The following is a 288,358-nucleotide window of genomic DNA, read 5'->3' on the forward strand; positions in this document are numbered from 1 at the left end:
AAGATGTAGCTGATGAGTTGGAGGTGCTGGTGACTAGAAGTTGGCTGCAGAAGTATGGCAGAAGCTATCATCTGTTGAATAAGTATGGTGTTGCCCTCTACGGAGATTACTGGTGACCTCTAATCCCATTCTGGTCCTATTTTAGAGGAGCAATTCATGAGCTTGCAAAGTGCTTTTGGCAAAAAAGTCATCTTTCTTTTTCTCTTTATCAAAGTCAGTCAGTCAAAAATTATATATAGAAAGGTAGAAAAATGGTCCATGCCCTAAAGGAATTCACATTCTAACTGGAGGGGAAAAAGAGACAGTCATGTAAATTCAATGCATTTAACCCATCCCTAACCTAGTAATGGAACTGGGATATGTGTGTGTATGTGTATGAGTGTGCGCACATGCATGCTGAGGAGATATAAAAATGAAAACAAAAATGAAAGATACCTTCAATCTAAAGGACTATAGGACCTAGAAAAGAGGATAGTAAGTTACCTTTATTTTTTTACTTTAGAGTTCCCTTTTATTATATTGAATTCAGTAATATTTTCATCTTTTACATTTGTTGTTTTCAAGGAACTATTTGGTTATGATCATGTCATCTGTTTACAAACAAAACACATAATTTATAGAATAAGATTTCATACTTTCTACAATGCAGCCCCACCCCCCAGCAACTTTCCTAATCTGTATGCTTCCTATCAAAATGCCAAACTTGAATTTAGTTTAGTCTTGAAAGTTAAAAATATGCAAATAATTCAAATACCTTTACAAAAGAATGAAACAATAAAGAGGAAATGCAGTTATTCTTAGTATTCTTGTTGAAGAAATATCCTCAAAATTCCAAATACATAAAAATGATAAAAGATTATGCAAAGGTATACTGTTTACATTCATAACACTTTTGAACTCAGCAATCACTTCTTTTCATTTATAGCATCTTAAGTAAATAATTTTTGAAAATTTTTTTTATAAACCCTCATCTTCTGTGATCATTTGACTCTTTTGACCACCTGAACTTCTTACTGCTTTTTACTAGTTCTCATTAGTTCTGCCCTCACTGGTACATTGTCTTCCTTCTAAGTGAGAATTTTGTGAATTGTTCATGAGTTCAATTACCACCTCTATGAGGATGGCCATATTTATACATGCAGTTCCTTCCTTCCTCCCTTCCTTCTTCCTTTTCTTCTTTCCAGATGGAAAGGACCCTGCAGTCCAACACTTTCATTCTACAGATGAGGACACTGAAACTCAGAATTCTGTGATTTCCACAAGATCACACCTCTGAAATAAGATTTGAACCCATCTTTTTCATTCCATTCCAACTTGTTCTCCCACTACACCAGGTTATCTCTCAACTACTTGGTTTATTGCAATACTACCTATCAGATATTGTCCCCATTTTTTGGTGAATTATCCTGACATTCAGGGGACAGCTAGATGGCGCAGTGAATAGGACACCAGCCTTGAAATCAAGTTCCTTCCTGAGTTCCAATCCAGTCTCAGATACTTACTTGAGTGGTGCTTTGCATAGCTCTTATATTCACTTGGAAAGAATTCACTTGTAAATCACAACATCATCCTTGTTATGTGAAGGAAGACCAATAATAGACATTTACTAGATATATGACCTTGGACATGTCACTTAACTCTGCATGTCTTGGTTTCCTCATCTGTAAAACGATCTGAAGAAGGAAACAGCAAACCATTCCAGAATCCTTGTCAAGAAAACTCCAAATGGGGCCACAAAAAATCAGACACGACTAAAGAACAGCAACCCTAGAATAATGTTTATGGATTTGGTCTCTGAACAGAGAACAAACAGTGGAAAGCTCCATCCTACTAGCCTACAAACTTTCTTCAGTCTCAGTCATAAGTTCCCCGTTAAACTGTCAAGTCAGGGAAGTTCATTTTTTTGAGCTCCTAATCCTGCTTTTTCCTCTCTTTCCCTCTGTAGTGGTAGTGGCTATTCCTTCTACTTCACCAGCTATTTAGTTTCATGAGCTCATCCTTCATCCAGGAACTTAATATTCTACCTTTATCAGAAGTATTCACATTTTTAAAAATATTAAAAAAAATTTAAAAAATTCTAGGTACTTTAGGATCTAAGTAGAAGAGAGAGAGAGACTTTTTTTTTGGCAAAGCAATGGGATTAAGTGACTTTCCCAGAGCCACACAGCTAATAAATATCAAGTTTCTGAGACTGATTTGAACTCAGGTCCTCCTGACTCCAGGGCTGGTGGCTCTATCCTAGCTGCCTCTGGAGGAGAAATTTTTTTTTGCAAGGCAAATGGGGTTAAGTGGCTTGCCCAAGGCCACACAGCTAGGTAATTATTAAGTGTCTGAGATCAGATTTGAACCCAGGTACTCCTGACTCCAAGGCCAGTGCTTTATCCACTACGTCACCTAGCCACCCCATGGAGGAGAAATTTTCATGAAGGATGTGCCTCCCTAGAGTTTCTTAAAGCACATACTTAGGCATCCTACCTCCTGTTTGGTTTAAGACCATGGAGATCTGACTTCCCATGTACTTTGAATGAAGTTCATGCTAGGATAACCACAACTCCCCCAGGACGCTTGGGTAGGCTCAGTAAGAAGAAATGAGACACTCCAAGGGATAGATGTCATTCTGTTCTTCATTGCCCTTCATCACCATTCCAGTATAAGAGTATCACCTTATTTTGATTTCTGCTTAATTAGATTAGACCAAAAAACTTACTGTCTAATGTGGGGTGGTGAAGGGGGACCTCCTCCAGGGGGTGGGGAGTATCCACTGTGACATGAGACAGGGGATAGTCACACTCTCTCCTATTGGTCAAGGGGCCTTTATGGTATCATTAGGCTGAAATTGTCAAGTCACCGTATTTGGAGTTGCTTTATAAAGTCAAATGACTCTTAACACCTAAGTCAAACCTTTGCTTACTAATTCTAAAGCTGTTCCCTTTGCTCAGAACTTGTTTGGAGCTTCTCTTTGGGAATTATATTCTTGGACAGTTTATGGGCACATGGTCTTGTAACTTTATAATTGTATCTTGTTTGGGATCTCCAAATGCATTCCTTAGCCTGATTACTTCCTATCTTATTCACTGGATTTGGTACAGAAATATTTTTGATCATTTTCAAAAATAATATTCTTTGCTGCCATTTGCTGCCATTGAAGACCTCCAAGAAAATGTCAAGTGGGTCAAATTACTTCACATCACTGTACTTTAATACTTTCTGATGAAAATTTTTAGACTAAATGATCTGTAAAGTATTTTCCAACCTGAGCATTTGTATCCTGTTAGCATAAGGTCAAATTAGATTGGGCTTTCTATATTGAATAGGCAGAAAGAAAGAGGGATCGTGAGATTTACAGCTCCCCAATGGGGGGGCATATAGATGTGTTGTGACAAGCCTAGAAACAAGGGATTGTGGGATGCAACAGATCTTCCTACTCTAAATTAGTTGATAATAAATATAGTTGGTTAGGGTCACGCAAACAAGGCCCCCCAGGGACTGGAACCCCTGCTTTGTAATATACTGTATTGTACTATGCTTCCTCTCTATACAGTGGTCTCCAAATTTTGGATCATGCAGAGCAAATTTTTTTTTAACATCAAAATAATTTTGGATCAAACACATCATATATTTTTTAACATCAGTAAAATAAAGTAAAAAACTTTAATCATTTACAACAAATTTATTTTAACATCAGCAAAATTTTTTTTGAGTAAAAAAAACCTGTATTCATTTGTAAAGCATGTATATATTCCACTATTATGATTATATTCCTTATAAAACATGTTAAAAGAATGAGATAAATATTTTTTAAATTACATTAATAGGAAACTTTGGCTCTTATTATTGACCAAAATTTTTTTTAGTGAGAATAAATTGATTATGCTTCATTGCTTTTGACAGCTGTGGCTTAACATTTGGTGATGCAGAGCTAGTCAAAGATCTGACTCTTAAGATCAGTTTATTTTGATACTAGATTTCAATAGCTATTTTGGATATTAAAAAGATGCATCATCAAGATATGTAGATTCAAATGAAGTGCATCCTGGGTTGTGCTTGTTAAATCATGATAATTGTTTTTTTTCAATTGTAACCACAAATTATGCTAAGATTTTTGTTGAAATTTGACTGACACATTGCCAACTTCCACTCAATAAGCATTTACTAAGCATCTTCTCATTTGCTGAATGCATGGAATAAAACGGAAAAGGCTATAACAAATGTTTCAATGTATGATACAAATTTTAGGGCTAGGGCCATCCTTTTTTTTTGTTTCTTAAATTTATTTTTTTTATTCTCATTTTGTACAAATGTTTTTTTTACATTATATTCTTGTTTACAAGTAAACAAAATACCCCTCCTCCCCCATGAATATAGATAGACTTGCTTGGGTAAAAAAAGTAAAGGGGAGAGAAAAAAATTAAAATAAAAAAATAATAATAATTGTAGGTATGGCCAGGTGGCACAATGGACGAAGCACCAGCCCTGGAGCTATGAGCACCTGAGTCCATATCCAGCCTGGTAAACCCAACAATCACCTAGCCGTGTGACATGCAAGCTCCCTGATCCCCACTGCCCTGCAAAAAACAAAAAAGAAAGAAAAAAAAGACCAAAATAAAATAAAATAGTAATAATAGTAGGGGTGCTGGGTGGCAGACAGAGCATTGGCCCATGAGCCAGGAGCACCTGGGTCCAAATCCGGCCCCAGACACCCAAAGATCACCCTGCTATGTGGCCCCAGGCAGGCCATCCAGCCCCACTTGCCCTGCACCATCCCCCAAATAAAAATAACAAAAAATGTGCTTGAGTCTTTGTTCCAACAGCAACAACTCTGTCATGGGTGGATCTCATTCTTTATGATAATTATTTATGATATTATATTCCAAGCCCTACGAGCTTCCAATGTAGCTGCTGCTAAGTCCTGTGTGATCCTGACTGCAGCTCCACGATATTTGAACTGTGTCCTTCTGGCTGCTTGTAATATTTTCTCTTTGACTTGGGAGTTCTGGAACTTGGCTATAATATTCCTAGGGGTTGGTTTTTTGAGATCTCTTTCTCGGGGTGGGGGGGGAATTGGTGGATTCTCTCCATTTCTATTTTGTCCTCTGCTTCTAGAATATCAGGGCAATTTTCCTGTAGTAATTCTTTGAAAATGATGTCAAGGCTCTTTTCCTGATCATGACTTTCAGGTATTTCAATAATTTTTAAATTATCTTTCCTAAGTCTGTTTTCCATATCAGTTGTTTTTTCAATGAGATATTTCACATTTTCTTCTAATTTTTCATTTTTTTTTTGTTTTGAAGTATTGAGTCCTGATTTCTGGTAAATTCATCAATCTCCCTGAATTCTATTCTTTGTCTGAAGGATTTGTTCTCCTCAGAGAGTTTTCTTATCTCTTTTTCCATCTGGCCAATTTTGCTTTTTAAAGCATTCTTCTCCTCCATAACTTTTTGAACTGTTTTGTCCATTTGACCTAAGCTAGTTTTTAGCATGCTATTTTCTTCAGCATTTTTTTGGATTTCCTTGACTAAGCTGCTGACTTCATTTTCATGTTTTTCCTGAATCTCTCTCCTTTCTTTTCCCAGTTTTTCTTCCAACTCCCTCATTTGATTTTCAAAGTCTTTTTTGAGCTCTGTCATAGTCTGAGCCCAATTTCTTTTTTTCTTGGAGTCTTTAGATGCAGGAGCTTGTGCTTCCTCATCTTCAGACTGAGTATTTTGATCCTTCTTGGGCTCATTTGCAAAATATTTCTCAATAGTCTTCCTTTTGTTTCTCTGCTTGCTCATTTTCCCAGCCTGGGCCTGGTTTTGGGGTGCTTCCTGAGCTTTTGGGACACTCCCACAAGGGTCTCAGTGTGTGAGGCTCTGTCCTCCCTCCTGGTCTGTGAATGACCATAAGCGCCCCCCTCTGCCATGGGGCTGAGGTGGGGGGGCCCTGCTGTTCTATGGGGGGCCTAGACTTCGATCAGGATCTGAATGTGGTCAGAGCCCCAAGAGTCCTGTTCCAGGGGCAGAGGACCAAGCTCCTTTTCACTCCCCTCCCTCAGCTCAATGGGCTCATGCCCTGGAGGCTCCTGCTTACCAGCTCTGCCTGCTTCTGTTTCCGGCTCTGGGCTGCAGAAAGACCAAGCTGCTCCCTGTGTGCCCTGAGGGCTGGGCTCTATGTGCTCACTCTGGCAGAGGTCCCCCACTGTTCCCCCACTTTGTGCCTGGTGCTCCTCGGGGTGCAGCTCAGGAGACTCCCCCGCTGCTGTGAGCTGAGACTCCCAGCGCCCTGGGGCTGCCTCCGGGAGGCTGAAGTTCTTTCGCTCTAGAGGGCCGCCCCTTCGGTGGGCCATCCCTCCGACCCCGGGGAGCAGAGCCTTTCTGCTCTTTTCCAGGTTATCTTGAGTAGGAGAACTGCCTCACTGGGTCCCTTTGTGGGTTCTGTCTCTCAAAAGTTTAGTTAGAGTCCTTAGCTGATGAGTTTTATCAGAGAGCTTCTAAGACTCAATCCCTTCATGTCCTAGGGCCATCCTTAATAATAATGGGTCTAAATTCCTATTTCAAATAGTTTAGATAATTTTGATTCCCCTGTCTTCTTCAAGTTCCTGTCACATCTGATAAGAATACACATTGCTATTTTTTAAACTCAAAATGTGATGCCCATTTTCTTGTTGGTTATCTTCAATTTTCAGCAAGTTTTTGTTAGAGCCACTTAATGTTTTCATGATGGTTAATTTAGTTAAAATTAGATTAATGCTTAAATCCTCTTAACCAGAGACATATAAATTGCACTATATCACAATATGCTGAAACATTCAAAGACCCAGGGAGGATGTCATTGTCAATCAAATTCCTCTGTGCTGTAGATACTTGAATACTTTAAATACCATATGGGAATCATGTTCATCTTACATAGGACTCCAGTGTCAATCTGTCAATTAAATATTAGTAAAGCTTTTTAAAGATAAAATATAAATATAAATCAAAGTACTACTATTTTTTTTCCTATACCCCTATTAGATTGTTTTGTATACCTTCCAGAATGTGTAAACCATACTTTTGGCACCATGATTCTAATTTTTTGACAAAGGAGAGACTTCACTTGTCTAGATGTTGAAGAAGGCAGTTTGCTGAGGAGTTGGAGAAAAGGCAAAGCATCTGTTAAAGATCAAAATTCTGGAAGCAGGAGAAGGGTAAGGACCCTCTTGGTAAAGTTATATCAGGGCTTACAGGACTTCTGAAAGTCAGAAAAAGAAAGGAGTCCTTTTTTGTGCAGTCAATCAACAAAAAAACATTTATTCAGCTCCTTTATGACAGAGCTTAACACAGAGTCTAGCACACGGTAGGAAGTTACTAAGCATTTACTGATTGATTGATAGATTGACATACCTACTCCTATTTTGTTGCTAGATGGAGCTGAGAAGGTGGAGGTCAAGATAAAAACAAAACCAAAGCAAATGCTTCCTTTAAAGAACATCCATTTAATATGGTGAGATGACAGGCACACATAGGATCTTAAATCTAGGTCTTCAAGGGACCTCAGAGGTTTAGTCCCCTTGGGTCACAGATGATGAAACTAAGGTCCAGGAGGTTAAGTCATGGATCCAAAGTCATATATAGGCAGTCCTTATAAAGAGTGGGATTTGAACCCAAGATCACCTACCAGCTTTTTCTGTTTTATATGCAAAATAAGGGTATGGAAAATATATCCAAAATTAAGACAAGGGCATTTTGGTGGGAGAAGCTACTAGTATTTGGGATATGGCAAAGACCTCCCTTAGGAGCTGTCCTTTGAGTTGAGAGCTGACAGATATTAGGGATTCTAAGAGTGGATATAAAGGAGTGTATTACAGATAGGAAATACCTTGTAAAAAATGGAAGATGGGATGATGCATGGGAGACACAATAAGGAAACCATTTGACTGAATTAGAGTGTATATGAAGAAGAATAAAGTTGCCCTTAGGAGAGGTTAACATCTCTGGCAATCTCTGCAAAAACCTTTCCCAGTTCTTTTTTTTTTTTTTAATGAACTACCTCAATTGAAGAAAAAAGACATTGTTACAATGGCTCAAAAGGGTTTTGCTTGTATTATATGGCAACAGGGTCATGTCCTCCTTCCCTCTGTATTTCTTCTTCCCATGTGTGAACAGTATCGATCTGCATTTTATCCTATTCTTTATTTTCCTCTTAATGATGATACAGAAAAGCAGACAAAGTGCATCACAAAGATTGGCCAGACTGTCACATTGAAAACATCAAAAATAACATACAGATCATAGTAATAAAAATGACCTTAGTAGCAGTGTGCCAAAATTTAAAGTCTGGAAGTCCTTGAATTAAAAGTCAAAAATTCCTCATTTTATTTTGTTGGTAGGGAAGGGCATTCATCTAAGTCTTCCATTAAGGAAAGATCTTTCCTTTGGTGAAAGGAAAGTTATGAAAAGATTGAAGTGGTAGATTCTCAAGGTTTAGGCCACAATGTGCCAACCTTGTGATAGATTAAAAAAGTCTAATCATGTAGAAACTCAGTCCCAAAGTTACAACTAATTACACAGTTGTATAAGGAGTAGATTTGTCTAACCAAGACCGGTAAATCTGTCCAAGTCTTGTGAAAAATCTGAAACTATAGAAGGTTTCTCATGGACAGAATCTCCAACATTGTCTCATTTGGATATTCTGTTGCTTACTGGGTAGCTGGGGCCGGCCATGACTCCCCTCAGCATGTCAAGGACACAGAACAAGGAGGAGGAGGAACAATCCCCAGTTCTCCTTAATATTCATACCTTCTCTCTGAGATGAACTCCATTTACCCTTTATATTGTTTTAGTTATATATTATTGTTTGCATGTTGTCTACTACATTAGACTGTGATCTCCTAGAGAACAAGGAATGTTCTAGTTTGTTTTTCCCCCTCTTTCTTTGTATCCCCAGTATTTAGCACAGTATCTGGCAAATGTAGTTATTGTTCAGTCATTTCTGACTCTTTGTGGCCCTAGTTGGAGTTTTCTTGGCAAAGATAGAATGATTTGCTATTTCCTTCTCCAGTTCATTTTACAGACGAGGAAACAGAGGCAAATAGGGATAAGTGACTTGTCCAGAGTCACATAGTTAAAAAGTAACTGAGGTCATATTTGAACTCAGGAAGATGACTCTCAATGATTTCAACTCTAGCTCTCTATCCATTGCATCACCTAGCTGTACCCAGCCTGGCAGATCTTGTTGTTCAGTCATGTCTTGACTATTTATTGAGTGATCTGCCATTTCCTTTCTTTAGTGGATTAAGGCAAACAGATCAAGTGACTTGCCCAATTTTATATAACTAGTAAGTATCTGGGGACAGATTTGAACTCAGATCCTCTTGACTCCAGGCCCAGTACTTTTATCCATTGTGCCACCCAGCTGCACCTAGCCTGGAAGACAATAAGTGCTTAATATTTAGTCACTTGACTTGCCTTGTCAACTAGATAGGTTTCAGTGTTGATGACTCAAGATTTGGGAAGCCTTATAAGGGAAGAGGAAGCATGTACCCTTCCCCAGGTTGGCAACCTGAGAGAAAACTCTAGTTGCATCAGCATAGGTATGTTTCTAGAAAGGTTACTGAAATTGGAGGCAGAGGACTTTTGTATAATTCCTACTTCTGTGACCTTGGACACATTATTTAACTTCTGAGATCCAGTTTCCTCATCTGTAAAATAAAAAGGTTAGACTAGATGGCATCTAAGGTACCCTTCAAGCTCTGAAATTTTATATGAGTGATTCTTATATTGTTAGATTTCTCATATCTAAGTAAAGACACTCATTCCCTGCAGCTAGAAACACCCCAGCTTCTAGAAGTCACACAAAGTAAACTGTTAAAATAGTGAGTGGCATAAATATTTAAGCATTTGGGGACTCAGAATAACTTTGATTATTAACCTGACTATCTTGCTGAGGGGTAAATACTTTAGATCTACAGATCAGAAACTGAAACGCTCTTTGATGGTTTTTACTTTAGTATGAAAAATTGCTGGATTAGTTGGGAAGTTTTACCCAAAGGTACAGAGCAAACTGTGCCTGCCTTTAAGAGGAAGACACTCAGTGGCTCCAACAGAGACAATTCTGGACAGCATTCTGTGTTTTGGTTATGACTGAGTGTAACCTGAGGATTTCCACAGGGGATCATTGTATGCATTTCAAAAGGGGCAAAAACTATTGGGAATTGTTATGGATGCCACACTGAATTGAGAGAGGTCAGAGTTGAAGGATGTCTGAGTCTTGGTTGGTTGATTGATTGGTTCTTTTCCTTCCTTATTGAAGACTACCAAAATGACATCATTATGTTTGAGAAAATTACAGTGTCTGACTGTGGCTGATCAGACCAATATGAACTGGGGATGCTCTACCACACAAATAGTCCATATGAACACCTGAGGTGGGAAATCTAAGCTCACTGATATCACGTTTCCTTTGGGATGCTTCAATTCTGCCTTCTTCATAGAGTGCAGCATCCTCACAGATGAGGGCACATCATGCTGTGCAGCCCTGTGCAAGTGTCTCCCATACTGTAAAATTAATTTTAAAGTTCTTCAATGCAACCTTTAGGGTGTCTCAGTATCACTTCTTCTGACCCCCTTGTGAGCACTTGCTCTATGTGAGTTCTCCATAAAATAGTTTTGCTTTGTTTTGTTTTTTGGTAAGCATACATCTGGAGTTCTAACAACATGTCCAGTCCATTGTTGCACACTCTGTAGTAATATTGGAATGCTAGGCAGTTTAGCTCAAGAAAGGACCTCAGTGTCTGGTATTTTCTCCTTCCAGGTGATCTTCAGAATCTTCCTAAGACGATTTAAATGGGAGCAATTCAGTTTCCTGACATGGCACTGGTAGACTGTCCAGGTTTCACAAGCATAATAGCAATGAGGTCAGCACAATGGTTCTGTAGACCTTCAGTTTGGTAGTTGTTCCAATATCTCTTCCCTCCCGTACTTTCTTTTGGAGCCTCCCAAATATTGAACTAACTCTGGCAATGCAAGTGTCAACCTCATTGTCAATATGTACCACCTTGGAAAGGACACTGCCAAGGAAAGTGAACTTGTCCACAGTACACAAAACCTCCATTTCCTATAATCAATGGTACCACATATGGATGGTGTGGTGTTGGCTGATGGAGCCCTTGTGTTTCTTGGTGTCAGTTGTTAGACATTAGTACAAGCAGTAGAGAATTGATCCATACTTTATTGCATCTCAGCTTCAGACACTGCTTTGAGCTCACAATCATCTGCAAACATAAGATCATGCACCAACATTCCCTCCACTTTGATCTTGGCTTGTAGCCTTCTCATGTTGAAGAATTTGCTGACCTTGAGGCTGTGTTCACCCTCATTGAAGAACATTTGATAACATGGCTGACATCATGCTAAAAAGTATGGGAACAAGGACACATCCTTGTTTTACTCCATTGATGACTGGAAATCTTCCACTATCTAGGACCCGGCATCTATGCCATTATGGATCAGATGAACAATACTAATGAATTTCTCAGGGCAACCAAATTTTGACATAATTTTCCATAAACCCTCACAACTGATGGGTCAGATCTACAAATGTTGTATACAGACTTCTGTTCTGTTCTTGGCATTTTTCCTGGAGTTGTTGGGCAGCAAACACCATATCAACTGTTCCTCAACCCTTTCTGAATCCATATTGGCTTTCCGGGAGGTGACCATCTTCCAGGTGAAGGACCAGTCTATTGAGAAGGTCTCTGGAAAGAATCTTATCAGCAATGACTAAAAGAGAAACACCCCTATGATTGCCACAGGACCATCTATTCCCTTTACCTTTATAGAGATGGACAGTGGAGGCATCCTTGAATTCTTGGGGGATAATCTCATCATGTCATATAATCTGGAAAATTTCAGTCAGTTTTTGGATGAGCAATGGACCCCCTCTCCCCACACAAACCTTGTAGATTTCATCTGGAATAGAATCAGCACCAGGAGCTTTGCCACTCGCTGAGCCACACAAACCCTGGCAAAAGCTCAATCACAAATGATGCTTCGAGTTGGTGGTTGGTTGATATGAGAAGAAAGCATACCTCAGCTTTGTTAGAGGTATAGCTTTGTTGGCAGCTAAATCAAGAGAGGGGAAAGAAATTCTCATTTTAAAATATTCCCCACCAAATCTGTGCTTCTAAAAAGAATCTTTTGTTTTGATGTTTAAACTATAGCATTGCAAATAGAGTATCACATCAATCAGAGTATGATTCTTGAACGGGTTGGGGAGAGTTATGTAGGAAGAAGCAGAGATGCTCCTTCCCAGACTGGCTCCTTTACTTTTCCCCTTTCTCCTTGTTTCCCCCATTGAAGGGTCACTGAAGAACCTACATATTTGTCATGATATCCTCCTCTGTCACTGTCACCCATCTCTCACTTTTTTGATATTCTTGATAAATTATTCATTCCATCAATAAACACTTATAGAACAGTTACTATGGGTAAGACATTGTATTAGGTACTGTGGGTAATATTGGCAGATAACTCAAGTTTAGTGCTTCTGGACCTGGAGTCAGGAAGACCTGAGCTCAAATTTGGGCTCAGACACTTGTATGTGACCCTGAATAAGTCACCTAACCCCTCTCTGCCTCAGTTTTCTCATCTATAAAATGGGAATAATAATGGCACCTACCTCTTAGGGTTATTGTGAGGATCACATGGCATAACACAAGTAAAGTACATACCAAACCTTATAGTGCTATAGAAATGCTTGCTATTATTGTTATATTAAGAAATATAATAGAGGATCCCTTGTCTTTAAGGAGCTTAGCCTAGTTGTGAGGGTAAGACTAACACTTGAGAGTAATGTTTGTATATACATATATACTCATGATGTTTGTCCATCATTCTCAAAGAAGACCATGACATCAGAGAGGTGATGCCATGACAAGCACATGAATTGGATTTGAGTGAGGGGGTGCTGTGCTAAGTCACCTGCTCCATGTTCTCCTCTAGAACCATCTGGGTTCAGTGGCTAGATAAGGAATCAGGATGACTGGATGCAAAGCAATCAGGATTTAGTGACTTGTTCAAGGTCACACAGTCAGTAAGTGTCTAGCATCTGTATCTTGACCATAGATACCTACATGACTACAGTGAGAATACACTATTTTATAGAGTACCTACCCTAGAGTGAGGAGGACCTGAGTTCAAAAACAGTCTCAGACACTTAATACTTGCTTAACTGTGTGACCTTGGGCAATTCACTTAATCCCATTGTCTTGTAATAAATAAAATAAAGAGAATACACTATTTTGATTTGAACTCAGGCCCTCCTGACTCAAGGGCTAGGTGCTCTATCCACAGTACCATTGAGCTACCCTTTCATATTCATATTTATGCCATGTGAATATGTATACATATATGTATTTGGACAAACTATATATGATATACAATGTATAATATATATTTAAACACATACATATAGATATATAGATATATTTATATATAGTATTTTATGGTTTTTTGAGAATTTGATGTCAATAAATAAATAAAGATTTATTAGTACTTAAGATGTGTCAAGAACCTTACTGAGGGCCGCCAAAAATAATTTCTGCTCTCAGGAACCTACATTTTAATGGTTTCAGTTGACCTGTGAGTCTAGAAGCCTTATTTCAAAGGATTTGGAAAAGAATGAAACATAAATAAATAATAATTATTAAAAAATTCTTTCTATATAATTTTAGAGATAAATAATATTTCAAGATTTACAAAAGAGTTTTTCACAAGTGTGAATGTTGTTATTCCCATTTTAAGGGGATTGAAACTGATCTGAAGTTGTACAATAAATGACAGAACTTTGACTTGAACCCAGGTCTTCAGACTCCAAATATAATACTCCATCCACTATAACCCATTCTACCTTGTGTTGTTAATTCCTCAATAAAAGGATTGCTCTGAGAAATTCGATAATTCTTGGTTGACTATGGGCTAGAGTGGCCAACAAGGGCTTCTTGGAAGAAAATGTACTTCACTTTGAAGGATGGATAGGCTTTAAATAGCCCAGGCAGAGGAAACCCAGAGCATTTTGTGGGAATGTTGAGGATGGGAGTGCATCAAAGGCTGAGAAAAGTGGAGAATCATATCCTCATCCTTGGCATACTGGTGTTGGTATTAATTATCGCAATCTGTGGGAAGCCCTCCCTTCTCGTCCAGGAATAAACAAGACTGGGAGAGAAGAGGAGTCTCTGGGACATGTTATTTTTATTTTGAGTATGTTCCGTCGGGACCAGGGTAAAAATGGCCCTCCATCTGGCCCTCCCCTCTGCCAAGCAGGAATGATTGATGCCTTTGTGGGGGAGGCTGGGACTGGGAACACAGTGGGGTGCCTCTAATAACTTCTCAGTCCTTTCCATTGGCACCGAGCCTTCTGATGGAGGATCTAGAAGCATTTTCTAGCTAAGTACTGTATTTGAATCTAGAGTTACAGTCCTATAAGTAAAAGTACCACAGTAGTGATCTCCCTCCTACCCAGCTATCCCAGTCAGGTAGCACAAGGACAGCTAGAGTACCAGGCCTACAGTCAAGAAAATCTGAGCACAAATCTGGCCTCATACAGTTACTAGCTGTGTGACCCTGGGCACTCTGTCTTTCTCAGTTTCCTCATCTGTAAAATGAGCTGGAGAAGGAAATGACAAACTTTGCCAAGAAGATCACAAATAGGGTCATAAAGAGTTAGATATGGCTGAAATGAATGAACAATGACTCTTCCAAGACCACACACACACACACACACACACACACAAACACACAAAATCAATAGAATGACATTTTTGTGTAAAATTTCATTTGATCAGTACTCAGACAGAACACAAATCTCTTGAATCTCTATCTTTTTAAAATTTTATTTAAGGCAATGGGGTTAAGTGACTTGCCCAAGGTCCCCCAGCTAGGTAATTATTAAGTGTCTGAGGTCAGATTTGAACTCAAGTCCTCCTGACTCCAGGGCTGGTGCTCTATTCACTGGGTCACCTAGTTGCCCCTTGAATCCTTATCTTGACCATGAATACCTATACTGCTCTAGTGAGAATGCAGTATTTTGCCCAGAAGAGTTAAGTCAGGCAAGAAATGGGGTGGCATAACAGATGGACTGTTCCAGTATCATTATCAAGAAAATAGAGCTCAAGTTCTATCCTTGCCTTTGAGTAATTATATAATCCTTCGCATTTCACTGACTTTGTTTTTACCCTTAATTTGACCATTTTATTGAAAACAATATTGTCAATCAATTCAATCACCTAATCTAGTTTAGTAAGCATTTACAATTAAATTGATTTAAATGATAGCAAGGAGTTATGTGCTATCTCCATTTTGCAATTGAGGAAACTGAAAGTCCGAGGTTAGATTTGAACTCAGACTTTTCTGATTACAAGTTCAGCGTTTCATCCACTGTGCCATGTAGTTACCTCTCTATATCCACTGAATGAAAGATGAGAACAACACTTGGACAGGTTTTCCAGAGTGCAAGGAACAAGAGGGAATCATCACGATAATACAGAGTCAAGGTAAAAAATAAATCACACAGATTAAAGGCACATGAAATATGATAGGAAGACTAATCAGCAGGCTATTATAAGAGTTTAGATACTACTACTACTACTACTACTGCTACTACTACAAATATCTGCACCAACATTACTACCACCACTACTACTACCTCTACTATTACAACTTCTCCTCCTCCTCCTCCTACTACCACTACCATCACTATTATCACCACTACCATTACTACTACCTCTACCACTTCCATCACTACTACTACCACCACCACTATCATCATCATCCCTACCACTACTACCACTGCTACTATTACTACTACTAATAATAATATTAATAATAATAAGCCATCTATATAACACTTACCATGTGCTGAGCATTTTACAATTCTCTTTTGATCCTCACCAACAATCCTAGGAATTAGGTACTATTGTGACTTCTATTTTACATTTGAAGAAACTAAGGTAAACAGTGGTTAAGTGACTTAGAGTCATACAGTTAATAAATGACTGAGAAAATAGATTTGAACACAGGTCTTCTTGACTCTGTTTGGCATTCTATCCACCTGGCCACCTTAGTTACCTCCTGCACCAGGATTGTTACTATATCAGGGAAGGGAAGGGTGTCATTTTCAATTGTTATCATAAAGGATAAGTCAATAGGTCTTGGCTAGATACTGACAATGAGTGAGAGAGAGTAAGGAGTATAAGAAGACAACTAGGTTTTGAGTCTATAGGGAGTTTTGGAAGGCAAGAGGGTTTGAGGAGAAAAATAATGAATTCAGTTATAGCAATGTTGAATTTATGATGTTTATAGGACCATCCAGTTTGAGATACACAATAGGCAGTTGGAGATGTGAGACTGCAGGTCAGAGAGGTTGGGGTTGGATAAAGAGATGTGAGGAAGCAGAAGCCTAGAAAATTTGATTAACTTGCTAAAGGCCACATGGGTGACAGGGCTGAGATTTAAACCTAACTCCCCTAACTTCAATTCCATTGAAGTTTATAGTTGCTAAGGTATAAGCATTTCCCAGGTTGTCAATTTCTCTGCATCTGTGTAAACCTCTGGGAAATTGAGAAATGCATGATAGTAGTTAAAATAATGTGGGATCTAGCTTAGAACCTGTGGGATTTTGATTCAAAGATTAAATACCATGACCCCAGTGGGGAAGACAATGAGCCAAGGTATATAATTTTAGCTTCACTTGACTATGGTTGAGAAGGCAGTAAGATGGTGTTTGGGACACTTCAGTAGGTGCTTTGAACAGAGATGAACAAAAGGTTCCTGTTGATGAGACTAGCACTCTCCTCTGCTCACCATTCTTCATTTTCAAAATTCCAAGGAAACCATTTGTGGATAGAACAGACCGAAGTTGGGCTGGTGTTTCTCCTTGAATTCAAAGAAAGGGCCTTAAAGATTTAACTCCCTTTCCCAGTGCTTGTCACAGGCAGGCATGTTTTTTTGTAATTCTTTAAGATTTTTCCTATGATTTTTGTCTCCTATAAAATGCAAATGGGGCAACTAGGAGAGGAAGGGGTAGGGTGACAAGAAATCAGAAAGACTTGTCTCCCTGAGTTCAAATCTGGTTTCAGATGTTTACTAGTTGTGTTACTCTGGGCAAGTCATTTAAACTGGTAATAAGAGTTCTATAATCTGTTGGTTAATTGAATTTAGGATAGGGAGTTCAATGGAGAACACTAGGAATTAGCTTAGTATGCAGAGGGCTAAACAGATCAGAGGTTTAAGCTTCTATCCAGAATGCTAGGGTTTCTTTCACCTATTTGGGAGCTAAGCTGGGTTGAGATGAGAATCTTTTGGTTTTGAGTTTGTTGACATCTCTTATCTAAGCTCCTAAATAACAGTGAGATGAAAGCATATGACTTGGGACATTGCTAATGGGACCTAAAGCTAATCTCTTAGGCTGATGGAGTCATTGGTGAGCCAGGCTTAAATTGAAACTCCAGTTTCTGAATTAAATGGTGGAATAGCAATGTGGAGTAAGGAAAGGTCATTACCCCTGGGCTGCGAGGTGGAAGGATGGGACATATGTCAGAAAAAAAGAGACTACTTCCCTACAATTCACAGATGAAATTCTTATGATGAGAGGGAAAGGAGAGAGTCCAAGTACTCATTTTTGCTTTCAGCTAAACTTTACCAGGTAGCAACCTTTTCTGATTATATCTAGGTCTGAGATACAGTTGATGATAGAGTTGAAAATATCCTCAGAGATTGTGTAGTTCAACTCCTTTATTTAAGAAAGGAAACTTCTAAGAGTTAAAGTTTATTTCTCAGAGTAAAAAATATAATGTGTCTGAAATAGGTTTTGAACCCAGGTCTTCTGATTTCCAAATCCATTAGTCTTTGCATAATATCACACTCCCTCTTTATTTTGCTAATTTTGGGCAAATGCTATGTGGCCTGGCATCTCAGGTCTCAGTCTGGGAGTAGGAAAGATCATATCAGAGCAGACTTCAAAGGTCAGATGGAACCTTCCTCTTCATTGAGAAGGAAGAGATGTGGAGGAGTTCTAGTATAAAGAGACTTCAAGGTGAGAGGAGGCTGTATTGAGTATAGGCTAGGCTAGTTAATCAGGTGGACAGGGTTGGAGGAAGAAGGCAATTTCAGAACTGAGAGAAAACTCCTGGGAAATGAGGGTCAAAGCCATTAATGAAACTCATGTTAGAGGAGGAACATGAGTATAATTTATCACCCTCAGGAACCACATAGATGCATCCACAATTTTAGTTTAGATATGTGTGGCTAATATCACTCTCCCAAATATCTCAAACCCTCATCATCTCTAGTTCCCTCCTGACTGTTATCCTCATGGATTTTACAAGACAGTGAAGGCAACAGTTCATTGGAGAATCATCTCTTATTTATCTACTTATGCTTGATGATTTGCTTGACTTCTATGGTATTTTGATGGTTCCACAATCAGAGGTGTTCTGGAGTCAGACTCAACTCTATCATTATAGCTGATTATGAAATTTTTAATGTGAGTATTTATACCTTGGATATATCAGCAAACTTTACCATCCAGATCTTGATTTTTTTATTTGTCTAGACTCAAGAAAGTGATGGAGAAAATGATAATAATGTATATTAAATTTAAAAGCATGTCATGCTCACATTTTTTCCTCTGAGAACCAATTGCTAAATATTTACCAGCATACTACTTTTTCCTGACCTAACTGGCTTCTGGGTGAATGTGCCAAATAGGAATCTAATTCAAGAAATGATTATATCAACAATGGAAAAATGTAATGAAACCTAAGCCACAAATAATGGAATGCAGGTATAATTATATGAGAGGTTCCATGTAATTACAGATCAACAAATCAATTATTTTTTTTCCAGGAGACAGGTCTTGGGTGTGTGAGAACTGTTTTCCTTTACTGTATTATGCTAATATAGAAGCAGTTCCCACTTTGACAACTGCTTATCCCCATTCATTAAAAAGGAACACAGGAATGTGTTTCAGTCTCTGTTCAGTTTTCTTGAATTAAATTGAACAACTTAATAAGGTTAAAAAAAATGGAAGCATTCCATGGGCCACTCTGCTAGGTACTGGGGATACAAAGACAAAATTTAAATGGTCCATACCCTCAAGGGGCTTCCATTCTATTTGGGGGGGGGGAATGCATGTACAGATAAGCAAAGATAAAATATGTACAAAATAAGTATGAGACAGACAATTTAGATGGATAGGGCATTAGCAAGGGATAAGAAATCAAACTTTGCTTCTTCACATAGGAAGTATTACTTGAGCACAAATAGTTTCATATGAAAATTGGGAGTAGAGAAGTCTCTAACCTCCTGCATCTCATTTTTCTTTTGAGCTGCTGTAATTCTACTTTGCTTTATAGTGTTAACACAGAGACTTCTTTGATGCTGGCATGTCATTCTGGGCAGTCCTTTGGTGGTGTCTCCCATGTCACCCAATCAATTCCAAAGTTCTTCAGAGACCTTGAGCGTATCCTTGTACTGCTTCTGAACTCTGTGTGAATACTTGCCTAGTGTGAATTCTCCATAAAATAGTCTTCTAGGCAAAGGTACATTTGATATGCTAACATTCTCCTTCTGCAGTAGAATTTGAATGTTTGACAGCTCAACTCAAGAAGGAACTTCAATATTCACTACCTTATTTTGCCTGGTGGCTCTTCCTAAAGCACCTCAAATGGAAGCAATTCAGTTTCCTGGCATGGAACTGATATATTATCAAGGTTTCACAGGTTTACAATGATGAAATCAGCACAACTGCTCTATAGACCTTTTATTTGATAACCGTCTAATACTTCTCTCCCACACTTTTCTTCAGAGACTTCCAAACATAGTTCTGACAATGTGTACATCAACCTCATCATCTATATGGACTTTCCTAGAACGTATACTGCCAAAGTAAGTGAAGTTATCCACAGTTTTTGAAATTTTTCCATTTATTGCAACTAATGGTTCTCATGTATAGTGCTGGCTGGTGGAGAACCTCTATTTTCTTGACTGATTGTCAGACCAAGATTAGCATGAACAGCAGAGAATCAATCCATACTCTTGTACCTCAACTTCAGAGGCTGCATTGAGAGCTCAGTTATCTGTGGACAAAAAGTCACACACTAACTCTCTTTCCTTATTAGATTTGGCTTGTGGTCCTTTCAGGTTAAATAATTTACCATCAGTACAGTAGCTGATCTTGATGTTGTTTTCATCCCTGTTGAAGATATCCAACAACATCATTGAAAACATCATGCTTAAAAGCAAGGGAACAGGCCCACAGCCCTGCTTCACTCCACTGGTGATTGGGAAAATTCAAAAGCATCATCCTTTATTCTAAACCATGCAAGCATGTATGTCATCATGATATCGGGAGGAAAAGAGTGCCTAGAAGCAGCTAGCTGGTGAAGTGAATAGAATGCTGTCCTGGAGACAGAAAGACCCAAGTTCATAATCCTGTCTAAACTGTTTGATTTTAGGTAAGTCATTTAACTTCTGTCTACCTTAGTTTCCTCAATTGTAAAATGAACAATAATAGTGCTTTCCTCCCAGGGTTACTGTAAGGATCAAATAAAAAAAACATTTGTATGTTAGATAGCACATAGTTGGCACTTGATAAATGTTTGTTTCCTTTCAACAAAAATAGAGAAATTAGGGAGAGGAATGGGTTTAGGGGAAAGATCTGCTTTGGATATCAAGTTTGAGTTGCCCATGGGACAGTCAGACAAATGTTAATGAGAGATTGGTGAAAAGGAGAAAGACTGATTTTTGTTTGTTTGTTTAGACCTGTAGATCTGTGATTTCATTAGCAAAGAGAACTATACCAATATATATGTTCTGCAATTTATAGTTCTCAAGAGTTGCCTGAGGCACTCAGAATCTAAATGATCTGCCTTATGGTCACACAGCTCCTGTGTATTAAAGGCAGGAGTTGAACCTAGGACTTCTTGATTCTGAGAATGTCTACCTATCACATCTCTTTTCCTCTAGATAATCATTTGTTTTAGGCCCAAAGAATGAGACAATACTGAAACCATTCTCACAATCTTCACCCCATAGCAAGACATGGAGGACCAGCATATCTTAGATTATGCAGTTCTCTAAAACAGAGAATAAGACTGCCCCCCCCATTTCTCTTAAATAACCTTAGCATTGAAAAGCAAAATAATGAATTTATGGTTAGCTCAAGGATCATGGGATCATCAGAAGCCAGAGCCTGCATGTAGCCAACTGACTACAGTTCCAATGGGAATCAGGCAGGAGAACAGGATGGTTCAATGCAAACTATCTCTAACATGGGGTTCAGATGGAGGTAGAATCAAAGTATGTGCTCTACTGATGGAAGATCAGAGACTCCATTTTTGTGTATGAAGGATGGCACACTGATGAGAATGGCAATGTCTTTTGGTGGCACATAACCCCATTTATATCCTACTGAGCACATTTTCTGTTTCCTAATATAATTGAGAACTTCAAAGCTATTTTTCTTCTCAGAGTATTATAGATACCTCTTATTCCTCAAAGCCTACAAATATCAGCCGTTTATTGCCAGTTTTTCCTCCGCCTTCCATCTTTTCCCTTGCTCCCCGCCCCCCCCCCCAAAGCCTCAGTCATCATTAGAATAGATTAGTGTGGAACAGCAGCAGGGAAAGCATGCCCCATGCCAACATCACTCACTCTCATTAGTATTAATGGGCCCTAATAAAAACTAAGCATGGCAGTAGCGTGGTGAGGCCTGCTGTGATCAGTTGGGCCTGCTGACTGCAAGGTTTGTTATACAAGGTCTCTGACTGTGGTTTACTGTTTGTAGGTTGATTAATAGTGGAGCTATGTAATTCTGACTCCTCTGGATAGATTGGGGGAGGTATGGGCACCCTCCTGATAGTGTGTGTGTGTGTGTGTGTGTGTGTGTGAGAGAGAGAGAGAGAGAGAGAGAGAGATCAGCAAAATGTCATAATTGAAAGAGCAAGTAGATTCCTTGCTTCAATCTGGGCTCTTCTTCAGGTGACAGGGGAGGGAGATGAGTTGAAATAAAAATTCCTTGTTGCTGAGTTGTTGTCTCATTCTTCATGATTCCATTTGGAGTGATTTGTCATTTCCTTTTCCTGCTCATTTTACAGACAAAGAAACTAAGGCAAAGAGGGTTATAGGACTGGCCCAGGATCACACAGTCAGTAAGTGTCTGAGGTTGGATTTTAACTCAGGAAGATTAGTCTTCCTGACTCCAGGCTCGGTACACTATCCACTGCACCACCTAGCTTCCCTAGGCTTGATGAATTTCTAAGCTTGATATAATTAAAAGTATGTTAAAATTAGAAAAATCCTATAGAGAGCACCAGTCCAATTCCCTCATTTTGGAAAGGAGGATCTGAGGTCCAAAAAGAAGAAAATTAATTCCTCAAAGTTATTTAATAAGTAAACAGAGTCAGGATTAGAACTCAGTCTCCTGGTTCTTGGTTCAGTTTCCTTTCCATTTCATAATGCTATCTAAGGAATCACCACACTGGGTAGAGATATTTAGTATTTCTAAATTAAGAGCTGTCCCAGGCCTCATTCTGCAGCAATGATTCACTTTTTCTTAAAGATCTAACTACATATTGATGTCTTTGGTCTGGTGAGGCAGAGGAATGAGAGCCTTGGACTGGGCGTCAGAGGATCTAATTTCAAATTTTGTCTCTGATGTCTAATCCCCATAGTTCTCTAAGCAAGCTTTCTAAGTTTCAGTTTCCTCACCTGTTAAATAAGGCAACGAAGGTCCCTTCTAATACTGGATCTATGATATTATGATCCTGCTTCATATTCTTCTCCCATTAGAGGCCTCTAGGAATAGATCATGGGAGGATACAGTAATTTCCCATAATGTCCTGTTGTAATAATAACATCATCATCTATATAGTATGTCACAGGAAAAATTAAATAATAATAAGAATTGAATATTGTAATAATACTGTAATAATAATAATTATAAGGATTGGCCTATTGCTAGGTTTGAGCTGACAAAAGTGACTCCATATTTGATCACTGATTGAAACATTTATGTGCCAATTTTGAAGCTCCTAGGGATCCAATAAATAGTTTAATCAGCTTCATTTAAGTGAGGAATGCAATTTTTTCCCCTGATCATAATAAGTTTAGCAAGCCTCATTTAATTCATGAATTCATGGTTAACATACTTTTTAAAACACATCATCCTTGTGATGGATTGTTTGGGGATGGGGGTAGTTGCAGTCTTGGGTCACTATTGATTCATACCCTACCCTAAGATATCCCTTCTACTTAGCCTTGTGAATCTGCCCAGGAACAATAATCAGAGAGAAGGATAGAGACCAGAACTCTGAGCCCTGGGGTGTATACCCCAGTGTGTGCCCAAGATGCTATTAATATTGTCCATAAAACTAAAGACCTACATATCTGTGAGCAATAGGCTGTCTGACTAGTGATCCTTTGAGCACCTGAGTGCATTCTTGGTACTTTACTTCACATAAATGTATTCTTATTTTTACAGTGGCATCTTTCTACTACATGTGCTCTCTACCTTAAAGACTAGGTATAGTCCATCTTCTCCAAGTAGACATCACCACCAATGCAATGCTGGAGAAGACTCACTATGGTTTTTGAAGACACATAGACTCAGCATTGAAGAGGTTGTTTTTCTCATTGTCTGCCTTTAAATAGGACTACTAAAGTCTTATTTATAAAAAATATATAAACTCCTCTACATGAGTCCTATATATAAAGACCTAAAGTGACCATCTAGTAATTAAAGTTATCCCTAGGAGAAGATTCTAAATTCACCCTATTATTAATCCCAACACTGGAAGGAAAGGAAACAAGCATTTATGGAGTGTCTACTATGTATTAATCATTGTGCTAAGCACTTTAATAAATATTATCTCATAAGGGAGAGTCATTAGGATTAAATGAGATAATATAGATGAACCTAAAAGTACTTTACTTTGGTATTACTCTGAACATTTTCATTTTCTTCACCTCATACATCTAATAGCCAACTCTTACCATTTCTACTTTTATACTTCTTGCATCAAATTACTTCTATCCATTTACCCAACCATGTCCTCATCACTTCTTGCCCAGACTCCCTCTAGTTAGTCTCCCTGTCAAATCTCTCCTGACTCCTGTCCATCCTGTACCCTGCTGCCAAAGTAGTTTTCCTTATTGTTGCTCTTGGTGATGGTGACCCTTCATTCTTAAAGAGGACCAGAGACATCATGAGAATGATATCTTGACCTGCTTATGAATTAGATTTAAGTGAGGAAGAACTTTACCAAGTCTCACTCTCTCCTCCAGGCATCAAAGTCTAGTGACAAGGGCTTATGCCTTGTCAAGATAATTGGTGATGGCCTGGGATGCAATGGGTGACCTTGGCCTTTCTAAATTAAGATCTGTCCCAGGCCTCACTTTGCAGCAATGATTCACTTTTTCTTAAAAATCTAACCATATAGCTCTTTCATTTGAATAAAATGCAAAGTTCTCTGTTTAATTTTTTAAAGCTCTAATAATAGCATCCATCTCACAGGGGTTTTGGGAAACTCATCAGAGATAACATGTAGAAGAGCTTTGCAAACCTTAAAACTCTATATAAATGCTAGCTATTGTTGTTGTTATTATTATAACAACCTGACCCCAGTCTATCTTTTCAGTCATATTAGATATTATTATTCCTTCCCACACTCTACAATCCAGCCAACCCGGTCTTCCCTCTGTTCATCACTAGCAACACTCCATCTGTAGCAACACTCCGTCTGTCTCTTTGCACCTTTGCCCTGGTTATCTCCCAAGCAGGGAGAGTTCTCTCTTTTTAGGTCTGACTCTTTTAAGGCCAAGTACTATCTTCTGCATGAAATCTTTTCTGATCTCCCCAACCACTAGTCCCCCTTTCCTCCAAATAACTTGTATTTAACTACTTTGTCTATATTTATATTTATCATTTTATGTTATGTGTGAATTTTTATGTGCTTGTGTCTCCCACTAGACTATAATCTCCTTGCTATTAAAGATTGTTTATTCTTTCTACTTGTATCTCCTGGCACATAGTAGGTGATTGATTGATTGATAAATGTCTGCTATGGTGGTAACCCATTCTGTTCTAGACATATGAAGGACCCAGTCCATTAGGATGAATTAATTCATAAAGTATTTTGGAGTTTTACTAGAGAGTTTGGAAGTGGGAAGAGAGAAAAATCTCGTATGGTTTTTGGTTTCTTGTCAAGCAAAATCTATAGGAAAAGACACTTTAAGAGTGGGCTGTCAGCTAGGCTCATTCAGTGAGAAAGAGTCAGAAGAGAAGAAAGGTCAGAAGCAGGGCTTATTGATACTAGTGTGGGAATGGCTCTTAATAAGGGAATGTTGTTTGCAGCATTGATTGCCTCTGAGTAGTTCCTTTCCCAGGCCAGGAACGTCCTAATCAGCCCAGATGAAAGGAAATGTCACCGCCTCTGGAAAGGCAAATCAAAGCCCCCCCAAGGATTTCAATTCTTCTTTCCAATGACAGCTCCTCTGACCTCCTGAAAGGGAGGTGGGTTTCTGAGCAAAGGGCCCAGCAGCCTTCAGGAGCCTGGAGATTTTTCAAGGGAGTACATTGTTGTGTCAAATAGCATTTCACAGTGAAAGAACTGAGGGGTCTAAGAATCATAATTGGACAGTGATTTTTTGGCATTTCTAAGACAGGAAGCATGTTCCTGGCCAGAAAAATACACCCAGTAAACATTTTCCACTAGGCTTTGGGGAGAGGGGGAAGACATGTTTTTAATAAATCTGGAGCCAACACCATCTTTTGATTCCAACCTATGATGTCTTGTATGATCCCAAGATACTGGATCTTATCCCCAAGGGAAATCTTTCCTGTTTTCCCTTTTTTTTGGTTGCAGAGGGAATAAAGGCAGCCTGTGAATTGCTGTTGGTAGTGGTGGGGTATTTGACCTGTTTAGAAGGTTTATTCTTCTAGTGAGGTGGATCACAGAAGATGGAGTGATGGACTTGGAGTGAAGAATCCTTCTGTCTCAGGGATTCATGAACTGTGTGACCCTAGGCAAGTCATTTAACCTTTATTAGCCTCAGGTTTGATATTTGTACAATTGAAGAAGATTAAATTCCATGATCTCTAAGGTCCCTGATCTAATCTCTAGACACTGATGATTTGGATATGAGCTGTTTTCTTGGAACCTGCAGAGTGAGAAAGCAGATGTGCAATTGGATGATATTCTAGGCAACTTTTAAAGATGGCAGAATTGCCTTTGGCACCTTACCATTTTCCATTACCATGTGCTACCCCTCCCCCTCCTTCAGATACCCTCCACTCAATAGGTGCTTCCTGGCTCACTAGACCTACTTCCCCATTTTCATCTATTTTTAGCAGTTTGAGTTTTTATCTATTTTAGCAGTTAGAGGAGGTTTTCACAGAAGGAAGACAAGACAATAGGATTAAAGCTACAGGTCTTTATTACAACATTAGTTCAGGGAAAATCTTTAGGTCTAAAAATGAGAAAGGTAGGTGGGAATAGGGAAATAAGGAAAAGGGAACGGGATTCAAGGCAAAGGCTACATTTGGTTCTCAGTCATTAGAGGGAAAAACAAATGAAAAAAAAAACCACTTAAGTGCTTACTATGTCCCAAATATGGTGCTGAAGATACAAAAAGGGAAAGACAATTTCTACTCTCAAGGAGCTCACACTAGAATTAGGGAAGACAAAACACATAAGAGAAATTCAGATGAAGGGTGAATGGAAAGGTCCTCCAAGTTCTGTGTGACTTGCAGAGCTGTTGGCAAGGAGTTCTTAGGATAAAGGGAATCTGCATCATAAAAATGGTTTGTTGCTATTAGAAAAGGGAGGAATAGGAACAGCTAGGTGGTGCAGTGGATAGAGCACCAGCCTTGGAGTCAGGAGTACCTGAGTTCAAATTCGACCTCAGACACTTAATAATTACCTAGCTGTGTGGCCTTGGGCAAGTCACTTAACCCCATTGCCTTGCAAAAACCTTTAAAAAAAAGGGAAGAATAGACTTAAGAATCAGAGTGGACAGTGGTTTCCAAGTTGTTTTCAGCAGGGGCAGGTGGTAGTCCGTATTGGTTCAGGAGGAGGAAAAAGGAATGAGGGCACTGGCAAGAAGGGTGGGGGTAGGAGAAGATGTGGAATAGGAAAAAAAATGGTCTTTCTTGGAACTTGTCCTGACTGGGACCAACCAGAGAGACTGGGTCTAGGGCAGTCTTTGGTGGACGTTTGGGGAAAGAAGCTTCTCCTATTTGGTTTTAGTTCTGGATAACCCCTCCTGTTATCTCCTCTGGAGTCTAGGATAAACTAGGGTGAGAGTAAATCTCTTACTCTTGGTAACCATTTCCTCATCTACAAAATGAGAGACTAGGACTTATTAGGTTCCTTCAAACCCTAAATTGTATGATCTAAGGAGGCCAAACAAAGTCATGGAAAAGAAAAATATAGACAAAGACAGAGCCTAGAGCCCTGGGCTGGCTACCAAAAAACTCCAGAGAGAATTGGGATATTGTGAAATTTCTCTCAGTTTCTGCTAGAGTCAAGAATCCATATAGTTTGTGGAGTGTTAGGAGATATGGCACAGAGAGGAAACTTTACCTAGCTCCTGGAGAAGTGACTGCAATGCAGAAGAGTATTTTCAGGTGGTAGGTTTGGAACCACTTGGAAGCCAAGCGTGGGCTGGGAGAAGGTTGGCAGAGAGAGATATAGCAATGCAGACATTCATGCTGAAAACAAGAAGGGACTGTTGCAGATAGAGAAGGAAGGGTGGGGGATGCACACTGTCTATTCTTGATACCTTAGAGGTCATTGAATACAAACACCTCATTTCATCAATTAGAAAACTGGAAATTGAAGAGGTAAAGTGATTTTTCAAGGTCTGTCAATCAGTCAGAAAGCATTTACTGAGAACTTCCCTACCTGGCAGGAACTGTTAGGCACTATGTAAATAAACACAAGGAAAAAAGAAAAACAGCGTCTGCCCTCAAGGACCTTACTTTCTAATGGAGTTAAGGGAAAGGGAAGGTTCCCACATTTGCTGGGTGGAGGTCCTGGGATTTGAAATTGGATGTCTTGATACATAATCCAAAATACTTTCCTTTATATCACACCCTCAGTCTGGAATAACTGTCTACTAGCATCTTCTCAATGTGGCCAATTGGGTTTATCAATATGTTTATGCCCATACTTTTTTGCCCACTGGCTCAGCATGATACACAAGGGTAAATCTCCACCAATATTGAAGAAAGATTACATCCCCCTTTCCACTTTCCAGGACTAAACTTGTGTTTCAATATCTTCATGTGGGAACAAAGAATCAGTTTAAGGAGAGAGATGTATTGTTCAAGTATAACTATTCCTAATCCAGAAATGCAAAAGAGTAATTGACTGGAGTACAATCCTTTGTTTAAAAGAAGAGACAAGAGAACATCCTGATAAAATTTTATTGAAAGCTTTTGTTTTTTTTATAACAGAATTTCTCCTTTCCCCTTCTAGAGAACTGTCCAATATAATAATAACAAATAAAGAGGAATAAAAGAATAAACACTTGATCAGTATGCAGAAAAATTCTGAAAAAATATACAATATAACACACCCTTGGTCTTTCTACCTGTGAAAAGGAGTGGGGATGTCTTCTTATGTCTTCTTTGAGGTCATGCTTGTTTTTGATAGTTTTGCAGCATTCACTTTTGATTGTTTTGAGATTTGAGTTTTTCCCGATTTATAGGGTTGTAGTCCTTGTACATTGTTTCTTTGACCCTTTGCATCAGTTCATCTATAGTTTTCCCATGCTTCTCTGTTTTCACTTATCATTTCTTATAGTATATTACATTCAGTACATTACATTACACTTATGTATCACAATCTATGGGCATCTAGTTTATTTATAAATATTTTGGTATCTAGAGGGATTTTCTTTTTATAAATGGCCTGCCAAGAAGACTTCTTAGGAAAAAAACCAATATGAACCAAATTGTAACCAGGGATAGCTAATCAAGGCTTTGCCACAGGATGTAGAATTTAGAGAGTTTTGACATCACTTTCCAATTACATGAGGAAAATTGAACCAGGAGAAAGACAGGTAAATGTGTTCAAAGCAACAAGGATCCACACAAGGCAAGGTTGAAAAGGCATGTTGGAAGAAGAAGCACCAAAAGTCAGATATTGATAACTACTTTGCGAAAGAACTATAAACCCACATGAAGCATTCATGGAATGGGACTAGAAGAATCATTCTAGAACCTGCATTGAGTTGTCCTATGTACTTCTGGGGAAACTTGTGCTCACCTCTGAAGGACTTGATGATTTAGGATGACCTGAGTCATCATTAGCAAACCCTGAGCGATCCCTTGGCCCTCTATTCCCTGAGAGTTATAGTGAGGGGAGGTTTTGTCAAAGCTACAGCTGATAAGCATGAGGAATGGTCTGCTCTGTTAAGCTTAAAAAGGAACTCTGACCCCGCTCTGTGAATTCCCTTTTATCCTTTCTTTGAAGGACTGGGGTTACTCTACTAAACCACATATCACCTAGGCAAACTTATGCCTGGCCTCTGGCCTCTTCAGGTTTGTATTTCTTTTCATGAGGAGGTGACCAAACTGAGCATCAATCTTGGCTTGGGAATGGGGAGATTTGGAAAATTCTTATGAATTTAAGAAATCCAAAGGTTCTGAGTCCTTTGATTGGAGTTTACTGGCAGCAAAGGGTGGAGTCTCTGGCAACAACTCCAAGTCTTTTTGGAGCAGTGATCACTAATAGATGGATGAACTTGATCACTGCCTTGACATAAGACAACTGGGTGGTAGAGTGGCTAGAAGGGTAGATGAGGACTCAGGAAGACTTGTATTTGAATCTTGCCTCAGACATTTACTGTTTGTGTGACTTCACTTACTTCTGTCTGCCCCAGTTTCCTCATTCTGTAAAATGAGAATAATAATAGCATCTACCGCAAAGGATTGTTTTGATAACCAAATGAAATAATATGTGAAAAAAGCTTTGCAAACCTTAAAGCACAATATAAATATTAGCTATCATTATTATTACTTTTATGACATTTGCCTTGAGGGAGATGATGTAGAGCTGAGATGAAATATAGAACACTTAACCAGTATTCTGAAAATTGTTTTATGTTCCAATATTTATGAATCAAATTCTTGATTGATTATAACTGTAATCATAAATTACATATTAAAGATTGCTTTAGCTTTGTCAATGTGTACTGTGGGTGTTGTACTATTTCTTTTATATGTAATCAGTCAATAAGCATGTACTCAGTGCCAACCATGTCCAAATGCAAAGAAAGGTAAGGAAGAATTCCTGCTGTCTGAAAACTCACAGCCTACAACATCCCAAAACTATGTATAAAACAAGATGCATACAGATCAAACCACAGAGAATCTCAGGGGTGGGCATTAAGATTAAGGAGGATTGGAAAGGGTGTTTTGTTGTTGTTTGCTCTTCATTTCCAAAGAGTACTGATGGAGTGATGTCTTGACTTAAGTGTGAATTGGATTTAAGGGAGGCAGAGTTGCACAAGACATCAACTTCCCTTCCTGAGTCATTGAATAGGGTGTCTTCATGTCTGTGACTTCAATGTCTGAAACTTGAAGGGACCCAAGAGATGGTAATGAGAAGGAAGAGAGTTTCAGGCATAGGTTACAACAGTGAAATATAAAGAATATGGAGACAAGAGTGTGCAAGCATTAGCAAGCAGATCAGTGTCACTGGATCAAAATTGAATGGAAGATGGTTTGGAATGTGGAGAGGCTTGAGACAGAGAGACCAACCAGAAGTTACTACAATGGGTCATGCATGAGATGATGAAGATATGCTGTCAGTGAAAGGGGGTGATAAAAATAACTGACTTTAGCAATTGATTGGATATAGAAATGAGAGAGAATGATGATTTGAGGAGACACTTATCTTTTGAACCTGAAAATTGAGAGGGTGGTGTATCCTTAACTCTTAGGAAGAGTAGGAAATAAAATGAATAAACATGTCCCATACATTCCAGAGTGTGCTGTTAAATGTTTAACTGTCTGGGAAAGGGGGAATGAATTTACATTCATGTAAGCATGATATTCTTCTTAAGTCTAGAAAATCAATAAGATTAAATCAGGACCTTGTTTGCAGCATTTGCTGATATCTAAGGTGCAAATTCTGTCAAAGAAAATTTCACAATCAGCTCTGAAAGAGCCAGTTTGAGCTGGCTATCACATATCCCTGCAAAACATGATCCATTGTTCAGTGAATGCCTTTCTACTTCCCTAGACATGAGTCCCAAAACTAAGCTATAAGTAAACCTTTCTTAGGAAAACCAGAGTTGGAGCATAAGCATCTAAAGAATGTGAGAAAAAGGGAACCTACCCCTAACCTAGCCCTTCTAATTAAAGATTGATTTTCTCCAGGATTTAACCTGGTTCATATATTTTCTGTGAGTCTAAAGTTGAGGGGAGTGAATGGGTAGGACCTTAGTAGACAGAGAGTAGATGTAATTCTTCATCACCTTGAGGTCAGCAGTTGTTTTTAATGTTAGATGAAAAATAATAAGAAACAATGTTAGTGAAACTGAAGAACTAAATATATTGACTTCACTAGTAGAGCTGAGAACTGATATAATCTTCTTGGAAAATAATAAGGCATTATAAAGTAACAGCTATAAAATTGTTCATAACCTCTAAGGCCCCATTATCTCTTACTGGACTATATCCTAAGGATGCTATTAAAAATAGGAAAAACAGGCTGTATATGTAAAAATATCCATAACAGCTTTATTCATAATAGCAAAAATCTGGAGTCAACCTATGTGTCCAGTGATTGGGAAAGAGCTGAGCAAATTGTTGGATTTGAAGTGAATGAAATATTATTGTGTATGCTAAATGAAAAATATGAAGAAAACCAGAAACATTCATATGAACTGACACCAAATCAAACCAACAATATATGAACTACTGACTACATTAAATAAATAACAGTGCAACAAAATTTAGAAAAAAGATATAAAAGAAAAAGTTCAGAAAGAGACATGAGAGTAAGCAAGCTTCTTTTGATGCTATTTTATTAAAATTAATATACAACAGAAATAAAAATGATGGAGTTTCATGTGAAATCACTTTTTATTCTTGTTTTTCTTGGGGCAAGTTGGTGTATACCCACAAAACTTGGAGTAAATTTAAAAAAAACAGTTGTAGAAACAGGTCTTAGACAAGTCAGTCAATCATCCAACATTTATTAAGTACAGGAAATGTGCTGGTGATACAAACAGCTATAAAAATCAGTCCTTGCTCACAGGGAGCTTCTTGTGGAAGAGAGAGAATGTGCAAATAACATAGCACATACAAAACATAAATGCTCAATGAGAGGTCATCTCAGAAAGAAAAAAGAGTGGGGACTCTGAAATGGCCTCATGCAGAAAGTGGCATTGGAAATGAGATTTGATGAAAGTCAGGGAAGCTAGGAAGCAAAATAAGGGAAAGCATTCAAGGTATCTTTCTGAGTACTGAAGAAGCCAGGGAATCCAGGAGCTAATGGATAACTTTAGAAGATAGTCAATGAAAACACACTAAAATAAGTAGTGATAGTAGTAAATGTTAGAAATAGAAAAAAGGAGAGTATTGTTGGAGTTTAGACTATGAGGAGAAGAGAAAAGTATAAGAAAATTAGAAATATATGATGTGGCCAAACTGAAATGTTTTAAATGTTAGCAGATCTTTTTTTCCCCTTTTATCCTGGAGGTAATGGGGAGTCCATGGAGTTTATTCAATAGAGTAGTAACATGGCCAGATCTGTGCTTTAGGTCTGGCAGATGTGTGGTGAGAAGGAGAAAAAAATCCAAGTCTCTTGAGTTAGGAAGAACAGTTAGAAGGCTTTGATTGATGAAGTCTTGATTATGGATTTTTGAAATATTAGTGCTAGAGTAATAACTAGTATGAAACTGTTTTATAAATCACTTTACCAATTTAATCTAATTTGATCTTCACAACAATGCTGTGATGTGGGTAGCAAATCCTCTTTTTCCAGATAGGGAGGTAGAGACTTTACTAAATGTTTACTTTGGGTCAGCACTGAAGATCCTAGACAGTTCCTGTCCTCAAGGAGTTTTCATTTAATGGAGGAAAACAATATATATGTGGGAGTTGAAAGCAGGATGGGGATAGCCAATGTGAAATTCTCTTCATAGCATAGCTAGAGATGTTCAGAAATGCCATGGATGACTGGAGCTGGACAAAATTAAAGTTACAGTTGACTAATCAAAGTTCAAGGTGGTTCCATGGGTGGAGAATAATTAAAGTCAATGATCAGAATGGAATACAGATGGCACATGCAGGAAGAATATGATAAAGCTCCAGGTGATGACAAAGTTATACATGAAAAAGAGTCACAGAGCACTGTTACCCAGGGACACACTACTATCAGAGACAAAACTCAAACTCAGAACTTCCTGACTCCAAGTCCAGTGTTCTGTCTACTTGGTCATATAGCTGTCCACTTCCTTAGACATTATAAGCTAAATTTCAGTCCAACCTCCTCATTTGACAGATGAGGAAACTGAGTATTGCAGAGAGATGAAATGACTTGTCCAAAGTCACGCAATATGTTGAAAAAAGTTTCTCAGAGGCAGAGGCTGTAAAGTAGTAAAAACTCAATTAATCAAACATCTTAATCTTTTTTAACTTCACTTTTTTTTCCCCTAGAAAGAAATGCATATGAAGAAAAAAATGTACCATGACTGTGATCTATAAACCAACTTCCAATGGAAGTCTTGGGGTCAGTATATGTAAATTCCAATGTTTTTAACATGTAAGTGAAACTGGAAGTGGACAGCATTTTTCTACATGGATCCTTTGGAATTGTCTTGGATCACTGTATTGATTAGAGTAGCTAAGGCTTTGATAGTTGATCATCATAACAATATTCTTTTAGAGTATACTATGTTCTACTAGTTCTATTAGAAGCCAGTGTTTGCTGTGAGAATACATCCAGGAAGTTTTATTGTGTTTAGAAAAAGGAAAGACAATGTTTGTGACCAGGTCATGAGATGTAAAAGTTTTCAGTAGTAGACCATTGCTTTTGTTGTTTCCTTTTACATTCCTTTCAGAGACTCCCTGCCATGTTTGGTAGTCTGAGCCTACTCTAGCATTAAAGTCACCCAGAATTATAAGCTTATCCTCTTTTGTACATGAATGATAAGGTAACAAACCAAAGACCCATGGTGCATCTCAGATACTCAGTGCTGATTGAGCCACATTGATTAATGATAGGGACATGATCCTAGAGAGATGGACTGAACACTTCCATAGTACATAGACCATCATCAATCAACGCAGAAATCATTGATTTTTGCGTCAAGTTGAAGTCAATCAATCCCCAGTTAAAGTTTCAACTAAAGAAGAGGGTTTTGAATGACATTAGGCTTCTTCCAAGTGGCAAATCACCTAGTGCTGATTCTATTCCAGCTGAAATCTGGATAGGGAGTACATTGCTCATTCAAAAGTTGACTAAAATTTTCCAGGTTATATGCATGTAGAGGTTATCCCCCAAGAAGTCAAGGAAGGCCTCCATCATCCATTTCTATAAAGATAAAGGGAATAGATTGTCCTGCTTCAATCGCAAGTGTATTTCTGTTTTAGTCATTGTGGTAAGATTCTTGCTAAAGTCTTTCTCAATAGGCTGATCCTTTTCCTGGGAGATGGTCACCTCCCTGAGAACCAATATGACTTCAGAGAGGGTGGAGGAACAGTTAATATGGTGTTTACCGCCTAAAAAAAATGCCAGGAATAGAACAGAAATATTTATACAATATTTGTAGATCTGACCAAGGTCTTTGATACCGTCAGTCATGAGGGTTTACAATTACATCAAAATTTGATTGCCTGGAGTTCATCAGTATTGTACATCAATTTCATGATGGTATGCTTGCCTGGGTTCTGGATCATGAAGGATGCTCTCAAGATTTCCCCATCATCAATGGAGTGAAACAAGGATGTGTCCTTGCTCCCATGCTTTTTATTTTTTATTTTTAGGTTTTTGCAAGGCAAATGGGGTTAAATGGCTTGCCCAAGGCCACACAGCTAGGTAATTATTAAGTGTCTGAGACCAGATTTGAACCCAGGTACTCCTGACTCCAAGGCCGGTGCTTTATCCACTATGCCACCTAGCCGCCCTGCTCCCATGTTTTTTTAGCATGATGTTCTCAGTCATGTTATTAAATGCCATCACAGAAGATGAGCACAGCATCAAAGTCAGCCACTGCACTGATGGTAAATCCTTCAATTTGAAAAGGCTACAAGCCAAGACCAAAGGGGAGGAAGTGTTGGTGAATCATCTTCTGTTTGCAGATGACTGCTCTCAATGCAGATTCTGAAGTTGAGATGCAACATAATATGGATCGATTCTCTGCTGCTTGTGCTAATTTTGGTCTAACATTAACACCAAGAAAACAGAGGTGCTCCATCTGCCAGCACCACACCATCCATATGTGGAACCATCAATTACAGCAAATGGATAAGTTTTGAGTACTATGAACAAGTTCATTTACCTTGGCAGTGTCCTTTCCAAGGAGGTACACATTGACAGAGAGATTGACACATGTATTTGGGAATAGAGTGTGGGAGAGAAGAGGTATTAGACTAACTACCAAACTGAAGGTCCACAGAACATTGCTATATGGCCTGTAAAACCTGGACAGTCTACCAATGCCTTGTCAGGAAAATGAATCACTTCCACTTAAATTGTCTTAGGAAGATTCTGAAGATCACCTGGCAGAGAAGATACAAAATTCTGAGGTCCTTTCTCAAGTTCCAACATTAATACAGTAGACTGGACACATTGCTAGAATGCCAGACATACATTTGCCCAAAAGACTATTTTATGAAGAACTCACATAGGGCAAGTGTTCACAAGGGGGTCAGAAGAAGCGATACCAAGACACCCTGAAGGTCTCATTGAAGAACTTTAGAACTGATTGTACAGCATGGTAGACACAGGACCATCCAATATGGCATGCCCTCATCAGTGAGGGTGCTGCACTCTACGAGGAAGGCAAAATTGAAGCAGCTCAAAGGAAGCATGACATCCGTAAATTTAGAGTAAGCACCCTGGGTGATCATATGAACCATTTGTGCTCGATCTGTGGTAGAGCATTCCAAGCTCATATTGATCTGATCAGCCCTAGTTGGACAAACTGTAATTTGCTAAAACAGTGATGTTATTTTGGTTTTCTTTGATAATGAAGGACCAGAACCCATCAGTTCTGTTCATTTCATTTTATACCGGTTTATATAAGTCTTTCTGTTTTTTCTGAAACCACCTCCTCTTATCATAACTTATAGTACAATAGCATTTCATCACAATTATACACCATCACAACTTGTCTAGCCATTCCCCAATTGATGGGCATCCCCTCAATTTTTAATTCTTTGCTATTACAAAAAAGACTGTTTAAATATTTTTGTACATAGAAGGCATTTTCCTTTTTCTTTGATCTCTTTGGGGTAGTAGTGGTATTACTGAATCAAAGGGAAGTCCACAAGATCTTAAGATTCACAGCCTTTGAATAGATATGATCTGTATGGTTTTTATAAGATTTTAGTCTATATGATTTAAATTAATTTATTAGTTTTAATTAATTTTTAATTAAATTAATTAACAATATTCTCATTGAAATAGTTTCTTTTTAATTCAAAATATTTTATTTTATGAATTAAAATATTATTGTGAAGAATCCAGGGTCTAGGGCACAGAAACATGTAAGAATTCTGTTATAGAATGTAGGAAGGGTGGCAGAGGGAGAATGGGAGAGCCTTTTAGAGAATGGGTCATAAGGTCTCATACAAGGAAGTCCAACCTCCTCCAGGATATTTGTCTTCCTACCACCCGCTTACCTATCAGACCACTCTCCAGTCTCATTTCCTCATCAAAGGGCCCTTTGTGTATTATTTTGTGAATATGAAAACTGGGACATAGGACTTCATTTCTCAAAGAAAGTGCTTAGACAACATTCTGTCCTTTGATGTTGTTAGGGTGGGAATTACTCCTTCTTTCTATGGGAATTTTTTTTCAATTAGGACTTTTGTTGTTATTGTCATTTGCAACAATAACTTGGATTCAAAGAATTTTAATTGCAGTGTGTGAGAACAGGGGAGCAGGTTGCTGCAGGGGTCTGGAGTGGGTTGAAGGGAGCAGAGAAAGCCTAATGAGTTAATTAAACCAATGTTGGACTGAAGCTCAGTTTAAACCAACCAGAAGGCACTAGGTGACATCAGATCATCAGAAACCCCCCCACATACACACCAGAGAAGGAGGGGGAAACATTGAGCCCTGATGGTTTTCCCAGTCTTTCTCCTCCCATAGTTTCAACTTCCTACCCAGATGTGAACCTACTCTATTTTGATTTATATTATCATTAATACGACCCAATGCTCCTGGGAAGATGTAGTTTTGAAAGGCAGATGTTACTGGTGGAGTCTTTGTATTGGGGTGTAAATTGTGGGAACAATTCCTGCCTTCGCCTGAGAAATTATAGAGTTGGTGGGAAAGATGAAGTTGCAAAATGATTATGATCACTGGGGCCAACCCTAGTTGCCTGATCCCTACACTTGTGTCACGGGTGAGGAGTGCTAATTAAGCTGTTTCCTAGATCCAATGGGTGGACATCTCCAAGTCTAGGAGGGGGCGGAAAACATTAGGGGCTCTGGTACTATCAGAATTTTCCCTAGCAACCCAGGACCCTGGGGACAGAAATTCTTTACATCTGACTGCTTAATCACTTATGAAACTTGAATCAGGAAAAGAAAGACATCAACCTTTTGGTCTTAACCCTTTCTAGATGTGAGAAAAGTTGAATGTTGCAATTATCACCATACCAACTAATGATCTTCTTCACTGTCATTTACCAAAGCCTGTTCACATCTACTACCTTGTCTGTGTGGTCGTTCAGTCATTTTTCAGTCATGTCTGACTCTTCATGACCCCATTTCAGGTTTTCTTGATGAAGATAATAGACTGGTTTGCCATTTCCTTCTCCAACTCATTCTATAGATGAGGAAATGGAGACAAAACAAGTGAAGTGACCTGCCAGGGGTCACACAGCTAGTCATTGTCAGAGGCTGGATATAAATTTAGGAAGATGAATCTTTCTGAATCCAGGCTCAGCACTCTATCCACTGAACCACTTAACTGTACTCTTACATTATCCTTGGGAAGTAATAGTAATTATGATGATATTAGCTAACATTCCTAATAGCACTTAAGATTTGCAAAGCACTCTACAAATATTACCTCATTTGATCATCACAACCTCCCTGAAAAGTAATGCTATTATTATTTCCATTTTACAGATGAGACAACTGAAGCAGACAGAAGTGAAATGACTTCCCTGAACTCACACAGCTGCTAAGTTTTTTTTGGCTTCATTTGAACTCAGGTCTTCTTTCTCCTGGCCCAGCATTCCACCCACTATACTAATTAGCTGCCTCATAAATAATAATAATTAACTCAGCATCATCCCTGCTTTCCCTCACCCTGTCTCATCTACTCATCCAATAAAGTCCTCTTCTCTCCTTTTCTCTATCAGTGACATTTCTTTATTTTAGGATGTAGTTCTCTTTACCATCTTTCCTCCTTATCTTTGCTCATATTCAAAACTATAACTAGGTTTTTGCAGTTGGGGCAAGTGGCAGGAAGTATTTTCGTGGCGGAGTGAGAATGTGAGAGAGAAGACAGGTATTTTAGTCAAGTCAAGTCAACAAATATCAATTAAGTACTTACTCTTTTCCAGCTAGGGTACAAAGTGTTGAGGATGCAAAAAAAAAAGTAAATAAGGCTACCCTCAAGAAGTTCATATTCTCATGGGGGAAGACAACATGTAAATAATCACATAAACAGATTATCTTGACCAGGTGGATAGAAGATGATCTCAGAGGGGAAGACATAAGCAGTAGAAGAGATTGAGAAAGGTCTCCTCAGACCATGGAATTTGAGTAATGAAGATGGTCAAAGAAAGTATGAGGTGGAGATGAGAAGGGAGAACATTGTAGAGATGCTGGACAACCATTGCAAAGTTATGGAGATGGCAGATGCAGTCTTCATATGTCTTAGACTTCACCGTGCCCTGTTAGATCATATAACACTGGTCTCTTGGCTGTTTTCCACAAAAAATTCACTCCATCTCTTAGCTCCAGTCATTTTCTCTGGCTATTCTCTCATTCCTGAAACACCCTCCCTCCTCTGTTCTGATCACTTCACTCCCTGGCTTCCTTTAAGTCACAGTAAAATTCCATCTTCTACAGGAAGCCTTCCTTAACCTCTCTTAATCCCAATGATTTCCCTCTTTTAATTATCCCTATTTATTCTGTATATAGCTTGCTTTGTAAATATTTGTTTACATGCTATCTCCTCCCCATTAGATTATAAGATCATTGAAGGCAAGGACTATCTTTTGTCTCTTCTAATCCTTCTGTGTTTAATAAATGTTTATTGATTGAAAAAGAGAAAGGACTTTATCCTTGGGTTAATCTCTCTGGGACTTGGTTTTCTTTTTAATTGATTAACCAAGACAATAATGATAACATTTACATAATATTTCATGGTTTTCAAAGCCCTTTATTTGGGGTCTATTACTCATTCCCATTTTACATATGAGAAAATGAAATCTGAAGCTAAATTCCTTCACCATAAACAATACAGTTAGTAAAATAGCAGATGTGAGCAGGCTTTGGTGACATTTATCCTAGAAATAATAGGGAGCCACTGGAACTCATGAACAGGAGAACTTGAGTTCAATGGTCTGGACTGTGCTTTGTTTAGAAGATCACTTTGGTAGCTTTAGGGAATGAATTTGGGGCAGGGAGAGACTTGAGGCAGGGAGACCAATTAGAAGGCTATTGCAGTGTCACAGAGATGAGAAAATAAGCAAATGTGAAGATCAGCCACTATAAGGAAGGCTGTGGTATAGAGCAGGATTGGGGACAATTTCTTCTACCAAGGACCAAAACTTTAAAATCATCCAAATATTTAATGAATTTATCCCTAAAATCCTCCTAGATTTATTGAATTTTAACTCTCTGCTGTGGTTACCTTGGCAGTGCCAGAACAAATTATGTCACTGGCCTTCTAGGATCCTTAGGGTCGGATGTTCCACCCCTGGTATAGAGGAAGGCAAAGAATAATACAAAGTAGGACAAAGGTGGGGAGGAGTTCCTATTTTACTATTTATTTTTGCTAGGTGATCTTGAAAGGCAAAATGGAGTAGAGGTTAAAGCATGTCCCTTGGAGTCAGATAGACAAGAGTTCAAGTCCCATCTCTGACACATATGGTCCTGGAAAAATCACTTAACCTCTCAATATCCCTGAGTATAATATAATATTGTATAATATATATATAATATAAATTATACTTCAAGTACCAAGTTGCACTGGTAGAGGAAATTTCCTCAACAGGTGTTTGAAGTCCAGGGGCAGTGTCTGGTTTTATGTAGCTATATAGCTATATTCAGTGTCATCCCCTGAGATAACAGGAAAAGAGGAAAAAGGATGGGCTTGCCTCTTCTTCATTTATCTCCATCCTTCAAAGTTCGGCCTTTTCTGAGCCTTTCCTGATGGTAACACTCTAAATTTTTCTCCTCCTTTCTCTGGGCTCCTCCAATATGAGGAATATAATAGGCCTTTGTCATTTAACAGGTAATTATGTACAGTCTTGTATGGTTCTTTATTTTATCAAGCACATTAATCTTTTCTGGCAGGTAAGTGGCAGAGTGGATAGAATTCCGCTTCTGAGGAACACTCCTCTTTGTGAGTCCAAAGCTGATTTCAGACACTTACAAACTGTATGATTTTGGGTAAATTACTTCACTCTTTTGCCTCAGTTTCCTCATCTGTAAAATGAGTTGAAGAGGGAGATGGCAAACTACTCCAGTATCTTTCCCAAGAAAATTCCAGTGGGGCCACAAAAAGTGGCACATGATTAAAATGACTGAACAAATACACCCAGAACTTATATAGTAGGAGTGGGGAACTTTTTTCCTGCCAAAGGCCATTTGGACCATTTATAACATCATTCGTGGGCTATATTTGGTCAAATGTGGAGAAGGAATTTAGCCCAAGCTAAATAGAACCATATTCCTTCTATCCCAAGCTCCTTTCCTAACTAGACAACCAACTCTTACCCAGTTTGTTCTGTGAAGCCTTACTTAAAATCAGAGATAAGCATTAGAAAGGGGCAGCTATATAGTACTGAATTCAAATCCAGACTTAGACACTTAATAATTACCTACCTGTGTGACCTTGAACAAGTCACTTAACCCCATTTCCTTGCAAAAACCAAAAAAAAAAAAGACTGGGCAGCTAGGCAGCTCAGTGGATATAGTGCCAGGCCTGGTGTCAATTTAAAGCTGACCTCAGAGATTTGCTACTGTGTGACCCTGGGCAAGTCACTTATCCCAGCTTACCCCAGTTTCCTTTACTGTAAAATAAACTGGAGAAGGAACTGACAAACCACTTCGAAATCTTTGCCAAGAAATAAGGGCAAGAAGAGTTGGCCACTACTGAACAACAAAGAATTGGAATAAAGAAAGAAAATCTTATAAAAGTTGAAGACTACTAAACATCTTGCCAGGGTATGTTATCCTACATATAACGCAAGATGGTAATAAATTTGACAATTGAATGTACAGAATAGTGGAAAAGAGCCCTGGACTGAGGATGTAGTTTTGAATCTAGATTGAGATTTACTGTGTGAACAAATAGTTTCACCTAGTCTGTGAAATGAGGGAACTAGATGGAATGATCTCTAGCTCCCTGCTTTAAATCTACAATGGATTCATGGTCCTCTTGTCATCACCGCATTAGCACTCTGACCTGATCATTAGACATTATTCTAGATGCAACCTCCTAGGAGGACACTAGGACTTTGGTGGTAGGTGCTAGTTATGAGAGAGATGAGTTGTACTCAGGTTCTTTTTCATATACTAGAGAGGGAGTTTACAAATGAAGAAGTCTGGTTGACTTAAAAATATTCAGTTTTCCCTATAATTGTTCAGGAATGGAATCCTGATATAGTGGGGCTGCATCTATAACATAATCAAATCTGAAAGAATAGCAGTTTAGTTGACTGAAATTTTCTCAGTAAACTGAGTAAGGACAGTAAACTGTCCTTCTTTCCTTCCCTCCCTCCTTTCTTCCTCTTTCATTCCATTATTCCCTTCTACCTTCCCTCCCTCTTTTCTTACCTTCTTGTCTCCCTCCATTCTACCTTCTTCCTCCCTTTCCTCCCTTCCTTTTTTGCTTTCTTCTTTCCTCTATCCTCCCTCCCTTGGTTTCCTTACTCCCTTCTTTTTCTATTTCTCCCATTATTCCTTCTATTCTTTACTTTCTTCCCTCCCTCTTTTCCTTCCTTTCTTTCTTCCTCCTCCTTTTCTTTTTCTTTTCTTCCCCCTTTCCTCCTTTCTTTTCTTTTTCCCTTTCCTCCCTCCTTTTTTAGTTTTTTGCAAGGCAAATGGCTTGCCCAAGGCTGCACAGCTAGGTAATTATTAAGTGTCTGAGGCCGGATTTGAGCTCACTCTATCCACTGTGCCACCTAGCCCCCACTCTGCCTTTTTCTTTCCCTCCTTTTATTGTCTCCTTTCCTCCTTCATTCCTTTTATCCCTCACAATGTAATTTTTAAAAAAAGATGAGGCTCTAGAAACAACTACCACCACCACCACAACCACCACCACTACCACACCACCACCACCACCACCACCAACAATGAAGAACAACAACAAAATGAGGGGACTGAACTAGATGATCCTTGATTGCCTGATGCTGGACAAGTCTTTTAATTTCTATCTACTTCAGTTCCTTCAACTGTCAAATGAGAATAATAATAATACCACCCACCTCTTAAGGTTGTTGTGATGACTAAATGTGACAGTATTTGTAAATCACTCTTAAAAAGTCAATGCACAATATAAATACTATATTATACTATTTAATATTGTACTATAACTATAATACTACATTATTATTATACTATTATATAAATATAATTGCTATTGTTACATATAAAATTATATATTATTATGTGTTATTATTATATTATAATTCTTGTTATATATGTTATTATTATTGATGTTGCTTTTATCATTGGATAAATTTAGAAATTTACTACTTTAGGTTTTCCACACTGCTTTGGTCATGCAGTCCTTCACAAATTTTCCTAATGTAGGACCACAGAAACAGGAGTAGATCTTAATCTTAGAGATTAAACAGAGGTTAGAAATGCTTGGTAGAAAGAAATGTTAGCAATAGATTTTACTAGTTTCCCATGGCCCTTTCTGAATTCTATTCAATAAAAATCACTCCCCTGAAGTGTCAGTTTTTTTATTATGATTTCCCACCTTGGCCTCTGAAAGAGTAATCGTTAGGGAGACAAAGCAATTTCATTAAGATATTGAACCTGAGAATGATGCACTGGATGACTGCAATAGATTCATGAGAAGTTAGAAGTAACATTTAAGATAAAGGAGGTTGGTGGGGAAGAGCACTCATAAATATTCATGACTGGGCTAGGTTAATTTTTCTATTGAGAGCCTATAGCATCTTCTGCCTAATGGAGGCCTTTCTGAAGGTGACAAACAAGAATTCTGTCCCAAAAAGGTTATGGATCCTAGTAAGAAGCTTTTAAGATACTTTCTTTTCTGACCTAAGCCTCTTTATCCAGGAATATTCAAATTCCTCATTTTGTTTTCCTTAAAGGGACAGTCCTAGAGGTCTTTAGAAGTTTGGATAATAGAGGATATGGCAAAGGGAAATGCAGGTCAAATATAGGTGAACCAGAGTTTAGTCCAACTCTACAATTTGAACTTGTGATTTTCTTTTATTTCTTTTACAAAGTATTTTATTTTTATTTTTCCAATTATTCCAATTATATGTAAAGATAATTTTAAATTCTTTAAAATTTTTTATTTTATTTTTTCCAATTACATATGAAAATAGTTTCAATATTTTTTTATAAGTTTTTGAGTTCCACATTTTTCTTCCTCTCCCCCTTCCTCTCCCCCTCCCCATGACAGCAAGTAATCTGATATAGATCATAGATGCATAATCATAACATTCATTTTTAAATAAAATCTTGAGTTCCAAATTTTCTTCCATTTGGAATAGAGATCTAGTAATAGCATTGCTAGGTCTAAGGGTACTGTTATTCACTTTTTATTCTAAGGAATATTCAAAGAAAGGCAAAAATATGATCCTTGACCTCAAAGAATTCTCATTAGAATGGAGGAAACAATGTGCAAATAACTATATACATATTAGATAAAGTCAGTGCAAATGGAAGCAAATCTCATAGGTAAGACACAAACGATGGGGAATGAGAAATTAATATGAAAATGAAGAGGTAACCTTTATAGAGAGCAACCTATGACCTATACTTCAAGAATGCTTCCCCAACTAGTGACCTGCACTGTCCACAAATCTACATTTTAACAAGTCTTTGGGAAATCCTTTAATTGAAAAAGGTTTCATATTTCTGGGTACTCATGAGCATCCATTTTTTTTTAAAAAAAATTAAAACCAAATATATTTGCATTGTTTCAGATTATTGCTTTATAAAGGCTATAATAGACATGATTGGGCAACATAGCAGTGGAAAGCAATTTAATAAATATTTCTAAGGACATTCGGTTTTCATCATATGAATCTTTGAAAAGTCTTCTGCTTCTCCTCACAAGGTCAGCAATAGTCACAGCTCCTTCCCTCAAGGAGTTTACAATTTGCTAGTTTACAAATACTTCCTTCCTTGGAGATTTTTAAGGACACTGGGGACATCACATGCAGATGCTACTGAAGTAAGAAAGTGACACATTTTAATTTGAGACATTTGAACTCTGGGAACCTAGAACCAGATGAGAACACCTTGTTCTTTGACCTAGCCTCATTAGAATGGACTTAGAAGGAGTTCATCCATTTTCTCTTGGCCTGAAGCTAGGGAACCTCTGGATTAAATTATAGTCATTGTCTTGCTCTTCTGCTCTTTGGGTCTGAGGGGCCTGAAGCATTCCTCTTCAGGCTCTCTTCCTGAAGATATTTTTCCTTCCATTAATGCCACAGAAATCTCTGTAAATTTACCCATTTAGGAGTGTTTTGGAGTCGGTTCTTACAGACTCTTGAGAGTTGGTTGTTAAATTTTCTGGGTGAACACATATATTGGATATCTGTAAAAACTATCAATCAAGTCTTAATTTACTGCTTTGCTGAATGGCTAGACTTAACAAAGTAACAGAGAAAATGTACGGTTTAAACTTAAAAGTATGCCATTCATTTCTTTTTTTTTTTGAGAATTGGTGGTTAAATATTTGCCAGCACCCCCTCCCCCACCCCAACACACTTCTGGACTTCACACACTGTAAATACTGAATACCACTATGATTTCTTCTATCAATTGGCTGTTTTCACCCAGAAACTACATTTTAAAAAAATATATCCAGACCATCCATGTTTTTATTCCTTTCCAGGCTGCACTCCTGACTTCAGTCTTTATCTTAACCTCACCAAAAAAAAACAGTTCTCTCCTTTTCCCTCCCCTTTTCTCTCTCTTCATCTATTTAGTCCCTTTAGTTTCTTTTTATGTGTTGTCTTCCCCCATTAGAAAGTAAACTCCTTGAGGGCAAGGACTGTATTTTTCTTTCTTCCTGCTTATATTTTAATTCCTAGCTATTAGCTGGGACATAATAAATGTTTGTTGATTTGACCTGACTAGACTTGATATGCAAGAAGGTAGGGACATTTGCCTACTTGAGACTTATCATAAAACTATGATAATGCCTTGAAACACAATCATACCAGGGGCACCTAGGTAGTGCACTGGAGAGAGCCCTGGAGTCAAAAGAAAGCTGTGTTCAGATTCGACCTCAGACACTTAACAATTGCCTAGCTGTGTGACCTTGGGCAAGTCACTCAACCTCATTGCCTTAAATAAATAAATAAAAAGAAATACAATCATACCCCATTTATCTTAGGTCAAACTTCCAGCATAAGAATACAGGAAGTAAGTATTATGGGACCTCAACACCTGAAATAATTCTGTCAAATGAAAACTTATTGACTGATTTAAAAATGTCTTAATAAGTTTGGTTATCTAGTTTTCCAGACCATACAAGATTAGAAACAGTAAATTAGAAGGTAGTATTAGTAGTATATGTATTGTAGGGGAGCTGGGAAAAGAATAACCAGAAGTGTTTCCTGATGATGTGACATGGAGAAGAGACAAATAAATAAATAAAAGATTAGATAAAGAATTTTAACCCTGCATAGCATGATAATGACTACTTATTATAGAGAAGAAAAAGTTATTTTTATCAAGAAAAGGTTAATTTAAGAGGCAGCTAGGTGGTGCAGTGGATAGAGCACCAGCCCTGGAGTAAGGAGTACCTGAGTTCAAATTGGACCTCAGACACTTAATAAGTACCTAGCTGTGGCTTTGGGCAAGCCACTTAACCCCATTTGCCTTGCAAAAAAAAAAAAAAAAACATTAAAAGAAAAAAAGAAAAGGTTAATTCATGTTCAGTTTTTTTTTGTTTTGTTTTTTTTAGTTTTTGCAAGGCAGTGGGGTTAAGTGGCTTACCCAAGGCCACAAGCTAGGTAATTATTAAGTGTCTGAGGTCCGATTTGAACTCAGGTACCTCCTGACTCCAGGGCCTCTATCCACTTTGCCACCTAGCCACCCCAATTTCTTTTTTTTAAATGGAAAAAGAAGGGTAGTTAAGTAGTACAGTCCATAGAGCACAGGCATTGATATCAGGATTCTGAGTTCAAATCCAGCCTCAGACACTTAATTAGCTAGGTGATCCTGGGAAAATCACTGATTGCCTCAATAAAATAGAGTTAAGAAGGAGGAAAATAGCTTTTGAAATGTTTTTAAAAATATTTTTATATAAAAATGTTTTTGAAAGATTTCCACTCTACATTTTCATATTAAAGGAAGAACTAATTCAATTTCCCTAGATTCTTTCAAGGGATAGCTATGGGAAACTGGTACTTTGGGAAAACTCATCTACCAGAAAGCCTTTCCCCATCTCCTTTATCCTATTATTGTTTGCACATAGTTGTTTGTATGTTGTCACACTTATTAAAATGTGAGCTCCATGAGAGCAGGAGTTATCTTTTGCCTTTCTTTACATTTCCATTGCTTGCTTGGTATGTTTTCTGGCTTATATTCAGTCACTTCAGTAGTACCTGGATCCTCGTGACTCTCTTTGGAATTTTCATGGCAAAGATATTGGAGTGGTTTGCCATTTCTTTCTCCAGTGTATCCCCATTTTACAGATGAGGACCTGAGGCAAATAGGGTTAAGTGACTTGCCCAGTGTCAAAAAGCTCATTTCTGGTTGAGGCTGGATTTGAACTCAGGAAGATGAGTCTATGGGTACTATGTACCCAACTGGTAGTAGGGGCTTAATAAATGCTTCTTTTGACTATTCACTTCAGTTATCTGAAAAGTTCACTTATGTGGATTGAGTCATTTTCAACTAAATAAATGAGGAGAGGAGAGGAGAGGAGAGGAGAGGAGAGGAGAGGAGAGGAAGAGGAATTCAACATCTTTGCAAAGAGCACTTGTGGCTCAGTCTTCCTGGTTGGACCACAATATAAGTTTTCATTGATGTTCTGGTTGATGACTTCATGTTCCTCCTAGGGTGCCCATATAAGATATTTCTCCTTCAGAAACCAGTAACTTATGAAAAGTCAGGAGAGCTTAAACTTTAGCTGACTTTTTTGTTTAGGGGAAATTTTTTTCCTCCTAAGAACATGAACATCCACATTGATGCACTCAATCATATCTGGTCTTCAGACCGACCTGCTTAGTATGAATGAATGAATGAATGAAAAAGGATTTAATAAGCTTTTACTATGTTCTAAGCATTGTGCTAAGCAAAAAAAAAAAAAGCTTAAGAGTTAGCCCTGTTCACAAGGAAGTCATTCTAATGGGGGAGACAACCCATAAAACAAAGTACAAGCTCAGGGAAGTTATAAAGGGATTCTAAGGATTCAGCAGTGGACAGATGATAAGATCCAGAAGTCTTTAGACTAACAGAGTCATTAAGATAAAGACAACAATGGGGAGAATGGAAGGATATTGAGACAGAACAGGTGATGAGATCTGGAGGCAGTTGCAGGAGAGCTGGCAAGAACTGGTGGTCCTCATCTAGGTAATGCAGTGGAAAGAGCACCAGCTCTGGAGTCAGAAGGACCTAAGTTCAAATCCATTCTCAATAACTTAATACTTACTAGCTGTGGGACCTTGGACAACTCACTTAAACCTTATTGTCTCTCATCCAGGGCCAGCTCCAATCGACCTGATTCATATCTAGGCACTGGACCCAGATGGCTCTGGAGAGGAAAGTAAGGCTGATGATTTAGCACAGTACCTCCTCCCTCAAATCCAGTTCACAAGTGTCATGGCATCACCTCCCTAATGTCAAAGCCTTCCTTGAAAATAAAGGATAAACATCATCATCATCATCATCATCATCAAATAAATAGAATTGTTAATTTTCATCTTATTCCAAACTGTAAGCAGACAAGCAGTCAAGGCAAAAGGGATAGAAAGGAGGCAGGTAGTGATGCCTTTTCCTACTACCCAGTTATCTAGATAGGTTCTGGGATGGCTTTTGGAAGAGGCATGTTGTTTGTTGTTGTTCAGTTATGTCTAACTCCTTGTTGCCCCCATGGGTATACCAGTCTGTCCAGGTTCATGTTTGTTGCTTCCATGATCCTATCTATCCATCTCATACTCTGTCTTCCCCTTCTTTTTTACCTTAAATCATTCCCAATATCATGATCTTGTACAATGAATCCTGTTTTCTCATTATGAGGCCAAAATACTTAAGGACAGATGGCAAAGTGCAGAAGTAGGAGAAATAGAAGGAGCAAAATAAGAGGGTAGGTCATTCTTATTTGGATGGAAAACCTACTGGATGCTGTAGGCTTTTACTTTGTTATTTTTTTAAAAGAAAATAGAGATTTATTAAAAGAAGTTACAACACAAAAGAAAGTGATAGAGAAGTTCAGAAGAGATTAAAGAAAAGCCACGTGGAGTACTATTGGCAGACAATCTTGTAGGTTTTTTACTTTGAAGTGTAACCAGGCATAGTAAATAGAACATTTAATATAGGTCAGAGAACCAAAGTTCAAATCTTGCCTCTGACCCTTCCTAGCTATATGACCCTGGGCAAATTAGTTAACTCTCTGAGACTCATTTTCCTCAACTACAAAATGAAAGTGTTACATTAGAAGGCCTCTGATAGCTCAGCTTTTTTAACTCTATATCTATGATCCTATAAATTATAGACTGACTGAAGTGGGGTATTACTCCTGCAATCTTTGAAGGGGAAACAGTTACCATCCTTAGGAGAAACTCCATCAGCTTCTTTGGTTGGAACAAGGGATTTATGATTGCTAGGGTAGCAGATGCAAACCCTGCATAAATTGTGGCTTGACATAAGGAAAATACTATCCTTGGCTAGAAGTTGCATCAAGATGCCTGGTCATCTGTCTTTCCAAGGCATGCCTTTGTCTCAAAGAAAACTGGGCAATGAAATATAGAGAGCATGTGGCAAAATAATCATCTTTAATTCTCTACATGTTACAGCTTCAGCTAACACTTAAAGCTCTACTAGATAGAAAATATCCAGTTCTCTAAGAGCTTACAGCAAAATCTGCATTGGCCTTGGGAATCCCCTTCATGGTGCAAGGAGCATTAAAGCTTATTTAACTTCAGAGAGTGTATCATGTGGAAGATTGATTTCAAACTTCAGAAATGTTATTTTTGCATTAGAATTGTTCAGGGAATCAATAATGATGAGTAATTGATGAATTGTTTAGCTAAAGGATAGAAGGAAAGATTTTCAAGACTTAAGATCTAATATTCATCTCCACCATGAACCAGTTGACACCCTATAAAGAACATTGTTGTTTCATGACATGATACCATTATTAACCTTGGACAATTGTTTTATTGTTCTGCCCTGTTCACCTTCCCTAGATGACAGAGACCACTGGTTTCCTCCATTCCTATTTGCAAATGGCAAGATAGTGACAGAGGAAATCATGAAACTGTACTGACTGGATCATCTACAAATTCATGCTTTTTAACTTTAACTGAGCTCTCAGCACTGCTTTTGTATTCAGTGGTGGAGTATTTTCCTTAACCATGCCAATTTGAATAAATGAGGGAAATAAAATGTGTCCATCTGACAACATGTATGCTCACAAATGGCTGGGACTGGTTGATAACAAACAGCACAGGAAGAGAAGGAGTAGGAGCTAGGAGTAGGAGAGTGTTGGCAAATGATGGGGAAAGAAAGAAGACTGTGGATATTTTTGTTTTTATTTTACTCAGGGGATGGCACTGAAAGACTAGGGAATATTTCAGGCTCATCCTTGTTTTACATGAGAAACCAGTGTTCAGGTGGCTGGATGTTGGAGGACCAGGTAGAATATTAGAAAGAGAGAGAATGTGTCATCTGCCTCTTTGGATCAACAGGAAGATATGGGCCAAGACAAATCTTAAGGCAGAGGTGATTTCTCTTTGCAATCTTCATATTTGGGAACTGTAACAGGAGGTTCAAATGCATTAGTGGGAGAAATAGTTCAACTTATTCTGGAACCTATGCTTTGTTTTGTTTTTCCTTTTGGCATCATGGACTGTGTAGAGAGCTTACTTCAAATTTAGACAGATTTGGGTTCCGGTGTAGCTTTTGACACATACTGGCTGTATGACCTATGGGTCACTTAATTTTCTTTTCTTTTTTTTTCTATTTTGATTCCAATTTATTTATTTGTTTATTTGTTTATTTATTTTAGGTTTTTGCAAGGCAAATGGGGTTAAGTGGCTTGCCCAAGGCCACACAGCTAGGTAATTATTAAGTGTCTAAGGCTGGATTTGAACTCCGGGATTCCTGACTCTAGGGCCAGTGTTCTATCCACTGTGCCACCTAGCCACTCCTGATCACTTAATTTTCAATGCTCTAGGTAGCTCTCTAAGAAAATATATTAGAAAGAAGATAATATTGATGGAGGAAATTTCTTTACCTCAATGAAATCACAGATTCAATACCTATTCCTATTCTTTTTAAGCATCTTGCTGAACAATTGGAAAGGGGAAAATATATTTACCTTTCTTAGATTTTTATGAGGTCATATATTTAGAGCTTCAAATGACCTCAGTTGTCATCCTGTCCAAGCCCTTCCTTCTAGAGAGGTCAAGAGATAGTGATTCTTTCAAATTCACATAAATGGAATGTCATATACGCAAGTTTTAAATTCAGAACCTTTAGTCCAAGTCCCCTGACTCAAAATCTAGTATTTCTTTGTACCACACTAGATGCTTGCTTGACTACTAGTCAAGAGAATGAGAAAATCCCCACAGATGTAGGCAAGTTCTTTAATTAATGACCCAAGAAGTAGTTATTCATCCATCCTTTGCTATCACATTTCCAACAGTGATTATTTCAAACTCTAGAATGGTGAGGTGGACTCCTATGAACATGAGAACTAATTGTTGAATCTTTAGTGTGAGCATTTACACCTCAGAAATTAGCAAACACTTATAAATCAGGGCTTGATTTATTGTTTCATTGTTTGTTTATATTTAAGAAAATAATAAAGAAAATGTTAATAAAGATGAAACTTAAAAGTATGTCCTGTACACATTCCTCCCCTCCCCCTGGAGAACTGGTTGTTAAACATTCAACAGCATAATCTTGATTTGATATCTTCTATTCTCTCCTCAAGTATCCAGTGACATTTCTTTCCCCTCATTTTCAGTCCAAGATTTTGACTTTGGCTTTACTGAGAACATTGAAGACCTCTGATCCAAATTTCCTCAGTTCCCTATTTCTACTTCTCTGAATTTCATTATCCATCTTTTCCTACTTTTTCTCCACTTCAAGGGAAGAGACTAGTTTGGAAGCTCCTCTTCAGCAAGGTTGTAAGCCTATCTTGCACTTTCTTATTTCCTTGCTGACTAATACAAAGTAATTCCCCCTCTAACTCATGGACAGGAAATGAAAAGTCATGTCCAGGGACAGTTAAGTAGATCAGATTGAATGGAACAGGCATAGTGTGAAATAAGCCTGAAAAGGTAGGTAGGAACCAGATTGTGCAGGGCTTTGAATACTAGACTAATGAATTTTTATATTTGCCCTGTAAGTATTGGGGAGCACTGAACTTTTTGAGGGTGGATCAAATATCTGAGTGCAGTAAAAGATTTATAACTTAAAATTATGCTAAGACTTTTTGGATACCCTGTATTTAGTTAAAGGTGTCATGATTAAGTTAATATTATATTATTTCTCTCTACTTCTTTTGGTTGTTAGAATATATATCCCATTTACTTATAGTTAAGAAAAAAATTCATCTCTACAAAACAAAATACCATTTTCTCAGGAAAATGTCTCCCATCCAAATATTCATATTATTCAGGATTCTGCAGAATAAGTAACAATAAAAATCATACTGACTGACCTCCTGATGATAAACATCAGGCAAGACAAACAACAGGGAGATGTATGCTCACCAAAGTATTCATCATTATGACAGTACATCTATATTTTGTAGATAATTGTGAGATGCTAAAACATGAATAGAATTTGTGAGAGCTTACTGGTTTTTTATTAATATCTGAAGATTTCTTCAATTTATGAATTTCATTGCATAGATGAGAGAATAGACAGATAGGTGATGATAATAATTGTTATTGTAGGGGGTGGCTAGGTGGCACAGTGATAGAGCACCAGCCATGGAGTCAGGAGTACCTGAGTTCAGCCTCAGACACTTAATAGTTACCTAGCTGTGTGGCCTTGGGCAAGCTACTTAACCCCATTTACCTTGCAAAAAACCTAAAAAAAATAATTGTTGTTCATTCATTGTAGCTTTGTCTGACTCTTTATGATTCCAACACACACACACACACACACACACACACACACACACACACACACACACACACCTTTGGGGTTTACTTGGCAAAGGTAACCAGAATGGTAGACCATTTCCTTCTCTAGCTCAATTTATAGATGAGGAAAGCAAAGGAAACAGGGTAAAGTGACTAGCCCAAGGTCACACAGCTAGTAAGGTTCTGAGGTTGGATTTGAATTCAGGTCTTCCTGACTCTAGGTTTAGTGCTCTATCTATTGCACCACCTAGCTACCCCAGTGATAATAATAGTTAGCATTTATATAAGCATATTTAATTTTGCAAAGCACTTTACAGATATTGTCTCATTTTTATCCTCTCAATGTCCCTAGGAAATAGATACTATTATTACCCCATTTTACGGATAAAGAAATTGAGGCAGATGGTTATATGACTTGCCTATGCCTGTATGACCACACAATTAGTAAGCTCATGAATTAGGATTTGAACTCGATCTTCCTGACTTTAGGTCTAACACTCTATCCTTTGGACTACCTCATAGCCTTTGATAGGTAGTTGTTAAAAGTTTTCTCAGTTACCCCACCCCCCATGTTTTCCATCTTTTTTTGATATCAGTAAGATTTGAGATGTTTCCAAGTCCTTGGCAACATTCCTTTCCTTTATATAACTTGCAAATTGTTCCCTCAATGTCTGTAAAATTACATTATCAAACACATTTATCCTCTCTATATACTTGATCTAAACTATCTATTATTCCCATCTTTCTTCTCTTTAGTTCTGTGTTTTCTTCCTTTGAATACAAACTTTGATGGCAAAAAAGTTTCTTATAATAATTTTTACAAAACCCTTCCATTTTCCTTCTGTTCAAAGTCCTATTTTTGTCCTTGAAATGACTTTATCAATATCTTTGAAGTTTTCTTTAGATTTCATTTTCCACTTCTTTGCGATGAAATTTCTCATAATCATCCACCATCTTTATTTTTATAGGTAAGAGTTTACTCTAATCCAGTGTTTTTTTTTCCAAGTCTTTTCTCTCTCTATTTGGCACAAGTAAGTCAAATATTTTCTGACTGAGGTGTTAACACTTCATCCTCAACTACTGATATTGGTGCACAATTTCTGATTATTTTCTAAATGATCTTTTTGCAAATGTTTATCATTATTTCAATGCATGAAATAATTCTTATATATTTTGGGCAGAGGATAAAACCTCTTCCACCAACTGCTTTCTTTACCTTTCCAAGGAATACCCAAATCACTCTTCCATGTAACTGCCTCAACCAAAGTACTATTCTGACATCTCATCATGGCATAGATGGTACTCTGGGTTTTTAAAAACTAAATAAATCAAGTACATGCTTGATCAGGTCCTACCATTCTGGAAAGGTTCAAATATGGCCCTAGGAACAGAGGCAGCCTAGCTAATGAACAAAGAGGCACATCACTAGCAAACCAGTTACCTGACGATACAATCTTTTTTACCATTGAAGAAGTCTTTATCTTATTTAAGGTCTCTGCAGTTACCTCACATTGACTCTTAGTTCTACTCTCTAGGGCCAACCAATTAAAAAAATCTAATCTGTCTTCCATGGTTTCTTCAAATAATTGAATACAACTATCATGTCTCCCCCAAATCTTCTCTTCTCCAGGTCCAAGATTCTTAATTTCTTCAACTGGACTCATGTGGTATGAACTTGAGGATTTTCCATTACTCTTCACTCATTCCTCTCCAGGCTGCCCTCTGGAATTTCTCTACTAATGGCCCTTTGTGATCTTCTCTAACAAATCACTCAAAATTCACAGAATTGTCAATTTATTTTTATATGTTGTCTTCCCCCATTAGAATGTAAGCTCCTTGAGGGCAAGGACTGTCCTTTCTTCCTGTCTTGTATTTCTGGTGCTTAATACAGTACCTAGACATAGTAATGCTTAATAATTACTTATTGACTAACTAACTGATCATGGTTGCTCTCCTCTAGATGACATTTTTGAAATATGGCAGCCAAAATTGAAAATAATACTTTGTTGAGGTCTGGCTAGAGCAGAGTACAGAAGGACTATATGCTTTCTCCATCTTTTATTTGTGATTCTTAGAACTTAAAACCTAAGCATAGAGCACCAGCCCTGGAGTCAGGAGTACCTGAGTTCAGCCTCAGACACTTAATTACCTAGCTGTGTGGCCTTGGGCAAGCCACTTAACCCCATTTGCATGTATCCCTATCAAATTTGGGGTTTCTGGATTTTTGACAAATAACTCCATCTATCAGGATATTTCTGAATCCTGACTTTGAAGCTGATTAGCTATCCCACCATCTAACCCCTGCCTTGTGTAATCTTCAGATTTGATGAGCATGACTTCCATACCATGATTAAGATGTTAAACAGCATGGGGCCAAATACTGACCCTTAGAGTGGGTCACTTCATCAGATACTTCCTTCCAAGTTGATGGTGAACCATTAATGAGTACTGAGTCTAGTCATTCAGTCAGTTCTGGATACACCTAATTGTCCTAACCCACAACTCCCCATCATTTTTTAAAATTTCAAGTGGTTTTTTTTTTCAGGGCAATGGGGTTAAGTGACTTGCCCAAGGTCACACAGCTAGGTAATTATTAAGCGTCTAAGGTCAGTTTTGAACCCAGGTCCTCCTGACTTCAGGGCCTGTGCTCGATACACTGCATCATACAGCTGCCCTGAAAGACTGCCAGATGCTTCAATAAAACCTAACTCAATAACATGTATTACCTAAATCAAATTACCTTCTTAAAGGTGGTAGTAAGGGGTATGGAGAAAGGGAGAGAATTTGAAACTCGATTTTTTTTTGGGAAATCAACATTTTTTAAAAGAATGTTAAAAATTATTTTTACATATAATTGGAGGAAAATAAAATATTAAATTTAAAAATATCTAGCTAAAATTCATGTGTTATATTTTCTTGATATTCAAGACTAATAATATAGTCAAAAATGCCAATAAGGTTATTCTGGTATGTCCTGATCTTAATGAAGCTGTACTGACCTTTGTGATCATTTTCTTTTCTACATAGATATATCTTTTTAATAGTACAGTTTATTTAATAGTACAGTCTAGAATTTTGCTAGAAATTAAGTCAAGTTCAGTGGTAGTCTGCAGATACTATGCTTTTCCTTTTTTGTAAACTGGGGAAATATTTGTTTAACTTTAAAATTGAAGGCTAGGTGGCGCAGTGGATAGAGCACTGGCCCTGGAGTCAGGAGTCCCTGAGTTCAAATCCAGCCTCAGACACTTAATAATTACCTAGCTGTGTGGCTTTTGGCAAGCCACTTAACCCCATTGCCTTACAAAAAGTAAAAAAAAATTAAAAATTAAAAATAAAATAAAATAAAATTGAAGGCTCATCAGTTCTTCACGATCTTTCAAATATCACTGAGATAATCACATTAGTTGGATTGTAGTACCTAATGATGGATATTATTCTGGGCCAAGTGACCTTAACTCATGTAGGGTAATTAGTTCTTTTATGCTCCTCCTTGTCATGTTGGGTATCAGTTCTCTGTGAGGCATTTTAATTCTGTATTTTACATTCCAAAGATCATTATCTTTGATTGAGAAGAATAAGAATGAACAGTTTATATACATGATGTGACTTTTTCTGATTTATTGTGAGCATTAATTCTCTCCCATCTTTGAGTCTTCCATTTTCCCCAATTTTTTAGGTTGTTTTAACTTTCTTATTCAAACTAACTGATTCTTAGCTTTAGTATTCTTGACATTGTTTTTGCAGTACTAACAGGCTTTTTATTCACCCTCTGTTTTGAATAAAAATTACTAAAATTTTTTAACTTTTTTGCAGTAGAAGGAGTGGGTTTACACTGAGCCATCCATCTCTATTCTAAGTTTCTTTTATCACCAATCAGAGGTAATAGATAACTGTCAGATAACTGACAGTTTTCAGAAGGGTAGGTTATGGTCATGAAACTCACCAAAAGTGATTAGTCCATTGGAAGACTGACCTCATAACCATGGCCTCATAGGCAGATCACACTAACCAGAAGAGGCAACCAGCCATAGTGGAGGGGGGAGGGAGGGAAAAAACAGTAGCAAAACACCTAGGCATAGGTTCTGGGACACACATAATTTTTATATTTATGTAAGACCAGTGGGAGAGCAGAATGGACATTGGACTTGAAATTAAGATACTTGAGTTGGCCTCCTGGATCTACATTCCCTTGGGCAAATCAAGTTTTCTCCTCCATAAATGTGGGTGCTCATGGGATCCTATCTCACAGTGTCATAAAAGAAGTAGTTTGGCATATGGATAAGCCATTCTTAAAGCCAGTAAAACCTGTATTTGAATCATATCCTTGTTCAGTAGCAAGGTCCTTCTTTCAACATTTCCCCAAGTCTACCCAAGCTCATCTTAATTGTTTCCATGACACTACCTAACATCTTATTCTCTACCATCACCTTCTCCTTTTGCCTTCAATCTTTCCCAATATCAGGGATTTTTTTCCAATGAGTCCTGTCTTCTCATTATGTGGTCAAAGTATTTTAAGCTTCAATGTTGTCATTCCAATGAATAGCAGGTCTTACCTCTGATATTTGCTGACTGTGTGATCTCACAAATGGCTACTCTGTGGTACTAAAAGTTGTGGAGAAGGTGCCAACCTGCATTAGTGGATAGAGACTTCATCTTGGAGTTCATTATTCACAGGTATGATTCCCATCCCAATCGAGTCTACACTGAAAGTCCTTAGGGTCATAGAAGATTAGGTTTAGAGGTCATCAAGTCTATCTTCTTCATTTTGTAGCAAGAAAAAAGAACTAGAGAGAAGAAGAGATTTCCTTAGTCACACAGTGGGAGTATATGGATAATAAAATTTATAAAGCCTTTAATATTTTACCATTAGGGCAATCCTATAAGTCTGAAGCCTATACAGACCCTGGGGAGGTAGAGGGATGACCACAGTAGAAAGGAGTTTTTCTTGACCATTGATGAACTTAGAAATATATATATTTTTTTAGGTTTTCATAAGGCAAACGGGGTTAAGTGGCTTGCCCAAGGCCACACAGTTAGGTAATTATTAAGTGTCTGAGACTTGTATATATATATATACATATATATATTGTATATATATGTGTGTGTGTATGTATGTATATATATAAATAATGACACTTGGAATTTATTTAGTATTTTAAAGTTTGCAAAGTGCTGTAAATGTTATTTTATTTGGTCACCACAATCCCAAGTTGTTATTTAGTCATTTTCAGTTGAGTCCAACTCTTGGGGTTTTCTTGGTGAAGATATTGGAGTGGGTTTTTCATTTCCTTCTTTGGTTCATTTTACAAAACAGGAAACTGAGACAAATAAGGCTAATTGACTTGCCTAGGGTCACTCAACTTGTAGTGATTAAGGTCAGATTTAAATTTTGGAAAATGAGTCTTCCTGATTCCAGGCCCAGCACTCTATCTGTGAGGTAGATGTTCTTATCATACTCATTGTATACATGAGAAAACTGAGACTAACAGAAGTTAAGTGACTTTCCCAGATCCACAAGAAGGAAATCCAGAGTCTCTCCTTACATATTTAGGTGATAAAGGAGACTCACACATTTTTGGAAAATAATTTGAAAGAAGGCAAACCAGGACAAGTACCCCATATTCCCTGGGTTATGGATTTAGAACTGGAAGGTTCTTTAGAGATTGCTACTTTTTCAAGCATCTTAACTTTCCCCACCTCTGTTCCTTCATATAGATCACTGCTGAAGCCTGAATTGTACTCCCTCCCTTCCCATATCCTACATAACCACGGATAAGTTGCTTGGCCTTCCTAGGTCTCATATTTCTCATCTGTAAAATGATGGTTTGGCCTAGATGGTTTTTGAGATCTAGAGCTAGCTAGTTCTAGAGTTATCACCCTTCAACAATATCACATACCTAATTTGTATGCATAAACTTTTTTCTTCCTGTTGAAATCCATCTTTTATTTTTTTTATTTTTTTATTTTTTGCAAGGCAATGGGGTTAAGTGGCTTGCCCAAGACCACACAGCTAGGTAATTATGAAGTGTCTGAGGCCAGATTTGAACCCAGGTACTCCTGACTCCAGGGCCGGTTCTCTATCCACTGTGCCACCTAGCTGCCCCTTCCATCTTTTATTTCAACATCCAGTCCCGACTCTGGCTTTTCTACTTGACTCTTCTGCTCCTGTTAAGATGAAATCAATTTCTTCCTTCTCATATTTCAGATAACTCTTTGTCTAGACCCTTCATTTGCCTTGTTAACTCCCCTCATTACCATATTCATTAGTTTCCAAATCACATTTCCTCTATTACACTGTAAGCATTTTAAAAAGTGGGTCTGTGTTATCTTTCATCATTGAACTTACTCCCAATTATAGAGTATTATTTGTACACTGACTCAGGGTCTAGCCTTCATCTCTGATGAGAATGCAATGGTCAGTTCATATATAGTTGATAAATAATTCACCATGCCTTATAATTCAAGGAACTTCCATTTTCTTGATTAAACTTTATAGAATTTTATATTGCCTGGGAAATAGTCAAGACTAATATTAATAAAATGACACCTATCTCCTAGTCTTCTAAAGGGAAGGAAGAGGAAGTAGAGAGCTAAAATTTGACCAAGATTTTGGTGTGGGGTCAGAAGGTCATGCTGAAGCAGCAGGCAGTATTTGAGTGATGTTGCCAAGGTAATTTCGTGGGACTTGAAATTCAATAAATCTAGCAGTTTTATAGGAGTGGATTAATTAAACTTTTGATTAAATATAAACCACAAATGATGTTATAAATATACAAATAGCCCTTGGCAGAAAAAAGGTTCCCCACCCCCATTCTAAAGGAAGGATTCCCAGGCACTGTGAACTTACTTCCTTAAAATACTTATAACTATATGTCAAAATATTTGCAATTCAATATATTTTATTTTATGTGTTTTAAAACATTATCCTGAGAAGGGGTCTCTCAGCTTCATCAGAGCCACCCAGATATAAATGAGACCAAAAACAAAGGGAAGAACTACATCTAGAGTAATTTTCTTGATGGTCTGCAGGTCATTGATTATATTTACAAGAGACCTTTAGAAAACATCCAATCCATCTCCCTCATTTTACAGATAAGGAAACTGAAGTTCAGAGAAGGGAAATCATACTTGATCTCAAGGTTAATTGAGACTATAATAGAATTTAATTGAGAATTGAGAATTTATAGCCATATATTTGAGTAACCTGTTAATTGAGAATTTAACAGACTGAACTGAACCCAACTATAGCAATGCCAGTTTCCATGTTGTAATAGAGTTGAATTGTTTCCAAATAAAACAAGAAAGTCAATTACTTTCAGTTTCCTCATTCCTAAAATGTAAGAATTAAACTAAATTATCTCTGAACCCTTACTGGCCTCAAAAAATCTTAAATTCTGTGATTTGTTAGCAATTTTCAGTCCCTCACAATTACTAAAGTTTGTATAACACATTATTCTCTTGAGAGAACTTTCACATTCATTATCTCATTTGAACCTTATAATAATAATTCTTTTTTTTTTTTTTTTTAGTTTTTGCAAGGCAATGGGGTTAAGTGGCTTGCCCAAGGCCACACAGCTAGTTAATTATTAAGTGTCTGAGGCCGGATTTGAACTCAGGTACTCCTGACTCCAGGGCCGATGCTCTATCCACTGTGCCACCTAGCCGCCCCAAACCTTATAATAATACTAAGAAGTAGAAAAGAAAAATTTTACAAACAATTTCTCTTTGACAGATGGACAAGTAATGACTCACAAAGGTTAATTAATTTGTCCAAAGTTACAAAGGGAAACAGTGAGAGAACTGGGATTAGAACTCAGGTCCACTGTCATTTCCCCAGGTTACATTATTCTATCTCCCTTTTTACCACACAGAATATAAATTTTATTGGAAAAATAGTCGTTAAATCTTCCCAGATCTACTCTTTTGGGATCTCTGGCATGCAGTAGGAATTTTATAAATGCTGAATAAATGAATGAATATTCTCTACTTTCTTTGAGAAAAAGGGACATTCCTTGAGTGCTTTTTGCTTTTTGTTGAGCTTGGTCACTAATTAGGGTCTGAGCATCTGTCAGTCTTTTTGACATTTCTTTCTATGCCCTCATTCTGAAAAGGCAGAGTGGTATATTAGAAAAAACACTGAACAGGGCTAGCTACCAAGTTCAAATCCAGTCTCAGACACTTACAAAACATGTGATTTAACTGCCTTAATTTCCTCATCTACAGGGGGATAATAATAATAATATTTACCTCTCAGGATTTTTTCGCATTTTTTATTTTAATTTTTATTGAATTTTACAATTTTCCTCTTAATCTTGCCTCCTTCCTCCACCCCCCCACAGAAGGTAGTCTGATAAGTTTTACATTGTTTCCATGCTATACATTGATCACTACTGAATGTGTTGAGAGAAAAATTATAACCTAAAGGAAAAATAAAATATAAGAGATAGCAAAATTACATAATAAGACAACTTTTTTTTTAAAATTAAAGGTAATAGTCTTTGGTCTTTGTTTAAACTTCACAATTCTTTCTTTCTTTTTTTAATTTAATTTAATTTTTTTATTTTCATTTTGTACAAATGGTTTTTTAACCTTAATAAAATATTCTTGTTTAAGAGCAAACGAAATACCCCGTCCCCCCCATGAATATAAACTTGCTTGAGCAATAAAGTAAAGGGGAGAGAAAAAAAATTTTTTTTTAAATAGTAATAATTGTAGGTATGGCCAGGTGTTACAATGGACAAAGCCCCAGCCCTGGAGCTACAAGCACCTGAGCCCACATCCAGCCCCGTAGACCCAACAATCACCCAGCCATGTGACATGTAAGCCACCCGATCCCCACTGCCCTGCAAAAACCAAAAACAGGAAAAAAAAGACCCAAAATAAAATAAAATAGTAATAATTGTAGGGGCGGCTGGGTGGCGGACAGAGCATTGGCCCTTGAGCCAGGAGCACCTAGGTCCAAATCCGGCCTCAGACACCCAAAGATCACCCTGCTATGTGGCCCCAGGCAGGCCACCCAGCCCCATTTGCCCTGCACCCTCCCCCAAATAATAATAATAATAAAAAATGTGCTTCAGTCTTTGTTCCAACACCAACAACTCTGTCATGGGTGGATCACATTCTTTATGGTAAGTCCATCGCAAAAGTTACTTCCATATTTTTTGAACGTCACCATTGCTGATCGCAACTCCCTCCTTTCGTATTTCTCCACTATCATGTACTGTATTTTCTCTCTCCTTTCACTCTGACTCTGCTGTAGGGTAGCTGAGTGGTGCAACAGACAGATCCCTGGTCCTGGGGCCAAGAGGCCCTGAGTCCCCATACCACCCCTTAGGCCGAGAATCCACCTGGCCCTATGGTCCTGGACAGGCCATGCAATCCCAGCCCCTTGCAATAAATAAAGAAGAAAATGTGTTATATCTGACCACTCTCCCCCCACGGTCCATCCTTTCCTCCTTTATTCACATCCCCACCCCTTCCCCCTGCTCCCCCCTCCTTCTTACTCCAGATGTCTATACCCCATTGAGTATACATGCTGTTTCCTCTCCTAGCCACCTCTGATGAGAGCAAAGGTTCCCTCATTCCCCCTTGCCTCTCCCCTTCCATATCATTGCAGTAGCTCATTGTAATAAAGAAAAATCTTATTATATGAAATATCTTGGCCTATTCCCCCTCTCCTTTTTCTTTCTCCCATTACATTTCCCTTTTTTTTTCTATTGACTCCATTTTTACACCATATTTTATCTTCAAATTCAGCTTTCTCCTCTTGCTTCAACTATAAAAGCTCCCTCTACCTGCTCTATTAACTGAGAAGGTTCATATGAGTATTATTAGTGTCATTTTTCTATGCAGGAATACATTCAGTTCATCATCATTAAGTCCCTCATATTTTCCCCCTCTCCTCCAATCTCCATGCTTCACCTGAGTCCTGTATCTGAAGATCAAACCTTCTGTTCAGCTCTGGCCATTCCAAAAGGAACCTTTGAAATTCCCCTGGTTCAATGAAAGTCCATCTTTTTCCCTGGAAGAGGATATTCAGCCTTGCTGGGTAGTTCATTCTTGGCAGCATTCTAAGCTCTTTTGCCTTCCGGTATATTATATTCCAAGCTCTACGAGCTTCCAGTGTAGTTGCTGCTAAGTCCTGTGTGATCCTGACTGCAGCTCCACGATATTTGAACTGTGTCCTTCTGGCTGCTTGTAATATTTTCTCTTTGACTTGGGAGTTCTGGAACTTGGCTATAATATTCCTAGGGGTTGGTTTTTTGGGATCTCTTTCTCCGGGGGTTTGGTGGATTCTCTCCATTTCTATTTTGCCCTCTGCTTCTAGAATATCAGGGCAATTTTCCTGTAGTAATTCTTTGAAAATGATGTCAAGGCTCTTTTCCTGATCATGACTTTCAGGTATTCCAATAATTTTTAAATTATCTTTCCTAAGTCTGTTTTTCATATCAGTTATTTTTTCAATGAGATATTTCACATTTTCTTCTAATTTTTCATTTTTTTTGGTTTTGAAGTATTGATTCCTGATTTCTGGTAAATTCATCAATCTCCCTGAATTCTATTCTTTGTCTGAAGGATTTGTTCTCCTCAGAGAGTTTTCTTATCTCTTTTTCCATCTGGCCAATTTTGCTTTTTAAAGCATTCTTCTCCTCCATAACTTTTTGAACTGTTTTATCCATTTGACCTAAGCTGGTTTTTAACATGCTATTTTCTTCAGCATTTTTTTGGATTTCCTTGACTAGGCTGCTGACTTCATTTTCATGTTTTTCCTGCATCTCTCTCCTTTCTTTTCCCAGTTTTTCTTCCAACTCCCTCATTTGATTTTCAAAGTCTTTTTTGAGCTCTGTCATAGTCTGAGCCCAATTTCTTTTTTTCTTGGAGTCTTTAGATGCAGGAGCTTGTGCTTCCTCATCTTCAGACTGAGTATTTTGATCCTTCTTGGGCTCATTTGCAAAATATTTCTCAATGGTGTTCCTTTTATTTCTCTGCTTGCTCATTTTCCCAGCCTGGGCCTGGTTTGGGGGTGCTTCCTGAGCTTTTGGGACACTTCCACAAGGGTCTCAGTGTGTGAGGCTCTGTCCTCCCTCCTGGTCTGTGAATGACCATAAGCGCCCCCCTCTGCCACGGGGCTGAGGTGGGGGGGGCCCTGCTGTTCTATGGGGGGGCCTAGACTGCAATCAGGATCAGAATGTGGTCAGAACCCCAGAGTCCTGTTCCAGGGGCAGAGGACAGAGCTCTGCAGTCTCTCTTCACTCCCCTCCCTCAGCTCAATGGGTTCATGCCCTGGGGGCTCCTGCTTACCAGCTCTGCCTGCTTCTGTTTCCGAATTTGGGCTGCAGAAAGACCAAGCTGCTGGTGTGTGCCCTGAGGGTTGGGCTCCACGTGCTCACTCTGGCAGAGGTCTCCCTCTGTTCCCCCAATTTGTGTCTGGTGCTCCTTGCAGTGTAGCTCATGAGACTCCCCAGTTGTTGTGAGCTGGGGCTCCCAGCGCCCTGGGGCTGCCTCTGGGAGGCTGAAGTTCTTTCGCTTTGGTGGGCCACCCCTCTGGCGGGCCACCCCTCCAACCCCGGGGAGCAGAGCCTTTCTGCTCTTTTCCAGGTTACCTTGAGTAGGAGAACTGCTGCACTGGGTCCCTCTGTGGGTTCTGTCTCTTAAAAGTTTAGTTAGAGTCCTTAGTTTCAAGTTTTATCAGAGAGAACCTAAGACTTGATCCTTTCTTGTCGCCATCTTGGCTCTGCCCCGCCTCCACAGTTCTTTCTTTGGATACAGATGCTATTCTCCTTCACAGATACCCTAAAATTGTCCCTGATTGTTTCATTGATGGAATGACCAAGTCCATTAAGATTGATCATCAACCCCATGTTGCAATTATGGTGTACAGTGTTCTTCTGGTTCTGCTTATCTCATTCAGCATCAGTTCATGTAAATCCTTCCAGGCTTCTCTGAATGCTTATCCCTGTGATTTCTCATAGAACAATAGTGTTCCTTAATGTACATATACCACAGTTTGTTCAGCCATTTCCCAAATGATGGACATTCACTTAATTTCCAGTTTTTTGCCACCACAAACAGAGCTGCTATGAATGTTTTTGTACAATCGTCTTTACCCTTTTTCATGATCTCTTTAGGGTATAGGCCCAGTAGTGGTATTGCTGGATCAAAGGGTATATATGCACGTTTTTGTTGCCCTTTGGGTGTAATTCCAAATTGCTCTCCAGAAAGGTTGGATGAGTTCACAGCTCTACCAGAAATTTATTAGTGTCCCAGATTTCCCACATTTCTTCCAACATTGATCATTATCCTTTCTGGTCATATTGGCCAGTCTGAGAGGTGTGAAGTGATACCTCAGAGATGCTCTAATTTGCATTTCTCTATTAAGTAATGCCTCCCAGGATTCTTATGAGGAACAAATGAGATCATTGTAAAGCATTTTGGCACAGTATCTAGCTCATAACAGGTACTTAAGAAATACTAATTCCCTTCTCTTTTTCCTCTTCCCAGTTCTGACGCAAAACTGTTGCATGGTTTTGAAGTCATTTGAAGTCATTGAATCATAAATTCTTTTTTGTTTATTTGTTTGTTTGTTTTGCAAGGCACCACCTAGCTGCCCCCAAATCATAATTTCTTGATGCTCAAATTTTTTCATCTGTAAAATGGGGAACCTAATCTCTGTCTCTTCATATCCCTACAATATGGTTACTATGAGCATCAAGCAACAGAAATGTTCAGGGCTTGCTGGCACATTCCTGTTATTCCAGCTCCTGGGATCTCTGCTAATGAAACTCTTGTGCATTTATGTGCAACAGTGGGTCAAATAATCAGGAACTAAGTCTGGCACCAATATAGCAAGTCCTCAAGAGCCACAAGTCATCAAGAGGGAATGAACTAGCTCAGATTGTTAACAGAGGAGTTCAAAGCTACTAAGAAAGAGTCCACCAGTAGTCACTGGAGATCCAGCTTAGGCAAGATAGGAAAGTCCAATAAGTGGGAGAAGATAGAGACAGAGAAAGAGAGAAAGAGACAGAGACAGAGACAGAGATAGAGATAGAGAGAGGAACAGAGATAGAGACAAAGACAGAGAAACAGAGACAGAGATGAAAATAAAAGCAAAGAACGGGGGTAGAGAAAGAGAGAGAGGAAGGAGGAAGGGAAAAAAGGGAGGAGTTGATGTAAAATAACTTTGATAACTTAAAAGGTATTATACAAATGCAAGAGATAATTATTAAAAATAATAATAGTGGGGAGTGGCTAGGTGGTGCAGTGGATAGAGCACCCGCCCTGGAGTCAGGAGTACCTGAGTTCAAATCTGGCCTCAGACACTTAATAATTACCTAGCTGTGTGACCTTGGGCAAGTCACTTAACCCCATTGCCTTGTAAAAACTAATAACAACAACAATAATAATAATAGTGTCCATCTTCTGTGGTAAAAAAAACACCCTCAACAATGACCTCACTTATCTTATAGTATCTGGAATGTGGACACTCCAATTTCACACTAGAGGATAGATAAGTAACAAATTTCAATAGAAATTTAGTATCTAGCCTCAGTCATCTCAGATGATAACTGCTTTGCCTTACATGTCCCTCTTCTTCCAGGGATCCACAGCCCTCCCCAAACTACCTAATAGCATTTCCATCAGGTTGATCCATCTTACTTAAGAACAACAAAATAACAAGAGAATCATAACACTTAGAGTCATACTGGACAAAGTAAATGGACTCATAAACTCAAGGCAGTACATACTTATTTTATTTAGGGAAAGATCATTTGAATAATCATAGGCATTTTATATGACTTCACAGAACATTCAAAAGCAACACCCCACTCCCCACCCAAGTTTATCAACAGAACCAGAAATGATTTGCAAATAGCATTTATTTCTTCAGAAATGAAGGGTACAGTGAGAATGGTGCTAAAGGAGGAGTCAAAAGTATTGGTATGTTGTGTAAACTTAGAAATGTTAATTTATACTCCCTGCCTCAGTTTCTTCCTCTGTAAAATGAGAGGTTGGATTAGATGAGCCCAATGGTATGGTTCTGTGTTTCTAGAGTTTTGCATCTCTTGTCCTAATTCCCAGTCTTTCTCTTCAGCCTTCTGCAATTTAACTTTCTCTCATGAGAAACAAAGCCATATTCCCCACACCACAAACGCAAATGAGAGCATTGAAACTTCAACAGTAAACACAGCCTCATTCACTTGAGAAAACACTGCTGCCTGCTTGCTCTTTCTGCCAGAATGTGATTCAGACTCTGTCAGTCCTACACCTTTTAGGCCATTGTTTTAATTGGACTAAAAGGTTAACGAGTCCTCCTTTTCAACTTTACAAACTCCAGATGGAGACATGGAGTTGTTTTTAGATAAGGCTCTCCCTTCCTTACTTCTTCCCTTTAGTTGATTTTTCTAGCCAGCATTTGCCATCATGAGCCACAGCTTGGGGGAAAGAAAAATTTGTAGCAGGTCCATGAGGGGGCAAAGAATGAGAGGAAATCAGAATTTTAGGGCTAGAAGGTACCTTCCACATTATCTGGTCCAGCCTAGTCATTTTACAGAGAAAGAAACTGAGACCCATGGAAAGAAAGTGACTTGCCCAAGGTGTCACACCTTGTTGATCCCAGAAGTGAGACTAGGCTCCAAAGTGTGTGTGTGTGTGTGTGTGTGTGTGTGTGTGTGTGTGTGTGTGTGTGTGTGTGTGTGTGTGTGTGTGTGTGTGTGTGCCATTCAATGAGGCTAAGCTTTGTTTTTCATTGTTTTCTGTAAGAATTGCCTTTATTGTGATATAACTTGGACAGAGCATCAATGTTCCACCGGGCAGTGCTAGAAGGACCTAGAGTCTAAGATCTTTTCTGATGGGGAGACTTGGTCAATTAATTGACCTCGATGGGATCTTGCACACAAACGGGAATTTCTGGCTGCAAGCATTATCATTCCACGATCTTAGAGCTGTGGAAGAGAGACAGAACAAAAAGTCTTGGTTAAGGTTGCTCTTTGAAATAAAAACCCTCCCAAAAAGTGTGAAATGAGCCTTGACTTAGGTAGTTCACACAACTTTTCCATGTTCTCCCCAGCTACTTATGGAGCTGCCTCTGCTTCTGTGGTCAGCCCCTTCTCCCATTTGTGAGAGGGACCTCCATTGGAAGAAGTGCCCAGACATAGTTTCTTTCCTGGCTCTCCCAATTTTTCCTGCTTGCCCTTCTCCCCCCCCCCCCCCCCATTAGAATGCATTGCAGGCTCTTAATAAAAGCTCTCTTCCAATCTCCCCCTTTTTTTTTAACCACAGAGGAGGAAGCATCTTTCTTTTAATTGCTTTTTTTTTTTAGATTTTTTGCAAGGCAATGGGGTTAAGTGGCTTGCTTGTCCAAGGGCCACACAGGTAATTTTTCTGAAGCCGAATTTGAACTCAGGTACTCATGACTCCAGGGCCAGTGCTCTATGTACTGCACCACCTAGCTGCCCCCTTTTAATTGTTAATAATAATGTATATGTATGATGCCTTTTAACTTTCCGAAGTTCTTTTACATCTCTCTTGCTCCATTTTGACAACACTATTGTAAGGTAAGGAGGCTTGGGTTGAAGATCTGGAACACCACCAAGTTCAGTGACTTGACCAAAGTTATGTAGCAGTTTAATATGCGAATTGGAACCAGCCCAGTCCTGTGCTCTCTCCTTTATATCCCTCATCCAAAACCTGGCAAAGCTTCTTAGCCTCTCCCTCTTGTTTTTGACCATAATAATGATTTTCTACTCATAGGTAGATGGGATGGCTTTCACACATCTCCAAATCAGTGCTGTGAGTCCTTATACAAATGGCTTAACATCTCTGTGTCAATGTTTTTACTGAGTAGGAGGAATCTTGCTCTACTTTCCCGCCATCCCCACCATCCTCACAATTCTCACAATCCTCAACCATTACAATCACCTTCCTTTGTGTCCCAAGTCAAACCCCACTAAAATCCAACTGAAGTCCGACCTTCTATGCAAAGCCTCTCCTGACTCATTACTCCAAAATTCCAAAATATTTCAATTAAAATCTTTCATCTAGCCAAATTCCATTTTGTACTTCTAATCTAATCTACTTCTAATCTCTTAGATTTTGATTTTATGCTATATTTTCTGGCTCATTCTTTAGTATCTCATACATTATTCTTTAGCTAGGTTATAAGCTGTTTGAAGATGGGACCACATAGTATATTTTAATTTCAGACAGTCCTTGTGTTCTTAATTGTGGGTCTACATTCACAGACAGATTTTTGCAGTCTTCAAACTTAGATGGGAAAAAAATTATGTCTTTATTTTTCCACTACCCTCTAAGTGAAATTTAAAATTTCCATCTGTTATGATTGTAGTCACTAGCTATTCTTCTTAGAAGGTGTCCATAGGCTTCACTAGATATTCAAAGTGTTCCATAATCCCCCAAATGATTAAGAACCCCTACCCTAGTAGATGTTTAATAAACGCTGGATGATTAATTAATAGTCCTGCTGATGGCTGTAAATCTGTCTGCAATAAATATGACCCAATAGAAATAAATGAGAAGGCTATTGGACTATGTCTATTTACTGAGATATCACATTTTATTTGCATAGTGTATGTACTGAAAAGGATTATCCTATTTTCTTGAATTTTTGGAGACTCTTGCTACACAGATTTTAATTTCTCTGGGCCAAGATCCAAGTTTCTCTCCTTTGAATGTTACTCCCTACCTTACTCCCTACCTCCTTTCTTCCTCTTACCTCCTCTTGCATTTTATTTCAGATCTCTTTCATTGGCATTTGGTTTCCTTTTTTTCTTTTTAGTTTTAGCAGTCATCATTACCATTTTTATTTTTAATACAGTTCTAACTTTTTCATTCACATTTGGTCAGACCACCAATCTTTGCTCTAATTACAAGAATCAACCTTTCCTCTGGTTGTTTCTCCATGTATAATTCGTTTCTTTCTTGGTGATATTTTGTTCCAGAAATTTCTTCTGTATATCACAGCTCACATTTGAGGAATGGGAGGGAGAATCATTGACCCAAAGTATTTCTTCTTAATTCTGTGTAGCTAATGAACATTTTCAAAACCAGACAAGGCAACTACAGCTAAAGTAAGTTTGATTGGAGCAAAGATTATATACCAACCTTTTGTGTCATAGGAGAAGGAAAATGGTGCTGCTGTTGAATAGTCAGAGTCCTAAGAATGCTGACTGTAAGGGTCCTTTGGCTTCTAACCTCTGACCTAGGCACAACTGAGAGAGTAGGAAAGGACTTGGAATGGGCCCTCAGGAATGCAGCTACCTTTAACCTTCTGGCTGGCATATATTCATCTTTGCCAAACACTTCTACATTCTCTCCTCCAAAGACTCCATGGATTTTACTCATAGCTCAGACCAGCTCAGTCCACCATATAACTCAGGGACAATATACAGAAACATCCATCCAGGAATAACAGAGATCCCAAACTACATTATTTTATCATCAACATATTTCTGTGTTACTTCTTTCAAGGCAAATAGCCCAGCAACTAACTGCCCTGACTATCCTTATAAACAAAGATATTGTGCTTCTTTTCATTATTATCTACTGCTTGAATGCTGCCCTAATTTGGAAGCTGCTGGTGTAGCCTTTAAGATTAGAGGCTATAGTTGCTACTTTTTGGTCTCAAAGCTCAAATTTCTTGGTTTCCTTAGAGTAGCAATACATTTTAGAGTTGGCTGAGTAACAACTCTGATATCATCATGGTGGTATCTACCCATAAGCCCCCTTCTGATTCAAGAAGTGCTCATTAGATTCATTTTAGAAGAGAAAGTGACTATTCCTTCTAATTCCATTAATCTAATACTGAGTCTTCTAATGCCACTTCAGCTCTTCATCCCCAGTCCGTGCTGTACCCAGGGTAGCCAATTCTCTTCTCTTGTCCAATTATAACCCTATCCATCATCTGAAAATACCTACCACTATTATGTCGGTACCAGATCTGAACACAGTCTTCCTCCTCAAGGGAAGAATGGATGTCATCATCTGGCTGATTTCCATCCCAGTAGTTGTAGTTATAGGATGTGCCATCCGTCCATTCAAACTGACCTTCCTGTTGTATATGCCACACAAGACAAGGGGGTAAATGGCATGTAAGAAGATCAAGAATTTATTTATGATACATATTTCAGTATGCAGATGTGAGGATTAAACAGTTTTTTTTTATAATTTATTCTGGTTGCTTTCAAATGAAATGAAGAAAATTTCAGTTAAAAATCAGGAACACTGAACAAAGAAGGAAATATACGATAAAAAATAATATGGATTGGTCATGTAGAGAAAGTGGAATACTCAGTTGACAGACCATATACTCCATATCCTAAGGGTATCAAGAGAAATTGAGGAAATTATTCAGCAATTCAGTGGATTCACTGAAGTGGAGAACTTAATAGTTTCAATCTGTATCTTTGATGGGAACACACACAATTAGCTATGTGGTATAATAGAGTGCTGAATCTGGGGTCAGAAAGATCTGAATTGAAATCTTGCCTCTAATACTTACCAGTTGTGTGATTTTGGTCATTTGATTTATTTTTGCCTCAGTTTTCTCTGTAATGGGGATAATATTAGCAATTATCTTTCAGGGTTATTGTGAGGATCAAATGAGGTAATATTTGTAAAGCGCTTTGTAAACCTTAAAGTGCTAAATCTATTTGAATTTAAAGGAAGTTATTTTTGAAGGCAGAACTGTCTGAAAATGGAATAAACTACTTTGGCAAGTCATGAATTCCTTGGAAAGGAAAGTCTTTAAGCAGAAAGTGGATGGAAATTTGTCAGGATGTTACGGAGGCATTTCAAATCTCTGGTAGGTGTCAGACTTAATGATCTCTAAGGACTGTCCCAATGCTAAAATTCTATGTTTCTATGGTTAGAGAAATGCTCTAGGTCTATGCAGTTCAAAATAGTGTAACTCCTCATTTTTTTTTTTTAGTTTTTGCAAGGCAATGGGGTTAAATGGCTTGCCCAAAGCCACACAGCTAGGTAATTATTAAGTATCTGTGGACGCATTTGAACTCAGGTACTCCTGACTCCAGGGCTGGTGCTCTATCCACTGTACCACCTAGCCGCCCCCAATGTGCCACCTAGCCTCCCCATACTGCGCCACCTAGTCACCCCGTAACTCCTCATTGATGTAGATAAATATCCTCTGCTTGCATGAGGGGTAGGGTGGATTTGGCAGAGCTTCCTCATAAAAGTAAGAAGAGATTCCCATACCAATGGGGTTTAGGACAGGGATACAATATAAATCCTAGGTTGGGATTTTTGCTAAAATGACAGATAAAAGAACCATACCCTTCCATACATTTAAATCATCATGCATATATCAGATGTTCAATGATTGTGTGGTTTCAGTAGATGAGCTCTATTCTCACCTGTCTCCGGTCATGAAGTCCCACCCAGATGTCTGTTGGTATTCCTGGAACACAGCTGTTTACAAGATCATGCACAAAGACATTCTCCTCCCAACTGTGAAGAAAATGATAACCTAGTCTTAGGCCAACTTTTTTCAGTTGATTGAGCAACCAAAAAGCATTTATTTATTAAACATTTACTATGTGCCAAGCGACTTTCTTATGATGCTTGTGAATTCAAAGAAAAAGCAAAAACAGCATATATAGAAATTGAATAAAACATAAAGTAGAGAGAAGATAGTCCTAGAGGGAAAGGCACTAGAAGCTGGGGTGGTAGTTAAAGAACTTAAGAAGAGGTGTCATTTAATTTAAGCCTTAAAGGAAGTAAAAGATTCAAGGGTGGAGGGAGAACATTGCAGGCATGGGAGACAGGGCAAAGGCATGGAGGAGGAGAGTTATGTGTGAGGAAGAGTAAGTAGATCAGTATGGCTGGACTACAGGATATATGAAAGGAAATAATGTGTTAAAAGACAGAGAAGATGGGAAAGAGCCAGGTTAAATGCCAAACAGAGGAAGTAACTTTGATCCTAGAGGTTATAGGGAGTTACTGAAGTTTATTGAGTAAAGGAGTGACATGGTTAGGTCTGAACTTTAGGAAAACCTAGTTGTGTGGAGAATGGACTGGAATGGAGAGACACCTGAGTCAGATAGACTCCTTTGGAATTTAATGAGTGGTAGGGTTGGAGATGGGAAGTTCCAAAGTTAGACTTATACCTTAAGTTAACATATGCATGTATATGTACATATATGACTCTGTGTGTGCTTCTTTTCTTTTTATTATGTAATAGACACCTATTGGAGCAAAAAGACATGATTTTTTTTTACTGGTTGTGGTAGTGGTGAGACCATCCTCTCTCTTTTTTATAATTAATATCATGCTGAATTTGAAGTCAGGTGGCCTTGGCTTCAAATCCCACTTACAATATTTGTACCTTTGTCCCCATAAGCAAGTCATTTAACCTTTATGAGCCTCTGTTTTCTCATCTATAAATGACAAAAAAGAACCTAATTATTTCCTACTTCACAAGGTTGTTATAAGGCTCAAATGAGATCATAGACTTGTCAGTTATTAATATTATTATTTTGATGATAATTAATAGTACCCATGGGTAAGACAACTTCCTTCCTTCCTCCATATATGAAAGTAATCATGCATTATTTCATTTCCTTCTATTTCTTACTTAAAGAATTGGAGATGAAGGGCATACTGACCGAATCTACACTCTTTACACCTTTTGCTTAGCTCTGATGGCAACTACCCAGATTTACTTCTGCTGGTATGTTTGAATTTTCTACTTATCCTTAGGAATAAATTTAGTGTCCAAAAGCCCTATATAGTTTTACCTAAATGAACAGGATCTTTCTTCTTTGGTAGGGGAATGACCCTTCAGTTTCACTTCAGAATTTTTCTGGTTCATTATTCGTGTGTGTGTGTGTGTGTGTGTGTGTGTGTGTGTTTATTGCTGTGCATAATACATAATACACATAAGCATATAAATTATAAAGGGGCAATATTATCTAGGTACTAAGTGTTACTCACTATGGTTCTAGTCTGAGAATGCTTAAGTAGAATTTGGGGGGAGGGAACAGGGTGCTACTGGGATCTTCATCTTGAGAAGTAATAAGTGCCTTGAGATGTAAATGATGAGAATCACTCCATTCCTCCAATACTCTGGAGATAGCCAGGGAATTCTGTGTGACAGGAAAGAAACCCATTCACAACAGAGAAATATTCATCCATTTGTTCTTATTTGTCATTAAATGTTAAGTCTTATGCTTGGACTAAAAAAATACATTAAATATAGGGATGGGGGGATGCCTGGTGAAAACAGATCTCATTTGTTAGGTGATGCAGAGGATTGAGCACAGGGTCTGGAATCAGGCTAGTTCTGAGTTCAAATCTGTCCTCAGACATTTACTAGCTGTGTGACCTTGGGAAAGTGACAACCTCAGTCTGCCTCAGTTTCTTTTACTGTAAAATGATGATGATAATAGTATCTAGCTCCCAGGGATACTGTGAGAATGACATGTCATTGTTAAATCATTTAATACAGTTCCTAGCATTAGCAGGCACAAGATAAATAGTAATTATTATTATTATTATTATTATTATTATTACTATTATTATTACTATTACTATTACTATAAAAAGAGTTAAGGGTTTTGATAGGCTGCAAACTAAATATTCCAGGAATGGAAGGTGAGAGTCTCTTAGTATTCTGGCATCTGGAGTCAGCCATCTGGAGTATTGTGTTCAGTGATAGGTGCCACAATTAGGAAGGACATTGACAAGTTGAAAAGTGTCACAGGAAAAAATGATGAAGAGCCTTGCAAGCATACCAGAGAAGAATTGGTTGAAAGAGCTAGAGAAGACTTAGAATGGGATATGACAGGTATTTTCAATTATTTAAAGTAATGCATTGGGAAAAAAAGGGATTAAGATTTGGTCTCTTTGCAGAACCAGAAGTAGTAAGGTAGCTTGGTGTAGAAAGTAACACACTCAGAATCAGGAAGAAGACCCTGAATAGGTTATTTAAACTCTACCTGTTTCCTCATTCGTAAAATGGGATAGGATTCTTGTGAGTATAAAATATGAGATATTTATTTATAAAGCACTTTGCAAATTTAAAGTACAATATAAATGCTAGGTGCCATAATTATAAGTAGCAGTATTAATATTATCATATCTATAAGTAACAAAGTAACAAAGAGGCAAATTTACACTTGATGACAGGAAAATCTTCCTAAAAATTAGAGCTGTCCAAAAGCAAAAGCTCTTCTATTGCATGGTGTATTTCCCCCTCATTGATGATCTTCTAAAGGAGATTAGATAACCATTTGTCAGTATATTGTAGAAAAATCTAAATTTCTGTGATTCTATAATCTGATGTGCCAGAAGAAAAACAATGTATTACACCCAGAAAAACTAGATTTTCCAAAGGATAATTGGAGAGAGAATAAAATGTCAACTGGGTAGGATAAAGAGTAAGAAAAAGATAAAAAGATTAAGAAGTCAAACAAGAGAACCAGGAAAGAACAGTGTCACAGAAACCTAGAGAGGAGAGAATATCGAGATACTTTTTTACAACAGTGAGAAATGAAAGTTCAAGAAGAAAGGGGACTGAGAAAGAAGCATTGGATTTGATGATTAATAGCTCACTGATACCTTTGGAAAGAACAATTTCAGTCAAAGGATGAGGTTAGAAGTCAGATTGCAGAGTGTTTAGAATAGACTAGAAGAGGAGGCATTGAAGGAATTTAATTTAGAAATAGAGGGTAGTTATAGAATGAAACAAGTAGGGAATACTTGGATCAGTTTAGGTTTTTGAAGGATGAAAGAAATTCAGACATGCTTATAAGTAATAGAGAAGGAGGCAGCAGGCATGGAGAAATTGAAGACAAAATGGGAATGATAAGAGGGGCAATCTAGTGGAGAAAATGAGGAAATGTGGGCTTTTAAGTGCATATAGACTTTGGTTATGATCTTGGTATAGACAAAGTTCATGTCTTCATTCATGTTTGGAGTAAAGGACAAGATGGTAGAGGAAGATATCTGAGTAATGTGAGATGAGAAGGAGAAAAGAGGAAGTTCTGGGTAAATGGTCTCAATTTCCATGGTTAAGTTTGAAATGAGGTTCTTCTCTGAGAGAGGGGACAAGAGGCTCCATGGGAGGTTTGAGGAGAGAACAGAATATTTGTAGCAGTCATTGTGGAAAATAGGATAGTGAAATGATTATAGTATAACAGTCATCGTGGAGAGTAGGATAGTGAAATGATTATAGAAGAGGAGAACTATTGCTTTGCTTCACTGAAGGCTCAAATGATGACATAATTTTGTAGTTGTCTTTGTTAGCATGGTTCCATGATTCTCTCTAGCTCTATGAAGAAGTACATGAATAGGAATAAAGATAGAATGATGGAAGTAATCGATAAGTTTGGCAAGGTGAGTATGGGATTGTGGAGTAGAGGATAGTATAGAGTTGACTTGATTCATTGGGGAGTTTGGATAAAGAAGAGGAGCAAATGCAACCAATGCAAAAGGTCTAGACCTGGGAAAAAATCAAGGGCCAAAGAGAATGGAAAAATCCCTTAAGGAAACATGGGATGATAAAATACTATGATAAAATGAAGGTTCATAAACATAAAAGTAGAACATATGTCATAAGATTGAGGTTATGAACATCTTTTGTGTAGCTGAGATGTTGTGGAGAAGTATGTCATAGTAATTAAGTAGACTGAGAAACTGGAAAGTTAAAGCATTTGAGAAATGTCAATATATATTTTTGAAGTCCCCTAGCATGAAGCCAGGAGGGACCAGTGATTCAGGGCATATGAGAGAAAGCATATGCAATAGTAGAAAAGGTATTAAAGAAAGTAGTATTGGGGCGGCTAGGTGGTGCAGTGGACAGAGCACCGGCCTTGGCGTCAGGAGTACCTGAGTTCAAATCCGGCCTCAGACACTTAATAATCACCTAGCTGTGTGGCCTTGGGCAAGCCACTTAACCTCATTTGCCTTGCAAAAACCTAAAAAAAAGTAGTATTAACTGGAGAAATCCGTGTCCCAATGAGTGCCAGAAGATGGAAGGAACAAGAGAAGAAATTTAAAATAAATATATTTGAAATAAAAATAAAATTTTAAATTAAGGAACAGGCATTCACCAGTACATCATACATCTGAAGTGAGACTTTAGAAAGATTAGGATGAGATGATTGACAGTAAAGGAACATGTAATAAGGAATTGAAAATGGCAGGTGTGTGTTTATGTGTGGGTGTACATGGGTCATCAGGGGTTCAGAATCACAAGAATGGGGCAAGTATAAGGGGTTAGTGATGTAACCAAAGATAATTGCAGAGGAAAAAATTCAGACAGAGCCACAATTATTGGAGAGAAAGCCTATGGGAGACCAATGAGATCAGTCTGCTTAAGAATCTCCCTCAGGGTCCCAAACCCCTAATTATTGGTGATGTGCCCTGTGAAGAATAAGAAATCCATCTCTTCAGCAGGCAGAAACAAGAGAATGTGTAGTCAGGAGGTTGTTATGGAGTGTGGTGGGGAAGATGATTGAGGCTGGACAAGACCCTGAGGGCTGGAAGGGAAAAGTCTTATCCCAAAGCCATTCAGCCAGCCTTGGAGAAGGTTTAATGTTAGAGAAGGCCTTGGGAAGGACCAATGGAAGTTGAAATATGGAGGTTGGATGGCAAGTTCATATTCCAGGAAGCTCCTTGGGCTCAAGTTGGAGAGAGCTCTGGAGAAGGACCAGAGGAAGAGACAAGGCAGGTGGTAGAAACTTGTCTAAATTACCAAAAAAAAAAAAAAATAAAGGCTAATAATATATCAAGAGGAAGTGAAACAATGGACAGAGTAATTACTGTATGAGTTGTTACAATTATTTTTTAAAAATCATAGTATGTTGTGTGGATCTTCTATAGAGGACTTGAGGGAAGATATGGGCAAGGGTCCACAGACTTAAGAAGTGAGAAAGTTTTGATGGAAATAATTTAGGAGAGCTCAATACTGATGAGATTAGAAGATCCATCGAGGCATTGAGTAATAAACTCCCTTTTAAAAATCTAGTTAATCTAACAAAAGAAATTCCTCTGTAGTGGGAGTATTGCACACATGTGTGGCTATACTCCCTCAACTGATGCATTCATCCAGGTGGAGCACACCTATGCAAGAAACATCCCCAATGCTCAAGATTTTCAAGGGAATTCGAGAAGGAAAAGTATCTTACACCACCCCCTTATTCCATCTGCCTTTGAAGGAATTCTTGCAGCAGTCAACAGATTCTCCTTCTGTGGAGAAACCCAACAGCACTTGTTTTGGAGTAAATGGAGGGAATTAGAAGACCAACTCAAGGTGAGGTAGTTAAGGTCTGAAGCAGGTGGTTGGCACAGTGGGTAGAATGCTGGACCTGGAATCTGGAAAACTCATCTTATTGAGTTCAAATCTGACCTCAGACATTTACCAGCTTTATGACTGACCCTGAGCAAGTCATTTTTGCTTCATTTCCTGATCTGTAAAATGAACCAAAGAAGGAAATGGCAAACCGTTTCAGTAGGTTAAGACTCTGTGTGTTTGTGTGTGTGTGTGTGTGTGTGTGTGTGTGTGTGTGTGTGTGTGTCTAGAGCAACAATGATTAGAGAAAAATCGATTGAGTGAACCATGTGATCAGAATGCTTAAGATCCTCTCTCAGGGTTCAACTTCTGGTGGTGTTTTTCCAAGATGAATCCCTAACAATTTGAATATTTGTCTTATAATGGCAAGAATGATTTCAATAAGAAATTGCACTGGCTAGAATCTATTTTCAATTACAAGAGAGAAACACAACCTGGAAAACTTATCCCCTACTCATCTTCCTCAGACTCTTACCCAACCTCTTCCAAGTACAAAAGAAGAATATCTTGGGCATTAGAGGTACCTAGAGGAAACAAGTTCCTGCTAAACTTACCTGTGAATGGAAGCCAATTTGGCAGACTTTGTCCCGATGGAGAACTCTGCACAGTATAGGTCAGCCTCGGCCCAGGTCTTATTAAGAGGGAAGAATCTATAGCAGTAACCTTCATATTCCATCCAGAACAGAGGACATGGAAAAGGTTGAATCATCTCTGGCATGGCTTGAAAAAAAGAAAACCAGAAGGCATTTGGAGATGTTTGGACTGTTTCTTCTCCTTTGCATTTAAAAAATAAAGACATTAGCTATTACTGAAGATATTGTATATATGTTTACATAATAATAGCTAACATTTATATAGAGCCTACTATGAACCATGAATTGTGATAAGTATTTTACAAGTATTATCTCATTTGCTCCTCATAACAACCCTGGAAGATAGGTACTATTATTATCTCCATTTTACAGATAAGATAACTGAGGCAGATAGAGGTGAAATGACTTGCCCAGGGTCACACAGCTAGCAGGTGTTTGAGGCTGGTTTTGAACTCAGGTTATCTTGTCTCCAGGTCTTCTGCTCCATAAATTACTTAATTGCTCTAGGATGTGGTGAGAAAAGAGAACTGAATGAGAGAACCAAAGCTGAGGGAAGTGGCTTTGCCAAGGATACCCAATTGGTTAGTGGGAGAGTTAGAACAATCAACCAGATCTCTTAATACTTAATCTTGTACTTAAAATATTTTTACTATGTATGCCAATTCATAAAATGATTAAATAACATTTGTTGGTTGTATTGCCAGGTATATATTTTAGTGGAAATTGCCATACTAGGTCAGTCTTTTCTAGATTAAGGTAACCTTGACCAGTTTGCTCCACTACTACTACTTCCTTTTCTGCTATAGACATTTGTAGTTGTGGGGTCTTTGGCAAAGTGTGAGAGACATTCAAGATGTGATGGAGGAGAAAAAGGAGGATAGTTTACGTAAAACCTATGTAGTGATGCCTTTGAATTAGTCCTGGATAATTTTCCACATTTGAAAAAGTATCCAAAGGAGTAGAAAACCGCAACAGAGGTCAGTACTTTCAATGGAAGAAAGAAATTCAAATTAAATGGAAAGTACAGTTAACCAAAAAACTCTCACCAAGAGACACAGAAGGTTGATAGATATCCATTTTAATAAAATTGCTTTTTTTTTTAGGTTTTTGCAAGGCAAATGGGGTTAAGTGGCTTGCCCAAGGCCATACAGCTAGGTTATTATTAAGTGTCTGAGGTTGGATTTGAACTCAGGTACTATTGACTCCAGGACCGGTGCTCTATCCACTGCACTACCTAGCCACTCCTTAAAATTGCTTTTTAATATATTCCTTTACCAACAAAATGTCCCTCAAGAATATCATCTAAGATACTCTTTTACAAGATACTATGTTAGTTTTATATTGTTTGTTTCTTTAAGTTGAGAGAATTAGTGTGTTGTAGCAAAAATAATATTGAATTCAAAATCAGACTTGGGGTTAATTAGCTAAGTGACTATAGATAAGTCCCTGACTTTCAATTTCATAACTTAGAAAATGAAAAGTTTAGTTTCAATTGTCCCAATCACTAATCTAAGCACCATCATTAATCTAGGGCAAATTTCTATTTCTCTGAAAATTTTTTATTAGAAAGAGTCCTTCTTAAAAAATACAACAACCTCTAACCTTAAAAATACTACTCTCTCACCCTCTTTCTCTTCCTTCCTGAGTCCCTCTTCTCTAGTGCTTGTTGCACTAGAGTTTAGCAGGAACAAATGGAATGACTCATAGTAAACAGTTTATATATTTACTAGTCCTCAGAATATTCTGGTTTGGGAGAACATTAGATTAGATGACTTTTAACCACCTTTTAAACTTTACATTATATAATTAAGGAAACATTATATAATTCTATGACTGTTCTCCACATAATTCTATTCAATAAATATTTGTTGTTGTTCAATCATTTCAGTTGTGTCCATCTCATCAAGAGCTCAATTAGGGCTTTCTTTGGAGTAGTTTGCCATTTTCTTCTCCAGTCCATTTTTTTTCAGGTTTTTACAAGGCAAATGGAGTTAAGTGGCTTGCCCAAGGCCACACAGCTAGGTAATTATTAAGTGTCTGAGACCGGATTTGAACCCAGGTACTCCTGACTCCAGGGCTGGTGCTTTATCCACTACGCCACCTAGCCACCCTTCCAGTCCATTTTCGACAGGTAAGTGATTTGCCCAAGGTCACACAGTCAGTAAGTGTTGAGGCCAGATTTGAATTCAGTAAGAGGAGTCTTCCTGACTCTAGGCTGGTGATCTATCCACTGACAGACAGCTGATCCAATAAATGTTTTTTAACATCTAATATTTAAATAGCTACTATGGCCAGTATAAGGCAATGTATTGTCATGGATAAAAGATCAACAAGCCTTGAAACCCAAGAGACTTAGATTTAGTCCTTCCTCTGATACATACAAGCTTTGAGACCTGAGGCAAGTCAGTTATTTCATTATCTCCAAAAACTCTCTAAGGCTGCAAGTTATAAATGAATTGCTGAGTGATGTCAAAAATAGGAGTTTCTACCCTAGGCATCTCCAAGCTAGTGAAATCACAGGAACAGATATTGAAGAAGAGACAAATATGAATGAGATGTTCCCCCACTCATTTCACAAAGCTTATAAAGAGTGGATATAGTATTTCAAATATTTGTATTTATATTATAGTATTTTATTTACACTATTTATTATAGTATATTATAGTATTTCAAATAGTTCAAAAAAAGGTCACATAGTCCTTGTGACCAATAATAATAAACTCAATAAACTTTATATAGAACTTCACAACACATAGAACGTTTTCCTTAAAATAACTCTCTGGGGTGGGAAATGCAGATATCATCATCTCCATTTTACAGATGAGAAAACTAGTGGTTTTAAATGGCTTGTCCAAGTCTACACAATTATTGAATAGCAGAGCTTTGATTTGACTCCAAGTCATCATTTTCTATCTATTTGAGCCATCACCTTTCTTGGCTTTTGTCTTAACCCTTTGATGGAGACTTTGGAGGAGACAAGGATGACTAAGTACAGCTCTGTTTCACTAAAATCCAGTTACAAGAAAAGTCAAAGATATCACTGTCCTGATATCATAGGTCTTCTTAAAGAATGAAGGATAAACAACAGTAAGTAGGTGACATTTTTATAGCCCTTTGAAATTGCCATGGCACTTTCCTCATAATACCCATTTCACATAGATAGTATGAGGTTTTTTTATCCTTTTATATAGATGGAGAAACTGTTAAGTGATTTGCTAAGGGTTCTACAATTACAACACTTGAACCCAAATCTTCTGGAACCAACATCAATAACTACTACATCCTTAAAGAGATCCTGAAATAAGAGAAGGGCTTTTGAAAAGGAGCTATCTTGTTCCTGTGACTGATCAGGCCTCTCCTAAATTCTTGGAGCCAAAAGAACATTTCAGTAATTAATATGAGGTGTAGAAAACAAGATGCGTGAGATGTGACCTCCCTATACCTTTCTCTGGACACTTTTCCCCATCTCCTTCTATTAATTTGATTTGCTTCATGGAGCAAGTGATGGCTGTGGATACTTTCAGTTAAATATAGCAGAAAAATTGGACTGTGACAGGTCAGCACTAATCCTTTCTCCTCTAAATAGTCAAGGCTCGTTAGCTAAGGGAGCACAAAGGTGCAAAAGAGCCTTTTGAGTCTTTAGCAATAATAAATTAGGTCCAATTTGCAAATCATTTAATCTCCTCTTTATCATTCTGGGATTTTTCATTTTTATCCTAAGTTGACTTTAGCCTAGTGCATCCCTTTCATCTATAACCAACCCCATATGGCTCACTGTGACAAAGATTTCCACAGTTTCTGATCATGTCACTCATCTACTCAAAAAATTTCCATGACTCCTTTTGCTTACCAAATAAAGTGTGACTCCCCAATCCTAATATTCAAGGCTCACCATAATTTTACTCCAAATCACCCTTTTAACCTAATTTTCTACCAGTGTCTCTACTCATAATCTATGTTCCTGTCAAACAGGGTTACTCTCAGATCCCAGTTCTTGTCTAGTCTTCTTTCATTTCCATGCCTTTGTTCTTTCTGTGACCATGGTTAAGTGGGGTCTGTGAACCCCCTATCTTCATCTGTGGAAGTTTCTTCTTTCAAGACATGATCCATGTGTCAACTCTTCTCTAGATCTTGAAATTCCTCAAGCTGAAAATAATCCTTCCCTCCATGGATGATGGTAGAATTTTGGACTTCTTTGAAATGATCTCATTCTCCCTATATGTTACAGTGATTTGGGCAAATCTTTCCCACACTGGAGAATAACTTCCTTGAGGCCAGGATCTACATCCTTTCTATTTTTGTATCTAGCTTAGTGCTTTGCACATAACATGTATTTATACATGTATGTTGATTTGAATTTGTTAGTGATTTTCAGATAGCTAGGTAGTTGGATGTATAGAAAGAAAGTAAGGGGGCGGCTAGGTGGCGTAGTGGATAAAGCACTGGCCTTGGAGTCAGGAGTACCTGGGTTCAAATCCTGTCTGAGACACTTAATAATTACCTAGCTGTGTGGCCTTGGGCAAGCCACTTAACCCCATTACCTTGCAAAAAAAAAACCTAAAAAAAAAGAAAGTAAGAAAGAAGGACAGGACAGGAAAGGAAAGGAAAGGAAAGGAAAGGAAAGATAGATGGATGAATAGAAAGGAAGTAAGAAAGAAGGAAAGAAAGAAAGAAGGAAGGAAAGATGAATAGATGGGATGGCTAGATACTTGCTCAGAACTGTACTAACTAAATGCTGGAGATGTAAACACAGAAAGACAGTTCCTGCCCTTGAGCTTAGATTCTAATTAAGGGAGACAAGACAAAAAGGAGTGGTAGAAGGAAGGGTGGTACAACACACTCATTATGGTGTGGAGATGATGAAAGGGGTTAGAGTTCCTGGGCTCTTCCCCTCACCCAGAATAAGGCAAAAGTTCATCAAATCAAGGAACTCAAGGACAAAGGAAGCAAAGGAAATACTCTCCCAAAGGCTTTCTTGATTTTCTCCAAGTTCATTCTCTATTATTCTTTCCTCCTTGGGAATGAACTTGGAGAAAAATGAACTTGCAGGAAATAGAAATAGTCATCTTTTTTCTGATTCCAGTGTCATAAGGAAAATATTCCCATTCCTTTTTCCCAAGATTGCTGTTTCTGTTGTTGTTTGCCCTTTTTTTTTCAAAGAGGACCAATGACATCAGGAAGGTGATGTGTTGACTTCATGATGAATTGAATTTAAGTGCATAAAGTCATTAGCCTCACTCCAGAGTCACTGAAGTTCAATGGCAAGACAAAGGTCAAGACCACTGTTTATGGCCCCAGGATGCAGGATGTTGGGAGGATCAAAATGGAAAGAATAATGGATTTGGGCTAGATGATCTCTAACAACCCTCATAATTCTTAACATTTGGGGAGTCAGACAATGTGAGTACAAATCCAAGCTCTACCACTTTGTAGTTGTCTGACCTTGGGCCAGAGCTGTTTTCTCTCTTTAAACCTAGGACTCATAGGATAACAGGTTTAGAACTAAAAAGGACCACAGAGCCCAATCTCTTAATTTTATAGATGATAAAACTGAAGGACAAGAAAGTTAAGTGACATGCCCAGGATCACACAGATATTAAGTGAGACAGGGATTTGAATCCAAATCTTCCAGACTCAAACTCCAGGCTCTATTCATTGCACCACCTTTTGACCTCAGAAACCAAAGTGAGAGGTAATGAGAGCTTTCATTAAGGGAGTGGCTGTGTGAGAAGAGAGAAGGATGTGGATATGAGAGATGGAGAAATAGAAATAACGTATTAGACCAAGCAGATGTCCCAGATTCTCAATTCCCATTTACAATTGCCCAAACCAGAAATCTCATAAGACTGTCTCTCAGAAGGGGGGGGGTGACTAATCAACTCCTTCATCTTACAGACAAGGAAACTGAGGTCCAGAGCAATGAAATTATTGGCCAAATTATTTGGCATACAAATTAAAACCCAATTTATTTGAATCAAATTCCTCTGATTCCAAAACTATCATGCTGTCTTGCTTAACTAAGATGGCTGTGAGCTTTTCTATTAAGACTGTAAACTCCTTGAGAATAAGGATTGTCTTTTATACTTTTTGCATTCCTTTTGAATAATGAACAGTGAGGGGCTGCTAGGTGGCGTAGTGGATAAAGCACGGGCCCTGGAGTCAGGAGTACCTGGGTTCAAATCCGGTCTCAGACACTTAATAATTACCTAGCTGTGTGGCCTTGGGCAAACCACTTAACCCAGTTTGCCTTGCAAAAAAAAAAAAAAAAAAAGCTCCCTGAGAATAATGAACAGTGCCTGGCACCCAGTAGGTGCCAAATAAATGCTTCATGAATAATCTATTTCAAATTGTTTGCTTTCTCAAAGATGAAGAAGAGGGAAGGAGGAAGAAAATTAAAATTAAAATTTTAATTTAAAAAATACCAAAAATTTAAAAAATGAGTATAAAAATTTGTTTTTACATATAATTGGGAAAAATGTTTTGAAAAATGCTTACCTATTGACTAACCTCTGAATTAAATATGACTTCTGCAATGTGACCTCTGAATTAAATGTAACCTCTGAATTAAATACTGACCTCCCTGGCTGGCCTTGGTCAGAAGTTCTAAACTAAGTTCTAAGTCACTGGTCACTCAGTAGTAGAGATCACAAAAAAAATCTTTGCTGGGCAGGGGCTCAAGAGATTGCTAACTGTAAGTAAAGTTGCCTTCTCCTATTACTTTGAAAATCATAAAGCAATACTTAAATGCAAGCAATTGTTATTAAACTATAGCCAGTTTTCCTGCCACATATACAAAAGGGAACACAAACTGTGTGGCCTTTGGTCAGATATTATGTATTGAGTCACCCACAGATTTCACCTGTTGTATTTGAATTCAATGTTTTGAAAGCTTTGGGTTTATTTGGGGATGGGGAGAGGAAAGGTGAGAGGAGTTTTGTTGTTTTTTAGTTTTCTAAAGAAAAAAAATAGTCAGCTTCCCACTCAATCTAGCTGCTTGCTACAGAAGGCCTCAGGAATGGGCTGCTACCTCCCACTGAGATCAGTAACAGAAATAAAAGAGAAAAGAAGGTGGTAGGAACAGATTCTATTTCCATAGTTGTCTCTGCCCTGCTGGGACTTCATTTGGAGGCAGCTCTGGGCTGAAGTTATGGCTGAGTCATAAGACCCTGGTCACTCAGTAGCATTGACCGGGAAAGAGTCTCTTTGTCTTCTGGACAGGGGATGGGGAGATTGGAGACTTATAAGTAGAACTGTCTTCCTCCAATCCTGTCTCTGTTCCCTTATTTTCTTATGTGTGGTAGGACGAATAGAGCCTTGAAACTAGGGACATGTGGATTCTAGTCTGACCGCTGTCATATGATGGCCGTTGACATTGGGATGTCACCACATTCCAGGTAGCTCAGAGACAACGAATGACAAAGAAAATGATGGCCTGCACTGATAGAGGTCATTCTGGACTTCTCTATATAATTTAAATCACAGGTTTAATCTTATCCCCATCCCACACTCTCTGGAAAGAAGAAGAAAGGAAGGAGGGAAGGAAGGAAGGAAAGAAGGGATGGAGGAAGGAAGGAAGAAAAAGGAAGGAAGGAGGGAAGGAAGGAAGGAAGGAGGGAAGGAAGGAAGGAAGGAGGGAAGGAAGGAAGGAGGGAAGGAAGGAAGGAAGGAAGGAAGGGAGGGAGGGAGGGAGGGAGGGAATGAGGGAGGGAAGGAAGGAGGGAAGGGAGGAAAGGAGGAAAGAAAGGAGAAACAAGATATATTATATCTATGATGAGCCAAGCACTGTGGTAAGTATTTTACAATATTATCTCACTTGGTTTCCCACCAATCCTGTAAGGTAGGTATTTTCATGTTATGGTTGAGATAACAGGCAAGCAGAGGTTAGGTAACTTGCCTAAGACTTGCCAGAGACTGAATTTAACCTCAGGTCTTCTAGACCCAATGCCCTATTTATAGCATCACTTAGCTGACTTCAGACCCTCCCATCACCCCAGGGGACAAAAATACTTCAGCTTTGAGAATTTTAAGGACTACTCCCTGTCCCTAGCTGTGGACAAGAAGAAAGAACCAGGGCCAGTCTTCTCCTAGAGATAAAGAATGTTTGGGGGCTCCTTCTCCCTCTGCTGCCCTAGAGAGTCCCCAAATACACTAAGATAAGAGAGTACTGGAATTTATCTTTAAAAGAGTTCCCCAACAATTGGCTGTTGCCCTTCCTTTTTAAAATATATGACTCTAGGGAATCTGTACAGACAGGAGTCTTCTGGGCCTTCTGAGACTGGGCAGATCTGGACTGCTGCCAAACTCATCATACTCTTCTTTTCTGTTCTCCCCCTTTGTTTTCACAATAAATTCCTCAAATTCTCATTCATTCATCTAAACATCCATTAAATTTTTACGAGATAATGTGCTAGGAGTTGGAGGTGAAAAAAAATATTTTTTTCTACTGGGATTAAATAATAATAATAACTAGCATTTCTATAACACTTTTAAGATTTACAAGGCATTTTTATAAACATTACTTCATTTGATCTTCGCAACTCCAAGAAGTAGGTACTATTTTTATCCACATTTTACATTTAAGGAAACTGAGTCAGGGAGAAAGCAAGAATAAGACTTGTCCAGGGTCACATAGTGAATAAGTATCTGATGTGTGATTTGAACTCAGATTTTTTTGATCTTAAGTCCATGCTCTATCCATTGCATTACTTGGTTGCCTCAATGAAGCATTCTATTTCTACCTTGACCACTCACCCCCTTAAGCTGCTTCCTCTTTCCTACTTTTTAATGGTTTCCCAATCAACAAGCCTAATTCATAGGGTGAGAGTTGATAGGATCCCAGGTGAGAAGTCTTCCAAAGTCATATAGTCCAATATCTCCATTTTATAGATGAGAAAACCAAGACTCAGGACAGGGCTGTTTCTTAACCAAGGACACATAGGTTATCAATATCAAAGGTGGGATAGAGCCCTAATTCTAGTGCTTTTCCATTGATAGTTGTGCTCACCCTGGGCAAATCATTTACTCTTACTCTCTTAATCTCCTCTAACTCCTAGGAAAGTGGAAAGAGAACCAGAATTGGGATCACAAGATGTATTACATATTCACATATTCTGGTTATACCACTAGAGTTACTTATTGGTCATGTGACCTTGGAATAGCTCTTAGGAGCCTCAGTTTCTTCCTCTGTAAAGTGGGAATGATAATGTTGGCACAGCCTACCCCACAGAGTTGTTGCAAGGACCAAAGGGATAAAGTATAAAAACTCTGAGGATAGATTTATTGCTTTCTTACATCAATATACCAAGGATTTGCCCTTGTGGTGATGTGGACACTGCCTCCACAAAGTCAGATCACCCTTCTAGGAATGAAATGATCTTCAAGAGTTGCTGTGGGGGCGGCTAGGTGGGGCAGTGAATAGAGCACCGGCCTTGGATTCAGGAGTACCTGGGTTCACATCCGACCTCAGACACTTAATAATTACCTAGCTGTGTGGCCTCGGGCAAGCCACTTAATCCCATTGCCTTGAAAAAAAAAAAGAGTTGCTGTGATTGAAAATCCATCATTTTATAGTTAACCTGGTAATAAACTTCTTTAGAACCTAGCCAGACTGGTTCTCAGATAAGACATTTAGTCTCTCCCTTTCTTTAAACTTGTCCACCTACCTAGAGCTAGGAGGTAGTGCAGTAGAAAGAGATTCAACTTGAAATCAGAAAAATGTAAGTTTAAATCTAACTTCAGGCACTTAGGCACAAAGTCAGGTGACTTTGGGCAAGTTGCTTAACTTCAGTTTCCTCAACTAAAATGGAAATAACACCAGCTGTGCAAGTTGTGTGACTCCAAACAAGTCACTTTGCCTCAATTTATACAACTGTAAAAATGGGGATAATAACATCACTTACCTCACAAGATTATTGTGAGCACCACTTAAGGAAATAATATTTAATAAAATCATTTATATAATAGGGATCATATAAATACTTATTCTCTTCCCCTTCCTAATCTGGTATTACCTTGCCTTCTGCACCATAGCCTTTGAGAACCCAAATTTATTATCAATATAAAAAATAATAGTTAGGGAAAGTGCAATTTTTTTCAATTGATTTTAAAAGTGTTTGCTATAAAACTTCATAAGAGTTCAGTAAACAGGATTTTTTAAATTACTATTACTATTATTTTTATAAGACCTGTAATTTCATTGGTGGAATAAGCTGTTAGTGAGGAAATTGCCTCCATCAAGTAGAAATTGATAAATGTGAGAGAGTTCCCTGAATTAGTGATTTGCTCAAGGTCACACAATTAATATGTATCAAAAGTAAGTCTTGAACCCACAACTAATCTAACTCACCATGCCATATTGCCTCAATAAAGCATAGGAGATAATAAGTAATAAATCATATCTGTTGAGTTCTTTAAGGTTTCCTCACAACAACCCATTAAAGTAGCTAATGGTTTTATCATCCTTATTTTGAAGGTAAGGATAACGTTGCTGAATGACTTGTAAATAGTCATCAGAGGCAAGATTGGAAACTATATTTTTCCTGATGCCAAGTCTAGTATTCTTTCCATTAAATCATATCATGTCTTAATTTGAAACTTCTTGTTGCTTCAAACTGTGAATTAAGAGTCAACCCAACCAACTATAGATCAGCAGTTGCTAGAACTCTCTCCTCAAGAAGTCTGGCAACCCTCAGTTCTCTGGAACATCTGTCAATGCCCCTTAGCCCTTGAAGTCTCCCCATACTGAAATCACTCTACAATAGCAAAACAAATAATTTCCCCATACCACCTGGGTTCAGATGGTCCAGTCATTCATTCAGTTTACACTCCTACAGCTAGCATCTGGATCATGTCACTGGGCTCTAGGACTGAGCTGACCTGTGTCCAGAATAATCCCTATGAATGGGAGCTGTCACAGAGCTGAGCAAACCCAGTACTGACTCTGGTGTTAAGAACCACTGAGAAAGAACAGGAGCAGTCTCTGAAAGCCAAGGAGTTCTGGTTGATCTAATTTGCATTCATCTGACCTTTGCAAAATGCCCTGAAAAGAAGAGTTAAGACTTCTCCCTTCTGCAGACCTCCCAGTCCACACTCACCTGGGCTGATTTTAATGTCTGTCTGTGGAAATGCTTGGATAGAGAGGAAAACCAAAGAGACAGCAGCAGCCCACAGCTCCCACCTCTCCATCTTCCCTGACCTTGGAGAAGGGAGTCGACAGAATGGAAGAGAAGCCAGTACGGTAGCAGACCCTTTTTAGAGAACCCCTGCTCTGGGCCTCAGGCTGAGCTGGATGGCTGGACAGTTGCCCCTCTCCCTTCTCTCCCCTCCCTTCCCCTCCCCTTCCTTCGATGAAGTTGTCAACCCATCAGAGTGACAAGTTGGGAAGGAAGGGGGAGACCAGGGAAAGGAGGGAGAGAAAAAGGAGGGGAAGAGTGGGGAAGGGAAGAGAAGGAAGGGTACAGAAGAAAAGGAGAACAAGATAAGAGAGTGCTGTTTTGTAGCAGTGGCACCCATCCTTTTTCTCTGAAGTTGGGGGTGTTACTGCATATAAATATACAATATACATACATATAAAATCTTATTTGTAGAGCACTCTGAAAGCCATAAAATGCTGTATAAATGTTAGCTGCTATTAATAATAATAATAAACAATAGTACTGCACTGAGATTTTTCTGAATACTCTGTATAAGCAGTGTGTGGTATGATTGAAATGAATGCTGGATTTGAGGTTAGAAATACTGAAATTTGGGGCGGCTAGGTGGCTCAGTGGATAAAGCACCGGCCTTGAAGTCAGGAGTACCTGGGTTCAAATCCAGTCTCAGACATTTCATAATTACCTAGCCGTGTGGCCTTGGGCAAGCCACTTAACCCTGTTTGCCTTGCAAAAAAAAAAACCTAAAAAAAAGAAAAAAAAAGAAATACTGAAATTCAAATGAACCTCAAAAAATGAGGTTCAAATCCTGCTTTAGGAACTTAATAACTGTGTGACCAACCACAAGCAAGTCTCTGAGGCTGTGTCCCCCACCTATAAAATAGGGATACTAGCAGCACTTTCCTCGAAGAATTGTTGTAAGGATCAAATCAGAAGGTACGTTGATTTTGTCTTCCAGCCTAACTATACTGTATCATTGTCAGCTGTGGCTATGTAAGATAGGTCTCAGTTCCTGTTTGAATTGTTATTTACTTGGGTCTCAATTTCCTAATCTGCAAATGGTAAAATTGGGCTAAATTATCTCTGAGACATTTCCTTTGATGTGTGTAAAATTCTATAAGATGAAAAAAAAAGGAGGGAAAGCAGTTAGGTGGCAGTGGATAGAATACCAACTTTGGAGTTAGGAGGATCGGAATCCAGTCTGGTCTCAGATACTTGACCCATCCTAGCTATGTAATTCTGGATAAGTTATTTATCCCTGATTACCTCACCAAAAAAAAATTCTTTGAGATGATTTATAGAGTTCCCTTCAGCTCTAAAATTTCTAACTCTAAATTGGTGGCTATTTCCAAGAGAGGAAAAAGGCAGAGATGTTATTTTCAAAATAGTAGTATCCTGTTAGTAGTTAAGAAATGTGGCGTAATAGAAGGAGTTCTGGATTTAGTGTCAAAGGGCTTGGGTTCAAATTGTGATTCTCTTTAGTTACTAAGTGTGCATGTGAATAATTTTACCTTCCTTGACTTCATTTTCCTCATCTACAAAAGATGAAAATGGAGGGAGAGAGATTAATGACCTATAGAGTTCTTTCCGGCTCTAAATTGTGTTTTCCCTGTCAAATCTGGGAGTCCTCAAAACTATTTATGAGATTTATTATTCAATTTATAGAATTTCAGGGTTGCAAGAAAGCTCTCTAGACTGAATGTTCATGACACCCAGGCTCAAGTCCCAGGTCTTCCATTTGCTAATGATATATCCTCAAACAGGGCAACAGTAGCCTGTCTACCTCTCTGCCTTCACTTTTTTCATCTGGAGTATGAAGAAGTTGGATTTCATGCTATTTAAAGTCACTTACAGCTCTATAAGATTTATAATCTATGACTATAGAGTTTATCTAGCCTACCTAGACCTGGCACTGGAGCTAAAGTCATGAAGACATGAGCTCAAATATAATCTCAGATACACATTAACTGAGTGACTCTGGACAAGTCGCTAAATCTGTCTGCCTTAGTTTCTTTCCACATATACAAAATGGGAATCATATGAATCAAATGAACCTCAAAAAATGAGGTTCAAATCTTTCCTTAGGAACTTAATAATTGTGTGACCAACCATAAGCAAGGCTCTGAGGCTATAAAATAGGGATGCTAGCAGCACTTTCCTCAAAGAATTGTTGTAAGGATCAAATCAGAAGAAGGTACAATGTGTCTTCCAACCTTATCTCACCGTATCAAAGTTGTTAGAAGACAATTAGATGGCATAGTGGATAGAGGCTAGGGTCAAGAAGACATGAGTTCAAACCCAGTATCAGCCATTTACTAACTGTTGTGACCATGGGTAAATCATTTAACCTCTATTTGTCTTAATACACTGGAGAAGAAAATGGCAAACTACAGTAGGAGCTTTGCCAAAAAAAAAAAACCCCAAAAAACCCATGGACAGTATGGACCCATGAGGGTCACAAAGAATTGGATGTGATTAAACAACTGAACAACAAATAACCTAAGGTGGTTGTGAGGGTCCAATAAGATAATTTTTATAAAGTGATTAACACACTGCCGGGTATTATAAGAATGTTTATTCCTTTCTCCAAACTCTTCAGTTTTTAGGGAATTGATTCATTGAAGATTTTAGGTCTCCTTTATTGTAGTTCAGTGACCTAACTCACTAAATCTTCTGTTAGAATGAGAGCAGGGATTGTTTTGTTTTTTGCATTACTATCTTCAGAAACTAGAGCTGTGCCTGGGTACAAGTCAGGTGCTCCATAAATGTTTGCTGATTGATTCTGCAACTTGAAATGCATCCTGGGAGAGGGTTCTGGGTCCAGTTGAAGCTTTTAGAAGAAAGTCTTTGCCTTTTACTTGGGTGATGGGATGCTAAATATGAGAAAGTGTGGATTCATGTAGGCTGCTTTCCCTTACCTGTGTAATGAACATGGATGCTGTTGGGGAGCCTGTGGGAATCAGAGGGATTCTATTGAAATATTTTGATGAACAAATATGTTTTTTCTCCCATGCTAATGTGTTAGAGAAGAAAGGGAACTGAATCTGAATTCAGAAGTCTTGAGTTTGAATCCCATCTCTACCTGTAAATTACCTAGGTGACTTTGAAAAAAATCACTTAATCTCATCTATAAAATGAGAGTGTTGGGGGCTTCATAATTTTCTAAGATCCCTTCCACCTCTAACTCTTCAATTCTGGGATTCTTTCTTTCACACATCTCCCACTTACTGCCAAAAGGTCCAATCTAACAACCAACACCCCTACCATGTCTTATAAATTTGGTACTAAAATTGCTAGCTATGCCTATGAAACATAAACCACCCTCATTTACGGGGCTCAGCTTACTCTTGCCCACACAGCGTGCTTTCTTTGCTAAGACTACTGTTGAAAGTGAGCCAAGGACTGAGTCAGGCCATAAACACTAGCTCCTGTCCCAATCTCAGAAAGCAAGTATAACTAGCTTTACACAATGAATATGTTTCTGAAAAGCTGTACATATATAAAATTTCTCTAAATCAAATCTTTTGTTAAATACACTGGGAAAATGTATAGGGAAAATAAATTGCCTAGTTTAAACCTAACCCTGCTGGCTGAGAGGCAAGATTGTTTCATAGAGATCAGATGTATCAAATGTTTAACTTGACTTCAGGTTATGTTGACTCCCCAAAAACCTACCAAGGGAGCCAATGCCAAAGACCAATTCAAGGAATGTAAGGTGTTTTCTTTTTTCATGCTGGTCAATTTGCTATTGTTTCTTTGTTCATTTGTTTCCAATATAATATGTAACCCTCAGAGACAGGGTGTGTCTGTGTGTGTGTGTGTGTGTGTGTGTGTGTGTGTGTGTGTGTGTGTGTGTGTGGAACCTAGTTCAGTTTAGCTCCCTTCCATATGACTTAACAAACTTTTAAAAATCTTTTTCAATTCTGGTTTCTCTACAGCTGACTGTAAAAGAAACTGTAAAAACAAACCTTTGATATAGGCAGCCAGGTGGTAAGTAGATAGAGCATTGGATTTGGAGTAAGGAATAACTTGAGCACAAATTCTTTCCCAAAAAACTTACTGTGTGACCTAACCCTTCTCTTTGGATGGAAGAGTGGAGAGGTGTGAGTAGGGGATGAGTAGGGGCTATTTTTCTAGGTATTGTTTCTCTTTTGCCACTGGAAAAAAAATGACATCCAGTGCAATTTGTTATAGAAATTATCTTTACCATCACAGGACAAAAATTCAAGGAAGCTAACAATGTTTAACAAGTCACTTAAGCGCTCTACAATTTCTTTAACTGTAAAATAAGGATAACAATAATAATAATAATTGTTATTCAGTTGTTTTTCAACTGTATTTGACTCTTTGTGAAACCATTAGAGTTTTCTTACCAAAGATACTAGAATTTCCTTCTCCAGCTCATTTTCCAGATGAAGAAAAGGGTAAAGTGACTTGTCCAGGGTCATATAACCAGTGTCTGAGGTCAAATTGGAACTCATATCTTCTTGATTCCAGGCCTAGCAATCTATGTACTTTGTTTCCTAGCTGTCCCTTCGATAATAAATAGAACTTAGCTACTAGGGTAATTGTGGTGATTTAATAAAGGAATTTAATGGGTAAAATGCTTTGCAAACTTTAAAAGTCTGTAAAAGTATGAGCTATATTTATTTTTTTATCTGTCTTCTAAGTTGAATTTTGGATAATGGTTTTCTGGAAAGTTTTTCTTATCCTCCTTTGACAAATGTAGAAAAAGATCACATCAGTCAATTTTGGTTCATCCTAAAATTAAAAACTTCATGCTCCCCCCCCCCCCCCCCACCCTTCTAGCAATGTTCAAGTTCCAGACCCAAAAGAGTTGCTTCCAAAAGTCTGGAAACCATCAGCAAAGGATCACTTCAGGGAACTCCCGGTAATCTAAATTAAGACAACATCCAAGTTGATAAGGGATGTTGGCAAGCTTCTCTCTAGGTCCCAGATAGAGACCAGTGAAGATAGGCCACAGATGAATAGTCTGGGATGAAGCCCCTGAAATTCTAGGTTTTGATGCTAGTTGGAGTTAAAAAGAAATTTATTGGATCAGTAGATCTCCACTTTGACCAAACCCATTGTTGTATAAGACTCCATGTCAGATATGTATAGGCAAAAACTCTGAGTCCATGAATAAAATAAATGCTTCTTAAATTAAGTTATGGAAAGGAATGGGGGTTGGCAGTGAATGTAGGTGGAAAGAAGTCTCTTTGAACATCAGGGCAGTGAGGAAGTTCAAGCATCTTCTTCCAACCATTTAAATCGTGGCAAATCAAAAACTTTTCGCCACAGTTCCTAACACTCTCCTTTTGCACTGAACCCCTACTGATACCTCATCTTAGTTATTCCATATCTCCTTGGTCTCCCTAGTTTCCTCCCTTTGGAAGCATTGCAGAGGTGCTTGAATTTTGCTAATTAAAAAAATCAGGACCACAGTTAGGCATCCTCGGCCACAATTTCCATGGAAACCAGTTAACTTTCCCTGTACTTTGCCAACATCTCTCTCACCTCTGATAGATTCTCTCCCTTCTAGAATATCCTATGAAGCATGTAAGTAGTCATTCTGATCTACCACTGGAAGACTCAAGAGAGCCATAGCACAAAGGATGAGAGATTTAAATATGAAAGCAAACTTAAAGGTTCTAGCCCTTTCATTTTTACCTTTGAAGAAACTGAAGCCAGAAGACTTGCCCAAAATCAAATGGGGGAAAGAGGATAGCTGAGATAGCTGAGGAAGGGTCTTTTCTAAGCTTAGCTGACTTCCAACATATCAGAATAGCAAGAAAAGTGACAAATAAGGCAAAAGACCAATACCAAAACACCACAGAAGAGGGAGAGAGTTCATCATTAGGAAAACCTCCAGGAAAAAAAATAGCAGAGGCTGAAAAATCAGTTAAAAAAGGAGCTCCAATTTAATGAATAAATGCTCTAGAATAAAACAAACAATTCAAAACTTCTAGATCAAAGGGAAATTATTTCCTTCATTAATAATAAAAGTTAACACTTATTAAGCACTTACTATGTCAGACACTTCCTGAATACTTTACAATTATTATTTCATCTGATACCCACAACAATTCCTTGGAGCTACTAGTATTTTATAGTGGAAGAAACTGAAGTAAACAGAGGTTAAATGATTTGTCTTGGACCACTCAGCTAAAAAATGTCTAGGATAACATTTGAACTCAGATCTTTCTGACTCTAGGCCTCAAATCTCTAAACACTATAATCATCTAGCTAAATTACAAAAGAGATTTTCTCTATGTCTACGAAGTCATCAAGGAGCCAAGTCACAGTGTAAAATCAGTTTTTGGGTCATCACCCACAACTCGTCCCACAAATGACACCAAAATGGTGTTATAGGTGACTAGGATATAAGATCCTGAAAGGGGTCAACTTCATGTTCCTGAGGAACATGTGATTTGATAAGAAGGAATGGGAGAAAATGCAGGTCAACCCTGTCAAAACAATTAGCATCTTGAGAGAGACCATCATGGTCACAAGCACCAAGGCCAAAAAGATGAACTCAAAGAGGAAGAAGAATGGTGTAGTGGATGTAAATTGGCCTCATACTCAGGGAGCTCCAGTCTCAAATTCTCCCTCTAAGAAATATCAGTTGTATGATTCTGGTTAAGACCCATTACTTTTCAATGCTCTAGGCAATTCTCTAAAACCACAAGTTATAAGGAGAAAATACTGAGCTGCATTCATACAGGGAGTTTTCACAGGAATTCCCTATATCAGTGAAATTACAGTCTTAGGTCTTAAACCTATTTTAGTATTGCTTAGAAGTTTTAAAATCCTAACAATCATTTTATGATGTTGATGTTCAGTTGTTTCAGTCATGTATATAGCTGCATGACTCCATTTGGGTGTTTCTTGGCAAAAATCACTGGAGTTATCTTACTGACTGACCAAGCCCTCCTCCTCCCTCCTGAATCAAAATCTGAAAACATGAATTAAAAACAGAGATGGTGGGTGAGATAGGTACCACCCCTCAGAGAAAAGAGCAGCTTCTGAGAAGCAGGGGAGGTGCTTCCTCCAACTTAAAGGATGTGGCCAGCAGAGGGCATCAGGATCATCTCAGCTTGGACCCCTTCCAAGGGCTCTATCCTTGGAACTTGAAAGCGGCAAGTTAATTTCTTATCATTTGTTTTAGTTCTGATTATGTCCTGAAACTACTTCCAGTGACCTCAGATTCTTTATTAAGGATAATATTCACATCTGTCTCCTAGGATTGTTGGGAGGATCATGGTGTCTGGCACATTATAGCTAATATTTCTAAAATAATGCTAATAGCTATTATTATTTTTACAAATCATCAGGCTCAGTCTCAATTTAATTAGTAATTTTATTTTAAATTTTATTGATATATATTTTTATATCACATCCTTCCTCTTTCTCCTTAATCAAAACACACACACACACACACACACACACACACACACACACACACAGGGGGTGGGGGCGGGAGAGAGAGAGAGAGAGAGAGAGAGAGAGAGAGAGGAGTCAATTCCACATTACATAGCTTCTACCTCCATCCCTTAATAAATTCCTGAATAATATAAAAGTAAAATGCTTCTTGACATTATTGCAATCTTGCTATCATTTTTATTTTGTGGAGTAGTGTGAAACATACTGGGTTATCCAGAGTTTTAAGGACTACTGCCTTTATATTTCTAAAATAATTTCATTCCATGATTCAAACTTCCTGAATGGGTAGCTAAAACAATGTTTGATTGTACATGTATAATCTAATATCAAAATTACTGTCTTGGGGAATGGAGAGGAAAGGGAAGAAGGTAGAAAAATATGGAACTCAAAAGCTTACAAAAAAGATGCATGTTAAAAACTATCTTTGCATGTAATTGAAAAATAAAACAACATTAAAAAACAATGTTTAATCATTTTCATGTAAATGGGATACCTAATTCAAAAGAGAAAAGAAGTCAGAAGCTTTCCATTGATTGCTCCCATCTTACCTTGGGAGCCATGAAGCAAAGCAGTTAAGTCTGGACTGCCCCTCAGGGGGCAATAGTGGTACATGTTACTTTTATAAATGGAAGCTGAGGATGTCACTAAGGAATAAGTCTAAGGCCTTAGGAAATCTAAGGATAGAATCATAGAATTTTGGAACTGGAAAAAATTTTAGAGATAATCCAGACACTGTCCTGGAGTCTTAGAATCTCTATATCTCCCAAATTTCCTAGTTTTCTTAAATTTTTAAGTCCTAATCACACAGGCGGGATTAACTTCTTATTTCAATGAAGACTTGGCACTCCTCTGGCAAGAGATTCTATTCTGAAGGAGCAGATTCAGAGAAACAATAGGCAGATATGACATAATTGAAAAATGGCATTTTAAAAAATTAGAAGTCAGATGAAATGCAAAGACCAATCTTAATTCCAATATATTTTCCTCATCTCTGTAGAGTGATGGTGGACTAACAATACAAAATGGTGTAAGCATCATTGGGTTGTTCTGTGGTTAATATTACTTTTTTTCTATGAGTAAGTGTTATTGAGACACGAAATGTTAAAAAACATTATTAATAAAACATTTTAAAGGTGCTGCATATCATCCAGAAAGTCAACAACCAGAACAATGAAACTACTAGGCCTCAGTTTCTTTCTCTGTAAAATTAATTTTGAATTTCCTTCCTTAGGAATGAGGAGCAGCTTTGTGCAGTGGATGGAATCTTAAAGTCAAGAACAACTGGGCCAAAGTCCTACCTCTGAGCTTTATTGCCTAGGTAGGTAACTTAACCAGTGTCCTTAGACAATTCCCTAAGACTAAATTTTACAAAGGGCAGCCAGGTGGACAGAATGCTGGGCATAGAATCAGGAAAACTCATATACCTGTGTTCAAATGTGGTCCCAGACATTTGCTAGCTGTGTGGCCCTGGGTAAACCATTTCAACCTGTTTGCCTCATTTTCCTTATCTGAAAAATAAACTGAAGAAGGAAATGGCAAACCACTCCAATTTTCTCTGCCAAGAAAATCTCAGAAGGGATCATGAAGAGTTAGACATGACTGAAACAACTCAACAACAACAACAATAAATTGAACAATGGTTGTTGACCTGTATTGACAGACGTGGTTTTGTTATCATGGATCACAGATCTGGACCAAAAAAACAAAACAAAACAAAACAAAAATGTCCCTTTCAGTTCTGTGATTCCAAATTACCATATTCATCTGCAATCTGAAAGAACTAGGAATAAGAACAGTATATGTGAAAAGAATATTGGACTATAGAATCTTTTTTAATATATGGAATAAAAAATATTTCCATAACAGTACAATAAAAAAAGATTGCACATGAATCTGCAACTCTATTATGTACAATTTGCCTTTCCTTTTAAATATATATTAAGGTTATCATGCAAATGACTTTTTTTTCCTTCTTTCTCATCTTAGAGATGGCTACTATTAGACACAAATATTCATGTATATATAAATCATTCTAAACAGACTTCTATTTATCAGTTCTTTCTCTGGATTCAAATATCATCATCCTCATATGTCCTTTGTAGTAATCTAGGTATTTATGATAGTCAAAATGACATTTACTCAAAGTTGTTCTTAAAACAATATTGTTATTACTACATATAATGTTCTCTCACTTTTGCTCTTTCATTCTTCATTTCATGCACATCCATCCATGTTTTTCTAAAATCATAAAGCTCATTATTTCTTATAATACAGTAGTCTCTATCACAATCATATACCACAACTTGTTCAGCTATTCCCCAATTGACAGACATGTCCCAAATTTCCAATTCTTGGTCACCACGATATTATAAAATATTTTAGAGAATATTGGTTCTTTTCTTTTTCTCTAATCATTTTTGGCAATTGACCTAGTAGTGGTATTGCTGGATCAAAGGGTATAAGCAAATTAATAACTCTTTGGTCATAATTCCAGATTGCTCTCTAAAATGTTTGGATCAGTTCACAATTCCACCAATGATGAATTAGTGTCCCAATTTTTCCACATCCCCTTTGATATTTATTGACTATAGAATTTGGACCATAGAATCTTGAAGATGGAAAGATCTTACATGCCATCAAGAAGACCATTCATTGCGATGTAGTCAAACCCTTTAAAATCATGAGAGGTGGTCATTTAGCTTATGGAAGAATAATTTCAGGGATGAAAACTATTATCTCATAAATCAGTCCATTCTATTGGGGAATAATTATTTGTTCTAATTATGAGAAAGCTTGTGTTCATAATGAAACCAAAATCTGAATCCCTATAATCAACACATTCATCCTACTTTTACCCTCTAAAGTCACAAAATAAATGTAATACCTCTTTCAGATTGCCTTGCAAAAACCTGAAGATTACTGTGTTTACCCTTTATCTTCTGTACTCTACTCATACGCTAGAATTTCAAGACCCCTTCTCATTCCAGTTAGCTTACTCTTAACATAATCTCACTTTTCCACATTCAGGGATGTTTTGGAATTAGCTTGAACCAGTTCAAGAGAACTGATGATTAGATTTTCATTGTGAGTATTTACACCTTGGAGATGAGTGAATGCTACCAGTCAGGGTATAACTTATTGTCCTGCTGATTGGCTAAACTCAAGAAAGTGATGGAGAAAATGCAAATGATGTAGATCAAATTTAGAAGTGTGTTTTACATATATTTCTCCATAGAAAGTTGACTGTTAAACACTTGCCAGCACATTCCTGAAGACATGTCTTGTAGACTAAGAACTAAACAGGTTCTTCAAGCCATTGTATTTCATTTACAGATTTTGTTATGTTTTTATCAACATAGCTTAAGATCACATTTATTGGTATGAGAATTCCCTTCATTTAGGCCAATCACAATTCACCCATATTAAATAATCTTAGAAATTAGCTTTCCCAGGGTAGCTAGGTGGCGTAGTAGATAGAGCACCAGCCCTGGAGTCAGGAGTACCTGAGTTCAAATCCGGCCTCAGACACTTAATGATTACCTAGCTGTGTGACCTTGGGCAAGCCACTTAATCCCATTGCCTTACAAAAACTAAAAAAAAAAATTAGCTTTCCCTACAGCTAGATCAGTGATTGACTGATCTATCAGAGGTGTTAGTCTGTCTTTAACACCCCATATACCTCACAGAATGTCTTAATGATTAGAGTATCTGATTTAGAGTCAGGAAGAAAGGAGTTTGACTCTTGACTTGGATATTCCTTAGCTTTGTGACTCTGGGGGCATCACTTACTCTCTCTCAGTCTCAGCTTCTTCATCTATAAAATGAGAATAATTATAGCATCTATCTCACAGAGTCATTGGAAAGACCAAATGAGATGATTTATATGGAGTGCTTAATAAACCTTAAAGTGCTATATAAATATCATCATTATTATTATTTTATTATTATTATCTATACAACAAAGACCATGCCTTGAAGGTTACAATCTAACAGAGTAGTAGGAAAATGCATACATAAATAGCTGAGATAAAAGAAAGTAAAACAAATGTAAAGAAGAGATCTAGGCAAAGTGGTATCCAAAATTTGAGAAGGGTTTAGAGATCACTTTTACCTTACCTGGGATGGTAAGGGAAATGGCACCTAAGTTGGACCTCAAAGAAAGTGATTTCAGCAGAGTGGAGGGTAAGGTAGAAGTTCATTTTAGCTTGAAAGATAGAATGAGCAAAGTTATAGATATTCTCAAGGTCAGAACAAAAATAGGAAGTTGGATGAGAATATTCCATTTTAGCTGCAGCATTGAGTAAATGAAGGGAAATAGTTATAACAAGACAGAAAAGGTACAATTGGAGTCAGATGGTGAGGGACCTTGATGATTGGCATCAGAAATTAATACAATATTAATTATTTTTCAGCCAGGTCTGACATTATGACCCCATGGGTTTTCTTGGTCAAGATACTGGAATGGTTTCCCATTTCCTTCTCCAGCTCATTTTGCACATTAGGAAACTGAGGCAAAGAGCATTAAGTTATTTGCCCAGGATTACATAGCTAATAAGTGTCTGAGGCCAGATTTGAACACAGAGAGACGAGTCCTTGAACCAGGGCCAGTACTCTATCCATTCTACCACCTAGCTGCCCCACAATATTCAATAGGTAATGGCAAACCATTGATGAAAAGTTTTTGAGTAGAGAAGTGACAAGAAGAGATTAATTTATTAAGAGAATTGGTCAGACAGTATTATGAAGGATAGACTGGGGAGGAAGAAATAATGTTTGTCTTTCATTTTTGAAGAAGACCACCATATCAGGAAGGTGATGCCATGACAAGTATGTGAATTGGATTTGAGTGAGGGAGGCTGTTGCTAAGTCACCAGCCTCACTTTCTCATCTAGAATCATCTGGGTCCAGTGAGCAGATATGAATCAGGATGACTGGAAATGGCCATAGATGTGAAGCAGCCAGGGTTAAGTGACTTGCCCAAGGTCACACAGCTAGGGAAAAATCAAGTGTCTAAGGCTGAATTCAAACTCCAGTCCCTCTGACTCCAAGGCCAGAGCTCTATTTACTGCATCACCTAGTTGCCTAGGTGAGGGAGTAATTCCAGAGTGAAGAAAAGATGAGGTTCTGATCAAGAGTAGTTGCATTACAATTTGAGAGGAAGGAACCTACCTTCATATCTCTTTTCAGGTTTCTTTTCAGTTTTACAAAATTGTTACCAATGATCAGGTGCAATTTGCTGTATCCCTGGATATTCCCACCACCACCTTCCCCTTAATCCCAAAGAAAGGAACAACTTTGAGTGCATGGCACAAATAAATAGATCTTTAATTTCAATAAATATACACTCTCCATCATACCAGACAATATATTCTGGAAAATGTACAGAAACATTCAAGAGTAAACAGTTCTATTCTCTAACTAGGCTACCTCCTTAATTTAGGGGCTATGGGGAAGAATGACTTTGATTCACATACAAACACAGAAAGACCCACAAGAATCTATCAGGGAAAAAGATGAATCCAATGGAGTTTTGGAAACATTTCAGTCAGTTCTTGGTGACTCTAAACATTTCTTCATCGTTTTCTCTGGATTAGTCTATGAGTCCACTCCAAAGGATTATTTTGCTATGTCATATTCCACATACTTTACAAACAGATATGTGAATATTAAATGGGTGGGTCTCTGATGAAAAGGATGTAGTGTGTGACGATTCATTGCGGGGGGAGATATGGGTCTCAGCACGCCATCTTCCACACAAGAGGGCTTAGGTGCATACACATTCACTCACATGTGCATTTAGACAAGAACATAAGCACACACACACACACACACCAACAAGAATTCCAGCATAAATAAGCTAACACAAAGACAGATCCATTAAGTCAAAGTTATTTTACCACATTATATATATATATATTGGATTTTTTTCCCCAAACAGTCTAATCTACTTATCACAATTCACCAAGAGAACACATAGATATTTGAACCTCTGGGAAAGAGAATTGGGTGTGCACTCACTGTCAGCAAACAGTGATTATTTCAAAAGTTTCCCATTGGGTAATAACCTCCCCACATTCTGACCCAACACAAAGCAAATAATTCAGGCAGAGGTTGGGCAGTCTTTTTCTTATTAATTTAAAAGTGCCTTGGCATTGAAAATGAAGTCATGGGGCAAAGGTTAGAGAGGGTGGCAACACCAGTGGGTGTGTCCAGTAGGTCCCAGAGAAGAAGCAATGGACACAGTTCACATCATCTGGAGATGGGACACAGGCACTTATTAAAGGCAGTGTCCATTGTGTCCATTACTCTCAATTCCATGGTGATTATGTATGCATGTGTATACTCATATGTATAGTATATTCATGTGTATATGTCAGCCTTTTTTTCCCCTCTCAATTTTTTGGGAGAAATAAATCACCCAGAAACTTTCACGTCACCTCAAGAGAGGCAGGGGAGACGCGGTCACACTCAGCTCGGGATCGTAAACTATGCCACTGCTCCACTGCTGTCCGGTGGGTATTCAGCATCCGTCGCCAATGATTGGATTCAGAAGACCCAGTAGAATATTGGCCAATGACAATCCTTCCAATGAAGTCATTGCTGCTCTTCATATTGTGACCATACACTGGAAAGATAGAATGGGGAAAAGGAGGGGATATAGAGATTGTGAGGAAGGGAAAGCAAGACAAAGGCAAGGAAAAGAGAATGGGGGGGGGAGAAAGTTTGGTAGGATAAGGATAAGATTTAAAAAAAAAGAATTAAGATATCAACAAGAAGAATTTAATTCCCTTAAGGTCAGGAACTACCTTCTTCCTAACTCAATCTTTAAAATGACAATTTGATAACAATACTGTATTTTAAAAATCAAATCCAGGGCTTCTTAACTGGAGTCAGTGAGTATTTTAAGCATATTTAGATAACAGTATTTTGATATAATTGTAAATTATTATCCCATGTCTTTTATTTTAAGCATTTAAAAACATTATTCTGAGAGGGCATCCATAGGCTCTACCAGACTATCAAAGGGTCTGTAATACAAAAATGGTTAAGTACTCGGGCCTAATCTATGTCATTGTTTTGTCTATAAATATTCCTATTTTCTCACATTGTTTTGTCAGAGTATGAGTTTTTTGAAGTTAAGGTTTCTGATCTATCTAACTTATGCTGAAAATGTGCAAGGTACAAGAAGTGTCTAATCTTTCATTTTTGATAATGGAGAATCACAAAATCATGAAATAGTAGAGCTGGAAGGGAATAAAAATTAATGACTTTCAAGATCTCTTCCAGCACTAAGTCTATGGTCTTATAACCTCTGTGACCACAGGGTTCAGCTCATTCTCACTGTAAATACACAAGGAGTCAGTCATGTTTAAAGAGTTCTAATGAGAGATAACATGTCACCTCTCAAGGCAACCCCTCCACTTTTGCTCCATGTGTCAGGAAGTTTTTTCCTTAGGACTTCGGATTTAGAGAGAAAAGGAACTTTTTGCAAGAGACCATGATGTCCTACCCCCTCATTTCACAGATGAGGAAACTGAGGCACAAACTTCTGTTAAAGGACTCAACCAGGTATAGCTAGTAAAAATCTAAAACAGGATTTAAACTGTCTTCCCAACTCCAAGCCAAGCACTCTTGTTGCTATTATTGTTATTTAGTGATGTCTGACTCCTTTTGACCCAATTTGAGTTTTCTTGGCAAATATACAAGAGTGGTTTAGTCATTTTTTTCTACAGTTCATTTGACACATGAGTAAACAGGCTTAAATGACTTGTCCAAGGTCACACGGCAAGATTTGAACTCAGCAAGATGCATCTTCATGACTTCCAATCTAGCTCTCTATTCACTGAGCTACCAAGCTTCCCCACACTCTTTTAAGCCTAAATTTGCTTCTCTGAAAATTTACTTCCATCTATTGTTTCTGGCTCTATCATTGGGGTCCAAAAAAAGTACAAATTTAATACAAATGATGATGATGATAATGATGATGATGATGATAGCTAACATTTCTAAAGCACTTATATTATTTTACAATTATTATTTCATTTGATCCTCACAATAACTGGGAGGGAGGTACTATTGTTAACCTCATTTTGAAGATGAGGAAACTGAGGCAAACAGGTCGAATGACTTGCATAGCTATTATGCCTGAGTAGGTATCAGGCAGAATTTGAACTCAGGTCTTCCCAAATGCAAAACAAATGTTCTATCTATAGTTATCACTTGACTGCGCCAATGACAAGAATTCTTCACACCTGAGTTTTAGCATAATACCCATAATTTAATTAGTCAGTTAGTCAATGAGCATTTCTTGAGAGCCAAGCAGAGATAAAATAAAGAAAAGCAAAAATAGACCCTTGCCCTCTAAGGGCTTCTATTCTAATGAAGAAATGATACTTCTCTTTAACCTGATTAACAAACCAAGCAACATAAGGACAGAAAAGTACCTTTCTGTCTGATCCACAGCTGACCCTCTCCTTGGAAGGTGCTATTCTTTTTAACTTCTGTGTGGATGGTGGGGGTGGAGGCAGAAAAAGAAAGTCCAGTAACATCTATTTAGTAGAAGTAGTTGGTTTCCTGTTAGGAGCCATTACCATTTATTTCTCTAATGCTTTGCAGGGAGGCCAGCACAAAACATTTTCTCAGGAAGATTTTCACTGTTAATACCCACATACATTTAATTTTCATCTTGAGAGCCTAATGAGATCATTAGCTTGATTTATCCTTAGAGTCATGTTAGCCCATTCTCTATCTGCACTATGGCATTCCTCATGATCCACTCCTCTCATGCGCACCCAGACTGTCTGGGTTATTAATGAGGGGCCATAGAATATGATGTATCACAGATTTACCCAGCATGAGCCAGGCAAATGTAGGATTGATCCCGGGAGGAATTCTGATGATCAAATAAACCAGCCAAAATATGCAGCTCTGATAGTAATGAAACCCTGGCCTTCCCCATGAGATCCACATCAAAGTCTATGAAATTATAAAAATGGAGAAATGAAATAACTAAAAATCAAACCACCCACCCACTCCCATCTCCATCCCCACCAAGAGGTTTAGAAAATAATCAAAACAAATAAATAAAAATAAAGATCTGAAGATAATCTCACAAAAATCATTAGTATGGTTGTGCTTTGATCATTGCAGTTAGAGCTGTGGGCTAAAATTATTGATAGGTATGCCTGGCTTACTTAAACTGATCATCTCCTAGAGAACATGAGATCATAGGAGTCTAGACACAGCTAGAAGGAACATCAGAGTTTATCAAGTCCAGTCCCTGGCAGTTAAATACCTTCTTATCCAAGGCCAAAGAGCTAGTGAATAGTCTTCCTGAGTCCAAGTCCAGAGTACTACCAACTACACTACAATATCTTGTTTTGATTCATAGAAAATATGAATGAGCTTCATTTTTTTAGGGTTTTTTTTGGCAAGGCAATGGGGTTAAGTGATTTGCCCAAGACCGCAGAATTAGGTAATTATTAAGTGCCTGAGGCCAAATTTGAACTCAGGTCCTCCTGACTCCAGGGCCAGTGCCTTATCCACTGTGCCACCTAGCTGCCCCAACCTTTATTTAAAAAAACATCTACTGTAAAAAAATTCAAACTTATATACTAGATTTTGGAGAGTGAGATAAGGAGGAGAAAAAGATTTGGAGAATGGGAAGAGAGATAGGATTTCAGTAGTATTAGGAATTCCCAGTGAGGCAACTCCCTTCACCCCAAGACTTATGCTATGTGTCAGTGGCAGAATTTGAAACTAAGTTTTCTGATTCTAGCATGAGTTCTCCATCCACAACCTGGTATCCCTCTCAACAAGGGAGATATTATTGTTCATCCTTCATAGTTGAAGAGGACCAATGCCATCACGATGCTGGGGTCAAGGAACAGTATGTCCGACTGTGACTGATCAAACCAATATGGGCTCAGAAGTCTCTACCATAAGTCAGGCACAAATATTCCACTCGAACATTTGGGATAGAGATGTCTCTAAAATTTGTGCATCTCACGTTTCTTTTGAACTACTGTAGTTTTACATTGCTCATAGAGCAAAACACCTTTTGTGATGCAGGCATGCTATGCTGGGTAGTACTGTGTCATTATCTCCCAGGTTCCACAATCAATACTAAAGTTCTTCAGAGGGAACTTAAGGGTCCTTGAACCACTTCTTCTGACTTCAGTGTAAGTGCTTGCTTTGTTCTCCATAAACTAGGCATAATGTTTTGTTTTGTTTTGCAAAAAAAAAGATCTGCTTTACTATAGGAGTTGTATAAACAGCCTTCCTTCTGAAAATGTAAAAAAAAAAAAATCAAGGGATTGATTTGATGGCCTCCAAGGTCCTTCCTGGTTCTAGATCTTTAATCCTCAAATTAGAAAATGATTCTATTTAGAAAAATTCCATTTCCACAGAATTATTTGCTGACAAATCTATCACAAAAAGTGAGGCAGTCTCAGAGGACTTCGCAGCTGTTGGGTAATATTCTAGAAAACAGTCATTCTGGAAACAATCTGGAAATAGCAATGCCCTATAAGCTGAATGCAAGTAAGCAATATAATATAACAGTCCCAAAACTCATGCTGTCTTGGGTTGTTTTGATAGACATTGATTTCAGAAATAGGGAAATACTACTGTCACTATATTCTACCTTCTTCAGACCTCTTCTTAAATACTGATTGCAATTCTGAACATCACAGTTTAAAAAAGACATTGGTAACCTGGAATTACACCCAAAGAGTTAATAAGCTACCTTTGATCCAGCAATACTACTATTAGGAGTGTTTCCCAAGATGATAAGGGAAAAAGGAAAAGGACCTGTATGTTCTAAAATATTTATAGTTGTTCTTTTTGTGGTGGCAAAGAACTAGAAATTTCCGGAAATGTATCAATTGGAGAATGGCTAAACAAGTTGTGGGACAGAATACTAATGTACTATAAGAAATGATGAACTCGATGGTTTTAGAAAAAACTTATACAAAATAAAGAGTGAAATGAGCAGAACCAAGAGAACGTTGTATATTGTTAACAACAATATTGTTTTAAACATAACTGTGAGCAACTGAGTCATTTTAACTATTAAAAATAACCAAATTATCTTAAAAGGACCTATGAAGATGCTATCTGTATCCAGAGAAGGGACTGATAAAAAGAAGTGTGTTTAGCATGGGGGGAAGGAGGGGAAAAAGAAAGTTACATCATTACTTTATTATATATGTAAAAGGAAAAGCAAGTTGCACATAATAGATTTCATTTCATATGCAATTCTCTTTTTTCTTTTTATACTTTGTTTTGGAAATGCTTGTTTTATTTCTTAAATTCAGAATTTACAGGGAGGCTAGGTGGTGCAGTGGATAAAGCACCAGCCCTGGAGTCAGGAGTACCTGGGTTCAAATCCGGTCTCAGACACTTAATAATTACCTAGCTGTGTGGCCTTGGGCAAGCCACTTAACCCCATTCGCCTTGCAAAAGAAAAACCTAAAAAAAATTCAGAATTTACAAAGAACTTCGGTAGACTGAGGAATGTCATGAGTAGGTCAACTAGAATGATGAAGGACAGTGAGTCCATGTCCTTTGAGGATTAAGTGAAGGATGTGGGAACAGATAGAGGAGACTCAAGTATGTACTATCTATGTTACCCTGGAAATGTCTTTTAACTGCTGCTTGCCTCAATTTCTTCAACTGTAAAATGGGGATAAGGGCAGGTAGGTGGCACAGTGAATATTATAGCTGGAGACAGGAAGACTCATCTTACTGAATTCAAATCCAGCCTCACACACCTTCTGGTCTGTGAACCTGAGCAAGTCATTTAACCCTCCTTGTCTCAGTTTCCTCATCTGGAAAATGAACTGGAAAAAAATGGCAAACTATTCCAGAATCTTTGCTAACCCCAAATGGAGTCACAAAGATTTGGAGATGACTGAAAAGAATAAACAACAACAAAATTCTTAGCACCTCCTTCCCAGGATTGTTTTGAGGATCAATGAGATAATATTTGTAAAGAACACTTTACATAGTGCCTGCCACCTAGCATGCTGTATAAATGATGAATGTGCAGACCTGTACCCAAAATAAGGCCAAGGGTTTTTGTACTCTCTACTACTTGGAAATAGGGCTGCAAGAAAAGCAGTCCAGGGCTCCCCTTCTCCAATCAAAAACAACAATTAACCTATGAAAGAGTAAGTGCTAGATGATTTATATAAGCATTAACCAAGTTCAAACTAGGGGTCTATCTGCTGAACTATGTCTAGTTCAGCAGTCCATTTGTAGGCAAACAGGAAAATCTTTATAGACTCACACATGCCTCTTTCAATCACTGTGAGGAACCAAGTCTGACTAATATGAGCAGTTTTCTATTCAAATGATTTGTCTGGAAGAATATTGCCATTAGCAGATCATTAACTGAAAGAGGGCAATAATAATGATTAGTTACTCTCAAACGTTAAGTCCTTTCATTTATTTTCAACAAATCTGTAAGCTAAACAGTTGTTAAGCTCTTTAAAATGGGAGGAGCCTGCATTTTCTACCACAATTTCCATCCTTCTGCTAGTCCGAACAGTTTGCCATCATCTATACATACCCTACACTTTTCCATTTCTGTGACTTTCCTCATGCCTTTTTGTGCTTACGTATTTTTAATTTTTTTTTATTGATTTAAGGCAATGGGGTTAAGTGACTTACCCAAGGTCACATAGCTAGGTAATTATTAAGTGTCTGAGCCCAGATTTGAACTCAGGTCATTCTGACTACAGGGCCAGTGCTCTATCCATTATGCCACCTAACTGTCCCTCTCCTCATGCCTCCTTTAATACCTTTCCTTCAAACCTAGGAGACTGCTTATAGACAATGGTATCCCCATTCAAGGGAAGGAAAACAAAACAAAATAAAACAAAACAAAAACCCTACAGAATCTGAATGAACACTACATTCACTTTTTAAAATTTTCTTTTATGTATTTCCTATCTCATGGTTTTCTTTCTTTTCCCCTTAATCCTAATTTCTCATACCAAAAATAACTAAACTGTAAACATGTTAAACACAAATGTGCATGTACAATATTCTCCTGACTGTTTGCCACTGAGGGGAAGGCAGTGGGAAGAGAAAGTGGAAGGAAATTATGTAACTTAAAAATATGCATATGTATGTAGATGAATATTGAAAAGCTTTCATAACACTTAATTGCAAAAATAAGATAAAATATCAATTTAAAAATACTTTTTCTAACTTTCTGACTGTTGAAAGTTTACTCATCTTTTAAAATCCAGCTCCTATGCTGCTTCCTTTTTGAAATCTTTCCTGATTCCTTCAGGTAATACTTTTTTCCTTTCCTTAAATCAATGGAAGAGTCATACATACCTGAGTATTGTGATTTTGGGGAATTATATTATCCTCAAATAAAGTAACAAGGAAAACATTCCAGGGAGGGGATGCTGTACTTGACTTGCAACAACAAAATAAATAAGAGTGATGCTACTTTAAAGAGGGGTTTCTACTATCTTAGAAATACAGGGAATTCTGATGAGACTAACCACTAAGAAATGTACTTCCCCACAGGAACAAACCTGACCTTTATTAACATCTCTGACACCAAGCATAGAAAACTTCCCAAATTTCTTTTCTATTACAAAAGGCCCATTGACTGTGTACTCTAAACAAGCTTAAAAAGCTATAAAAATCCAATCTCTATTTAGGAAGTTGAAGCTGCTACCAGTCCAAAAATTATTCCTCAGTTTAACTTGCTTTTGGATTCTCCACTCACAGACTTCATGACAGGTAAATATTCCCCTTCCATAGAAATTTCCACAAACAAATCTCACATCCTATCATGCATTCTAGTTATTTGTGTAGATGCTATATCTCCCTATTAGACAAAAAGCTCCAGGATGACAATATCTTATCTAACCTTTGTAGTTCCTGTAACATTTAGCACAGTCTTCTGCAATTAACAATCAACTTATATCCTTAAAACCCCTACAAAGTGCTAGGCACCATGCTATGGGCATTGGGAATATAAAGACAAAAAATGTAGTTCCTGCCCTCAAAAATCTTACATACTATCAAGTGATAATGTATACATAAATAAATATATTAAGAAGACCTTCAAAAAATAAGATAATTTGGGGAGGAAGGGAAGTAGTAGATAAGAAAGGATCAGGGAAGGTAATGCTTGAACTGAACCTCAAAAGAAACAAGGAAATTCTAAGAGATGGAGGTCAGGAGAGAATGTATTCCAAGCATAAGGGACAGATAAGATACAGAGGCAGAGAGAACAGTAAGAACAGTTTGGAAGGACCATATAGTGTGGAAAGGAAAAAAATAAATTAGGGCTAGATTGTTAAGAGCTTTAAATGCCAAACCAAAGGGTTTATATTTTATCCTAGACATAATAGGAAACTACTGAAATCTATAGAATCAGAGAATGACATAGTCCAATTAGTGGTTTAGGAAAATAATTTAGCATACCATTTAGGATGGATCTAGAGCCAGGTTGATCTGAGTTCAAATCTAGCTCAGACACTTGTTAGCTGCATGACTCTGGGCAAATCACTTACCTTTGGTCCTCCTCAGTTTCCTCATCTGTATAATCTCACAGGATTGTTATAAAGATCAAATAAGATAATATTTGTAAAGTTCTTTGCATAGTTTAAAATTTGATATGAATACAATCCACCTCCTCATCTTACAAATAATGAAATGATCCAGACATTTTCTCTGCTTGTGCCCCATGCTAGAATGTTCTCTCTCATCTCATCTCAGTCTATCTTCCTTGTCTTCTTCAAGTCTCAACTAAGATCCCTTCTCCAATCCCTCCTAATTCCAGTGCCTGTGCTCTTTTTACTACTTCCTGCTTACTCTGCATGTTTGTATATATTTATTTACTTGTTGTTACCCCCAATAGAAGAGTAGCTCCTTGAGGACAGGGACTGCCTCTTGCCTTTTTTTTATCCCTATCACTAAGCACAATGCCTAGTGTCTTGCTGTTGTTCAGCCATACTTGAATCTTTGTGACCCCATGTGGGGAAATCTTTTACAGCTGATTGTCCTAACTTATTACTGTGTGATGTTTTCCTGGTTCTGCTCACTTCACTTTTCATCAGTTCATATAACTCTTCCCAGGTTTTCTTTTTAAATCATCCTGCTCATCATTTGTTAAAGCACAATAATATTCTATCACAATCATATAGTACAATTTGTTCAACCATTCCCCAATTGATAGACAGTTTCTCAATCTCCAATTCTTTACCACCACAAAAATAGCTGCTAGAAACATTTTTGCAAAAATAGGTCCTTTTTTTCTTTGATCTCTTTGGGATAGTCAAAGGGTATGTACAGTCTGATTTCTCCTTGGGCATACTTCCAAATTGTTCTCCAGAATGTTGGACTAGTTCAACTCCACCAACAGTGCATTAGTGTCCTAATTTTTTCATATTCCCTCCAGTATTTGTCATTTTTCCTTTTGTGTCATGTTAGTTAATCTAGTAAATTTGAGAGTTGTTTTAATTTGCATTCCAATTATGATCAGTATTGATTTAGATTTTAGAGCATTTTTCATGTGCCTGTTACAGAGCTTTGATTTCTTCTTCTGAAACTCAATTGTTCATATATATATATATATATATATATATATATATATATACATATATAAAATATATGTATATATATATATAAAATCTTCTTTGATCAGTTTTCTTCTAAGGAATGGCTCTTACTTTTGTAAATTTGCCTCAGTTTTGTCACATTTTTTTTTACATAATAATCACAAACTCTGTCAACAGGTTTCCTAAGTCATAGCATCTGAAATAGTATTTAACAGGTTAAAGGAGACTGCTATAGATATGGGAAATGTCATATAGTGAGGAAAGAGACAGAAACGCTATTTAAAAACCCAGAAACTTAAAAAAGCATGAAAATCATGGAGCCAGTAGGGTCAAGTAATAGAGTTTCAAAATCATCTATAAATCTGAATAGTTCCTAAGGGCAATAATACTGTATAATAACTGATTTTTATATGATGAACATAAAGCAGGAAAGGATAAATTATGGTCAAGATACCCTGTTTAAGTAGGCAAGGAAGAGTCTCTGCCTGCTGAGGAACCCAGTGCTGACAGTCAGAGATATTATCTGTACATGTTATCTTCTCTACTACAAGGTATGTTCCCTGAGAGGAGACAACTATTTCATTTTTGTCTTTGCATCACATAATAGTCACTGAACAAATACTTGTTGAGTGATTTTTTTAAAAGGCAGGAAAACTAGTCATTTATTTTATTTTATTTTTTGCAAGGCAAATGGGGTTAAGTGGCTTGCCCAAGGCCACACAGCTAGGTAATTATTAAGTGTCTGAGACCAGATTTGAACCCAGGTACTCCTGACTCCAAGGCCGGTGCTTTATCCACTACGCCACCTAGCCGCCCCTAATCCTATATTTTAAAGATATTTTCGTTAAAATGTTTTAAGATATTTTGTTTCTGAACTTAAAGAGGAAAACATCAGTTTTCTGGAAGTTAATTTGAATGGGGTAACTCATTAGAATGTAAATTTTTTTTTAGGTTTTTACAAGACAAATTGGGTTTTAAGTGGCTTGCCCAAGACCACACAGCTAGGTAATTATTAAGTGTCTGAGGCCAGATTTGAACTCAGATACTCCTGACTCTAGGGCCGGTGCTCTATCCACTGCATCACCTAGCCGCCCCAGAATATAGATTTCTTAAAGAGAGGAATATTTATACTCTCTGTAGATGCTTAATAATTGCTTATTGAATTGAATTAAATTTCTGTATGTCAATTAACAAAGAATAGTTACTGAATATCTGGGAAGTATAAATGAAAAAGGAAGAGATTCAGGTTTTTTTTAAATAAAAATGTAAAGAGAAATGATATGACAGTAATATCAATGACTTCCCATCATCTTACAGACTACTTCCTCAGAGTGTAACAGTCATCTAAGTCCATGTGAATATGCTTCCAGAAGTCCTTCTCATTCTTTATTCTTGTTTTGGGAAAAAAAAAAGTTAAAAACTCTGAAGAAGGTTGATGAGTCTAAGTTGATATGGACAGGATGAAGTCTGCTTTGTTGGAGGGAACACATACATTGATGAGGTTAATGATCTCCTTTTGATGCAGCTGATGTCTTCATACAAACCCTCAAAGGTGTTTAAGAAAAAAAAAGTATTTGATTTTTGATCTCTAACCAAGATAGCATTTAAGAATCATCTCATATATCTGTTTCTATGGTGCTCATCACCATGGCATTTCAGAGCTCAGACAAACAGTCTTGGCAAAACAAATGCAAACACATGAAGAAAATGTTTTGCAGGATTCTTGGCCCTAGAAACTGACATTTGAGAGAATGGTGAAAGATAACTTTTCTAATCACAGATTCTATATTCCATGAGCAAGAGTCATAAGAAAGTTAAGGCTTTCACATATTTTTCTGTGTTTAAAAAAAAGCCAGTTCTTGAATGCAAGAGCTGAATTGCTTTTGGTTGCTAATTGACATTTATAAGCAAAATTAGAAGAGTTGGAATGTGGGTGTAATAAACATTCAAAATAAGAATAAGATCTTTGAAGATTTCAGCAGATTGTACTGGTAACACATATCTTATGTTTCATTCACTGTGTGATATTTTGTCCTTAGGTATGGCTTTAAATGCCCACTCCCTAAGCCAGTTTCTTTTTTGAACTTTATCCAAAAGTGACAGTCAGTTTCAAAGATACAATGTAGGATAGATTGACCATAAACAACCTCTAAAATCTCCCTTCTTATTTGTTATCTTGGGGTGGTATCAGTCATTCTCTAGTTCAGATCCAATGCTACATCAGAAATCATATCAAAGAGAGAACCTGAATACATATGCGGTTTGTCACCCTCACCACCACCACCACGGGGCAGTTAACGTACACTTGCAGCAGAAATACACCCAGCAATACTGCTAGTAGGTCCATATCTCCCATAAGAGATCAAAGTGAAGAAGAAAAATACTCAAATGTATGAAATTATCTATAGTAATTCTTTTCCTAGTGGCAAAGAATTGAAAACTGAGGGAATACCCTTTAAATAAGGAATGGCTGAAAAAGTTAAAGCATGTGAATGTGATGGAATACAATTTTAAGAAATATAATATATATTATATAATATATAATATTTTAAGAAATAATCAAAGGAGTGATTTCAGAAAAACCTGGAAAGACTGTGTGAACTGATAACAAATGGAAAGGAGAAAAACTAGGAAAACAATGTATGTTATAACAGCAACATTGTAAAGATAATCAACTTTGAATGATTTAGTAACTCTGATCAAAACAATGACCAACCACAGTTTCAAAGGAATTGTGCTACAGGTAGAGAACTGATGGGACTCAAAAGTACAGATTTAAGCCTATTTTCTTTTTCCTTTTTTTGGACAGAATTAATGCAGAGTTTTGTTTTGCATGACTATACATATTTGTAACAAGTTTTGTTTTTCTTGCCTTCTCAAGGCAAGGGAGGCAAAGAATTTGCAAGTGAAAATAAAATGAAATTAAACTGAATTTAAAAAATGCATGTCAGGGTAAATGTGCTTGTAGATGGACCAAGAGATCAATTTAGGGACCTGAATCCCAAATTCTTATGAAGAAGAGTGGAGGTTTTTAATTTCTCAGGCAATAGGGCCCCAGATTCTTAGTCTTTGATCCACAGAAGCTTTAGGAACAAGAAGGAGAGTGGGGGGGGAGAGAGAGAGAGAGGGAACGAGGAATGATTCTTTAGCTATTCTCAAAGGAAGTTTACCTTCTAGGAGGAACCTGAACCACAAGATGGCACTATGAGTCTTGGGGAGATGTGTAGGAGAGTAAGTTAAACAGTTGCTCAACAACATCTAGTTCAGTTTCCTTCCAAAGGGGGCTATTTGAATGCTTTCTCTATTTCGGTATCTGTACATGGGACTCAAGGAGGCTTATGGCCTCTTCTGAGGGTGAAATAAAGATGTTCTGCACCTGATAGGCAGGTGTAAACTTGAATTCTTGTATGAGAGCTGGGGAATTCTTGTACCTACTTTGGGGGAAAGTGATACATTCCATGGAATGTACTTTCCTAGAATAAATCTATGTGGGGACAACAAGCCAAAGAAAAGAAATAATAGGGGCAGCTAGGTGGTACTTAGGAGGACTTGAGTTCAAATATGACTTTAGACACTTGATATTTATTAGCTGTGTGATCTTAGACAAGTCACTTAACCCATTGTTTTGCAAAAAAATAAACAAAGGAGAAAAAACAGAAAAGATAAATGGAATTCTGGGGGTCATTTCCCCAAGCTCCCAGAGTTCAATGGTGATAATGGATTACCTATCTCAGACAAAGAATTTCAACAAATAGCATGGACTTTGGAGTTAAGAGAAACCTTAAGAGATGTTCCCTTAGCATAAGTATGAAATTGTCACTCTACTCTTCAAGAATCTTCAAGCAATAGGGATTGCTTCTGGGAAAATTACAAACATCTCAGCTTGACATCAAAAACCTATCACTATTGATTTCATTTTCTCTTCCAGTTTCCTTGAATATTGCTTCTCTTCACCTATTCCACATCCTTGCCAAATTAGCCTACTACTTTAAGGAACACCCCATGGACAGTGTTTTATTTCTTACCTCCCTCTTCTACTTTGGCAGCTTTGCCAGGGATGGATTCTTCCCTCACCTCCACATCCTAGTCTCTTTAGCATCCTTCAAAGTTCCTTCAAAGCTCAACCCAGGTATAATCTCACTGGCAAACCTTTCCTGACCACCACTCCCAAATTGTTAATCATTTCTCTCTTCCTCCTCAAATTGTCTTATACACACTATACTTGTTGACATGTTATAATTCTCCCATATAATGGAAGCTCCTTGAAGAAAGGATATTTTTATCTTTGTAACCCCAGAACTCAGCACAAGACTCTGTCAAGCAGTAGGGTACTTTTAGAATTGGATGGTTCTGCAAATTTATAAGTTCCCTGCCCCTCATCCCACTCCATCCCTAGGCAGCTGAGTGGTGCCCTTCATAGGGCACTACCTGGGCAAGTTATGTCACTTCTGCCTCAGTTTCCTCAATTTAAAAATGACTATAATATGAATACCTATTTCACAAGGTTGTGAAGAACAATTAATATAATATTTGAAAAGAAGAATTTAGAATTTAGTCTGGCACATAGCCTGGTACTTAATAAATGATTGTCCTTTCCCTTTGCTTTCTTAATCTTAGAGCATAATGACTCAAATTTTCTCTCCTTTTGGAAAACTCCAATATACTATAGGCTTGATGAGAAAGATTCCTTTCCCTAATGAGTTTAGTCTTTCCTTCCTAAAAGCTATTAGCTGCCTCAGGCTTCCTTTTAAAATAAATTTAGATTAAGTACTTGACTTGACTGGCACTGTTTCTTGAACTTTTTCAGCCTATTCTGGGAATCCACACAGTAGGTGCTGTGGCACTAACTATCCTCTAGAGCCAGATGCTCTAACAACCTCTGGTAGTAATTTATTTTTTGTTCCTATGGTATTTCATTTATCTTTAGCCTTCAGAAAATCTGATGATCATAATTAGCAAAGAATTACAGTATGGAGGTGATTCATTGAACTAAGAAATATTTCATTGTTCCTTAGCCCATTGTTCAGTTACACATAGTAGGCACTTAATAAATTCTTATTCCCTTCTTCTTCCATTGTTCTCTCACTTAATTCCAAACAAAAATCTTCACTCTTCTGTACCTAGCTGGGAATTCAACTAGTTGCTCTCTATGAAATTTTTTGTTTATATGGAAAGACTTGCATTAACTGATGCTGAATGAAGGGAGCAAAACCAGGAAAACATTGTATATATTAATGGCAAGATTGTGAAATGAATCAATTATTTGGAAGCAACTTCTCTCAACAAATCGGTGATCAAGTGTAATTCTGAAAGACTTGTGATGGAAAATACCATTCACCTCCAAAGAGAAAACTATGGAATCTGATTGCACGGAAAAATACTATATTCACTTTTTAAAACTTTTCTTTCTGACCGTTTTCTTTCTCCTTAGTTCTAATTCTTCTTTCACAACATGACTAATACAGAAATGTGTTAAATATGATTGTACATGTACAATTTATTTTTTTAGGGGTTTTTTTTTTTGGCAAGGCAATGAGTTTAAGTGACTTGCCCAAGGCCACACAGCTAGGTAATTATTAGGTGTCTGAGGCCGAATTTGAACTCAGGTACTCCTGACTCCAGGCCAGTGCTCTATCCACTGCGCCTCCTAGCTGCCCCTTAGGTGTACAATTTATATCAGATTGTTCACTACCATGGGGAGGGGAGAGAAAGGAGAAAGTGGCAGAAAAATGTGGAACTCATAAGCTTGAAAATGGATGAATGTTGAAAACTAACTTTGTATGTAATTGGCAAATAAATCAATAATTTTTTAGAAAAGAATTTTGGCTTATTGGTAAAGGCAAACAGATGTCCAATGAATTTAAATTATTCCACATCTGTCTATCATAGCTAGAAAAATTGAAAGAAAAGAATGGGTAGAAGTAGCTGGATAATATCCAGGGTAAATAACTTTAAGAATTTAGATAATTTAGCTGTGTGGCCTTGGGCAAGCCACTTAACCCCATTGCCTTGCAAAATACTAAGAAAAAAAAGGATTTAGATAATTGACAATAATACACACACACACACACACACACACACACACACACACACACATATATACATACACACACATATATAGCATGGAACAGAAAAAAAGTAGAGGGGAGCAGGCATTGTATAAATGGCAAATATATACTCTAGTGGGGATTTTTGGACAGTAAGGTGGCATAGTGGATAGAGGGTCAGGTCTGAAGTCAGGAAGACTCAACTTTCTGAGTTCAAATCTAGCCTCAGATACTAGCAGTCTGACCCTGGGCAAGTCATTTTGCCCTCTTTGTCTCAGTTTCCTCATCTGGAAAATAAGCTGGAGAAGGAAATGGAAAACCACTCCAATATTTTTTCCAAAAAAAAACTCCAAATGGAATCATGACTGAAAAAATCATTGAACTACAAATCTACAAGGTTCTATGCAACTCTATGTGCAGTAGAGCTACAATTAGATCAAGAGAATCTTTGTTCTCAAGAAGTTTCCATTCCAATAAGTGGGAGGCTCATATAGGAGGTTTTTAGATGCAGTTCACTTGGAAAGGCCTCATGGTCCCTAAAATTCCAGAGGACTCAAAAGGAAACATGCTACCCATCTCCTGATAGAAAGGTGATGAACTTACAGATCAAGTAATACACAACACACATACACATAATATTATCATGTGTATTGGAACACAGCTAATGTAGAAATTTATTTTGCTTGACTATACATGTTTTATAACAAGAGTTTGGGTTTTTTGCTTTCTCAGTGGTGAAGCAGGGCAAGAAGCAAGGAGGATGAAGAAAAGATGGATCTTCATTTGAAAATTTTAAAAATTTAATTTGAAATTATTTTCTAAAAATGAGAAAAGAAAACTATTGTGGTCCTTATGGTCCAGGGGCAATACAAATGCTAACATTTCTTCATTAAGGTCATTTCTATTCATAAAACCATATCAACTTCCTTTGTTGAGTCACTTGATGATGCCAAAGACATTAATGGCAAGGTCTTTCTTTTTATGGTAGCTGTGACTACTGAAGAGGCAGGAACTACATCAATTATAAGGGCAGTGGATAGGTTGTATCACCACCAGATGGTCAATATTACTCCTGAGGATCTTACCTACATAAGTACATAGTCAAAGGGTTGGTGCTTGTGCAGCACTTTATCCATAACAGTCCTATTCTCCTCTAGGATGGCTGCAAGAGCTAAACTGGAAACAGGGCCATGGTTGGGAAGACACTTCTTCAAGGATTTGGGCTCAGGGTCTTGAGCTGTTTTCACTGTAGTTTGAGGAGAGATGATGGTCAAGGTGAGTTGTTCCCCACCTCCCCTACATGCAATTTCCTAGAGAACTAGACTAGTTTGCCTTCCCCTTCAGAGGTAGTTGGTCAGTAATAGATCTTGTTATTAGTGGGGCTCTGTGTACAAATTGTCCCCATACTTCCACAATAAAATGTAAGCTTCTTGAGAATAGACAGTTCCTTTTTTTGTCTTTGAATTTCTAGTTCTTAGCACATGATATCTGATATATCAGAGCTAAATAAGTGCTGAGTGAATGAATTATATAAAGATGAACAAGTGAACTGCAATGTTTCTTCCCTTCCCCAACCCTCACCTAAACTGAAGCAATATCAACTTTCCTGGAGGACAGACACTGGTTTGACTTAATACCCCCAGGCAAATATATACAAGAAAACAGCATCATTATTTCTGACATATGGATAAGTCTAGAGAGTGGTAGTCATCCAGTCACCGCAACTCAAACCAACACTGAAATTTGCCAGGTGCTATCTGGATTTCCCTGCACTCAAGGATGAATCTTCAAGTGACCTAAATAGTTAAATTTATTGAACACTTGTAACTTCCAGAGCCATTCAAGAAAAATTCTCTAGACTAAGCAAGTCATCTGGGGTCTTGGATGGGCTGCATTTTCTTTGCTGACATTTTTCAGAAAATAAAGTAATAATGGTAATACCTTATCTTTTCATGAAACTTTCATGTACCACATTTGATTCCCCACAAGTCCATTCACTATCCTATTTACCACAGAGCCTTTTCTAAATATGTCCATCCCTACTCATACCGCCCATTCCCTCATTCCCTTCACCATCTCGGCTGAGAATCCTGCCTCTTATTTCACTGAAAATTTGAAGTTATTCCCTTAGAGGTCACTCTTCTCTCTTCCTCTTCGTCTCAAATCATTCAAGTACCCTTCCTTACTATCTCTTCCTTCAAGTGGTAAAGACAATGGGCCTCACCAGAAGAACCCAAAGATGAAAGCAGGCAGTTTTCACACAATTATATATCTTAAGCAAACCATATGTCGTATTTGAAAACTGACCTCATACTCGTCAATCAGTTTTTTTGTCCCTTTGATTGAATACAAGCACTTGTGGAGGGGGTGGGGAAAGAGAAGCCTCTTTTTTTCTGATTTCAGGGAATTGCACATGTTTACTCTCTCCATTCCCAACTCAGAAAGTCCCTAATCTTTCTTCTGATTCGAAACTAAATTATCTAATCTTGTAATTTTTTTTAGTATTTTTTGTGATCCTATTTAGAGTTTTCTTGGAAAAGAGACTGGAATGGTCTATCATTTCTTCTTATCTCATTTTTCAGATGAGGAAACTGAGACAAACAAGTTAAGTGACTTGCCTAGGGTAACACACCTAATTAAGGGTCTGATGCTGGATTTGAACTCAGATCTCCTTGACTACAGGAAATTGACAATATGGATAACTGACCTCCGTTGTATTCCATACAAGAGGGGACTCAGCATGCATGTCTTTCTGCTATCTCTTATAATAAATTAAGCTACTATTCAAATCTTTTGGAGCCATGAATGATAGTTGACATAATGCATGAAAATCAATCTCTCCCTCTATATTTGGGGTCCAATGACAAGCTGAGGAGACCTGGTCTTGATTTGTTATATAATTGGTATACGTTGATTAATAAATTGATATGCTCAGAAGCATAAATCTTTGTTTCCTCAGTTATATCAGATTTCATCCATCACAACAGTAAGTATTTAATAAAAGTTTGTTGAGTAATTATACTGGGTATCAAGAAGAACAGCTACAGATTTTAAAAACTTCACCCAAATGGCCCCAAAGAAGCACAGAGGACCCAAGGTACTGTTGAGAGCAAAAACTAGAGGCTCTTCTATAAGGCATGAAGGACAGAAGTTGGGAGAGGGAAACAGATTGACCCCAACCCAATCTGATATTGAAAACTGAAACCTGATTGGGAGATGAGAAGGGCAATGTGCTTCTTGAGGTCAAAAATCAGTTGAAACAGTAGTACCAGGGAATGACCCTTGTATGGCCCTGTTTTAAGCTTAGATGCAAGGAGGCTCCATATCTCCAGTCAAGACAAGGGACATCTAGACAAAGGTCCATCTAGACCCCTATAATCTGGATAGCCTCAGAAGACTGAGGAGCTATTCTTTGAGTCACTACTTGCTAGGAACTACCAAAAAGTGATAACTCATATTTAGACACTTGTTCATCCTTTTCAAAACATTTTCCTCATTAAATTGTGAGCTCCTGTAGAGTATGGCCTATCTTTCACCTTTTCTTGAATCTTTGGGGCTTGACACATCATAGATACTTAATAAGGCTTCTTTATTGATTGATTAATTAATATTTATTGACTGACCACACAAGAGAAAGGTTTAAGATATGTTGTTATCCTGCTTTGGCAGATAATGAATTTAATATAGAGAGTTGCATTGAGTTAGTTGTCCAAGGTCACACAGCCAAGTCAACAGCAAAATGTCAGTCAATAAGCACTGATTGCAAAGCACTGAGGATACAGAGAAAGGCAAAAAAAGTACAATAAAACACATAGGGAAGATGCATTATGCAGAATCATCCCACCTAAATAATTGATTTTCCTTTATTTGTCAAGAAAACAAAACAAACAAAACATCACCCTAAGAATTCCTTTTAAAACCTCCTAAGTGTTTGATCCAGTGACTACTTTAAGACCTTCTCAGTCCATTGAGCTCATGTGTTCAGTTCTGTAATAGATCCTGAAAACTAGACTCTGCTTGAGAACAACATATTTTTATCTGAACAAGTCTTTATAGCTGAGTGGCTTGGAAAATCAGCAGGACCTATTAGGATTTTTTTTTCTCCTGTTTTTTTTCTATCCCATTTTAAATGCAAAGCAGCCATCTCTTTCTCCTAAAGAACCCATACAAAAGCCAGGGTGCAGGTGTTGAAATGATAGAAGTGATAAAACAAAGACATTTTAGAGACAATTATGGCATCATGATGTGGGGCTAAATATAAGTAACCATGAATGTGGCTGTCCTTGGCAGGCTGAGAAAAGCCAAATCTGAAATGGGATTACAGCTCATTAAGAAGCCCATTGTATATTCCTACTGCCACTTAAAATGCATTTGAGCTTCACCTTGGCCACTCACAGGATCTTGAAAGTTATTTGTAAAGCAAAGTCCATTGTAATAACTTCCAAAGGACTAAATGAATCCTTTCATTATACTGAACAGCAGCACATGTCACAATGAAAAGAGACAAGAAGATATGTGTGTGCATCAGCTTTAACAGTGATGTCTGAGGACAGCTAGGTGGTGTGGTGGATAGAGCCTTAGCCCTGGAGTCAGGAGGACCTGAGTTCAAATGTGACCTCAGACACTAAAGAATTGCCTAGCTGTGTGACCTTAGGCAAGTGACTTTAACCCCATTGCCTCCCCCCCCCCCCAAAAAAAAGTGATGTCTGGTTCAGCCAACTGTTTCCAAGTATGAATTTGGCCACCTCAACTCATCTGGGCTTAAATTTCCTTATCTGATGGGATGGATTCATTTATCTCCAAGATCCTTTTTACTTACTAAGTTATTATAGCAATATTTGATAAATCTATATTAGTGAAATTTGAATTAAATTTCTATCTTTTCTCTTATATGTCCCTCTACTCTCCACTCACTCATAGTCACAAATTTAGTTTAGTTTCCCATTGACTATTTAAAGAAAATTGATTACCCTGCCTTGTCTCACCCAATGCACATACTTTATTCAGTCATCAAAATTATTTTCCTAAAACTTGTCTTCCTACCCCAAGTCAATAAATCCCAGTGTCTTCCTATTGTCTATAGAATCAAATATAGACTCCTCTGTTGATATCTAAAGCTCCTTATGACCTGACTTCTTCCCTCCTCATTCTTCTCTTTATATTTGACTCCCCTCCTTCACATTCTTCTGTCCAGTTATGCCAGCCCATTTGCTATTCCTCATATACAACATTGCATTGCTTGTTCTTATGCCTTTTTCCTGGTTTCTCTCCATGTTTGGAAGTCTTTCCCTCTTTCCCTCTACTTCTCAGATTCCCTGTCTTCCTTCAATTCTCAACTGAAATCCTACCTTCTCTAAGAGGACTTTCTCAGTATGATGCAGCTAATGCCCTCCCTTCTCATACCTTCATCTCCTCTATACAGTTATTCATTCAACATCATGAACTTTCTCCATCAAGGTTACAATATATCTCAGGTCGACATAAGAATTAAATGGGAATTTTGGAAGAGTTTTGTGGAAACTATAGACAACACAAAGGCTAGCAGATGACACAGAGCTTATGACTCAAATTTTACAATAACTCCGTAAAAGAAAAAAGGGTCAAAATAATTTTACACAGATTTTCCAGATCGCCAGTAAAGGAAGGAGGGTACTGCACCAATGTAGAAGTCATTTATATGTTGGCTCCCCTATTAGAATGTAAGTTCCTTGAAAGCAGGGACTATTACTGCTGTTATTCAAAAGTTCAGCACTTAGCAAAGGATAAAATTGGGCAATACTGATATAATCTCCCACCTAGGGAGCCTAGGAGACTAGGAAGGCTACTTTAGAAAAGTCGTTTTGATACACAATGGAATGCCTTGGGGAAGTTAGGAGGATGCAGAAGCATCCTAAAAAGGGTCATGGTCTTTTAGCCATATATGAAGAGGAATCTTTTTAATCAGGTGCATAGCCAGAACAAGAGATATTCAAAAGACTAGTTGACCCTTTTTAGGCTGCTGTCTTCCAATCTGTCAGCATTCAGGTGAGAGAAAAGAATCAGTGCTTAAAGAGAGAGAAACCCTCCCTTTCTGTAACACAGGAGGCCTGATTATGGACCTTGGTCCTTTGTCTCTCTTGTTTCAGGTACAGGAGAATGGTGTTTGAGATCTGGGAGTGGAGCCCTGGCCAGGATTTGAAGCCGGTTCAGTATAGAGGCACTAAGGAAGGGGCAGGAATGTATGGGATGCAGCTAATATAGGTAGTTAGGCAGAAAAGATGCTTCATTGGGTAATGAACTTGGTGGAACTAAGGCTATATAGCCCACTTTCCTCAGAATGAATAGTATAAAAAAGAGTGTACCTCCCTGTACCTAAGAACCCTGTGGAACTAATATAGCCTAGTTCTGGGAGAGTGAGACCATAGGACTTTCCTCACAAGCATTTAATAAATGGCCCTCATGGACTGACTCCTAAGTGGATCACTACCTAGCCAGGGCTTAGAAATGAAGAGATTTTTGTGATGATTAAAACTCTCCCTAGGTGATGAGCTGGTCAATCATCTCAAGTCCCACACCTGGGAAGCAATATCTGAAGAAAAATCAGATAATTGTAATAGCTGATGTTTATTTATATTTTACTTTCATCCAGGTACCAACATAAGATTTCCCTTGCTCTATTAGATCTTGAGCTCCCCATTACCTCTCAAATCAAATAGAATCTGTTCTGTGTAGCATTTCAAGTTTTTCACAAATTGATTTTAACTTTCCTTCTCTGTTTTATTATACATTACTTCCCTTTATGAATTCTATGGCCCAGTTAACTGATTCTTCTTGCTCCCCATCTCTCCCAATGCCACACAAACTGCTGCTCATGTATTGAACCCCTGTCACCTATGTGTGATAATAAATAAACCTTTATTCAGTAACTTGATTGGGTCAAGCACTAGGGATATAAAGAAATGGGGAAAAAAAGTCCCTGCTCTCAAGAAGCTCCCAGTGTAATAATAAGAAAAAATATATAAATAACTGTGGGCAAAAAGAGGATAGTTAGGTGGCACAATGGATAGAGTATCCATCCTGGAGTCAGGAAGATTCACCTTTGTGAGTTCAAATCTGGTCTCAGATACTTACTATGTGACTGTGGGCAAGTCATTTCACCTCTTTGCCTCAGTTTCCTCATCTGGAAAATGAGGAGAAAGAAATGGCAAACCACTCCAGTATCTTTGCCAAGAAAAACCCCAAACAGATTCATAAAGAATTGGACACAACTAAAACAATAAAAATGGACAAACAAGATATAGATTGGACAAATTAGATGTAATCAACAAAGGGAAGGTACTACAATTAAGAGAGACTGGGAAGGTTGTTCAGTTGATAGAACTCTAGATCTGGAATCAAGAAGACCTGGGTTAAAATCCAGTCTAGAATACTTCTAGTTGTGTGTGACCCTGGAAAAGTCACTTAATCTCATTTTCCACACCTGTAAAATGGCACCTACTTACCAAGTCATTATGAGGATCAAATGAGATAAGTGTAAAGCATAAAGCTCAGTGCCTGGCCCATAGTAAATGCTATTTAACTATTAACTATTATTATAAAGTCTAAATTTTTTTAGTTTACTTCAGACCTCAGCTCAGGTATTATTTTTTATCTGAGGTCTTTCCAGATTCCTTCATCTTTTTAAGTCTCTCTCCTTACTGGAAATTAATAATAGTAGCTAATAATACTGATTGCTTGCATTTATACAGCATGTCAAGGTTTGCAAATCACTTTACAAATATTTCATTAAATCTTTAAAACAAACCTGGGAGGTAAGCATTATTATTATTTTCATTTTACTGATAAATTAACTGAGGCAGAGGTTAAATAACTTCCAGGGTCAAACAGCTAGTAAATATCTGAAGCCAGATAGTTGTTATGGTTGTTCAGTCATGTCTGATCTTCCAATTGGGATTTCTTGGCAAAAAATATTGGAATGGTTTGCCATTTCCTTCTCCAGATCATTTTACAGATGAGAAAACCAAGGCAAACAAGGTTAAGTGATTTGCCCAAGGTCACATAGTTAAAAAACTAATAAGCAGATAGAGCTAAGAAGTATCTGAGGTTAGATATGAATTTATGAAGAAGAGAGTCTCTTTTGACTTCAGGCCCAGCACTCTATCTATCTACTGAACCACCTAGTTATTCATCAAAACAATATATATATATATATATATATAATGTGTTATATATATGTACCTGTGTACACATCTATTATGTATGTGTATCTACATATGCATGTGTTTTACATGTATACATACATACATTTTATAGATGAGAAAACAAGGCCCAGAGTAGTTAAATGATACAGGTCACAGAGCCATTGATCTCATCTCTTGTGACCCTAAAACCCCATTTCCACTATGCTACACCAGATTCTCAGTAGTTTAATCAATTCAATTCAATTTACTTTACTTTAAAAAAAGCAAAACCACATATTAAGGATCTTCTAAGGACAAGGCACTATGCTATAGTGTTGTTGTCCTCCATTTTTGAAGAAGACCAATGACATCACAGATGATAACTTGACTTGACTTGAATATAAATTGAATTTAAGTGAAGCAGAGTTGCATGGTCTTTCTTTCTCAGCCTTACTCTTCTCTCTCTCTGAGTCATTGAAATTCAGTGGTAGGACAAAAGTCAGGGCAATTGCCCAGGATGTAGTGAATGACCTTGGTGTCTTTCATGCCTGAGCAAGTTCTAAGTGCTCTACAGGCCCTTCATGAAGCTTCAGCTGCCTTCATGCCCATTGACCAAATTGTTCTTAACAATCCATTTTGATGGGAAAGTCTTCACATGTTTGGGGTAGACATCCCCCTAACTCACTGAGAGATTTGAGATCTCAACCTGGTTGAACTCATTTGCTGAGATGGTTTTACCAGAGTTATAGCATACTATAGATTATTGGAGCCACAGGTAAGAGTTAATGAATCAGGTAGAAGCCAAAGGTGGATGAACAGCCCTGAAAAGTTCTCAGTTCCCCTTACACTAGAGGAACCAGTCCTCCTGGAACACCCACACTCCCCATTATGCTAGGTGGTGAACATGAAAAGATGTGAACAAAATAGTTCCTGCCCTCAAGGAGTTTCTATTCTGCAGGGAGAAAATAATAAGTCAAATATACATAGTATTTTAAGGTGTTTTTCCTGAAAACAACCTCATTTGAAGGTTTTGGGGAAGCTTTGGTTGGGGAGCACTAGATCTGTGATGCAATAATTACTTCAGGATAGGAAACTCCTGAGGGAAAATTCTATCTACCAATGCATATGAGCAATTCCCCTGTCATTTATATAATCTCTCAGAGTTGCTGAGGGGTATGAAAAAGTTAAGAGCCAGTAGGTGCCATAGACTGTACTTAAATCCAGATATTTCTGATTCCAAGGTCTGTCTCAATCCCAATGTGACCACACTATCTCTCTACTGCAAGCTGAGTAATCTCCCTCTTTCTCAGATAAAAGCACTGAGGATCAAAAGAGTCACATGATCCACCTAAGATCACATAATCACTTGTATTCAATTAATTCTTTAGGAAAAAAATCTGAATCTTATTTTCAGTCAATTTGTGAATGCCCTATCCTATGTCCCTGCCCTAAACCCAAGGAATTCCCCATCTTTTCCTCCCTCAATTCCAGGTTCCTTTTTTTTTTAGTTTTTTTTTGCAAGGCAATGAGGTTAAGTGACTTGCCCAAGGTCACACAACTAGGTAATTATTAGGTGTTTGAGGCCAGATTTGAACTCAGGTACTCCTGACTCCAGAGCTGGTGCTCTAGTCACTATGCCACCTAGCTGCCCCTTTTATTGTGTTATTGTGAGTCTGAATCAACCATATCAATGCAGAAGACATCAAAACCAAAATGGAGGAATATGGGGCATCAGTCCAATCTACCCACAAAAGGCAATCAATAAATGTTTGTTGATCGACTACCTGACATTCATTCCCCTCTTCCCAAAATGGATTTCCATTCAAAACTCATCATTGAAATGTTCAAGAATTAATGTATAAGTAAAATGACCTGAGCTAAATAACTCCAGATTCTAATAAAAATAAATTAGAGTGAAGTTCCAGACCTAATTTCCAGGAATTTACCCAGGGGCAAGTTAACAAATAAAGGTCATGAGGCAGTAAGCTTCTGAATAGTACAAAGAGCACTAATTGAACTCAACTCCTGTTTCTGCTTCTTACTCCTTTATATCAACTTGGTCAAGTGACTTAACCTTCAAGGGTCTTGACTTCCTCATCTATAAAATGAGAAGACTGAACCAGAGCTCCTTCCAGCTCTGGGTGATTCAATGAATAAAATGCCAGATTTGAAGGCAGGAAGATGTGAGTTCAAATCCAGATTTAGACATTTATTAACTTGTGACCCTGGGCAAGTCCTTTAACCTCTCTCAGCCTCACTTTCCTCATTTCTAAAATGGAGGTTGCAAGGATAAAAATGAGATCTGCACAAAGTGCTTTGCAAACCTGAAAGTACTGCATAATGCTATTATTATTATTAATATTCTTTTGATGATTCCATGAGAAGACTTGTAGCTCAGAGGCTGTTGTTGTTTTTAAACCAGTAAATAACATATTCCTTGAACTTTCATCAAAAGCCACATGCTATATAAATTGACTATGTTCTATCATGGCTAAAAGATGAGCCCAGATTTTGTTTCTATAGACCTTAATTTTATTGAATTGGCATCAACTAGGCCCCAGTATTTTTAAGGATTAAGCCTTCTAGGCCATGAATATCAGCTGCTGGGCTTGTATAAAGACGAGTCTGGCAGGATGACAGCCAGAAGGGAAGAGAAGATGCTTCCAGGCAATTGTTTTGTTCCAAACTGATGACATCTCAGCTGCAGCCTTTATCTGGAACCAAATGTATAATAAGAGGTGACGTGGGCAGCTCCATCCAAAAGCTGTTTCCCCTTTAGCCAGACTTAAAAGGCTGTGTCTTCGAATTCAATTTTTCCATTTAAATATTGGCTACAGGGCATGTGTTTAACAAATCTTTAACTTTGCACCTGTATCTCCCAGGGGGAAACCTTTCCTGAACATCCTTTGGTTCAAATCCATTGAAATCATTACTCAAACATTCAGATGGAAAGAAAAATCCCAAGAGAAACTGCAGTCAGTTGGCCAGGGCTTACCCAAAGCTCAGTGGTACTCTGCATTGCCTTAACCAGAAGCATCTGTTAAAATTGATGCTTCATATCTCTTGAAGCTTCTGGTTGCCACATGGAGCCACTTTGAGAACAGGTTTGAGGGTCCCTAGGGTCTTAAGAACTCCAACATTCTATCTCAGGTCTAGTCTTTTCTTTTCTGCTTAAGCAACATGGTACAGTTTGCGGAGGGTAAGAATGAGTAGAATTGGATTTGAATCCAGATCTGCTGTATACTCCCCAGGTAACCTAAGATAAATCATCTTAATCTCTCTGGGTTTCAGCTCTCTCCTTGGAAAATGAGGGGGCTGGACTAGATGATCATGAATTTCTATTTGACTATAACAACTTCTGGCAAGGTATTGGTCACCACAAATTCCAGGGTCTTTATGGTCAACCAATTTCTCTCCAGAGATTGTTGACACCTATATTGATGGGTCATGAGATTTAGAGAGGGAAGGGTCCTTAGAAATGGGCCTCATTTTTACAAAGAATGAAACAAAAAAGAGAGAAATGATTCACAAAGGTCACATTGGAATTAAGTAACAAAGACATTATTGGAATCCAGATCTTTTGCTTACAGATGTAGAATATGTTTTTGCAAGGAAACCACACTGTCCACTTCTCATTTTACCTTAATTACATAATAAGATAATGGGTTTTTTTCCCAAAATTTAAGGTAATAGTCTGTTCAAACTCTACAATTCTTTCTCTGGATACAGATGGTATTCTCCATCACAAATAGCCCCAAACTGTCCCTGATTGTTGCACTGATGGAATGAGCAAAGCCATCAAAGTTGATCATCACCCCCATGTTGCTGTTAGGGTGTAAAATGTTTTTCTGGTTCTGCTCATCCCACTCAGCATCAGTTCATGCAAATCCCTCCAGGCTTCCCTGAATTCCCATCCCTCCTGGTTTCTAATAAAACAATAGTGTTCCATGACATACATATACCGCAGTTTGTTAAGCCATTCCCCAATTGAAGGACATTCACCTATTTTCCATTTTTTTTGCCACCACACACAAGACTGCTATGAATATTTTTATACAAGTGGTGTTTTTACCCTTTTTCATAATCTCTTCAGGGTATAGATCCAGTAGTGGTATTGTTGGATCAAAGAGTATGCACATTTTTGTTGCTCTTTGGGCATAATTCCAAATTGTTCTCTAGACAGTTTGGATGAGTTCACAGTTCCACCAACAATGTATTAGTGTCCCAGATTTCCCACATCCCTTCCAACATTGATCATTGTCCTTTCTGGTCATATTGGCCAATCTGAGAGATGTCTAATGAGAATTGAAAACCATTAAATCACATCCTTCTCTGGACCCCATTAAAGTCCACCTCTCCTCTTGGAAGTCTTTACTGATCACTGGACCCAGAACTTTCCTGGGATTTCCATCTAGAAGGAACTAGAAGATTCAACCCACTCATTCCATCAGTGAATAAGCTAAAGTCCAGAAAGATGAATTGACTTTTCTCTCATCCCTGTCTTTTAGAGACTTCACATACTTGAGCAAAAATCCATTCTCCATCACTATTTCTTCCCACATTCTCATTCCTATTCAGTCTATTCTAGCTTCCTCTAACTTCACCCTTCCTACTTTGATCATTGGAACAAATACTTTCATTGTCTAAATCTTTCCATCATTTGGAACTCAACAAATTCTGAAGACATCCTGTGCCAGTCACCTTCTTCAGTGTTGACTGCTTTTTCCCTTATGCCATCCCTAACCCCACTCCTACCCTCCAGCACACAGTTCCAAGAGGATATTCATATGCTTCTTGCCTAATAAAGATGGTTGCTTGATTGCAAGTTAAAGATCATAGAGGTGAAACCATTTGGAATGAGGTAAATTCTAAAGTGAAATATCTCCCAATGCCACTTTCAGACTCTCCCTCTATTCATAACCTGGCACCCTTCAGGGAAGTAAAAAGTATAAAAAACTAGAAGGGTTTTTTCTCTCAACCTACTCTAAGATTTCATCACAATGACCTTATTCTTCCTCCCACACGATCCACTGAATCCCAGGCCATTGCCAGTCATCCTGACTTTTGTTCTTAATCTAACTATAAAGATCAAGTAGAGAAGCTCCAGATAAGTTTAATAACCCCACCCAAATGAGCCAAAAGAAGCACAGAGGGTTCAAGGTACCACTAACAGTAAAAACCAGAGACTCTTCTTTAGGGTCTGTTAATGGAAGAAAGTACAAGACTCAAGAACAGAGGTGGGGAGAGGAAAACAGATTGTTCTCAACCCAATCTGATATTGAGAACTAAAACCTGATTGGAAGATAAGAAGGGCAACGTACTTATGGAACAAGCTTCCATGAAGTCAAAAAACAGTTGAAACTGTAATACCAGGGAGTAACCCTTGTATGAACCTGTGTTAAACTGGATGCAAGGAGGTTCCATGTCTCAGTCAAGATAAGGGAGTTCTAGAATGTCCTGCCCTGGTCTCAATCTTCTAAGTCTGGCTAGAACTTTGAAGATTGAAGAACTATACTTTGAGACACTTTGCTAGGAACTACAAAAAATGATAGTTCATATTTAGATACTTATCCCTTTCAAAACCTTTTTGCTGGGGCAGCTAGGTGGCGTAGTGGATAAAGCACCAGCCCTGGAGTCAGGAGTACCTGGGTTCAAATCCAGTCTCAGACACTTAATAATATTACCTAGCTGTGTGGCCTTGGGCAAGCCACTTAACCCCATTTGCCTTGCAAAAACCTAATAAACAAATTTAAAAAAAAATCTTTTTTGCCATTAAATTGTGAACTCCCAGAGAGTATGAACTGTCTTTCACCTTTTTTTTTTGTATCTCCAGGGCTTAAAAATGACCAAGTGGATAGAGCACCAGCTTTGGGGTCAGGAGGACCTGAGTTCATATCCAGTCTCAGACACATAATCATTGCCCAGCTATTTGACCTTGGGCAAGTCACTTAACTCCAATGCCTTGAAGGAAAAAAAAAAACAAAAATAAAAAATGGTGATTAATAATCATAATAAATGTTTTTCATTTATTAATTGATTAAAATTTATTGGTGGTGGAGCAATTAAAAGTTGGTAAGACATTGAAGGCTCCAAGGTCATCCACTGCATCTAAAGCCACTGAACTGCAATGACTGGAGATTTTGTGCAATTCTGCCTTGCTTTAATCTGGTACACACATAATAAAGACAATACCCTGTCTTTTTTTGAAAAGGAAAGACAAACAACAACAACAACATAATATTTATGTCTTTTCAATGGTACATACTAGGAATGCTCTCCTTCCTCATCTCCTCCTCCTGGTTTCCCTGGTTTCCTTCAAGACTCAGCTCTACTTTCCTGGTTCTTTCTACATCTAATACCTCTCATATAACATACCTTCTACTTTCTATAACTCATTAATATAAAGTAGGTTTGTATGTTCTTTCTCCCATTAGAATGCAAACTCCTTAAGAAAGGGACTGTGCCTTTCCTCGGTATTTTTAGCACTTAAGTCCTGGTACATATTAAAAGGTTTAATAAATGCTTATTTATTGATGCTCAAACTCATTATATTCAATATTTATCATTTCTACCCTGATAACTTCTTTATTTTTATTGATGGTACCACTAACATCCCAGTCATTCAAACTTGAACCCTCAAATTCATATTCCCTCTTCCTAACTCTATTCTCATTTCAATTAATTGTCAAGTGTCACATCTGCCATGATATTTCATACATTCGTCTTTTCCTTTTTTAATTGACTGCAACAATTCTGATTCAGGTCCTCATCTCTGAGAAGATATTGGGAGACCCCAAACTGTTAATAGTCCATGAACCATCAATCCCCCCCATCTATTTGCCCTTTCCAAACATTTCATCCTTTACAATTCTGCCTAAGAAAACTTTTAAATATACTTATTGCTATTATGATGCCCCTTCTTCCCTCAAAAACTGTCAGTGGTTCCCCATTCCTTGCATTCAAATCCTCCATCATCTAGTTCCAAGTCTACCAGTCCAGTATTATTTTTTTTTAGGTTTTTGCAAGGCAAATGAGGTTAAGTGGCTTGCCCAAGGCCACACAGTTAGGTAATTATTAAGTGTCTGAGACCGGATTTGAACCCAGGTACTCCTGACTCCAAGGCCGGTGCTTTATCCACTACGCCACCTAGCCGCCCCCAGTATTATTTTTGAGGTACCCATTTTAGCCAAATTGATTTCTTCATTTGCTGTCTTCAGACTCTCCAAAATCCAGGACTTTGCTCATCCTGTTTTCCCTTTTTGTAATGAACTCTATATACATGCACACATGTATACAAAAATACAAAGACCTCTACACCTCAATCTAGTATATTCCTTCCTTTATTTCTAAGGCCCAATTTAAGTATCATTTTCTTCCCAAAGCCTTCTCTGAGTTCTGAAATTGAATTATGTGACCTCAAATCGCTCAAAGCACTTTGCTGAGTCTTAGGCATTTATTGTTCAATGTCCCTTATATTTTATTTGTATATATATCTTTCCCCCATTAGATTCCAGGATAGCAGGATTGACTTTATATCTATATCTATAGATACATGTGTGTATGTATATATATATATACATACATATATGTGTGTATGTATGTGCACAGATCCAAAAAATGATCTAAAATCATGTAAAAAAATTATCTTTCTACCAAATGTATTTTTATTCCTCTGTAATATACCAGGCTTGAGAAATACTCTTTTTTTAAAATCTTGTGTCCTAGAAATTCTTTACATACGTACCTTAAAAAGAAAAGATTAAAGTCAGTTCCACAGTCTTCTTAATCTCTGTGACTCCCATTTACTGCATCCCTATTATCTTCTTCTCAAGTTAACAGCTTTTGTTGCTACTGACTTCCCTTCCTCCCTCTCTATTCAGTCTTTGTGCCTCTTCTCCTTGCTGTAGTGAAACATGTCTATATGATACTTTCCTCTCAGGTCACAGCTGTTGCTAGTTCCTATCTACTGCCTTCCTCTTCTCCCTTCCCTACCCGATTTAATGCTTCTGCTCTCCTCTCTCCATGGACTACTTCTCCCCTGTGCCCCCCTTCCAGACCACAGACGATGCTATAGCCCACTCATGCTCATCTTTTGTGCCCCGCTCAACCCCTCTGACTCCCTCTTAGGTCACAAGATAGTTGCTTTTGCTGCTCATCTACTATACCTTTTCTCCCTTCCTGCCCCACTTCAACCCATGTGTCTCCCCTTCAAGACTTGTGTCTCCATCTCAGGTCATCAGATATTACTACTGCCCACCTCCTCTCTTCTTCTGTGCCTCTACTAAGCCCTTCCCCAACCTTACCCAAGTCACCAATAGTGATTCTACCCACCCACTCTCTTCTTCCATGCTCCTGCCCCCCCATACTCAATTCAGGTTACAGCTGTGCCCATCTGGCACACCTCTCCATTCCTTCTCCATTCAAGCCATGTGTCTCCATTCTAGACCACAGCAGCTGCTGCTACTGACCTCCTCTTCCCTCCCTCCCTCCTTCCTTCACTGTAGTTACCTTGCTTCTTTCTTGTTTTTGTATCTTGTCTCACCAGAAAATCTAATTAACCAATTTAGTTTGGCTGCTGCAGAAGGCCAAGTAATAATAGAAAACAGAGCAAATGGCCTTCCTTGCTCCCACTACAGATGCCTGGGAGACCTCTAAATATCCCAGTAAGACTGAGAAGCCTGTGCGGTTTGGGAAAACATGCAGAATTCTTGTTGAAATGCAAAGTAATGGCACCTTACTGTTTCTTCTTGGTTTCCTTTGCCTATCCCAGTCCCTAACTGTGAGTGTACCCCACAAGCTTCTTTCTCTGCATTCTCTCATTTGAGGATCTTTAAATCTCCCATGGGTTTAATTACATCTCTATGCAGATGTGAGTCTCTACTCCTGCTTTGCCCACTGCCTATTGGTTATTTCAAATCAAATTCCCAGAGGCATCTCAAACTCAACATGTATAGATCAGAGTTTTTTATCTGTTCCCACTTCTGAATTTCTTTTAATGGTGTCACCATCTTTCTATTCACCCAGTTTTGCAATCTGTGTCATCCTTGACTTTTCACTCTTCCTTACTCCATATATCCAATCAATTATCGAATGTCATATAATTTCCATCTTTTACATCTATCCCCTTCTCTCTACTTACATAGTCATCACCTTTGTTCAGGTAGGTCTTCCTTGATCAACTCTCACTTTTATTATTAAAAAACCCACCTTCATTAATGAAGTGAGACCCAGGAGAATATTGTAAATAGTATCAGCAATATTGTAATAATGATCAACTACAAAAGATTCAACTACTCTATACTCTACAATGACACTAGACAATTCCAAAGGATTCATGATGACAAATGCCATCTACCTCAGACAAAGAACTGATAAAGTCTGAATGCAAATGAAAGCATAATATTTTTACTTTCTTTATTTTTCTTGTTTTCCTTTGTTGTGTGTTTGTTTGCAACATAGCTAATGTGGAAATATGTTTTGCATGTTTTCACTTGTATAATTGATAACTGCTTGCCATGGATGGGGAAAGGACAGGCAAGAAAGAGAGAATTCATAACTCAAATTTTTTATAATTGAGTGCTAAAATTGTTTTAAAAGGAAAGAAAAAACCCACTATGCCTCAAATCTCTCCTCTCTTCAATCTATTCTCTACATAGTGTCAAATTGGCATTCCTGAAGCACACATCTGCTCATGTCATTCTCCTGCCCTACTCCATGTTAGTTTAAGATAAATGTGGAATGAACTTTAAAAGATATTAAAATCATTCCCAAAACACTTGGGCTTCAATTACTAACATAGATTCCTGGTGGTCTAAGAACAAAAGCCAGCACAGACAGGAGTTCTTCCCTTGGCATGGTCTTGTCACCATCTTGTCAAAGAAAGCTTTGATCAACTGAATCAATACCATAGCTTTGCTGAATATTCTTCCTACAATATGGCTATATAAAATTCCTTTTGTTAGATGTCAGATGGCCTGTGAATATCTCATGTCATTCCATTTCCAAAGCTGAGCAATCTAAATTGGGTCGGACCTTTTCTTACAGTCCCTCACATAGAACATTCTATCTCTAGTCCCAGTGTCTTTCCCCTGTATGAACCTCATGCTTGGGATTCACATGCTTCTCACCACTGCCTCTTAAAATCCCCTAGTTTACTTTCTGGTTCAGATCAAGTATCACCTTCTACAGGAAGCCAGATCCCCCAGCTACTAGTGACCTCCCTTCCACATAAATGACCCACCTTCTACTCCCCCCTAATTAACTTGTATTTATTTTGTTATGATTATTTACATGAATGTTCTCTTCTCCAGTTGAATAACAGAACATTGAGAGGGTATTTTTGTCTTTGTACCCAGGACTAAGTATCTACCTGGCACTCAGATGCCTATCCACAAATTATGTACATACATTATCTCATTTGTGAAGTACAAGAATTATTTGGAAGATGATGAAACTGAGGCCCAGAAAGGTTAAGAAGAGGGAAAATAGGGGTGGCTAGGTGGCATAGTGGATAAAGCACCGGCCTTGAAGTCAGGAGTAACTGGATTCAAATCTGGTCTCAGACACTTAATAATTACCTAGCTGTGTGACCTTGGGCAAGCCACTTAACCCCATTTGCCTTGCAAAACCTTAAAAAAAGAAGAAGAAAAGGGAAAATATACAGATCTAAAAATCAAGTCTCATGCTCAGAATGGGTTCAGACATTGAAATAATTCCATTGTGTGACAGCAGCATTCATTGCTAGGCATTTACTCTGGATGATTTTGTCTTTAATCAACTCAAATTTCATCCTTTTTACCTACTTACCAATCACAACCCAGCAGCCTCAATCCCTGCCTTCAAATTTCTTTTGATAGAATAAAGCTTCGCTAAATTTCCCTCATGGCTTCTGGGCTAAGAGTTTGATATCTTAGGTGTTTGAATCCCCCCCCCCCCCCAACTTTCTTTTGACTGTCTATAGAAATCACCTGACTGAAAATTACAGGAAAAGGAAGCTTCTTCACACATGAAAGGAAATGTTCAGGAAGCCAGAAATACCAGTCAGAGCTTAATTACAGCCTTTTACCAAGGAATGTCTGTGCAAAAATTTAAATTGCTGTTCAACCTCACTTTTGTGATGAGATGTTTGGAAACAAGATAATGGGTCAGGTTTCAGCATTTCAGATGGGAGCTGTTTCTGTTATTTAAGAATGAAAAGTTCCAGAATTCTGTGTTTGAGTCCCATAGTAGGTAGAATTGTCCAAATATCCACCAATTCATTCAATTTTTCCCAGACTATCCCATAACTATAATGTCCTAGATTTGTCGCAGGGGTCTGACAAGCCTCTCTATCACCTATCATAGAAGATCCTGAAACCCTGACTTCTCAGAGGTTTTTTGTACTTAAAAAAAATTCACTTCATTCACTCTATCTCACTGGACAGAATGAGGGGAGAGTAAGGACAGAGAAAGGTAATACAGCTAAGGCGGTGTCAGAGTTAGAAAGGTCAGCAGGACTGAGCCAGGCTCAACTAGAGAGGGTATCACCTGGGGCATAGTCAAGAAATAGGATTCCCTTGGAAGTTCCAAAGGAACTCATGATCTTTTTTTGTATAATCTCAAACCCTTTGGCAATCTAGTGGACATTATGGACTTGACAATGTTTTTAAGTGCAAAAATAAAATAAACAGAATAACAAATGAAGTCAATTATGTTGAAATACAGTTATTGAAATATTTTTTAAAAAAAATCAGTTCATGGATCCTTGGTTAAGAAAACCTGTTCTAGGACCATCTCTATTTTAACTAATTTTTCTAGAAAACAAGTTACTCTGTTAGAAGCTAAACAGCTTAAGTTTTTAAATTGGTTTCTTTTTTATTTCTTTTTATATTGTGTTGCAAGAATTGATGGATAAAATATATATGGAAATGGAAGTGATATAAAATAAACAATATCAACAAAATTTTTTAAAAAATTAAGCTCCTGTTTAAACAGGCCCTGAGCCTGAAGCTGTTAATCAGTTGATTAACAAATTAAGTTAATCTGAAGAGGTCCATGGTGTCCTAGGGATACTTTGGGATTTATATTTCTAAAAACTGACACAGATGAATATGTACTGGTCATGCAAGAGAAGAAGACAAACACAGAATAGCTACCAGAATTAAATAAAATGATAAATGGATTTGTAAGTACAAGCAAAGTTATATTATAAATACTACTGCTGAAACATCATATTCACTAAGATCACTTAAAGTATAAATATATTTTTAAAGAAGTTTATTTGGACAAATAAAAGGTAGGCATGCCTTATCTCTTGGCTTAAGTTCCTTTTCAAGGAAGGAAGGAAATCAGCATTTATTAAACGATTATTGTATAGTCAGGCTCTGTGCTGAGCATTCTACAAATATTAATCCATTTGGTTCTCATAGCAACGCTGGGAACCTCAGGACACTGAAGCAGGGTTCAAGTGAGTTGCTTAGGTTTACGCAGCTAGTGAGTATCTGAAGCTGGATTTGAACTCCTTTTCTTGACTCCAGGCTCAACACTCTGTACCATGTATCACCCAGCTGCCTCTAATTGAGCAGCATGGCTTCAATATAGGCATAAGATATGTAGGAGCACTGGAGGCTGACAAACTGTCCCTGACTTTTTAGAAAAGTGTCTGGGAGTGGCTAGGGGGCGCAGTGGAAAGAGCACTGGCCCTGGAGTCAGGAGTACCTGAATTCAAATCTGGCCTCAGACACTTAATAATTACCTGTGTGGCCTTGGGCAAGCCACTTAACCCCATTGCCCTGCAAAAACCTGAAAAAAAAAAAAGAAAAAAAGAAAAGTGTCCAGGGGATGAGGGCATGCCCATATTTCCATAGGTAAGTAGTAACTATAGCAGCCTAGCATTTTGCAGGTGATCCACATTGTCCTCTTGATTCTCACAATAATCCTGTCTGATAAATCCATTTTACAAATGAGAAAACTGAGGCATTCATAGGTTAAATGACTTATCTGTGGTTGCACAATCAAGATATCATGACTCAGGTGGAGCCAAGATGGTTGCTGTAGAAAAGCCTCTCCTAGGTGCTCTCTCCAAAATATTTCAATAATCTTAAAATTATGACTCTAACTAAATTTTCAAGAGACAGAACCCACAGAAAGATCTAGTGAGGCAATTCTCCAGTCCAAGGTAACCTGGAAAATAGTGGGAAAATTCTGTTCCATGGGGTCAGAGGGACACCCACTAGAGTGAAGGAACTTCAGCTTCCTGAGAATAGCCCCAGGGTGCCTGGGAGCCGTGGCTCCCTGAAGCAGAAGCAGTTTCCTGACCTGCATCCCAGGGAGCACAGCACCAAGCACAACTTGTGAGATCAGCAAGGAGACCTCTGCCAGAGCTAGCACGAAGGCCAGGCCCTCAGCTTGGCCACAGCATTCAGTGTAGCCCCGGCATTCAGCATGGCCCCAGCAGCACAGATCCAGGAATAGGTCTGAGCCTCCAGGCAATTGCACCCTGAGTGCTCAGCACACCAAAGGTAAAGGAGTGGAAGGAGACTTCAGAGGTCTGTCCTCTGTCCCTGGAACAGGACTCTGGAGCTCTGACCACATTCAGATCCTGATCAAAGTCTAGGCTCCCCACAGAATGGGTCCCCCCCAAGCCCCATGGCAGAGAGGTACACTTGTGATCATTCACAGACCAGGAGAATAGTCAGAGCTTCACATACTGAGGTCTTTGTGGGGGGTGACCCAATAAAACTCAAAAGCTCAGGAAGCACCCCAAACCAGGCACAGGCTGGGGAAATGAGTAAACAGAGGGAAAAAAAAAGAAACCAGACCATTGATAAATACTTTGTCTATGATCCCATGGAGGATCAAAATACTCAATCTGAAGATGAGGAAGTACAAGCTTCTGCATCTAAACACTCCAAGAAATATAGAAATTGGGCTCAGGCTATGACAGAGCTCAAAAAAGATTTTGAAAATCAAGTAAGGGAGATGGAAGAAAAATTGGGGAAAAAATCAGAGAGATGCAGGAAAAACATGAAAAAGAAGTCAGCAGCTTAGTCAAGGAGTTCCAAAAAAATACTGAAGAAAATAACATGTTAAAACCAGCATAGGTCAAATGGATAAAACAGTTCAAAAAGTTATTGAAGAGAAGAATACTTTAAAAGCAGAATTGGTCGGATGGAAAAGGAGATAAGAAAACTCTCTGAGGAGCTAGGAAGCTAATGACTATATGAGAAATCAAGACACAATACTTCAACACCAAAAGAATGAAAAATTAGAAGAAAATGTGAAACATCTCATTGAAAAAACAACTGATCTGAAAAACAGATTCAGGAAAGATAACTTAAAAATTATTAGGATACCTGAAAGTCATGATCAAGAAAAGAGCCTTGATCTCATTTTTGAAGAATTCCTACAAGAGGCGGCTAGGTGGCGCAGTGGATAAAGCACTGCCCCTGGAGTCAGGAGCACCTGGGTTCAAATCCGGTCTCAGACACGTAATAATTACCTAGCTGTGTGGCCTTGGGCAAGCCACTTAACCCCATTTGCCTTGCAAAAAACCTAAAAAAAAAAAAAAAAGAATTTCTATACAGGAAAACTGCCCAGATATCCTAGAAGCAGAGGGCAAAATAGAAATTGAGAGAATCCACCAATCTCCTCTGGAAAGAGATCCAAAAAAACCAGCCCCTAGGAATATTATAGCCAAGTCCCATAACTCCCAAGTCAAAGAAAAAATATTACAAACAGCCTGAAGAGCACAATTCAAATATTGTGGATCTGCAGTAAAGATCACACAGGACTTAGAAATATCCACATTAAGGGCTCACAGGGCTTGGACTATAATATTCTGGAAGACAAAAGAGTTTGGAATGCAACAGAGAATCAACTACCCAGCAAAACTGAACATCCTCTTCCAGGGGAAAAGATGGACTTTCAGTGAACCAGGGGAATTTCAAATGTTCCTGTTGAAATGACTATAGCTAAACAGAAAGTTTGATACTCAAGTACAGGACTCAGGAGAAGCATAGAAAGTGGAGGAGAATGGTAAATTATGAGGGACTTTATTATGATGAACTGTATATATTCCTACATAGAAAAATGATACTAATAACACTTATAATAACTCTCATTTAATAGAGCAGGTAGAAGGAACTTTTATAGATGAAGCACAGGAGAGAGCTGAATTTGAAGATATAATATATTGTAAAAATGGAGTCAATGACTAAAAGGGAAATGTACTGGGAGTAAGAGAAAGGAGAGGTGGAATAGGTTAAGATATTTCATATAAAAAGTATTTGTTTTGCAATAAGCTTTTGCAATAATATGGAAGGGGGAAGGCGAGGGGGAATGGGGGAACCTTCATTCTTATCAGAAATGCCTCAGAGGGGCAGCTAGGTGGCACAGTGGATAAAGCACAGGCCCTGGAGTCAGGAGGATCTGAGTTCAAATTCTGCCTCAGACACTTAATAATTACCTAGCTATGTGGCCTTGGGCAAGCCACTTAACCCCATTTGCCTTGCAAAAAACCTACAAAAACAAAACAAACAAACAAAAAAGAAATGGCTCAGAGAGGAAATAGCATATACACTCAATAGAGTGTAGGCATCTAGAGAAAAAAAGGAGAGAAGGGGACAAGGGGAAGGGGGGGTGTGAGTGATAGAGGAGAGAGTAGATTATAGAATATTCAGATATAACACATTTTTCTTTTTTTACTTTTTGCAAGGTGCTGGGATTGGCCTGTCTGGGACCATGGGGTCAGGTGGTTGCTGCGTCTCTGGGGTGGTATGTGGGCTTGGAGCCTCTTGGCTCCAGGGCTGTTGCTCTGTCCACTGCGCCACTCAGCTACCCTATAGCACATTTTAGAAGAGGGACAGAGTGAAAGGAGAGAGAAAATATAACAGATGATAGTGGGGAGGAATGGATGGAGGGAATTACAATCAGCAACAGCAACTGTGGAAAAATATGGAAGTAACTTCTGTGATGGACTTAGGATAAAGAATGTGATCCACCAGAGACAGAGCTGATGGTATCAGAAAACAGACTGAAACACATTTTTTTCTCTTTCTTTTACTTTATTTCTCATGAAGTTTCATATTTTTGTGGGGAAGGGGGTATTATGTTTGCTCTTAAACAAGAATATTTTAGTAATGTGTAAGTTTAAAAAAATAAAGAGGAGAAAAAGATATCATGACTCAGTGGAAAGAATCACAGGACCCGACTTCTGATTGTGCCGTGCCTCTGTCACTATTGTCTGTGTAACCTTGGACAAGTATGCAGACCTTATTGCCCTTGTTTGTAAAAAGAGGAGGTAACAACTTCTAAGGTCTCTTCCATATAAAACCCAGGTCTATTTTTTCATAGTTACAGCTATTTGATTCCAACCATATCAATATTTTATGACAGATTTTTTAAATAAGTTGTAGCAGAATGTAAAAATGATAAGATATGGCAGAATGACTTTTCTCTGGCCAGTGAGGCAGGTTAGGGTTGTGAGGCTGCTCTATCACTTCAGAGGGAAACTGAGGCCTTAAATGTCAACCCCCATCACACATGTAGAGTACAAAAAACACTGACTCCAGACTCAATCAAATCCTATCTCAGAGATTCATTATCTATATGACCTCAGGCAAATCACAAAACCTTGGGTTTCAGTTTTCCTCATCTGTACAATGGATGAGTTGAGCTTGATGTTTCCTGAGGTCTCTTCCAGCTCAGAAGGTATGATCTTATGACCTTTGCCAAGCTAGTAGCTACCTCCAACTGAAGACATTGGCCCTGAGCAAGATCAGAGATGAAAACTGGTGACCTAAACTCAATGAGAGAAGGACACCTACCTGTAAATACTAGGCTGGCATTTTCAAGTTCTTCCTGTGGGACTTTGAAACTGAAAGACTCATTGTAGAAGGGATCGATTGTCCCTTTCATAAAGGAAGTCTTCTTGGTCTTCACAAGCTTGAGTCCATGGACCAGCTGGATCTTCACAAAGGGATCTGAGGAGAGAGACACAGAGGAGACACAGAATGTCTGAGCCACAAGAATCCTTGGAGGTCTTTTAGCCCCATCCTCTCATTGGATGGAGGAGGAAGGGAAAGGTGGAATTAATCACCCAAGACAATAATTGCAAAATCCTTAGCACAGTGATACTCCTTCTCTTTCCTTTCCTCATCTTATTCCAAAATAATTTTGTTGTTTAGACATGTCTGACTCTATATAACCCCATGTGGTTTTTCTTGGCAAAGATACTGGAGCGGCTTCCATTTATAGAAGAGGAAATGGAGGCAAATAGGGTTAAGTGACTTTCCCAGAGTTACACAGCTACTAGGGCTGAATTTGAACTGATGAGGATGAATCTTCCTGATTCTAAACCCAATGCTCTGACCACAACACCACCTAGCAGCCTAGCTCCCTACCTGTTTCCAAGGTCATGCTGTCAGCTAATGACAAATCCAGTCTCAGAATTCTCAGTTCAGGCTGTTTTACCAGAGGCATAATCTAGATCTTGGAGGAAAAAATGGAATTTGGATAAGGTACAGATGGAAAGGAAATGTCTTGAAGGAATAGAAGAAAACTTATTAGAATGGAGAGGCAGAAGGGGGCAAGTCAACCCTGGGAAAAATTTTATGCATAAGGAATAAGGATAAGAGAACTAGACCTGTGATCTGATTGGTTGCAGGAACACCCAAAAGTAGAAAACTCATTCTACTGAAGGAGGTTAGGGCCTGGTCTGCAACTGATAGTCTTGGAAAGTTTGCCTGTTGCACTGAATAGTTAAATGGCTTACTCAGGGTCACACAACCAGTCTGTGTCAGAGTCAGGACTTTTAATTTAGCTCTTCATCCACCACCCCAGGCTGCCTCTCTAATAATGAGCTAATACGGCTAGAAAGGTGGGCTAAAACAAGACTAGGCAAGATTTTTAAATCCAAGCTAAGGAGCTTTTATTTTATCCTTGAGATCATAGGGAACCTTGAAGGTTTTTGAATAAGAAAATTACATAGACAGCCTCATACTGTAGAGAGGTAGGTGGTTATACTAAAGATGGATTGAAGAGAGGAAAGGAAAAAAAGACTAATGTCATAAAACCTAACCTTTTGAATTATCCTGGTAAGATGAAAAGAGAGGCCATATCAGAGCAGTGACAAAAAAACAAGAAAAGACTGATATAAGATCTTTTTTTGTGGGGGTTTTTTTTGGCAAGGCAATGGGATTAAGTGACTTGCCCAAGGGCACACAGCAGGTAATTATTAAGTGTCTGAGGCAGAATTTGAACTCAGATCCTCCTGACTTCAGGACAGATGCTCTATTCATTGTACCACTCAGCTACTCTATAAAATTTTTATGGAGGGAGATTTGACAAGAGTGATAATTGATTGGACTGCAAAGAGTAAGTAAAGGAGCATGAAAATTCCAAGATAGCTGGGATGAAAGTGATGTCAGTCATAGAAATAGGGAGGGAGAATCAATTTGGGAAGGAAGATTAGTTCTGATCAAGTCCATTATTTCATTTGACCATTGCAACACTCTGTGAAGTAGGTAGAGAAGGCATTAACTCTATTTTATAGAAAAGAAAACCTACCTCCATGGAAGTGAAGTGATTTGCCCAAAGTTATACAGTCAATTAATAAAAAGTCAATACTAGAATCTCCAGACAGTGCTGTTTATGAGGCAGCATGATATAATGCTTGGATTTGAAGTCAGGAATATGTGAGTTCAAAATCTCGCCTCAGATATTTACTGTCTGTGGCTGTATATCCTAGGTTTCCTCATCTATAAAATGAAGGTATTGGACTCAAGTAACTTTAAGGTTCTATTCAACTCAAAATCCATTTGCCTATTTAGACTATGACTCAAGTTCAAATCCTGCCTGAGGCATTTACTAGATATTACCCAGGTCATGAGGGCACCTAAATGGTGCCTTGAATGCAGCACTGGGATATAGAATCAAAAAGATTCATCCTCATGAATTCAAATCTGGTCTCAGACAAACTTTGCCTCAGTTCCTCATCTGTAAAATGAGCTAGAGAAAGAAATGGCAAATGGCAAACTATGCCAGTATCTTTGTCAAGAAAAACACAAACAGGATCATAAAGAGTCAGATATAACTGAAAACAACTGAACAACAAAAACTATATAGATGTAAATTATCATCATTATCAATATTTTTTTAATTTTTTTTGCAAGGCAATGGGGTTAAGTGGCTTGCCCAAGGCCACACAACTAGGTAATTATTAAGCGTCTGAGACCGGATTTGAACTCAGGTCCTCCTGACTCCAGGGCCAGTGCTCTATCCATTGCGCCACCTAGCCACCCCTCATCATCATCACTATTAATGATAAAGATTATCTGCACACTGTAAAGTTTCACTTAAATCCCAATAATGATGATGATGATGATGATGATGATGATTGGAATTCAAAATGAGAAATTTAAGAAGTTTACACTTCCCGGGTTTTATACACTATTACCTGATGCATTATTCCTAAATTACAAGAGTAGCATTTTGAGTCATCAATTCATAAGCATTTATTATGTGGCACTGTGCGAGTCAATAGAGATACAAATACATAATTCCTTTAGAAGTTGAAATTATACATGGAAATCTTTTACATGAGTATATCCTATATCAGATTGCCTATTATCTCAGGGAGGAGGGAGGAATAAAATTTGGATTTCAAAACTAAAAAAAAAGTTAAATAAATTTTTATATGTAACTGGGGAAAAATAAAATATTATTTAAAAACAAAGTGAGACATGGCAAAAATAATAATAACAACAACAGGAAGGAGAAGGAGGGGGAGGAAGAAAAGAAGTAGAAGAAAAGGAGAAGAAGAAGGAGGAGAAAAGAAGAGGAAAAAGTAGAAAAGACTAGAAAGGTAGGAGAGAACTAGGTTATAAAAGCCAAAAAGAATAGAAGTATGCATAGTATAGTTTTACATACATACATACATATATATACATATATAAAATAGTAGACTCCTCTAGTACAGTAGAGGGAGGAAAAAAGGCTTGGAACTTAACATGCAACAAAAAATAAATTTTTAAAAAAGTTAAATCTATAAAATCATAAGAGTATAGGGGCTGGAGCACTAGACCTGGAGTCAGCAAGACTTGAGTACAAACAAATCCTGTTTCTATGACCCCAGAAAAGTTGCTTAGTCTCTGTCTGCCTTAGTTTCCTAAACTATAAAATGGGGATGATTATAGAATTTACTTCCCAGGATTGTTGCATTACATGAGATTATATTTATAAAGCATTTAGCAAAGTGGCTGATAAATAATAAGTGCTTAATAATTCCCCCCCCCCTTTTTCTTGAACTGACAGTATTTGGCAAATGTGACCTCAGAAATATTTCCAACCATAGGTTTCCAGTTGGGTCACTAAGACAGTATTTATTAGCTTCTGTAAGGAGAGAAATCTGAAAAGCATCTTTCTTCTACCATTCAACATTTTATAAACATTTATTATCCACAAAGTTCTTTATCAGATGAGAAGATTAAACAAAACAAAATCTCTGGTCTCATTTCCCTGACCTGCTATTCTCCCTGCATCTTTAAAAAAAAAAAACCCTTGACTAACCAGGTAGAACTGAACCACTCTCAGGTAACCCATCACCTGAAACACATCTAGTCTTTTCCAACAAATTTCTCTTTACCTGAGCCTTGGCTCATATCTGTCTGAAGAAGCTGCTTGGCTCTTATAACATCAACATTCAATCTTCCAGCACTTGGAAGATAATTCAGTGACAGCAGCAGCTCTCCCAGCTCCACTTCATTCTATGGATAAAGAAGATGGTAAGGAGTTTAAAATGGTGGTCCTGGTACTTCCAAAAAGCAAATTAATCAGCAATCTCAGATACATTTTGTAGAACCAAAAAAACAAATCCCCCAAACTACAACAATACTATTTATCCTGGAAGAAGAAAAATTGTAACCATGTCTTATATAGTTAGGATGGATCACTATTTAGAGTTTAGTTCATCAAGTTCAAGTTATTCATTTTATGGATATGAACTGAGGATTTGAGGGGTTAATGATTTGCCCAAGACACATAGTAAAAGAGAACTTCAGTTTCAAATTCTAAAACCCAAACTCTTTCTAGTGCTTTCTCTCTCTCTCTCTCTCTCTCTCTCTCTCTCTCTCTCTCTCTCTCTCTCTCTCTCTCTTCCTCCTTCCCTTTCCTTCTCTCTTTCCCTGTCCATCTGCTTCTATGTCTCTGTGTCTCTCTCTTTATCATTGGGTCTTCCTAACAGCTGTTAGGCAGCAGAAAATCACAGAATTTTGGATAGTATTGATCATTTAGTCTAAACCACAATCAAAAAGAAATCTCCTTTCTAATCTGCTACAAAAGGAAAATAATAACTATTACAAAGAATGTGGGAAAATTGGGGAACTAATACATCGTTGGTGGAGTTGTAAACTGGCCCAAACATTCTGGAGTGCTCAAAGAAATCAAAGAAAAGGGAAAAGAACCTATTTGTACAAAAATATTTATTGCAGCTCTTTTTTGTGGTAGCAAAGTATTACAAATTCCCATCAAATGGGGAATGACTGAACAAATTCTAGTATATGATTGTGATGGAATATTACTGTGCTATGAGAAATGATGAGCAGGTAGATTTTAGAAAAACCTGGAAAGACTTATATGAGGTAAAGTGAGTGATAAGAACCAGGAGAAGTTATACACAATAACAACAATATTATATAATGGTCAACTATGATTGGCAGCTATTTTCATCAATGTAATGATCCAAGTCAATCCCAAGGGATTCATGATGAAAAATGCTATTGACCTCCAGAGAAAGAAATGAAGCATACTATTTTTTACTTTCTGTATTTTTCTGGTAGATTTTATTACCTTTGGGTCTCTGTTTTCCTTCACAACAGTAATAAACTTTGCATGATTGAACACACATGTTTTACCAAATTGTTTACTGTCTCAAGAGGGGGTAGGGAAGGGTCAGAGAAAGTTTGGAACTCAAGATTTTTTAAAAATTAATGCTAAAAATTGTCTTTACATGTAACTGGGGGATTTTTTTAACTGCAAAAAGAAATCCCCACTGTAAGATACCAGACAAGCAATCACCTCTGCTTGAAGTCCTACACCGAAAGGAAAACCTCTACCTTTTGAGCTATTCCATTCTACTTTTAGATCTATCTGCTGAGAAATTTTTCATGACCCCAAGAGTGCCTTTGCCTCTTTACAATTTCTACCTGGTGCTAATGACTCTGCCTTCTAAGGTCAAACAGAACAAGTCTAATTTCAAATATTCAAAGTCAGCTAATCATGTTCTCCCTCAGCAAAGACACACCCAAATTCTCTCAGGTCACAGCTGTTGCTAGTTCCTATCTACTGCCTGCCTCTTCTCCCTTCCCTGCCCGATTTAATGCTTCTGCTCTCCTCTCTCCATGGACTACTTCTCCCCTGTGCCTCCCTTCCAGACCACAGACGATGCTATAGCCCACTCATGCTCATCTTTTGTGCCCCACTCAGCCCCTCTGACTCCCTCTTAGGTCACAAGACAGTTGCTTTTGCTGCTCATCTACTACACCTTTTCTCCCTTCCTGCCCCACTTCAACCCATGTGTCTCCCCTTCAAGACTTGTGTCTCCATCTCAGGTCATCAGATACTACTATTGCCCACCTCCTCTCTTCTTCTGTGCCTCTACTAAGCCCCTTCCCAACCTTACCTAAGTCACCAATAGTGATTCTACCCACCCACTCTCTTCTTCCATGCTCCTGCCCCCCCTTCTCCTATACTCAATTCAGGTTACAGCTGTGCCCATCTGGCACACCTCTCCATTCCTTCTCCATTCAAGCTATGTGTCTCCATCCTAGACCACAGCAGCTGCTGCTACTGACCTCCTCTTCCCTCCCTCCCTCCTTCCTTCACTGTAGTTACCTTGCTTCCACATCCATTCTCTTATTTGGCATATTAGCCCTTAAAGGAGATAGGGAGGGACAGATGATATCCTTGTGTTTTTCAGATAAGAAAACTCAGGTCTTCCTACCTCAAGTGATCCACTAAATCAAATAGTAAAAATTTAAAGAATCAAGTACCATAGATAAAGCTTCTTCTGAAATGCACCCAATGGCAAAATCTCTTGATAGCACACCAAAAGAGAATTTAGTCTTGGTTTTTCTGCCTCCAGTCTCATCCCTTTCCAATTCACCATCTACACAAATACTAAATTATATATTTCTAACCTATCTGACCATGATACTCTCTTGCTTAAGAAATCTTGATGGCTCTCTTTTGTCAGCCTAGGACATATAAAGTTATGTTTGGCATTTAAAGCCTTTTATCACTTCTCTCTAGACTTCTTTCCAGTCTTGGAAACACTACTTCCCTTCACATACTCTCTTCAGGATCTCAAACTGGCCTATTGCTGTCCCTCATATAAGACATTTCATCTCCTGTCTCCTTACTTTTGTTAAGGCTATCTATCATGCCTGGAATATACTTGATCTTCATCAGCCATCTTAGAATGCCACCTGCCTCACAAGGTTTTGGTTGCAAATCTCTCTCGTCAAGTTGTTAGTGCTCCCCTCATCCCAAAATTACTTTCTATTTTACTTTGTATATAAATTTTGTATGGACTTAAAATCATGCATGTTGTTTCACCTAGAATATAAGCTTTCTGAGGTCAGGAACTCTTTTGCTTTTTTTCTTTTGTCTGACAGATAGGTCATTCAAGGTAGAAAACATCTGACATCAAATCAAATTCAAATGCAACCTGGGACACTTATTAGCTGCTTGACCCCGGGAAATTAATTTAATATCCATGTGTCTCAGTTTCTTTAACTGTAAAATGGAGATAACAATAGCACCTGCTTCCCAGGGCTGTTATGAGGATTAAATGAGGAAATATTTGTAAAATGTTTAGCACAGTCCCTAGATTATAGTTTTAGGCACTTAAATTCTTGTTCCCTCCCACCTCTGGCACACACTAGGTACCAAATATATAAATATATTCTTACTGAATCAAGAAATGTAAAGGTATTTTTTCATAAAGAAAATTATACCAGCTTTCCAAACTGTTTCCAACCCTCCCTCTGCAGAAGCAGTGACCTCAGAGGCTTAAACTATATAAATACAGTGATCATGCCCAGGAGACCACCAAGTCATCCCTTTGATTCTAATGCAACAAAGAGAAATCATTTCCTTTTTCACTCAGCAGATAATAACATCCTGTGTCTGGAAGGGCCATCAGTGGGTTCACAGTCCAAGCACAGTATAGCACAGATAAAAGCTGTCCTAAGGGGACACAGCTGTGTTTAACTCAGTAGGCTTTTTCCAAAGCCCTTAGCTTCTCCAAGTTCTTTTCCACTACCACCCCTCTTTGCCCCTCCAACCTATACGTCTTGTAAATTGTAAATGCTATTAATGGCATGAAGACTAGGAGAATTCTGAGGCTTAATTCTCTCAACTCAGCCTCCCCAAGATCACTTGAACAGTCCCACAACTACCACAACCAGTGATGAGATCAAAAGATGCAACAATTTCCAGAAAGTATTCCTGAAAAAATAGCTCATTTCCAGGAGAGAAGTATCACTGAATTCTTCTGGAGACTCAAGGAGGCATTGACTGTGCTTGCAAGTCACAGCAAATTTTTGTCCCTAGAGAGCTCATAAATCAGACTGATAGCAGAGTTTTTAAAAATTTAACCAAGTTTCATTTTGAGATGCAATTTGTAGGGAGAGTTGGAGAGGGAAGCAAGAGGAGAAAGGCAAAGGGGGGAAATGTATAATTCAATCAATGTGGCTGATTTAACATTGACAAAATTGAATTCTATAAGTCTAGCATTGTTTGGGGGTTATTTCTTTCAGAGATGGGGCCAATTGAAGGACAATTTCGTCTAGTGAGAAATTAGCCTACATTTCAGTATAATTGCAGTAGAATATGGGAGAGGGAAAAAGAGAGAATAAAAAGGATCTAGTATGTCTTAGAAAAATTATAGCTGTACATGCAATTACTGCTTTTTCAATCCAGATGCAGGCATGATGCTGTCTCATCATTCTCCCATCTACTTTCATACCCCAGGATCCCTATTTGTGAAACAGCCTGTAGAGAAGAGTTTGAAAGGAGATTTAGGATAAAGGATTCTTTTATCTTAAGTAAGGGCCTACCACCCCTACCTAAGCCCAGTCACCAATATTACCTTTTCAAAGTAGGTGATGCCCTATAAGATTTAGCACCAAATAACCAATTGTTATGACTAAATCTTGAATAGATAGAAATAAAATTGAAGTAAGATGTCAACAGAGGCAGAAAAGCACATATCTGCTAAAACCAGTACCCTGATTCTATAGAAGGTAGTTAGAGAAGTGATTACACCCAGGGCATATTTGTCTAGTTTTCTCACCTGCAAAGTGCAGGTGAGCAATAACCCTATTTAATTCATAGGGTCTTGGAAAGATAGTATAGTCTCCTTGTTCTCTGGACATCTCCGATCTCTTTCCATTACCATCCAAATCAGAGCTGGGAAGAACTTCCATGATTAGACTTTTTCTTCTGATTGATCACTGCCTCTATAGACTATCAAATCAGGAAACCCTAACCACTACTATTCACTTCATTCCCTACTCCCTGGACATCTGCTTCATGGCCTCATCAATTACCTTGCCACTGCACATATACCTTTTCATCACTCTTCCCCCAATTCTGGACCCATAGACTATAATCAAATAAATTGTCATTGTTCATGGATGGGGTGTATAAATCTACTAACCTGTGGCCCCAATTCTGGTAAACTTATACCTAAGTGCCAATTCCCTGGCCACCATTCTCCCATGTTGTCTCCTCCATTAGACAGTGAGCTTTTTAAACAGGGAGCACTTTTGTTTTTACATTTGTATCCCCTAGATTTAGCATAGTGTTTAGCATAATGAACGCTTTTTCATTTATTCTTGTCAATGTGATCTCTTGTTGGTATACTATGATATTGTCAATATTATTATTTTTTGTACTTTTAGAATTAGGGAGAGTAAATAGCAACTATGACTTCATGAGAATTTACTCAGTCTACTTTGGGGAGTGAGAATATTGTAAGGAGGTTCCAAAGGCTCTGAGATATGAGGAACTGAAGGACAATTTCACCTCTTCTTCCTTCATTGTGCCCAAGGAAACAAATTGTGCATCTCTAATGGTCAGGAACATAGCTCCCAAGTATCACTTTTTTTTTCCAAGTATCACTTTTAAAAGCTAACCATTTGTCATATTCATTGCTCCTTTCAAACAAGTCTAATTTTGCCTTTCTCAAGAAAGAAACAAAGAAAACCCCACTTACATCCTATTTTCTGTAGACCCTGCTATTCATTATACATGAATCCATAATGTGGCATTTGTTGATTTCCCAATGAATCATCTCATTGCATATCCATACTCTCTTGCCCAGGCATCATTGTGATTAATTTATAAGACATTTGTCTGGTTTGGGGGCTGTAGTCTGTGGTCAACAGATAGGACAGAAATATATCCCCATTTTTTTTAGGTTTTTTTTTGCAAGGCAAATGGGGTTAAGTGGCTTGCCCAAGGCAGGTCCTCCTGACTCCAGGGCCAGTGCTTTATCCACTGCACCACCTAGCCTCCCCAGAAATATAACTAGGAGAGGGAAACTAGGGCTTTACCCAGAATACCATATTTAGAATGTTCCTTCAGCATTTTCAGTCCTTCAAGACTAATGAAACAATAAAACTTAGTCCCAGTTAGTCAGAATAATTAGTTTAGATAGGTAGTTAGAAATAGAAGGCCTGCTACTTCATCATAAATGAAGGCATGGTAAATATTACCATGCACTCCCCATGCCCTTACTTAACCAGGAGGTAGGGTGGGGAAGAATGATTGAATTTGTTCTCAATGCAAAAAATTCTTAGTTATAGCTTTGGAGCAAGGTGAATCAGATGATTCATACCGAGTAAATAGACCCCTGATTTTGGTTTACTGGCATTGTACTCTAATTAAAACAGGGAGATATGAGACTGTCAGTCCATTGCCTGAGAACTGGGGGGTCCAAGGACCTCTCTAAGGGATATACAACTAGATATCAGAGAATCCATGAAGTTGGATTTGGTGGGGGGGGGGGGAATGTGTGTGTGTGTGCAACTATTTTCACTAATATAGAAGTGAAATTTAGAATTTTCTTCAGTTACTTAAAAACATTCTTCTAAGATGGGATCAATAGATTTCTCCAGACAGTCATAGGGAGTCAGTAATATAACACACAAAAAATTAAGAACTCCTGTCCTAGAGGGTTCCTTCAAGTCTGTCTGGAAGTTGCTGTGGTTTTTTTTTTCTTTCATAGAGATGGGCTGATGACCTATGATAAGTAATCTACTTCATTTCAAAGTCCTTGGGTTGAAATTCAGATCCAAGAATAGGTTGGGATGTCAGTTTCCTATGCTTCTCAATAACACATGTGCATGTCCTTGATACTTTATCAATCACCAGAAACAACTTCAGCCTTCTCTTCCCAAACAATGTCCCTTCCTCACATGGCCTAAGCAAGACAATGAAGCTGGGTCAGGACAACACAGCTCTGAACACTGAGTAACCCTTAGACCTCTGATTTATACAACTGGAAAAACCATCAAGGTACATTCAATCAATGAACAAGCAAGCATTTGGAAAAGAAAGTCCCTTTGGGCCTCCTCTCCAAAGAATTAGCTTATAGTATATCTGCCTCAGTGGAATAGACCAGACTCTTTCCTACATTTTTCTTATTATCTACCCATCCTTGAATGGGATACACATGCCTTCTCAAGAGGTGGCTTCAGAAAGTTCAAGGAATTGCTACTGGTTATTCTTGGAAGATCTGAAATGCAGCTCGATGAATTATTCCCCTCTCCATCTTGATTTAGTTAGGAAGGACTAGATCTCACATGGACACACACAAAGATCTCTGCAAAAAGATTTCAAAGAATCACTAGGACTAACAGCTTATTTGGTTTATTAAAAGGGAATTGCCTTTATCCCACTTTCCCTTCCTCCCCCAAATCTCTATTTACAAAATCTGGAATATGACTCTGTGTCTAACTTTAGCTTCAGCTGTTTCCACAATAGATTTCTGAAAGCACAAGAATATTGTTTTAAAAGGAATAGAGTACAGAGGGAGGGCAAGAGAATCCAAAGGGAAAAGACCTTGACAGAGTTCAGCTAAGACCTGACTATTGGATACTGGGAATGGTCAATGAATCTCTCATAGAACTTTTCAGTTGCTATTAGGACCTAAATGAAGTACACCAGAAACAAAGAACAGTGAGGAATACTTGTAACAGCAATTACAGTAACTGCTATTCCATAGAAAAACATATTAACCAATACAAAATTCAGTAAAAATGAGAAAAGTAGAACAATGTAAACAAAATAGGACAACTTAATAGCATTCTGTGTCATAAAATTACAACCACCAAAAAGAAATATGAGAATATCTTCCTCTGCTTCTTTGCAGAGAGATAGAGGACTACAGATATGGAATATAGTATATAAAAGACCTGTAGATTACTTTTCTTTCTTCACCTTTTTTTTCATTTCTTTTTTATGGTCCACTTCAAGGGGTAGGAACACAGTGGAAAATGTAGATGTTGCAATAAAAAGGTATTAATAACTTATTTTTAAAAAAAAGAAATTAGAATTTCCCATGGCTAATCAATTCATCACACAAGGTACTCTCAGTTCTCTGAATCATAGGAAGCAGCAAGGGATTATTCACACAATACCATCAACAATAACCTCCCTTTGGCAAGTGGTCTAAGAGACAAGGCTCAGGAACATTGTATAAACAGAGAAATTAACCCAAGTTATGGGGCCGCTAGTGGTCCCATATATGTAAACCCTACATATAAACTCTTTTCACAAGGCAGTTATAGATGAAACCAGGTGACCTAATTCAGCCTTTGAAATAGTATTCTTATGATGGAATTTGAGGAAGAATGTAACATATACATCACAGACCTTTGTTGGTACAATGAGTGAAAAATTCTCTATTCTTAAGAACCAGAGGGTTGATCTGACTTGCAATGATGATAAGTTCCTAGCATATCATTGGTATTGCTCAAAATATCAAAAATGTTCCATCCAGTCATCCAAAAGCAAAATGATCCTTAACCCCCCCCAGGTTACAACATCCATAAAAATCATATTCCTTACTATTTTAATGAGTAGAGACATAGATCTCAATTTAAAAGAGATATCAGAAGTCACATGGGCTGGTTCTCTAATTTTATAAATGAGGAAACTAAGGTCCAGAGATGGCTAGATGATACAATGGAAATATTGATAGCCTTAGAGTCAGCAAAAATAAAATTCAAACCTGCCTCAGACACTTGTATCACTTTAGGAAAAGTCATTTAATCATTCAGCCTCAACTTCCTCCTCTGTAAAATAGAGATGGAAATAGCACCTATCTCACAGGAACCAAAAGATCAAATAAGATAAAACTTTTAAGCACTATATAATTTGTTGTTATGATTGTTGTTATGAATATTATTACCCAATGTGAGATTTGTACCCAAGTCTTCATGTTCCAGATCAGTGTACTTTCAACTATACAACTCTAACTTCCATCATTTGCCTCAAGCAGCTAGCTTTTTGCTACATGAGTGAAGTAAAAATGTTAATTATATTTTTTTTTCAATCTGATATAAATTACACTCAAGGTCAAGAAACTGACAATGCTGAAAGACTTAAGAACTCTGATAAGCAATGACCAAGCAAGATGCCAGAGGACTGATATGAATTAAGTTACCCACTTCTTGACAGAGAGGGTACAGGATGAGATATGCATTTTTGGACACAGCCAAAATGAGAATTTGTTTTGATTGTATATACAAATTTTTATAAGACTTTTCTTTTTCTTTCCAGTGGGGTTGAGTGAGAAGGAAAGAAAATCAATTTTTGTTCATTGAAAAATATAAAAAATTTTTAAAGCTTAGAATTTTTACCTCAAAAGCAACTTCATCCATAAAACATTTCCACAGTATGAACTCCAGGGACAGCATATAAGTGAGGCCCCCTAAATATATCAACTTTCACCTACATCAACACAATATTAGCACCAGGCTTGATTTGAAGAGGAAACTAACCCTGAATTGCTTTCTAACCAAACAAATCTTTTTTCCTCCTGTTTACTTTCAACACATTTAGGCTCTGATCAATTAAAAAAGGACATCAAAAATTCATTTGGTAATAAAATACTATGGGAAAGGACATTGGTCTAGCACTCTTTCAGAAGATACTTAATTATGTGGTACTAAAAGTAGCTTCTCTGTCTTCCCACTGGATTTGGGGTCTCTTCCATCTATGCTTAATGCAGCCAGGAGAAAACTGCTTTGAATATGCTGACTTTTTTTTAACAACCTGTAAAGGCTTTGCTATGCCTTCTAGGGATGACTCTTAATAGGAAGAAGGGGGGGGGGATTCTGGAGGTTGTATAAACCTGGGCTCCAGAGCTATGTTTTCCCCTTTAATATCTGAAGGGTCTATGTTCATGGCTCAGTGACTGTCCAGATTAAATTAATCTACTTCAAAACCTCTGGAGACTCTGGGAAAAAATGAGGCACAGCTGCTACCCTAAGTTGGTTTTTCAGTGAGTTTCACTCCTTAGGCTACTGTAAATAGCAAACTACTTTGAGGGTGTGTTTGCCTAATAACATGAAAAATACACATGTGAAACCTGAACTTTGACAATATAAAGAATTTGCCAGCCATGGCAAATCCAAGTCCAGTAATTAAGAAAACTAAGGATAAGAGAAGAAAATATTATCATTCCTTTCTTGTGGAAGCAATAGCGTTCGTGATATACTATATAATTGGGACTCAGAGGTTCCATTGGTAGGCTAATAATTAGAATTTTTACTTTAGAATAATTTTACTTTAGAATAATTACTTAGAATTTATATATTTTAAGGTTTGCAGATATGATATTATTTTATCAAAACCACCTTGGGAGATAAATACCATTATTATTCCCATTTTACAGCTGGAGAAGTGAAGCAGGAATCAAGTGATTTATCCAGGGTCACACAACTAGGAAATGTCTAGGGAAGAATTTGAAGTCAGGTCCTTCTTAGTTCAGGTTCAGAATTCTATCTACTATGAAGTAAGCCAAATTCAAGTGTTTATAGGAGGTTCTAGATAAACCAAAATATCTATAGCAACACAAAACTGGAAACAATGTAGATGTCTATCAACTGGAACATGGCTAACCAAATTGTGGTACATGGATGAAATAGAATGTTACTGTGTCTTAAGAAGTTAAAAATAAGAAGAATTTGAAAAAGCATGGATAGACACATCAAGTGATTCAGAGGGAATCAAATGAAACCCAAAAAACACATATACAATGTCTACAATGGTATAGATAGAAACTAATGTGTAATTAGAATGAATGAACTTGTTCTCAGAGAAAGTTTGGGAAAATGTACCTCTCTTCTTTCTTCACAGAAATGGGACACTATAGGGAATACCACATATTCTGTCAGACACATCATTCCATCATTCCACCAACAAGCAATTATTGGGCACCTACTACATGTCAGATAGTTGGTGTTTTGGTTGGTTTTTTAAAGTTGCTTTTTCCCCTCTTACTTTTTTAATTATTGTTACAAAGGGATGGCCGATTGAGTAGGGGAAGATTACTCAGTATTAGGAAAAAAGAAGATGATGTGAAAATAAAAGGCAACAATAAAAAGGATAACTTTTAAAAGAACAGGAAAACACTCACCACCAGGCAGTTTAAGGAAACCTTTTGAGTTGACTGACCATGTTTTAGCCACCCCAGGCTAAAACATGCCTTTTAGGCTACCAGTTGAAATGTCCTGCCCTGTTCTCTCTACCAAGTCAAATTCTACTTATTCTTCCACACTCAGTTTGAAATCTACTCCTTGAATACTTCCCTAGCCATTTCAATCAGATGAGATCTTGCCCCTCCTCTGAAGCTGAAAAAAAAAATGTTTCTTATCAGTATCATTAGTTCCTGGTGATGTTTCCTATACTGTTGTGTTGAAGTGTTGTTGTTTAATCATTTCCAGTTCTGTTTTAACTCTTCATGATTCCTTTTAGCAAAGACAGTGGTCTCTTCCAAATCATTTTACAGATTAGGAAATTGAGGCAAACAGGGTGAAGTGATTTTTCCAGGGTCACACAGTTAGGCAGTGTCTGAGATCTGATCTGAACTCCAGTCTTCCCGACTCCAAGTCCAGAGTTCTATCCACTGTGCTACCTAGTTGTCCATGAAGTGTTCCTTGGCTCTGACTGAATTGTCATGTTCTGTGTGTTTTTCAATATCTTATTTTTCCACCTCTTGTCAGGCCTCCATCTTATCCATCTTGGCAACCCTCTTACAGTGCTGAGTATCTACCTTCGAGATAGTAAGTACTCAAAAAATTTAACACAGATGCTGCTAAACTCTGAATTCATATGGATTACTAGATTTTAATGTAGAAGAGTTTTTGCACAACAGAGTTGCTTAAGATTCAAAACCTACTACGTTAAGAACTTCAGGAGTCATCTTTTACACTCAGTTGGCAACAGGCTAGCAAACTCTATAAGGACCAGGTACTGTTGAATAAAACATTTAAATGAAGATTTAATTAGGGAGAGGCAGGGTAGCATAATAATGGGCAGCTAGGTGGATAGAGTTCTAGACTAGAGTCAAGAATATTCCTCTTCCTGAGTCCAGTCTCAGACTCTTCCTAGCTTTGTTATCTTAAGCATGTCACTTAACTTTGCTTGCCTCAGTTTCCTCATCTGGAGCTGTAGAAGGAAAAGGTAAACCTTGTAGTAGTTTTGCTAAGAAAAATTCCATTGGGGTCACAAAGGATTGCATAAGACTGAAACAGTGAAACAACAACAATACAATACCTGGAGATTCAAGCCTTGCGTTTTACACAAACTTGAGTGTGGAGTTATGGTAAAGTCATTTACTCTGGGTATCCCATGTGAATATCTAAGACTGAAAATTATAGAACTGTTGTTTGGCATTAGTGAAAGAAGTTTCCATATGGGAAGTTTATTACAATGATGAAATCACAGGTGAAGATTCCTATTCTTTCCTTCTCCCCACTCCATACTCAAAAAGGTTGTCATGGTAAAATCTCTGGCAAGGGTTGACCAAAGGTTGGAAAGGTACATTCAGACTAAACTTGGAGAGTCTACTGGTCTCCAACCAACTTGAGTCTTTTGTCTCAATTTTCTTTCTACTTACCTTCCATAACTAGCAAAGGAGGTTGTACTACTGCTCTCCTGTCCTGCAAACCACTGTGACTGTCCTCTCAGTACATCTCCCTTTACTGTCTCCATTGCCCCTTCATCCTTCCCCACATTATACACACAATCACCCTACCCTTTAGCCTGGTGGGGCACCATGGATAGAGTACTAGATCTGAAGTCAAAAAGATCTGAATTTAAATGGGACCTCAGAGATTTCCCAGCTGGGTAAGTCACTTTACTGTTTGCCTCAGTTTCCTCAGCTGTAAAATGAGGATACTAACTGCACCTATCTCATAGGATTGCTTTGAACAAATGAGATGAATGTTTGTAAAGCACTTAGCACATAGCAGGCACTTAACAAATGCTTAACTTCCTTGTCTTCCTTCTATTGGCATACAGTTTCCTGGAAATTGAAGTCCTCAGATCTACCTGATCTTTTGAGATCAGATCTATCCAGGCCCAAGACTTCATTTGAAATACAGCCCATATATACAAAAACTATTTATAGCAGCCCTTTTTATAATATATAAACTAAGGGAGCACCCATCAATTGGGAGATGACTGAAATATGGTATATGAATGTAATGGAATACTACTGCCCCATAAGAAATGATGAAAGGGGGGTGGTTAGGTGCCGCAGTGGATAGAGCACTGGCCCTGGAGTCAGGAGTACCTGAGTTCAAGTCCAACCTCAGACATTTAATAATTACCTAGTTGTGTGGTCTTGGGCAAGCCACTTAACCCCCATTGCCTTGCAAAAACTAAAAAAAAAAAAAATGATGAAAGGGACAACCATCAATGAAACCTGGGAACAGTTGTATAAACTGAGGAAAAGTGAAATTGGCAAAAGTAGAAGAACAATTTATATTATATTAACATTATGAAGAAAAAACTATTTTGAAAGATTTATCAACTACAATTCCAGAGGAGAAATGATGAAGTATACTAGTAACCTTCTAATAGAGAAGTGATAGACTTATAATATAGGTGGATAGGTGGATGGATGGATGGAGGGATAGATAGTTATGATAGTAGATAGGCATGGTTAGTACAGTTATTTGTTTGTGCATATTTATTGAAACAAATTTGATTTTCTTTCTTTTTTCTTTTTTTAATAGTTGTAGAGAGAGGGGAAGGAAAGAAAACAGATTTTTGCTCATTGAAAAAATTAATAACTTTTTAATGTAATCCTCTCTCTAAAACATAGACCAATTACAAATGTTTATTGACTGAATAAAAATCACTTTCTTTGTGTTCTATTTCTGCTGTGAGAAGCTCACTTTTTAGAGGGAGAGATGAGGGAAACACTGTCATATTTTCCAGTGTGTGGTTCAAGGACCTATGAAAGAAGAAGACTATCTGTATTAGGCACCATCACTCAAAGGCTTAAGTCAGCTTAGCCACTGTGTTGTCAAGGACATTCAGGTTTACACTGCCATTTTAACTCACCCCAGGAAAGCAATTTCCTTGTTTGATTAGAGGCCTAACTGACAGAGGCCTAGTCATCCTGATGGTGGGAATGCCGCAGGGGCCTTTGGAAAGTGCTGAATTATACTCCCTGTCACTCTGGCTACTAACCTCTGATTTGTCTTTGATTCAATAGCATCCCTGATAACCATGGTAGTTATAGAAAAACAAACAAACAAAAAAAAACAAACAACCCCTCTTCACTATCACCTGGAAGGAACAGAAGCTTAGAATCACCTACAATTGGTCCAAAGGAAATTGTGGTGGGAGTTGATTTAGTGACTGAATATGATTTTAATTTCAAGAACAGCCTTTTGACCCATTTGTCTCCTTCCACATTTACAGCATCTCTTTTGTTAAGTTGGCCTTAGAAGCCCAAAATCCATCTCAGACTCAAGCATGCAAACTGGGTCAACAGACCATCATGGACCATATAGTACTGAAGCATGTAACTAAAAAATGAGTCCAAGGAAAACCCAGGGCTTTTTCCTAATCCTAATGTGTTAAGTGACTTTTTCTTTCTTGTAGGGAATTGTGATATAAGAGTAAAAGCACTAGATTAGAAGTCAGAATACACTGACCTCAGCCTCCAGTCTCTGTTATTCACTACTACTGTGTGACTTTTGGTCAAGTCACTTATCTCCTCTGGGGCTCAGTTTCCTCATCTGTAAAATGAGAGGAGTAAATGATTTCTTTAACTCCATCCTGAGATGGAGTGAGGAACACTTCACCTCAACCTCTTAGAATCCTTAGTTTCTTTCAAAGCTCAGCTCAGGCACCATCTGTGTACATAAGACCCTACTTAATGTCCTCAGCTGCTACATTTCCCACATCAAAAACTTTGAGTGTTTTTTTTGAAGACAATCTAGGTTAACTGACTTGCACAGGGCCACACAGCTAGTAAGTGTCTGAGTTCAAATTTGAACTCAAGTCTTCCTAACCCCATGGACCATGATACCTAGCTGCTCCTTGTATTTCTTTTAGAAATAGAAATTTTCACAATTTTGGACTATCTGCAATGGAGAATACCATCTGTACCCAGTGAAAGAATTGTGGAGTTTGAACAAAGACCAAAGACTATTACCTTCAATTGGGGGGGGGGGGGCGGGAATCACACCATTATCTTATTATGTAATTTTGCTATCTCTTATACTTTATTTTTCTTCCTTAAGGATATGATTTCTCTCTCATCACTGAGATCAGTGTATACCATGGAAACAATGCAAAGACTAACAAACTGCCTTCTGTGGGGGTGGGGGAAGGGAAGCAAGAACGGGGGAAAATTTGTAATACTCAAAATAAATAAAATCTTTCTAAAAAAAGAAAAGAAATAGAAATTTTCTGCTTTTGTGAATTCCAAAATTTTTGATATGTTTTTATTTTGTATATAGTTACATGCTGTCTTCTCTGAAAGAATGTAAACTTCTCAAGGGCAGACTGTTTCACTTTTTCTTTGTTTTTCTTAATACAGCATCTGGCAGGTGATAGACAAGTGCTTGTGGATTAATTGATATATGCAGGTTGAAAGGTGAGAGGGAAAGAAGGAAGAGTCTTCAGATCCTTTGGACAGATCATAAAGGTCTTCTCTGCCAGGATTTCTCTGGCCAGATTTCCAGTAGAGGTTCTTTCCCATCTAATCTGAAATCCTATCCTATCATCTTCCAATTTTTGAACAGTGACAAACTTATCATCTCCTCTTCAAAACACCACCACATATTGATCCTGGCTTGACATAATTTACCAAACTTCACCTAACAGAAACCATTCCTCGGCAAAGTTGAGTAATTTCAGTTGTGTCCTACTCTCTTCATGACCTCTTTTGAGGTGATTGCTTTTTTGGCAAAGAAACTAGAGTAGTTTGTCATTTCCTTCTCAAGTTCATTTGACAAATGAGAAAACTGAGACATGCAAGATTGATTGATCTGCCCAGGGTCACACAGCTAGTAGTTTCTGAGGCCAGATTTGAACACAAGAAGATGAGTCTTTCAGATTGGAAACCTATGGCTCTATCCACTGACCCACCAAGCTGCCATGGGCAGCAAAAAAATTAATCCAAATCCCTGATGTTCCTTGTCAGTACTGCTACAAAAATCCATTTCTTTTTTTTTTTTTTTAAGTTTTTTTGCAAGGCAAATGGGGTTAAGCGGCTTGCCCAAGGCCACACAGCTAGGTAATTATTAAGTGTCTGATACTGGATTTGAACCCAGGTACTCCTGACTCCAGGGCTGGTGCTTTATCCGCTGCGCCACCTAGCTGCCCCAAAAATCCATTTCTAAATGGAACCATAGAGACCCAATTACTCATTTTATCAGTGAAGAAATCAAGAACCAGAAAGTTTAGATGATTTATCCAAGATCACCTAGCAAGTAAGTAGCAAATCCAAAATCTTTAATGCAGCTCCAAGCAATAAGCAACCATTTATTAAGCACCAGGAACTGTACTAAGTAATGGGGTTGTTACAAACACAAAAGTGAAACCATCTCTGCCCTCTAGGAGTATATGTTCTAGCCGTGAGAGAGAGAGAGATATACAAAACAGGCAAAATAGACACAAGATAATTCTGGAGAAAAACACTAGCAGTTGACTGGAGGGGAGAAAGTAGTGGGAATCAAGAAAAAAATTCATGTAGTAGATAGCACTTAGAGCCCAAGTCAAACAGAGAATCCATAAGGCAGAAGTGAAAAAAAGTTCATTCCAGGAAGGGGCTGAAGTCAGGGGGAAGGCAAGGATCCAAGAAATGGATTGATATGGATTCACAATTTATCACTAATGAATATTAAAAGGAGTATTATCATGACATAGTAAGTATATTGCATGTTAGTGTAATATACGAGTTACATATTTATATGATATGTAATTATATATTAATGTTACCTTCAATGTAGATTATAATTATATTGGAACCCTATATAATATAATTATATATTCATATCCTATATCTGATAAAATTTAATTATACATATGTATCCTATGTAATAATAATAATTATATATTCATAGCCCTTATAATATAAATCTCTAATATTATCTTATACAATGTGTAATATAATTCTATATTTGTATCCTAGATAATGTATTTCCATATTAACATAATATATAATATGCAATACAATTTTCTATTAGTATCCTATATAATATATAATATAATTATCTATTAGTATCCTATTCATTTTCTTACCTGGCCTTAATCACTGAATGGGTGTTGCCTCAGTTAAACTGAGATCTGTTAAAGACCTAGTTTAAAAAGACCAAGGTCTTCCACTGCATCCAGGGTCATTTCCAGTCGTCCTGAGCTAAATTTTGTCATGTATATTTTGGATGGCTCCAAAGGAGAAGTGAGGCTGGTGTCTCTGGCACAGTCCTCCCTTACTTACACCTTTCTGATGTCAAGTCCTCTTTGAGAATGACGGACAAAACAACAATTAGTATCCTACATATTATCTGTTAGTATCCTATACAATATTATTTATTAGTAACATCAAAATGTTATATAATTATACATTATTTTCTATATTAATGCTCGAAAGGTAATATGCAACCAGTTTGGGAAAGACTTTTAACACAGAGCAAAGGAATTTCTATTTGATCCTAGAAGAAGGAGGGAGTCACTGAAGTTTATTGAGTAAGAGAGTAGCACGTTAGACTTGCACTTTAGGAGAAGCACTCAGTCACCAGGAGGATGAATTTAAGTGAGAAGACAATTGAGGCAAGAGCAATAACTGGGAAGAGATTCAATAATCTTTTGACTCACACTTCACTAACTTCGTCCATGGCTTGGTTTATTGCTAATTAAAATTTAGGCACCCTGGCTCCCTTTTCTTTTTCTTTTTGCAAGGCAATAGGGTTAAGTGACTTGAACTCAGGTCCTCTGACTCCAGGGCTGGTGCTCAATCCACTGTGCCACTTAGCTGCCCCATCTGGCTCCCTTTTTGATGTGAATCCTCTTGAGCTACTAGCCCTTCTGAAGCTGAAAACTAGAATGTTCTTTGAATTTCCTTTATTGTTTGTCAAGCATGGTAATATGTTTCATGGGCACCAGAGCCACTAGGGAGTCAAATGCCTGGTTTTACTTAGAGGCTAAGAAATCATAAGCAAGGTTCCTGAAAAACAAAATTTCTAACCCTTTCTTTGTGTTCACTCTCCTGGTATGATACTATTACTGAGATACATTTGCATCCAGTTATTGATATGATTAATCACTAAAGGTAAGGGCAAGATAACCTCCTCCTGGGCAGGAGGTGATTCCAAAGAATTCCAATTCCAAAGGCACAGAGGCTGTTCAAGTGAATGTATAATAGCCTTCGATGGAAGGCAGCTCCAGGCCAAGTGAAAGAATGGTTTTCATTAAAAGACTGACATTTACCTTGTCAAAAGCCTTGACTGTTGAGCCCTTAGCGAGTTGGGGGCAGTAATAGAATACCAAACATAGCTATTCATTTTCATTTATCAGGTCACACTATTTAAGCCTTGCTTGGGGCAGGACATTGTCTGGTGGTTCTAAGAGTTCCAGACAGACTCTGAGAACCAGTGACACCTTTACTACAGTTTCAGCAGGTGGCCTTGGGCAGCTTTAACCCATAGCTTCTTTGGAAAAAAACAAAGACCAAAAAAAAATCTCTTCTGTCCTAACCTTACTGACAAAGATTCATGTTTATAGACCCAGTAGAATCCTGGGATCAATGTCCTATGGTTCCAATGGGCAACTGGGTTTTCCTTCTGGGACCCTTTTCTCCCATCTAAGTCTAAGTTCCTGCATCCAACTATTTAAATAAATTTGCTATATGGTGACTTGATTATCCAATGACCATTCTTGAGTTTGTGGTGGTACATGTTTTCCTGATTCTTTAGCTGTTTAAATTTAAATTTGATTATTGTCAGCATTCATTTGTGGCTAATTCTTTGTGACCCTATTTGGGGTTTTCTTGGCAAAGATGTTGGAATGGTTCATCATTTTTTTCCAGCTCATTTTATTATGAGGAAACTTAGGCAAACAGGATTATATGACTTGCCCAGGGTCACCTAGCTAATAAGGCTTTGAGGCTAAACTTTAATTCAATGTTTCTTGACTCCAAGTCCAGGGCTCTATCCACTACTCTTAAATTTGATTACTGTAAATAGTTTCAAATAAAAATGGACCTCTGAAATGAAGTGATAGGGCACTTATGGTTGTGGTGGAAAGAGCACTATATTTGAAGTTGCAAGATCTGAGTTCAAATCATAGCTTTTATTTACTTTATGTGTGACTTTGACCAAACCTCCTTTCTCTGGGCTGAAATTTCTTCATGAATAAAATGAGGGGTTTAAATTAGTAGTAGGGATTTTTTTTGGAGGCAATCAGGATTAAGTTACTTGCCCAGGATCATTCAGTTGGTAAATGTCTGAGGTGAGATTTGAACTCAGTTCTTCTTGATTTAAGGGCCAGTGCCCTAATCACTGTACCACCCAGTTGTCCCAGGGGCAGTTATTCTTTCTCTTTTATCTGGTAAAGTCTATGGACCTTTCTCAAAATGATGTTTTTGAATCCATAAAATGCAATGCAAAGGATTACAAAGAAAACCAACTATATTGAAAGGTAGTTATCAAAAAATATACATATATTAATTTACAGACCCCAAGTTAAACATCTCTGTACTTGATACCTTCCAGCTCTTAATTCTGTAACATCAGCATTTTCTACCTAATCTTTTTAAGACTCACTTGAGGGATAGAAGAGAGGCAGTCAGCTTTATTTAAATTAATTAATTAATGATATCAAAAAGGTTGATACTACAGCCCAATCACTAACTCCAAAATGAAAGCAGTTTTAAAAAGATCAAAATTCCCAGGCTGAGAAACAAAGGTTGACCACAAACTCATTGACTACATCAAAATCTTTTTATATAAAATCTCCAAAGGAAGAATTCTGGAGTTCTAGCCCAAACCATAACTAAAATCAACCACCCTGGCCCCCTTTATTCAATCAAGTTAGACTAGTGAGTCTGAATGAACCAATCTATTGCCAGAGTCAGAGGACTGAAATTGTTGTTTTGTTGTTTGTTATTGGCTTTTTTGTTTGTTTGTTTTTAAGGGGAGCACTAGTGGGATAGAGCATAACTCTGGAGTCAGGAAGACCTGAGTTCAAATCTAAGCTCAGATATTTACTAGCTGTGGGAAGGGAGGGGAGGGGAGGGGAGGGGAGGGGAGGGAAGGGAAGGGAAGGGAAGGGAAGAAGGAAGGAACATAGGAAGGAAGAAAAGGAAGGAAGGAAGGAAGAAGGACTGAATGGGACTTTAGAGATCACTGAGTCCAATCACCAATGTGGAAACTCAAGTTCAGAGAAATTAAATATTGTTCTTAAGGTCATATAATCAGTGATGGAATTCATTGATTTCTCAAGAAAAAGACCTTAGAGATCACTTTATTTTCCAGATTAAAAAACTGAGATTGATAGAAGTTAAATGACCTACCACAGGTCCCATAGATTAACACCTAGGTTTTGGAGTTAAGATTCGAACTTGGTTCCTAGTTCCAAATTCAGCCCTCTATACTTAATGGAATAGGTTTTCAGACTCAATCTAATATTGTTCATGCAGCTACACCAGAGAATCCCTACAAGTTCACTGTGTACCTCAGGATTATCACAAAGGAATAATAACTACCCATGTGCACTAAACATTGTCATTTTGATCTTTCTTTAGAACCACAAAATATGCAACGTGACTCAGGATAACAAATGAGTAAATATGCCATCTGGGACATATTTATTTATATAGGGAGATATATTTACATATATCTATATCTCCATTTATTTTTATATAATGTATATAAATATAAATGTTTTATTGTTGTGGTTGGTTCAAATCTTTAATTTCATTTTTGGAAAGAACCCTCAGTCTGAAAACTCTGCCTTACCATGAAGAATGGCTAATCATCTATATCATAGAGCAGTGGTGTCAAATACAAATACAAATGGATCACCTCGGGTACATATTAATTTAGAAAATGGCAAATTAACATCATCTATGTTGTATTGTGGAATAGTGAGATGGCATAGAAGATGGGGTGCCAGACCTGGAATCAGAAAGACTTGATTTCAAACTTTACCTCAAACACTAGTTGTGTGGGGCGGCTAGGTGGCGCAGTGGATAAAGCACCAGCCCTGGAGTCAGGAGTACCTGGGTTCAAATCCGGTCTCAGACACTTGATAATTACCTAGCCGTGTGGCCTTGGGCAAGCCACTTAACCCCATTTGCCTCGCAAAAAATACTAAAAAAAAGAAACACTAGTTGTGTGATCTTGGCCAAGTCACTTCTCCCTGTTTGCCTCAGTTTCCTTACCTAGAAAATGAGTTAGAGAAGGAAATGACAAACCATTCCAGTATCTTTGTCAAGAAAACCCCAAATGGGTCATGAAGAGTCAGAAATGACTGAGAAACAACAACAAAATGTAATGTATTTTTATTTATTTTGCTAAACATTTGCCAATTACATTTTAATTTTGTCCAGATTTCACTGAGGATTATAGGCCTTGAGTTTGACACCTCCATCATATTAGACCAGCACTAACAACTTATGCTACACTACACTGCCTCTCATACCTTCTGCAGGATGAATAATATCTGACATGTGGAGGATGTATGTGTATATATATTCATATATATTTATATACATTTATGTACATTTTATACAATATTATATATTATAGATGCATTTATATATGTATACATTTATATACATTCAAATGTAAGCAGTCACAGTTGTAATTAATAGAGTATGAATTCATTTTAAAATGTTACTGTAACTATCTTAACTTATCAATATTTATTGCTTAAGGTTTCATGGTTTATTGAATAAAGAACTGACTGGCTATAGAGTCAGGATAGCCTGTGTTCAAGTCATGAATCATCCTTTCTATGCCCCAGACAACTCTCTAAGCCTACGCATCACTGATGTAGTCACTGATCTGCACTGCTTGTGGGAATGTCAGAATCATAGATCTAAAGATGGAAGGGACCTTATATCTTGTCTAGTTTTAAAATAAAGGAAACTGAGGCCCAGGTAAGTTAATTGACTTGTTCAATATCATAGAGGTGGTTAGCATCACCAAGAGTTCCCCACCCTAATGAAATCACAGATCTGAACAAAAAAAAAATAGTACAATTCCTATTGCAAAGAATAATTGAAATAAAGAGGTCATTATATCCAAGAAGCCTAGAAACCAACCATGTGGCCTTCAAATAAAATGAAACAAATATGAAAAGACTTATATCAATGCATGGTGCTATTACTCAATGGATCTTAAATCCAACTGACTCAGTTCAGATCTACTCAAAAGTAAAACTCACTGGGAATGGCAGTTCCAAGGGCATGAAATAAAATCATACAATCCTCAGAGCTGAGAAATAAAGGCCCTTACTCTTAATGGGTATTTGAGTATTTGACTATTTCTAAAAACCACATCCAACCTTAAAGGATGAGGGTCCCTTGAGGCCCTTCTGTTTCCAAATAGGGAAATCATTTCACTTTATGATTTCCTCATCTGCAAAATGATCTCCAAAGTTCCTTCCAGCTTTAAACATTCTACGGATCTGCTATCTTATATTCAGAGAGTAATTCCCAAGAAGGAGATGGAAATATCCAGTACTGTAAGATCAAAGACTTTGCTTCTGTATTTGCATCTCTAGTACTTTGCATAGTATTTGACATACTTTTTTGTTATTGTTGTTGTTCTCTGAATTCAGTCATACCTGACCTTTCGTGACTTCGTTTGGGATTTTCTTAGCAAAGGTGCTTAAGTGGTTTTGGCATTTCCTTCTCCAGCTCATTTTATAGATGAGGAAACTGAGGTAAAAAGGATTAAATGACTTGCCCAGGGTCCTACAGTTAGTTAGAAGCCCGGAGCAGGCAAACATTATTTGCTTAACATGTATATAATAATAATGTGGGCATTTAGGTGGTCCAGTGCATAGAACACCAGACCTAAAGTAAGGAAGATTCATCTTCCTGAGTTCAAATCCAACCTCAGACATTTAATAGCTGTGTGACTCTGAACAAGTCACGAACCCTATTTGCCTCCAGTGTCTGTCTCATGTGTAAAATGAACTGGAGAAGGAAATAGAAAATCACTCCAGTAACTTTGCAAAAAAACTCTAAATGGGGTCATGATGAGTAAGACACAACTGAAACAAGTAAACAATAAAAATCTCCTTAATGGGTTGAGGTTTTCGTGGTAGGTTTTTTTTTTTAATTTAAATGAAGGCAGCATTTCTTTGGACATCTAAATTCTAATGTATTTAATTTGGATTTTTTTTATATTCATTATTTTGTAATGACACTCCACTATTTCCCAAACATATAGCTATGGATGGCACTCTGAACTCTTCTTCCTCAGTCTGTTCTATGCTAATCAGTATTCAACCCTAGACAATAAAAGATTTCACTTCATATAGAGTAAATCTCAGCCTAACATGATCTTATGAAACATAAATATCTGCTGGACCCATGTGCAAATATCACTTTTTAACAAAACGCACTTCCTTCTATTTGTACAAAATCCAACACTTCTTCCAATAATCTTCTAAAATCAAACATACTGAAAATAATTTGGTGGTGTAATACAATACTGCTATGCTCCTCTGAGTAGCCTAGTTACATGCTGGTCATACAAGTTATATCTTTCAGCCTTTATAAATATCACAGTTTTCCCAGCAGAAATTCTATACCTGGAGTTTATGAATTTGTTGTTTTTAATATTTTGATAATTGAGTTTCAGTATATTCAGTTTCTTTGTAATTCTAATTGTTTACTTTATGCATTTAGATAATATTTATATAGAGAGCTTACTATATACTGGCAACTTGGCTAAGCACTTTATAATTATTATCTCATTTGATCATGTAAAAACATTATGAGAAATGGGCAAAAACCAATACCAGATTTCCATGGGGTTTCATGATACAAAACCTCCTGTTCTCAGGAAAGGGTTTCATGTTACATGATCAAGCCTGGATGTCAATATCCACCCTCAGATTTTATATATTTACATAGCATTGTACCTGTGCTTTAAAAATATTTTTAAATTGCATTATGGCCTCACAATAGAACTGAAAATTGCCATTTTACCTAAAAGGAATCCCAGACCTCAAAGGTTAAAGGACCTGCCCAGGATGATACAACAGATCCATGACAGAGTAGTCTTATAACTCAATGGCCTTTTCCATTCAATTAAAGATTCTATCTTTCAATATCAAATCACTCCTTTGTCTTTCAGGCAGCTTCTAAGCAATGTCATTCATGGTTAAGTTACTCCAAATTCCTTAGGAAGAAAACTACTACCTACCTCCATGACAGTTATTATTTTTCAGCAACAAATGATGCTGAATCAATAGAAAGCATGGATTTATTTCCATCCTTTATTACCAGAGTCCCAGTTCACCTTATGAACAGGCTATCTCTTAATAATTTACTGCCTTGATGTTTCTTTCAAATCACTTTTATATATAATGTTGTTAAACCAGATCTGAAATTCATCCTGAAATACAGGGGTCTATAAATATGATTTGTTGTTGAGTCATTTCAGTCATATCTGACTTTTCATAATTCCATTTGGGGTTTTCTTGACAAAGATAATATAATGTTTTGCCATTTCCTTCTTCCAGTACATTTTACAGCGTTTGTTATTTTACAGAGGAGGAAACTGAGGCCAAGAGGGATTAAGTGACTTGTCCAAAGTCACTAGGTAGTAAGTAGCATAATTAAGATCTGAATTCAGGTCCATTTGTCCCAAAGCTATCAACTTTCCCCTTGCATCAAGCCAAAGTAAGCCAGTGAATCTTTTTATATAACCTATATATTTCATTAATGATTTTATTTACATTCTCTAAGATAGGCATTCCTGAGAGGGTCCTTATTCAGAACAAATATTTTCTCTACTAAATGTAACTTAGAAATAAAATTATCTAGAAGAGAAAAATGCAATGTAACCATCATTATGGTCTCAGTTACTCTTTCAGAATCTTTGTTATAAAGCACCCTGGAAAATACTTCACTGAAGTGGCGGGGCGGGGGAATGATTGGCACAAAATGCTTGCTTCTAATACAAATTTAAGCATTAATTCATGAGGTAGCTATGTGGCATGGTAGATAGAGCATCAGACTTGGAGTTAGGAGAACCCCAGTTCAAATTCAGCTTCAGACACTTGACTCTTACCTAGTATGTCCCTAGGTGAGTCACTTAACCCTGACTGCCTTGTTAAAGAGAGAGAGAGTTAAACCCTGAGTGATATGACTTAACAAGCATCTCTTTAATAACCCAAATCCTACAAGGTTAACAGAGGCTATATTTAACCCAGAATTAAAACTCAATGAGGTCTTCATGATATCTAACCTGCTGGAATCTGTATGGAGATTTGCTTGTATTCTAAGAAATTCACATGTGCATCAGAATTTCTATAAAACTAATTTCCAAAAAAATAATCTCAAGCTCAACCTACAAAGGCAATCCAACCTTCTGGCTATTGCAATCATCAAAATACTATAGGTATCATCAAGGTCAAGAATTTTAGGAGAAAGAAAAATCAATCCCCAATACTTTTTAATTCAACTCATAAAATGTCACATTCAATTTATTGCTCAATTTTTTTTCTATCTCCAGAAGTCATGTCTGGAAATATAAGAGATGCTCCCTACCTCTTGCCTTTGGAACCAACACTTGTTATTTCACCTAAGTGTATACTACTGCCTGATCAACCTCCAAATAGTGAAAAAGAAGTTTTGATTCAACTCCAAAAAGAAAACTCTATCAGGAAAATAATTCCCAGAATTTTAATTGGCCAAACTTCTCTATTGTTACTGCATCTAACCTCTGATTATTTGCTAAAACCCCTCATAACTCTAGGATCTGCTAATCTCCCCCACAAAACCCTCAACCAAACATGATGTTACATGACAGAGGGCAAAGACTTGCTAATCCAGGAGTTCTTAACATTTTCTAGAATGTAAGCCAGTTGGGAAATCTGATGACATCTATGAACCCTCTTCTCAGAAAAGAATTTTAAATGCCTCAAATAAAAGATAAAGGATTAATGGATCAGTCCCTAGCCTTAAATAAGCACCTACTACCCCTAGTCAGGTACTGTATTAAGGCTGAGAATACAAAGAAAGATAAAGGACAGATCTTGCCTTAAAGAGCTTGGCAGTCTTCACCCAAACAACTATGTACAAATAAAATGAAAACAGGATAAATTAAGGGTTTTCTCAGAGGGAAGGCACTAAGATTAAAGAGGACTAGAAAAGACTTCTTGAAGTAAGTGGGTCTTAGTTGAGGCTTAAAGGAAGCCAGGGAAATCAGGAAGTAGAGATGAGAAGGGAAAGTATTCCAGAAATGGGAGATATGGGAAACTGTCATGAATGAAGAATGGCAAGGAGACCAGTGTCACTGAACTGAAAGGTGTGTTTAGGAGAGTAAAGCAAAACTGGAATGGTAGGGGTGTTTCTGTATGGGAGTTGGTGTGTGTATGTGTGTGTGTGTGTGTGTGTGTGTGTGTGTGTGGTATATAAAGGAAAGCATAATTATATTGAAATACAACTATCAAAATATTTTTTAAAAAAGTCATCACAATCCCTAAGTTAAGAACTTATGAATTCTAACCTCTCCCTTTCATTTTACAGATGAGGCAACTATGCCTCAGAGAGGATAAGTTATTCACCCAAAGTATTACAAACAGTAAGAGTCAGAATTTGTATGACTAGTGTGCATCAGCAGCAGTAGCATCTCTATCACCATCATTGTCATCATCATCACCACTACCATTACCATCTCTCCACCTTCACCATCATCATTGTCATCATTACCATAGCCACTATCACCATTATCATCAACAACACTGTTAACAATTGTACTATGCTAAGTGCTTTACAATTATTATGTCATTTGATTCTCAAAATAACCCCAGGAGGTAGGAACTGTTATTACCTAATTTTTACAGATGGGAAAATGGAGGCAAAAGGAATGACTTGCCCAGGGTTATACATCTAATAAGAGGATGAATTTGAACTTAGGTCTTCCTGACTCCAGGTACAATGCTCTATCCACTGTGCCAACTAGCTGCTATACCATGTCAGTCAGTTAATTAGCATTTACTGAGTTCCTGTTACATGCCAGGTATTGTGAACCAGAAATACAAAAAGGCAAAATATAGTCCTTGCTCTCAAGGAGCTTCCCATCTTCTTACACTGTAAATCCTATCTCTACAACTAACTGCAAACTCAGTATGTATTAAGGTATACAATTGTTATTATTACCTAAATAAAGTACAACCAAACTCTTACTTCTTCCTAGAAGCTTTCCCAGAATGAACATCATCTTGTCTTTAACTTTGCATAATACACCCTAGTATATCTCCACTCATTCACTTAAACTTGTACCACTACAAACTCTTCAAAAAGTCCAGTATTGTAATTGAGACTAGATCCTTACTCCTTGGAAGAAAAGCTATGAAAAATCTGGACAACATACTAAAGAGCAGACACATAACTTTGCCAACAAATTGTACAGTCAAAGCTATTTTCTTTCCCATAGCAATATATGACTGTAAGAGTTGGACTAGAAGAAAAGTTGAGCACTGTAGAATTGATACTTTCTAATTGTGATGCTAGAGGATCTTAGGAAGATTAAATCAGTTCATTCGTAAAGAAATAAATTAGACTGCTCACAAGAAGATGCAGTTTAAATACTTTGAGTACATAATGACAAGACAATGACTTCTCATTTGAGAAGCCCCTTATGTTGGGAAAGACTGAAGGCTAAAGGAGAAGACAGTTGGATGAAATGGATAGATAGTGTCATAGAAGCAATGACTATGATCTTGGACAGACTTCAGGATATAGAGGATAAAAGAACCTGGTGTACTGTAATGACATATACATATATATATATATATATATATATATATATATATATATATATATATATATATATAAAATCCCTGGGGTCATGAAGAGTCGGACATGACTGAGGAATGAATAACAAAAAAACCATGAATGAATGAAAAGACTGCAGCAGAACTCATGAAATGAAAGGAAGAAGATAGGAGCTGAAGAGAAGATAAAATATCTTGGAGTTCATAAAATCTTGGCTCTAGCTAATAATGAAAACTGGCAAATGTGCTGGGCTACCAACAGATTCTAAAAATGATCAGGATGACAGAGGGTAAGATAGTGTCACAAAAACAACAATCACAACTTGGAGAGGCTTTGAGAGATAATAGAGAATAGAAAGAGACTGACATGCTATGGTCCATGGAGTCACAAAGTGAACAACAACAAAACTGTGTAATGGGCCTGCCAACAGCTATAGAGGAAAAACTGCCTCATCACATTAAAGTCAAACTTCACAAGACAAACAGGGCTTTTCATGTGCCTACTTCTATTAATTCTAATCAATTAAATACCTACAACTATTTTATCCTGGGCTATCTGTCCTTTCTACTTAATATGAATGTAGTAAGTCATTCTACAAGTCAGTCAACAAGCATTGATTAGGTATCTATTATTGCTTATGACTAATATGTTTTGCATGATTTCACATGTCTCATCAAAATAATATTGTTTGTCTTCTCAACGGATGGAGAAGAGAATCGGGAACTTGAAATTTTCAAAAATGTTAAGTTTTTTTACATGTAATTGAGAAATATTTAATGAAATAAATGAAAATATAAAAAAATACATGGGCAAAAAAAGTAGCTACTATTACTAACCACTCTCTTCCTCCACTCCACCCTCCACAGATAAATGGGATGGATCTACACGATCCAATTAAACCTTGAAGTTATCTTTAACTAAGATACATTAACCTGGGGTTCATGAACTTTTTTTAAATATCATACATTTTGATAACTTTATTTCAAAATAATTGGTCTCCTTTTTTATACTGTGTATTTTATGCATTTAAAAACATTACTTTAGGAAGGGGCACTAGTCTTCAGCAGATTGACAAAGGAATCTACATCACAAAGATCTATGCCTTAAATCTAGCATTAAGAAGATAAGGATTTCAGAAAAAAGAAAGTCAAATATAATCACCAGTGTTGTGAATCATACGTGTTATTCATCCCTTCTAAAATTATTTTATATCTATTACAATAGATTGTAAACTTCTAAAAAAAGTAGTAACTATCCACTTATATTTGTATTCTCAGGCTCAATATAGTGTCATACAAAAAGTTACCAAGGGTTGATTGATACTACAGGTGCCTAATTAGCTATTGTCTCCCTTTTAGAATATAAACTCCTTGGCAAAAGTTGTTTTCCTACCTTTTTTATTTACTTACTCAGCCCTTAGTGCAGGGTCAGTTATTGGTTCAATGGATTAGCCCCCTTTGTAATGCAAATAATAGAGTCCTGTCTACACCCCCTTTCTCTTTGATTTCTCTTTTTAGATCTGTAAAGTTCTTCATGCCGAAGGTCATCCTTTCCCCCTGCTCTGGCAACCAGCAGGAGATAGTAGGGAACATCCAATCAATAAATAATGACTAAAAGTGATTGATATAGTCAATGAGGAAACAGCTGCTTGTTGTGCAGCACACATTTGTGACAGTGTTTGTGTGTGAGAGGTCCAATCCCACAGTGCTGTCATTTAGTTGTGTCTGACTCTTCATAAAACAAACCAACACTAAAGTGATTTGCCATTTCCTCCCCTAGCTCTTTTTCCAGAAGAGGGTCACACAGATAGTAAGTATCTGAGGATGGATTTGAACTCATGATGAGTCTTCTTGACTCCAAGCCCAGTACTCTAACCATGTAATACCTAGCTGCCCAGTCCCACACAGAATCCAGGCAGATAGGTGGCACAGTATTTACAGACTGGACATCAAATCAGGATGACTTGAGTTGAAATCCTGCCTCAGATACTTCCTAGCTGTGTGACCCTGTTCAAGTCATTTAACTTCTCTCTCAGCCTTAGTGTCCTACCTCCCAGGGCTTCAATGAGAATCAAATGAAATGACATGTGTATTTTGTAACCCTTGAAGTGCTCTTTAAATGCTAGCTATTATTGTTGATCTCTCTCTGCCCCTCAATATCAACTAGCATCAGTTCTCTGCCTGGGACTAGCATGGCACTGAAAAGCATTTCCACATACTGTTTATAGAATTCGTAAGTCTGGCAGATCTTCATTTAGGAGCTTGAATAGTCATGTCTTTTTGTGAACCATCATAAAAGATGGTAGATTGGCAGGTCCCTGGATTCATTCAACCTCACTCTTAAATAATTATGCCACAGCTACCTCTATTCCTAAGGCAATAACCACAGCTAGTTTGTTTCAGTAACCCTACTATTAATCACTCAGGGAAAGACCCCAGTCAGTGTGGGTGCTTCTTGAGCAGTTAGACATTTTTCAGGGAGTCAGGGTCCCCAGGTAAAAAAGATTAGATCATCCTTTTTTTCTTTTCCCACATTTTTCAAAGATACTTTTTTTTTAAAAAAGGACAAAAGTAAATGCCACTTTTTTTATCCTTATAGGTCATCAAGTAAGTCAAGAATCTTTCACCCAGCTAGCAGAAGTCACAGACATGCTTCCTTACCTGTGAACTGGGAACCAGAGCTTTCCACCAGTGCCCCCCCTTCACCAGGTCCACTTCACTTAAAGGCACGGAAACTTTCCCAATGACACAGTGACGTGAGAACTTATCAAAATCCACTATAGTTAAAAGCAAAGTTCTTCTTTGGGCTTCTAGAAACGGGATTTCAAAGGTATAACGCTCCTCAAACACAGGATTCTGGGTCTTGCGCTTGACACCTGTTTGCTTGGAATTCTTCTGGTCTGGTAAGAGGCAAATCTTTACATAGGGGTTCGAATGAGCCATATCTTGTCGAGAACCATCATAGGAGATGGGAGGCGGTAGATCCCTGGCCTCAATCACTCGAACTGTCAGGTAGTTATGCAGCAGATCATATTGGGTGCTGAAATGCAGCATACCCAACTGGTACTTGGATAAGATCTCTTCATCAGTCAGTGAGTCCACATCATCACTGTTAGAGTCAAGGGAGTATAGTCTTGGTTCAAACTTTCTAAAATAGTCATCAGGAGTATAGGTCCTTCTCAGCACTGATGGTTGGATGATTTCTTTCTTGGCTCCAATAATCCCAAACTCAATAGGCTTAATATCAATTAATGGTGAGCTGGGTCGTCTGGACTCAAGACCTAAATAGAACATGGGTGATATCACATTATGAATCACACAAGTCGATTTTATCTCACAGGCTCATCAATAAGCATTTATTATTTGCTAGACACTGTGCTAAGGAGACTGTATGGTACATTCAGTAGTAAGACTACTAGATTGAGGGGGAAGCTAGGTGGCACAGTGGATAGAGCACCAGCCCTGGAGTCAGGAGTATCTGAGTTCAAATCCAGCCTCAGACACTTAATAATTACCTAGCTGTGTGGCCTTAACCCCATTTGCCTTGCAAAAACCTTTAAAAAAAATACTGAACTGAGATTCTAAGAACACATGATTAATTTTGACTCTCAATAGGTGGTGTGGTAGATAAAGCAATGTACTTGAAATCAGGAAGACGTCTCTTCATGAGTTCAAATTTGACCTCAGGCTAGCTGTGTGACCCTGGACAAGTCATTTCATCAGTGTCCTCGTCTATAAAATGAGCTGGAGAAGGAAATAGCAAACCACTCCAGTATCTTCAAAGAAAACTCCAAATGTGGACATGATGAAAAACAATTGATCAGCATTTATCATTTCAATTTTCTCTATCTTATTTAATTTTCTTATTTGTAAAATAAAGAAGTTAGCACCATGGTATAGTGGGAAAATGCTGGAATAATAATTGTCACGGGACCACTTTTCAAAGCATGGCTCTACCATTTACTCCCTATTCAATATTGGACCAAATAATGTTAGTCTTCTTTGGGTCTCTCTTTTATCATCTATAAAATGAAAGGATTTAACTCTGGTTCTTCCCATTCCAGATCCATGATCTGTTAAATGGGGGTTGGATTCAGAGATGTCAAATTTAAAGACTCCTGGCCACAACCACTTGCAAAACTCCCAAGTGTTGTCTTTAATCAAATTAAAATATAATTGGGAAACAGCAAAATAAATAAAATTACAACATGACATAAATAATATTAATTTGTGGCTTTCTAAGGTAGCATGCAGTTAGCAGAGACCTGTTTCTATTTGAGTTTGATACTATTTGATTTGATGGTCTCTAAATTCTCTTTTGATGGGCAACTAGGTGACTTAGTGGATAAAGCAGTGAGCCTCATACACTTATTAGTTGTGTGTTCCTGGGCAAGTCATTTATCCCTATCTATCTAGGATTCCTTATCTATAAAATGAGCTGGAGAAGGAAATGGCAAACTACCCCAGTATTTCTGACAAGAAAATCCCAAATATGGACACAAAGAAGTTGAACATAACTGAGAACCACTAAGCAACTACCAAAAGAAAAAAAATCTCGTTTAGCAAGTGCTCAAAACCAGCCCTAGGTCAAATTGTGTAATAGTAAAGTTTGATTCCCCACAAATGTTGGGACTCCAAGAGATTTCTAAGGGATTTTTTTTAATTCTGCTACCTTCCCTCTATGATTATTTCCCATTTATACTATAAATATCTTGCTTGTACATAGGTGTTTGCCTGAAATTCCACACCTACATTAGTCTGTGTGCTCTTTGAGAACAGTGACCATTTTTTGCCTACCTTTGTATTCACAGAATTTTGCAGTACTTGATCAGTCATATTAGGTATTCGATAAATGCTTGTTGATTTGATCTTAAAGATCATTTAGTTATAATTGTTTTACAGTTGAAGAAAATAAATTCTAGAAATATTAGACTCCTCTTGTTTCTCTTTTCTCTTTTCCCCCGGAAAAATCTATTGTCAGGAAAGTATTTTAAAATCTTTTTTACATCAAAGCATGAATTACTGTTAAGTCAGTATGCCACCTCTCCTAATATGTGATAGTTTTGACTAATACTCAGTAGAATAAGTGGACCTTTTTCGTTCGGTTGTTCTTCAATCATGTTTGACTCTTTGTGAACCCATGTTGTGTTTTCTTGGCAAAGATACTACAGAGGTTTTTCAATTCTCTTTTTCTATAAGAGGAAATTGAGGCAAACAGGATAAAGTGACTTGTCCAGGGTCATACAGCTAATAAGTGAGGTTGGATTTCAACTTAGGAAAATGAGTGTTCCTGAATCCAGGACTTTCAGTCTCTACACTAAACCACCTAGATGCCCCTTAAATGGGCCTTTACCCTGTTAAAAGAACTGAAGTCTCAGTCTTCTCTAGGAGAAGAGAAATGGCAGGTGTTCATCCCTTCCCTTCCTATAATATGTGACACACAACCTACTCTGTCCCTATTCTATCCCTTCTAGGTATCTATGAGAGGGGGAAAATTATAAAAGAGAGCTAAGTGTAGTGGCAGGATCACAGAACACAATTCCCAATTTCAGCAAATAATACCAATGTGACCAAGAACTTTCCCAAACCTTGGTTTCTTCATCTGAAAATGGGATAAACAGTTATTGCACTCAACTGCCTCATGAGATTGTTGAGGGAAAAAATTTGGTAAATCTTAAAGTACTATATAAATGAAAGCTACCATTATTACTACTGATAATAGTAATAAATCAATTCAGTCACTCTAAACAACTGATCAGTGCAATAAAGCAGAGGGAAAAGTCAAACAAATTCATTAGATTTAGAGTTGTATAGGGTCATGTATCAGCACAATTCCCCCTCTTTTTTTCCACATAAACTAGCTTAGACCAGAGAGGAAGAGAGAGGGAAGGAAGTAAGAAAAGGAGAAAAGAAAGAAGAGAGGAAAGAAGGAGAGAAATAGAAAGGAAAGGAAAGGAAGTAAGCAGGGAGAAAGAAAAGGAGAAAAGGGAGGAAGAAATGAAAAGAAGGAAGGAAAAATGGAGGAAGTGAGAAAAGAAAGGAAGGAAGTAATAGAGAAAGGGAAGAGGGAGGAATGGAGGAAGGAAGGAAAAAAAAGGAGGGAGAGAAACAGAAAAGAAGAAAGGAGAGAGGGAAAGGGGGAAAGAGAGAGAGGGAAGAACAGAGGAAGGGAGGAAGGAAGGAAAGAAAAAGCCACTTACTCTATACCTATTTATTAAGCATCTACTCTGTGGCAGGCACAAATATTCTCTTATTTGATCTTCACCCTAGGAGGTAGATGTTATTTTTAATATCCATTTTACAGATAGATGGAGGTTAAGTGACTTGCCCAAGGTCCCACAGGGTCTATGGCCAAATTTGAATTTGGGTCTTTCTGACTCCAGGTCTAAGTGTTCTAGCTCCTTGCCTGCTTCTGGAAAAAAAGAATTTGCTAAAGTCATACAGCTATTGACTAAAAACAATCAACTCTTTACAACGAATAAAAATATACTCCACTTCCTTCAGTCATATTTTCGTGTAATCAAGGCCACCTTGAATGAGCCATCAATGTGTTGTCCTTTCTTTCTTACCCTAGTCTTTCTTTTAGCAACTGTTTCTTTTTCCCTTCCTTGGAAACACTGATAATGCTGAGAGAACCCACTCTTTCTATTCTCCTGGCAATGCAACTGGTGGCATTTTAAATCTATTTACTTTGGATTTGTCTACAAACTACAAGGGTTTTCATGAGCTATAATTTGCACAGAAGGTGACTGCACAGAAGCTTACTTGAAATCCTCCGGGTAAGACTGTATGCAGACTTAGATGTATCTGAAGATGACCGTCTCCGATCTGGGGAATCATCCTGTGGGGTTGGAGGAGCATCACTGGTGGTATGGTCTGAGTCTCCATTCTTTTCTTCATTTCGATTGCTCATCCTAGTGAAGGGGAAGAGACTTCAGGAGTAACCTGAGAGAAACTGATAAGGTCCTCCAGGAACTACTACCTGAATTAGTTAGTGACTTTAGAAATGACAACATGAAGGTGTGCTTTGCTGTGAAGAGAAAAATGGGAAGTGCTCCCTTCTCTTTAGAATTAGAATTTTAAGCTTAGAAGAGGAACATACAAGGTTGAAATCTTACTGTGTTTACTTCTCCTCAAACCCTACAAGGGAAGACCTAGGAAAACTAGAGGACGGGGGTGGAGAAGGGGAATATCTGCCATATGCCCACCTGCAGATTTTCTTCCCTCCCACCCACCTGCTTTCAGTTTTTCTGGATCTTCCTTGGCCCTTGGGAGGTTTGTATGGAAGTAAACACAATAAGGATACTACTTGCAGATATTACCTTTTTCTTACACTAAAAATGGTAATGGGATATATAGCCCAAAGATCTGGGTTAAAATCCCGACTGATATTTATTAACTTGACCACAGCAAGTCAATTTATCACTCTGATCCTTAGCTTTCTCATCACAAAATGGAGGTGATACTTATGGTGGCTCCATCATAAGGTTGCTGAGAGGAAAGTACCTTGTAAACTTTTAAATGGATATACATAAGCTAATATTTCATCCAACAGTCATTATATTATGGCCATCTTTACCTAGAACTCTGCATTTTCAACCCATAAGAGCCTATCCTTTCATGAAAGACTAGTTTTTTCCACCCTTAATCTTCATTGTAATATGTTTATTTGTGCATATGTTGCACAAGAATGTAAATTCTTTGAGAGACTAGAAGTTTTTTTAATTCCTATTGCTAGCATAAATCCCTGAAAATAGATGCTTAATAAATCCTTGTTGCATTACTAACTGAATTTCATGAAGCCTTCACTAATTCCCCCAATTAATCCCAGCCTTTACCATAAGTGCTTTGTATTATAATTATACGGGTACTTGTCTTATTTCTCCTACTAGACTATGTCTTCTCATAATCCATAAAGCATCATCATCCAACCCCAGAAACTGAGGTGATAGAAATTAAGTGTTTTGACCATGAGATCACATTGTTTGTAAGGATCAGAACCCAGGTCTTTCTCATTCTAAGCTTCAGTCTAGTCCCTTATTCATTCATCCATCCCCCCAAGAGGGTCAAAAACAGGACCTTGCCATTCAATGTCATTTGTTGAATATGAAACATCAATAAATGAAGCAGCAGTCTATCTTGAGATTCAGAGGTTTCACCATATGTCCTGAACATGTGCTACAAGTTGTATGTTAAATTCACATGCAGGTGTCACCCCACCAGAACCACATACAGACTGGTACCTTGTGCCTGCTGCTGCCAACCCAACAATACTGGAGGGTGGTCTTCCTTGAACTGAGCACAGGTGCTATATGAGAAACAGCACAGCCAGACCTGCATACTTGATATTTCCACTCCCTGCTTGTTTAAGAGACAGACAACTGCCTATTCAGTAAATAAATCTGGGATGCGCAAACTATATCATTAAAAAACCCAAACCAACTCATACCTTTCTAGGACCATTTTTAAAAAAAATCATCCCACATTTAATTGGGTCCACAAAATATGTTAAGTGTTGATCACCACTCATAGGGTGACCAAGTCCTATCCTATCCTGTCCAGGTGCTTTTCCATCTCTTACCACAACAGAACTGCCTTGGTCAGGAAAGGTGGAGACTAAAATCCATAAGAATTTGTTTCTGAGGATACAAAAAAAAAAGCAAAAACAGTTCCTACCTTCAAGGAGCTTATATTCTAATTGATGGGGTGATGGAGGGGGAGGGATAACATGTAAATAACTCAATTCATATAAGACATAAAGTAGATGAAAAGTCATCTCAGATGGGAAGGCATTAGTATCTGGGGGAACTTGGAAAGGCATCCCCCAAAGAACTGAATTTAAACTGACTTGAAGATAATCTTTATAAAGGGTTATAGCTTTATCTATAACCAAGTCCATAGTAGGTCCTTAATAAATGTGGGGGGGGGGGGGCGGCAGCCAGGAGGTGGAGGTGAACAGGGAGAGCCTGGTCTGCATAAAAAAGCTTGGGAGACAGATCTTGTGACCTGCCCTGGCCTCAATACCACAAGACTAGATCTTTGAAGCATGCAACGTCTGCATTTAGTCAGATCTTTCATTTTTCATCAATGAGCCTTGCTATGTGCACACACACACTATGGGCCAGATATCATTCCGCTTATACCCCAAAAGATTCAACTTGGATGCCTACAATAAAGACAAGTAAGGAAGGAAGGGCTCTGTTAAGGGGAGGAAACTCCCAAAAGTCAAAACTTTAGGAAGTTATAATTCTGTACAAATCAAATACTAGTCTCAATGCCACCAGAAGCAATACTTTTAGCTCTGACTTGGGACAGATAGATGTTTAAAGAATCTATAGTGAACTAGGGAAAGGCAGAATGGTATAATAGATTAAAAGGCCAAACTCAGAACCAGGAAGATCTCATTGCTCTAAGCAGACCATTAAGACTTGAATCTACAGAGGCAGTAGCAACCCCTATTGGTAAGGGAAGTTTCTTTGCCAAAGTTCCCAAATGTCAGATCCTACCTCTACAGAGGGCTACAAACTTCCAAAACGTAAACCATAAATAATGGACAATAGTTTAATTCCCTACCTAAAAGAATGGTTGTAAAATAAAACATTTTATAAACCAAAAAAAGTTATATAAATGTGAGTTTTATAATTGATTACTTCAGAGAATAGCAATAATAATAGTTGACATTTACATAATACTTTTGCTGTTTATTTTACATGTATTATCTTACTGAATTCTGAAAATGACCCAATTAGGTCTATATTGTTATTGTTATTACCTCCATTTTTAGGGCACTTAAGGCAGCTAGGTGGTACAGTGGATAGAGCATGGCCTTGGAGTCAGGAGGATGGAAGTTCGAATCCAGCCTCAGATACTTGACATTACTAGCTTAATGACCTTGGCCAAGTCACTTAACCCTGACTGCCTTGCATCCAGGGCCATCTCCAATTATCCTGTTTTATATCTGACCATTGGATCTGTCATGACATCATTTCCCCTGATGTCATGGTCTTGTTCAAGAATGAAGGACATGGGGCAGCTAGGTGGTGCAGTGGATAGAACACTGGTTCTGGAGTCAGGAGGACCTGAGTTCAAATCCAGTCTCAGGCACTTATTACCTAGCCGTGTGACCTTGGGCAAGTTACTTAATCCCATTGCCTTAAATAAAAAAAAGAATGAAAGACAAACATCATCATCACCTCTGGTTTACAAATGAGAAAACCAAAGCTCAGAGCAGTTAAGTGATGTGTTCAGAGTCACATAGCTAATAAATGTTTAATATGAGATTTTAACCCATTTCTTCCTGATTTCAAGATTGGCAATCTGTCCCATATCATGATGACTTTCAATTGCATTGCTAAGGTACTCCTGTCCTTCTTCCCACCTCTCCCCCTAATCTGAAAGTTGGTAGAGTCAAAGAGAACCTCACTGAACCCTGTAGCTTTGCTACCTGCTCACCCTAGCCCTCCAACCACATTTCTAGTCTAGCCATGGGGAGGTGGATAGACACGTGGATCAGAAAATTCAAAAACACTTTCCAAAAATATCTGAGTGGCTGACAGATGGAGATATGTTGTATGCAGGCGCAGGAGGAGAACGAATTGGAAATAAAATGAAAGACGCTGAAGAGACCATAAACAGCGTTGGAGGGTAAGTTTCAGGCTGAAGCTACTTGTCTCTGTCACCCTATTTCTGATGTAGTTAAGAGCATGGGCTGGAGAAAATGTGAGTATCCCAGGGTTTACCTGTAATGCTGATCTAAGTAGTATGAGGACAATAAACTCATTCCAGAATGGGATTGTTTATCCCTTGCTGCTTAAAACTCACTTGAACAAACATTTCCATACTTTGAGCATTAAAGCCTCCTTGGAGAAGAAAAAACTGAGGCTCAGGGAATTTTATTGCCTAAAGTCACACAGGGATCTATCTAAATCTATTTAGAATCTATATAAACTCAGATTCAAAGCCAGTACTGTTTACACTTGCATTGCCTTGTAGACTTAGTCTCACTGATATGTACAACCCCAGGAAGGGTAGAATGCAAGCTAACATGGGAATCATGAGAAAAATTTTCATTAGCTTTCCAATTATTCCTCCTTTTGAGGGTCCCTGACCTTTGCAAGCATGGGGGAACATATCCCAGAGGCTCTTTCCAATAATGTTTAAAAATCTCTTTCTCCCTCCTTTTCTCACCTCACACACATACACACACACACACACACACACACACACACACACACACACACACACACGAAGTATGCCATGAACCAGAGGACAATTCCACTTACAACCAGGGTGGAGTCTGGGCAGGGAAAGGTCCCAGGATTTCAACTTCATCTTCATTGGACTGGCAGCAGCTACACTCGTAACACTTTTGACAGCAGTGGCGACAGGTCCATCTACACAGCAGCAGATCAGAGATTCTAGAAAGAAAGCCCTGTGGGCATGTGGAAAAGAATGGGGGAAAGAGGAAGGGGGGAGAAGAGATAAGAAAAAAATCCCACTAATATTAACACCAGTCAATCACTGATGTCGATCACTGATGAGCAATAATGACATTCAAGAGGTCTGTCTCTGCTGCCGAACACTTAGAACAAAATGTTTTCCCATTTCTATTTACCAACTGCAGGCAGCATGACAGCAAACAGAATATGACTGAAGCCATTAAGAGAGAGAGAGAGAGAGAGAGAGAGAGAGAGAGAGAGAGAGAGAGAGAGAGAGACCATTGCAGGTATTTTCTTTTGTAGTTTATTTGATTGCCTTCTTTGATGTGTGGGTGGTTTACACAACATTGTGGGAAATAGACAATATGTTTCTGAAGCTAAATGCATATTATTTCATCTTTAAAAAAGCAAAAAAACGATTCCAGTGGTATGACAGTGAATAAGGAAAAGAATAATAAATGACAGGGTTAGGAAAGAACCTCTTTATATGAAAACTATTTACTCTGGATGGGGTCCTCTCCCTCAAGCCTTTTACAAGACCATCTCTAATTACGTAGTTATCAATGTCCGACTGTTTAATGCTCTCTGTCTAGTATACTAGATAAGACTCCCAAATGAAAGACAACCCCTTCTTGATTAGAAACCAGACAGAATGAATCATCCAATTAACTCACCTCATTTAATGGCTCCAACTGTCCTTTTAGGTATCCATTATGAAGCAAGGGATAGGAGTAGGGTGGGGGAAGAAAAGGAGAGACAAGACCAGTTTAGCAATGCTCAGACAACTCAAAAATCCCCTCCTTTCTACTTACCATCTCTGGGGACAGAATGGAACTTCCTAACAAGGGGTTGTTATATCCAGAGCTGCAGCTACCCTCATGACAAACCACATCTAATAAATAAATGGGAAACTTTAGCCTTTCAATTGGATTTGCACCGTATGGTGTATGAATCAGAGCGGGTGGATAGATAGTTGAGCTATCCAATGCAGCCACACTTTGGGGAAAATAGCAAACCTTCCTATACAGAAATATCCAAGAAGCCAACCAAAATGTATCATTAGCTCACGTAACAGACAAACACATCCTAGAGGCCATTTGATCTCCCCATCCTCCCAAAGACCTATCCTTCCAACTTTGGCTTCTAAGGTAGAGATGGTGAGAAGTTTAATCTTTCTGATACTCTTGCAAAATAAAAAAACCCCAAAAGGAAACCAGCTTCAATGAAGCTCAAACTTGTTCAATTTTCCTCTCCTCTCCACTACCCTCTGCCTCTGAGATACCCAAAGCAATACAATACACCTTAGCCTCTGCTCTCTAACCCATTAGACAGGATAGAAATAAGCAGAAGAATGGGAATGTTTAATGGGACCAAGTTTGGCAGGAAGGGGAAGAATGAATAAGATCTGTAACAGGCCTGATTTGCCAGAGACACTCCAACCTGGCTTCTTAAGCTGGACATTTGAGTTTATCAGAGTTCTTCAAAGGAAGACCAAATCACATCTGAATCTGAATAGCAGCATAGAAAGGAGTGTAGCAAATCTTGTCTCTGCAACCTACTGCCTCTGTATGACCTTAGACAAATCACTTCCTTTCTTTGGGTCTCAATTTCTTTAATCCAAAAAATGAAGGGACTAGTTGACCTCAAAAATACTTTCCAAATTTAGCATTATTATCATAAACAGAAATATGATTCTAAGTAAGTTTGAACAGACTTCACTCTGATTAAGAGATGGGCAGCAAGGACATACTTCCTGAATGTCATTATTTCTCATCAATGATTGACTGATAGTATTATTAGTGGGAGTGGGGAGAGGGAATATTTAGAAGAGAATGCTTTCTGTATACCTCATGAAGTTGTTGTGGGAATCAAATTAGGTAAAGAAGTACTTTGAAAAGCATAGGCACTATTCAAAAAGTATCCTTCCCTATTGCTATAGGTATACATTATTGATGCTATAATCTTGAGGAAATTAATGAGACAAAAAGACTTACAAATGTATGTGGGATATAGTTTCATACTTATATGGAATATAGGAACACATATCTGTGTTTGGTTTACTGAATTTCTCACAATGAAATACCTTTCCCAATGGTGTATTCCAGATACAAAATGAATATTGTAGAATCAGGGAAGACAAAGATGATAAATGAAATGTGTGAGGAAAGGTTCCAACCAAATTTCAAGTGTTTCTACATTTTCTCTAAGAACCTACAGTTTATATCTATGTGTGGTCAAAGAAAGAAGATTCATTCAAAGCCAGAAAATGCTACCTGAGGATTGGTCTGGAACCTGTGAAAAAGGAAAAAGATAAACAGTGTTCTGTTGGGAAACTTTGTTATTTTACAGAAAAAGCAGCAGCCCCTGGCACTTCAAAGACAAATGATTAATAAATGTTTGGTGTTGTTAATAATAATAATAATGGAGATGAGGAGACTGAAATGAAATGGGACTTGAGCTTTCTAGACTGTGAGGTAGGAAAAAACGTTGATCATAGATACTGAAATCTGTGAAATAAGATCAGATGTCAAAGACAGTACCTTTGTAGGAAAAAGCTTACAGTAGAACCCCCAATGGGTTCATGGCTAAGGAGAGAAGAACTGGAAACTGAACAACCGATAGAAGTGGAGATTTTATGTGAACTTTAAAATGCCAGATTTAGAGATAACATAGGAAAAAAGGAGAGCTAGACTAGGAATCAAGTAAACTGTTAAAGCCTCTGCTCCAAAAAACTGACTGTGACCTTGGGAAAGTAGCTTACTCTGACTGGGTCTCAGTTTCTGTTATTGTCATTCTTCACTGTTACATTTTATAAATTCTCTGCATTAATCACAATGCCAGACCGCTTTTGGGATTCTCATGACCTTGGAGCTCACTGAAGCCTAATTCAGCAGTCTGGGGGGGGGGGGGGAAGGCCCCAAACCAAGCATGGGTCCTTTAAATGATCTGTTTTAAAAGATCAATTAAAGGTCATCGACCTGTTCTCCCAACCTTCTTACCTCCTCTAACCTCCTTTCCTAAGACTTCCCTGATAGTTCTTCCCTTGATTACTACTACTCAATGCACCACCCTTTATTCCAAACCAACCATCAAATTCTTTTCATTCCTCCAGCCCTCCTTGCTTAGCAGCCAAGCCTGGGGGAACGGAGATGTCCTTGTCCCCCTTTCTGAACAGCTGCAACAGCCTCGGCTCGGGCGGCCAATTAGCCAGAGCCGTAACCACGGTAACTGCAGCTGGCCGACCCACCGGTCTGCCCCGGGCCCTTTTCCTTAGGGCCCCACCCCTTCTTCCCATTCCCCCTCCCCTCCCCCCAAGGCTCGGATTGCGGCCTCAGGGAAAGGTTACCCCTTCCCCACAGCTCCACAGCTGGAGTCCAGAACTCGCAGCTGTTCCACTGCTGGAGGCTAAAGTCAAGGCACGGCAGATCCACGAGTGGTCCCATGGGTGCCAGAGCTTCCCTGCCCCGCCCATATCGCCCCACGCCCCACCCCAGGCCAGTCTCACCCAGACTGGACAAACCCAGTGTCTCCTTGCAGTCCCCAGGGTCTCTCACCCCTACATTATTCCGCACGCCCCTCCACCCCGTCCTAGGCTCCCATTGCCCTTCCAGTCTTCTTTGCCCCAGCCTCAAAAGCCGCTGCTGATCTCAAACACAGAGCTCCCGGGCAGCTCCAGAGCCCGCGCAAACAGGTTGCCTCTTGGAAACCTTTTCCTCTCCAAACTGCCACGGTCTCTCCTTCTTTCCTTCCTCCCCCGTTGTTTTGGCAAGTTTCTTGCGCGTGGGGCCGAGCGCCAAGCCCCACGGCGGAGAGACGAGCCCAGGAGGGCTCTGCTGGCCAGCTCCAGGCTAGTGATCCGGTCCTCACCCAGGCGTCCCCAGGCTTCCTCCCCTTCTGCCGACGCATCCCCACCCCAGCCCTGGCCCCGGGCCGGACTCGTCCCTCCCGCCACAGCCCTACCTGTATATACGCCATTTTCACTCGCTCTCACTCCAGCCCGGGCATGGCGCTGCTACATCCACTTTGCCCTCGACAACAAGGGAGGTGAAGAAAGGAAAAGGGGGGGGAGGAAAAAACCAACCCAATGGCCCCAGACGTGACTTGCTTGGCTGATCAGTGGCGCCCATGCCTTCCGCTCAGCTGGCCGCCCCGTCTCTTCCTCTTCATGGTCCTGCCCCCGGGCTCTCGTACCTGGGTGGGCGCCTTATAGGCGGAGAGAGCCAGAGGAGGGGGCCTGCCTGACCTGCGCCCCAGCAGCACCCTACTCCCTCCTCTCTTTCCCCCGCCTCCCCCCAGGCGCTTCTGCCTCCTGGCTTTCCCTGCGCTCTGTCTCGGCCGCCAGCGGCGCCAGGAGCATCTGGAGCCTTCTAGCCTCTGGTTCTCGCTGCACCCCGGCTCCGAGCTGGTCAGCCTCGCAGAGGCCCCTGAGCTGGGGTCACTCTACCGGCACCAGGGAACTGAATCCTGGCAAGTCCCCAGGCTCAAGGGTCCCCAGCGGTTCCCATTTGAAGACAGAAGGAGCAGAGCTTCGGGGTGGAGAGGGAAAGGAGATGGAGGGGAGGAGGGGGGTGTGGGGTGAAGGAGTCGGGGTGATGCACAGTGTAGTGTTGGTCTGTTCTAGGGACCCTGTACCTGTCGAGGAGCGTCAACAGAACCTCAGCTCCGGAGTTGTTGCCAGGAGTGGTCTAAGTGACACGTAGGGATTGTGCCCCAAGAGGATAAACTGGCCTGATTCCCCTTTCCAGAACTAGGGGATTAGAAAGTTTCCTCTTCTCTGTATTCAACTGAAACCCCTTAGAGTTTAGAGGACCCAGGAGGGTTGACATAGGGATTACTAGGCACTAATGGGACAGGTAGCATGGAGAAGGCACTGAGAGGAAAACTCGGAGCAGGAGTGATGAAAGGAGGGACTAAAAGTCTGAAGGGAAAAGGAAAGCGTGTGAGCTACGCGAGGGCCCCAAAGTGACTGGCGCTCCCCAAGTCTCAGAGTCGGTGTGGCCAAGGGCGCAACAGGTTGGGCTCAAAGAAGTCCAAAAGCGCCACCCAGTGTGCGCAACGCTACACTGTTACAGAAAGAAATGACTCCCCCTTCAGCCTGAGCCGCCACAGCTTCAGTGAATTTGGCCTGCGCCTCGTGCACATACCTCAGGAGCATAGGCAGCATGACAAAAGACGAAGGAGAGGTCTGATATACATTTGAAATGTGGGCCAAGGTGAAGCAGGGCAGAAGCTGATCACAGCAAAATTGTGGCTAAAGTTTGAAGATGCCCACAGTGCCGTTTTCAATCCTCCCCTCCCATACATATATATATATATATATATATATGTATCTATTTATATACATATATGTGTATATTTATATATTTGTAAATATTTATATGTATGTATGTGTTCTGTACGTATATGTGTATTTGTGGTATATATATACATACATATAAATTATAAATGACATATTTATATATATATACGCCAAATGTCAGTGTCTGAAATTTCCCCATTAGCAATTTAGTTTGTTGATTTATTCTGAATTCAACATTGACCTTACCCATTAGCTCTTTTAAACTATATCTAGTGCTTCATACTGTCCAATATGACCAGAAAGAACAATGATCAATGTTGGAAGGGATGTGGGAAATCTGGGACACTAATACATTGTTGGTGGAGCTGTGAACTCATCCAGCCTTTCTGAAGAGCAATTTGGAATTATGCCCAAAGGGCAATAAAAATGTGCATACCCTTTGATCCAGCAATACCACTACTGGGTATTATGAAAAAGGGTAAAAACATCACTTGTACAAAAAATTCATAGCAGCCCTGTTTGTGGTGGCAAAAGATTGTAAATTAAGTGAATGTCCTTCAATTGGGGAATGGTTTAAACAAACTGTGGTATATGTGTGTGATGGAACATTATTGTGCTATTAGAAACCAGGAGGGATGGGAATTCAGGGAAGCCTGGAAGGATTTTCATGAACTGATGCTGAATGAGATGAGCAGAAACAGAAGAACATTGTGCACTCTAACAGCAACATGGGGTGACAATCAACTTTAATGGACTTGCTCATTCCATCATTGCAACAATCAAGACACAATTTTGAAGTATCTGTGATAGAAAATACCATCTGTATCCAGAGAAAGAATTGTGGAATTTGAAGGAAGATCAAAGACCATTACCTTTAATTTTTAAAAAAAGGTTATCTTACTATGCAATCTTGCTCTTATTTTTTTTTTCTTCTTAAGGATATGATTTCTCTCTCAACACATTCAATTTAGATCATTGTATAGCATGGAAACAAATAGATAATCAGAGTTGGTAGAACTGTTAAAAAACATCTTGGCAGATTAAGAAATTTAGAAATTAATCAATTTAGGATTGCAAAGAACTCTTGAGATTTGGGGTAATTCCAGGAATTTATGCCCTTCTGAAATATTTAGTAAATTTTGGGGTACCACTCCAAAAAAAAGTAAAAATAAGGATTAGAGCTTATGAAAGTTTTAAGAGTAAATGTCAAGATTAATGGCTTCACTGTTCTAGAGCAATAAAGGAAGGCAGCTAGTTTGGAAGTAATTCCAGAGTGAAGAAAGAAAAAATAATAGGTAAGTGGTTTTCACTTTCTAGTAACCTTTTGTTAACCCTTCCTTGAACATACTTGTGATTCCTCCAGGTCAGAAAACTCTCCCGTTTATTCTGTTAACCTCTCTCACCTCAGATCAGATTCTCAGATGAAGGTACCAAAAAAATGCTGGAAATGAGGGAAAACTTGAATTACTTTCTGTTTGCAACAATGTATTAACTGTGTAATTTTAGGCAAGTTATCGTATCTCTGTTTGCCCCAGTTTCCTGATTTGTAAAGAGAAAAATAATAATGATTCCCTCATCACCCAGGGTTGTTGTGAGATAAAAATAATATAATGATTGTAAAGTGCCTATTACAGTGACTGACATATAATAATTACTACATTATTCCATTAATTGAACATAATTTTCCATACCTGATAATTCTAAAGTGCCCCAAATAATAAGATTAATGATTTTTATATGGCATAATTTGGAAATGCAATTGATATCTTTTGAAATTTTATTTTATGTTTTAAATACATAATATTGTTTATGTTATTGTAGAGTTTTTTGTTTTAACAAACTGGTATATGTGTGTGATGGAACACTACTGTGTTAGGTTTTTTGCAAGGCAATGAAGTTAAGTAGCTTGCCCAAGGCCACACAGCTAGGTAATTATTATGTGTCTGAGGTCCGATTGGAACTCAGGTACTCCTGACTCCAGGACCAGTGCTCTATCCACTGTGCCAACTAGCCAGCCCGATGTTATTGTAGTTCTAAGTTCTCTTATATCGTGAAATTTGAAAGACGATTGTAACAGAAATGCTGTTAAACAAAATAACTTTAATCTGCATGCTGTTATACATGAATTGGGCTTTTAAAAGAGTGTGATTAAAATGCTTGAAAATTTAAATATTTAATGAGGTATATATTTTGTTATAAAACAGATAATAATAATTTTTTACTATAATAGCAAGTTTCCATTTGAAAATCTTGGCCATCATAAAAGTGTATATGGTGATTTAAAGATGAAGCTTCAATATATTAAGGATAAGTCAACTGCTGTATGTCTGAAGTCCCAGAATATGGGTATCTTTAATTTATAAGTAAAGGTTAGTGAAATTTTACTATTTAAGGTAAAATTCTTGGGATTATAATTTATTATTACTTTGAGCTTTTATTAAAGGAATAGTTTATTAAAGGAAAAGTTGTCCTTTTATTAAAGGAACTGTCATAGAGTTAATGGTAGAAAATGGCATGACTGCAGTCTGATAACTGCTAAAAGTACATATCTGTCCTGGAAAAAGTTTTGGAGATAATTTTGGTATGGCCCAAGGTAGGAACCTCCTGACTGTACTATTTTTTTTTTCTGAAAAAGAAATTTCCCCACCTGGTTAATCCTAAACCTTGCTTTTGACCACATGACTATCAGATTTGACTCATGCTTGGAATCAAACAGATCTAATTGGAGTTTTCCCCTCTGTATTGATATATGACATTGCTTTTGTAGTTAATTTCTGTAATCAAGAAGTTTTATAAGTACAATATTTAATCTACTAAATAATAAATTGCAACTAGAACATCTCTGAGTCACCATAAAAGCATGAACTAGCTTATAATTTTAACCTGTATTTGAAGTCAAATTATAATATAAGCATATCCTCCTAAGAGAGAAATGATTAGACAAAGGTTTAATGTAAAAGTTTTCTAAATAAATGGAATAGTAAATTTTGAGAAAAAACAATAGGATTGATTATATAATTGGTTTCCAAATTTATCTCATGGAAATTCAGGCTTGAGTATGTTTCATTAAAATTGGATTAAGGATTTTATACATAAATTGTATTGATAATGTTAAAGAAAATGAAATTATTTTCCTATTTTTTAAATGTCTGTCTGATCATTTTAAAAAGTAGAACAGTTCATTTTAGAGTTGGACCCTCATAAAAGATTCTTACATCAAGTATAGGATTTAGTTAAGAATAGAAACAGCAAATGGTATGTAAACTGAAATTCTCTCAAGTTTCAAGATTGAAGAACCAAATTTAAGTGATTGTACTAAATTATACTGTCAGAATTATCAGATTTGGATGCAGAGAAGCAAAACCCTATTTAGAATTGTCCTGAGAATAAAGCATATTGTCCAAGAAAAGACATCCAGGGACCAGACAACTACATGAGGTGTCTGAAACTCAAAATGTGGTGATCAAATGGACATTGAGAATGGGTGACTAGGATACAAGGAGACTTGATGTTATCCATCTCTTTATCTATCCACCCATTCAATCATCAATTCATCTCTCTCTCTCTCTCTCTCTCTCTCCATTTGTCTATCCATCTAACTCTCTATCTATTGCTCTCTTGATCTCTATCCACTCATCAATCCAACTGTCTATGGATTCAACTCTTTTTCAATCTAATTATCCATCTCTCTCTCTGTCTGTTTCTGTCTCTCCCTCCAATCTTTTCCAAACTGAACAGAAACACCCTTGGCAACATCCCCAACAGTGTTTATACAGATTTTTTTTTTTGGAGATTGAGCAAGGAGGAATATACAATTTCCTATTTCACCTTTGGACAGTTCTAATCGTGAGGAAGCCTTTTCCCTTATATCATATCTAAATCTGCCTACCCATCACTCCTAGCTTTACTCTCTGAGGTCAAGTGGAACTAATCAAATCTTTCTTCCTAATCTGGTTACTCTGAAGCAGGTGCTTCCTGAAGTGAAATATTTTGACTCCGCTTCAGCCAAGCCTCCTTATTTTCCCATCCATAATGAAAAGTCCTGGCTGTGAGCCCTAACCAACATTACTGGTTTGAGTTTCTAAGAGACAACTTATCTTTTTTCTCTCCAGAGGTCTATCACTTTAGGTCCTGCTTGACCTTGCCACAACAATTAAGGGAGAAGAATAGATAGGTATAATTCCTTAAACTGGGTCACCTACATCCCCATGATGTCAGGTCCTTAGGAAGAGAATCTAGAGGCTTAGTATCTCTCATTTCCTGGAAAAACATCAATAATGCACTATGTCCTTAGGCCTAATTGCTCCTTAGGGATTTAAAATTTGAAGACTAAGAGTTCAATGATCTCAATTCTCTTGCAATATCCCCACACCAGTGACCACAAGTGGACTCCAGCCTTGGTACCAAGCCAGAGAGGCTTTCGAAGAAAAAATTTGAATGGGAAGCCTGTTGCTAATGCTGAGATGGTCCCAAGAATCACAGAGAATTAGTAAAGGCTAATAATAGATAATTAGGTATCTAAGTGGCACAGTAGAAGCAGATAGGATCTGGAGTCAAGAAGACATGAGTTCAAATCTCAGACACTTACTAGCTGTGTAACCCTAAACAAGTCATTTAACTTCTGTTTGCCTCAATTTCTTCATCTGTAAAATGGGAATAATAATAATAACACCTACCTCCCAAGGTTATTGTGAAGATCAAATGAGATAATAATTGTAAAGCACTTAGCCAAGAGCCTGGCATGCATAATTGCTAAAGAAATATTAGCTATATATATAATATAAGCTATATTTTTATATTATAATAATATAGCTATATTATTAGCTATATGATTATTTGACTATAACTCATATTGGTTAACTGCCAGAGGGAACCTATGAAATAGCTAAGAAACTAGAATAGAACCAAAAAGCCCTTCCAAGGGCGATATCCACAAAAACTCATCTAACAATACATTGACAAAGAGGCATCTAACAAATGGCTGATTAAAATTGAAATGTTTACAGAAACTAAAGGGCTCATGTTTGCAATGTGGGTCACTGCTACCCAAAACCACAGAAACCTCATTCTCAATGAGTTTGGATTTATTGACTGATAAAGACTTTGCAAGAAAATGATAGAATCTGTACAAATATCACTGTATTTTGAAAAAATTTAGCATTTAAATCCCTAGAAAGATGATCAAATGGCCAGAATCACACATGAGTAATTACTTACTAAGTCTTCATAAATTAACACAAACTTCATAATAGCCTTGAGAGCCAAGGCCACAGTGTCACAAGTTTCCAGCCAGGGTTTCAAGTCTCCTTTTTCTATGACTTCATCCCCTAAACTGCTGCATCTCCTAAGCCAGTAACATCACCCAAACCCTCTGCTTCATCCAAACCTCCTGTATCATCCAAGCCCTCCTTATCAACATAATAGCCTTGAGAATTCAGAATTCAGCTCAGTGACCAAGAATTCTTCACTTTGAGACAGAATTTCTAAGTTAAAATCCCATCTTAGACATTTACTAGCTGTGTGAGACTAAGTAAATCACTTAACTTCTTTTAGTCTCAGTTTTCTCACCTGTAAAATGGAAAGGATAATAGCACCTACTTCATGGGGATGCCATGAGAATCAAATAAGAGATCTCATATGTAAAATAAAGCTTTAAAGTATTATATAAATATAAGCTATTATAATTATTAACAAATAAACCACTGAAACTGGAGTATCTTCATGAAATTGCTACCTATAATTTCCCAAAGTATTGAGCCACAAAAATTAAAGTATATTTTAATAAATGTTTTCATACCAACATTCATAACCTTTAAACTATATGGAATGAAAGACTCTCAATACACAGAGACTAGGAGAAGAATTGAAAACCAAGGGCAAAGCCTATGTCATCTCTGTCAATCTGCCAACCAGTCAGTTAATAAGTATTTATTGTTTACAATGTGTCAGAGATTGTGCTATGCCCTGGGATACAAAGAAATGATTGTTCTGAGAATGTTTTCAGCATTCCTACAGAAGATAAACCCGTGGTCCTTTATTTTCATTCAGTTACAAAACTCAGTCTTACCTGTGCAATAGTTTACACTAGACTATAAGCAAGATAGCAACTTGATCTAGTACTGTCTCTATCTGAATTCCATCAAATATAAATTTGAGAATAAGTAAATAATAATAATTTCTATAGGGAGGCAGCAAAGTTTTTCACTGGCCAAAATATAACTCCAGAGTTAGAAGATTTGGCTGTATATAATTAAGGTAGGAGTATGGACCTGGTTTTCAATGAAAATGACTTCATCTTCTCCCTTTACTTTCTGTTCTAATCAAATTCGTTTGCATACCAAAGCAAAGAAGATCTTGGGAGTTTCAAACTCTAAGTCAGATAATTGATTTTTTTTCAGTTGACTGGGGCAAACAACAATGAGCTCATCCCCAGAAATAGGTGTTATAAGAAAATTCTTAACCTTGACCTGGCAATATCCCTAGTTTTTGTTAAAAGTCTCTGATGGTTCAAAGCTTCTGTAATGAAAGAGCTTTCTCACCCTTATTGAGGAGTCACTACACCCCCTAAAGACCATAGCTGAAGGGGCTATCAGATGCACCTGAGCAAATGAAGCCCAAGAGCCAGTAGGAAGAAACTATAATGTCTAGCAACAACTACAAGTTCTAGCAAAGTAGCAAATCCATTAAAGAACAAAGAAATTATGGGGCTGCTAGGTGGCACAGTGGATAAAGCACCAGCCCTGGAGTCAGGAGTACCTGGGTTCAAATCTGGTCTCAGACACTTAATAATTACCTAGCTGTGTGGCCTTGGGCAAGCCACTTAACCCCGTTTGCCTTACCAAAAAAAAAACCTAAAAAAAAAAAAAGAACAAAGAAATTTAGAGATGAAACACCTAGAATGAGCAACAGTGACATTCTATAGCAACCAAAAACCAGCCCCAAAAGAAACATCATTCAACATGGAACAGGTCCAGCAAGAGCAGGCTAATGAAACTATCAGAGAAATGGTCTATTCAACCTATATGTCCCAATTGCATGCATTCTTCCCACCTGTGCCTCTCCATATGTTTGCCCTAGCTCTACATGTAAGGTCTCCATCATGCATGTATTCTCTCTCTCTCTCTCTCTCTCTCTCTCTCTCTCTCTCTCTCTGTCTATATATATATATATATATATATATATATATATATATATATATATACCTTCCCTATGGTATATGTATTTGTGAGGGAATATGATCCAGATTTATGAGATTTTCCACTGCTATTTTGCTACTTCAGTAATTCTTTTACTTTAAACCAGTTGTATCTTCTGAGTGCCTAATAAAAGTAAGCACATTGGTGGTCATAAGCTATAGTTTTGAGTGAGTACAGGACTACAAAACAGTTGTCAACTTGCATAGATTTTCCACTTTTTTAAGTAATAAGGAGTGTCTTAAGTGCTTCATTTACAAATCACTTTATAAAATTTTTTCTCATTTGAGTCTTGCCACAATCTTGTGAGATGACATTTTATTGAGATGCAAAGATATTAACTGACTTGCCCATTGTCACATGGTTAGTAAGTGTTAAAGTCAAAAAGTGGATCCTAAATCTTCTGAACTCCAAGGCTATCATACTTGGTGTTGCTGTCTTTGGGCCATAGTCTTCAAAAATGTAAATTCCAGTTTACTCAAAGAAAAACAGAGGAGAAGACATATGGTGGGCATGAGTAACTTGTGGCTCATTAACAAAGAAGAGTGGTAAGATGGACAAGCATCAGAAATGTTATCAGAAATACTCATAAATGGAAGTGAACTGGTAATGTAGAGACTGTGAGGATTGACCAATTGATAAATAGCCCACATGCTCTGCTGATACACACACAATGGAGAGATTAGAGGAAGCTCCTAGAATATTGGCAGGGATCCTCTTGTAGAGGATTTATGAAAGAACATGGCCAAGAGTCACGTCAGATAAGATGATGGTTTCTGACCTCTACAGTAGTCAGAGTATTCACAAATCAATTCCACCAAAAATAAGAAGTTTCTAAAGGTCATGGTGACTCATTACTCTTCCCTGGTACCAACCAAAGATCCACCTCTGGCCCTATTCCCTGGAAGCCTACCACGGAATAGTATGACATAGCCAATCTGCTAATCATAGGACCAAAGTCCAATTGAGGACAGCAGAGAGGCATAATAATAGTTCTTTTTTTCCTTGAATACAGTAGGAACATAGTTAAAAGTGGTCATACAAACCACAGTACTTAAATTCTAATTTTCATTAACAAGAATTTGAACATCAAATGCAATTTCTAACATCCATATGGTGAGTCCAGCTTCTTGCCGGTATATGTATCTATTTCTGCACTAAACAGTCTGACAACACTTGTCTCCTAAGTCAATTTAATTATACTACTTCACCAGCATGCCATTCAGATCCAGTTTTAGATGGTCCTTTAATCCTAGGCAGCATCACACAACCCACAGGCAGACAATGGCTCTGGACTGATTAAATAAGGCTTTTGGAAATAGTAAGAGCCACTCCCTATGAAAAACAATTCTAATAGATGATAACATTGAACAATATATCCCAAGCCCTCTTAATTTCACATTTTTTCTGGGTTATATTCTGACAGTTCAGCCCACTTGCAATTTCCCAAATTCAGCATGTCATCTATCTTTTCAAAGTCTATCCCTAATGCCTGTAATATATTCTTACAATCCTTTCCTTAGCTCATATACAGCCTCCTATAGGAAAATATTCCTGTTCTCTCCTTTATCAAATAATTGTGTATATACTTATCTGTTCATACTTACCTAAAAGAATATAAGCTTCTTGAAGGCAGGGACTACTTTTCATTTTATTTATCTTCAATTTGCCTAGTAGAAAGGCTGTCTGATTGGAATGGCTTCCTATCTACATATACTTTTCTTCCTTAACATAGAGACTGAATGCATACCTCTCTAATGCCTGCTTACCAAAATTAAAACTACTCAGCAAGTTCCAATGGGGCTGAAACTTGGCACAAGGTTATCATCATCATTGGAAAAAAAAGGCTTTATTTAGTACCTTAATTCCTATGAGATTATTCTAAGGTGCTAAACTTTTATAGACCCAAGTTCTAACTCTTACGTGCTTACACCATTCTATCAAGGTAGAAGAAAGGAGTATCAATAACAAAGATTACCCTAGATTAGATTATGGAATTTCTTGTCCCAGAGATCTTTAATACATAGTATTCCTTAGACTAGAAGCATTGGGAATGGGAAATCAGAAGAGGGTCTCTTGGAGGCAGGAAGATGATCAATTTGACCTCAAGAGGTCCCTAGTGACTAAAAGATGCAAATCTTAATATAAGGAGCTTGACTCACCCCTGGAGTATTGACTTGTAGAGGTCCTTGAGTCCCAGAGAGTGCTCCACCTTGCATATTTGAGTGATAGTCCCACGTTTCTAGACTGTGAAGAGAGATAAGAGAATCTGTTGGTCCAACCTGTGAAACCTGTGCAATCTCCTCTAGTTCCCTTCCTGGAACTCCTGGGCTTAAGTATTGACAAAGAGAATGTCCTTAACTAAGGCTGCTTAGCTAAGCCCTCTCCAGCCAGTGAATCAGTGCAGGGAAGCAGAGAAGAGTAACTAATTATTGAGTCTAGAGAAGGAAAAGCTGAGGGTGACTTAATAACAGTCTTCAAGGATATGAAGGGTGATTATGAGGAGGCTGGTGACCAGCTGTTTTCTATCTTCACCAAGGTTAGAAAAAAGAATAGGAGTTACTTGCAGAAAGAAGGGTCTAGGGAAACATGAAAAGGAATCTCTTCTATAGGATCATAGGATTTGGGATTAAAAGAGGTCTTAAAGATCAGCTAGTCTACAGGGTGGCTAGGTGGTGCAGTGGATACAGCACTGGCCCTGGAGTCAGGAGTACCTGAGTTCAAATGCAACCTCAGACATTTAATAATTACCTAGCTGTATGGCCTTGGGCAAGTCACTTAACCCCATTGCCTTACAAAAACCTAAAAAAAAAAAAGATCAGCTAGTCCAACTCCTACACTACTGATTAGGGAACTGAAGTCCTGAGGAATTTATGTAACTAGTAAAGTGGTAGGGCTGAGCTTCAACCCAGTCAACCAACCTCAAATTTAGTGTTGTTTCCATTGTGCTACATTTAGGTAGTAATGCAGATTTCCAAGGGAAAAATAATAAATTGAGATGGAGTTCACTTTAACTGATCTCTAAGATCTCTAAGATGAAGAAAGACTATTATTAATAAATTAGGATCTTTTAATCAGTCTTCTCTGGAAAAAGTGAATTGGTCTTAACACTCTAGAACAATGGTTTCCAAAGTGAGTACTATGGGGTGACTCCAAGGATTGTATGATCAGCCAATCAGAGGGTGGAAAGATGATTTGCATCCCATCCTTCCTGTGAAAGCCAATCATGGGATTTGTCTCCAACACACCCTCCCAACATTCACCCTTTCTGTTCCCTCTTTCTTTAAGTTCCCAACCTTCTTTCAAAGCAGAGCTAAACAGATAGGAACTATACAAACCATTCCTCAGTTGCTAAATGGTCAAAGGATATGAACAGGCAGTTTTCAGAAGAAGAAAAATGCTCCAATTATTACTGATAAGAGAAATGCAAATTAACAACTATGAAGTACCACCTCATGTATCAGATTGGCTAAGATGACAGAAAAGGGAAATGATCAATGTAGGAGAGGATGTGGAAAATTGGGACATTAGGGATAGCTAGGTAACACAGAGGATAGAGCACCATCCCTGGAGTCAGGAGGACCTGAGTTCAAATGTGACCTCAGATACTTAATAATTACCTAACTGTGTGGCCTTGGGCAAGTCACTTTATCTCCACTGCCATCAAGGAAGAAAGAAAGAAAGAAAGAAAGAAAGAAAGAAAGAAAGAAAGAAAGAAAGAAAGAAAGAAAGAAAGAAAGAAAGAAAGAAAGAAAGAAAGAAAGAAAGAAAGAAAGAAAGAAAGAAAGAAAGAATGGAGGGAGGGAGGGAGAGAGAGAGAGAGAGAGAGAGAGAGAGAGAGAGAGAGAGAGAGAAAGAAAGAAAGAAAATTGGGACATTCTGGAGAGCAATCTGGAACTATGCCCAAAGAGTAAAAAAAACCTGATCATATCCTTTGATCCAGTAGTACCAATACTAATTCTATATCCCAAAGAAATCATAAAAAAAATAGGAAAAGTCTAACATGTTCAAAAATATTTATAGCAGCTTTTTGTAGTGGCAAAGAATTGGAAACACAAAAAAAGGATTCCCATCAATTGGGGAATGGTTGACTAAGTAAGTTATGGTATATGAATGTTATGGAGTACTATTGTTCTGTAAAGAAATCATGGGTGATCAAACTTTAGAGAAGCATGGAAAAACGTGCATGAACTGATGCTGAGTGAAGTGAGCAGAACTAAGAGAATTGTACACATTAACAACAACCATGTGAGATGATCAACTATGATGTATGAAGCACCTCTCAGCAGTTCAGAGATCAAGGACAACCTTGAGAGTTCTGCTATGGACAATGATATCCATATCCAGAAGAAAAAACTATGGAGTCTGAATGCAGAGGAAAGCATACTATGTTCACTTGTTTAAAACTTCTTTCCGTTTTTCTTTTCTCTCTCTCTCTCTCTCTCTCTCTCTCTCTCTCTCTCTCTCTCTCTCTCTCTCTCTCTCTCTTGCCGTTTTTCTTTCCCCTTAGTTTGAATTCCTCTTTTATAACATGACTAATATGTAAATATGTTAAACAGGAATTTACATGTAAAATGTTCACCAGACTTCATCACCATGAGGAAGGGTGAGAGGAGAGGGAGGGTGGTAGAAAAATGTGGAACAAATAAATTTGTAAATGGATGAATGCTGAAAAACTACCATTGTATGTAATTGGAAAATTAAAATAAAATTTCAATAAAAAATAGTTATAATCTAACCATTCCCACAATAGCATCTGCCCTAATACTTTGGGGAAATGGGTGCACCCCTAACCTAGCATACCTGTTCCCCTGTCTCCAACATTGCTGGGGCTTCAGCAGACACTTCTCAGAGGGCAGATTTTGTCTTCTGGGGCAGTGACCAGTAAGAATTTCCTCTCCTTTTCATTTTATATGGATGGATAATCCATTTTAAGATCATTTAAGTGATCTTATTACTACATCTTTACCTTTTTCACCAAAACACAGCCCTCTTTTCTATGGTGATCCTGTGCTCCATTTCTCAATACAACCATTTGCCAAATCCAGTTATTTTTAACTCAACACTCGCCTTTATACTCTTTCTCCATTCAGATTGTACCATTCAGCCCCTTTAACCTTTCCTCTGAGAAGCAAAACACAATTTATCCATGTCTACCAATCCTCTGAGATTATTGTCCATATTATCTCAGAAGCTCACTATGGGAAGTTTATCCAATGGACATGTAAACAATTTTTAAATAAATAAATATAATGAAATTAAATCAATTAAATATATAAATATATAAGGGCATGCTCAAAATATTTCACTGATAAGGGTGTATATATTCATTCAAGTTTGGAGATCATTGCTATAGAAAACACTTTATATTCCATGTCTGTGCAGATGCTGTCTTCTTCCCCAAGTATTGTTCCTTTAAGTGTAGAAACAGGAGAAGTCTTAATGTCATAGTCTCAGGCAAAAATCAAATTCACCCCATTTGGGATCAGTTTCATCAGGGACTATCACCATTAACACTTTTTTCAATTCACAAATTAACATACTGTTGAAGATCCCTTAGCCAATGTCCCCCAGGCTCCTTGAAAAACAAAGACACTCCTCCCTGGATCCATTTAGAATGGGTGGATCCCAGGGAAGACACACAAATTCATACCTGAGGAGGGGAAATGGAGGAGGATCCCAGGATAATGCAGATTTAGAATTCATTGGTTCACACAATTCCTCTCAATTTTACTGCCTACAAACCATTTATTCTTCCAGTAAAATTAAAATGAACAGCCAGAATTAGATTACAGGATTCAGATGGGTCCCTAACACTGGTTCTTATCAATTGGAATAGCTGCCTTAAATGTGTCCTTTAAGTGATAAGAACACATTGGAGCTATATAGGTACTGCTACTCTTCAGTCCTATCTGCCACCATCTGCCAGGACCCCACCCAAGAGGCATTGTGGAGGGAATCAAGAGTTATTCATGACCATGACTCTTTTAAGAAATCCAGGGAGGAGGACTAGCCCTTAGTAGCCCCAATCAATTAATCAATATTAGCTATCGTCATTTTTACAGTTTTAGCCAATAAAACTTCATGAATCCAGTGAATTTTCCTTATCAAGCCTACCAGAGAACTCTGCACAGAATAGGTGTTTAATAAAAGTTCACTGAATGGAGAGTACTAATGTTATTCCCCAAATATTTGACATGACCAGTGCAATCATTCCCAGCATCACTTTGACTCTAATTGTAGGCAAATCGATTATATAGATAAGTGTTGTGAACCACAGCTGATCCAAAGCAGAAAATAATTTTAAAATTATAAGCATAAAATAATAGAAGTTAGACCTAGAAGAGACATTAGAGATCATCTAAGCCAATCTTTTACATTTTACAGATGAGGAAACTGAGACCCAGGGAAGTTAAATGACTTGCCTAAGGTCACATAGGCAGGAAGTAACTGAGCTAAGATTCACAGCCTAAACTCTTAGGCTCCAAGGTTCTGTTCATTTTGTAATTTCTATTTGGTTTTCAAATGAGTATTTGCATATTTCATTACCTATCAAATCTATTCCATGAGATTTATCTTGGTCTTTTTGTTTGCCATAAGCCAATATTAAAAATAATTTGGAGATTTCACTACACATCATGGGGATAGACAGGTGAGAAATGTATTAGAGAGTTTATAAGGGAGAGGGAATGAGTGTTTATTATTTACTGTGGGCTAGTTACTGTCCTAAGTACTTTACAAATATTAGCTTACTTAACTTTCACAACAATCCTATTTGATAGGTGTTATTATCTTCATTTTACAATTAAGGTAACTGAGGCAAAGGTTAAGTGACTTGCACAGGTGGGAAATGTCTGGGGCTGGATTTGAAATCAGGTATTCTCTATACTAGACCCTTTAACAATCCACAATGTGGATAATTCCTGTAAGGATAATCAAGTGTTTACTGTGTCCATATTATCTAAGTGGCATAAAAATCAACAAATTTTCCCATTCCCACAGTACTTCACTCTGCCTGGATTGAAGAATAATCCCAACAAAAAAAAAGGCAAAGGAAAAATGGCTTCAGCCATCTGTCTCCTCAGAAGAGAGTATTTTATTATTATATCATCAAAAAGCACCATAGAATAACTACCTACAATTTGGGGGAGAGGGGACGGGAGAGGCTGGACCCAAAGTAAGGAAGAACATATACCTAGCCATGAATTTTTAGATTGTCTTATCATCAATTCCCATATTTCATAGTTTATTAATATGTATTTATTGAGCAAGATGATATCAAAGTATCTGCTCCAGGCATTTTTCACTGGTCAATCCCCATGCCTGATATGGTTTCCTTCTTCAGTCCCACCTCCTGGCTTCCTTCAAATTCCAACTAGAAGCCCACCTTCCACAGGAAGCCTTTACCCCTTCCTTTTAGTGCTTTCCACTCTCTTGTTAATCTTCAATTTATCCTAAATATAGATTATTTGTACATAGTTATCTACATGTTTTCTTCCCCCATTAAATTTATGCTTCTGGAGGGCAGAGACTTTTTCAAATTTTTATATACCAGAGTTTAGTATGATTACTACTGCATAGTAGACATTTAATAAATGCTTATTGACTGATCAATTAACTGACTAAAGACAGGAAGGTGGAGTCCTGAACTTAGAGCCAGGAAGACCTAGGTTCAAATCTTGTCTCTGATAACACTTAAAATAAAAACTAGGCTTCATATAATGTTTTAAGATTTGCAAAGTTCATTACATATATGATCTCATTTGATCCTCACAACAAACTGTGAAGTAAGTACTATTATTATCCATATTTACAGTGAGAAAACTAAGGCACATAAAGATTGAGTGATTGCCCAGGGTCATACAGCTAATAAGTGTCTGAGGCTGGATTTGAACTGTCTTCCTGATTCCAAATCCAGCCCTCTTATCTACTTTGCCACCACATACTAGTGCTGTGACCATATCACAAAGCCTTAGTTTCCTAATTCCTAGGAGTAGGTTAAAAAAGCTACTTCAATTGGAAATTAGTATGGCAGAAACTTAGATTAGACCAACATCTCACACTCTATACCAAGATAAGATCAAAATAGGTACAGGAATTAGGCATAAAAGACAATATTATAAGGAAACTAGATCAAGGAATAGTTTACCTGTCAGATCTATGGAAAGGGAAGCCGGTTATGATCAAGGAAGAGATGGAGAACATCATTAAAAACAAATAATAATTTTGATTACATCAAATTAAAAAGCTTTTGCACAAGAAATGCAGTAAATTGGGAAACAATTTTTTACAACTAGTATTTCTGACAAAGGAGCCATTTCTAAAGTACATAGAGAACTGAGTCAAATTATATTTTAAAAAAAGTTATTCCCCAATTAACAAATGGTCAAAGGATATGCAGAGGCAATTTACAGATGAGGAAATCAAAACAATCCATAGTCATATGAAAAATTGCTCTAAATCATTACTGATTAGAGAAATGCAAATTAAAGTATCTCTGAGGTACCACCTCATACCTCTCAAACTGGCCAATATGACCAGAAAGGACAATGATCAATGTTGGAAGGAATGTGGGAAATCTGGGACACTAATACATTGTTGGTGGAGCTGTGAACTCATCCAAACTTTCTGTAGAGAAATCTGGAATTACTCCCAAAAGGCAATAAAAAATGTTCATACCCTTTGATCCAACAATACCACTACTGGGTCTGTACCCTGAAGAGATGATGGAAAAGGGTAAAAACATCATTTGTACAAAAATATTCATAGCAGCTCTATTTGTGGTGGCAAAGAACTGGAAATTGAGTGAATGTCCATTAATTGGGAAATGGCTGAACAAATTGTGGTATATGTATGTTATGGAACACTATTGTTCTATTAGAAACCAAGAGGGATGGCAATTCAGAGAAGCCTGGAAGGATCTGCATGAATTGATACTGAGCAAGATGAGCAGAACCAGAAGAATATTGTACACCAAAACAGCAACATGGTGTTGATGATCAACCTTTATGGACTTGTTTATTTCATCAGTATAACAATCAGGAACAATTTTAGGGTATCTGTGATGGAGAATACCATCTGTATCCAAAGAAAGAATTGTGGAGTTTAAACAAAGACCAAAGACTATTACCTTTAATCTTTTTTTTTTAAAAAAAAGGTATCTTATTATGTAATTTTGCTATCTCCTGTATTTTTTCTTTAAGGATATGATTTCTCTCTCAACACATTCAATTTTGATCAATGTATAGCATGAAAACAATGTAAAGACCATCAGAATGCCTTCTTGGGGAGGGAAGGGGAAGCAAGATTGGAGGAAAAATTATCAAATTCAAAAAACAATAAAAAAAGAATAAAAAAAGAAAGAAACCTATTTCAAAAGATTGTTGAGAGGCTTAAATAAGCTAATGTGTTAAGTGCTTTGCAAACTACATGTCAACTTTATTGTTATTGCTATTATTATTCCAACCTAGATGGAATGTGCAGGAATATGATTTTAGAACTAGTGGAATATGGATCTTAATGACATAATTTCCAAAATGCATGTCCTTCTCCTCCATGTCTTGCCCTCCCTTTAAAAAACAAATGTTAGCATTGAAGCTGGTAAGAGAGAAATAAGAATGAACAGGAAGGGAGGGGAAGGCTTGTATAGCCTGTTTGGATTTTTGATAATGTGAAAAAAGAATTGCCTTTTGACTTATGTTAAAGTGATAAGAATCAGGCATACATGAATTTATGTTCTCTAATCTGCACATCTTGCTCACTGAAACCACCATAAATTCCTTGTAAATTCAACCTATAGGCCACACTTCAAAGAAATCTATAAAACGTTAGAGAAAAATAGGCCCATTTGGAAATTTTTATTGGTCATTATTTTGTTCAAGATGTTTCAAACTCAACCATAATTTGAAATTAAAGCTCCAACCTTCCTTCCCAATCTTTTTTCACATTATTTGCCTTCACAAATTGTATGTCCCAGCTAAACTGGTCTGTTAATTATGCCTTCAATTTGACATTTCCTATAACACCTTTTACCATTCACATAGGCCTACAGATCCCCATGACCTCTATATCTAGAATGCTATGTCTTTTAGGATTCTTTTCTTCTTAAAAAGGCTCAGCCCAGGTGTCACCTCCTCGTTGAAGTCTTCCCTGATCTTTCCTCAAATTTTCAAGAGTGCTTGGTCTAGCTCTCATAATAGCTAAGCATTTATACTTACAATTCACTTACAGGTTTGCAAAGTGCTTTACAAATATACCCTCATTTTATCTTTACAACAACTCTCCTGGAAGTAAGTGCTATTATTAATCCCATTTGTAGATAAGGATGTTAAGGTAGACTAGTGTGACTTGTCCAGGGTCACATAGCTAGTACTGAGGTTGGTTTGGAACTCAAGTCTTCCATTCTCTTCTCTACCTTCCCTGGCTTCCTTTAAGTCCCAACTAAAATCCCATATTCCACAGGAAGTCTTTCTCAACCCATCTTAATTCTAGTGCCTTTTTTCTCTTAATTATTTCCTAATGAGATTTTGAGCATTTGTTGTCCTACGCATGTTATCAAAAAATGCTAAATATACATTTATAGCAAGCTTCTTGGGTTCAGGAACTATGTATCATTTAAAAAGTTGTACTCTATATACAATGACTTGTATACTTCAATCATTAAGTAAAAATCTGTGAATCAAGGTGTAATTAGGTAATTTTGACTGATGATCAAAATTTTGTAATCGTCAAGCAAGGCTAGAGAATAAAACAGAAATAATCAGTCAATAATGATTTATGAGATACCTACTATATGCCAAGCCCCTTTGATACAAAAAAAAGGTAAAAGAGTTCATCCTTCTTTCAAGAGCTCACAATCAAATGAAGGAGAAAACATTTATGGACAAACAAGTTATTATACCAAATAAGTGGAAGATGATATCTGTCCTTTGATCTCAAAGAAGACCATGACTTCAGGGGAGGTGATATGATATAAACAGAAGATAATAAGTAGAGGGAAGGTAATGGCATCAAGGGGGATCAAAGTATTATAGACTTAAAGCTGATTAAGCTGTCTATAATAATCTCATTTTATTGAGGAGGAAGTAAAGGCCTAGAAAGCTTAAATGAGTCGCCCCAAGATTGCACGAACATAAAGATGCCTCTCAAGTGCACTTTGGTCAACACCCAGGAGACATAGTATGGTCAGCATTTGGGGTACAGAGATTACATTAGATGATTCCTGTTCAGCTCTTAAATTCTCACTTTACAGAAACAGAAACCAGGGTCCACAGTGATTAAGCAACTTATTCAAGTTGACCCAGGCAGTTAATGACAAAGCAAGTAGAAACAAGATCCTCTGAGTTCCAATTTGATTTTTTTTTTTCTGATGTACTATGTTGCTATTTTCTTAATGGAGTTCCCTGATATTTTTCAGGTTCATTCCCCAGTTAGGGTTAGTCTGTCTTTGGAACTGAATGAGATGCATTTTCACCCTCAACCATGCTGGCTTGGCAATTTTGAGAAGTTTACAGAGATAAAGGACCTGAGCAAACTTGCTCTGTCCACAAAGTGCCTAAACAAAAGGGATTCTCTGGAGAACCTTCTCTGTCCTTTGAAGACTTGCCTCTACTGATACTATTAGAACCCAAGGAGCTGGCCCTTCTGTTGGGCTAAGCATATGCGAAAGAGTCATTTTCTCATTTAATCTGTTTGTAGGCTTCAATTGTTTTACCCAAGCTAAAAGAGTTTTCTAATGGGCAAGGCTGCCATGGAGCCTATGAGGTGAGGAGCCCACATGTTTTCTCAGAACTCCCTGCTTTAGCTTTTATGACCTTCCAACAACCCTGCTCACAGTAAATGAGAAAGCAAGTTCTTTCTATGTTATTATGAATTAAATGAGGCCTTCATCTTTGAAAATACATCTTTTAAGTCATTAAACTAAAGTCTGAGTCATGCAAGCTTATGTCCCTCAGATGGAGGGTGTGTGTGTGTTTGAAAGACAATAAATGTAAATTAGAATGTAAGAGCATTTAAAAAAAAAGTCATCGGGGATCCCATTATGTAAATTCTCTCAGGGACACTGTTTAAAATCTTGAAATTCAGTAACTCTACCCACTGAGGAATTGCTTAAGGGGGTTGACATTTTCTATAGCCTGTTACTGTATGACTGTTTTACATGTATGAATTTATATGTGAAGTTTTTTGAGGCTGGATAAGACAAAAAGAAATCAGTTTCTGGAAAATTGATCCAAGGTATTCTGAAACAACTCCTAGTTCCATAGGAGGAGACCACCTATGGCACTGGGGTCTGATTGACAATAGTGAATAATGACTTTCCCCTCTACTCATCCCTATCATTTGTTTTTCCTTTCTTTTCTTTTCTCTCTCTTTTCCTTTGTACTTCCCCTATTCACTTTCATTTTTTTCATACTTTTTCTTCTTCCTCTGTCTATGCCCTAGACTTGCCAGTAGTTTGCTTGATCTCTTGGCCTACCTGGTGCTTCAGAGCTGATGAACCCCATTTGCCTGACTATGAAAAGTTCCTTAATGGAATTAGAGGGTAGCTAAGCCATTGATTAGCCAAGGATCACCCCCAACTGGCCCTTTAAAAAGTTAAATATAGTCTCTAAAGAATCAATAACACAAACAAAATCAACTGCAAAAGATTTAGTCACATTGATAAAGACAATGATCCAAACAATTAAAAAAAAACCCATGATGAAAAATGCTATTCATTTCCAGAGAGAGAACTAATGAACTCTGAATTCATATTGAAACATACATTTTTCTTTCTGTCTTTTTCTTGTTTTTTTATATGCATTTTCTTTTGGAACATGGTTAATATGGAAATATATTTTGCATGACTTCATATGTATCAAGGAGTGGGTGGGGAGGGGTAAGTTACTGTAGAACAAGAAATTGCATAGTGTCATCTAGACAACCACTTATGTGGCAATACATGTGGTTGCAGAAACAAATCAGTACCAAGGTTCTAGGTAGTCAAGGACCTAGAACTTTAGTTTCTATATAGCTGATATATAATTTAGAGGGAAGGGTGGCTAGGTGGCACAGTGGATAGAGCACCGGCCTTGAAGTCAGGAGTACCTGAGTTCAAATCCGAACTCAGACACTTAATAATAATTACCTAGCTGTGTGGCCTTGGGCAAGCCACTTAACCCCATTTGCCTTGCAAAATATAATAATAATAATAATAATAATAATAATAATAATAATAATAATTTAGAGGGAGTAAAAAACAGAATTATAGAAATTTAGACATCTGGTTATTGGTGGAGGGGTTCAGGAGAAACTGAGGTGAGAGGAAGAGGGCTAGTCTTGTGACATTCTTTAAATTGGGAGGGGAAATAATTTAGTGACATCCAAAAATCAGGTGACTTACAAGCAGCAGAAACAGCTTCACAAAATAGTAGATAAAGGCAAAATGGAGTTACTGATACTATTTTTAACGTGGAAAGGAAAGAAATCATTCAATAAAAAAATTTTAATGGATGTTTAAAAAATTTATATGCAAATGGAAAATATTTAATGACATAAAGAAAAAATATTTTTAAAAGAGTCATTTATGAGTCACAGCAGGATTCAGCTTCAGAAGTGTGCAATTGGCTACAGAGAATAGAGCCAGCTATAGAAGAACGCAATTCTTTTTTTTAACTGGTGTGATCTTTTCTTAATTGTTTTTTATTAAAGATATTATTTGAGTTTTACAATTTTCCCCCCAATCATTCTTCCTTCCCCCCACAGAAAGCAATCTGTCAGTCTTTACTTTGTTTCCATGTTGTACATTGATCCAAATTGAGTGTGATGAAAGAGAAATCATATCCTTAAGGAAGAGACAAGAAGTCTAAGAGGTAACAAGATCAGACAATAAAATATCTGTGTTTTTTCCTAAATGAAAGGGAATAGTCCTTGAACTTTGTTCAAACTCCACGGCTCTTTATCTGGATACAGATGGCACTCTCCTTTGCAGACAGCCCAAAATTGTTCCCTATTGTTGCACTGATGGAATGAGCAAATCCATCAAGGTTTAACATCACCCCCATGTTGCTGTTAGGGTGTACAGTGTTTTTCTGGTTCTGCTCATCTCACTCAGCATCAATTCATGCAAATCCCTCCAGGCTTCCCTGAAATCCCGGCCCTCCTGGTTTCTAATAGAACAATAGTGTTCCATGACATACATATACCACAGTTTGCTAAGCCATTCCCCAATTGAAGGACATTTACTTGATTTCCAATTCTTTGCCACCACAAACAGGGCTGCTATAAATATTTTTGTACAAGTAATGTTTTTACCCTTTTTCATCATCTCTTCGGGGTATAGACCGAGTAGTGGTATTGATGGATCAAAGGGTATGCACATTTTTGTTGCCCTTTGGGCATAGTTCCAAATTTCTCTCCAGAAAGGCTGGATGAGTTCACAAGCTCCACCAACAGTGTAATAGTGTCCCAGATTTCCCACAACCCTTCCAACAATGATCATTATCCTTTCTGCTCATATTGGCCAATATGAGAAGTGTGAGGTGGTACCTCAGAGAAGCTTTAATTTGCATTTCTCTAATAATTAATGATTTAGAGCAATTTTTCATATGGCTTTGGGTTGCTTTGAGTGTAATCTTTTTTTAAAAAGATTTTATTTAGGGGGTGGCTAGGTGGCTAGGTGGCGCAGTGGATAAAGCACCGGCATTAGAGTCAGGAGTACCTGAGTTCAAATCCGGTCTCAGACACTTAATAATTACCTAGCTGTGTGGCCTTGGGCAAACCACTTAACCCCATTTGCCTTGCAAAAACCTAAAAAAAAAAGATTTTATTTATTTTGAGTTTTAAAATTTTTCCCCTAATCTTCCTTCCCTTCCCCCCCCCCCCCCCCACAGAAGGCAGTCTGCTAGTCTTCACAATGTTTCCATGGTATACATTGATCTAAGTTGAATGTGATGACAGAGAAATCATATCCTTAAGGGAAAAAAATAAGGCATAAGAGATAGCAGAATTACATAGTAAGATAATGGTTTTCCCCCTAAACTAAAAGTATTAGTCTTTGGTCTTTGCTCAAACTCCACAATACTTTCTCTGGATACAGATGGTATTCTCCATCACAGATACCCCAAAACTTTCCATGATTGTTGCACTGATGAAATGAGGAAGTCCATCAAGGCTGATCATCACCCCCATGTTACTATTCAGGTGTACAATGTTCTGGTTCTGTTCATCTCACTCAGCATCAGTTCATGAAAATCCTTCAGGACTTCCCTGAATTCCCATCCCTCCTGGTTTCTAATAGAACAAATAGTGTTCCATGACATACATATACCACAATTTGTTAAGACATTCCCCAATTGAAGGACATTTATTTAATTTCCAATTCTTTGCCACCACAAACAGGGTCACTATGAATATTTTTGTACAAAGGATGTTTTTACCCTTTTTCATAATCTCTAAACCCAGTAGTGGTATTGCTGAATCAAAGGGTATGCACATTTTTATTGCCCTTTGGGCATAATTCCAAATTTCTCTCCAGAAAGGTTGGGTGAGTTCACAGCTCCACCAAAAATGTATTAGTGTCCCAGATTTCCCACATCCCTTCCAACAGTGATCATTGTCCTTTCTGGTCATATTGGCCAGTCTAAGAGGTGTGAGGTGGTATCTCAGAGATGCTTTAATTTGCATTTCTCTAATCTGTAATGATTTAGAGCAATTTTTCATATGGATTGCTTTGATTTCCTCATCTGTAAATTGCCTTTGCATATCCTTTGTCCATTTGTCAATTGGGGAATGGCTTTTTTTTAAAAAATTTGACTCAGTTCTCTGTATATTTTAGAAAGGAGTCCTTTGTCAGAAATACTAGTTGTAATAATTGTTTCCCAATTTACTACATTTCTTGTACAAACCCTTTTTAATTTAATGTAATCAAAATTATCATTTGTTTTTAATGATGTTCTCCATCTCTTCCTTGGTTATAAACTGCTTCCCTTTCCATAGGTCTGACAGGTAAACGACTCCTTGATCTTCAAGTTTACTTATAATAATGTTTTTTATGTTTACTCCTGTATCCATTTTGATCTTATCTTGGTATAGGGTGTGAGGTGTTGGTCTAGCCTAAGTTTCTTCCATGCTAACTTCCAATTTTTCCCAACAGTTTTTATTTTTTATTTTCCCTTTTTTTCTTATTTATTTACTTATTTATTTATTCTTATTTTGATCAAATGAGTTTTTATACATTACTAAAATATTCTTGTTTAAGAGTAAATATAATACCCCCTCCCCCCCAAAAAATATAGACCCACATGAGTGATAAAGTAAAGAGGAGAGAAAAACATTAAAATTAAAAACAATAATAATAATAATCGTAGGTATGGCCAGGTGGCACAGTGGATGGAGCACCAGCCCTGGAGACAGGAGCACCTGAGCCCAAATCCTGCCCCAGACACCCAAAAATCACCCAGCTGCATGACCCTGTGCAAGCCACCCCAACCCCATTGCCCTGCAAAAACAAAAAAAAAGACCCAAAATAAAATAAAATCGTAATAATAATAATAATAATAGTATGGGGAGGCCAGGTGGCAGACAGAGCACTGGCCCATGAACCAGGAGCACCCAGGGTACAAATCCAGCCTCAGACACCCAAAATTCACCCAGCTGTGCGGCCCCAGGTAGACCACCCAGCCCCATTTGCCCTGCACCCCCCCAAAAAAATAATAATAAACAATGTGCTTCAGTCTGTGTTCCAACACCACCAGCTCTGTCATGGGTGGATCACATTCTTTATGATAAGTCCATCACTTACTTCCATATTTTTCCACCATTGCCATTGCTGATTGCAACTCTCCCCATTCGTACTTCCCCACTACCATGTACTATATTTTCTCTCTCCTTTCACTCTGTTCTGTAGGGTAGCTGAATAATGCATCAGACAGATTGCCAGCCCTGGAGCCAAAAGGCCCCTGAGCCCACATACCACCCCTTAGGCTCAGCATCCACCCAGCCCTATGATCCTGGACAGGCCATCCAATCCCAGCCCCTTGCAAGATGTAAATAAAGAAAATGTGTTATATCTGACTACTCTACCCACCATGATCCATCCTCTCCTCCATCACTCACATCCACCCCCTTCCCCCTGTTGCCCTTCTCTCCTTCTTACTCCAGATGTCTATACCCCATTGAGTAAATATGCTGTTTCCTCTCCTAGCCACCTCTGATGAGAACGAAGATTCCCTCATTCCCCCTTGCCTTCCCCCCCTTCTATATCATTGCAATAGCTCATTGTAATAAAGAAAAATATTATTATATGAAATATCCTAGCCTATTCCAGCTCTCCTTTTCCTTTGTCCCATTACATTTCCCTTTTATCTATTGACTCAATTTTTACACTACATTATATCTTCAAACTGAGCTCTCTCCTGTGCTTCATCTATAAAAGTTCCTCCTACCTGCTCTATTAAATGAGAAGGTTCATATGAGTATTATCAGTGTCATTTTTCTATACAGGAATACATACAGTTCATCATCATTAAGTCCCTTATATTTTCCCCTTCTCCTCCACTCTCTATGCTTCACCTGAGGCCTGTATTTGGAGACCAAACCTTCTGTTCAGCTCTGGCCATTCCAATCGGAACATTTCAAATTCCCCTGGTTCATTGAAAGTCCATCTTTTTCCCTGGAAGAGGACATTCAGTTTTGCTGGGTAGTTGATTCTCAGTTGCATTCTAAACTCTTTTGCCTTCCATAATATTATATTCCAAGCCCTATGAGCTTTTAATGTAGTTGCTGGTAAGTCCTGTGTGATCCTGACTGCAGCTCCACGACATTAGAATTGTTTCCTTCTGGCTGCTTATAATATTTTCTCTTTGACTTGGGAGTTCTGGAATTTGGCTATAATATTCCTGGGGGGGTTGATTTTGGTGATCTCTTTCTCAGGGAGATCAGTAGATTCTTTCAATATCTATTTTGTCCTCTGCTTCTAGGATATCAGGGAAATTTTCCTGTAGGAATTCTTTGAAAATGATGTCAAGTCTCTTTTCCTAATCATGACTTTCAGGTTTTCCAATAATTTTTAAATTATCTTTCCTGAATCTGTCTTCCATATAAGTTGTTTTTTCAATAAGATGTTTCACATTTTCTTCTAATTTTTCATTCTTTTGGTTTTGAAGTATTGTGTCCTGAATTCTCATAAAATCAGCAGCCTCCCTCAGTTCCATTCATTGTCTGAAGGATTTGTTTTCTTCAGAGAGCTTTCTTATCTCTTTTTCCATCTGGTCAATTCTGCTTTTTAAAGCATTCTTCTCCTCAATAACTTTTTGAACTGTTTTATCCATTTGACTTATGCTGGTTTTTAACATGTTATTTCTTTAGCATTTTTTTGGATCTCCTTGACTAAGCTGCTGACTTCTTTCTCATGTTTTTCCTGCATCTCTCTCATTTCTTTTCCCAATTTTTCCTTCTATCTCCCTCACTTGATGTTCAAAGTCTTTTTTGAGCTCTGTCATAGCCTGAGCACAATTTCTGTTTTTCTTGGAGTCTTTAGATGCAGGAGCTTGGACTTCCTCATCTTCAGATTGAGTGTTTTGATCCTTCTTGGGATCACAGGCAAAGTATTTCTCAATGGTGCCCCTTTTTTTCTCTACTTACTCATTTCTCCAGCCTGTGCCTGGTTTTGGGGTGCTTCCTGAGCTTTTGAGTATTATTGGGACCACCACCCCCCAGCAAGGATCTCAGTGTGTGAGGCTCTGTCTTCCCTCCTGGTTTGTGAATGACTATAAGCGCACCCCTCTGCCACAGGGCTGAGGTGGGGGGGGGGGCCTGCTGTTCTATGGGGGGGCCTAGACTGCGATCAGGATCTGAATGTGGTCAAAACCCATGAGTCCCGTTCCAGGGACAGAGGACAGAGCTGGGCAGTCTCTTCACTCCCCTCCCTAGGCTCAGCACTCATGTGCCTGGGGGCTCCTGCTTACTGGCTCTGCCTGCTTCTGGTTCCTGGATCTGGGCTGCCATCCTGAGGGCTGGCACCCTGAGGGCTATGCTCACTCTGGTAGAGGTACCCCTGCTGATCCCCCAAATTGTGCTCCCTGGGGTGTAGATCAGGAAACTGCCCTGGCTGCTGTAAGCCGGGGCTCCCAGTGCCCTGCGGCTGCCTCCAGGAGGCTGAAGTTCCTTCACTCTGGCGGGCAGCCCCTCCAACCCTGTGGAGCAGAGCCTTTCCTCTCTTTTCCAGGTTACCTTGGGTTGTAGAACTACCTCAATGGATCCCTCTGTGCATTCTGTCTTTCGAAAATTTAGTTAGAGTCCATAGCTTATAAGTTTTGAGAGAGAGCACCTAAGAGACGATCCTCTCCTGTCACCATCTTGGCTCCACCTCCCTCCCAACAGTTTTTATTGAAGAGAGTTTTTATCCCAATAGCTGGACTCTTTGGATTTATTGAACAGCAGATCACTATAATTATTTCTTGCTATTGCACCTAGTCTATTCCACTGGTCCACCACTCTATTTCTTAGCCAATACCAGACAGTTTTGATGACTGATGCTTTATAATATAGTTTTAGATCTGGTAGGGATAAGTCACCTTCTTTTTCATTCTTTTTCATTGAATCCCTGGAAATTCTTGACTTTTTATTTCTCCATATGAATTTATTTACAACTTTTTCTAACTCATTACAGTAATTTTTTGGAATTTTGATTGGTAGAGCACTAAACGGGTAATTTGGTTTTGGTAGAATTGTCATTTTCATTATATTAGCTCTACCTATCCATGAGCAGTTGATGTTTGCCCAATTATTTAAATCTGATTTTATTTGTGGGAGAAGTGTTTTGTAATTGTTTTCAAAAAGTTTTTGAGTCTGTCTTGGCAGATAGACTCCCAGGTATTTTATATTGTCTGAGGTTACTTTGAATGGGATTTCTCTTTCTAGCTATTTCTGCTGTATCTTGCTAGTCATATATAGAAATGTTGAGGATTTATGAGGATTTATTTCATATCCTGCAACTTTGCTAAAGTTGCTAGTTATTTCTAGTAGTTTTTTAGATGACTTTTTGGAATTCTCTAGGTATACCATCATGTCATCTGCAAAGAATGAGAGTTTTGTCTCTTCTTTCCCAATTCTAATTCCTTCAATTTCTTTTTCTTCTCTTATTGCTGAGGCTAACATTTCTAATACAATACTGAATATTAGTGGTGATAATAGGCATCCTTGTTTCACCCCTGCTCTTATTAGGAATACCTCTAGCCTATCCCCATTGCATATAATTCTTGTTGATGGTTTCAGATAGAGATTGTTTATTATTCTAAGGAACAATCCATTTATTCCTAAACTCTCTAGTGTTTTTAGTAGGAATTGGTGTTGTATTTTGTCAAAAACCTTTTCAGCATGTATTGATATAATCATATGATTTAGATAGGTTTTTATTGATATAATTTATTATACTAACATTTTTCCTAACATTGAACCAATCCTGCATCCCTAGAATAAGTCCTACTTGGTCACAGTGTATTATCCTAGTGATAACTTGTTGTAATTGATTTGCTAAGATTTTATTTAAGATTTTTGCATCTATTTTCTTCAGGGAGATAGGTCTATAATTTTCTTTCTCTGTTTTAACTCATTCTGGTTTAGGTATCAGAACCATATTGGCATCATAGAGTTAGGCAGAGTTCCATCTTCACCTATTTTTCCAAAGAGTTTATATAGAATGGTAACCAATTGTTCCTTAAATGTTTGTTAGTTGTGAATCCATCTGGCCCTGAAGTTTTTTTTTTGTAGGGAGTTCAATAATGGCTTGTTGAATTTTTTTTCTGAGATAAGGTTGTTTAGGTTTTTAATTTCCTCTTCACTTAACCTGGGCAACTTATATTTTTGTAAATATTCTTCCATTTCACTTAGATTGTCAAATTTATTGGCATAGAGTTGGGCAAAATAGGATTTTTTTTAGGTTTTTGCAAGGCAAATGGGGTTAAGTGGCTTGCCCAAGGCCACACAGCTAGTAATTATTAAATGTCTGAGACTGGATTTGAACCCAGGCACTCCTGACTCCAGGGCTGGTGCTTTATCCACTACGCCACCTAGCAGCCCTGAGTTGGGCAAAATAATTCCAAATTATTAGTTTCATTGGTGGTAAGTTCACCTTTTTCATTATGATACTAGCAATTTGGTTTTCTTCTTCCTTTTTTTTAATCAAATTGACCAGAGGTTTATCAATTTTATTGGTTTTTCATAAAACCAACTCTTGGTTTTATTTATTAGTTCAATTGTTTTCTTGCTTTCAATTTTATTAATTTCTCCTTTAATTTTTAGAATTTCTAATTTGTTATTTAATTGGAGGTTTTAATTTGTTCTTTCTCTAATTTTTTTTAGTTGCATATTTAGTTCATTGATTTCCTCTTTCTCTAATTTATCCATGTAAGCATTTAAAGATATAATATATTCTTTGATAGCCGCCTTGAATGAATCCCATAGGTTTGGGTATGTTGTTTCATTATTGTCATTATCTAGGATGAAATAATTAATTCTTTCTATAATTTGTTGTTTGATCCACTCATTTTTTAAAATAAAGTTATTTAGTTTCCAATTATTTTGGGGTCTGTATCTTCCTGGTCTAGTATTGCATGTTATTTTTTTTTGCATTATGATCTGTATTATAATTTGCATTATGATTCACTATTTCTGCCTTTCTTGGATTGATTATTAGATTCTTATGCCCTAGTACATGGTCAATTTTTGTGTAAGTGCCATATACTGCAGAAAAGAAAGTATATTCCTTTCTATCCCCCCATTCATTTTCCTCCATAAGTCTATCATGTCTAGGTTTTCTAACAATCTATTTACCTCCTTAACTTCCTTCTTGTTTATTTTATACTTAGATTTATCTAAAATCTGAGAGCAGGATGTTGAGGTCTCCTACTGCTGTCTGTGTCTTCCTGTGACTCCTTCAAATTCTCCTGTAGGAATTTGGATGCTATACCATTGGATTCATACATATTTAGTATTGAAATTACTTTATTGTCTATGGTACCTTTAAGGAGGATATAGTTTTGTTCCTTATCTCTTTTAATAATATCTATTTTTGCACTTACTTTGTCTGAGATAAGGATTGCTACCCCTGCTTTTTTCACTTCAACTGAAGCAAAATATATTTTTCTCCTACCTTTTACCTTTACTCTATATGTTTCTCTCTGTTTCAGATAAGTTTCTTATAAGCAGCATATTGTAGGATTCTGGTTTTTTAATCCACTCTGCTTTTTGCTTACATTTTAAAGGAAAGTTCATCCATTCACATTCAAAGTTATAATTATTAACTCTTTATTTCCTTCCATGCTATCTTACCTCTGTTTGTAGTTCCCCCTTTTTTCCCCTTTATCCATATTTCCCAGAATTTTGTTTCTGAATACTACCTCCTTCAGTTTGCCTTCCTATATCAACCACCCTCCCCTTTCTTTCCCCTTTCTCTTTTCCTCTTCTTCCCTCCCTTCCTTATGTTAGTTCTCCTTTTTTTCTCCTTCCCCATCCGCTTCCCTTCCCTTTTCCCCTTTTAATACTTGAAAAGTAAGATAAGTTTCTTAACTTGGTGTTTGTGTAAGTTAACTTTAAGCCAAATCTGATGAGATAAAGATTCAGATGGTTCTCAGCTCTTCCTTCTTCCCCTCTATTGCAATAAGTCTTTTGTACCTCTTAATGTAATGAAATTTACCCCCATTCAATCTCCTCCATCCTCCTATCTCCTTACTGTCCCCCCTTTTCAAGGAGGTATTGTTTTTAAATCATTCTGTCTGAGTCACAGAAAAGTCATGAGTGTCCATCACTTCTGGCTAAGTATATTTTCTCTAATAGAGTTACAGTTCTCAAGAGTTATGAGAATCTTTCTCCCAGGAAGGGATATAGTCAATTTCATCTTATTGGATAGCAGGTTTTTTCCTTTTACCCTTTTTTTAACCTTTTCATGTGTCTCTTGAGCCTCCTGTTTGATGTCCAAATTTTCTATTAAGCTCTGGTCTTTTCATCAGGAAATGTTGGAAGTCTCCCATTTCGTTAAATGTCCATCTTTTCCCCTGGAAGAAAAGGCTCAGCTTTGCTGGGTAGTGGATTCTTGGCTGTATTCCAAGCTCCCTTGCTCTTCAAAATATCTCATTCTAGGCCCTTCGATCCCTTAATGTTGATGCAGCCAGGTACTGTGTAATCCTTACTGTGGCTCCTTGGTATTTAAATTGTTTCTTTCTGACTGCTTACAGGATTTTCTCTTTTATCTGACACTTCTGTAATTAGGCTACAATGTTCCTTGGTGTTTTCATTTTAGGATCTCTTCCCAGAGGGGATCGATGTATTCTTTCAATAACAATTTTGCCCTCTAGTTTCATGATATCAGGGCAGTTTTCCATCACTACATCCTGCAATACTAAGCCCAGGCTTTTTTTCCTCTTCAATGTTTTCATGAAGACCTATAATTCTCAGGTTGTCCCTTCTTGATCTATTCTCGAGGTCAGTGGTTTTGCTGATGGGGTATTCTACATTTTCTTGTGTTTTTTCCTATTCTTTGGTTTTGTTTAACAGGCTCTTGATGTCTCATGAAGTCATTAGTTTCCACAGACTACATTCATTTTTTAGAGAAGAATTTTCTTCATTTACCTTTTGCAACTCCTTTTTTAATTGGTCAATTCTATTTTTGAAATAGTTTTCAATTTGACCAATTGAGGCTTTGAGAGAATTATTTTCTTTTTGCATTTGTCCAATTGTATTTTCCAATGATTTGCTTTCTTGTTGCAAGGTGTTAATTGTCTCTCCCAAATTTTCCAATTGATTCTGAATCTCCTTCCTGATTTCTTCAAGGAAGTCTTTCTGTGCTGGAGACTAGCTCATATTCTCCTCAGAGGTTCTAGGTCTCTCTGAGTTAGGGTCTTTTCCTTCTAGGAATTTTTCTATGGACCCTCCTTTTATCTGACCTTTCTTCATTTTCCTAAGACCTTATGTTGTCAAGGGCCTGGTTCACAGAGGTTTGGTGTTGAGATCCCTAGAGGCTTTACTCAATGGGTTTAATAACTCCAAGTGGGCTAGCCAGTAGGCTGAATTGATTGCTTTCTCTGGAGTGTCTGTGACCTTAATTTGAAGCCTGGAGGGGGTGGATGAAGCTGTTGAGTACTTTTATCTTTGACCAATGGTGGGTTTTGCCCTAGGGCATGGTAATTGCTCTCCCTATTCACAGCTGAGGGAGGCCTGCTGCTCATAGCCTGGGGAAGAGGTGGGCTGTAATTGTGTTTGTTCTGGGAAGAGATTTCAGCTGAAATGAAGGTATGGCTGCAGCTCTCCAGCCCTGGAACTCACCCTCCAGCTCTGCAGGCAAGCTCTAGACTATCAGTGCCACAACCAATGCCTCTGCTCCCTAGTTGGCCCATGCTCCTGTGGCTGATCAAGCTTGCCCTGCTTTTAGGTGTTCGGGCTGTAGTCTGCCCCACTAATCAGGCTAGTCAAGCTCTCCAACTCTCTACCTCTCCATCGCCAATCAGGCTGGTTGCACTTTCAGGGCCTCCAGATCTTGCCCGCCCTGCGGATCAGGCTAGTGGAGCTCTGAGGCTCTGACCTTGTCCCGTGCTCCCGGCAGAGTCCACCCTCTGTACCCAGCTCACCCATGATTCCAGAGGACAAACCTTGAGGTAGATCTTCTTCGACCAGTTTCTCTTTCTGGGTTTTGTAGATCAGATTTCTGTTAAGAGGTGGGTTTTTTTCATATTATATATGAGGGAAGATCGGGAGACTAGCACTATGCCTATCTTCTCTCTGCCATCTTGGTCAGAAGTCAAGAACTCAATTCTTAAGAAAGAATCATTCTTCTTCCTAAAATAATAGGAAAGAAGGAAAGAGTATTTCTCATCTTCCCCAAATTGACCATGTTGTCTTACAACAATGCTACTCAAATGATAGCAAACCCCACATCCAATAGGGTTCATCAGTCAATACTGGAGACAGACATGAGGAGTGTAAGCTATTGAATGGAAAAAAGAGCCATCTATGGCACTGGGAGTTGAATTGTGAAGAGATTGGGCTCTAGCAATCCCAGATGAGTGACAAGAAGTAGAATACCACAAGAAGGCAAAGGATATCAGTGTGCTGAAGAACACTGATATGAGTTACCTAGACTCTCTCTCTCTCTCTCTCTCTCTCTCTCTCTCTCTCTCTATATATATATATATATATATATATATATATACACACATATATGTGTGTGATTGTGTGTGTGTACGTATGTGTGCCAGAGTGTATGCCTTTCTATCAATGAACTCTATGTCATTCAACCAGTCAAAAAGCTGACTAACTGTGCTAAGGAACGAGTAAAAGGAAATCCCTGCCCTCAAGGGGTTTACATTCTAATTGGAAAAGACAATTCATAAAAGGAGTCTCAAAGAGGGAAAGGGTAGAAAGACACCTAGTTGGGGACCTGAAGGAGAAAATTGCAGTCTGATGAGAAAATGTATGTGTTTCCAGTCTTCTCACTGTTGCCATGTGTAACTGTGGGAGAGTATATCCTGGGTTTATGTGTGGAATGATTTGTTGCTATTTATCTTATAATGCCATCTTAATAAATGCTTTTGCATTAAGCTGATTGTATTTCTTTTTTGTTTTTGTTGCTATTGTTCAGTCACGCCCAAATTTTTGTGACCCCATTTTGAGTTTTCTTATCAAACATACAGGAATAGTTTGCTATTTCCTTCTACAGGTCATTTTATAGATGAGGAAACTGAGTCAAATAGGGTTAAGTGGTTTTCCTATATCTGAGGTCCAATTTGAAGTTATGAGGATGAGTCTTCCTGGTTCCAAGCCCAGTGCTCTATGCACTACACAACCTAGCTGCCCTAATTGTATCCATTGGCTTGCTTGCATAGAAGATTCTGAGTTACAGCTTTAGGAATGTTGACTCCAGAAGCCTGGAGGAGCTGTCCTCCAGGGGACCAAATCATTAAGTACAACTCGTCAAGAGTGAGAGGGGACTCTACCAGAGTATTTAAAAATCAATCTAAACATATAAAAAAAAAGAGGAGAAAAACATAATAAAGAGCAATTTCCAAAAGAGAGAGAATGCTAATAGAGAGGGGTGAAAAGGATAGGGGAAAAGATCAGAAAAGGCCTTATAAATTGTAACAGAACTAGGAATGAAGAAAACTAGAAATTCCCTGACTCAGAGAAGGATAGAGGATAATCCAGAAACAGGGACCACTTATATAAAGACCTGGATGGAAAGTTGTGCAAGGGAGAACAAATAATAGGAGAGTTTTATTAGAAGTTCAGTAATGCTTCTAACTTTATCCTCAGTCCCCTGGATCCCAAGACTCTAGCATCTTACTCTGCTACAAAGAGTCAAAGATCCTTTTCCACCCACAGTTTGAGAGTCAGCTCTTAGCAACCAATGCACAACAAAAGCCCAGGAGTCAAAATTGGTCCAACATTTTGAAGATTTGCCAATCCTGGATCTATCATGAATAATCATTATAAATTTACATTCTGTTGATAAAATAAGCTTAGTTTGCACCAGTGAATTAAACAAATTCCACTGGATACTATAATATCATTTTCAACTTCTGTACCAGAGTTTTCTGAATATCTCCTAGGAGGAAAGGAGATTCATGAAAAAAGTTAATAATGCACAGAAAAGGTTCTAGAAGAGAAAAGTTTAGGGAAATGCCATTTGAATTTAATATGTATGGTTACCCCTCACCCAACTCACAGAGAGGATCAGCTAGTTAGCTAACAAAGATCTAAGTTATAAGCTACATATCCACTCAGAATCATGACTGACTCCCACAGATTTGTTTATCTTTAACGGTTAGAGAAAAAGAAAGGTGAATAAAAGGAGTGTCTACTTTATTAAGCACATCTCACTTGAACTTCCCAACATTCCTGGAGGGAGGATGCTATTATTATTCTTATATTACAGTTGAGGAAACTGAGGCAAACCCAGGTTAATGACTTTTTCAGGGCCACACAGCTACTAAGTATCCAAGGCTAGATTTGAACACAGATCTTCCTGATTCTAGACCCAGAGTCTATCCTTGCATCACCTATGCAAAGGCATTTGATGAAAAGTACTAAAACATTCCTCCCTTAAAAATGTGACACACCGGGGTGGCTAGGTGGTGTAGTGGATAAAGCACTGGCCTTGGAGTCAGGAGTACCTGGGTTCAAATCCAGTCTCAGACACTTAATAATTACCTAGCTGTGTGGCCTTGGGCAAGCCACTTAACCCCATTCGCCTTGCAAAAACCTAAAAAAAAAAAAAATACGACACACCTTTCCAAAAATACACAGTCCATTTGTAGGAAGAATGAGAGGTTCATACATGGGAAATACCAATCTGTATGCAGAACTCTGATGTGTTCGGGCATCTCATCATGCAACTGCTGGTAGGCTTACTAAGCCTCTCACTGCTCTGCTAATCATTGAAATGATTGACATGTTTCCATGGGACACAACACAATCTCTGCCATTCATGGCTCTCCCAAATATTCTCTGGGACCTGGTCTCCACCATGCATTGCCTTTCCTTTCAAGGTCCTCCTTAACAGTTTGTGATGGCACAAATCTTTGCTTCTGGACTCTGGCTTTAGTTTCTGTGCTTTCTCTTTTTTTGTTTTAGGTTTTTGCAAGGCAGTGGGGTTAAGTGGCTTGCCCAAGGCCACACAGCTAGGTAATGATTATAGTGTCTGAAGCCACATTTGAACTCAGGTACTACTGACTCCAGGGCTTGTGCTCTATCCTCTGCATCACCTAGCTGCCCCCTTCTGTGCTCTCTTAATCCAAAGTCACAGACATATATACATACATACATACAAACATACATATATATTTGTGTGTGCATACATATAGCTATATAAAACATTTACACATATATAACTGTATAAATATAGATTTATAAAACCCATATGTGATTTATATGAATATTATATATTTGTGTGTATAAATACACACATATATAGATGTATATTTAAATTTATATGTGTATAAATATAGATTCATAAAATTTAAATACATTTATATAAAAATATAAAATCTAAATATATTTAGATGAATAAAATGAGATAATAGGCTATTTTCCTAAAGAAACTATCAATATAGGTAGCCCATTGCCTCAATCTGAAGACTAGAACCAGTCCTAGTCAAATACCCTTCTTGGGTTTTTTATCTATAGAATTGTCTGTCTCTTTCCACAGGTAGGAGGAATGTTGTCTCCAGTAGGAGACAGTTTGTCCCAAAATAAAGTTCAGTATTTTCAGATTAAATTCAGATTAAATCTTTAAAAAAATTTTTGGATACCCCTTCCTGGTCCAGGGGGTTGAGTATTTCTATCATACCTCATTCTAGCTATGATACACATTCCCTATGGCTTCTGATTTTAATCTCTGAAGCTTGGGAATTATATTGGAACATTATCCATACAAGGTTTGTTTGCCCAATTTAAAAAAACCCCAACAGATCATCAGTTAAGATGTTTCTGTTTCCCAACTCCAAAACATTGTCATTTTCCCAATGAAAATAAATTTTAAAAAAAAGACAAAGCTCAACCAAGGGACCAAGTTCATTTGTCTTTTAAACCTGCTTGATCACATTCCTGATCTTTCCTAAAGAGCTCACCCTTACACTACTTCTTGTCCAGAACTTCTGAAATGCTTCAACACTTAGCATATAGCTAAGAGTATTTAGTAAATATTTATTTACTGACTGTTTTATAGCAGGTGCTTAGTAAATGCTGATTGATTGATTGATTGATTAAAACCACCATGCTTCTTTTCAGAAGAATTGCCCAGAAGTTCAGTTGATAAAATACCCCTCTTCCTCATTTCTCCAGCCATCCAGTTGGTATTTACATTAACACTCCCTCTTTTCTCTCATTGAAAACTCTTCCTCATTGCAGATATGGGTGAAGGGACTTTATGAAACCCTTGCTTCCTTTCTCAAAGGACAACAGCACAGATCACTTGTAAAAAGGTAATTCTTGTGACAATAGGCTGAAGTCTATAATTCAGAAGATGAAACATTGCAAGGGAAGTTCTCATATTCAGAGGCTGAAGGGAGCCACCGTAAGTTAGTATCTTAGCAATACCAATTCAGGTGTTTTTTCCAGGATCAAATGGGACATTTTGTTTTTTAGTTTTTGCAAGGCAAATGGGGTTAAGTGACTTGGCCAAGGCCACACAGCTAGGTCATTACTAAGTGTCTGAGACTGGATTTGAACTCAAGTACTCCTGATTCCAGGACTGGTGTTCTATCCACTGCGCCACCTAGCCACCCCTGACATTTTATTTTCAATGGGACTAATTTATCTATTGCTAGAGGCACAATATCAACTACGAATAAAAATAGGAAGGAGCTATGAATTTTGAAATTACAGAATGTTACGAAGTTCCATTTGTTTTTTTTCTAAGAAAACCACCTGTGCTCAATTTGCAGCTGTTAAAAAGGGTAAGTTCACCCAAGAAAATATGTGAATTCACTAAAAATGAGGAAAAAATACTAAAACAGTGAATGATTCCTAGAAGTGAAACAAAGTTATAATTAAGTGGTAAGATTGTTCTACCATGATTTACCATTTCCTATTTATATGTGCTAAACATATGCATTCTTTGGGCATGTTTCCTACTACCAGAAAGAGCAATTAGAAAATCCATTAATGTATCTGTTTTACACTTTTATTGTCAAGGTTAATCTTTTTTTAAGATATTTTTCCTTGATTAAAAAGTTCAGGTCCTTGTAGAGGACTTAATTGCACTGAAAAGGAATGTCTGGATGGCGATTTATAGTGACGAAAGCTAAAAATTTCAAGGTGTTGAGAATGTATGAATGAATTCACAAAAGACTTAATCTTGACTGAGAAGCATTTAGGGACAAAAAAAGGGTTTATTATACATTACTATAGTTGACAGAAACTAAAGGAGAGAGAAAACAAAGACAGCTGGAAATGATTGATTCCCTGAGAAGATCAGGAGTAGCAGCCATCACCATCTGAGGAAAAGTAGCATAAAGGAGAGCAGCAAAAAGAAGAGAAATTAAGGACAATTGCAAGATGCTGCAACTGTTCTAATAATAGTAATCAACAGGGAATAAGATTAGATTTATATAGGGGAGCAGGGCAAGTATATGTGCTAGGAAAGGAGTGAGGGAGGAGTTAGGAGTTGAAGCAATTCCAATTATCTTAATGGATTTACATCTCAGTACCCATTTTGGTGAGATAACTTTCAGTGTATAATTTCCAGGTGACCCACAATGGGAGCTACTTATTTAAATAACAAAGGGATAGAGACCAGACATCTATAGGATATCCAAGGTCTGCACAGAAGGAAATAATATTTGGCATAACATTTTTCTCTAATATTTTCTCTACTTCAGTACCATTGAAGGGAGGGTCCAATCATGAGATAATAGATTTGTGGGGCAACAAGTTAGCATGGTAGATAGAGCAACAGCCCTGGAGTCAAGAGGACTTGAGTTTAAATCCAGACTCAGACCTTGGGCAAGTCACTTAACCCCAATGCCTTGCAATAAATAAATAAATAGATAGATGATAGATAGATAAACACAAACAAATAAATAAATAAATAATAAAAAGAAATTATTTACAATGCTGCCAAAATTAGAAGGAAAGCAGAAATCTAGGAAACAATCTTCACAACTAGGAGTTCTGATAAAAGTCTCATATATAGAGAGAATTGCATCAAATTTATAAGGTTACAAGTTATTCCCCAATTGATAAATGGTCAAAGACCAAGGACTATTACCTTAAATTTAGAAAAAAAAAACTGGTATCTTATTATCTGATCTTGCTATCTCTTATACTTTATGTTTCTTCTTTAAGGATATGATTTCTCTCTCATCACACTCAATTTGGAAACAATGTAAAAACTGATAAATTGCCTTCTGTGGGGGTGGGGGAGGGAAGTAAGATTAGGGGGAAAATTGTAAAACTCAAAATAAATAAAATCTTTAACAAAAAAAGACAAAAAGGGAAAAAAAGGAAAAATGGTCAAAGAATAGAAATAGACAGTTTTCAAATGAAGAAATTAAAGCTATATATAATCATATGAAAAAATGCTCCAAATCATTATTGATTAGAGAAATGCAAATTATATGAGTGAGGTAACAACAACAACAACAACAACAATGTTCATACCTTTCAGATTGGCCAAAATGAGGGGTTAAAATTAAGGGAAAGAGATACATAAGAGATCATTTTTATAAAGTGCTCATCAGATTCTAAAGGGTTGTTTTTTTGTTTCGTTTCTCTTCCTCTGGATGGGGATAATCTTGTCCTTAGCTGGTCTAATACAGTTGTCCTAGCTCTTTGAACTGCTGAGAGAAGCAGCTTCCATCAAGGTTGACCAAACAGCCCAAACATTTTTCAAACTTCTCTATTTTCTGCAGGCAAGTCGAAGAAAATCCCTAAAATTAAGGGGCATCATTCAGGTACTCAGAAGTAAACATTTCCACTAAGTGTAGAGAAATTTAAAGACAGCTGAGGCATTGAGTTCAGAATGAGTCAACAGTCACTCTGATTTTCCCATTCAAGAGAACAAGAGATGGCCAATTGAAGTCCTTGTCTTAACTAGTCACTGACCAAGAGAATTTATGTTAAACCCTAAGCTTCTTTCAAGTTGGGTTACATTCTCTGTTTAGCAATGATAGCTTAGGTAAAGATTTGATTAATCACAAGTATTCTGACTTAACATGTTTACGAATAAAGGAATAGTGTGACTACTTTAGGAAGAAAGAAAAAGGAAGCATAGAATGTATACCCTGGTTGTCTGAATTTTGGTCAGAATATGACTTGGGGCTCAGGAGCTATATGACTGAGAATCTTTTTCATTGTTATACCTTAGAACTTTCCCAAAGTAGGATAAGGAAAACATGAATCTGGGCTTTCCTTTTAAGTAAATTGCAAATTGAAAGAAGTCTGGCAATCTAGTAGGGGCTTGGCTGATTGTTTTCCTCTCTTCTTTTTTTCAGATATCCTGTGATAGGGGTGGAACTGAGGGATGGCAACTAGATAATACAGAATAGAAGCATAAAGGGAAAAAAGCAATGCCCACATTACAGAGGTAGATGCCCTCTTCTCCCAAACGAGATAATGGGAAGGAAAAAAGAACAACACATTTATTGAGTGTCTACTAATGTATCAGGCACTGTGATAAACAACTTACAAACATTTTCTCATTTGATCCCTAAACAGCACTATAAGGAAACTGAGGCAGCTCCATTAAGTGACTTATCAGGTCCCTAGTATCTCAGATCTGATATGAGTTTAAGTTTCCTTGACCTGAGACTCAGTACACTATCAGTATACTGTTATACCAGGGTTATTGTGCAATCCTCTATAACACTTAGGCAGGGCCACAAGTATTTATTAAGCAGGCACTAGAAATGCAAATACATGGAAAAAGAAATATAATCCTCTATGTTTTCTTCCTCTCAATACATTCAATTCTGATCAATGTATAGCATGGAAACATTGTAAAGATTATCAGATTGCCTTCTGTGGGGGCAAGGGGGAGGGGGAAAGGGAGGGGAAAAATTGTAAAAATCAAAATCTTACAAAAAAAGATAGGTAGAAACTACTATTGTATATAATTAGGAAACAAAATATTTATTTAAAAAAATGAAATATAATCCTGACCTTCAAAGAGCTTTCATTCTAATGGAGAAGGACAACACACAAAGGAGAATTTAAAAGGGGGGAGTGCAGAAAGACACCTACATGAGGAATGGTGTCGAAGTCTGAAAAGTCAAAAACTGAGCAAAAAAGAGAATGAGGATTGGTTGCTTGAACTCTTCCCCAAATAAGTGGGGGGAAAGGAGCAGAACTCATCAATGGGAGAAGGAGGCTAGTAGGAATGTCTTAGGACAGCTATGTCCAACCCAAGGCAGTTGAATAAGTCTCTCAAAGCCCATTCATGTGGGGCCCTTCCAGTAATGGAAAAATGAAGGAATGGATGAGCATAGTTACAAGTTTATAATATAGTTTTTTTTTAATGATTTGATCTTTATATTAGGACAAGTTTAAACTAAAAAAAACAAATCAATGATGAATTTTAAGTGAAATATCTTATGTTTAAAGCTAGAAGATTTTTTTTATTGCAACTTTATAAGAACATACCTCTAAGTTATGATCGCAATTTTGCTATCTAAGCCTTTAGACTAATAGGTTTTGAGAATTAAGTTCAGGTGTCCCCTGATGGATGATCATTCAGACAGTAATTCACCATTTAAGAGAAAAGCCATAACCACTCAGAGAATGGTACAAGTCAAGGGGAAAAAAAAATTGAAGAGAAGATCTTTGAACTCTATCCAAGATAGGCTCCCTGTGGTTTAATTTCATCATTGTATTCCTTTGAAAAAAAAATACTTTTCACCTGTTCTGAGTCACAGCTGTAAGGTAGAACTGTGTCAGTCCTAATTTTCACCTGAATTCAAAGCAGAACTAAGGATGTTTGATCCTGATCCTAGCTTATCTCCCTCCATAGCAAATTTACACAATCAGAGCATATAAATGTAATATATATATATAATATATATATATATAATGTATAGGATATGATTCTCTATCATAACTACCTTAAGTTTTAGTTCTAAGAAAAGGAATATTAGTTCACTAAGCATATAAAAGGGATGACCTCTGATATATTTTGAAAATTGTTTTTTTAGAGAAATTCATTTTTCAGCTAGGAGCTTTTGGCTCTTTAGAAACATTGTTGAAAGGTTAGAACTATATTATTGCAAATCACTTGCTGAACATGTACTGTTTTGAAATGCTTGACCAGAGTGTATAATTATACCATCCCTAAGCTTTTAATTGCAATTCAAGTTACTCTGGCAGCATTAATGAGAACACTTTTGTATTAGAATTATATTCTAGCTATTAGTTTATTAATGGAACTCACTCTCCAAGTATAAACTGGGGTTAAATTGAATAGTGTCAGATATAAAGAACTGAATTTTCTGTGCATAACGTCATGAAGATTGTCCAACCAGGGTCGTGGATTCCCTAATCTGAGTTTCCAAACTTATCTTTCTAATAATGGGCTCAAAAAGAATTTGTGTTAAGAGAATTGATATCTCTCCAACTAACCTGGAATGGATAAGTTATACACACTGGTTCAGTTCCCAAATAATCCAATCTTTATTGGGATCATGGTGTATGATTTTTATTCTTTATTGTTCACTGAATTGCTATTATTCCCCAGATCCCTCTTCCTGGGACACTGGATTTTTCTCCTTAGGGGCCTCTATTACCCCCTGTTAATTGGTCCTTTTTTGTTCCTTTGGTTGCTTAATCTTTTCTGAGATTTGTTTCCTCCAAGATATAAACAGTGCATCTTCAGTGATGGCCTCTACCAGATACCTGGTCCCCAATTTGACAACCCACATTCTTTGGATGCTGGCTCAAATGGGCCCTGATAGGATAGGTAGGACCATCGAAACACCTCCTGCCAGTTCTAAAAAAGTGACTGATCTTTGTCCCAATTCCCAGATGAATGTGGGCCCAAATTGATTGAGGGTAGAATATGAAGCAGGGCAACTCCAGACACAGAGAAATGTTGTAAATTTTTGGTATTAGAATCAAATCTTGTGGGGTTTTTTTCCCTATATTGTAGGGGTCTTCTTTCTCCATTATATATTGGCCTTTATGAACCCCATTTCCTAAGCCACTTTGGTCTTTAGCAGGGTCTTGACTTTGGACAGGAACACATATAGTACACAGTGAACATCACCTCACGTAAGGACCACCCCTGTGCATACCACCACTGCGGCATGCACCTTGGTGATTACCTGAAGTCAGATGTTAAACCACTCCTGGAGCACCATTCTTGCTCCCCCCACCTCAGAAATGTATTTAAGTAAGGTTCTACCCTGGCTTACTCTTTTCCCTTCTAGACTCTGTAGGGCAGGAGACTGCCCTTCCCTGCTCCAGGATGGATCCATGTGATCCCAGTCCCAAGTTATTTGACCCAGGGGTTCCAGCTCCTTGTGGATTCAAGCTGATTTAAGCCTTCATCATCTCTTGACTACCTCCTTTCCCTTTCCTCATTCCCTTTCTTAACTGTCTTTGCTCTTCTCCCCCAGCTATCTCTTCTGTGCCTAACCTATCTTCTTTGCTATGTTCCATTTGCTTAATTCCACAGTCTTCTTTGTAATTGTCTCTTTTTGTTTAAACCTATTACTTTCTTAGAAACTCACCCTCTTTATCTTGTTAAAATACCTAAACCACGTAACTACTCTCTATAAGAATCAGTATTCCCTGCCTTCACTTTAGCCAGGTGGTACAGAGGTTGGAGCCTGGCCTTGAAATCAAGAGGGCAGGAGTTCAAATCCTGCCTCAGACACTTGACTCCTACTAGCTGTGTGTCCTTGGGCAAGTCACTAAACCCTGATTGCCTCACATCCAGAACCATCTCCATTCATATCTGGCCACTGGACCCAGATGACTCTGGAGGAGAAAGTGAGGCTCGTGGCTTAACATGATTTCCCCTCACTCAGATCCAAATTCATGTGCTTGTCATGGCATCACCTCCCTGATGTCATAGTCTTCCTCAAGAATGAAGGACAAAAAACAAACCCAATTCTTTCCCTCAACTTCTGCTAATCACAGCCTTCCTATTAGCTTTCTCTTTCCCTTTAGCTCAAAGTAATACTGAAACTCATATTTTGCTTCTTCTCCAAAGAACCTAGCTTAGGAACTTTTGTGGTAGCTTGCAGACTTTTGTGCAACATTTCAATTAAAGCCTCTCTTAATCTCCCTGAATCAGAGAGTTTGGTGATTTCATCACCCAAAATGGACCACAGCTGTCCCTCCTGAGAGCTTCCTGCAACAGGAGTGGTGTCAAAGTCTGAAAAGCCAAAAACCGAACAAAGAAAGGATTGAGGATAGTCTACTTGAGCCCTCTCCCAAATAAAGGAAGCAGGGAAGGGAGCAAAACTCACCAAAGGTAGAAAGGGGGCTGACAGGAATGTTTTAGGACAGATGTGACCAACCCACAGGGGTCTCATATGGTCCTCAAAGTCCATTCATGTGGTCCACTTTGAGTAACTGGAAAATGAAGGAATAGTTGAACCCGGGCACTGATGTTTGCAACACCCCAGACCAACTTAACCCTTAACTAACATGGCTCAACTTTTTCATATAACTAACATTGTATAGTCTCATAGACCATTGGAGATTTGGGGTTTTTTACAAAAGATATGCACATAAGGAATTAGGAGTTTCATTTTGAAATGTTATATGATTCATAATTACAACAGACAACTTTATGCAGCAGCTATTTTGTCATGTGATTTTGAGACTAGATTTCAGGATTTTAGAAAACACCAACTGCATTTCAGTATATTTGTTACTCCATTCTCAGTTGACATCAACATGTGGTCTGCAAAATTATAAATAGTGCTTAGAGTTGAAATCAGATGTGTAACTTAAAATAAATTTTTTTTAGGTTTTTTTTTTGCAAGGCAATGAGGTTAAGTGGCTTACCCAAGGCCACACAGCTAGGTAAGTGTCTGAGGCTGGATTTGAACTCAGGTACTCCTGACTGCAGGGCCAGTGCTATATCCACTGTGCCACCTAGCCACCCCCTAAAAGAAAATTTTATTCAAGTGTCATTATTGGATTTTTATAAGTTCAGTAGATAAAGAAGTATAACATAAATGCAAAATAATGGAGAAGGGTGTTGGCTTTAGAAACTGAGAAGATCAGTGATTTCCTCAAGTAAGAGGAGAGAAAAAACCATTCTTAGAAGAAAATTAGAGAATCTGAGAGGCAATTATGGGGAGGGAAAAAACATCCCAGGCCTGGGAGATGACCTCTGCAGAGGAGAGAGGATTCATTCATTTATTCAGTAAAAAGGCATTGTGCAAAGTGCTAGGGAAACAAAAAGAGGCGAAAGATAGTCTCTACCCTCAAGAAGCTTACAGTTTAATGGTGGAAACAATCTATTTGGGCCCTGATTGATGAACAAATATTTTAATTAGTAAATCAATATTTTCAGGGATCTAGGCTAGGTAAGAATGAAATGAAAAAAATAAAATAAGAAAAAAGTCAATCTTAGAGGGAAGACCCTCAGGGTTTCTGGTCTCCATCAGAACCAGAGTGTTTTTAGTTAAAGGTCTGGTCCTTAAGAAAGAAAGCAGAATAGTATTAAGGAAGAAGAGATAGCAGATTTGGTGGAATGATAAGGTCAGAAATCAGGTTATAAGAGGTTAAGAAGAAAATAAGAGGAAAGAAAATGGAAACACCTATGGTGGACAAGTGTTTCTAAGGAGTTCAGCTACTAAGGGCAGAAGAGATAGAAGGAGCAAATTTTTTCAGATTCAAGGAGACATGATCATCTTTGTAGGTGGTAGAAAATGAGTCAATAGAAAGTAGTGAAGAGGAAGAGATTGAAAAATATATGAAAGAGTGGGAATGACAGACAATTTAATGAAGGCAAAGGGATGGAATAGGGTTACTTGAACAAGTAGAGGGGTTAACCTTGGTAAAGAGAAAGCTACTTCATCATGTGATATGGGAGTAAAGGAAGTCAATGTGGCAGAAGGCATCTGAGGAAAAGTATGAGGCAAGGTACTCAGCTAAGAGAATAAAGGGATGGAGAACCATGGAAGGTTTGAGGAGGAATGAAAAGATTTGGAATTGATAAGGGAGTCATAGTAGGATTGCTTAGCATCAGTGAGGATTCAGTTGAGGTTATGTTATATAAATTTGTAGTGGACCCAGTCAAAATGGTTGTGTAATTTTCTCCGCCTTCATTCTTTTTTAAAAAAATCAATTTATTTTCCAAATTTATATATATATATATATATATGTAGCAGTCATTTTTGTAGTTTTCTCCCCCTTAGGATATCAAGTAATCTAATATAGGTTACACATGTACAATTGTGCTACTCATATTTCCATATTTATCATGCTGTGAAAGAAGAATCAAAACAAAAAAGGGAAGCACCATAAGAAGGGAAAAACAAAAAGCAAATTTTATTATTTTTATAGGGGGTTTTGCAAGGCAATGGGGTTAAATGACTTGCCCAAGACCACACAGCTAGGTAATTATTAAGTGTCTGAGGCCAGATTTGAACTCAGGTACTCCTGACTCCAGGACTGGTGCTCTATCCACTGCACCACTTAGCCACCCCCAAAAAGCAATTTTTAAAAGGTGAAAATAGTATGCTTTTGTTATGTTCCTTTTAGACTAGCTGCTCAGGATGTGTTAGGTTCCTGCCGGCTAGCTTATCCTTACCCAGGCGAATGTTGAAGGGGTGGGAGACAAAGGAGCTAAGTTCTCCAAGTTCTCCTAGATCTACAAGATCTCCTAGATCTCTGTTTATAAACCAAATACAAGTACCTAAATATCCTCCCCAGATCCTGCTCCACTCCCACTCCCGTGGCACTCTACAATCAACCAGTGCTCTGATGCTTGAGGAAAGTTTACAGTATTCACACACACACAACAGTCCCTTACATGCTTTGAGCTGCATTCAGACTCCATACTTCTTTCTTTGAATGTGGTTGGCATTATCCATTGCAGGGCTTTTAGAATTGCCTTTGATTTCTGTATTGATGAAAGGAGCTAACACCTTCAAAGTTGATCATCACATAATGTTGCTGTTAAGGTGTACAGTTCTGCTAGTTCTATTGCCTTTGCTCCTCAGCATTAGTTTATTCAGTCTTTCCAGGTTTTCTGAAATCTGCCTGATTGTTGTTTCTTATAGAACAATAATATTCCATTATATTCATATGCCATAATTTTTTCAGCCATTTCCCAACTGATAGGTATCCCCTCAATCCAATTCTTTGCCACTACAAAAAGAACTGCTATGAATATTCTTGTACATGTAGATCTTTCCCCCTTTTTTTTGTGATCTCTTTGAGATATAGACCTAGTAGTTCCCGACTCTCATTCTTCACAAATGTGAAGAATGGTGGGAGTGAACCAAAACTGACAATAGTGCTTATGATAAGGGGATAATGGTCCAGTTTGTTTGGGGGTTTGTGAAGGGAAGTAATGGACAATAATCAATCGATCAATAAACATTTATTAAGATTTTATTATGTGTCAATCACTGTGCCTTAGGAAAGAAAACATGCATATATACAAAGCAAGCTCTATATGGAATAAATAGGAAATAAGTAACAGGAAAGACTGGAATTGAAGGAAAGGGGAAACTTCCAATAAAAGAAGGGATTTTAGGTGGGTCTTAAAGGAAGCTAGGGAGGTTGGTAGGTGGAGAAGAGGAAAAGATCCTTGAAAGCTAAACAAGCCAGATTTTGAAGGACTTTCAAGGTCAAACAAGAGAGTTTATTTTGGTAGCTCTGATTCTTTTAATATGATGACTACGGTTTCACTGCTGTAGATCCTTGTCCCATTAGAATTATAGCCCTAACATACACATCATACAGGCAGATTACTGACATTTGCATGCATACACACACACACACACACACACACACACACACACACGTTTTTTTCTCAAGAGAAAATGAACAGGTGGTCTCCTGAAAGACATTTTCCACAATGAAAATGCAACCCTGTAAATATTTCATAGACTCTTCCCAGTATGCCTTAACTATGTTTTTTCCATTGTCCATCTTATGGATAATTACAGGTGCTGAAGGGCAGAACCAGAAATGGTTCCAGATCATGACTACTGGCTGGTTCATAAAAATCCCTCATTGATCTGGATATGTTTAGAGTTTTTAAAATTTCTCAAGAATGACACATGGCTATATAATGACATCACAATGTTTCCTCCTCTTTGTCTTGTTGGCATTCCTCATCAGAATAACAAATTGTAGCACTACAGTTCTCCAAATGACAAGATTTATAGACCTCTTGCAAGCCTATGAATTTACATGATTTTCCCCCCATATCTCTATGTTCCCCGAAGGAATAATAGGCCCATCTTATTACATTGCCCCAGCCAGCAGCTTAGCTCTGAGGGCAGCCTACCATAATTTGTTTTTCTAATGGACATTTTCTCTTCTAAGAATCTAATAAAGGCCTTCTGGAGCATACAGAGTGGGGAGGGGGCAGGAGGCTGACTGAAAGTGAGTTGCTCTTTCAAAAGCAGAGGTGGCTAGAGGATGATTAATCATTCATTCATTCAACAAGCAATGATTAAATACAGTTTGTGCATAGAATTGAACTCATCACTGGTTAAGAGTAACAGTAGGCAGATATAAAAGAAAAAGAAAAAACTGTTTCTGCCTCAGGAAAACTTAGAATCATATCATAGGTATACTCTTCTTAAAGAAAACCTAGTATATAAAAAATCTAAACTACAATATGGATAAAGTTCAAGGTGGTCATTTAGTGTATGAAAGGAAAATTCACTTTACAAAAGGATTTGGCATAGAATTCCCTTAACTAATGTGATCCACAAATGCATTTATAATGAAAATTGATTAAGAATATATAGTGACCTATTCATAGGCATTTTTATTTTATTATATGCCTATGCTGTTGTTGTTCTGTTGTTTTCAGTCATGTCCAGCTCTTTGTGACCCCTGTTTTTGGATTTTTCTCAGCAAAGATGCTGGAGTGGTTTACCATTTCCTTCTCCTGCTCATTTTACAGATGAGAAACTGAGGCAGACAGGGTTAAGTGATTTGCCCAGGATCACACAGCCAGTATGTGTCTGAGGCCAGATTTGAATTCAGGAAGATAAGTCTTCCTGACTCCAAGGTTGGTATCTAGCCCACCACTTAGTTGGCCAACATATACCTATATTAGGCATATTATTATTCCTAGTTTATATTACATAGCTAGGAAGAGTCCAAGGTCAAATTTGAACTCACTTTCCTTCATTTTATTTACTGAACCATCAAGGTTTTTTCTAAGTCCCCTCTGGTACCAACAAAGCATATTAATCAATTTTATCTGCAGTTTTTAAAGTTGCCTCCAAGACTCAAGTTCCTTCTTCCCTCACGTAATGGGGCACTCACCTGACTTTAGAAAACAGGGGATGGATACAAGTATAATTAGCTGATTTCTCAGATAAACATATCAAGCAGTCAGATGCTCAGATAGCATCATATAGCTGATTTGGGTCAGCACCAGGCTTAACTATGATTCATATTAAGGCTTTTCAGTCCTGCCATCTACACTGGCAATACCTTAAGTTCTATCAGTCATTGACATCCTAATGTGAAAAATTATTATCTGAATTTATCAGAGCAGGTTCTTATCAGGAAGATAAAAAAGGCTTACAGCCCAACTCTATGCCAATAAATTTGATAATCTAAGTGAAATGGATGAATATTTACAAAAATATAAGTAGCTCAGGTTAAATGAAGAAGAGATTAAATACCTAAACAACCCTATCTCAGAAAAAGGAATTCAACAAGCCATTATTGAACTCCCTAAAAGAAAATCTCCAGGGCCTGATGGATTCACAAGTGAATTCTACCAAACATTTAAGGAACAATTGGTTCCAATCCTATATAAACTCTGGAAAAATAGGAAAAGATGGAAATCTGCCTAACTCTTTCTATGAAACCAATATGGTACTGTTACCTAAACCAGGAAGAGTTAAAACAGGGAAAGAAAATTATAGACCTATTTCCCTGATGAATATAGATGCAAAAATACTAAATAAAATCTTAGCAAAACGATTACAACAAGTCATCACTAGGATAATACATTATGATCAAGTAGGATTTATTCCAGGAATGCAGAGTTAGTTCAATATTAGGAAAACTGTTAGTATACTCAATTATATCAACAACAAACCTATCAGAAACCATATGATCATATCAATAGATGCTGAAAAAGCTTTTGACAAAATACAGCATCCATTCCTATTAAAAACACTAGAGAGTGTAGGAATAATTGGACTGATCCTTAAAATAATTAGCAGTATCTATTTGAAACCATCAACAAGCATTAAATTCAATGGGGAGAGGCTAGAGGCATTCCCAATAAGATCAGGGGTGAAAGAAGGGTGCCCATTATCACCACTACTATTCAATATTGTATTAGAGATGTTAGCATCAGCAATTAGAGAAGAAAAAGAAATTGAAGGAATTAGAATTGGGAAGGAAGAGACAAAACTCTCACTCTGCAGATGACATGATGGTCTACCTAGAGAATCCCAAGAAATCATCCAAAAAACTACTGGAAACAATTAGCAATTTTAGCAAAGTTGCAGGTTATAAAATAAACCCTCATAAATCCTCAACTTTTCTATATGTGTCTAGCAAGAAATAGCAGGAAGAGCTAGAAAGAGAAATCCTATTCAAAGTAACCTCAGACAATATAAAATATTTGGAAGTCTATTTGCCAAGACAGACTCAGAATCTTTTTGAAAACAATTATAAAACAGTTCCCACACAAATTAAATCAGATTTAAATAACTGGGCAAATATCAACTGCTCATGGATAGGTAGAGCTAATATAATAAAAATGACAATTCTACCAAAACTAAACTGTTTAGTGCCCTACCAATCAAAATTCCAAAAAATTACTTTGAGTTAGAAAAAACTGTAAATAAATTCATATGGAAAAATAAAAAGTCAAGAATTGTCAGGAGCTTAATGAAAAAAAGTGCAAAAGAAGGTAGCTTAGCCCTACCTGATCTAAAATTATATTATAAGGCATCAGTCATCAAAATTGTTTGGTATTGGCTAAGAAATAGAGTGGTGGACCAGTGGAAGAGACTAGGTGTAAAAGCAGGAGATGATTATAGTAATCTGCTGTTTGATAAACCCAAAGAGTCCGGCCATTGGGATAAAAACTTCCTCTGTGATAAAAATTGCTGGGATAATTGGAAGTTAGTATGGAAGAAACTTAGATTAGACCAACACCTCACAACCTTTACCAAGATAAGATCCAAATGGTTACAGGACATAGACATAAAAAACAATACTATAAGCAAATTAGAAGATCAAGGACTAGTCTACCTGTCAGATCTATGGAAAGGGGAGCAGTTTATGACTAAGGAAGAGTTGGAGAACATCACCAAAAATCAATTAGATGATTTTGGTTACATTAAATTAAAAAGCTTTTGCACAGATAAAACCAATGTAACCAAGATCAAAAGAAATGTAGTAAATTGGGAAACAATCTTTACAACTAATGATTCTAACAAAGGACTCATTTCTAAAATAGACAGAGAACTGAGTCATATTTTTAAAACAAAAACCCATTCCCCAATTGACAAATGGTCAAAGGATATGCAAAGGCAATTTACAGATGAGGGGATCAAAGCAATCCACAGCCATATGAAAAAATGCTCTAAATCATTAATTATTAGAGAAATGCAAATTAAAGCTTCTCTGAGGTACCACCTCACACCTCTCAGATTGGCCAATATGACCAGGAAGGATAATAATCATCGTTGGAAGGGTTATGGGAAATCTGGGACACTACTACATGGTTGGTGGAGCTGTGAACTCATCCAACCCTTCCGGAGAGCTATTTGGAACTATGCCCAAAGGGCAACAAAAATGTGCATACCCTTTGACCCAGCAATACCACTACTGGGTCTATACCCTGAAGAGATGATGAAAAAGGGTAAAAACATTACTTGTGGGGTGGCTAGGTGGCACAGTGGATAAAGCACCCGCCCTGGAGTCAGGAGTACCTGGGTTCAAATCCGGTCTCAGACATTTAATAATTACCTAGCTGTGTGGCCTTGGGCAAGCCACTTAACCCCATTTGCCTTGCAAAAACCTAAAAAAAAATTACTTGTACAAAAATATTTATAGCAGTCCTGTTTGTGGTGGCAAAGAATTGGAAATCAAGTAAATGTCCTTCAGTTGGGGAATGGCTTAGCAAACTGTGGTATATGTATGTCATGGAACACTATTGTTCTATTAGAAACCAGGAGGAACGGGATTTCAGGGAAGCCTGGAGGGATTTGCATGAACTGATGCTGAGTGAGATGAGCAGAACCAGAAAAACACTGTACACCCTAACAGCAACATGGGACTGATGTTCAACCTTGAAGGACTTGCTCATTCCATCAGTGCAACAATTGGGAACAATATTGGGCTGTCTGCAAAGGAGAGTGCCAGCTGTATCCAGATAAGGAGCTGTGGAGTTTGAACAAAGTGCAAGAACTATTCCCTATAATTTAGAAAAAAACAGATATCTTATTGTCTGATCTTGTTACCTCTTAGACTTCTCTTCTCTTCTTTAAGGATATGATTTCTCTCTCATCACACCCAATTTGGATCAAGGTACAACATGGAAACAAAGTAAAGACTGACAGAGTGCTTTCTGTGGGGGGTAGGGGGGAAGGAAGCAAGATTTGGGGAAAATGTAAAACTCAAATAATATCTTTAGCAAAAAATTTAAAAAAAGACATGAATTAAAAAAAGGCTTACAGAAGCAAATTCTTGGGAATACAGGTTAAAAGAAAGCAAAGGATCTATGAAAAGATATAGATGGATACTTTTCAAAAGACTAAATATGTTGCTAATTATGACTTGGAAAATGCTCATTCTTAGTAGTAATATACAAAATTCAAATTAAAAACAGCTTTAAGTAAACACCTCCTACCCATCACATTAGCCAAAACAATGACATGCAAAGTTGAAGGGATTGTAGAGAGATATGTATCCATGTTGTATATGGATATGTAAAATTATACACTTCTGAAGATCATTTAAGAGGGCAATCTGGTTAAACACAGTAAAAAATCTCCAAAATAATCATGCCCTTTGACCCAACTATTTCATTGCTGGGAATATGACTTAAAAGGTTTTTTTTAATCAAAACAAAGAAAAACAAGCTATTCAAAAGTGTTCACAGCAGTAATATATGTATATTGAAACAACTGGATGGTGGAGGTTCAGGAATTAGAGCATGTACAGATTTGTCTTTCCTGGTGAATTGTACAAAGCATGTACAGATATTCCAGATATTCCCTGCCTAGTTTCACGCAACCAGATTACTATCTCCACTTAAACTGCTACTTCCTCAGTTCCCAATAGAGACACCCTAGATTCCTTATGACCAGGAGCCGTGGGAAAGGTCATTCACTGCCAAGTCCACCAGCTCTGCTGCCCAGTCTATCTCCACCTTCTCCTCCGTCATTGTTTAAGAGAGAACCTTACCATTAACTCCTCTCTGTAGGTACTATAGCTTCCACTTTCTCAGCAGATACAGCTATTAGAGACCCAGAAATGAAAGTCTTTGGCACCTCCAAATATCTATGTGAGAAAATAGATCTCAGATTTATCAATGGAAATAACAACAACAACAAAAAAATGCCTCATTACTCTCTGCCTTGCTACTGTGCCCTGAGAAGTCTTGAGACTTTTCATCTACTTTATGGTCAGATCTTCCCATATGTGTTGTCTGTCCCTTTGGAATGTGGGTTTCTTGAGAGTAGATCCCCCTACACAGGAGATCTAAGCACAGTGTTTAGCTTATAGTGAGCGTTTAAAAATGCTTTTAAATCATTCATATGTAACAAAATTTAGTCCATGAGAATCAAAGAATTTGTTCTCTCCCTCTAAACAGGGATGCATACCTTGATGGATCCTAGACACAAATCAGAGAGCAAATTCTATTTTTCCTTGAACTCTCTGGATCTTTATACCCTAAGAGAATTCCTCAAAGATTTGATTTGGCTCAGATTCAGAGTCATCTGAAAAAGAGTAGGAAAGTATTTAATATACAATGTAAAGGGCAGCTAGGTGGCGCAGTGGATTAAGCACCAGCCCTGGAGTCAGGAGGATCTGAGTTCAAATTTAGTCTCAGACACTTAATAATTGCCTAGCTGTGTGACCTTGGGCAAGTCACTTGACCCCACTGCTTTAAATAAATAAAAATATATATATATATATATATATTATATATATATGTATATATATATATATATATGCAAGTGTACACACACACACACACACACACACACACACACACAATGTGAATGAGAGTGGGTCAACTGTTTATTTCCTCTACAAAAAAAATGCTTGTAATAAAAAAGACTAAGAAGTCCACATTTATAATGAAACTGCAACTTTTAACTCCTATTCGACCTTTAGAAGGATTATAATTAAAATATTAAAACTTGAAGTAGTCAGTGAAACTATAGAATAGGCTTTACCTCTTAGCCTCTGAAGCATCTGAACAACTCCCTCAGAGTTCATGTTGTAGTGATTAAAAAGATTCAAGAGACAGAGTTCTGGGTAATTTAATAATTTTATTAATGAGGCTAGTATGTCTATTAATAGAAGGACTGTTATTGACCATCTCTCTTAGACCAAAGACAATCATAGTGGCAGGTTCATTATTTATATACTCTTTGAAGAGTTTCCCAGGGTGTAAATCAATCTTAATTGGTTAACAATTAATGAGACGAATATTACATGTCACCCTTGAACAGAGAGATTATCTCTATACCCAGACTACCTCCACCCTTGGTCAATCTATTCAAAGAATTTATGCACCACCCAAGACTGAACAGAGGGCAATGCCTATTTTTTTTATCAGTAAGAGGCTGAACTTTTTTAAATTATATAAATATTGAATTTGTTTTCCAATTATATCCAATAGTAGTTTCTACCTTTCGTTTTTTGTAACCTTTTGAATTTTACAATTTCCTTCCCACCCTCTCTTCCCTCCCCTCACTCCCCACAGAAGGCAGTCTGATAATCTTTACATTGTTTCCATGCTAAACATTATTCAAAATTGAATGTGTTGACAGAAAAATTATATCCTTGAGGAAAAAATAAAATATAAGAGATAGCCAAAATTACATAGTACATAAGATGCCCCTCCTTTTTTTTTAAATTGAAGATAATAGTCTTTGGTATTTGTTTAAACTTCACAGTTCTTTCTTTGGATACAGATGGTATCCTCTGTCAGATACCATAAAATTGTCCCTGATTATTGCACTAATGGAATGAGCAAGTCCATTAAGGTTTATCATCAACCTCATGTTGCTGTGAGGGTGTACAATGTTCTTCTGGTTCTGCTCATCTTGAAGAGACTGAAGTTTTTAAAATCTGGACTTTGAAGGCAAATAGGGTGAAGTGACTTGCTTAGGGTCACATAGCTAGTAAAGGAGGTCTGATTTTGAATTCTGGGAGAGAGGTCTTCCGAACTCCAAGACTGACACTCTATGCATCATACTGATGAAACCAGAGAAAAATGAAGTCAGTGAAAAGGTCCAGGCAGAACATGAAAGAATTCATGTAAAACACTGACTTACCCAGAAGAAATTTTAGGGACACAAAGGTTTATTTAAGGACTGTTGTAGTTAGCAGAAGCTAAGGGAAAGAAAGACTAAAGACAGGACACTCTTGATCCTTAAAACTATCTCAACAACCTAAGGGACCTAAGCTGCTATGAGAGGATGAGCAGTAAGGAAAGGGAGAGAAGCAAGAGAGGTTTCATGGAGAATCACGCACCTCTAGAACACCCTCCCAAAAGAAGAAAAGCAACTCAACTGAGAAGTGAATTTTTAAGGAACAAGTAGAGACGAGGCAATCAGAGATGTGTTGATGAGAGGCAGTAGCTCAAAGATTTAATCCTTTCAACCTAGGACAGGGACCATTATTTTTTTGTTTGAGTTTCAGAGAAGGGCAAGGTACTTTACTTAAAGTTCATTGACCTCATCTCAATAACTCAAGAACAATGGAATAGCGGTAGGGTACATGGTCTATACAGAAAGTACAGTAAAATTAAAAATTATAAGCAATTATAATTATAATTAAATATAAGTATAATTAATTATAAGTATAATTAATAATTATAAAACCTATTTCTCTGTTCAATATTTCCTCTACTTCGATGTTACCTAAGTTGCCCTAGCTAGTTAGTGATAGAGAAAACAGGAATAATCTCCTTGGTTTTCTTCTTGCTCCTGATTCAGTATGAAAGAAGGAACTAGATGGAGGCCTGTGGACAGAAAGCCAAGATGCTTCTCCAGAAAAATGAACTCAAGCACAGACATTTCTGGAGCCTCAGACTGCTTCTCTGTGGCTCCCAAATCACCTTGGAAATAACTGGGAGTTCTTGTGATTGGGTTTGGAAGGGAAGCAGTTTGGAAGAGGGCAGGGGTCTTACAGATGAGTTCCTAACTTAATTGGCTACATACCCCAAGAATGAAAACACTACTGGAGAAATAAGGAAACGATGCCACCTGGCATTTAGGCAGGAAAATGGAGATGACTCGAGAAACAGAAGGGTCTGGGAAAGGGTAGAATGACTTTAAAAGTACCTTAAAAAGAACAAAAATTAAAATTATCATGCATTATGCGAGCAGTGACACCAGAAGAGGCCCTAATTGGCTATTGATGGCTTTTGCATAAGTCCTTCTAAAAGTTCCTTTTGCTTCTTTCAAAACTTATTACTGACTTTGATACCTAATCATTTCCAGAGATGCTTTATTTGCAGTTCAACTGCATTTCCTGTTACTGTCTTAATATAGAGATCACTAATTGAGACTTGGCTTCCCCCTCCCCCTCCCCAGGGACTGTATTTTTTTAAAACACAAAACTACCCACTCCTTTTCCCACTGGGTTGATTCCTTCCTTTTATTGGGGCGGCTTCTAAGGAGCTCCAGTACAAGTGGTTGGGATAGACTGCAGTTACCTAGTGTTCCCCAGAAAATCTGGTACTCCCTGTTAGAAGTGCATGGTCTTGTGCAGTGGATAGAGTACCAACCCTGGAATCAGGAAGACCTGAGTTCAAATCCGATCTCAGACATTTAATAATTACCTAGCTGTGTGACCTTGGGCCCACTGCCTTGCAAAAAAACAAATAAAAAAGAAGCACATGGTCCTGAGATCCCTAAGGTAAGGAATAGCAAAGAGCCTGAGGGTGAGCAGTATCAATCAAATCATTCATTGCCAGACTTAATAAAGAGGAGGAGGAGGAGGAGGAGGAGGAGGAGGAGGAGGAGGAAATTTGGTTTTAGGGTATGAGAAAACAACTACCCCAAGAAGTATTATTGTTGAGTAACTGTCTTGGTGTGTCTCCTTTCCTGATAAATAATCCCAGTATCACAAGGGTCTGGACCATGAGGGTCCAGTCTTGAGAACCTTTGAAATAGATTCTGCCTAGATCTGTTTAGGGAGTCAGGGTGGGGACTTACTTCCAAAATATATGATCAGACCTTTACTTTTCAGAAGACAATTTTGACAGCTAAATGGAGGATGGACTGGAGGTGTGGGGACATGAGGCAGACAGACCCATCTGCAGGCTATTGTAATAGTCCAGGCAAGAGATGAGGAGGACCTGCAGCAAGGTGACAAAGGTAATTAGATCTGGAGGGAAAATGGCAAAAACTAGGTACAGAGTTACTAGGTGTGAAAGCTTTTGGAACCAGGGAGAGTCTGTTGTTTCAGAGGTCTAACTGAGTCTGTTATAGTCATCTAAGACCAGTGGCAATGTAGCATCATTGGGATGAGAGAAATGCTATGTATGTTCCAAGTAGATATCATCCTGGATGTTGAAAGAGCCAATCTCTATCTCATCATCTCTGAGTATCCAAAGAGTATGACAAATGGAGGACACTGCAGAATGAGACCAACAGTCCTGAGAGATCTTCTTTCAATACAGGAATGGGGATGTATTGGGAGATGAATGTATACAGATAATTTGAGTGGCCACCATGATTGCTGTAAGGAATCCCTGAACAGGAGGAATAACAAACCCTGATTCGCTTCAAGACAAATTCTTGCTCAACTGCTCTCAAGAAGCATATTGTAATGTTTCCCATTTTCAAAGTAGAAAGTGAAGATGCCTATGCACCAGCTTGGAGTATTCTTGAACTGTGATTTTCAAACACTTCTGTTTTACAATGTTCTCAAAGGCACTATTATATTTTCTTCCTCTTTTCTACATTTTTCAGAACCTCTCAGGCACATTTGTTTTTTGACTTGGCCATCCAAGGCATGCACAATCCATGATCATCTGTCCTCTGAACACTAATATGTCCCTCCTCTCATAAAGAATCTCAAAGAAGAATAGCACCCTTGAATACTGTTAAAAATGGTTTACTGGGGTGGGGCAGCTAGGTGGTGCAATGGGGGTGGCTAGGTGGTACAGTGGATAGAGCACCTACCTGCCCTGGAGTCAGGAGGACCAGAGTTCAAATCCAGCCTCAGACATTTAATAATTACCTAGCTGTGTGGCCTTGGGCAAGCCACTTAACCCCATTGCCTTGCAAAAAAAACCCTAAAAAAAAGGTTTATGGGGAGAATTTAAAACTCTCTTAGACCTGAGGAATAACTGCTCAATCAATGCACAATAGTGAATATTTTCATGTCACAATGTAAACTTAAGATGATAATTCCTAAATGGTTACTTTCTATATCCCCCAAAGGATGTAATTTGGTTATCAATTCAAAATCCTGTAGAACAAAATAATTCAATAACTTTAATTTTATTGAGAATGTAGATTGCAGAATAAATTTGTATTAGGTTCATTTAAAAATTTTTTTTGTTTTCTCTTAAACCCAGATTGATGTGAGAGATAGGCAACTAATAGACCCAGAGAGAGACAGAAAGATGCAAAAAAAGGTAAAAGCAGAGAAAGGAAGGAAGGAAGGAAGGAAGGAAGGAAGGAAGGAAGGAAGGAGGAAAGGAAGGAGAGAAGCAAGGAAGGAGGGAATGAAGAAAGGAAAGAAGGAAGGAGGGAAGGAAGGTAGCAAAGAAGGAAAGAAGGATAGAGGGAAGGAAGGAGGGAAAGATAGCGAAGGATTAAAGGGAACAAAGGAAAGAGGGATGGATGGAGGGAGAGAAGGAAAAAGGGAGGGAGGGAGAGAAGGAAGGGAAGGAACAAAGATTTTAAAAAGAGAAGGAAAAAAAGCACTGGTAATCCTGTTGATGCCTCTTAACCAAGAGGTAGGACTAGAGTGTGAAATGTGGCATACCTGAGCCTGTGTTCTTTGTTTTACGGTATGTATTTGGTACAAGAGAGGACTTTTTGGTGAGTGGAGAGGGGAAATGAGTTAGTGGAAAGTGACAGAGATGCAAAAGAAAAGAAAGGAACATTAATAAAGATTTAAAAGCAAAAGTTCAGAAGGCATCATATATTTTTAAAAGTTGAATTTAATAGACTTGCACAAGGTAAGAATGAAATGAGCAGTACCAAGAAAAAGTCATATATAGATAACAATATTGTTTTAAGAACAACTTTAAGTGACCAGTCATTTTGACTATTACAAAATACTCAAATTAACCACAAAACTCTATAAAGGAAGATGTCATCTGCCTCCAGAGAAAGAAATGATAAATGGAAGTATGTATAGGAAGATTTTACATGCACACATATATACATTTACATATCTATAAAGATATATTTATACATATTTGTATATAATGGTAGCTATATCTGGGGTTGGGGAGTAGAATGGGGAAAAACAGAAAGTTACATGACAACTTCATTATGTATCCAAAAGAAAAAGCAAGTTGTACATAATAGATTTGCAATTTCATGTGTAATCCTCTTTTTTCTGTTTTATTTTGCTATAGAAATGCTTGTTTATTTCTTAAGTTCAAAATAAAAATGTAGTAAAAAAGATAAAAAGTTAAATTTAATGCACTTTTTCTTTTTTAAAAATGATGAATGAGTTCACAGTTTCACATAAAATCCACCAATTTAATTCTTTGATGAACTATAAGTTTATAACTTGGAGACACATTTCAAAGATAGAGAGGACCATGAACATAATTCCCCATCCCATAGCTAAGTCTTTTATTTTTTCTGGGTCTCTAGTTCCCCAAAGTACAGTGACCAGATAATATTTTCCCACATAGGAAGCTATTTCCTGTTTATTTTTCCAGCTCATGGGTGTCCATATATTTGAGATGGGAATTTGTGGTCAAACTGAAATGAGCTATTTTAGTAAACCGGAAAGATTTGAAGCATGCACTGTGATTTGTATTTGCATTTAAATTAAATTTTTATCACATTACCATTGTCTGGGATTTCCAGAAAACAGTCTTATCTCAGACAATACTTATGTGAGTTTGTATGTAAGTCTAAATGTACATTTGTTCCTTATATATAATTATACACCATATTTTTATATACCTACAATTATTCTTGATTTTAACAGTTGACATAAATATATAATTCCTTTATATTTTTCTAAATGTTTTCCTTATTAAAACTCATCTTAAAATCAGAACATAGGCCAGGTGAATGCTGGGCCTAAGGGTTGTTATGTGGGCTCAGGGCCTCTTGGCCCCAGGGCCGGGGGTCTGTCTGCTGCACCACTCAGCTACCCCACAGCACATTTAAGAAGAGGGACAGAGTGAAAGGAGAGAGAAAATATAGTATATGGTAGTGGAGAAGTACGAATGGAGGGAGTTGCGATCAGCAATGGCAATGGTGGAAAAATATGGAAGTAGCTTTTGTGATGGACTTATCCTAAAGAATGTGATACATCCATGACAGAGCTGGTGGTGTTGGAACACAGACTGAAGCACATTTATTGTTGTTGTTGTTGTTGTTGTTGCTATCATTATTATTTGGGGGGGGGGGTTCCTGGGGCCGCACAGCTGGGTGATTATTGGGTGTCTGAGGCCGGATTTGGACCTGGGTGATCCTGGCTCCAGGGCCAGCACTCCGTCCACTGTGCCACCTGGCTGCACTTATTATTGTTGTTTGTTGTTGTTGGTAATTTTACTTTTTTCTCTTTCCTTTACTTTATCGCTTATGTGGGTCTATATTTGCGGGGGGGTATTATATTTACTCTTAAACAAGAATATTTTAGTAATGTATTAAAAATCATTTGTACAAAAATAAGAATAAATAAATAAATAATAAAAAATTAAAAAAAATCATAGGACCATAGCTTTAGACTGGTAGGGACCTTAAAGGTCAGCTAGTCTAATTGTCCATTTTACAGATGAGGAAACTACCACCAGGATTAAATATAAACTTCTTTATTGTCCTTTTCAACCTAGCTCCTTCCTGTCTTTTCAATTTTTTTTACCTTTTACTCCTCTACATGGATTCTATGATTCAGGTATTTTGGCCTTTTCCTTGATCCTCAAACAAGACACTCCATCTTCATACCCCAGGTCTTTGCAATGACTGTCTCCCATGCCTGGAATGCCCCTTCCTCATTTCCCACGCCTGGTTTTCCAGCTTCTTCAAGACTGAGATCAAATCTCACTTTGTGTCTTTCCTGATATCACCTCCATCTCTATCCTTTCCATTATGTCTTTTCTCTATGAAATTACCTTCCTTGTACCTACTATACAGGGTGTCCCAAAAGTCTTAAGTCATGTTTATGCTTAAAATAGAATTTTAAGCTTAAAGTTTAAAACTTCTCTAAGATTTGGGGGAAATTCTACAGTTATGGGAGGGGGAATGAGGGGGGAGAGGGCTAGGGCATGATGCCCCATGGTGATTTGAAAAATCTGTGTAAAATTTTTTGTACCTTCCTTATACCAAAGAAGTGAAATTATTATGGTATTAAAATATTGCTCTTATGCAAAACTATACATATCTTTTGTGCATTTCTGAATTTCTAAACTTTTTCCTGCATAGTCTGCAGGCCTTTGCCAGCTTTCACAAAACTCCAAAAAAATTCTCATTTAATTTCTTATGCCAATCCAAAATTTATTGAAATCACAATGGGGAAAGTCAAGATATGGAAGAGATCACTGTATCTCATAATGGGTAGCTAGGTGGCAATGGGCAGCTAGATGGTGTACTGGATAAAGTACTGGACCTAAGGTCAGGAAGGCTCATCTTTGTGAGTTTAAATTCACCCTCAGTCACTTACTGGTTGACCCTGTTATATTTGCTTCAGTTTCCTCATCTGTAAAATGAGTTAGAGAAGGAAATGGCAAGCCACTCCAATACTTTTGCCAAGAAAATCTTAAATGGAGTCATGGAGTGTTGAACTCAACTCAGCAACTACAAAAAACATATCTCATATGGACATAGTTATTTGTAGGTGACCCTCTTCTCCCTTAAAATTTGAAATCGGGAGTCATATTTTTCCTTTTCTTTGTAACCCCAACACTTATCACAATGTCTGGCACAGAGTAAATACATAATAAATAAATGTTTTTTGAAACCCTGAGGTTTCATTTCACATCCTACAAGTTGAAAAATATGTCAAAAAAATGGAAGGGTTTGGGGAAGATACACTAGTGCATTGTTGGTGGAGCTATAGATTGGTATAGCCATTTTGAAAAACAATTTGGAATTATACAAATAAAGTGACTAAAGTGTTCACCTCATTTGACCCAGAGAATCCATTATAAAAAGGCCATGATAAGAAGTCTGTCCCATAGACACCAAGCTATTGTAGCACTGTGATAGCAAAGAATTAGAAACAAAGAAGATGTTCATTGATTAGAGAATGACTAAACATGAATGTTATGGAATGAATATTATTGTTCCATGAGAAATAATGTATGTGATGAAGACAGAGAAACTTGGAAAAAATCTATATTGAAGTGATGCAAAGTAAAGTAAACAGAATCAATAAAACAACATACACAATAATAAAAAAATAAGTTTTGCTTGAGAAAAGAACTGTAAGAGGACATTCTCAATACATCCCTACCCAGAGGTAGAATGTTGTACATCAAACATATTTTCAGACTTTTTCAATGTATCACTGAGTTATGCTGATTTTTATCTCTCTTCTTTTTCTTCTTTTATCTTTAAAAATACTATTTGCGAAAAAATAAATTTAAAATAAATTTAAAAAAACAGAAAAAATACTATTTGCTATATGCTCTTTAGGAGCAGGGAGCAGAGGGATAGTGGAAGAAACTATGGCTTTGAAAAAAAAGACATCAGTAAAAATTTACTTTAAAAAAAATGTTTAATGACTGATTGAGGGCCAGAGAAGTTAAATGAATTGCCTGAGGTCACAAAGGCAATAACTAGCAGAATTAGATTTTGAACCCAAGACCCTTAACCCCAGATCCAGTGGGAATGCTATAAACCCTATTTTGTTGATCAAAGATCCCAGGATTCAGATCTGTTGAAGAAGATTAAACTCAGAGAGGCTCAGTGATCTGCCCAACATCACACAGCAAATAAATGTCAGAACAAGAACTCAATCCCAGGTCTTTTGACTCTGTCTAAAACTCCTCTTCAAATAAACACAAGATCCAGGGCTACCAGCGCCACTGAACTGAGATTATTAGCTGCACTCAAAATTCCTCTCCCCACTATGATCCCAAATTGGTTCCACCGTTTCCTGCCTTTGTCATATTTGCTTACATCATCTCATTGTCATGAAATGCATTCTCCCCCTTCACATCCCTCTCTTATTCCAGTTCCACCAATGGGTAATGTATCTGTCCTTAAAGCTCTATTTCCAACTTCCTCAGGAAGCTTTTCCCTGATTCCTTCCAGTTAAAAGTAATCTTTTCCTCTTCTCTCCTTTCACTGTGTTTTGTTCCTCTCCAATTTACTTGTTACATTTCATTTTACATTACAACATATATATATATACATATATATGTGTGTATATATATATATATATATCTTTTGAAAAATATGCTCCTATCAGATTATGAGGTCCTGAAGGCAGAAGCCAAGTTTCATTCATCTTTCTATCCCCAAGTGCCCATCACAGGATCTCCCACACAGTTCGCATTTAATAAATGCTTGTTGAAAGGATGTGAGAGAAATTATTATTAAATAAGCAATTATTGGGAAGATCCAGGTTCCCCCCCCCTTCCTAGATTCTCATTTTTGATTAGGCCAAACAGGTATCTGGAGAACATTGTTGATGAGTGAGATTTTCCAAATCCCTGGGGTACATGCCTTTGGATCCTGGGTGGAAGTTGTTGCCTCACCCAATTACAAAGAATTTAATCTAAGGGAAGTTAAAAAAAACCAAATGAGAAACTGAGTCACTCTCTAACTCTCTCACATCAGTTACCATCCATCACATTTCTCCTTTGGAAATTTGAATATTAGCTAGCCACAATTCCCCAGAGGTCTAACCTCCTGCCCCCTCTCCCCCACTATTATGAACTAACACCAGTCTCTAAGTCAAGGCTCCCTGTTCCCTTCTCCCAATGCCTTGGTGCTACTGGACCCAAATAAGAATCCTATAGAAAGTTATCAGATGTTTCTGGCTTGGAAGAGGATGTCCCATTATTCTATTCCCTCTGGAAGCTAAGAATGTACTCATCTCCAAATAGAGATCCAGAAGATCTAACTAGCTTCTATCATCTTCACAAGGACTCCTCATTATTCTCAATCAAGTTTATTTGCTTTTTGGTCTTCTTGGGGACTTTGTGTTTCCTTGTACAAAACTTTGGTATTCTGGCTTTCCATGTCTAAATTAAGGCAATGACTTCAAAAGTCCCTTGCAAGTTTCAGATCTATGAGTCTATAATTGAAGAAAAGAGATACTGAGGACAAGCTTAATTCACTTCTGTATGAGCTTCAGTTGTCTTCATCTGGCAAAAAGAAGGGATGGAAGGAGAGATGATCTTTCCACCAGTTCCAAATTTATCCTATGATAAATCTCAAGAAATAAAAAAATCAAGATTCTTAGATTTCCATCAGCAGAAGAAATAGATTGTCATCCTTCTTGGGTTCTTCCTGAGAAAAAAAGGAGGAGAATAAGGGACACAAAGACCATTAGATGATATACCACAAAGCCACTTGCCAGGAAATATTAGCTTTTCAATTATTACCTCATTTCATCCTCACAACAACCCTGGGAGGTAGGTGTTAGTATTATCTCCACTTTACAGTCGAGAAAATAGAAATAGAGGTTAAGGTTCTTGCCCAAAGCCACCCAGCTAGTAAGCATCTGAAGCTAGATTTGATCTTAGACCATTTGTCCTTAGATCAGTTAATCACCAACTGCCCAGCAAAACTATGGTCCTGAAAAAATAATTGTATTAAAAAGATGACATGTTATCACAGACCTAGAGCTGGAAATAACCTGAGAGGGCATCTAATGCAATACTCTCCTTCTACAGATTTGGAAACTGAGGTCTCAGGAGGTTATGAAACAACATAGTGCACTGGAACCAAAGTCAGGGGAAACCTTGGTTCAAATCCTCAAGACACTCACTAGCTATGTGACCCTGAGAAAGTCACTTAAATACCCTATGCCTCAATTTCCTCACCTATAAAATAAGGAATATAAACTTAATGAACTTAAAAGTCCCTTCTGCTCTAAAATTATGATCCTAAGTGAATTACCCAAGGTCATCCAGCTAATAAGATTCAGAAGTGAAATCTGAAACTGACACATCTGACTCCAAGACAATGTACTTTTCATTGTAAATACTACCCTTCCTTCAGCTTCAGGCAAAAGAAGTTGGCTGGGAGGCGGCTAGGTGGCCCAGTGGATAAAGCACCAGACCTGGAGTCAGGAGTACCTGGGTTCAAATCCAGTCACAGACACTTAATAATTACATAGTTGTGTGGTCTTGGGCAAGCCACGTAACCCCATTTGCCTTGCAAAAATCTAAAAAAAAAAAAAACTTGGCTGAGGACAGCTAGGTGAAGCAATGGATAGTGCACCAGCCCTGGATTCAGGAGGACCTGAGTTCAAACATGACCTCAGACACTTAACAATTGTCTAGCTGTGTGACCTTGGGCAAGTCACTTAATCCCATTGCCTTAAATAAATAAAATTTGAAAAAAAAAGAAGTTGGCTGCCCAACAGATCCTAGAGGCATCATTTTATTCTTCTCCTAGATCGCATGGCACCCAACCAGAGTTCTCTGAGGGGAGCCCATGGCTTATCTGGGTACTTTTCAGTAGGCACAGTGACAAATCATTGTTTTGATGTCATCTTTTGTGAAGGAGAGATGAAGGGGAAATAATTCAGGTTAAAAAATTCAGACCTTTCACTCTTAGAGGGAAGCAGAAGTGATCATGAGAGCAGTTCATCCTACTCAGAATTTTATAAGAATCTACTCTTAGTGGAAGGTTTTGCCAAGCAGTCTTTCCCATCCTCTTCAAGCCATTAAGACATATGGTTCTTCTACAGTAGGCAAGCCCAGGCCTGTGCCATAGGAGGGGGTGAGACTAAGGTGTCTTTGCTTTTGGGGCTTGGTAATGAAAAATGTGATTAGCCTGTTTAAAATAATCAAAGGCAGTCTCATCCTTTTAATAAGCAATAAAATAAAATCCCTTAAAAAGGAGCAAGGATTTGGAGAGACAGCTTCAGAGCATGTTGAGACTTACTGTAAGAAGGTTTAATTTCAAGGGTAAGGTATGACACCAGAAATCATAGAAAAATCTTGTGGGGTTTCTTCCCCATTTCTTTTAATATATTAGGTTCTAAATATAGTAATCATTGGCTTCATTGTCCCAGAGCATAACTAACTACTTCTCCCCCTTAGACTAAGGGTAGCCCTAAGAATAGAGGATATCTCTCTAACTCTATCATCTCTACTAACCCCAATTCTAATGTGTTCTTTTGACTGTTGTTTGTCAATAATTAGTAACTAATTTAACCAATTAACATCAATTAGCTTTCACTTTTTCTTGGAAAACATAGCAAGAACAGAAGTGCAAAGGTTTTATATCATCCCAGTCCCTAGGCAGAGTGGGTTCACACTTCAAAGAATGTCCACATAACATTCACCCCACCAAGTTCACTTCCAAGGGTGGCATCTCTGCTAGGTTGGTCAATGGCACATCATATCTCATTGTTCCATTCCTAAAAAATCCTGCTAGGGATTTTATCTTCCAGACTCTGTAAGTTTGCTCTCCTGACTTTTCTTTCTCTTAAAAAAAAATTACAAGCATTTATTTTCTTTCCCTCCTGCTTCTTTACCCCTATCCCCTGGGAAAAGAAAAAAGAAATGGAAAACTCTTATATAAATATGCATATTCAAGAAAAATCAATTCCCACATTGGCCATGCCAAAATATGTATCTTTTCTGCAAATTTAATCCATCACCTCTGTCATCTCCTGATCTTTCAGAGTTAATAAGCCAAATCCAATATCCTTCACCTAATGAGGAAGGAAAATGCAGAGGCAAAGAAGAGAAGTCTGTGTTCACAGGGTACATGTCAGTCTTGGATGGAGAAAGCCCAAGGCCCCTCTCCATGGAGCACCAATTCTTTCATTAGCACTCAGCTAGGGAGAAAAAAAGAGACCAAGCAAGACTTCACTGCTTTTTGAATGAACCCCTATTTATCTATGAAGCCAATCCATCTAAAGTCAAGTTTATAATATATGGTTAGTAGACTGGAACAGCCACAACAGCTACTATCACCATCACATGGCAGGGGGAGGGAGGAAATCACAATCCTGACGGTTTCTGATTCTTATTTTTTCCCCATTATCTATAACTGCATGTGGACTGATGGGGGGAGGCAAGGAGGAAGGGTGCAGGAGAATATTGTAGGTTATATATATAGAGAGAGAGAGATAGATAGATAGATAGATATAGATATAGATATATATAGATAGATAGAAAGTGAAAATGACTGTGGCCTAAAGCTGATGTTAGAAAATAGTTGTGGTTGATCTTAACCCCAGATCGCAGTCTTTGGATGATATATTCAACCAAGTATTTTGGGTCTTCAACTGAGATTTTCTGAAATGTGCATATACAGCTACTACCTAATTCCCAGAGAACAGTTCTGGGGAAATTCTTTCAGAAACAGTTAAGACACAAGAAAAATAATTTGTTGGTAGGAAATGTGGTATTAGTAGAACAAATTTACTGAGGCAGGTAGAGAAAATCTCAAGTAAAACTTTCCCTATGGGTTCTTTGAAGAAAATGATAAGACATTTTAGGTATCATTTATGTCAGTTATCCCTTCTAGAAAAAAGGGTAGATCAGGGTGATAAGAGGTATAGTAGACCAAGACCTGGCTCAGATCAGTCTAGTGGTTCATGTTCAAGACTAAAGCAAAAGAAGATAATCATAAACCTAAAAATAAATAAAAGGAAACTGATTTAGCCATAGCAAGAAAAAGCTCATTGAAGATAGATATTTCTGCATTGATTATGTTGATCTACTAGTTGGAAGCCTGAGAGAAGAACACAATATCCCTTTGTCTTGCAGGTACCGAGGGGTTTTTTTTGGTACTTAGGCTATCAAGAAGCTACCTCAACAACAAACTCCTTGGTCTTCTGAGTAAATTAAGTCTCAAAAATGGTTTTTTTTTAAACACATTTTAAAGAAAAGTTAGCCAGTTTGCATTAGGTAGATTTCAGACTATTGCTCCTTCCCCACCCCTTAACTTAAGGTCTTCTAGAGGATCCTTCATCACTTAAATGGGGTAAAGTCTTCAAATACTGCTTCTGCCATGGCATGGCAAGGGATGCCAGATGGAAGAAGAGAAATTGATCCTCATTACCCAGTCACCAGAACATTGAACCAAACAAGGTGACTCAGTGTGGTATGGCAGGGTTAAAGAAGCACTATGTTTGGAGTTCAAATAAATAATCTTGAGCAACCTATTTAATTTATATGGACCTCAATTCTTTTATCTGTAAATTGAAGGGGTTAGACTAGATGGCTTATAAGGTCCTTTTGAGCTCTGAGTTTAAGATATTGAGTGTCAGGGACTCATTTCACTTTCATCTCATTTACCTTGACCTGACAAATGTGACAAGATAGTGGGCAATGGATATAAATGAAAAATCTTCAGGGAAGAAGTCAGATATACAAGTAAACCATAGTGAGTCCCTATATAGTCCCAAAGTTATAAGCCAAAACTAACACTCTTTGTCCCTAGGAAAACCCAGATAATTTAAAGAATTCAAATAGAAGGTCATCTCTGGCTCTGTCCTGGACTCTGTTCTACCTGATCCTTTCAAACTTTGATAATACAAGAATTCCAACTAGAGTTTGCCATTGTTTGTTCTCAGAGTCACAAGTGGGGAAGCATAGAAATCAATAGTTAGGCTTCTATGTTTATGCCAAACACCTCTGGAGTCAGACTTAGAGGAAAGGTATGAGATGGTACAAGGGAGTCCTCCATCTTCTAAATTTGAGCTGTGGAGGGTGGGAGCCCCCAAAACTTCAAAGTATGGTCAGGTTGAAATACCCTTGGAGCATTGTCTATTTGGGAGACTCTTCCCTCCAATGGCTTTCTCTATTCCTCTCTCCAGTTACTTAAAAGATAGCAAGGGAAGCATTAAAAAACATCCTGAAACCTGCTATCATCTGATTTTGCTCTGATATTTTCAAAGTAACAGGAAAAACTACAAACTTAGACCCCTGCCTAAAACCTTCATATGTTGACACTAAGAACAAGAAAGAAGACAGAACCAATATTCCTATGTCTGTTAATATCACATCTAATAAAAAAAAATACTCCTTACTTGCCTGGTGCTAATCAATAGTTTGTCTTACTAATAACTTTAGTGGGAAGAAAATGACAAAAGCTACTACTTTTACAGTAAATTCCACTGGGGGTTGGGTGAAGTGGGTGGATGACTATTTTATATGCCATTGACTTGTTTCTTCGATCTTATTAGCTCAAAATTACTGTACATAGTCCTGAGGGTGTAAAAAAACAAACCATATTATCTTTATTTTACTTCCATTTCACAGCCCCAAGTAGATGTTATCAGGTTTGTTCATAGTCCTTTCTCTTCACTAAATCTTTCTTTTGAGGGAAGGAGATACATTCTCTAAATCTAGGATGGTCCTCCAAAGTCTTTCTTCTTTGTATTCATGTGATCATTTGCCATTTGTTTCTCTGACATGTGTCTGATTCTACCAAGGGAAAATATACCAGAATGAAGTTCCTCTACCTTGTTCCCCTAACCACAGCCTGTCCTGATTCATTGGAAAAGTATAACTCTTCACTACTTCCTCTTTCCTGACCTTCCCATTAAGTACTCTCATCCCCTTTTGCCTTTAAGCAATGTAAACATTTCTACTGTTAGATCAGTTCATATACACTTTTCTCACTGTGTCAATGTTGACTGAGATTGGACACAGCTGGAAGGACTTTATCAGTATTCTTGGCCAATCTTTTTTTTTTTTGATGATTAAGAAACTGAGACCCAGAAAAGTTGAGAAATTTGTCAAAAGTAACAAAGGCAGCAATTGTGGAAATTTAAACTCAGAAACCAACTCCGAAGTCAGCGATCTCTCTTCTTGAAATAAAAGTAAAAAAAAACACCAATTGAAGCTAACATTGACTAAATATTTTCTCCAATTCAATCCAGTTCAACAAGTATTTATGGAGCATAGTCTTTGGAGAAGAGAGTCCTGTCCCCAGAGAAAGGGAAGACTCTGGCTCCTAGTGTTAGCTGGGATTTGCTGTGCCCTTGGTCAGAGTGCTTACTTTATCTCTCTATTCCTTCCCAATTCCAATCAACTGGCCTTTGGAAGTGTCCATGAGGATACAGTCTTAGAGTCTTTCAAAACAGAGTCCTGCCATTTGCAGATGATGCTATGAGTACCAACTCATTTTAAGTGCAGTTGAGAAGACCATTTGTGAAAGCTGTGATTGGGAGCAGCTGTATGAGGGTGGTATTCTCTGGCTCCTGGAAAACACTCCATTTGCGGGGGAAGCAAGCAAGGGTACGTGTGCTCTGAGTCACTAAGGAAACTGATGCAATAAGTTTGTGGAGAAAAAAAGTGTATATGAACATGCATGTAGATACACACATGTGGCATCTACAGTGTTGGTGGCAGTAAAAAAAATTAGCAATAATCTGTCTCAAGAGGCAAACTTTTCCCCTTGGGAAGGGAAAAAGTTATATAAACCATGAAAAGAAAACTCTTGAGTGCCTCAAACAGTTTAATCTCTGTGAAATGTGGATAAAATAACTGCTTCCTCTTTTTTCTTCCCCACAGCCCCCACTTCTTCCTAACTCTTAATTTCAGAAGGCAGAATGAAGTCAGTCATTTGAAAAAAATGAAAGAGGATCCCCCCTCCCCCTTGGTCACCCTCTCTTGAAATTTTTTTTAATTAAAAAAAAAAGCAAGGGAAAGAGACCTTGATCAATCCACTGGGTCTAAAACTCTAAAACTCACAGCTGGGACTTGGAGTCTCGCCCTCGGTCTCTTCCAGACTACTTGTAAACATCTCCACTGCTGGTCCTTCTTGGACCCCAGCTGTTGGACTGACGGTCACTTCCTGCAGAAGTGACCTCCCCTGGGGAAGTGGGGTGGGGGTGGAGGGCCAGGCAAGGAAATGAGTCACCCTTTTATTCTGGGGGTAAGGCAAAGCAATAGATGCCTCAAGTCTGCTGCTCATCTTTTCGTGGACTCCCTTTTCATCCAGAATTCTAAGGGACTCCTTGGCAAGGGCACCTCCTCCCTCAGTAGACCCCCCACTTTAAAGACCTTCCCTGCAGTGGTTTGGAAAGGAGCTATGGAAACTTAAAGGCAGCCGTTTTCCTCTAAGCCAGGAGCAATTCACTGTTTTGTTTGAAAAATTGGAGTTTTTCCGGGCAAAGCCTATGCTCTTCTGCCAGTAGCTGGCCCTCATTGCTATGGATTTTGCAAGAGTAAACCCAGTACATTTTAAATACTTTATCTGATGATTTGGAAAGAGGCAGTTCATACCAATCAGTTTCTGAATCCCGGGCATTTATCCAAAAAAATATTTTTTTTTAACTGTTGGAAAGAAGACAAATCCTTTCCCTTAGCACCTTTTCCTAAGCTGCACAGGCAAATGAGTGATGAAGGAGCTAAGATTCTCCATTTCCAAAACTCATAATTAAAGTCACTGTGCATGAACTTCATTTGAAAGGCATCTTTTCACTTTCATTTTTAATTAAGTGCCAATAATAGCCAACCAGACACAATCATCCTTTTATATTCCTCTGCTTAACAATTAGGAGAGAATATATTTTATGGGAGATTTGTTTACAAATTTGTTTGGGTTTGTCTACTGTCATAACAAAATTTATCCATTTTTTTAATTAAAAATAAACAAGAGGCACATCTAATCCAATTTATTTAATGAGCGAGTTTTTTTGTGAAGATAAAATTGCTTGCTGTGTGTTCCTAGATATTACATTTATTGGGTTTTTTCCAGTCATGTCTAACTCTTTGTGACCTCATTTGGGGTTTTCTTACCAAAGATACTTGTGGTTTACCATTTCCTTCTCTAGTTCATTTTGCAGATGAGGAAATTGAGGAAAACGGGTTCAGTGACTTGCTTAGGGTCACATAGCAAGTAAGTGTGGGAGGCCAGATTTGAATTCAAGAAGACAAATCTTCCCATGTCCAGGCCCAGCACTCTATCCATTGCACCATTTTGTTTTTCTAAGAAGTGGCAGCCAGTAAACTCTCTGGATGCAAAGAGATGGGTAGGACACAAACTGGAAGAAACAAAATGGAACCAGGTGGAGATAAAGGGCTAGTAATGTTGGAACCTTACTCCCATCTGGGTTGAAAAGAAACAATACTTATATCTGGAAGGGTGTAGAAGCCTTCTGAACACAGAGGTGAGAAAACTGGGGGAGACAGTAAGGAAGGAGGGTGTGACTGGGATTGGGAAGTTGGAGGGAAAGGAGGACTTTTGGAGAGATGTGTGGACTAGGGAATAGGATAGTGGGGGGAAGAAGATAGGGGAAAAAGGATAAGGTAAAAAAGAGAGACTGAGAAAGAAAATAGTGAATAAAAATAAGATGAAGGGAAATTAACACATTATAATTTTTTAATGGGAATGAAATGCTTAGATCAGCTCTATGTGGTGGCATAGAACTGGAAATTTCAGGAATTTCCCATCAATTGGGAAATGGCTGGATATGTATATGACTGTGGTAGAATACTCCTGTGCTATAAGAAATGATGAGTTTAGGGGCAACTAGGTGGCGCAGTGGATAAAGCACCAGCCCTGGAGTCAGGAGTACCTGGGTTCAAATATGATCTCAGACACTTAATAATTACCTAGCTGTGTGGCCTTGGGCAAGCCACTTAACCCCATTGCCTTGAAAAATCTAAAAAAAAAAGAAAGAAAGAAAGAAATGATGAGTTTGGTGATTTTAGAAAAAGCAGGAATGGACTTGCACGAAATGGTAAAGAGGGAAGTGACAGAACCAAGAGAAAATTTATACAGTAATAGCAATACTGTTTTAAGAATGAATTTGAGGGGCAGCTAGGTGGTGCAGTGGATAGAGCACTAGCCTTGGAATCAGGAGGTCCTGAGTTCAAATTCATCTGCACTTAATAATTACCTAGCTGGGTGACCTTGGGCAAGTCACTTAAACCTCCATTACCTTGCAAAAAAAAAGAATGAATTTGAGCTACTAAGTCATTTTGACTATTATAAATACTCAACTTAAAAATAAAGGACATATGAAGAGAAATGCTATCTACAGCTAGAGAAAGAAATGGTAATAGAAATATGTTAAATGATAGTCATCTTTAGAGTATGTGGGAAAGGGAGGAAGAAAGAAAAAAAGGGGAAAAGTTCACATGATAGTTTTATTATACATTTAAAAGGAATTAGCAAGTTGTACATATTAGATTTGCAGTTTCATGTGCCATGATTTTTTATTATACTGTTATGAAAATGCTTATTTCATTAATTAAAAATTAAATAATTTTTAAAAGGAACATTAAATATTTATGAAAGTTATTTTTTTTAAAAGAAGACTCTAAAGGCTCAAAAGCAGGAACCCTTGAATGTGTGTATTATCTATTAGGATGAGAGGGGCTTTTTTGACCATTGCTACACGTGCAAGTTTTGCCATGACATAATGGTCTATTTTTAGTTATACTTCCTTTTGCTTGAGCTAGGAAAAAGGGGAACCCATGTTGGATTAAATCATCTCCCTGCTTCATAATGATATTTTACATCCCTCATGGAGATCTGTGACCTTGGGTTTAATTTTATTTCAAAATCTCTCTTCAGTCATTAGCCCCAAGACATGAATCATTTAAACCCAGTGTTACTTGGAGGATAGACAAAAGGCAGTAGGAGCAGCTTATTCTACTTGGTTAAGGGAAGGGATGGAATGATATAAAAGACATAGATGTGGTATGGCCACAATTATATTTCACTCTCTTCTATATGTGCCCTTCTCTCCCCTCAACATAGTTCAGGCCCCCAGTCTCTCTCCTAGATTATAACTTCCTAATAGATCCCCCTGCCTTAGGTCTCTTCCCACCCAAACCAACCTCCACACATCTGCAGAAGTGGTTTTCTTGAACGAGTCACTCTCTTAACAAAAAACTCCCTGATTCTCTATTTCCTCCAAGATCATCAGCATGATGGTAATGGATGTTATTTACATAACTCTTTTAAGGTTTTCAAAAGCACTTAACCATTTGTTATCTTATTTGATCAATATTAAAGTAATATGTTTGGCATTTAAAGTTCTTCACAATCTGAGCCCTCTCCCATTCTCATTTTATTTCCCTCCACAATCCTTTGGTCTACCAATAGTCACACTAGTTAGTCAAGATTATCTTCCTTCTCCTCTAAAGGGAGCTGAGATAGTATATGGCTTGCGTCATGATCAATAGCCAGGACTTTTGATTAGGCCAGTGCTCTGAATGTTGAGTATACAAAAAATCATCAGTTTAGCTCGCATTAGACTAGCCAATTCCACACCCGGAGTATATTGGCAATACTTTGGGGTCCATTTTTCAAACACTAGAAGGGACACAGGTACTGGGGTGGGCAGGACAGAAGGCAGCCAGGGAAAGAGATTGGGCAGTTAAGGAGCCTTTATTAAGTACCTATTCTTTGCCCAGCCCTGTGCTAGAACTGGAAGAAATAAAGCAAAAAACAGTACCTGTGAAACAGGACAGTGGAGAAGAGCTCATGGCTAATAGGCAAAGGAAAAAGAAGAGCTGAATGATGAAGGTAGCTGGCCCTGAAGGAAGCATTGATTTGTCCCAAGAAGTGGCAGTCTCTAGGAGGGACTTCTGTCCCAAAGTTTTGGTCTGGCTTTAATTCTGACAGTGGATCTGGTGCCAGAGCAGCTATATGGAACAGCAGATAAAGTGTCTGTCTTCCTGAGTTCAAATCTGGCCTCAGACACTTACTAGCTGTGTGACCCTGGGCAAGTCACTTTACCTGTTTGCCTCAGTTTCCTCATCTGTTAAATGAGTTGGTGAAGGAAATGCAAAACACTCCAGTATCTTTGCAGAGAAAACTCCAAATGAGGTCGTTAAGTCAGACACCAAAAACAGACTTGAAATACAATATTTTATCTCTTAGAGAATATGGCACATACCTAGAATCCCAACAACTAAAAAGAGGAGCAAGAGAGTCCTCCTATAATTGTAATGTGATTAGACAATGGTGTTTAAGATTCAAAAAGCCTATTTTTTTCTAAAACTTTACTTTTCAAATGCCCAAATTCTTCCTGCACCCTACTCAAGTACAGATGACACAATTCCTCTCTCACAAATAATAGTACTTTTTTTTTTGTTTTGTCCTTCATTCTCAAAGACCATGACATCAAGAAGGTGATGCCATGACAAGCACATGAATTTAATTTGAGTGGGGGGATGCTGTGCTAAAGTCACAAGCTTCACTTTCTCCTCCAGAGCCATCTGGGTCCATTGGTCAGATATGAATCTGGACAACTGGAAAGAACTCAGGGATCATCCTGGTTCATCCACAGAAGAAAATCCAGTTCTCTTTCATGCAAACTTGTCCATGGACTTTGGATTGGAGAAGTAATTTCATGGATAGAGAACTCCTAGAAAGTAAACTTCTAGATAGTGGATAGAGCACTGGCCCTGGAATCAGAACTAAGTTCAAATTCAGCCTCAGCCGCTTAATAACTGCGGCAAGTTACTCAACCTCAATTGTCTCGCCTAAAAAAGTAAATTTTTTTTTTAAAAAGAAAAAAGTAAACTTCTTTTAACAATTCAGATCAACACTTGCTCTCCAATATATAATTTCACACAGCCAATATGTGGCAAAAAAGGTGGAGACTCTGAGGCCAGTGCTCTATCCACTATACCACACTTCCTCAAATATACATGGGAAATTTAAATGTCTATTATAACACTTCTGAAATCCAGGTACTAGGGTGTGCCATAATTGAGCAAAAGGATCTAGGTTTTCCTTGAAGCAAATCTAATAGGTATGATAAATATTTAATGGGTAAAAGGTTGATGGTTTCACCTTGGCTTTTTTTACAAGTTTTATGCTCTCCTTAGGACAGGTAGACTTTCATCATACTATCAGCTCCAGGCTTGAATTTCTCCTTAATTCAGTATTCTTTCTTAGTAGAAAATATTTATAATTTAGAGAAAGTCAGAGAGCATCCTTGTACTGAAGAATCTTGGGATGTAGACTTAAGGGGCACTACAAACTGGGTCTAGGGACCTGAGGATAGGAATATTCTTGAGACCTGAAGGATGGTCACAGAATATCTACATAAGGAAATCCCTGTCTTGTCTAACTTCTGGAAAACACTTGGGGTCAAGGTACCCAAGGCTGCAACAACCTCCACGTCAAGATATCACCTTGGAACTCTTTTCTATTCCTTTATATAATATGTATATGTAAATTATAATCACTATATTTGCTTCATGGGAAATGATATCCTTTTCATATGAGGAAAAAAAAGATGCAAGTCTATATAAAGTATCACAAGCTAGAACAAGTTTTGCACAAGAATCCACAAGAATCTTCCTGTACTATAAATAAAACACTCAGCCAGAGGTTTCAAAAAGATTATTTATTCATAGAGTGAAATATAGAAAAACAATTTAAAGTCACCCTCTTCCCAATAAAAGTGCAAATGTCTTTGGACCTTAAAAGAGAAAGTAAATGGCACATTTTAATACTTTGGAATAAGTTGAAATTTTAAACTTTTTTTTTGAAATAGCAGCAGAACAACATTAACTCTTTGGTCATTTTTCCTTTTTTTTTTTGAAAGAGACATTTTACCATGACTTTTCAATGCCAAAGGAATATTAAACAGACATTTTTAACACTTTATGCACTTTCTTTTTTTTCAACTTTGAATGGAATTTTATTTTTTCCAATTAAATGCAAAGATAGCTTTCAACATTCATCTTTTTCATTCATCAACGTTCAACTTTTTAGTTACTTTATGTACTTTTGAAAAATAAAAATAAGATACATGGAATGTTTTAAGATGAGTCAAATAAGGCACATTGGTTTCATGAGGAAAGCAACCATGTCATATTTTTCTCTTTTCCAAGGTACCTTGCATTCACAAGGCTCTTGATAATCAAAACATGTTAAACTTGCTTAGAAATAGGTATTATCTTCTAATTTTTATAATGGGAAAGACAAGTGCATATGACTTAGTTGATATTCTCGTTACATCTATAATCTAATTCTTTCCATCCCTATACCCATAGCTAATAGTCATTATAACCTCCCCTTATAAGTGTTTTATACCTTACAAAAATATAGGTATAAAAATATGTAGGTATGAAATTATAAATTTATGTCTGTCACAGATGTTTTTTAAATAACAATAATGATGATGACAATGAGGTTTTTCCCTTTCCATGTACGTTACACATCAATATTGGTCTTGCTAATGCTCATAAACTTCTCATAAGGTAGGGGTGCAATTGTCCTCAGTTTACAGATAGGGAAGCTGAGGCAGACATGCTCAAAGTCACAGAGGCACTTGCTCTTGAGAAAGAAAAAGAGCTTTAGGGTCGCTCTTTATTAAGAAACAAATTTCAACCCAACTGCAAAAGTGACACATTGCAAAGGTAGACTACCTCCTTCAGGTTGATATGAGTGTCAAAAAGATAAAGTCCTGCTTCAGTGGAGTGTAATAAAGTAGCCTGAAAGAGTTAAGATACCAGTTCAAGAGGGAAAATTTTTAGGAAAAAAAAACAATTAAGCTGTGGAAAAAGTGAGCCATGTGACCCACAGTCATTGCAAAGACATCAACTGGGATGCTTTAAATAGATATATATCTATTTAAAGCATCCCATATATGTGTGGTTTACCTGGGAAGTCTCCAAAACTAAGTGAGGAACCTGACAGAAAACCTAGACCACAGCCAGACATCAAATCATTCCCTTGGTGGGACCTGGCTTCCTGTTTCCCAAATGGTGCTCAGTCACCAGGAAAGACCATGTGGATGGATGGCCAAGTCCTATATGATGGAAGAGTCTGAGCCACAGTACCAAAGAAGGAAGTGTTAGGAACTTGGTAAAGTATCTGACTGGTATCCTAACAACTCAACTCTCCAACAGTCACATTAGATAAATTATGTGTAAAATCCTATCTACAGTTGTATTAATCTATTGGTTTAGCTTTACAATAAAGCTTAGATAAAACAGCTAATACTTGGAATATTGCACCCCCAATACATAGATAACAAAACTACAATCTATAACCAAAATACCAAGCCATATATTTGAATAGACCATTTACTATAATACATAGTTAAAATGAATTCCTCCTACCCAATTCTCTCTCACCTTCTCTTCTATCTTCAACATCATTTTCACTCTTCTGACCTTCCTTACTTGCCATCTTTGATTCACTTTGCCGATTCCTTCCAATATTCTTTCCTCTCTTTCTCATTTTTCCTTTTGCAGCTTGAGTTTCATTTTATAAAAAATACTTGTAGGACCTAATCCTATTCTCTCCAGAAGAATCCAGTATAGTTCCCATGGGGGTCTGTGAAAGTTACCTTTTGGCTACCTCTGATTAGAAGGATTCATCTTTCCCCAATTTCCTTCTGACACCAGCAAGTCATACAATATTGTGGCACCAGGAGGAAAATAAATGAAACTCATTAGAGTTTTCCATGTATCTTATCTCCAGTACCAAATACACCAAAAAAAAAATGTGTAAATTAAAAGAGAGAGAGAGAGAGAGAGAACGAGAACTACCCCCTGGAATGATCCACTATGTGGGAATGGTGCCATATAAAATAAAAAATAAACTTAAGTGCCCTAAGCAACCATCATCCCTTGCTTATATGCCATATTCTATGTGTACATAGTACATGTTTTGGGCTACTAAGCATTGACCAAAATTGATCTAAACCTTTAAGCTTTGGTTACCATGTACAAAGAACAATTGCTCAGCATGGCATATAAATAAGACATTTATGTTTAGAAAACACAAATACAATGCCCCATTAATTTAAAAAAATAAAAATAATAATAAAACCTTGAGAATAGCCATGGCTTTAGACAGGATACCTGAAAATAAGGCTGCAGCAGCAGCAGCACGTTACCATTCTTTAAATAACATTAAAAAAAAGAACCCATCACAATTAGAAAATTTGATAAAAATTTTTATATTTGCCCCAATTCTTCTATTTCCCCACCTGAAAGGTCAAACAATTTGTCTTAAACTAAGATAGAAATATCTGGAGGTCAACTATTTAAAACTGTTCCAGTTCCTGAATTGGCTAATGAGAATGTTCTTTAGGCTGAATACATGAAATATTTTTTAAAGACATAAAGGATATAATAGCCTTAATATTTATTTTTAAAAGTTTATCTTAATGGTAAAGGCTAGATTCCTTTATGTCACCTTTGTTTATTGAAAGATGGCTTTGGCAAATTCAGTACCTAACACTGATATAAAAAAAAAAGTGGGATGGCTTTTGATATAGAAATGAAAACTTTTCTATACTTTTTTACAAATTGATTGTCTACCAAAAACCCAACTCTTCCAAGACACATTTCCAACTTGTTTCCCCAGTAGTCCAGCCTGTGCCTCAAAGGAAGCCAGTGTTTAGTGCAGCCCAGTCTGAGAAGTCCTCATGTGAGGTTATTACTTATAAATTATTAATCCAGAAACTTGAGAGAGGAACCTCCCAAAGCAGCAAAGTTTAAGGAACTTCCTCAAGACTGTCCAAGCACTCAACAATGGCCCTATTCTGGACAATTAGAACTTCCACTTGGTAAAAATTGTGAATTCTTGGGAGACCCATCCCTTTATTTTTACACACACACACACACACACACACACACACACACACACACACACACAGCCAAATCCAACAAAAACCCCAACTAGAAGTTATAAAGCTATCATTACTGTCACTGGGATAACTGACCGTTGTAAGGCTAATGGCAAGTGGTAAAAATATGACTGCACCTCAGTCAAAGATAGAAATTTAAAGGTTTGTAAGGAAAGAAAAAGAACTCCTATACTATGAAGGATCCTCTTGGGTATGATTTATGCCTGGGGTGGGGGAGGGGGAGAACAGCTGGCAAAGATTATTATTTCCCTTACTCTCCTCTGTTTTCTGCATTTTTCCCTTACAGCCTCAGGAATAACCATCCTTAATGAATCTGCAATCTATGTTGTACTGTATGGAAATGCAGCCATTTTATGGAAGCTTGGCAGTCTCTGAGAACACACAAGTATTAAAATAATCCTTGTAAAATTGCCTCTTCAGGCACTAAGTTCAGAAGCAGCTTGGGTGGTGACTATGCAATGAAACAAAGTTTATTCCAAAGTGAGAGTCCCTCATGTACCCTGGGTTTTCAATTAAGGCATTTTAAAATGGGGAGGGGGTGGGGAGGTATGGGGGGGGGAAAGATTAACTTCCTATCAAGTAGCAAATATTTGGCTTATTCTGCCAAGGAGAAGGCCTAAACATCTCTCTCTAATCTAAGCACTGATAAGTTTTATGAGCTCATCAGAGTTGCTGAAAAACATTTGTTGTTACCCATGGTCCTTTGCGCTAACTAGCATTTTTTTTCATCTCCTGGCTTTTCCAGAAATGTAAAGTAAGGCTGCCAACTAATTTATATTGCTGTGTAATTGGTCTGCAACAATGCAACACTTGGTAATCACAATTACTATAAAAATTAAGGCATTTATCAAAATAAAGTGCTATTTTTCTCCTTAAAAAGTTTTCTTTTTTCCCTAACAAATTCCTCCATCGCCCTTTGGCACGACTGTGCAATGGAATGCTTTGAAATCGTTGTCAAATATGCTCTGCTCACAGAGCGCACCAAGACGTCTCTGTAGACCCTTTAACCGAGCTGCCCGGTCCATCATCCCCTCTTCTTCCAGCTGCGGCTCATCAGGGGGCGCAGGCTGCGCGGGGAGCCCCGGACCAAGATGCTCCCCCGCCCCCTCCCCTCGGGGCCACGCTTGGGCCGCGCTTTCCCACGGTGCCGGCCCCGGCGGGCATGGAAGCAGCTCTGGAAGGTGGAGAAGGCCAGGGCCCCGGCTCTGCGCGAGCCCCGGGCAGGTGGCTCGTCCCTTCGGGCACCCCCAACCGGCCAACGCCCCGGCATCTTCTGCCCCGTCCCGTCCCGCGGGGCTGCCGCCATCCCTCCGTTTCCTAGGGGTCGTGCTCCGGGAAACCTTGGCCCCGCTGGCCCCGGGGCTGGGGGCTCCTGGCCAGGTAGCGGGGCCCCCCGTAGGCTCGGAGAAGCTGGGGCAGCCGGCGCCACGTGGCCAGCAGCCGCGCCGCCACCAGCTCCCGGGCGCGCCCGTCGACGGCGGCCAGGAGGTCGACCGGGGCGGCCTCGCGCAGCACCTTGGGCAGCGGGCCGATGTCCGCCGCGAGCCGGCCGGCCGCGGCGGGGCCCAGGAGGCAGTGGAAGAGCGGGCGGCGCCGGAGCAGGCAGTCCCGCAGGTAGAGCACCAGCTCCTCCAGCCGCGGGCCCAGGCGGGCCTCGTCCCAGCCCTGCAGCGGGGCCCCGCGCAGCAGCAGCGTCAGAAGCGCCGTCTTGAGCGTGTAGGAGGCCAGGACGCGGCCCCACTGGGCCGCGGCCGCGGGCTCCAGGCCCCGCGCGCCCAGGTCCCGCAGGGCCTTCAGCAGCTGCAGGCATTTCAGGTGGCAGGCCCCGGGGGGCGCGCGGTCCTGCAGCCAGCCCAGCAGCCGCTGCTCCTGCCGGGCCGTGTTCAGGCCCCACAGCGCCTCGGCCCTCAGCCCGCCCGGGAGCTCCGCGGGCGGGGGCCCCGCGGCGGGCGGCGGCGGCGACGGCGGCGGCGGCGCCACCAGGAAGACCCCGTCTCCCAGGTGCACGGCCGGGATGAGGCGCACCGCCATGGAGAGCCGGCAGCAGCCGTAGTCGGTGCGGCAGGGGAGGACGTGCAGCGTGGGGGGCTGGTCGAGGCCGCCGGGGGCCAGGCTGACGCGGCAGCGCTCCTCCAGGCTGTAGCGCACCGTGGCGAGGCACCGCTGCAGGTGGGCCTGGAACCAGCGCGACACGAGCGCGGCGGAGAGGTGGCGCCGGCCGCGCAGCTCCACGCAGAAGCCGTCCGAGAAGGGCTTGCAGTCCCGCGGCCACTGGCCCGCCGCGGCCCCGCCGAGGGGCGCGGGCGGCGGGGCCCTGAGGGCGCACACGAAGCAGCCCCGCAGCGCCGGCGGCAGCTCGGGCTCCGAGCCCAGGCCCCGGGGCTCCAGCGCCACCAGCGGCGGCAGGCGCAAGGGGACCAGCACGTCGAAGCCGTCGGGGCGGCGGATCTTGTGCCGCTCGTAGGCGCTGCCCACCTGGACGAAGTCCCCCCGGAAGGCCAGGGCCAGGGCGCCCCCGGCCGAGGGCCCCGGGGAGCCCCGGGCCCGGCCGGCGCGGACCAGCTCCCCGACGATGCGGCTCACGTGCGCCTTGCTGTGGCCCAGCACGTGCGGGGACAGGCGGACTTCGTGCTCGTAGTAGCTCTCCAGCAGGACGCCGAGGCCCGGCTCCCGGAGGGGCCCCGGGGCGGCCCGCGCGAGCCCCCGGCGCGGGGCGCGGGGCAGGAGGCGCTGCCGCGCGGCGTGGAGGAAGCGCAGCAGGAGGTAGGCCAGGAGCAGCAGGAGGGCGGCCTTGAGCAGCGGGAAGCCGGCGTCCTCGGCGTCCCGCGGCGCGGCCGGGCCGGCCCTCCCGCTCAGGACGTGGTAGAGGCAGACCAGGGCGGTGCAGAAGCCGGTCAGCAGCGGCCAGAAGACGCGCAGGTTGAGCGTGTAGTGCACCGACATGCTGGGCGCCCGGGGCCCCGTCCGCGGGGCGTCAGCCCATGGCCCGCACCCCGGCGACGCGGGCGCCCCCCGCCGCGCGCCCGCATGCACGCGGCCCCGGCCCCGTCTCGCTCCCCGGGGCCGCCTCGGCCGTCGGCCGGCCCCCGGGGGGGGGCCTCTCTTCAAGTCCTGCTTCTGGCTCGGGCCCCGGCTCGGGCCCGCCCCGCCCCCGGCGCTCGCCTCGGTCCGGCCTGGCCGCCGCTCCGGGCCCGGCGCCGCGCCCCCTCCAGCCCCGCGTCCGGGCGCAGTCCCGCCCGCGCCGGCCCCGCGCCCGCCCCGCGCCTCCGGCCGCGCTCGCCGCTCCGCAGGGTCCGGCGCCCCCTTCCCGCCCGGCCGGGGCTCGGGGCGGCCTCCGGCTCCGCCGCGCCGAGATCCCGGGCCCCGGCTGCCCCGGCTGCCCCGGGCCCGTTACTCGGGCCGCCGCGTCTCGTCTCCCGAAGAGAGAAGAGGCCGAGCGCCAGCGCGGAGGAAATGCCGCGGAGCGCGGCGCAGCCAGCTGGGGCGGGCGGGGTCGGCGCCCTCCCCCGGGGCCGCCTCCTTAAAGCGACACGAGGCCGGGGCCGGGCCGGGGCCGGGGCCGGGGCCGGGGCCGGGGCCGGGGCCCGGCTGTGCGCACCGAGCCGCCCGAGGTGCCGGAAGTGCGAGACCCCGACACGCGGAAGCGGCTGGCTGGGGCCCGGGCTGCACCCGGGGAGGTGCGGGCAGAGCGGCGGGGGAGGGGGAGGGGCAGGGGCAGGGGGCAGTACCCACACAGCCGGGCTGGAGACCCCCAGGTTACCGGCTGCAGCGGCCCGGGATGGGGAGGTGTGGTTGGCATATGCCTCCCTCCCTCCCTGCCTTCCTCTTTCCTTCTTCCCTCCTCCCTTCCTCCCTCCCTCCCTTCCTCTTTCCTGCCTTCCTTCCTCCTCCCTTCCTTCCTCCTCCCTTCCCCCCTTCCTTCTTCCTTCCTTCCGTCCTTGGTTCCTTTCCCCATTCCCCCTTCCTTCCTCCTCCCTTCCTTTTTTTCCTTCCTTCCTTCCTTTCTCCTCCCTTCCTTCCTTCCTTCCTTCCTTCCTGTGTGCCTTCTTCCCTTCCTACCTCTATCTCCCTCCCTCCCATCCTCCCTCTATCCCTTCCTCCCTTCTTTCCTTCCTTCCATCCATCCATCCATCCATCCTTTCTTTCTTCCCCCACTTCTTTCTTACCCTTTTATGTTCTATATGTTTGTATGGGTATATGTAATGGTGTGTGTATGTGTGTGTGTGTGATGAAAATTGAGGAAAGATTTCTCCTCTAGTAATAGACTACTAGATATTCGGGCCCTCTTGTTATAAATCCCTTTATTTCTTTTCTTTCCATTTTTTAAACCAAGAAACCCCATTTAGCCAAATCATAGCAAAACAAATGAAAAAAGTTATCCATAAGAGAATACATACTGTACAATACCAAATGAAGGAGTTTTCTCATTGGGAGAGAGAAAATACAGTTCAATCAATAAAGAGGATCCTGGATCTCACTCAAGGGGGAAACTCCCTGAAGACTCTAGAGAAGCAAGCTGGGGGCATGATGGAGACTGGCAGCTCCTGTTATGTGTTCCAGAAACCTGAAGCTGAAAGCAAACCCCCCTTTATTTCTAGATTTGCTTCAAGGGAATAGGAAACAGGTACCAGAATATTAGACCCCCATCCTTCTCCCCTTTGCCTGGGAAGTGAAGACAATTCTATCCTGCCACTGCCACTAACTGCCTATATGACCTTGGACAAGTCAGCTACTTTGAGCCTTAGTTTACTCATCTCTAAAATGTGAAAGTTCAAATACAAACATTCTATTTTAATGCCCCTCCCATTTATGTTATACACTTGAGAATTAGAATTTTGGATTTAAAGAGAAACTTATTACAAATTAACATGCAATTTTTTATAATTATACAGCTGCATATAATTACATAATCTGGTATTTTTTTTATCCAGGAACCACCCTTTTGAATCAGCAAATCCTATGAATGTGTCCTACTTACCAGATGATAGTCTGCCCCTTATGCTATCCATTGTTACCCCTCTTTGCTCCTCTTTGATTGTTGGAATAGAAGAGATATGATGGAGTGAGTCCCTCTCAAACTGCCCCATGGGGAAAGTTTGGGCAAGTGATTTATTATGGATGACTCCCATAAATTCAGCAAAGCATTCAGGGAAATCACAGAGGATATTGAAGAAAAAGCGGGGGGGGGGGGGAACACAATAGTAGGCAACACTATTTCTAATAGCATTTATATATCTCTTTAAAGATCCTCAAAGCAACCCTTGGAGGCTGGTGAAATTATATTTACAGATGAGGATACTGAGTCTGGGAAAAGTTAAATGACTAGCCCAAATAGAAATATCTGAGGAAGAATTCAAACAGATCATCTTGATTCCAAATCCAGATTTCTATTCACTTCACTAAATGAACCCCTCTTTGGGAGATGCACAAGAAGTCATAATACTGTGTCTGCCTAAAGAAATTTTAGGATATGTGGCTTTCTCCTTCAAGAATGTATAATTCTATCAGTATGAGTTCTCCCACTTTAATTTGGAAGATCTCTTAACCTCATCACCCCACAGACAGCCTCCTCCTGAGGTAGTCAGTACTACAGCCCCCTCAGGGTTCTCACTTAAATCCTTTGCAGCCTGGTAGGACTTTCCAGAAGCCAAAGGTTCTAAAACATGATGAGGCATCCATACAGAAACTTAGTGGAGAGAAGCACCCAAAAGTCAATATATGATAGTATTAAAAATAAAGTAAAACAATACAATAAAATGCTAAAATATAAGGGGGGATCTTATGGACACTACTTGAAAGGGTAAATAGCTAGCTGAGGTAACCAGAAAGCTCTGGAATAAGGAAGATCTGAGTTCAAATCCAGACTCGGCCTCTTACTAGCTCCGACCTTGGACAAGTCACTTAACTTTCATTTGCCTCAGTTTCCTCATCTGTAAAATGGAGATAATATCACCTATTTCCTAGGGTTGTTATGAGGATCAAATAACGTAATATTTGGAAAGCACCAGATACACATAGTAGGCATTTAGCAAAAACTCTTCTCCCCTCCCCCTCTCTTTTTCTTCCTTTCTCTCTAACTTCCCTCTTTTCTTTTTCTTTTCTCCTTCTTTCTTTCCATGTTGATAGAATTTGTGGGCAAAGTTTCATAGAGGAGGAAAGATTTAATAATTGTTAGGGGGGGGCACCTAGGTGGCATAATGGATAAAGCACCGGCCTTGGAGTCAGGAGTATCTGGGTTCAAATCCGGTCTCAGATGCTTAATAATTACCTAGCTGTGTGGCCTTGGGCAAGCCACTTAACCCCATTTGCCTTGCAAAAAAACCCCTAAAAATAATAATAATTGTTAGCATTTATATGACACTTTACATATATCAACTAATTTTATTCTCACAGCAATACCTTGGAGGTTAGTTCTATTGTTATTGTCATTTTACAGATGGGGAAACTTAAGATTGGTCACCTAGTAACCTACCCAGGGTCACACAGTTAGTCTTGAACTTATGCTGTGCTGACTCTATGTCCATTGCTCTATATATTTTGTCCCAATACAGGTGGGCCAGGAGAGGTAGGATGTAAAAAACTGGGGAGCGGGGTGGGGGGAGAAGGTTTTCTTGATAAAGAAAAACATGATGAAGGAATTCTTAAGGAAAAGTGTGTAAATCAGAGCTCTGATACAGTGGAGTTTGTGCACCCTGAGACTGAAAAAGTAGATGGGGGGCAGCTAGGTGGCGCAGTGAATGTAGCATTGGCCCTGGATTCAGGAGCACCTGAATTCAAGTCAGGCCTCAGACATTTAATAATTACCTACCTGTGTGACCTTGGGCAAGTCACTTAACCCCATTGCCATAAATCAAAAAATTTAAAAGTAGATTAGTTGGATTAGGACTTTGAATAACCCATATGAGAAGTCTGATTCTTGATCTAGGGAGTACTATTCAAAATTGGAATGTTTTGATTCTTTCTAAGCTTTAAAAATAGACTATTAGAACTAGAGGCAGCTAGGTGTAGGATTAAACATTTCCAGCACAAACTCTCCAAATTAGATGCATCAACACAGACATAAATTCCCAGAATTTTCCGAGTCTGGTTGGGAAAATGAAGAGGGAGCACATCCTGAACCATATGACATAATGAAGCAGCTCACATTTTTAAAGACAAGAAGGTTTGGAGAATTCAGAACTCAAACTTTAAAAAAATGATTGCTAAAACTGGGAGAAAATAAGGAATATTTAAAAAGATTTGCAATGCACTTTTCCATACATTATCTCAATTGATTGCTGCAACACTCGCTATCTCAATGTATGGTTACCTCCATTTTATTGATAAGGAAACAGGGCTGGAAATTTAAGTAAAATGCCTAGGATCACACAATTTGTAAATATCAGATTCAAAATCAAGTCAGCTTGTATCTAAAGCCAAAGAAATTGTTCTGTTTGGTCCTTACCTGTTGGGTTCGGATGCCTTCTGTTATTATTTTAAGGGAATTAAAAAAAATATTCACATATATAGTACACAGACACCATTTTAATAATCTCCCATAAAGACCTGTTGGTCGAGCTCTGTCCTGCTTTATAGAAAAGCAAGATCATAGTGGATTGTAGAACATCACTGGAAAATGCTTTGCCCTGGTTGTTATTCTGTCCCAAGGCCTTTAGTCATTTTAGAGTCACACTTAATATAAGAAAAAAAGAGCTTTGGTCTCACAAAGATGAAAAATAGAAAGGGGTTAATGAGTATGTAATGCATTTGTATGCCTATAAAATGATCCAATATTCAGCTGAAGTCCTTGAGAATTACACTATAAACCTAACACAATTATAAATTAATAAACTGATTTTTTTTTCATCTACACTAGGTTCCATTGAATGCTAATATCTCAGACCCTTTTGAAAGTCAATACCGGAAATATTGTTGGAATATTTTCAGTACTTGCTAGTGAATTATTCACTTTGATTGTCAGGTCCTTGGGGCCATACTTGGGGGGATTTAGAAGCTCAGACTTGAATAGTGCACTATATACCTTTATTAATAGACAAAACTTCTCTTCAGAAGTATTTGTTTTACCCAGCTGGACTCTTATGTGTCCCTTAGTCAGTTGTACTTAAAATAAAGAGCTATACCATATGATTATGTGTCTACAGACACAATCATGATGGGGTTAGGACCAGCCAGAAAACTGTGTTGTCCAGAAGTTTCATACTTTAATCATACTCTGTTTTTTCACTTGGGGGTGTGGGGGAGGATGGGTCCTTTCTTTGTCAAAAACAGGAATCACTGCTATCTTTGTGAGACTCCAAAAGATCACTGGACATTGGATGCTTTGATTCACAAAAGGAGCATTTTTGACAGAATCAATGAGATTTCCTTCTGGCCAGAGAGACTCATATTTACTCATTTTCCTGAAAGGGGATAAAATGAAAGAGACTTCCCAAGTAAAAGTGACATGCTTGGCATGAGAATTAGCAACCAAAAGAAAAGAATAGAAAATTCAGAACATTATTGCTTTGAGCTTTCAAATTTATGCTTAGGATGAGACAAGCTTAGCAATTTCCTCACCTATTTATGATCTCATCCAGCTCAAAATGTCTATTCCTTTTTTTTTTACGTCTCTCATTGCAGTTATCAGATTCTATTTTGTTTAATATAGTCCTTTGCTCCTAAAGACACTTATGCCAGAACCATGCAATTTCAGAATTAGAATAACATCAGAAGTCATCTGGTCCAGTGTATAGCTTTTTTAAAATCCCTATAATGTAATTAACAAGTGTTTTCCAGTGTTTGCTTGAAGGCCTCCAGTGAGAAGAAGTCCACTGCATAACCCATTTTTGTAGAGCTTTAATTATTATCAAGTGTTTATTTGTTGTCAGTGAGTCATTTTTCAGTTATGTCTGACTCTGTGAGACACCAAGGAGTTTTCCTTTGCCATTTCCTTCTTCAGTTTATTTTACAGATGAGGTAATTGAGGCAAGGAGTGTTAAGTGACTTGTCCAGGGTTACACAGTCAGTAAGTGTTTGAGGTCAGATTTGAACACCAGAAGATGAATCTTTCTGACTCCAGGTCTGGCACTCTATCCACCTAGTGCCCCAGTTTTTAATTACAGCAAGAATAAATTTAACACTTTTTAATTTTCAATGATAGTTCCTAGTTCTGAACCATAATGCAAGGTAGACTAAGTCTAACCCCATAGTTCTGAAACATTTTGCTCTCAGAATCTCTTTACATTCTTAAAAATTATTGAGGACTCCAATGAGCTTTTGTTTGTGGTGATTTCATACACACACACACACTATATATATATATATATATATATATATATATATATATATATATTAGAAATTAGGGGTGGCTAGGTGGCGCAGTGGGTAGAGCACCGGCCTTGGAGTCAGGAGTACCTGGGTTCAAATCCGATCTCAGACACTTAATAATTACCTAGCTGTGTGACCTTGGGCAAGCCACTTAACCCCATTGCCTTGCAAAATCTAAAAAAAAAATGAATAATGTAAAAATAATTTAAGCATAACAACTCATTACCTGTTAATATAAATTGCATGTGTATGAAAATAACTATATTTTCTGAAAAAATTAATTAGATAAGTGGCCTTGTTTTTATTTTTCTGTAAGTCTCTTTAATGTCTGTCTTGGTAGACAGATGTATTCTCATACCTGCTTCTGCATTTAATCTGTTGTGATATATTGTTTTGGCTAACATTATGAAGAAAAATCTGACCCTACACAACTTTGTAGTTGGAGGATAGAGAAGTATTTTTATAGGCAAATTACATCTTGCTATTATTATGAAAATAGTTTTAACTTCAAAGATTCCTTGAAAGAGTCTTGAGAACCCCCAGAGATCCAAGGACCACTTTCTAAAAATAAAAGTCTAACTAGTTTTTGTAGTCTGGTCCTGAGTCAGGCTAATCTAGTGCTTGGGGTTTAGAAGAATCAAAAAAATGAGATACACATACACTAGCCTGATCATTGATAGAAGGATTATTCATTCATATCATGGAAAGGATGTAGCATTCATTCATTTGAGATTAGTTTTCTTGAGGGCCAGCCATGTTGGTCTGTTAGAGAAAAGACGGAGGAAAAACTTCTGACTCTTGTGACTGGCTTTTCTCACTTACAAGAAAGCTACATCAAAAAGCAAGCCTTGGGGCAGCTAGGTGGCACAGTGGATTGAGCATTGGCCTGAGCATTGGCTCTGGAGTCAGGAGGGCCTGAGTTCAAATCCAGCCTCTGACATTTAATAATTGTCTAGCTGTGTTCCCTCGGGCAAGTCACTTAATCCCATTGCTTTAAATTAAAAAAAAATTAAAGTTTAGCATTATCCTCCTGATCCAATTCTTCAAACTTCTAAGTAAAAAAATAACTCAGCTAGCCCACATGGCAGATATTGTTCCTTCTACACTTCTTTTCCATGTGATAGGTCTTCAGATAATTGAAGATAGTTATCAGACATTCCCTGTCTTCTGTTCTCAAAACTGAAGCTCCCGGTTCTTTCAAATCATCCTCATCTGGTATGATCTCAAAGTCCTTTACCATCCAAGATGCCCTTTTCTAGAGTCCTTCCAGTTTACCACATGTGGTGGTTGTCAAAACTGAACACAATACTCTAGATGTGGTATTTGTCTTAGTAAAGGCCAAGATTTCCTAAGAGGCAGTGTAGTGTATTAGATAAAGAGGTAAATTTGATGATCAAACTCCAATTCAAATACAACTTCATATATAAATATACATATATACATATATATGTATATACATATATATATATATATATATATATATATATATATATATATATATATAAAATGGTTGTGAAACTAGAGGCAAGACACTTAGCCTCTCAGTGTCCCCAAATAACTAAACTAAGTTACAAATGAAACACTGATGGAAGTATCATTTACTGATGAAATCAAAGGTTAGAACCAAAAATTTTAAATGACATCATGTTCTTGGCTCCCATTATCACACTCTTACTCGTTGCAACCCCCTTAGATTTTCAGAGCTCTCTTAGGTACATTTTATACCAAGGTATCCATTTATTGTTGCCATTCAATTGTGCTCATCTCTTTGAACCCAATTTGATGTTTTCTTGAGAAAAATACAGAAGTGGTTTACCATTTCCTTCTCCAGCTCATTTTTTATAGATGAGAAAAATGAGGCAAAAATGATTAAGTAGCTTAACCATGGTCACACTCTAGTAAATGTCTTAGGTCAAATTTGAACTCAGGTCTTCCTAGCTCCAAGATAGCACTCTATAATACACTGCATCACCTAGCTTCATTCAGTGATGAGGCTAGAAGTCAGATTAAAAGGTGTTGAAATGTGAGTGGAAGAAGAGAAAGTAGAGGAATCTACAGTAATTTTATCCTTCTGAGAGTTTTAATCTATTTCACTTTTTTTAATTTAAAAATATTCTAACTGGGAGTATTGCCATCCTTTTTTACAAGCCAATTTTGACCTGTCAGAAACTTAGAAATGATGTTTTAAAGCTTTGAATCATAAAATCTTTAATTATTTCTATTCCTTTTTACAGCTAACTCTGATTTAACACCTTCATTTGACTATTTTATACTATAATTAAACTGGGAGGCTTATCATGAAAGCAATACTTTACTAACTTCCTACATTGTGAGATTTGTACATGGAAACATGCCATATTATTCATGGAATAGTCAGTTAATTCACTTGTCTAGCAATGGATAAGTCCTTTCAGATGGACTAATTCCCAAGTCCATTTTCTCTTCATTGTATTTAACTGGGGAAATCCTTCACCTATTTTTCCCCCTTTCTTAAAGGATTATTTGTTTAAAGGTAGAAAAACTGGAGAAAACTTGTTTATCTTTTTGTGGGCCTCTCCAAAGACCTGTTTCCTCAATGGGTGAGAATGGCAACACACTGTGATGGAAAAAAAATGGATCACTCGATTTACCCTCTGATCCAGAATTATATCTTTCTTTAGCAAAGCCATCTGTGGTGGTGCAAATGATACACCTGAGGTGTATTTTAATGTATTTTTTAAACCTACATAAAGGAACATTCCAAAGCCCTTAGATTTTAAAAGAACCTAACAATCCCCATTTTAATTTAAGTCAATGCTGTGAGGATTTGATGCAATAATTTAAGTCTATGTGAGTGAAAACAAGATGCAAACCAACTGATCTGGTGTTTTCTTATAGTGATGTAACCTTGGCATTATGCTTGACTCTTCATTGACCCTCATCTCATATATTCAGTCAGTTGACAAACCTCTTCTTTATTCCTCTAAAAAACATCTCTTGCATCTGATCCCTTCTCTCATAGGGCCTTTCTCCTAGATTACTGCAACAGCCATTTCATTAGTCTCCCTGATTCAAGTCCCTTTATTCACTTTGTTCTATCCTCCACACAGCTGCCAAAGAAATATTTCATAAGCTCAGATCTAACCATTTCACTGCCTATTCAATAAGTTCCATTGAGTCCCTATTGCCTCTAGGAAAAAAAAAATCTGTTTAACTTTTAAGGCTTTCATGATCTGACTCCAATCTCCAGCCTTATTGTAAAACACTCCCTACCCTGTAAGCTGACATAACCAAACTGGCCTTTTCTCTGTCTCTCAGTCACAGAAACCTATCTCTTATCCCCAAGACTTTGTCCTAGTCATCCCTTTTCTCTAGAATGCTTTCCCTCCTTTTCTCTGCCTACTGGAACCCCTTTCTTCTCTCCAGATGCATCTCAAACCCCATTTACTACTGAAGCCTTGATTCCCTTAGCTGTTAGTGACTTTCCCCATCATTTTGAATATATTCTTTTCATATTTATTCTGTATATATTGTACTTATATCTCCCATTTAAGAGTTCCTTTAGAATACAAATTGTTTCATTATTTGTATGTTTGATGACTATTACAGTACACAGTACAATGTAGATATTTAATCAGTGTTTGTTAATTGATTGATTAGGGTGTAGCTGGGTATCACAATGGATAGAGAACCAGCCCTTGAGTCAGGAAGACCTAAATTTAAATCTGACTCTAGGCATTTATAAGCTATGTGACCATGGGCAAGTTACTTAACCCTGTTTGTCTCAGTTTCCTCATCTATAAAATGAGTAGGAGAAGGAAATGGCAAATCATTACAGTATCTTTGCCAAGAAAACCCAAATGGAATTATAGAGTCATATACAACTGAAATAATTGAAAAACAGCAATAACAACATTGATTGATAAATAGCAAAGCTAGACTCTTGTAAAGGATTATTTTGATGGAGTAATTCTTTGTTCTGCCCACTTTTTTTGATATGTTTATAAACCTCTCCAATAAATTCCCTGTCCAATGTCTCAGTGTTGCATGTGGACAACCCAGGACTTTTAAAGACCATATCAATGGATGAAATGTAGAAGGTTCTACAGAGTGGGAAAGACCACGAGCACAAGACTCAAAAAAGCACTATATTCCTGTCATCCAATTATCAGACTGGCTAAGTTCAAAGGAGATAATTAACTAAAGTTACATCGATGATTTTTTTTGTCATAGCAATTCAGAGACCTCAAAGTATGGGGAAAGAGGACTTATGATTTGAAGCTATAAAAGGAGTGTGTGTATATATATATATATATACAGATATATATATATATATGTATACACACACACATATATATTATATATATATATATATATATATATTGACAAAAAACAAGACTTCCCAAAGTGTTGAAATGTGTCCATAAATATTCGTATCTTCAAACTAGTTATGCTCCATAGCACTTTCTATATTCTCTGTACCATAGTCATCTGTCTACTAAGTGTACTTTGGCTGGATTACAAACTCTTTGAAACATATGTGAGCTTCAAAAGTTCAGGAGATTGAGCTGTCAAGAGTCCAGGAGCTGGAGACCATGCCAAGATTTCCTAGAAACTAGGCAGTGACCCAGCCCAGGAGCAGAGGCACAGATTCCTCTATTAACTAGGATGCATTTAGAAGTGAACTTGATAGAGAAAAAGCTATAGAAACTATATTAAGTTTGAGCCTCTTCTTCTTCGGAATTGAGATGCTATTGGGGAAAGTGTGTGTAACTCCTATTCTTGATATAGTTCAGTCTTTGTCCCTTTGTTAAAGCTAACTGCTGTTAGTTGGTTAAATTAAACTGGGTTCTAAGGTAGTACATTAAGGAGAACAAACCAGAATGGTGATCTGAGTTGACAACATTATGGAAAGATACTCCACCCCTACAAAAGAGTATCAAAGATACTTAACCCTTAGAATCTTGAAGACGAGAATTAGTTTTGATCTGGTAAAACTGACTCATCTGAGAAAAAGTGGAAGATTGATGACTTAACTATTCCCATTTTACAGCTAACTAAACTGAAATAAAGATTAAGTGACTTGCCCTGGGATACCCAGGTGCCCTGAGGCTAGATTTTAATTGAGATTTTCTTAACTCCATGCCCAGTACTCTGTCCACTGTATCCCCTAGCTAGTCCCAAGTATTTTCCTATCTATGTAAGCTTCCACCTTGTTGAAATCTTAGGGTTATACTAAAAATATGATTTCATCAATGTGGAAATTCCTTCACTAAGATAAATTTAATTTCTCTCTTTATGTAGATATCTATATATAATTTTGAAAAATATATAGATATCTGTGTATATCTAAATATCAGTAGATATGATTTTGAGATACATATACATACCACTACAATCTGAATCTTTGAAAAGTTTCTTTTTTAAGTGACTTAAACTTGAATTTGGCTGCTTCCAAAATAAGGAAAACAAATTAGCTTCAAGAATTTACTTTACATTGTTTCCTAGGATTAATTGGGAGTACTTAAAGGTTTATTAAGTCTATCTCCCTGGTACGAAATATGAACCTTGTGCCATAAACACCCTTTCATGTGCTAAGGGTCTAAAATCAAGGTGAAGGCTCTTATTTTTCTTTTTCTTTCTGCACTTTATTTTATTTTTTTTCCAGTTACATGCAAAGGTAAATTTTAACATTTATCCATTTGCAAGTTCGTGAGTTCCACATTTTTCTACCACTCTCCCTTCCCTCCCCATGGCAGCAAACAATCTGATACAAGTTGTATATGTAAAATCGTGTTTAACATATTTCCATTTTAGTCATATTGTGAAAGAGAAATTAGAACTAAATGGGGGGGAAGACCATGAGAAAAAAGAAAAACCCATAAAAGAAATTTTAAAAAGTAAACATGGGGTGGTTAGGTGGCACAGTGGATAGAGCACCAGCCCTGGAGTCAGGAGTACCTGAGTTCAAATCCAGCCTCAGACACTTAATAATTACCTAGCTATGTGGCCGTGGGCAAGCCACTTAACTCCATTTGCCTTGCAAAAACCTTAAAAAAAAAAAAAGTAAACATAGTACGCTTTGTTCTACATTCAGACTCCATAGTGGGGTGTTTTTTTTTGGTTTGGGTTTTTACTATAACAGGTCTCTCATGATTTTCTTTGATCACTGAACTAACAGTGTTGCCGTTAATATGTACAATGTTCTGATTCTGTTCACTTCACTCAGCATCAGTTCATACAATATTTTCCATGATTTTCTAAAGTCCAGTTGCTCATGATTTCTCAATAGAATAATAGTATTCCAAAATAGTCATACACCATAACTTGTTCAGCCATTTTCCAAATGACAGGCATTTCTTCTATTTCTAATTCTTTGCCACTAAAAAAAAATGCTATAAATATTTCTGCACATGAGGGTATTTCCCCCTTTTTATGATCTCTTTGTTATATAGACCTAGTAACAGTATTATTGCTGGATCAAAGGGTATGTGCAATTTTATTCCTCTTTGAGGTTAATTCCAAATTTCCTTCCAGAATGGATGGATTAGTAATGTCCCAGTTTTCCAACTTCCTCTCCAGTATTGATCATTTCTCTTTTTTGTCATCTCAGTCAATCTGATAGGTGTAAGGTAGTACTTCAAAGTAGTTTTTAATTTGCATTTCTCTAGTCAATAATGATCTGAAATATTTTTTTCATATGAATATAGCTTTAATTTCTTCATCTGTTCATATCCTTGGACCATTTATCAACTGTAGAATGACTTGTATTTTTTTTTTTTTTTTTTTTGCAAGGGAATAGGGTTAAGTGGCTTGCACAAGGCCACACAGCTAGGTAATTAGTGTCTGGGGCTGGATTTGAACTCAGGTCTTCCTGACTCCAGGGCTGGTACTGTATGTACTGTGCCACCTAGCCGCCCTGAATGACTTGTATTCTTATAAATTTAACTCAGTTCTCCAAATATTTTAGAAATGAGACTTTCATCAGAAAATGTGGAAGCTCTTACATAAACAGTAATCATTTGCATTTTAATAGTATAATTTTATTCACATAGGTACTCCCTTAACTTCTGCAAATTGCCACTTATTTACAGAATAGCAGATAAGTCTTTAGAAGTAGCTGAAGTCAAGAAATTCATGACCCTGAAGCTGAGATCTTCAAGCCTCTCTGAATTTATCTAGGCAGGTCATAGGACAAATGGCTATATGGTCCATCACCAGATTCAGACTTTCACTATCTGTTTGAAGCCCTTGGAATTCTTTTTTATCACCTTTCTAGAGTAGATGCTAATTTTCTGATACCAGTAGAAGTAGGTTCTCTCTATCATATTCTGCAATTTAAACATTTCAGAATTTTCTCATAAGAGCATAGAGGTGTAGGTTATCCCATTTTAGAGCTGATGAAATTCCTATTTTATAGATAAAAGATGTTATTTTAGAGATGAACACCATGAGGAACTGAGAAGCTCACTATATCACAAAACTATTCAGTGGGAGAGCCAGGATTCAAACCTAGGTCTTTAAGACTTCAAATCCAATAAAGTTTTGTTTTAGCCCTTGACTCTGCAGTCCTCTATAGTTGAGTTTTTTTTGTTTTTTGCTGTTA

General features: G+C 38.2%; 3 protein-coding genes, 1 long non-coding RNA gene and 1 pseudogene across 6 annotated transcripts in view; all 5 read right to left on the bottom strand.

Annotated features, from left to right (window-relative positions):
* Positions 1 to 2,749, bottom strand: part of LOC141500691 (uncharacterized) — a 3,422-nt gene extending 673 nt beyond the window's left edge. Inside the window, exons 1-2 of the long non-coding RNA XR_012472003.1 lie at positions 2,476 to 2,749; positions 1 to 136 (exon numbers count right to left, since the gene is read on the bottom strand). The exon at positions 1 to 136 is cut by the window's left edge and continues 673 nt beyond it. This is a non-coding gene — a long non-coding RNA (uncharacterized LOC141500691). The remainder of the gene's footprint in view (positions 137 to 2,475) is intronic.
* A 5,254-nt stretch (positions 2,750 to 8,003) lies between these two features.
* On the bottom strand, positions 8,004 to 8,681 carry LOC141498828 (protein RER1 pseudogene; annotated as a pseudogene).
* A 58,106-nt stretch (positions 8,682 to 66,787) lies between these two features.
* On the bottom strand, positions 66,788 to 90,096 carry CLEC19A (C-type lectin domain containing 19A). The gene is made up of 5 exons (XM_074204548.1): positions 89,942 to 90,096; positions 78,810 to 78,975; positions 72,317 to 72,410; positions 70,863 to 70,995; positions 66,788 to 67,870 (listed from the first exon to the last, which is right to left on the bottom strand). The coding sequence occupies exons 1-5, from the start codon at positions 90,030 to 90,032 to the stop codon at positions 67,791 to 67,793; spliced, it is 564 nt and encodes a 187-aa protein (XP_074060649.1). The 5' UTR covers positions 90,033 to 90,096; the 3' UTR covers positions 66,788 to 67,790.
* Positions 90,097 to 101,885: 11,789 nt separating this feature from the next.
* SYT17 (synaptotagmin 17) lies at positions 101,886 to 191,471 on the bottom strand. Of its 3 annotated transcripts, none has more exons than XM_074200214.1 (8): positions 191,179 to 191,471; positions 187,893 to 187,910; positions 187,063 to 187,211; positions 182,546 to 182,694; positions 178,442 to 179,061; positions 147,864 to 147,984; positions 144,046 to 144,201; positions 101,886 to 104,066 (listed from the first exon to the last, which is right to left on the bottom strand). In XM_074200214.1, exons 1-8 carry the CDS (start codon positions 191,191 to 191,193, stop codon positions 103,870 to 103,872), a joined length of 1,425 nt encoding a protein of 474 aa, XP_074056315.1. In that variant the 5' UTR covers positions 191,194 to 191,471; the 3' UTR covers positions 101,886 to 103,869. The 3 variants fall into 3 exon arrangements, with proteins under 3 accessions (XP_074056315.1, XP_074056317.1, XP_074056316.1); XM_074200216.1 differs by having other exon boundaries at positions 187,893 to 187,915; positions 191,179 to 191,412; XM_074200215.1 differs by lacking the exon at positions 187,893 to 187,910.
* Positions 191,472 to 272,701: 81,230 nt separating this feature from the next.
* ITPRIPL2 (ITPRIP like 2) lies at positions 272,702 to 274,466 on the bottom strand. Its single transcript, XM_074201055.1, has one exon. The coding sequence runs from the start codon at positions 274,408 to 274,410 to the stop codon at positions 272,785 to 272,787; it is 1,626 nt and encodes a 541-aa protein (XP_074057156.1). The 5' UTR covers positions 274,411 to 274,466; the 3' UTR covers positions 272,702 to 272,784.
* Positions 274,467 to 288,358: the final 13,892 nt, after the last annotated feature.

Source organism: Macrotis lagotis, chromosome X (assembly GCF_037893015.1).
Source record: "Macrotis lagotis isolate mMagLag1 chromosome X, bilby.v1.9.chrom.fasta, whole genome shotgun sequence".
NCBI classification, from domain to species: Eukaryota; Metazoa; Chordata; class Mammalia; order Peramelemorphia; family Peramelidae; genus Macrotis; species Macrotis lagotis.

Coding starts and splice junctions, on each gene's coding strand:
- CLEC19A (XM_074204548.1), bottom strand. CDS start 90,032: ATGGAGAGGTGGGAGCTGTGGGCTGCTGCTGTCTCTTTGGTTTTCCTC. Junction 78,976..89,941: donor AGACATTAAAATCAGCCCAG/GTGAGTGTGGAC, acceptor CTTTTTTTCAAG/CCATGCCAGAGATGATTCAA. Junction 67,871..70,862: donor CTGGTACCGACATAATAGTG/GTAGGTATTTTC, acceptor TCTCTTCCACAG/CTCTAAGATCGTGGAATGAT.
- SYT17 (XM_074200214.1), bottom strand. Junction 182,695..187,062: donor GCCCAGACTCCACCCTGGTT/GTAAGTGGAATT, acceptor CCCCTTCACTAG/GATGAGCAATCGAAATGAAG. Junction 104,067..144,045: donor TGCCAGCCTAGTATTTACAG/GTAGGTGTCCTT, acceptor CTATCTTTCCAG/TGTATGGTCACAATATGAAG.
- ITPRIPL2 (XM_074201055.1), bottom strand. CDS start 274,410: ATGTCGGTGCACTACACGCTCAACCTGCGCGTCTTCTGGCCGCTGCTG.